A 288358-nucleotide genomic window follows, 5' to 3' on the forward strand; every position below is an offset into this window, starting at 1 on the left:
GCGAGCTATGGCAAAATGTTAAGAGACCTTTTTTGTAGAGAATTAAGTTTCCTACTTTTTATGGTCTATGATATTTTTCGATCAGAGGCGTAGTTCTCGAGATATATCAAGATATTTAAAAGTTCCGAGGCCGCACCAACATAATAGATACAGAAACACCGTGGCCCCTTTCTTTGAGATAACTCTGCACTATTGCGAGCTGCAAATGCCACTTCCAGCTTAGCTGTGCAGAAGAAGAACAACAAGAAGAAGAAATATCTCGAAATATGTCCGTCAGGCCCCTTCTCTTGAGATAAATCTGCAAATATCTCGGAAACCAAGCGAGCTATGGCAAAATGTTAAGAGACCTTTTTTGTAGAGAATTATGTTTCCTACAATTTACGTTCTCTGATATTTTTTGATCAGAAGCGTAGTTTTCGAGATATATCGAGATATTTAAAAGTTCCGAAGCCGCACCAACATAATAGAGATACAGAAACACCGTGGCCCCTTTCTTTGAGATAACTCTGCACTATTGCGACCTGCAAATGCCACTTCCAGCTTAGCTGTGCAGAAGAGGAACAACAAGAAGAAGAAATATCTCGGAATATGTCCGTCAGGCCCCTTCCCTTGAGCTAAATGTGCAAATATCTCGGAAACGATGCCAGCTATAGGAAAATGTTAAGAGACCTTTTTTGTAGAGAATTAAGTTTCCTACTTTTTATGTTCTATGATATTTTTCGATCAGAGGCGTAGTTCTCGAGATATATTAAGATATTTAAAAGTTCCGAAGCCGCACCAACATAATAGAGATACAGAAACACCGTGGCCCCTTTCTTTGAGATACCTCTGCACTAGTGCGAGCCGCAAATGCCGCTTCCAGCTTAGCTGTGCAGAAGAAGAACAACAAGAAGAAGAAATATCTCGAAATATGTCCGTCAGGCCCCTTCCCTCGAGATAAATCTGCAAATATCTCGGAAACGAAGCGAGCTATGGCAAAATGTTAAGAGACCTTTTTTGTAGAGAATTAAGTTTCGTACTTTTTATGTTCTATGATATTTTTTGATCGGATCCGTAGTTCTCGAGATATATCAAGATATTTAAAAGTTCCGAAGCCGCACCAACATAATAGAGATACAGAAACACCGTGGCCCCTTTCTTTGTGATAACTCTGCACTATTGCGCGCTGCAAATGCCACTTCCAGCTTAGCTGTGCAGAAGAAGAACAACAAGAAGAAGAAATATCTCGAAATATGCCCGTCAGGCCCCTTCCATTGAGATAAATCGGCAAATATCTCGGAAACGAAGCGAGCTATGGCAAAATGTTAAGAGACCTTTTTTGTAGAGAATTAAGTTTCCTACTTTTTCTGTTCTATGATATTTTTTGATCAGATGCGTAGTTCTCGAGATATATCCAGATATTTAAAAGTTCCGAAGCGGCACCAAGATAATAGAGATACAGAAACACCGTGGCCCCTTTCTTTGAGGTAACTCTGCACTATTGCGAGCTGCAAATGCCACTTCCAGCTTAGCTGTGCAGAAGAAGAACAACAAGAAGAAGAAATATCTCGAAATATGTCCGTCAGGCCCCTTCCCTTGAGATAAATCTGCAAATATCTCGGAAACCAAGCGAGCTATGGCAAAATGTTAAGAGACCTTATTTGTAGAGAATTAAGTTTCCTACTTTTTATGTTCTACGATATTTTTTGATCAGATGCGTAGTTCTCGAGATATATCAGGATATTTAAAAGTTCCGAAGCTGCACCCACATAATAGAGGTACAGAAACACCGTGGCCCCTTTCTTTGAGATAACTGTGCACTAGTGCGAGCCGCAAATGCCACTTCCAGCTTAGCTGTGCAGAAGAAGAACAACAAGAAGAAGAAATATCTCGAAATATGTCCGTCAGGCCCCTTCCCTTGAGATATATCTGCAAATATCTCGGAAACGAAGTGAGCTATGGCAAAATGTTAAGAGACCGTTTTTGTAGAGAATTAAGTTTCCTACTTTTTATGTTCTATGATATTTTTTGATCAGACGCGTAGTTCTCGAGATATATCAAGATATTTAAAAGTTCCGAAGCCGCACCAACATAATAGAGATACAGAAACACCGTGGCCCCTTTCTTTGAGATAACTCTGCACTATTGCGAGCTGTAAATGCCACTTCCAGCTTAGCTGTGCAGAAGAAGAACAACAAGAAGAAGAAATATCTCGAAATATGTCCGTCAGGCCCCATCCCTTGAGATAAATCTGCAAATATCTCGGAAACGAAGCGAGCTATGGCAAAATGTTAAGAGACCTTTTTTGTAGAGAATAATGTTTCCTATAATTTACGTTCTCTGATATTTTTTGATCAGAAGCGTAGTTTTCGAGATATATCGAGATATTTAAAAGTTCCGAAGCCGCACCAACATAATAGAGATACAGAAACACCGTGGCCCCTTTCTTTGAGATAACTCTGCACTATTGCGAGCTGCAAATGCCACTTCCAGCTTAGCTGTGCAGAAGAAGAACAACAAGAAGAAGAAATATCTCGAAATATGTCCGTCAGGCCCCTTCCCTTGAGATAAATCTGCAAATATCTCGGAAACCAAGCGAGCTATGGCAAAATGTTAAGAGACCTTTTTTGTAGAGAATTATGTTTCCTACAATTTACGTTCTCTGATATTTTTTGATCAGAAGCGTAGTTTTCGAGATATATCGAGATATTTAAAAGTTCCGAAGCCGCACCAACATAATAGAGATACAGAAACACCGTGGCCCCTTTCTTTGAGATAACTCTGCACTATTGCGACCTGCAAATGCCACTTCCAGCTTAGCTGTGCAGAAGAGGAACAACAAGAAGAAGAAATATCTCGGAATATGTCCGTCAGGCCCCTTCCCTTGAGCTAAATGTGCAAATATCTCGGAAACGATGCCAGCTATGGGAAAATGTTAAGAGACCTTTTTTGTAGAGAATTAAGTTTCCTACTTTTTATGTTCTATGATATTTTTCGATCAGAGGCGTAGTTCTCGAGATATATCAAGATATTTAAAAGTTCCGAAGCCGCACCAACATAATAGAGATACAGAAACACCGTGGCCCCTTTCTTTGAGATAACTCTGCACTAGTGCGAGCCGCAAATGCCGCTTCCAGCTTAGCTGTGCAGAAGAAGAACAACAAGAAGAAGAAATATCTCGAAATATGTCCGTCAGGCCCCTTCCCTCGAGATAAATCTGCAAATATCTCGGAAACGAAGCGAGCTATGGCAAAATGTTAAGAGACCTTTTTTGTAGAGAATTAAGTTTCGTACTTTTTATGTTCTATGATATTTTTTGATCGGATGCGTAGTTCTCGAGATATATCAAGATATTTAAAAGTTCCGAAGCCGCACCAACATAATAGAGATACAGAAACACCGTGGCCCCTTTCTTTGTGATAACTCTGCACTATTGCGCGCTGCAAATGCCACTTCCAGCTTAGCTGTGCAGAAGAAGAACAACAAGAAGAAGAAATATCTCGAAATATGCCCGTCAGGCCCCTTCCATTGAGATAAATCGGCAAATATCTCGGAAACGAAGCGAGCTATGGCAAAATGTTAAGAGACCTTTTTTGTAGAGAATTAAGTTTCCTACTTTTTCTGTTCTATGATATTTTTTGATCAGATGCGTAGTTCTCGAGATATATCCAGATATTTAAAAGTTCCGAAGCGGCACCAAGATAATAGAGATACAGAAACACCGTGGCCCCTTTCTTTGAGGTAACTCTGCACTATTGCGAGCTGCAAATGCCACTTCCAGCTTAGCTGTGCAGAAGAAGAACAACAAGAAGAAGAAATATCTCGAAATATGTCCGTCAGGCCCCTTCCCTTGAGATAAATCTGCAAATATCTCGGAAACCAAGCGAGCTATGGCAAAATGTTAAGAGACCTTATTTGTAGAGAATTAAGTTTCCTACTTTTTATGTTCTACGATATTTTTTGATCAGATGCGTAGTTCTCGAGATATATCAGGATATTTAAAAGTTCCGAAGCTGCACCCACATAATAGAGGTACAGAAACACCGTGGCCTCTTTCTTTGAGATAACTCTGCACTATTGCGAGCTGCAAATGCCACTTCCAGCTGAGCTGTGCAGAAGAAGAACAACAAGAAGAAGAAACATCTCGAAATATGTCCGTCAGGCCCCTTCCCTTGAGATAAATCTGCAAATATCTCGGAATCGAAGCGAGCTATGGCAAAATGTTTAGAGACCTTTCTTGTAGAGAATTAAGTTTCCTACTTTTTATGTAGTATGATATTTTTTGATCAGAAGCGTAGTTTTCGAGATATATCGAGATATTTAAAAGTTCCGAAGACGCACCAACATAATAGAGATACAGAAACACCGTGGCCCCTTTCTTTGAGATAACTGTGCACTAGTGCGAGCCGCAAATGCCACTTCCAGCTTAGCTGTGCAGAAGAAGAACAACAAGAAGAAGAAATATCTCGAAATATGTCCGTCAGGCCCCTTCCCTTGAGATATATCTGCAAATATCTCGGAAACGAAGTGAGCTATGGCAAAATGTTAAGAGACCGTTTTTGTAGAGAATTAAGTTTCCTACTTTTTATGTTCTATGATATTTTTTGATCAGACGCGTAGTTCTCGAGATATATCAAGATATTTAAAAGTTCCGAAGCCGCACCAACATAATAGAGATACAGAAACACCGTGGCCCCTTTCTTTGAGATAACTCTGCACTATTGCGAGCTGCAAATGCCACTTCCAGCTGAGCTGTGCAGAAGAAGAACAACAAGAAGAAGAAACATCTCGAAATATGTCCGTCAGGCCCCTTCCCTTGAGATAAATCTGCAAATATCTCGGAATCGAAGCGAGCTATGGCAAAATGTTTAGAGACCTTTCTTGTAGAGAATTAAGTTTCCTACTTTTTATGTAGTATGATATTTTTTGATCAGAAGCGTAGTTTTCGAGATATATCGAGATATTTAAAAGTTCCGAAGACGCACCAACATAATAGAGATACAGAAACACCGTGGCCCCTTTCTTTGAGATAACTGTGCACTAGTGCGAGCCGCAAATGCCACTTCCAGCTTAGCTGTGCAGAAGAAGAACAACAAGAAGAAGAAATATCTCGAAATATGTCCGTCAGGCCCCTTCCCTTGAGATATATCTGCAAATATCTCGGAAACGAAGTGAGCTATGGCAAAATGTTAAGAGACCGTTTTTGTAGAGAATTAAGTTTCCTACTTTTTATGTTCTATGATATTTTTTGATCAGACGCGTAGTTCTCGAGATATATCAAGATATTTAAAAGTTCCGAAGCCGCACCAACATAATAGAGATACAGAAACACCGTGGCCCCTTTCTTTGAGATAACTCTGCACTATTGCGAGCTGTAAATGCCACTTCCAGTTTAGCTGTGCAGAAGAAGAACAACAAGAAGAAGAAATATCTCGAAATATGTCCGTCAGGCCCCATCCCTTGAGATAAATCTGCAAATATCTCGGAAACCAAGCGAGCTATGGCAAAATGTTAAGAGACCTTATTTGTAGAGAATTAAGTTTCCTACTTTTTATGTTCTACGATATTTTTTGATCAGATGCGTAGTTCTCGAGATATATCAGGATATTTAAAAGTTCCGAAGCTGCACCCACATAATAGAGGTACAGAAACACCGTGGCCTCTTTCTTTGAGATAACTCTGCACTATTGCGAGCTGCAAATGCCACTTCCAGCTGAGCTGTGCAGAAGAAGAACAACAAGAAGAAGAAACATCTCGAAATATGTCCGTCAGGCCCCTTCCCTTGAGATAAATCTGCAAATATCTCGGAAACGAAGCGAGCTATGGCAAAATGTTTAGAGACCTTTCTTGTAGAGAATTAAGTTTCCTACTTTTTATGTAGTATGATATTTTTTGATCAGAAGCGTAGTTTTCGAGATATATCGAGATATTTAAAAGTTCCGAAGACGCACCAACATAATAGAGATACAGAAACACCGTGGCCCCTTTCTTTGAGATAACTGTGCACTAGTGCGAGCCGCAAATGCCACTTCCAGCTTAGCTGTGCAGAAGAAGAACAACAAGAAGAAGAAATATCTCGAAATATGTCCGTCAGGCCCCTTCCCTTGAGATATATCTGCAAATATCTCGGAAACGAAGTGAGCTATGGCAAAATGTTAAGAGACCGTTTTTGTAGAGAATTAAGTTTCCTACTTTTTATGTTCTATGATATTTTTTGATCAGACGCGTAGTTCTCGAGATATATCAAGATATTTAAAAGTTCCGAAGCCGCACCAACATAATAGAGATACAGAAACACCGTGGCCCCTTTCTTTGAGATAACTCTGCACTATTGCGAGCTGTAAATGCCACTTCCAGCTTAGCTGTGCAGAAGAAGAACAACAAGAAGAAGAAATATCTCGAAATATGTCCGTCAGGCCCCATCCCTTGAGATAAATCTGCAAATATCTCGGAAACGAAGCGAGCTATGGCAAAATGTTAAGAGACCTTTTTTGTAGAGAATAATGTTTCCTATAATTTACGTTCTATGATATTTTTTGATCAGAAGCGTAGTTTTCGAGATATATCGAGATATTTAAAAGTTCCGAAGACGCACCAACATAATAGAGATACAGAAACACCGTGGCCCCTTTCTTTGAGATAACTGTGCACTAGTGCGAGCCGCAAATGCCACTTCCAGCTTAGCTGTGCAGAAGAAGAACAACAAGAAGAAGAAATATCTCGAAATATGTCCGTCAGGCCCCTTCCCTTGAGATAAATCTGCAAATATCTCGGAAACGAAGCGAGCTATGGCAAAATGTTAAGAGACCTTTTTTGTAGAGAATTATGTTTCCTACAATTTACGTTCTCTGATATTTTTTGATCAGAAGCGTAGTTTTCGAGATATATCGAGATATTTAAAAGTTCCGAAGCCGCACCAACATAATAGAGATACAGAAACACCGTGGCCCCTTTCTTTGAGATAACTCTGCACTATTGCGACCTGCAAATGCCACTTCCAGCTTAGCTGTGCAGAAGAGGAACAACAAGAAGAAGAAATATCTCGGAATATGTCCGTCAGGCCCCTTCCCTTGAGATAAATCTGCAAATATCTCGGAAACGAAGCGAGCTATGGCAAAATGTTAAGAGACCTTTTTTGTAGAGAATTAAGTTTCCTACTTTTTATGGTCTATGATATTTTTCGATCAGAGGCGTAGTTCTCGAGATATATCAAGATATTTAAAAGTTCCGAGGCCGCACCAACATAATAGATACAGAAACACCGTGGCCCCTTTCTTTGAGATAACTCTGCACTATTGCGAGCTGCAAATGCCACTTCCAGCTTAGCTGTGCAGAAGAAGAACAACAAGAAGAAGAAATATCTCGAAATATGTCCGTCAGGCCCCTTCCCTTGAGATATATCTGCAAATATCTCGGAAACGAAGTGAGCTATGGCAAAATGTTAAGAGACCGTTTTTGTAGAGAATTAAGTTTCCTACTTTTTATGTTCTATGATATTTTTTGATCAGACGCGTAGTTCTCGAGATATATCAAGATATTTAAAAGTTCCGAAGCCGCACCAACATAATAGAGATACAGAAACACCGTGGCCCCTTTCTTTGAGATAACTCTGCACTATTGCGAGCTGTAAATGCCACTTCCAGCTTAGCTGTGCAGAAGAAGAACAACAAGAAGAAGAAATATCTCGAAATATGTCCGTCAGGCCCCATCCCTTGAGATAAATCTGCAAATATCTCGGAAACGAAGCGAGCTATGGCAAAATGTTAAGAGACCTTTTTTGTAGAGAATTATGTTTCCTACAATTTACGTTCTCTGATATTTTTTGATCAGAAGCGTAGTTTTCGAGATATATCGAGATATTTAAAAGTTCCGAAGCCGCACCAACATAATAGAGATACAGAAACACCGTGGCCCCTTTCTTTGAGATAACTCTGCACTATTGCGACCTGCAAATGCCACTTCCAGCTTAGCTGTGCAGAAGAGGAACAACAAGAAGAAGAAATATCTCGGAATATGTCCGTCAGGCCCCTTCCCTTGAGCTAAATGTGCAAATATCTCGGAAACGATGCCAGCTATGGGAAAATGTTAAGAGACCTTTTTTGTAGAGAATTAAGTTTCCTACTTTTTATGTTCTACGATATTTTTTGATCAGATGCGTAGTTCTCGAGATATATCAAGATATTTAAAAGTTCCGAAGCCGCACCAACATAATAGAGATACAGAAACACCGTGGCCCCTTTCTTTGAGATAACTCTGCACTATTGCGAGCTGCAAATGCCACTTCCAGCTTAGCTGTGCAGAAGAAGAACAACAAGAAGAAGAAATATCTCGAAATATGTCCGTCAGGCCCCTTCCCTTGAGATATATCTGCAAATATCTCGGAAACGAAGTGAGCTATGGCAAAATGTTAAGAGACCGTTTTTGTAGAGAATTAAGTTTCCTACTTTTTATGTTCTATGATATTTTTTGATCAGACGCGTAGTTCTCGAGATATATCAAGATATTTAAAAGTTCCGAAGCCGCACCAACATAATAGAGATACAGAAACACCGTGGCCCCTTTCTTTGAGATAACTCTGCACTATTGCGAGCTGCAAATGCCACTTCCAGCTGAGCTGTGCAGAAGAAGAACAACAAGAAGAAGAAACATCTCGAAATATGTCCGTCAGGCCCCTTCCCTTGAGATAAATCTGCAAATATCTCGGAATCGAAGCGAGCTATGGCAAAATGTTTAGAGACCTTTCTTGTAGAGAATTAAGTTTCCTACTTTTTATGTAGTATGATATTTTTTGATCAGAAGCGTAGTTTTCGAGATATATCGAGATATTTAAAAGTTCCGAAGACGCACCAACATAATAGAGATACAGAAACACCGTGGCCCCTTTCTTTGAGATAACTGTGCACTAGTGCGAGCCGCAAATGCCACTTCCAGCTTAGCTGTGCAGAAGAAGAACAACAAGAAGAAGAAATATCTCGAAATATGTCCGTCAGGCCCCTTCCCTTGAGATATATCTGCAAATATCTCGGAAACGAAGTGAGCTATGGCAAAATGTTAAGAGACCGTTTTTGTAGAGAATTAAGTTTCCTACTTTTTATGTTCTATGATATTTTTTGATCAGACGCGTAGTTCTCGAGATATATCAAGATATTTAAAAGTTCCGAAGCCGCACCAACATAATAGAGATACAGAAACACCGTGGCCCCTTTCTTTGAGATAACTCTGCACTATTGCGAGCTGTAAATGCCACTTCCAGTTTAGCTGTGCAGAAGAAGAACAACAAGAAGAAGAAATATCTCGAAATATGTCCGTCAGGCCCCATCCCTTGAGATAAATCTGCAAATATCTCGGAAACCAAGCGAGCTATGGCAAAATGTTAAGAGACCTTATTTGTAGAGAATTAAGTTTCCTACTTTTTATGTTCTACGATATTTTTTGATCAGATGCGTAGTTCTCGAGATATATCAGGATATTTAAAAGTTCCGAAGCTGCACCCACATAATAGAGGTACAGAAACACCGTGGCCTCTTTCTTTGAGATAACTCTGCACTATTGCGAGCTGCAAATGCCACTTCCAGCTGAGCTGTGCAGAAGAAGAACAACAAGAAGAAGAAACATCTCGAAATATGTCCGTCAGGCCCCTTCCCTTGAGATAAATCTGCAAATATCTCGGAAACGAAGCGAGCTATGGCAAAATGTTTAGAGACCTTTCTTGTAGAGAATTAAGTTTCCTACTTTTTATGTAGTATGATATTTTTTGATCAGAAGCGTAGTTTTCGAGATATATCGAGATATTTAAAAGTTCCGAAGACGCACCAACATAATAGAGATACAGAAACACCGTGGCCCCTTTCTTTGAGATAACTGTGCACTAGTGCGAGCCGCAAATGCCACTTCCAGCTTAGCTGTGCAGAAGAAGAACAACAAGAAGAAGAAATATCTCGAAATATGTCCGTCAGGCCCCTTCCCTTGAGATATATCTGCAAATATCTCGGAAACGAAGTGAGCTATGGCAAAATGTTAAGAGACCGTTTTTGTAGAGAATTAAGTTTCCTACTTTTTATGTTCTATGATATTTTTTGATCAGACGCGTAGTTCTCGAGATATATCAAGATATTTAAAAGTTCCGAAGCCGCACCAACATAATAGAGATACAGAAACACCGTGGCCCCTTTCTTTGAGATAACTCTGCACTATTGCGAGCTGTAAATGCCACTTCCAGCTTAGCTGTGCAGAAGAAGAACAACAAGAAGAAGAAATATCTCGAAATATGTCCGTCAGGCCCCATCCCTTGAGATAAATCTGCAAATATCTCGGAAACGAAGCGAGCTATGGCAAAATGTTAAGAGACCTTTTTTGTAGAGAATAATGTTTCCTATAATTTACGTTCTATGATATTTTTTGATCAGAAGCGTAGTTTTCGAGATATATCGAGATATTTAAAAGTTCCGAAGACGCACCAACATAATAGAGATACAGAAACACCGTGGCCCCTTTCTTTGAGATAACTGTGCACTAGTGCGAGCCGCAAATGCCACTTCCAGCTTAGCTGTGCAGAAGAAGAACAACAAGAAGAAGAAATATCTCGAAATATGTCCGTCAGGCCCCTTCCCTTGAGATAAATCTGCAAATATCTCGGAAACGAAGCGAGCTATGGCAAAATGTTAAGAGACCTTTTTTGTAGAGAATTATGTTTCCTACAATTTACGTTCTCTGATATTTTTTGATCAGAAGCGTAGTTTTCGAGATATATCGAGATATTTAAAAGTTCCGAAGCCGCACCAACATAATAGAGATACAGAAACACCGTGGCCCCTTTCTTTGAGATAACTCTGCACTATTGCGACCTGCAAATGCCACTTCCAGCTTAGCTGTGCAGAAGAGGAACAACAAGAAGAAGAAATATCTCGGAATATGTCCGTCAGGCCCCTTCCCTTGAGATAAATCTGCAAATATCTCGGAAACGAAGCGAGCTATGGCAAAATGTTAAGAGACCTTTTTTGTAGAGAATTAAGTTTCCTACTTTTTATGGTCTATGATATTTTTCGATCAGAGGCGTAGTTCTCGAGATATATCAAGATATTTAAAAGTTCCGAGGCCGCACCAACATAATAGATACAGAAACACCGTGGCCCCTTTCTTTGAGATAACTCTGCACTATTGCGAGCTGCAAATGCCACTTCCAGCTTAGCTGTGCAGAAGAAGAACAACAAGAAGAAGAAATATCTCGAAATATGTCCGTCAGGCCCCTTCCCTTGAGATATATCTGCAAATATCTCGGAAACGAAGTGAGCTATGGCAAAATGTTAAGAGACCGTTTTTGTAGAGAATTAAGTTTCCTACTTTTTATGTTCTATGATATTTTTTGATCAGACGCGTAGTTCTCGAGATATATCAAGATATTTAAAAGTTCCGAAGCCGCACCAACATAATAGAGATACAGAAACACCGTGGCCCCTTTCTTTGAGATAACTCTGCACTATTGCGAGCTGTAAATGCCACTTCCAGCTTAGCTGTGCAGAAGAAGAACAACAAGAAGAAGAAATATCTCGAAATATGTCCGTCAGGCCCCATCCCTTGAGATAAATCTGCAAATATCTCGGAAACGAAGCGAGCTATGGCAAAATGTTAAGAGACCTTTTTTGTAGAGAATTATGTTTCCTACAATTTACGTTCTCTGATATTTTTTGATCAGAAGCGTAGTTTTCGAGATATATCGAGATATTTAAAAGTTCCGAAGCCGCACCAACATAATAGAGATACAGAAACACCGTGGCCCCTTTCTTTGAGATAACTCTGCACTATTGCGACCTGCAAATGCCACTTCCAGCTTAGCTGTGCAGAAGAGGAACAACAAGAAGAAGAAATATCTCGGAATATGTCCGTCAGGCCCCTTCCCTTGAGCTAAATGTGCAAATATCTCGGAAACGATGCCAGCTATGGGAAAATGTTAAGAGACCTTTTTTGTAGAGAATTAAGTTTCCTACTTTTTATGTTCTACGATATTTTTTGATCAGATGCGTAGTTCTCGAGATATATCAAGATATTTAAAAGTTCCGAAGCCGCACCAACATAATAGAGATACAGAAACACCGTGGCCCCTTTCTTTGAGATAACTCTGCACTATTGCGAGCTGCAAATGCCACTTCCAGCTTAGCTGTGCAGAAGAAGAACAACAAGAAGAAGAAATATCTCGAAATATGTCCGTCAGGCCCCTTCCCTTGAGATAAATCTGCAAATATCTCGGAAACGAAGCGAGCTATGGCAAAATGTTAAGAGACCTTTTTTGTACAGAATTATCTTTCCTACAATTTACGTTCTCCGATATTTTTTTAACAGAAGCGTAGTTTTCGAGATATATCGAGATATTTAAAAGTTCCGAAACCGCACCAACATAATAGAGATACAGAAACACCGTGGCCCCTTTCTTTGAGATAACTCTGCACTATTGCGAGCTGCAAATGCCACTTCCAGCTTAGCTGTGCAGAAGAGGAACAACAAGAAGAAGAAATATCTCGGAATATGTCCGTCAGGCCCCTTCCCTTGAGATAAATCTGCAAATATCTCGGAAACGAAGCGAGCTATGGCAAAATGTTAAGAGACCTTTTTTGTAGAGAATTAAGTTTCCTACTTTTTATGGTCTATGATATTTTTCGATCAGAGGCGTAGTTCTCGAGATATATCAAGATATTTAAAAGTTCCGAGGCCGCACCAACATAATAGATACAGAAACACCGTGGCCCCTTTCTTTGAGATAACTCTGCACTATTGCGAGCTGCAAATGCCACTTCCAGCTTAGCTGTGCAGAAGAAGAACAACAAGAAGAAGAAATATCTCGAAATATGTCCGTCAGGCCCCTTCCCTTGAGATAAATCTGCAAATATCTCGGAAACGAAGCGAGCTATGGCAAAATGTTAAGAGACCTTTTTTGTAGAGAATTATGTTTCCTACAATTTACGTTCTCTGATATTTTTTGATCAGAAGCGTAGTTTTCGAGATATATCGAGATATTTAAAAGTTCCGAAGCCGCACCAAAATAATAGAGATACAGAAACACCGTGGCCCCTTTCTTTGAGATAACTCTGCACTATTGCGACCTGCAAATGCCACTTCCAGCTTAGCTGTGCAGAAGAGGAACAACAAGAAGAAGAAATATCTCGGAATATGTCCGTCAGGCCCCTTCCCTTGAGCTAAATGTGCAAATATCTCGGAAACGATGCCAGCTATGGGAAAATGTTAAGAGACCTTTTTTGTAGAGAATTAAGTTTCCTACTTTTTATGTTCTATGATATTTTTCGATCAGAGGCGTAGTTCTCGAGATATATCAAGATATTTAAAAGTTCCGAAGCCGCACCAACATAATAGAGATACAGAAACACCGTGGCCCCTTTCTTTGAGATAACTCTGCACTAGTGCGAGCCGCAAATGCCGCTTCCAGCTTAGCTGTGCAGAAGAAGAACAACAAGAAGAAGAAATATCTCGAAATATGTCCGTCAGGCCCCTTCCCTCGAGATAAATCTGCAAATATCTCGGAAACGAAGCGAGCTATGGCAAAATGTTAAGAGACCTTTTTTGTAGAGAATTAAGTTTCGTACTTTTTATGTTCTATGATATTTTATGATCGGATGCGTAGTTCTCGAGATATATCAAGATATTTAAAAGTTCCGAAGCCGCACCAACATAATAGAGATACAGAAACACCGTGGCCCCTTTCTTTGTGATAACTCTGCACTATTGCGCGCTGCAAATGCCACTTCCAGCTTAGCTGTGCAGATGAAGAACAACAAGAAGAAGAAATATCTCGAAATATGCCCGTCAGGCCCCTTCCATTGAGATAAATCGGCAAATATCTCGGAAACGAAGCGAGCTATGGCAAAATGTTAAGAGACCTTTTTTGTAGAGAATTAAGTTTCCTACTTTTTCTGTTGTATGATATTTTTTGATCAGATGCGTAGTTCTCGAGATATATCCAGATATTTAAAAGTTCCGAAGCGGCACCAAGATAATAGAGATACAGAAACACCGTGGCCCCTTTCTTTGAGGTAACTCTGCACTATTGCGAGCTGCAAATGCCACTTCCAGCTTAGCTGTGCAGAAGAAGAACAACAAGAAGAAGAAATATCTCGAAATATGTCCGTCAGGCCCCTTCCCTTGAGATAAATCTGCAAATATCTCGGAAACCAAGCGAGCTATGGCAAAATGTTAAGAGACCTTATTTGTGGAGAATTAAGTTTCCTACTTTTTATGTTCTACGATTTTTTTGATCAGATGCGTAGTTCTCGAGATATATCAAGATATTTAAAAGTTCCGAAGCCGCACCAACATAATAGAGATACAGAAACACCGTGGCCCCTTTCTTTGAGATAACTCTGCACTATTGCGAGCTGCAAATGCCACTTCCAGCTTAGCTGTGCAGAAGAAGAACAACAAGAAGAAGAAATATCTCGAAATATGTCCGTCAGGCCCCTTCCCTTGAGATAAATCTGCAAATATCTCGGAAACGAAGCGAGCTATGGCAAAATGTTAAGAGACCTTTTTTGTACAGAATTATCTTTCCTACAATTTACGTTCTCCGATATTTTTTTAACAGAAGCGTAGTTTTCGAGATATATCGAGATATTTAAAAGTTCCGAAGCCGCACAAACATAATAGAGATACAGAAACACCGTGGCCCCTTTCTTTGGGATAACTCTGCACTATTGCGAGCTGCAAATGCCACTTCCAGCTTAGCTGTGCAGAAGAAGAACAACAAGAAGAAGAAATATCTCGAAATATGTCCGTCAGGCCACTTCCCTTGAGATAGATCTGCAAATATCTCGGAAACGAAGCGAGCTATGGCAAAATGTTAAGAGACCTTTTTTGTAGAGAATTAAGTTTCCTACTTTTTATGCTCGATGATATTTTTTGATCAGATGCGTAGTTCTCGAGATATATCAAGATATTTAAAAGTTCCGAAGCTGCACCCACATAATAGAGGTACAGAAACACCGTGGCCTCTTTCTTTGAGATAACTCTGCACTATTGCGAGCTGCAAATGCCACTTCCAGCTTAGCTGTGCAGAAGAAGAACAACAAGAAGAAGAAACATCTCGAAATATGTCCGTCAGGCCCCTTCCCTTGAGATAAATCTGCAAATATCTCGGAAACGAAGCGAGCTATGGCAAAATGTTTGGAGACCTTTCTTGTAGAGAATTAAGTTTCCTACTTTTTATGTAGTATGATATTTTTTGATCAGATGCGTAGTTCTCGAGATATATCAAGATATTTAAAAGTTCCGAAGCCGCACCAACATAATAGAGATACAGAAACACCGTGGCCCCTTTCTTTGAGATAACTCTGCACTATTGCGCGCTGCAAATGCCACTTCCAGCTTAGCTGTGCAGAAGAAGAACAACAAGAAGAAGAAATATCTCGAAATATGTCCGTCAGGCCCCTTCCCTTGAGATATATCTGCAAATATCTCGGAAACGAAGTGAGCTATGGCAAAATGTTAAGAGACCGTTTTTGTAGAGAATTAAGTTTCCTACTTTTTATGTTCTATGATATTTTTTGATCAGACGCGTAGTTCTCGAGATATATCAAGATATTTAAAAGTTCCGAAGCCGCACCAACATAATAGAGATACAGAAACACCGTGGCCCCTTTCTTTGAGATAACTCTGCACTAGTGCGAGCCGCAAATGCCACTTCCAGCTTAGCTGTGCAGAAGAAGAACAACAAGAAGAAGAAATATCTCGAAATATGCCCGTCAGGCCCCTTCCATTGAGATAAATCTGCAAATATCTCGGAAACGAAGCGAGCTATGGCAAAATGTTAAGAGACCTTTTTTGTAGAGAATTAAGTTTCCTACTTTTTATGTTCTATGATATTTTTTGATCAGATGCGTAGTTCTCGAGATATATCGAGATATTTAAAAGTTCCGAAGCCGCACCAACATAATAGAGATACAGAAACACCGTGGCCCCTTTCTTTGAGATAACTCTGCACTATTGCGACCTGCAAATGCCACTTCCAGCTTAGCTGTGCAGAAGAGGAACAACAAGAAGAAGAAATATCTCGGAATATGTCCGTCAGGCCCCTTCCCTTGAGCTAAATGTGCAAATATCTCGGAAACGATGCCAGCTATGGGAAAATGTTAAGAGACCTTTTTTGTAGAGAATTAAGTTTCCTACTTTTTATGTTCTATGATATTTTTCGATCAGAGGCGTAGTTCTCGAGATATATCAAGATATTTAAAAGTTCCGAAGCCGCACCAACATAATAGAGATACAGAAACACCGTGGCCCCTTTCTTTGAGATAACTCTGCACTAGTGCGAGCCGCAAATGCCGCTTCCAGCTTAGCTGTGCAGAAGAAGAACAACAAGAAGAAGAAATATCTCGAAATATGTCCGTCAGGCCCCTTCCCTCGAGATAAATCTGCAAATATCTCGGAAACGAAGCGAGGTATGGCAAAATGTTAAGAGACCTTTTTTGTAGAGAATTAAGTTTCGTACTTTTTATGTTCTATGATATTTTTTGATCGGATGCGTAGTTCTCGAGATATATCAAGATATTTAAAAGTTCCGAAGCCGCACCAACATAATAGAGATACAGAAACACCGTGGCCCCTTTCTTTGTGATAACTCTGCACTATTGCGCGCTGCAAATGCCACTTCCAGCTTAGCTGTGCAGAAGAAGAACAACAAGAAGAAGAAATATCTCGAAATATGCCCGTCAGGCCCCTTCCATTGAGATAAATCGGCAAATATCTCGGAAACGAAGCGAGCTATGGCAAAATGTTAAGAGACCTTTTTTGTAGAGAATTAAGTTTCCTACTTTTTCTGTTCTATGATATTTTTTGATCAGATGCGTAGTTCTCGAGATATATCCAGATATTTAAAAGTTCCGAAGCGGCACCAAGATAATAGAGATACAGAAACACCGTGGCCCCTTTCTTTGAGGTAACTCTGCACTATTGCGAGCTGCAAATGCCACTTCCAGCTTAGCTGTGCAGAAGAAGAACAACAAGAAGAAGAAATATCTCGAAATATGTCCGTCAGGCCCCTTCCCTTGAGATAAATCTGCAAATATCTCGGAAACCAAGCGAGCTATGGCAAAATGTTAAGAGACCTTATTTGTGGAGAATTAAGTTTCCTACTTTTTATGTTCTACGATATTTTTTGATCAGATGCGTAGTTCTCGAGATATATCAAGATATTTAAAAGTTCCGAAGCCGCACCAACATAATAGAGATACAGAAACACCGTGGCCCCTTTCTTTGAGATAACTTTGCACTATTGCGAGCTGTAAATGCCACTTCCAGCTTAGCTGTGCAGAAGAAGAACAACAAGAAGAAGAAATATCTCGAAATATGTCCGTCAGGCCCCTTCCGTTGAGATATATCTGCAAATATCTCGGAAACGAAGCGAGCTATGGCAAAATGTTAAGAGACCTTCTTTGTAGAGAATTATGTTTCCTACAATTTATGTTCTATGATATTTTTTGATCAGAAGCGTAGTTTTCGAGATATATCGAGATATTTAAAAGTTCCGAAGCCGCACCAACATAATAGAGATACAGAAACACCGTGGCCCCTTTCTTTGAGATAACTCTGCACTAGTGCGAGCCGCAAATGCCACTTCCAGCTTAGCTGTGCAGAAGAAGAACAACAAGAAGAAGAAATATCTCGAAATATGCCCGTCAGGCCCCTTCCATTGAGATAAATCTGCAAATATCTCGGAAACGAAGCGAGCTATGGCAAAATGTTAAGAGACCTTTTTTGTAGAGAATTAAGTTTCCTACTTTTTATGTTCTATGATATTTTTTGATCAGATGCGTAGTTCTCGAGATATATCGAGATATTTAAAAGTTCCGAAGCCGCACCAACATAATAGAGATACAGAAACACCGTGGCCCCTTTCTTTGAGATAACTCTGCACTATTGCGACCTGCAAATGCCACTTCCAGCTTAGCTGTGCAGAAGAGGAACAACAAGAAGAAGAAATATCTCGGAATATGTCCGTCAGGCCCCTTCCCTTGAGCTAAATGTGCAAATATCTCGGAAACGATGCCAGCTATGGGAAAATGTTAAGAGACCTTTTTTGTAGAGAATTAAGTTTCCTACTTTTTATGTTCTATGATATTTTTCGATCAGAGGCGTAGTTCTCGAGATATATCAAGATATTTAAAAGTTCCGAAGCCGCACCAACATAATAGAGATACAGAAACACCGTGGCCCCTTTCTTTGAGGTAACTCTGCACTATTGCGAGCTGCAAATGCCACTTCCAGCTTAGCTGTGCAGAAGAAGAACAACAAGAAGAAGAAATATCTCGAAATATGTCCGTCAGGCCCCTTCCCTTGAGATAAATCTGCAAATATCTCGGAAACCAAGCGAGCTATGGCAAAATGTTAAGAGACCTTATTTGTGGAGAATTAAGTTTCCTACTTTTTATGTTCTACGATATTTTTTGATCAGATGCGTAGTTCTCGAGATATATCAAGATATTTAAAAGTTCCGAAGCCGCACCAACATAATAGAGATACAGAAACACCGTGGCCCCTTTCTTTGAGATAACTCTGCACTATTGCGAGCTGCAAATGCCACTTCCAGCTTAGCTGTGCAGAAGAAGAACAACAAGAAGAAGAAATATCTCGAAATATGTCCGTCAGGCCCCTTCCCTTGAGATAAATCTGCAAATATCTCGGAAACGAAGCGAGCTATGGCAAAATGTTAAGAGACCTTTTTTGTACAGAATTATCTTTCCTACAATTTACGTTCTCCGATATTTTTTTAACAGAAGCGTAGTTTTCGAGATATATCGAGATATTTAAAAGTTCCGAAGCCGCACCAACATAATAGAGATACAGAAACACCGTGGCCCCTTTCTTTGAGATAACTCTGCACTATTGCGACCTGCAAATGCCACTTCCAGCTTAGCTGTGCAGAAGAGGAACAACAAGAAGAAGAAATATCTCGGAATATGTCCGTCAGGCCCCTTCCCTTGAGATAAATCTGCAAATATCTCGGAAACGAAGCGAGCTATGGCAAAATGTTAAGAGACCTTTTTTGTAGAGAATGAAGTTTCCTACTTTTTATGGTCTATGATATTTTTCGATCAGAGGCGTAGTTCTCGAGATATATCAAGATATTTAAAAGTTCCGAGGCCGCACCAACATAATAGATACAGAAACACCGTGGCCCCTTTCTTTGAGATAACTCTGCACTATTGCGAGCTGCAAATGCCACTTCCAGCTTAGCTGTGCAGAAGAAGAACAACAAGAAGAAGAAATATCTCGAAATATGTCCGTCAGGCCCCTTCCCTTGAGATAAATCTGCAAATATCTCGGAAACGAAGCGAGCTATGGCAAAATGTTAAGAGACCTTTTTTGTACAGAATTATCTTTCCTACAATTTACGTTCTCCGATATTTTTTTAACAGAAGCGTAGTTTTCGAGATATATCGAGATATTTAAAAGTTCCGAAGCCGCACCAACATAATAGAGATACAGAAACACCGTGGCCCCTTTCTTTGAGATAACTCTGCACTATTGCGACCTGCAAATGCCACTTCCAGCTTAGCTGTGCAGAAGAGGAACAACAAGAAGAAGAAATATCTCGGAATATGTCCGTCAGGCCCCTTCCCTTGAGATAAATCTGCAAATATCTCGGAAACGAAGCGAGCTATGGCAAAATGTTAAGAGACCTTTTTTGTAGAGAATGAAGTTTCCTACTTTTTATGGTCTATGATATTTTTCGATCAGAGGCGTAGTTCTCGAGATATATCAAGATATTTAAAAGTTCCGAGGCCGCACCAACATAATAGATACAGAAACACCGTGGCCCCTTTCTTTGAGATAACTCTGCACTATTGCGAGCTGCAAATGCCACTTCCAGCTTAGCTGTGCAGAAGAAGAACAACAAGAAGAAGAAATATCTCGAAATATGTCCGTCAGGCCCCTTCCCTTGAGATAAATCTGCAAATATCTCGGAAACCAAGCGAGCTATGGCAAAATGTTAAGAGACCTTTTTTGTAGAGAATTATGTTTCCTACAATTTACGTTCTCTGATATTTTTTGATCAGAAGCGTAGTTTTCGAGATATATCGAGATATTTAAAAGTTCCGAAGCCGCACCAAAATAATAGAGATACAGAAACACCGTGGCCCCTTTCTTTGAGATAACTCTGCACTATTGCGACCTGCAAATGCCACTTCCAGCTTAGCTGTGCAGAAGAGGAACAACAAGAAGAAGAAATATCTCGGAATATGTCCGTCAGGCCCCTTCCCTTGAGCTAAATGTGCAAATATCTCGGAAACGATGCCAGCTATGGGAAAATGTTAAGAGACCTTTTTTGTAGAGAATTAAGTTTCCTACTTTTTATGTTCTATGATATTTTTCGATCAGAGGCGTAGTTCTCGAGATATATCAAGATATTTAAAAGTTCCGAAGCCGCACCAACATAATAGAGATACAGAAACACCGTGGCCCCTTTCTTTGAGGTAACTCTGCACTATTGCGAGCTGCAAATGCCACTTCCAGCTTAGCTGTGCAGAAGAAGAACAACAAGAAGAAGAAATATCTCGAAATATGTCCGTCAGGCCCCTTCCCTTGAGATAAATCTGCAAATATCTCGGAAACCAAGCGAGCTATGGCAAAATGTTAAGAGACCTTATTTGTGGAGAATTAAGTTTCCTACTTTTTATGTTCTACGATATTTTTTGATCAGATGCGTAGTTCTCGAGATATATCAAGATATTTAAAAGTTCCGAAGCCGCACCAACATAATAGAGATACAGAAACACCGTGGCCCCTTTCTTTGAGATAACTCTGCACTATTGCGAGCTGCAAATGCCACTTCCAGCTTAGCTGTGCAGAAGAAGAACAACAAGAAGAAGAAATATCTCGAAATATGTCCGTCAGGCCCCTTCCCTTGAGATAAATCTGCAAATATCTCGGAAACGAAGCGAGCTATGGCAAAATGTTAAGAGACCTTTTTTGTACAGAATTATCTTTCCTACAATTTACGTTCTCCGATATTTTTTTAACAGAAGCGTAGTTTTCGAGATATATCGAGATATTTAAAAGTTCCGAAGCCGCACCAACATAATAGAGATACAGAAACACCGTGGCCCCTTTCTTTGAGATAACTCTGCACTATTGCGACCTGCAAATGCCACTTCCAGCTTAGCTGTGCAGAAGAGGAACAACAAGAAGAAGAAATATCTCGGAATATGTCCGTCAGGCCCCTTCCCTTGAGATAAATCTGCAAATATCTCGGAAACGAAGCGAGCTATGGCAAAATGTTAAGAGACCTTTTTTGTAGAGAATGAAGTTTCCTACTTTTTATGGTCTATGATATTTTTCGATCAGAGGCGTAGTTCTCGAGATATATCAAGATATTTAAAAGTTCCGAGGCCGCACCAACATAATAGATACAGAAACACCGTGGCCCCTTTCTTTGAGATAACTCTGCACTATTGCGAGCTGCAAATGCCACTTCCAGCTTAGCTGTGCAGAAGAAGAACAACAAGAAGAAGAAATATCTCGAAATATGTCCGTCAGGCCCCTTCCCTTGAGATAAATCTGCAAATATCTCGGAAACCAAGCGAGCTATGGCAAAATGTTAAGAGACCTTTTTTGTAGAGAATTATGTTTCCTACAATTTACGTTCTCTGATATTTTTTGATCAGAAGCGTAGTTTTCGAGATATATCGAGATATTTAAAAGTTCCGAAGCCGCACCAAAATAATAGAGATACAGAAACACCGTGGCCCCTTTCTTTGAGATAACTCTGCACTATTGCGACCTGCAAATGCCACTTCCAGCTTAGCTGTGCAGAAGAGGAACAACAAGAAGAAGAAATATCTCGGAATATGTCCGTCAGGCCCCTTCCCTTGAGCTAAATGTGCAAATATCTCGGAAACGATGCCAGCTATGGGAAAATGTTAAGAGACCTTTTTTGTAGAGAATTAAGTTTCCTACTTTTTATGTTCTATGATATTTTTCGATCAGAGGCGTAGTTCTCGAGATATATCCAGATATTTAAAAGTTCCGAAGCGGCACCAAGATAATAGAGATACAGAAACACCGTGGCCCCTTTCTTTGAGGTAACTCTGCACTATTGCGAGCTGCAAATGCCACTTCCAGCTTAGCTGTGCAGAAGAAGAACAACAAGAAGAAGAAATATCTCGAAATATGTCCGTCAGGCCCCTTCCCTTGAGATAAATCTGCAAATATCTCGGAAACCAAGCGAGCTATGGCAAAATGTTAAGAGACCTTATTTGTGGAGAATTAAGTTTCCTACTTTTTATGTTCTACGATATTTTTTGATCAGATGCGTAGTTCTCGAGATATTTCAAGATATTTAAAAGTTCCGAAGCCGCACCAACATAATAGAGATACAGAAACACCGTGGCCCCTTTCTTTGAGATAACTCTGCACTATTGCGAGCTGCAAATGCCACTTCCAGCTTAGCTGTGCAGAAGAAGAACAACAAGAAGAAGAAATATCTCGAAATATGTCCGTCAGGCCCCTTCCCTTGAGATAAATCTGCAAATATCTCGGAAACGAAGCGAGCTATGGCAAAATGTTAAGAGACCTTTTTTGTACAGAATTATCTTTCCTACAATTTACGTTCTCCGATATTTTTTTAACAGAAGCGTAGTTTTCGAGATATATCGAGATATTTAAAAGTTCCGAAGCCGCACAAACATAATAGAGATACAGAAACACCGTGGCCCCTTTCTTTGGGATAACTCTGCACTATTGCGAGCTGCAAATGCCACTTCCAGCTTAGCTGTGCAGAAGAAGAACAACAAGAAGAAGAAATATCTCGAAATATGTCCGTCAGGCCACTTCCCTTGAGATAAATCTGCAAATATCTCGGAAACGAAGCGAGCTATGGCAAAATGTTAAGAGACCTTTTTTGTAGAGAACTAAGTTTCCTACTTTTTATGTTCGATGATATTTTTTGATCAGATGCGTAGTTCTCGAGATATATCAAGATATTTAAAAGTTCCGAAGCTGCACCCACATAATAGAGGTACAGAAACACCGTGGCCTCTTTCTTTGAGATAACTCTGCACTATTGCGAGCTGCAAATGCCACTTCCAGCTTAGCTGTGCAGAAGAAGAACAACAAGAAGAAGAAACATCTCGAAATATGTCCGTCAGGCCCCTTCCCTTGAGATAAATCTGCAAATATCTCGGAAACGAAGCGAGCTATGGCAAAATGTTTGGAGACCTTTCTTGTAGAGAATTAAGTTTCCTACTTTTTATGTAGTATGATATTTTTTGATCAGATGCGTAGTTCTCGAGATATATCAAGATATTTAAAAGTTCCGAAGCCGCACCAACATAATAGAGATACAGAAACACCGTGGCCCCTTTCTTTGAGATAACTCTGCACTATTGCGCGCTGCAAATGCCACTTCCAGCTTAGCTGTGCAGAAGAAGAACAACAAGAAGAAGAAATATCTCGAAATATGTCCGTCAGGCCCCATCCCTTGAGATAAATCTGCAAATATCTCGGAAACGAAGCGAGCTATGGCAAAATGTTAAGAGACCTTTTTTGTAGAGAATAATGTTTCCTACAATTTACGTTCTATGATATTTTTTGATCAGAAGCGTAGTTTTCGAGATATATCGAGATATTTAAAAGTTCCGAAGACGCACCAACATAATAGAGATACATAAACACCGTGGCCCCTTTATTTGAGATAACTGTGCACTAGTGCGAGCCGCAAATGCCACTTCCAGCTGAGCTGTGCAGAAGAAGAACAACAAGAAGAAGAAATATCTCGAAATATGTCCGTCAGGCCCCTTCCCTGGAGATATATCTGCAAATATCCTGGAAACGAAGTGAGCTATGGCAAAATGTTAAGAGACCGTTTTTGTAGAGAATTAAGTTTCCTACTTTTTATGTTCTATGATATTTTTTGATCAGACGCGTAGTTCTCGAGATATATCAAGATATTTAAAAGTTCCGAAGCCGCACCAACATAATAGAGATACAGAAACACCGTGGCCCCTTTCTTTGAGATAACTTTGCACTATTGCGAGCTGTAAATGCCACTTCCAGCTTAGCTGTGCAGAAGAAGAACAACAAGAAGAAGAAATATCTCGAAATATGTCCGTCAGGCCCCTTCCCTTGAGATATATCTGCAAATATCTCGGAAACGAAGCGAGCTATGGCAAAATGTTAAGAGACCTTCTTTGTAGAGAATTATGTTTCCTACAATTTATGTTCTATGATATTTTTTGATCAGAAGCGTAGTTTTCGAGATATATCGAGATATTTAAAAGTTCCGAAGCCGCACCAACATAATAGAGATACAGAAACACCGTGGCCCCTTTCTTTGAGATAACTCTGCACTAGTGCGAGCCGCAAATGCCACTTCCAGCTTAGCTGTGCAGAAGAAGAACAACAAGAAGAAGAAATATCTCGAAATATGCCCGTCAGGCCCCTTCCATTGAGATAAATCTGCAAATATCTCGGAAACGAAGCGAGCGATTGCAAAATGTTAAGAGACTTTTTTTGTAGAGAATTAAGTTTCCTACTTTTTATGTTCGATGATATTTTTTGATCAGATGCGTAGTTCTCGAGATATATCAAGATATTTAAAAGTTCCGAAGCTGCACCCACATAATAGAGGTACAGAAACACCGTGGCCTCTTTCTTTGAGATAACTCTGCACTATTGCGAGCTGCAAATGCCACTTCCAGCTTAGCTGTGCAGAAGAAGAACAACAAGAAGAAGAAACATCTCGAAATATGTCCGTCAGGCCCCTTCCCTTGAGATAAATCTGCAAATATCTCGGAAACGAAGCGAGCTATGGCAAAATGTTTAGAGACCTTTCTTGTAGAGAATTAAGTTTCCTACTTTTTATGTAGTATGATATTTTTTGATCAGATGCGTAGTTCTCGAGATATATCAAGATATTTAAAAGTTCCGAAGCCGCACCAACATAATAGAGATACAGAAACACCGTGGCCCCTTTCTTTGAGATAACTCTGCACTATTGCGCGCTGCAAATGCCACTTCCAGCTTAGCTGTGCAGAAGAAGAACAACAAGAAGAAGAAATATCTCGAAATATGCCCGTCAGGCCCCTTCCATTGAGATAAATCTGCAAATATCTCGGAAACGAAGCGAGCTATGGCAAAATGTTAAGAGACCTTTTTTGTACAGAATTATCTTTCCTACAATTTACGTTCTCCGATATTTTTTGAACAGAAGCGTAGTTTTCGAGATATATCGAGATATTTAAAAGTTCCGAAGCCGCACAAACATAATAGAGATACAGAAACACCGTGGCCCCTTTCTTTGGGATAACTCTGCACTATTGCGAGCTGCAAATGCCACTTCCAGCTTAGCTGTGCAGAAGAAGAACAACAAGAAGAAGAAATATCTCGAAATATGTCCGTCAGGCCACTTCCCTTGAGATAAATCTGCAAATATCTCGGAAACGAAGCGAGCTATGGCAAAATGTTAAGAGACCGTTTTTGTAGAGAATTAAGTTTCCTACTTTTTATGTTCTATGATATTTTTTGATCAGACGCGTAGTTCTCGAGATATATCAAGATATTTAAAAGTTCCGAAGCCGCACCAACATAATAGAGATACAGAAACACCGTGGCCCCTTTCTTTGAGATAACTCTGCACTATTGCGAGCTGTAAATGCCACTTCCAGCTTAGCTGTGCAGAAGAAGAACAACAAGAAGAAGAAATATCTCGAAATATGTCCGTCAGGCCCCTTCCCTTGAGATATATCTGCAAATATCTCGGAAACGAAGCGAGCTATGGCAAAATGTTAAGAGACCTTTTTTGTAGAGAATTATGTTTCCTACAATTTATGTTCTATGATATTTTTTGATCAGACGCGTAGTTCTCGAGATATATCAAGATATTTAAAAGTTCCGAAGCCGCACCAACATAATAGAGATACAGAAACACCGTGGCCCCTTTCTTTGAGATAACTCTGCACTATTGCGCGCTGCAAATGCCACTTCCAGCTTAGCTGTGCAGAAGAAGAACAACAAGAAGAAGAAATATCTCGAAATATGCCCGTCAGGCCCCTTCCATTGAGATAAATCTGCAAATATCTCGGAAACGAAGCGAGCGATTGCAAAATGTTAAGAGACTTTTTTTGTAGAGAATTAAGTTTCCTACTTTTTATGTTCGATGATATTTTTTGATCAGATGCGTAGTTCTCGAGATATATCAAGATATTTAAAAGTTCCGAAGCTGCACCCACATAATAGAGGTACAGAAACACCGTGGCCTCTTTCTTTGAGATAACTCTGCACTATTGCGAGCTGCAAATGCCACTTCCAGCTTAGCTGTGCAGAAGAAGAACAACAAGAAGAAGAAACATCTCGAAATATGTCCGTCAGGCCCCTTCCCTTGAGATAAATCTGCAAATATCTCGGAAACGAAGCGAGCTATGGCAAAATGTTTAGAGACCTTTCTTGTAGAGAATTAAGTTTCCTACTTTTTATGTAGTATGATATTTTTTGATCAGATGCGTAGTTCTCGAGATATATCAAGATATTTAAAAGTTCCGAAGCCGCACCAACATAATAGAGATACAGAAACACCGTGGCCCCTTTCTTTGAGATAACTCTGCACTATTGCGCGCTGCAAATGCCACTTCCAGCTTAGCTGTGCAGAAGAAGAACAACAAGAAGAAGAAATATCTCGAAATATGCCCGTCAGGCCCCTTCCATTGAGATAAATCTGCAAATATCTCGGAAACGAAGCGAGCTATGGCAAAATGTTAAGAGACCTTTTTTGTACAGAATTATCTTTCCTACAATTTACGTTCTCCGATATTTTTTTAACAGAAGCGTAGTTTTCGAGATATATCGAGATATTTAAAAGTTCCGAAGCCGCACAAACATAATAGAGATACAGAAACACCGTGGCCCCTTTCTTTGGGATAACTCTGCACTATTGCGAGCTGCAAATGCCACTTCCAGCTTAGCTGTGCAGAAGAAGAACAACAAGAAGAAGAAATATCTCGAAATATGTCCGTCAGGCCACTTCCCTTGAGATAAATCTGCAAATATCTCGGAAACGAAGCGAGCTATGGCAAAATGTTAAGAGACCGTTTTTGTAGAGAATTAAGTTTCCTACTTTTTATGTTCTATGATATTTTTTGATCAGACGCGTAGTTCTCGAGATATATCAAGATATTTAAAAGTTCCGAAGCCGCACCAACATAATAGAGATACAGAAACACCGTGGCCCCTTTCTTTGAGATAACTCTGCACTATTGCGAGCTGTAAATGCCACTTCCAGCTTAGCTGTGCAGAAGAAGAACAACAAGAAGAAGAAATATCTCGAAATATGTCCGTCAGGCCCCTTCCCTTGAGATATATCTGCAAATATCTCGGAAACGAAGCGAGCTATGGCAAAATGTTAAGAGACCTTTTTTGTAGAGAATTATGTTTCCTACAATTTATGTTCTATGATATTTTTTGATCAGACGCGTAGTTCTCGAGATATATCAAGATATTTAAAAGTTCCGAAGCCGCACCAACATAATAGAGATACAGAAACACCGTGGCCCCTTTCTTTGAGATAACTTTGCACTATTGCGAGCTGTAAATGCCACTTCCAGCTTAGCTGTGCAGAAGAAGAACAACAAGAAGAAGAAATATCTCGAAATATGTCCGTCAGGCCCCTTCCCTTGAGATATATCTGCAAATATCTCGGAAACGAAGCGAGCTATGGCAAAATGTTAAGAGACCTTTTTTGTAGAGAATTAAGTTTCCTACCTTTTATGTTCTATGATATTTTTTGATCGGATGCGTAGTTCTCGAGATATATCAAGATATTTAAAAGCTCCGAAGCCGCACCAACATAATAGAGATACAGAAACACCGTGGCCCCTTTCTTTGAGATAACTCTGCACTATTGCGCGCTGCAAATGCCACTTCCAGCTTAGCTGTGCAGAAGAAGAACAACAAGAAGAAGAAATATCTCGAAATATGCCCGTCAGGCCCCTTCCATTGAGATAAATCTGCAAATATCTCGGAAACGAAGCGAGCTATGGCAAAATGTTAAGAGACCTTTTTTGTACAGAATTATCTTTCCTACAATTTACGTTCTCCGATATTTTTTGAACAGAAGCGTAGTTTTCGAGATATATCGAGATATTTAAAAGTTCCGAAGCCGCACAAACATAATAGAGATACAGAAACACCGTGGCCCCTTTCTTTGGGATAACTCTGCACTATTGCGAGCTGCAAATGCCACTTCCAGCTTAGCTGTGCAGAAGAAGAACAACAAGAAGAAGAAATATCTCGAAATATGTCCGTCAGGCCACTTCCCTTGAGATAAATCTGCAAATATCTCGGAAACGAAGCGAGCTATGGCAAAATGTTAAGAGACCGTTTTTGTAGAGAATTAAGTTTCCTACTTTTTATGTTCTATGATATTTTTTGATCAGACGCGTAGTTCTCGAGATATATCAAGATATTTAAAAGTTCCGAAGCCGCACCAACATAATAGAGATACAGAAACACCGTGGCCCCTTTCTTTGAGATAACTCTGCACTATTGCGAGCTGTAAATGCCACTTCCAGCTTAGCTGTGCAGAAGAAGAACAACAAGAAGAAGAAATATCTCGAAATATGTCCGTCAGGCCCCTTCCCTTGAGATATATCTGCAAATATCTCGGAAACGAAGCGAGCTATGGCAAAATGTTAAGAGACCTTTTTTGTAGAGAATTATGTTTCCTACAATTTATGGTCTATGATATTTTTTGATCAGACGCGTAGTTCTCGAGATATATCAAGATATTTAAAAGTTCCGAAGCCGCACCAACATAATAGAGATACAGAAACACCGTGGCCCCTTTCTTTGAGATAACTTTGCACTATTGCGAGCTGTAAATGCCACTTCCAGCTTAGCTGTGCAGAAGAAGAACAACAAGAAGAAGAAATATCTCGAAATATGTCCGTCAGGCCCCTTCCCTTGAGATATATCTGCAAATATCTCGGAAACGAAGCGAGCTATGGCAAAATGTTAAGAGACCTTTTTTGTAGAGAATTCAGTTTCCTACCTTTTATGTTCTATGATATTTTTTGATCGGATGCGTAGTTCTCGAGATATATCAAGATATTTAAAAGTTCCGAAGCCGCACCAACATAATAGAGATACAGAAACACCGTGGCCCCTTTCTTTGAGATAACTCTGCACTATTGCGCGCTGCAAATGCCACTTCCAGCTTAGCTGTGCAGAAGAAGAACAACAAGAAGAAGAAATATCTCGAAATATGCCCGTCAGGCCCCTTCCATTGAGATAAATCTGCAAATATCTCGGAAACGAAGCGAGCTATGGCAAAATGTTAAGAGACCTTTTTTGTACAGAATTATCTTTCCTACAATTTACGTTCTCCGATATTTTTTTAACAGAAGCGTAGTTTTCGAGATATATCGAGATATTTAAAAGTTCCGAAGCCGCACAAACATAATAGAGATACAGAAACACCGTGGCCCCTTTCTTTGGGATAACTCTGCACTATTGCGAGCTGCAAATGCCACTTCCAGCTTAGCTGTGCAGAAGAAGAACAACAAGAAGAAGAAATATCTCGAAATATGTCCGTCAGGCCACTTCCCTTGAGATAAATCTGCAAATATCTCGGAAACGAAGCGAGCTATGGCAAAATGTTAAGAGACCGTTTTTGTAGAGAATTAAGTTTCCTACTTTTTATGTTCTATGATATTTTTTGATCAGACGCGTAGTTCTCGAGATATATCAAGATATTTAAAAGTTCCGAAGCCGCACCAACATAATAGAGATACAGAAACACCGTGGCCCCTTTCTTTGAGCTAACTCTGCACTATTGCGAGCTGTAAATGCCACTTCCAGCTTAGCTGTGCAGAAGAAGAACAACAAGAAGAAGAAATATCTCGAAATATGTCCGTCAGGCCCCTTCCCTTGAGATATATCTGCAAATATCTCGGAAACGAAGCGAGCTATGGCAAAATGTTAAGAGACCTTTTTTGTAGAGAATTATGTTTCCTACAATTTATGTTCTATGATATTTTTTGATCAGAAGCGTAGTTTTCGAGATATATCGAGATATTTAAAAGTTCCGAAGCCGCACCAACATAATAGAGATACAGAAACACCGTGGCCCCTTTCTTTGAGATAACTCTGCACTAGTGCGAGCCGCAAATGCCACTTCCAGCTTAGCTGTGCAGAAGAAGAACAACAAGAAGAAGAAATATCTCGAAATATGCCCGTCAGGCCCCTTCCATTGAGATAAATCTGCAAATATCTCGGAAACGAAGCGAGCTATGGCAAAATGTTAAGAGACCTTTTTTGTAGAGAATTAAGTTTCCTACTTTTTATGTTCTATGATATTTTTTGATCAGATGCGTAGTTCTCGAGATATATCAAGATATTTAAAAGTTCCGAAGCCGCACCAACATAATAGAGATACAGAAACACCGTGGCCCCTTTCTTTGAGATAACTCTGCACTATTGCGAGCTGCAAATGCCACTTCCAGCTTAGCTGTGCAGAAGAAGAACAACAAGAAGAAGAAATATCTCGAAATATGTCCGTCAGGCCCCTTCCCTTGAGATAAATCTGCAAATATCTCGGAAACGAAGCGAGCTATGGCAAAATGTTAAGAGACCTTTTTTGTACAGAATTATCTTTCCTACAATTTACGTTCTCCGATATTTTTTGATCAGATGCGTAGTTCTCGAGATATATCGAGATATTTAAAAGTTCTGAAGCCGCACCAACGTAATAGAGATACAGAAACACCGTGGCCCCTTTCTTTGAGATAACTCTGCACTATTGCGCGCTGCAAATGCCACTTGCAGCTTAGCTGTGCAGAAGAAGAACAACAAGAAGAAGAAATATCTCGAAATATGCCCGTCAGGCCCCTTCCATTGAGATAAATATGCAAATATCTCGGAAACGAAGCGAGCTATGGCAAAATGTTAAGAGACCTTTTTTGTAGAGAATTAAGTTTCCTACTTTTTATGTTCTATGATATTTTTTGATCAGATGCGTTGTTCTCGAGATATATCAAGATATTTAAAAGTTCCGAAGCCGCACCAACATAATAGAGATACAGAAACACCGTGGCCCCCTTCTTTGAGATAACCCTGCACTATTGCGAGCTGCAAATGCCACTTCCAGCTTAGCTGTGCAGAAGAAGAACAACAAGAAGAAGAAATATCTCGAAATATGTCTGTCAGGCCCCTTCCCTTGAGATATATCTGCAAATATCTCGGAAACGAAGCGAGCTATGGCAAAATGTTGAGAGACCTTTTTTGTAGAGAATTAAGTTTCCTACTTTTTATGTTCTATGATATTTTTTGATCAGATGCGTAGTTCTCGAGATATATCAAGATATTTAAAAGTTCCGAAGCCGCACCAACATAATAGAGATACAGAAACACCGTGGCCCCTTTCTTTGAGATAACTCTGCACTATTGCGCGCTGCAAATGCCACTTCCAGCTTAGCTGTGCAGAAGAAGAACAACAAGAAGAAGAAATATCTCGAAATATGCCCGTCAGGCCCCTTCCATTGAGATAAATCTGCAAATATCTCGGAAACGAAGCGAGCGATTGCAAAATGTTAAGAGACTTTTTTTGTAGAGAATTAAGTTTCCTACTTTTTATGTTCGATGATATTTTTTGATCAGATGCGTAGTTCTCGAGATATATCAAGATATTTAAAAGTTCCGAAGCTGCACCCACATAATAGAGGTACAGAAACACCGTGGCCTCTTTCTTTGAGATAACTCTGCACTATTGCGAGCTGCAAATGCCACTTCCAGCTTAGCTGTGCAGAAGAAGAACAACAAGAAGAAGAAACATCTCGAAATATGTCCGTCAGGCCCCTTCCCTTGAGATAAATCTGCAAATATCTCGGAAACGAAGCGAGCTATGGCAAAATGTTTAGAGACCTTTCTTGTAGAGAATTAAGTTTCCTACTTTTTATGTAGTATGATATTTTTTGATCAGATGTGTAGTTCTCGAGATATATCAAGATATTTAAAAGTTCCGAAGCCGCACCAACATAATAGAGATACAGAAACACCGTGGCCCCTTTCTTTGAGATAACTCTGCACTATTGCGCGCTGCAAATGCCACTTCCAGCTTAGCTGTGCAGAAGAAGAACAACAAGAAGAAGAAATATCTCGAAATATGTCCGTCAGGCCCCTTCCCTTGAGATAAATCTGCAAATATCTCGGAAACGAAGCGAGCTATGGCAGAATGTTAAGAGACGTTTTTTGTAGAGAATTAAGTTTCCTACTTTTTATGTTCTATGATATTTTTTGATCAGATGCGTTGTTCTCGAGATATATCAAGATATTTAAAAGTTCCGAAGCCGCACCAACATAATAGAGATACAGAAACACCGTGGCCCCTTTCTTTGAGATAACTCTGCACTATTGCGAGCTGCAAATGCCACTCCCAGCTTAGCTGTGCAGAAGAAGAACAACAAGAAGAAGAAATATCTCGAAATATGTCCGTCAGGCCCCTTCCCTTGAGATATATCTGCAAATATCTCGGAAACGAAGCGAGCTATGGCAAAATGTTGAGAGACCTTTTTTGTAGAGGATTAAGTTTCCTACTTTTTATGTTCTATGATATTTTTTGATCGGATGCGTAGTTCTCGAGATATATCAAGATATTTAAAAGTTCCGAAGCCGCACCAACATAATAGAGATACAGAAACACCGTGGCCCCTTTCTTTGAGATAACTCTGCACTATTGCGCGCTGCAAATGCCACTTCCAGCTTAGCTGTGCAGAAGAAGAACAACAAGAAGAAGAAATATCTCGAAATATGCCCGTCAGGCCCCTTCCATTGAGATAAATCTGCAAATATCTCGGAAACGAAGCGAGCTATGGCAAAATGTTAAGAGACCTTTTTTGTAGAGAATTAAGTTTCCTACTTTTTATGTTCTATGATATTTTTTGATCAGATGCGTAGTTCTCGAGATATATCAAGATATTTAAAAGTTCCGAAGCCGCACCAACATAATAGAGATACAGAAACACCGTGGCCCCTTTCTTTGAGATAACTCTGCACTAGTGCGAGCCGCAGATGCCACTTCCAGCTTAGCTGTGCAGAAGAAGAACAACAAGAAGAAGAAATATCTCGAAATATGTCCGTCAGGCCCCTTCCCTTGAGATAAATATGCAAATATCTCGGAAACGAAGCGAGCTATGGCAAAATGTTTAGAGACCTTTCTTGTAGAGAATTAAGTTTCCTACTTTTTATGTAGTATGATATTTTTTGATCAGATGCGTAGTTCTCGAGATATATCAAGATATTTAAAAGTTCCGAAGCCGCACCAACATAATAGAGATACAGAAACACCGTGGCCCCTTTCTTTGAGATAACTCTGCACTATTGCGCGCTGCAAATGCCACTTCCAGCTTAGCTGTGCAGAAGAAGAACAACAAGAAGAAGAAATATCTCGAAATATGTCCGTCAGGCCCCTTCCCTTGAGATAAATCTGCAAATATCTCGGAAACGAAGCGAGCTATGGCAGAATGTTAAGAGACGTTTTTTGTAGAGAATTAAGTTTCCTACTTTTTATGTTCTATGATATTTTTTGATCAGATGCGTTGTTCTCGAGATATATCAAGATATTTAAAAGTTCCGAAGCCGCACCAACATAATAGAGATACAGAAACACCGTGGCCCCTTTCTTTGAGATAACTCTGCACTATTGCGAGCTGCAAATGCCACTCCTAGCTTAGCTGTGCAGAAGAAGAACAACAAGAAGAAGAAATATCTCGAAATATGTCCGTCAGGCCCCTTCCCTTGAGATATATCTGCAAATATCTCGGAAACGAAGCGAGCTATGGCAAAATGTTAAGAGACCTTTTTTGTAGAGGATTAAGTTTCCTACTTTTTATGTTCTATGATATTTTTTGATCGGATGCGTAGTTCTCGAGATATATCAAGATATTTAAAAGTTCCGAAGCCGCACCAACATAATAGAGATACAGAAACACCGTGGCCCCTTTCTTTGAGATAACTCTGCACTAGTGCGAGCCGCAAATGCCACTTCCAGCTTAGCTGTGCAGAAGAAGAACAACAAGAAGAAGAAATATCTCGAAATATGCCCGTCAGGCCCCTTCCATTGAGATAAATCTGCAAATATCTCGGAAACGAAGCGAGCTATGGCAAAATGTTAAGAGACCTTTTTTGTAGAGAATTAAGTTTCCTACTTTTTATGTTCTATGATATTTTTTGATCAGATGCGTAGTTCTCGAGATATATCAAGATATTTAAAAGTTCCGAAGCCGCACCAACATAATAGAGATACAGAAACACCGTGGCCCCTTTCTTTGAGATAACTCTGCACTATTGCGAGCTGCAAATGCCACTTCCAGCTTAGCTGTGCAGAAGAAGAACAACAAGAAGAAGAAATATCTCGAAATATGTCCGTCAGGCCCCTTCCATTGAGATAAATATGCAAATATCTCGGAAACGAAGCGAGCTATGGCAAAATGTTAAGAGACCTTTTTTGTAGAGAATTAAGTTTCCTACTTTTTATGTTCTATGATATTTTTTGATCAGATGCGTTGTTCTCGAGATATATCAAGATATTTAAAAGTTCCGAAGCCGCACCAACATAATAGAGATACAGAAACACCGTGGCCCCCTTCTTTGAGATAACCCTGCACTATTGCGAGCTGCAAATGCCACTTCCAGCTTAGCTGTGCAGAAGAAGAACAACAAGAAGAAGAAATATCTCGAAATATGTCTGTCAGGCCCCTTCCCTTGAGATATATCTGCAAATATCTCGGAAACGAAGCGAGCTATGGCAAAATGTTGAGAGACCTTTTTTGTAGAGAATTAAGTTTCCTACTTTTTATGTTCTATGATATTTTTTGATCAGATGCGTAGTTCTCGAGATATATCAAGATATTTAAAAGTTCCGAAGCCGCACCAACATAATAGAGATACAGAAACACCGTGGCCCCTTTCTTTGAGATAACTCTGCACTATTGCGCGCTGCAAATGCCACTTCCAGCTTAGCTGTGCAGAAGAAGAACAACAAGAAGAAGAAATATCTCGAAATATGCCCGTCAGGCCCCTTCCATTGAGATAAATCTGCAAATATCTCGGAAACGAAGCGAGCGATTGCAAAATGTTAAGAGACTTTCTTTGTAGAGAATTAAGTTTCCTACTTTTTATGTTCGATGATATTTTTTGATCAGATGCGTAGTTCTCGAGATATATCAAGATATTTAAAAGTTCCGAAGCTGCACCCACATAATAGAGGTACAGAAACACCGTGGCCTCTTTCTTTGAGATAACTCTGCACTATTGCGAGCTGCAAATGCCACTTCCAGCTTAGCTGTGCAGAAGAAGAACAACAAGAAGAAGAAACATCTCGAAATATGTCCGTCAGGCCCCTTCCCTTGAGATAAATCTGCAAATATCTCGGAAACGAAGCGAGCTATGGCAAAATGTTTAGAGACCTTTCTTGTAGAGAATTAAGTTTCCTACTTTTTATGTAGTATGATATTTTTTGATCAGATGTGTAGTTCTCGAGATATATCAAGATATTTAAAAGTTCCGAAGCCGCACCAACATAATAGAGATACAGAAACACCGTGGCCCGTTTCTTTGAGATAACTCTGCACTATTGCGCGCTGCAAATGCCACTTCCAGCTTAGCTGTGCAGAAGAAGAACAACAAGAAGAAGAAATATCTCGAAATATGTCCGTCAGGCCCCTTCCCTTGAGATAAATCTGCAAATATCTCGGAAACGAAGCGAGCTATGGCAGAATGTTAAGAGACGTTTTTTGTAGAGAATTAAGTTTCCTACTTTTTATGTTCTATGATATTTTTTGATCAGATGCGTTGTTCTCGAGATATATCAAGATATTTAAAAGTTCCGAAGCCGCACCAACATAATAGAGATACAGAAACACCGTGGCCCCTTTCTTTGAGATAACTCTGCACTATTGCGAGCTGCAAATGCCACTCCCAGCTTAGCTGTGCAGAAGAAGAACAACAAGAAGAAGAAATATCTCGAAATATGTCCGTCAGGCCCCTTCCCTTGAGATATATCTGCAAATATCTCGGAAACGAAGCGAGCTATGGCAAAATGTTAAGAGACCTTTTTTGTAGAGGATTAAGTTTCCTACTTTTTATGTTCTATGATATTTTTTGATCGGATGCGTAGTTCTCGAGATATATCAAGATATTTAAAAGTTCCGAAGCCGCACCAACATAATAGAGATACAGAAACACCGTGGCCCCTTTCTTTGAGATAACTCTGCACTATTGCGCGCTGCAAATGCCACTTCCAGCTTAGCTGTGCAGAAGAAGAACAACAAGAAGAAGAAATATCTCGAAATATGCCCGTCAGGCCCCTTCCATTGAGATAAATCTGCAAATATCTCGGAAACGAAGCGAGCTATGGCAAAATGTTAAGAGACCTTTTTTGTAGAGAATTAAGTTTCCTACTTTTTATGTTCTATGATATTTTTTGATCAGATGCGTAGTTCTCGAGATATATCAAGATATTTAAAAGTTCCGAAGCCGCACCAACATAATAGAGATACAGAAACACCGTGGCCCCTTTCTTTGAGATAACTCTGCACTATTGCGAGCTGCAAATGCCACTCCCAGCTTAGCTGTGCAGAAGAAGAACAACAAGAAGAAGAAATATCTCGAAATATGTCCGTCAGGCCCCTTCCCTTGAGATATATCTGCAAATATCTCGGAAACGAAGCGAGCTATGGCAAAATGTTAAGAGACCTTTTTTGTAGAGGATTAAGTTTCCTACTTTTTATGTTCTATGATATTTTTTGATCGGATGCGTAGTTCTCGAGATATATCAAGATATTTAAAAGTTCCGAAGCCGCACCAACATAATAGAGATACAGAAACACCGTGGCCCCTTTCTTTGAGATAACTCTGCACTATTGCGCGCTGCAAATGCCACTTCCAGCTTAGCTGTGCAGAAGAAGAACAACAAGAAGAAGAAATATCTCGAAATATGCCCGTCAGGCCCCTTCCATTGAGATAAATCTGCAAATATCTCGGAAACGAAGCGAGCTATGGCAAAATGTTAAGAGACCTTTTTTGTAGAGAATTAAGTTTCCTACTTTTTATGTTCTATGATATTTTTTGATCAGATGCGTAGTTCTCGAGATATATCAAGATATTTAAAAGTTCCGAAGCCGCACCAACATAATAGAGATACAGAAACACCGTGGCCCCTTTCTTTGAGATAACTCTGCACTAGTGCGAGCCGCAGATGCCACTTCCAGCTTAGCTGTGCAGAAGAAGAACAACAAGAAGAAGAAATATCTCGAAATATGTCCGTCAGGCCCCTTCCCTTGAGATAAATATGCAAATATCTCGGAAACGAAGCGAGCTATGGCAAAATGTTTAGAGACCTTTCTTGTAGAGAATTAAGTTTCCTACTTTTTAGGTAGTATGATATTTTTTGATCAGATGCGTAGTTCTCGAGATATATCAAGATATTTAAAAGTTCCGAAGCCGCACCAACATAATAGAGATACAGAAACACCGTGGCCCCTTTCTTTGAGATAACTCTGCACTATTGCGCGCTGCAAATGCCACTTCCAGCTTAGCTGTGCAGAAGAAGAACAACAAGAAGAAGAAATATCTCGAAATATGTCCGTCAGGCCCCTTCCCTTGAGATAAATCTGCAAATATCTCGGAAACGAAGCGAGCTATGGCAGAATGTTAAGAGACGTTTTTTGTAGAGAATTAAGTTTCCTACTTTTTATGTTCTATGATATTTTATGATCAGATGCGTTGTTCTCGAGATATATCAAGATATTTAAAAGTTCCGAAGCCGCACCAACATAATAGAGATACAGAAACACCGTGGCCCCTTTCTTTGAGATAACTCTGCACTATTGCGAGCTGCAAATGCCACTCCCAGCTTAGCTGTGCAGAAGAAGAACAACAAGAAGAAGAAATATCTCGAAATATGTCCGTCAGGCCCCTTCCCTTGAGGTATATCTGCAAATATCTCGGAAACGAAGCGAGCTATGGCAAAATGTTAAGAGACCTTTTTTGTAGAGGATTAAGTTTCCTACTTTTTATGTTCTATGATATTTTTTGATCGGATGCGTAGTTCTCGAGATATATCAAGATATTTAAAAGTTCCGAAGCCGCACCAACATAATAGAGATACAGAAACACCGTGGCCCCTTTCTTTGAGATAACTCTGCACTATTGCGCGCTGCAAATGCCACTTCCAGCTTAGCTGTGCAGAAGAAGAACAACAAGAAGAAGAAATATCTCGAAATATGCCCGTCAGGCCCCTTCCATTGAGATAAATCTGCAAATATCTCGGAAACGAAGCGAGCTATGGCAAAATGTTAAGAGACCTTTTTTGTAGAGAATTAAGTTTCCTACTTTTTATGTTCTATGATATTTTTTGATCAGATGCGTAGTTCTCGAGATATATCAAGATATTTAAAAGTTCCGAAGCCGCACCAACATAATAGAGATACAGAAACACCGTGGCCCCTTTCTTTGAGATAACTCTGCACTAGTGCGAGCCGCAGATGCCACTTCCAGCTTAGCTGTGCAGAAGAAGAACAACAAGAAGAAGAAATATCTCGAAATATGTCCGTCAGGCCCCTTCCCTTGAGATAAATATGCAAATATCTCGGAAACGAAGCGAGCTATGGCAAAATGTTAAGAGACCTTTTTTGTAGAGAATTAAGTTTCCTACTTTTTATGTTCTATGATATTTTTTGATCAGATGCGTTGTTCTCGAGATATATCAAGATATTTAAAAGTTCCGAAGCCGCACCAACATAATAGAGATACAGAAACACCGTGGCCCCTTTCTTTGAGATAACTCTGCACTATTGCGAGCTGCAAATGCCACTTCCAGCTCAGCTGTGCAGAAGAAGAACAACAAGAAGAAGAAATATCTCGAAATATGTCCGTCAGGCCCCTTCCCTTGAGATAAATCTGCAAATATCTCGGAAACGAAGCGAGCTATGGCAAAATGTTAAGAGACCTTTTTTGTAGAGGATTAAGTTTCCTACTTTTTATGTTCTATGATATTTTTTGATCGGATGCGTAGTTCTCGAGATATATCAAGATATTTAAAAGTTCCGAAGCCGCACCAACATAATAGAGATACAGAAACACCGTGGCCCCTTTCTTTGAGATAACTCTGCACTATTGCGCGCTGCAAATGCCACTTCCAGCTTAGCTGTGCAGAAGAAGAACAACAAGAAGAAGAAATATCTCGAAATATGCCCGTCAGGCCCCTTCCATTGAGATAAATCTGCAAATATCTCGGAAACGAAGCGAGCTATGGCAAAATGTTAAGAGACCTTTTTTGTAGAGAATTAAGTTTCCTACTTTTTATGTTCTATGATATTTTTTGATCAGATGCGTAGTTCTCGAGATATATCAAGATATTTAAAAGTTCCGAAGCCGCACCAACATAATAGAGATACAGAAACACCGTGGCCCCTTTCTTTGAGATAACTCTGCACTAGTGCGAGCCGCAGATGCCACTTCCAGCTTAGCTGTGCAGAAGAAGAACAACAAGAAGAAGAAATATCTCGAAATATGTCCGTCAGGCCCCTTCCCTTGAGATAAATATGCAAATATCTCGGAAACGAAGCGAGCTATGGCAAAATGTTTAGAGACCTTTCTTGTAGAGAATTAAGTTTCCTACTTTTTAGGTAGTATGATATTTTTTGATCAGATGCGTAGTTCTCGAGATATATCAAGATATTTAAAAGTTCCGAAGCCGCACCAACATAATAGAGATACAGAAACACCGTGGCCCCTTTCTTTGAGATAACTCTGCACTATTGCGCGCTGCAAATGCCACTTCCAGCTTAGCTGTGCAGAAGAAGAACAACAAGAAGAAGAAATATCTCGAAATATGTCCGTCAGGCCCCTTCCCTTGAGATAAATCTGCAAATATCTCGGAAACGAAGCGAGCTATGGCAGAATGTTAAGAGACGTTTTTTGTAGAGAATTAAGTTTCCTACTTTTTATGTTCTATGATATTTTATGATCAGATGCGTTGTTCTCGAGATATATCAAGATATTTAAAAGTTCCGAAGCCGCACCAACATAATAGAGATACAGAAACACCGTGGCCCCTTTCTTTGAGATAACTCTGCACTATTGCGAGCTGCAAATGCCACTCCCAGCTTAGCTGTGCAGAAGAAGAACAACAAGAAGAAGAAATATCTCGAAATATGTCCGTCAGGCCCCTTCCCTTGAGGTATATCTGCAAATATCTCGGAAACGAAGCGAGCTATGGCAAAATGTTAAGAGACCTTTTTTGTAGAGGATTAAGTTTCCTACTTTTTATGTTCTATGATATTTTTTGATCGGATGCGTAGTTCTCGAGATATATCAAGATATTTAAAAGTTCCGAAGCCGCACCAACATAATAGAGATACAGAAACACCGTGGCCCCTTTCTTTGAGATAACTCTGCACTATTGCGCGCTGCAAATGCCACTTCCAGCTTAGCTGTGCAGAAGAAGAACAACAAGAAGAAGAAATATCTCGAAATATGCCCGTCAGGCCCCTTCCATTGAGATAAATCTGCAAATATCTCGGAAACGAAGCGAGCTATGGCAAAATGTTAAGAGACCTTTTTTGTAGAGAATTAAGTTTCCTACTTTTTATGTTCTATGATATTTTTTGATCAGATGCGTAGTTCTCGAGATATATCAAGATATTTAAAAGTTCCGAAGCCGCACCAACATAATAGAGATACAGAAACACCGTGGCCCCTTTCTTTGAGATAACTCTGCACTAGTGCGAGCCGCAGATGCCACTTCCAGCTTAGCTGTGCAGAAGAAGAACAACAAGAAGAAGAAATATCTCGAAATATGTCCGTCAGGCCCCTTCCCTTGAGATAAATATGCAAATATCTCGGAAACGAAGCGAGCTATGGCAAAATGTTAAGAGACCTTTTTTGTAGAGAATTAAGTTTCCTACTTTTTATGTTCTATGATATTTTTTGATCAGATGCGTTGTTCTCGAGATATATCAAGATATTTAAAAGTTCCGAAGCCGCACCAACATAATAGAGATACAGAAACACCGTGGCCCCTTTCTTTGAGATAACTCTGCACTATTGCGAGCTGCAAATGCCACTTCCAGCTCAGCTGTGCAGAAGAAGAACAACAAGAAGAAGAAATATCTCGAAATATGTCCGTCAGGCCCCTTCCCTTGAGATAAATCTGCAAATATCTCGGAAACGAAGCGAGCTATGGCAAAATGTTAAGAGACCTTTTTTGTACAGAATTATCTTTCCTACAATTTACGTTCTCCGATATTTTTTGATCAGATGCGTAGTTCTCGAGATATATCGAGATATTTAAAAGTTCCGAAGCCGCACCAACATAATAGAGATACAGAAACACCGTGGCCCCTTTCTTTGAGATAACTCTGCACTAGTGCGAGCCGCAAATGCCACTTCCAGCTTAGCTGTGCAGAAGAAGAACAACAAGAAGAAGAAATATCTCGAAATATGTCCGTCAGGCCCCTTCCCTTGAGATAAATATGCAAATATCTCGGAAACGAAGCGAGCTATGGCAAAATGTTAAGAGACCTTTTTTGTAGAGAATTAAGTTTCCTACTTTTTATGTTCTATGATATTTTTTGATCAGATGCGTTGTTCTCGAGATATATCAAGATATTTAAAAGTTCCGAAGCCGCACCAACATAATAGAGATACAGAAACACCGTGGCCCCTTTCTTTGAGATAACTCTGCACTATTGCGAGCTGCAAATGCCACTTCCAGCTTAGCTGTGCAGAAGAAGAACAACAAGAAGAAGAAATATCTCGAAATATGTCTGTCAGGCCCCTTCCCTTGAGATATATCTGCAAATATCTCGGAAACGAAGCGAGCTATGGCAAAATGTTGAGAGACCTTTCTTGTAGAGAATTAAGTTTCCTACTTTTTATGTTCTATGATATTTTTTGATCGGATGCGTAGTTCTCGAGATATATCAAGATATTTAAAAGTTCCGAAGCCGCACCAACATAATAGAGATACAGAAACACCGTGGCCCCTTTCTTTGAGATAACTCTGCACTATTGCGCGCTGCAAATGCCACTTCCAGCTTAGCTGTGCAGAAGAAGAACAACAAGAAGAAGAAATATCTCGAAATATGCCCGTCAGGCCCCTTCCATTGAGATAAATCTGCAAATATCTCGGAAACGAAGCGAGCTATGGCAAAATGTTAAGAGACCTTTTTTGTAGAGAATTAAGTTTCCTACTTTTTATGTTCTATGATATTTTTTGATCAGATGCGTAGTTCTCGAGATATATCAAGATATTTAAAAGTTCCGAAGCCGCACCAACATAATAGAGATACAGAAACACCGTGGCCCCTTTCTTTGAGATAACTCTGCACTATTGCGAGCTGCAAATGCCACTTCCAGCTTAGCTGTGCAGAAGAAGAACAACAAGAAGAAGAAATATCTCGAAATATGTCTGTCAGGCCCCTTCCCTTGAGATATATCTGCAAATATCTCGGAAACCAAGCGAGCTATGGCAAAATGTTGAGAGACCTTTCTTGTAGAGAATTAAGTTTCCTACTTTTTATGTTCTATGATATTTTTTGATCGGATGCGTAGTTCTCGAGATATATCAAGATATTTAAAAGTTCCGAAGCCGCACCAACATAATAGAGATACAGAAACACCGTGGCCCCTTTCTTTGAGATAACTCTGCACTATTGCGCGCTGCAAATGCCACTTCCAGCTTAGCTGTGCAGAAGAAGAACAACAAGAAGAAGAAATATCTCGAAATATGCCCGTCAGGCCCCTTCCATTGAGATAAATCTGCAAATATCTCGGAAACGAAGCGAGCTATGGCAAAATGTTAAGAGACCTTTTTTGTAGAGAATTAAGTTTCCTACTTTTTATGTTCTATGATATTTTTTGATCAGATGCGTAGTTCTCGAGATATATCAAGATATTTAAAAGTTCCGAAGCCGCACCAACATAATAGAGATACAGAAACACCGTGGCCCCTTTCTTTGAGATAACTCTGCACTACTGCGAGCTGCAAATGCCACTTCCAGCTTAGCTGTGCAGAAGAAGAACAACAAGAAGAAGAAATATCTCGAAATATGTCCGTCAGACCCCTTCCCTTCAGATAAATCTGCAAATATCTCGGAAACGAAGCGAGCTATGGCAAAATGTTAAGAGACCTTTTTTGTAGAGAATTAAGTTTCCTACTTTTTATGTTCTATGATATTTTTTGATCAGATGCGTAGTTCTCGAGATATATCCAGATATTTAAAAGCTCCGAAGCGGCACCAACATAATAGAGATACAGAAACACCGTGGCCCCTTTCTTTGAGGTAACTCTGCACTATTGCGAGCTGCAAATGCCACTTCCAGCTTAGCTGTGCAGAAGAAGAACAACAAGAAGAAGAAATATCTCGACATATGTCCGTCAGGCCCCTTCCCTTGAGATAAATCTGCAAATATCTCGGAAACCAAGCGAGCTATGGCAAAATGTTAAGAGACCTTATTTGTAGAGAATTAAGTTTCCTACTTTTTATGTTCTACGATATTTTTTGATCAGATGCGTAGTTCTCGAGATATATCAAGATATTTAAAAGTTCCGAAGCCGCACCAACATAATAGAGATACAGAAACACCGTGGCCCCTTTCTTTGAGATAACTCTGCACTATTGCGAACTGCAAATGCCACTTCCAGCTTAGCTGTGCAGAAAAAGAACAACAAGAAGAAGAAATATCTCGAAATATGTCCATCAGGACCCTTCCCTTGAGATAAATCTGCAAATATCTCGGAAACGAAGCGAGCTATGGCAAAATGTTAAGAGACCTTTTTTGTAGAGAATTACGTTTCCTACAATTTATGTTCTATGATATTTTTTGATCAGAAGCGTAGTTTTCGAGATATATCGAGATATTTAAAAGTTCCGAAGCCGCACCAACATAATAGAGATACAGAAACAGCGTGGCCCCTTTCTTTGGGATAACTCTGCACTATTGCGAGCTGGAAATGCCACTTCCAGTTTAGCTGTGCAGAAGAAGAAGAACAAGAAGAAGAAATATCTCGAAATATGTCCGTCAGGACCCCTCCCTTGAGATAAATCTGCAAATATCTCGGAAACGAAGCGAGCTATTGCAAAACGTTAAGAGACCTTTTTTGTAGAGAATTAGGTTTCCTACTTTTTATGTTCTATGATATTTTTTGATCAGATGCGTAGTTCTCGAGATATATCAAGATATTTAAAAGCTCCGAAGCTGCACCAACATAATAGAGGTACAGAAACACCGGGGCCCCTTTCTTTGAGATAACTCTGCACTAGTGCGAGCCGCAAATGCCACTTCCAGCTTAGCTGTGCAGAAGAAGAACAACAAGAAGAAGAAATATCTCGAAATATGTCCGTCAGGCCCCTTCCCTTGAGATAAATCTGCAAATATCTCGGAAACGAAGCGAGCTACGGCAAAATGTTCAGAGACCTTTTTTGTAGAAAATTAGGTTTCCTACTTTTTATGTTCTATGATATTTTTTGATCAGATGCGTAGTTCTCGAGATATATCAAGATATTTAAAAGTTCCGAAGCCGCACCAACATAATAGAGATACAGAAACACCGTGGCCCCTTTCTTTGAGATATCTCTGCACTATTGCGAGCTGCAAATGCCACTTCCAGCTTAGCTGCGCAGAAGAAGAACAACAAGAAGAAGAAATATCTCGAAATATGTCCGTCAGGCCCCTTCCCTTGAGATAAATCTGCAAATATCTCGGAAACGAAGCGAGGTATGGCAAAATGTTAAGAGACCTTTTTTGTAGAGAATTATGTTTCCTACTTTTTATGTTCTATGATATTTTTTGATCCGACGCGTAGTTCTCGAGATATATCAAGATATTTAAAAGTTCCGAAGCCGCACCAACATAATAGAGATACAGAAACACCGTGGCCCCTTTCTTTGAGATAACTCTGCACTATTGCGAGCTGCAAATGCCACTTCCAGCTTAGCTGTGCAGAAGAAGGACAACAAGAAGAAGAAATATCTCGAAATATGTCCGTCAGGCCCCTTCCCTTGAGATAAATCTGCAAATATCTCGGAAACGAAGAGAGCTATGGCAAAATGTTAAGCGACCTTTTTTGTAGAGAATTAAGTTTCCTACTTTTTATGTTCTATGATATTTTTTGATCAGATGCGTAGTTCTCGAGATATACCAAGATATTTAAAAGTTCCGAAGCCCACCAACATAATAGAGATACAGAAACACCGTGGCCCCTTTCTTTGAGATAACTCTGCACTATTGCGAGCTGCAAATGCCACTTCCAGCTTAGCTGTGCAGAGGAAGAACAACAAGAAGAAGAAATATCTCGAAATATGTCCGTCAGGCCAGTTCCTTTGAGCTGAATCTGCAAATATCTCGGAAACGAAGGGAGCTATGGCAAAATGTTAAGAGACGTTTTTTGTAGAGAATTATGTTTCCTACAATTTATGTTCTATAATATTTTTTGATCAGAAACGTAGTTTTCGAGATATATCGAGATATTTAAAAGTACCGAAGCCGCACCAACATAATAGAGATACAGAAACACCGTGGCCCCTTTCTTTGAGATAACTCTGCACTAGTGCGAGCCGCAAATGCCACTTCCAGCTTAGCTGTGCAGAAGAAGAACAACAAGAAGAAGAAACATCTCGAAATATGTCCGTCAGGCCCCTTCCCTTGAGATATATCTGCACATATCTCGGAAACGAAGCGAGCTATGGCAAAATGTTAAGAGACGTTTTTTGTAGAGAATTATGTTTCCTACAATCTATGTTCTATGATATTTTTTGATCAGAAGCGTAGTTTTCGAGATATATCGAGATATTTAAAAGTTCCGAAGCCGCACCAACATAATAGAGATACAGAAACACCGTGGCCCCTTTCTTTGAGATAACTCTGCACTAGTGCGAGCCGCAAATGCCACTTCCAGCTTAGCTGTGCAGAAGAAGAACAACAAGAAGAAGAAATATCTCGAAATATGTCCGACAGGCCCCTTCCCTTGAGATAAATCTGAAAATATCTCGGAAACGAAGCGAGCTATGGCGAAATGTTAAGAGACCTTTTTTGTAGAGAATTAAGTTTCCTACTTTTTATCTTCTATGATATTTTTTGATCAGATGCGTAGTTCTCGAAATATATCAAGATATTTAAAAGTTCCGAAGCCGCACCAACATAATAGAGATACAGAAACACCGTGGCCCCTTTCTTTGAGATAACTCTGCACTAGTGCGAGCCGCAAATGCCACTTCCAGCTTAGCTGTGCAGAAGATGAACAACAAGACGAAGAAATATCTCGAAATATGGCCGTCAGGCCCCTTCCCTTGAGATAAATCTGCAAATATCTCGGAAACGAAGCGAGCTATGGCAAAATGTTAAGAGACCTTTTTTGTAGAGAATTAAGTTTCCTACTTTTTATGTTCTATGATATTTTTTGATCAGATGCGTAGCTCTCGAGATATATCAAAATATTTAAAAGTTCCGAAGCCGCACCAACATAATAGAGATACAGAGACACCGTGGCCCCTTTCTTTGAGATAACTCTGCACTAGTGCGAGCCGCAAATGCCACTTCCAGCTTAGCTGTGCAGAAGAAGAACAACAAGAAGAAGAAATATCTCGAAATATGTCCGTCAGGCCCCTTCCCTTGAGATAAATCTGCAAATATCTCGGAAATGAAGCGAGCTATGGCAAAATGTTAAGAGACCTTTTTTGTAGAGAATTAAGTTTCCTACTTTTTATGTTCTATGATATTTTTTGATCAGATGCGTAGTTCTCGAGATATATCGAGATATTTAAAAGTTCCGAAGCCGCACCAACATAATAGAGATACAGAAACACCGTGGCCCCTTTCTTTGAGATAACTCTGCACTATTGCGAGCTGGAAATGCCACTTCCAGTTTAGCTGTGCAGAAGAAGAACAACAAGAAGAAGAAATATCTCGAAATATGTCCGTTAGGCCCCTTCCCGTGAGATAAATCTGCAAATATCTCGGAAACGAAGCGAGCTATGGCAAAATGTTAAGAGACCTCTTTTGTAGAGAATTAAGTTTCCTACTTTTTATGTTCTATGATATTTTTTGATCCGATGCGTAGTTCTCGAGATATATCAAGATATTTAAAAGTTCCGAAGCCGCACCAACATAATAGAGATACAGAAACACCGTGGCCCCTTTCTTTCAGATAACTATGCACTATTGCGAGCTGCAAATGCCACTTCCAGCTTAGCTGTGCAGAAGAACAACAAGAAGAAGAAATATCTCGAAATATGTCCGTCAGGCCCCTTCCCTTGAGATAAATCTGCAAATATCTCGGAAACGAAGAGAGCTATGGCAAAATGTTAAGAGACTTTTTTTGTAGAGAATTAAGTTTCCTACTTTTTATGTTCTATGATATTTTTTGATCTGATGCGTAGTTCTCGAGATATATCAAGATATTTAAAAGTTCCGAAGCCGCACCAACATAATAGAGATACAGAAACACCGTGGCCCCTTTCTTTGAGATAACTCTGCACTATTGCGAGCTGGAAATGCCACTTCCAGCTTAGCTGTGCAGAAGAAGAACAACAAGAAGAAGAAATATCTCGAAATATGTCCGTCAGGCCCCTTCCCTTGAGATATATCAGCAAATATCTCGGAAACGAAGCGAGCTATGGCAAAATGTTAAGAGACCTTTTTTGTAGAGAATTATGTTTCCTACAATTTATGTTCTATGATATTTTTTGATCAGAAGCGTAGTTTTCGAGATACATCGAGATATTTAAAAGTTCCGAAGCCGCACCAACATAATAGAGATACAGAAACACCGTGGCCCCTTTCTTTGAGATAACTCTGCACTAGTGCGAGCCGCAAATGCCACTTCCAGCTTAGCTGTGCAGAGGAAGAACAACAAGAAGAAGAAATATCTCGAAATATGTCCGTCAGGCCAGTTCCTTTGAGCTGAATCAGCAAATATCTCGGAAACGAAGCGAGCTATGACAAAATGTTAAGAGACGTTTTTTATAGAGAATTATGTTTCCTACAATTTATGTTCTATGATATTTTTTGATCAGAAGCGTAGTTTTCGAGATATATCAAGATATTTAAAAGTTCCGAAGCCGCACCAACATAATAGGGATACAGAAACACCGTGGCCCCTTTCTTTGAGATAACTCTGCACTAGTGCGAGCCGCAAATGCCACTTCCAGCTTAGCTGTGCAGAAGAAGAACAACAAGAAGAAGAAATATCTCGAAATATGTCCGTCAGGCCCCTTCCCTTGAGATATATCTGGAAATATCTCGGAAACGAAGCGAGCTATGGCAAAATGTTAAGAGACCTTTTTTGTAGAGAATTATGTTTCCTACAATTTATGTTCTATGATATTTTTTGATCAGAAGCGTAGTTCTCGAGATATATCAAGATATTTAAAAGTTCCGAAGCCGCACCAACATAATAGAGATACAGAAACACCGTGGCCCCTTTCTTTCAGATAACTATGCACTATTGCGAGCTGCAAATGCCACTTCCAGCTTAGCTGTGCAGAAGAACAACAAGAAGAAGAAATATCTCGAAATATGTCCGTCAGGCCCCTTCCCTTGAGATAAATCTGCAAATATCTCGGAAACGAAGCGAGCTATGGCAAAATGTTAAGAGACCTTTTTTGTAGAGAATTATGTTTCCTACTTTTTATGTTCTATGATATTTTTTGATCAGATGCGTAGTTCTCGAGATATATCAAGATATTTAAAAGTTCCGAAGCCGCACCAACATAATAGAGATACAGAAACACCGTGGCCCCTTTCTTTGAGATAACTCTGCACTATTGCGAGCTGTAAATGCCACTTCCAGCTTAGCTGTGCAGAAGAAGAACAACAAGAAGAAGAAATATCTCGAAATATGTCCGTCAGGCCCCTTCCCTTGAGATATATCTGGAAATATCTCGGAAACGAAGCGAGCTATGGCAAAATGTTAAGAGACCTTTTTTGTAGAGAATTATGTTTCCTACAATTTATGTTCTATGATATTTTTTGATCAGAAGCGTAGTTTTCGAGATACATCGAGATATTTAAAAGTTCCGAAGCCGCACCAACATAATAGGGATACAGAAACACCGTGGCCCCTTTCTTTGAGATAACTCTGCACTAGTGCGAGCCGCAAATGCCACTTCCAGCTTAGCTGTGCAGAAGAAGAACAACAAGAAGAAGAAATATCTCGAAATATGTCCGTCAGGCCCCTTCCCTTGAGATAAATCTGCAAATATCTCGGAAACGAAGCGAGCTATGGCAAAATGTTAAGAGACCTCTTTTGTAGAGAATTAAGTTTCCTACTTTTTATGTTCTATGATATTTTTTGATCCGATGCGTAGTTCTCGAGATATATCAAGATATTTAAAAGTTCCGAAGCCGCACCAACATAATAGAGATACAGAAACACCGTGGCCCCTTTCTTTCAGATAACTATGCACTATTGCGAGCTGCAAATGCCACTTCCAGCTTAGCTGTGCAGAAGAACAACAAGAAGAAGAAATATCTCGAAATATGTCCGTCAGGCCCCTTCCCTTGAGATAAATCTGCAAATATCTCGGAAACGAAGAGAGCTATGGCAAAATGTTAAGAGACTTTTTTTGTAGAGAATTAAGTTTCCTACTTTTTATGTTCTATGATATTTTTTGATCTGATGCGTAGTTCTCGAGATATATCAAGATATTTAAAAGTTCCGAAGCCGCACCAACATAATAGAGATACAGAAACACCGTGGCCCCTTTCTTTGAGATAACTCTGCACTATTGCGAGCTGGAAATGCCACTTCCAGCTTAGCTGTGCAGAAGAAGAACAACAAGAAGAAGAAATATCTCGAAATATGTCCGTCAGGCCCCTTCCCTTGAGATATATCAGCAAATATCTCGGAAACGAAGCGAGCTATGGCAAAATGTTAAGAGACCTTTTTTGTAGAGAATTATGTTTCCTACAATTTATGTTCTATGATATTTTTTGATCAGAAGCGTAGTTTTCGAGATACATCGAGATATTTAAAAGTTCCGAAGCCGCACCAACATAATAGAGATACAGAAACACCGTGGCCCCTTTCTTTGAGATAACTCTGCACTAGTGCGAGCCGCAAATGCCACTTCCAGCTTAGCTGTGCAGAGGAAGAACAACAAGAAGAAGAAATATCTCGAAATATGTCCGTCAGGCCAGTTCCTTTGAGCTGAATCTGCAAATATCTCGGAAACGAAGCGAGCTATGACAAAATGTTAAGAGTCGTTTTTTATAGAGAATTATGTTTCCTACAATTTATGTTCTATGATATTTTTTGATCAGAAGCGTAGTTTTCGAGATATATCAAGATATTTAAAAGTTCCGAAGCCGCACCAACATAATAGGGATACAGAAACACCGTGGCCCCTTTCTTTGAGATAACTCTGCACTAGTGCGAGCCGCAAATGCCACTTCCAGCTTAGCTGTGCAGAAGAAGAACAACAAGAAGAAGAAATATCTCGAAATATGTCCGTCAGGCCCCTTCCCTTGAGATAAATCTGCAAATATCTCGGAAACGAAGCGAGCTATGGCAAAATGTTAAGAGACCTTTTTTGTAGAGAATTAAGTTTCCTACTTTTTATGTTCTATGATATTTTTTGATCAGATGCGTAGTTCTCGAGATATATCAAGATATTTAAAAGTTCCGAAGCCGCACCAACATAATAGAGATACAGAAACACCGTGGCCCCTTTCTTTGAGATAACTCTGCACTATTGCGAGCCGTAAATGCCACTTCCAGCTTAGCTGTGCAGAAGAAGAACAACAAGAAGAAGAAATATCTCGAAATATGTCCGTCAGGCCCCTTCCCTTGAGATATATCTGGAAATATCTCGGAAACGAAGCGAGCTATGGCAAAATGTTAAGAGACCTTTTTTGTAGAGAATTATGTTTCCTACAATTTATGTTCTATGATATTTTTTGATCAGAAGCGTAGTTTTCGAGATACATCGAGATATTTAAAAGTTCCGAAGCCGCACCAACATAATAGGGATACAGAAACACCGTGGCCCCTTTCTTTGAGATAACTCTGCACTAGTGCGAGCCGCAAATGCCACTTCCAGCTTAGCTGTGCAGAAGAAGAACAACAAGAAGAAGAAATATCTCGAAATATGTCCGTCAGGCCCCTTCCCTTGAGATAAATCTGCAAATATCTCGGAACCGAAGCGAGCTATGGCAAAATGTTAAGAGACCTTTTTTGTAGAGAATTATGTTTCCTACAATTTATGTTCTATGATATTTTTTGATCAGAAGCGTAGTTTTCGAGATATATCGAGATATTTAAAAGTTCCGAAGCCGCACCAACATAATAGAGATACAGAAACACCGTGGCCCCTTTCTTTGAGATAACTCTGCACTAGTGCGAGCCGCAAATGCCACTTCCAGCTTAGCTGTGCAGAAGAAGAACAACAAGAAGAAGAAATATCTCGAAATATGTCCGTCAGGCCCCTTCCCTTGAGATAAATCTGCACATATCTCGGAAAGGAAGCGAGCTATGGCAAAATGACAAGAGACCTTTTGTGTAGAGAATTAAGTTTCCTACTTTTTATCTTCTATGATATTTTTTGATCAGAAGCGTAGTTTTCGAGATATATCGAGATATTTAAAAGTTCCGAAGCCGCACCAACATAATAGGGATACAGAAACACCGTGGCCCCTTTCTTTGAGATAACTCTGCACTATTGCGAGTTGGAAATGCCACTTCCAGTTTAGCTGTGCAGAAGAAGAACAACAAGAAGAAGAAATATCTCGAAATATGTCCGTTAGGCCCCTTCCCGTGAGATAAATCTGCAAATATCTCGGAAACGAAGCGAGCTATGGCAAAATGTTAAGAGACCTCTTTTGTAGAGAATTAAGTTTCCTACTTTTTATGGTCTATGATATTTTTTGATCAGATGCGTAGTTCTCGAGATATATCAAGATATTTAAGAGTTCCGAAGCCGCACCAACATAATAGAGATACAGAAACACCGTGGCCCCTTTCTTTGAGATAACTCTGCACTATTGCGAGCTGGAAATGCCACTTCCAGCTTAGCTGTGCAGAAGAAGAACAACAAGAAGAAGAAATATCTCGAAATATGTCCGTCAGGCCCCTTCCCTTGAGATATATCAGCAAATATCTCGGAAACGAAGCGAGCTATGGCAAAATGTTAAGAGACCTTTTTTGTAGAGAATTATGTTTCCTACAATTTATGTTCTATGATATTTTTTGATCAGAAGCGTAGTTTTCGAGATACATCGAGATATTTAAAAGTTCCGAAGCCGCACCAACATAATAGAGATACAGAAACACCGTGGCCCCTTTCTTTGAGATAACTCTGCACTAGTGCGAGCCGCAAATGCCACTTCCAGCTTAGCTGTGCAGAGGAAGAACAACAAGAAGAAGAAATATCTCGAAATATGTCCGTCAGGCCCCTTCCCTTGAGATAAATCTGCAAATATCTCGGAAACGAAGCGAGCTATGGCAAAATGTTAAGAGACCTTTTTTGTAGAGAATTAAGTTTCCTACTTTTTATGTTCTATGATATTTTTTGATCAGATGCGTAGTTCTCGAGATATATCAAGATATTTAAAAGTTCCGAAGCCGCACCAACATAATAGAGATACAGAAACACCGTGGCCCCTTTCTTTGAGATAACTCTGCACTATTGCGAGCTGTAAATGCCACTTCCAGCTTAGCTGTGCAGAAGAAGAACAACAAGAAGAAGAAATATCTCGAAATATGTCCGTCAGGCCCCTTCCCTTGAGATATATCTGGAAATATCTCGGAAACGAAGCGAGCTATGGCAAAATGTTAAGAGACCTTTTTTGTAGAGAATTATGTTTCCTACAATTTATGTTCTATGATATTTTTTGATCAGAAGCGTAGTTTTCGAGATACATCGAGATATTTAAAAGTTCCGAAGCCGCACCAACATAATAGGGATACAGAAACACCGTGGCCCCTTTCTTTGAGATAACTCTGCACTAGTGCGAGCCGCAAATGCCACTTCCAGCTTAGCTGTGCAGAAGAAGAACAACAAGAAGAAGAAATATCTCGAAATATGTCCGTCAGGCCCCTTCCCTTGAGATAAATCTGCAAATATCTCGGAACCGAAGCGAGCTATGGCAAAATGTTAAGAGACCTTTTTTGTAGAGAATTATGTTTCCTACAATTTATGTTCTATGATATTTTTTGATCAGAAGCGTAGTTTTCGAGATATATCGAGATATTTAAAAGTTCCGAAGCCGCACCAACATAATAGAGATACAGAAACACCGTGGCCCCTTTCTTTGAGATAACTCTGCACTAGTGCGAGCCGCAAATGCCACTTCCAGCTTAGGTGTGCAGAAGAAGAACAACAAGAAGAAGAAATATCTCGAAATATGTCCGTCAGGCCCCTTCCCTTGAGATAAATCTGCACATATCTCGGAAAGGAAGCGAGCTATGGCAAAATGACAAGAGACCTTTTGTGTAGAGAATTAAGTTTCCTACTTTTTATCTTCTATGATATTTTTTGATCAGAAGCGTAGTTTTCGAGATATATCAAGATATTTAAAAGTTCCGAAGCCGCACCAACATCATAGAGATACAGAAACACCGTGGCCCCTTTCTTTGAGATAACTCTGCACTATTGCGAGCTGCAAATGCCACTTCCAGCTTAGCTGTGCAGAGGAAGAACAACAAGAAGAAGAAATATCTCGAAATATGTCCGTCAGGCCAGTTCCTTTGAGCTGAATCTGCAAATATCTCGGAAACGAAGCGAGCTATGACAAAATGTTAAGAGACGTTTTTTATAGAGAATTATGTTTCCTACAATTTATGTTCTATGATATTTTTTGATCAGAAGCGTAGTTTTCGAGATATATCAAGATATTTAAAAGTTCCGAAGCCGCACCAACATAATAGGGATACAGAAACACCGTGGCCCCTTTCTTTGAGATAACTCTGCACTAGTGCGAGCCGCAAATGCCACTTCCAGCTTAGCTGTGCAGAAGAAGAACAACAAGAAGAAGAAATATCTCGAAATATGTCCGTCAGGCCCCTTCCCTTGAGATAAATCTGCAAATATCTCGGAAACGAAGCGAGCTATGGCAAAATGTTAAGAGACCTTTTTTGTAGAGAATTAAGTTTCCTACTTTTTATGTTCTATGATATTTTTTGATCAGATGCGTAGTTCTCGAGATATATCAAGATATTTAAAAGTTCCGAAGCCGCACCAACATAATAGAGATACAGAAACACCGTGGCCCCTTTCTTTGAGATAACTCTGCACTATTGCGAGCTGTAAATGCCACTTTCAGCTTAGCTGTGCAGAAGAAGAACAACAAGAAGAAGAAATATCTCGAAATATGTCCGTCAGGCCCCTTCCCTTGAGATATATCTGGAAATATCTCGGAAACGAAGCGAGCTATGGCAAAATGTTAAGAGACCTTTTTTGTAGAGAATTATGTTTCCTACAATTTATGTTCTATGATATTTTTTGATCAGAAGCGTAGTTTTCGAGATACATCGAGATATTTAAAAGTTCCGAAGCCGCACCAACATAATAGGGATACAGAAACACCGTGGCCCCTTTCTTTGAGATAACTCTGCACTAGTGCGAGCCGCAAATGCCACTTCCAGCTTAGCTGTGCAGAAGAAGAACAACAAGAAGAAGAAATATCTCGAAATATGTCCGTCAGGCCCCTTCCCTTGAGATAAATCTGCAAATATCTCGGAACCGAAGCGAGCTATGGCAAAATGTTAAGAGACCTTTTTTGTAGAGAATTATGTTTCCTACAATTTATGTTCTATGATATTTTTTGATCAGAAGCGTAGTTTTCGAGATATATCGAGATATTTAAAAGTTCCGAAGCCGCACCAACATAATAGAGATACAGAAACACCGTGGCCCCTTTCTTTGAGATAACTCTGCACTAGTGCGAGCCGCAAATGCCACTTCCAGCTTAGCTGTGCAGAAGAAGAACAACAAGAAGAAGAAATATCTCGAAATATGTCCGTCAGTCCCCTTCCCTTGAGATAAATCTGCACATATCTCGGAAAGGAAGCGAGCTATGGCAAAATGACAAGAGACCTTTTGTGTAGAGAATTAAGTTTCCTACTTTTTATCTTCTATGATATTTTTTGATCAGAAGCGTAGTTTTCGAGATATATCAAGATATTTAAAAGTTCCGAAGCCGCACCAACATCATAGAGATACAGAAACACCGTGGCCCCTTTCTTTGAGATAACTCTGCACTATTGCGAGCTGCAAATGCCACTTCCAGCTTAGCTGTGCAGAGGAAGAACAACAAGAAGAAGAAATATCTCGAAATATGTCCGTCAGGCCAGTTCCTTTGAGCTGAATCTGCAAATATCTCGGAAACGAAGCGAGCTATGACAAAATGTTAAGAGACGTTTTTTATAGAGAATTCTGTTTCCTACAATTTATGTTCTATGATATTTTTTGATCAGAAGCGTAGTTTTCGAGATATATCGAGATATTTAAAAGTTCCGAAGCCGCACCAACATAATAGAGATACAGAAACACCGTGGCCCCTTTCTTTGAGATAACTCTGCACTAGTGCGAGCCGCAAATGCCACTTCCAGCTTAGCTGTGCAGAAGAAGAACAACAAGAAGAAGAAATATCTCGAAATATGTCCGTCAGGCCAGTTCCTTTGTGCTGAATCTGCAAATATCTCGGAAACGAAGCGAGCTATGACAAAATGTTAAGAGACGTTTTTTATAGAGAATTATGTTTCCTACAATTTATGTTCTATGATATTTTTTGATCAGAAGCGTAGTTGTCGAGATATATCGAGATATTTAAAAGTTCCGAAGCCGCACCAACATAATAGGGATACAGAAACACCGTGGCCCCTTTCTTTGAGATAACTCTGCACTATTGCGAGCTGGAAATGCCACTTCCAGTTTAGCTGTGCAGAAGAAGAACAACAAGAAGAAGAAATATCTCGAAATATGTCCGTTAGGCCCCTTCCCGTGAGATAAATCTGCAAATATCTCGGAAACGAAGCGAGCTATGGCAAAATGTTAAGAGACCTCTTTTGTAGAGAATTAAGTTTCCTACTTTTTATGTTCTATGATATTTTTTGATCAGATGCGTAGTTCTCGAGATATATCAAGATATTTAAGAGTTCCGAAGCCGCACCAACATAATAGAGATACAGAAACACCGTGGCCCCTTTCTTTGAGATAACTCTGCACTATTGCGAGCTGTAAATGCCACTTCCAGCTTAGCTGTGCAGAAGAAGAACAACAAGAAGAAGAAATATCTCGAAATATGTCCGTCAGGCCCCTTCCCTTGAGATAAATCTGCAAATATCTCGGAAACCAAGAGAGCTATGGCAAAATGTTAAGAGACCTTTTTTGTAGAGAATTAAGTTTCCTACTTTTTATGTTCTATGATATTTTTTGATCAGATGCGTAGTTCTCGAGATATATCAAGATATTTAAAAGTTCCGAAGCCGCACCAACATAATAGAGATACAGAAACACCGTGGCCCCTTTCTTTCAGATAACTATGCACTATTGCGAGCTGCAAATGCTACTTCCAGCTTAGCTGTGCAGAAGAACAACAAGAAGAAGAAATATCTCGAAATATGTCCGTCAGGCCCCTTCCCTTGAGATAAATCTGCAAATATCTCGGAAACGAAGAGAGCTATGGCAAAATGTTAAGAGACTTTTTTTGTAGAGAATTAAGTTTCCTACTTTTTATGTTCTATGATATTTTTTGATCTGATGCGTAGTTCTCGAGATATATCAAGATATTTAAAAGTTCCGAAGCCGCACCAACATAATAGAGATACAGAAACACCGTGGCCCCTTTCTTTGAGATAACTCTGCACTACTGCGAGCTGGAAATGCCACTTCCAGCTTAGCTGTGCAGAAGAAGAACAACAAGAAGAAGAAATATCTCGAAATATGTCCGTCAGGCCCCTTCCCTTGAGATATATCAGCAAATATCTCGGAAACGAAGCGAGCTATGGCAAAATGTTAAGAGACCTTTTTTGTAGCGAATTATGTTTCCTACAATTTATGTTCTATGATATTTTTTGATCAGAAGCGTAGTTTTCGAGATACATCGAGATATTTAAAAGTTCCGAAGCCGCACCAACATACTAGAGATACAGAAACACCGTGGCCCCTTTCTTTGAGATAACTCTGCACTAGTGCGAGCCGCAAATGCCACTTCCAGCTTAGCTGTGCAGAAGAAGAACAACAAGAAGAAGAAATATCTCGAAATATGTCCGTCAGGCCCCTTCCCTTGAGATATATCTGCAAATATCTCGGAAACGAAGCGAGCTATGGCAAAATGTTAAGAGACCTTTTTTGTAGAGAATTCTGTTTCCTACAATTTATGTTCTATGATATTTTTTGATCAGAAGCGTAGTTTTCGAGATACATCGAGATATTTAAAAGTTCCGAAGCCGCACCAACATAATAGAGATACAGAAACACCGTGGCCCCTTTCTTTGAGATAACTCTGCACTAGTGCGAGCCGCAAATGCCACTTCCAGCTTAGCTGTGCAGAAGAAGAACAACAAGAAGAAGAAATATCTCGAAATATGTCCGTCAGGCCAGTTCCTTTGAGCTGAATCTGCAAATATCTCGGAAACGAAGCGAGCTATGGCAAAATGTTAAGAGACGTTTTTTATAGAGAATTATGTTTCCTACAATTTATGTTCTATGATATTTTTTGATCAGAAGCGTAGTTTTCGAGATATATCGAGATATTTAAAAGTTCCGAAGCCGCACCAACATAATAGGGATACAGAAACACCGTGGCCCCTTTCTTTGAGATAACTCTGCACTAGTGCGAGCCGCAAATGCCACTTCCAGCTTAGCTGTGCAGAAGAAGAACAACAAGAAGAAGAAATATCTCGAAATATGTCCGTCAGGCCCCTTCCCTTGAGATAAATCTGCAAATATCTCGGAAACGAAGCGAGCTATGGCAAAATGTTAAGAGACCTTTTTTGTAGAGAATTAAGTTTCCTACTTTTTATGTTCTATGATATTTTTTGATCAGATGCGTAGTTCTCGAGATATATCAAGATCTTTAAAAGTTCCGAAGCCGCACCAACATAATAGAGATACAGAAACACCGTGGCCCCTTTCTTTGAGATAACTCTGCACTATTGCGAGCTGCAAATGCCACTTCCAGCTTAGCTGTGCAGAAGAAGAACAACAAGAAGAAGAAATATCTCGAAATATGTCCGTCAGGCCAGTTCCTTTGAGCTGAATCTGCAAATATCTCGGAAACGAAGCGAGCTATGGCAAAATGTTAAGAGACGTTTTTTATAGAGAATTATGTTTCCTACAATTTATGTTGTATGATATTTTTTGATCAGAAGCGTAGTTTTCGAGATATATCGAGATATCTAAAAGTTCCGAAGCCGCACCAACATAATAGGGATACAGAAACACCGTGGCCCCTTCCTTTGAGATAACTCTGCACTATTGCGAGCTGGAAATGCCACTTCCAGTTTAGCTGTGCAGAAGAAGAACAACAAGAAGAAGAAATATCTCGAAATATGTCCGTTAGGCCCCTTCCCGTGAGATAAATCTGCAAATATCTCGGAAACGAAGCGAGCTATGGCAAAATGTTAAGAGACCTCTTTTGTAGAGAATTAAGTTTCCTACTTTTTATGTTCTATGATATTTTTTGATCAGATACGTAGTTCTCGAGATATATCAAGATATTTAAAAGTTCCGAAGCCGCACCAACATAATAGAGATACAGAAACACCGTGGCCCCTTTCTTTGAGATAACTCTGCACTATTGCGAGCTGCAAATGCCACTTCCAGCTTAGCTGTGCAGAAGAAGAACAACAAGAAGAAGAAATATCTCGAAATATGTCCGTCAGGCCAGTTCCTTTGAGCTGAATCTGCAAATATCTCGGAAACGAAGCGAGCTATGGCAAAATGTTAAGAGACGTTTTTTGTAGAGAATTATGTTTCCTACAATTTATGTTCTATGATATTTATTGATCAGAAGCGTAGTTTTCGCGATATATCGAGATATTTAAAAGTTCCGAAGCCGCACCAACATAATAGAGATACAGAAACACCGTGGCCGCTTTCTTTGAGATAACTCTGCACTATTGCGCGCTGCAAATGCCACTTCCAGCTTAGCTGTGCAGAAGAAGAACAACAAGAAGAAGAAATATCTCGAAATATGTCCGTCAGGCCCCTTCCCTTGAGATAAATCTGCAAATATCTCGGAAACGAAGCGAGCTATGGCAAAATGTTAAGAGACCTTTTTTGTAGAGAATTAAGTTTCCTACATTTTATGTACTATGATATTTTTCGATCAGAGGCGTAGTTCTCGAGATATATCAAGATATTTAAAAGTTCCGAAGCCGCACCAACATAATAGAGATACAGAAACACCGTGGCCCCTTTCTTTGAGATAACTCTGCACGATTGCGAGCTGGAAATGCCACTTCCAGTTTAGCTGTGCAGAAGAAGAACAACAAGAAGAAGAAATATCTCGAAATATGTCCATCAGGACCCTTCCCTTGAGATAAATCTGCAAATATCTCGGAAACGAAGCGAGCTATGGCAAAATGTTAAGAGACCTTTTTTGTAGAGAATAATGTTTCCTACAATTTACGTTCTATGATATTTTTTGATCAGAAGCGTAGTTTTCGAGATATATCGATATATTTAAAAGTTCCGAAGCCGCACCAACATAATAGAGATACAGAAACACCGTGGCCCCTTTCTTTGAGATAACTCTGCACTATTGCGATCTGCAAATGCCACTTCCAGCTCAGCTGTGCAGAAGAAGAACAACAAGAAGAAGAAGTATCTCGAAATATGTCCGTCAGGCCCCTTCCCTTGAGATAAATCTGCAAATATCTCGGAAACGAAGCGAGCTATGGCAAAATGTTAAGAGACGTTTTTTGTAGAGAATTAAGTTTCCTACTTTTTATGTTCTATGATATTTTTTGATCAGATGCGTAGTTCTCGAGATATATCAAGATATTTAAAAGTTCCGAAGCCGCACCAACATAATAGAGATACAGAAACACCGTGGCCCCTTTCTTTGAGATAACTCTGCACTATTGCGAGCTGGAAATGCCACTTCCAGTTTAGCTGTGCAGAAGAAGAACAACAAGAAGAAGAAATATCTCGAATTATGTCCGTTAGGCCCCTTCCCTTGAGATAAATGTGCAAATATCTCGGAAACGAAGCGAGCTATGGCAAAATGTTAAGAGACCTTTTTTGTAGAGAATTAAGTTTCCTACTTTTTATGTTCTATGATATTTTTTGATCAGATGCGTAGTTCTCGAGATATATCAAGATATTTAAAAGTTCCGAAGCCGCACCAACATAATAGAGATACAGAAACACCGTGGCCCCTTTCTTTGAGATAACTCTGCACTATTGCGAGCTGTAAATGCCACGTCCAGCTTAGCTGTGCAGAAGAAGAACAACAAGAAGAAGAAATATCTCGAAATATGTCCGTCAGGCCCCTTCCCTCGAGATAAATCTGCAAATATCTCGGAAACGAAGCGAGCTATGGCAAAATGTTAAGAGACCTTTTTTGTAGAGAATTAAGTTTCCTACTTTTTATGTTCTATGATATTTTTTGATCGGATGCGTAGCTCTCGAGATATATCAAGATATTTAAAAGTTCCGAAGCCGCAGCAACATAATAGAGATACAGAAACACCGTGGCCCCTTTCTTTCAGATAACTCTGCACTATTGCGAGCTGGAAATGCCACTTCCAGTTTAGCTGTGCAGAAGAAGAACAACAAGAAGAAGAAATATCTCGAAATATGTCCGTCAGGCCCCTTCCCTTGAGATAAATCTGCATATATCTCGGAAACGAAGCGAGCTATGGCAAAATGTTGAGAGACCTTTTTTGTAGAGAATTAAGTTTTCTACTTTTCATGTTCTATGATATTTTTTGATCAGATGCGTAGTTCTCGAGATATATCAAGATATTTAAAAGTTCCGAAGCCGCACCAACATAATAGAGATACAGAAACACCGTGGTCCCTTTCTTTGAGATAACTCGGCACTACTGCGAGCTGGAAATGCCACTTCCAGTTTAGCTGTGCAGAAGAAGAACAACAAGAAGAAGAAATATCTCGAAATATGTCCGTCAGGCCCCTTCCCTTGAGATAAATCTGCAAATATCTCGGAAACGAAGCGAGCTATGGCAAAATGTTAAGCGACTTTATTTGTAGAGAATTAAGTTTCCTACTTTTTACGTTCTATGATATTTTTTAATCAGATGCGTAGTTCTCGAGATATATAAAGATATTTTAAAGTTCCGAAGCCGCACCAACATAATAGAGATACAGAAACACCGTGGCCCCTTTCTTCGAGATAACTCTGCACTATTGCGAGCTGCAAATGCCACTTCCAGCTTAGCTGTGCAGAAGAAGAACAACAAGAAGAAGAAATATCTCGAAAAATGTCCGTCAGGCCCCTTCCCTTGAGATAAATCTGCAAATATCTCGGAAACGAAGCGAGCTATGGCAAAATGTTAAGAGACCTTATTTGTAGAGAATTAAGTTTCCTACTTTTTATGTTCTATGATATTTTTTGATCAGATGCGTAGTTCTCGAGATATATCAAGATATTTAAAAGTTCCGAAGCCGCACCAACATAATAGAGATACAGAAACACCGTGGCCCCTTTCTTTGAGATAACTCTGCACTATTGCGAGCTGTAAATGCCACGTCCAGCTTAGCTGTGCAGAGGAAGAACAACAAGAAGAAGAAATATCTCGAAATATGTCCGTCAGGCCCCTTCCCTCGAGATAAATCTGCAAATATCTCGGAAACGAAGCGAGCTATGGCAAAATGTTAAGAGACCTTTTTTGTAGAGAATTAGGTTTCCTACTTTTTATGTTCTATGATATTTTTTGATCGGATGCGTAGCTCTCGAGATATATCAAGATATTTAAAAGTTCCGAAGCCGCACCAACATAATAGAGATACAGAAACACCGTGGCCCCTTTCTTTGAGATAACTCTGCACTATTGCGAGCTGTAAATGCCACGTCCAGCTTAGCTGTGCAGAAGAAGAACAACAAGAAGAAGAAATATCTCGAAATATGTCCGTCAGGCCCCTTCCCTCGAGATAAATCTGCAAATATCTCGGAAACGAAGCGAGCTATGGCAAAATGTTAAAAGACCTTTTTTGTAGAGAAGTAAGTTTCCTACTTTTTATGTTCTATGATATTTTTTGATCGGATGCGTAGCTCTCGAGATATATCAAGATATTTAAAAGTTCCGAAGCCGCACCAACATAATAGAGATACAGAAACACCGTGGCCCCTTTCTTTGAGATAACTCTGCACTATTGCGAGCTGCAAATGCCACTTCCAGCTTAGCTGTGCAGAAGAAGACCAACAAGAAGAAGAAATATCTCGAAATATGTCCGTCAGGCCCCTTCCCTTGAGATAAATCTGCAAATATCTCGGAAACGAAGCGAGCTATGGCAAAATGTTAAGAGACCTTTTTTGTAGAGAATTATGTTTCCTACAATTTATGTTGTATGATATTTTTTGATCAGAAGCGTAGTTTTCGAGATATATCAAGATATTTAAAAGTTCCGAAGCCGCACCAACATAATAGAGATACAGAAACACCGTGGCCCCTTTCTTTGAGATAACTCTGCACTATTGCGAGCTGCAAATGCCACTTCCAGCTTAGCTGTGCAGAAGAAGAACAACAAGAAGAAGAAATATCTCGAAATATGTCCGTCAGGCCCCTTCCCTTGAGATAAATCTGCATATATCTCGGAAGCGAAGCGAGCTATGGCAAAATGTTAAGAGACCTTTTTTGTAGAGAATTATGTTTCCTACAATTTATGTTCTATGATATTTTTTGATCAGAAGCGTAGTTTTCGAGATATATCAAGATATTTAAAAGTTCCGAAGCCGCACCAACATAATAGAGATACAGAAACACCGTGGCCCCTTTCTTTGAGATAACTCTGCACTATTGCGAGCTGCAAATGCCACTTCCAGCTTAGCTGTGCAGAAGAAGAACAACAAGAAGAAGAAATATCTCGAAATATGTCCGTCAGGCCCCTTCCCTTGAGATAAATCTGCATATATCTCGGAAGCGAAGCGAGCTATGGCAAAATGTTAAGAGACCTTTTTTGTAGAGAATTATGTTTCCTACAATTTATGTTCTATGATATTTTTTGATCAGAAGCGTAGTTTTCGAGATATATCAAGATATTTAAAAGTTCCGAAGCCGCACCAACATAATAGAGATACAGAAACACCGTGGCCCCTTTCTTTCAGATAACTCTGCACTATTGCGAGCTGGAAATGCCACTTCCAGTTTAGCTGTGCAGAAGAAGAACAACAAGAAGAAGAAATATCTCGAAATATGTCCGTCAGGCCCCTTCCCTTGAGATAAATCTGCATATATCTCGGAAACGAAGCGAGCTATGGCAAAATGTTGAGAGACCTTTTTTGTAGAGAATTAAGTTTTCTACTTTTTATGTTCTATGATATTTTTCGATCAGATGCGTAGTTCTCGAGATATATAAAGATATTTAAAAGTTCCGAAGCCGCACCAACATAATAGAGATACAGAAACACCGTGGCCCCTTTCTTTGAGATAACTCGGCACTACTGCGAGCTGGAAATGCCACTTCCAGTTTAGCTGTGCAGATGAAGAACAACAAGAAGAAGAAATATCTCGAAATATGTCCGTCAGGCCCCTTCCCTTGAGATAAATCTGCAAGTATCTTGGAAACGAAGCGAGCTATGGCAAAATGTTAAGAGACCTTTTTTGTAGAGAATTAAGTTTCCTACTTTTTATGTTCTATGATATTTTTTGATCAGATGCGTAGTTCTCGAGATATATCAAGATATTTGAAAGTTCCGAAGCCGCACCAACATAATAGAGATACAGAAACACCGTGGCCCCTTTCTTTGAGATAACTCTGCACTATTGCGAGCTGCAAATGCCACTTCCAGCTTAGCTGTGCTGAAGAAGAACAACAAAAAGAAGAAATATCTCGAAATATGTCCGTCAGGCCCCTTCCCTTGAGATAAATCTGCAAATATCTCGGAAACGAAGCGAGGTATGGCAAAATGTTAAGAGACCTTTTTTGTAGAGAATTAAGTTTCCTACTTTTTATGTTCTATGATATTTTTCGATCAGAGGCGTAGTTCTCGAGATATATCAAGATATTTAAAAGTTCCGAAGCCGCACCAACATAATAGAGATACAGAAACACCGTGGCCCCTTTCTTTGAGATAACTCGGCACTACTGCGTGCTGGAAATGCCACTTCCAGTTTAGCTGTGCAGATGAAGAACAACAAGAAGAAGAAATATCTCGAAATATGTCCGTCAGGCCCCTTCCCTTGAGATAAATCTGCAAGTATCTTGGAAACGAAGCGAGCTATGGCAAAATGTTAAGAGACCTTTTTTGTAGAGAATTAAGTTTCCTACTTTTTATGTTCTATGATATTTTTTGATCAGATGCGTAGTTCTCGAGATATATCAAGATATTTGAAAGTTCCGAAGCCGCACCAACATAATAGAGATACAGAAACACCGTGGCCCCTTTCTTTGAGATAACTCTGCACTATTGCGAGCTGCAAATGCCACTTCCAGCTTAGCTGTGCAGAAGAAGAACAACAAGAAGAAGAAATATCTCGAAATATGTCCGTCAGGCCCCTTCCCTTGAGATAAATCTGCAAGTATCTTGGAAACGAAGCGAGCTATGGCAAAATGTTAAGAGACCTTTTTTGTAGAGAATTAAGTTTCCTACTTTTTATGTTCTATGATATTTTTTGATCAGATGCGTAGTTCTCGAGATATATCAAGATATTTAAAAGTTCCGAAGCCGCACCAACATAATAGAGATACAGAAACACCGTGGCCCCTTTCTTTGAGATAACTCTGCACTATTGCGAGCTGCAAATGCCACTTCCAGCTTAGCTGTGCAGAAGAAGAACAACAAGAAGAAGAAATATCTCGAAATATGTCCGTCAGGCCCCTTCCCTTGAGATAAATCTGCAAGTATCTTGGAAACGAAGCGAGCTATGGCAAAATGTTAAGAGTCCTTTTTTGTAGAGAATTAAGTTTCCTACTTTTTATGTTCTATGATATTTTTTGATCAGATGCGTAGTTCTCGAGATATATAAAGATATTTAAAAGTTCCGAAGCCGCACCAACATAATAGAGATACAGAAACACCGTGGCCCCTTTCTTTGAGATAACTCTGCACTATTGCGAGCTGCAAATGCCACTTCCAGCTTAGCTGTGCAGAAGAAGAACAACAAAAAGAAGAAATATCTCGAAATATGTCCGTCAGGCCCCTTCCCTTGAGATAAATCTGCAAATATCTCGGAAACGAAGCGAGCTATGGCAAAATGTTAAGAGACCTTTTTTGTAGAGAATTAAGTTTCCTACTTTTTATGTTCTATGATATTTTTCGATCAGAGGCGTAGTTCTCGAGATATATCAAGATATTTAAAAGTTCCGAAGCCGCACCAACATAATAGAGATACAGAAACACCGTGGCCCCTTTCTTTGAGATAACTCTGCACTATTGCGAGCTGCAAATGCCACTTCCAGCTTAGCTGTGCAGAAGAAGAACAACAAGAAGAAGAAATATCTCGAAATATGTCCGTCAGGCCCCTTCCCTTGAGATAAATCTGCAAATATCTCGGAAACGAAGCGAGCTATGGCAAAATGTTAAGAGACCTTTTTTGTAGAGAATTAAGTTTCCTACTTTTTATGTTCTATGATATTTTTCGATCAGAGGCGTAGTTCTCGAGATATATCAAGATATTTAAAAGTTCCGAAGCCGCACCAACATAATAGAGATACAGAAACACCGTGGCCCCTTTCTTTGAGATAACTCTGCACGATTGCGAGCTGGAAATGCCACTTCCAGTTTAGCTGTGCAGAAGAAGAACAACAAGAAGAAGAAATATCTCGAAATATGTCCATCGGGACCCTTCCCTTGAGATAAATCTGCAAATATCTCGGAAACGAAGCGAGCTATTGCAAAACCTTAAGAGACCTTTTTTGTAGACAATTAAGTTTCCTACTTTTTATGTTCTATGATATTTTTTGATCAGATGCGTAGTTCTCGAGATATATCGAGATATTTAAAAGTTCCGAAGCCGCACCAACATAATAGAGATACAGAAACACCGTGGCCCCTTTCTTTGAGATAACTCTGCACTATTGCGAGCTGCAAATGCCACTTCCAGCTTAGCTGTGCAGAAGAAGAACAACAAGAAGAAGAAATATCTCGAAATATGTCCGTCAGGCCGCTTCCCTTGAGATAAATCTGCAAATATCTCGGAAACGAAGCGAGCTATGGCAAAATGTTAAGAGACCTTATTTGTAGAGAATTAAGTTTCCTACTTTTTATGTTCTATGATATTTTTTGATCAGATGCGTAGTTCTCGAGATATATCAAGATATTTAAAAGTTCCGAAGCCGCACCAACATAATAGAGATACAGAAACACCGTGGCCCCTTTCTTTGCGATAACTCTGCACTATTGCGAGCTGCAAATGCCACTTCCAGCTTATCTGTGCAGAAGAAGAACAACAAGAAGAAGAAATATCTCGAAATATGTCCGTCAGGCCCCTTCCCTTGAGATAAATCTGCAAATATCTCGGAAACGAAGCGAGCTATGGCAAAATGTTAAGAGACCTTTTTTGTAGAGAATTAAGTTTCCTACTTTTTATGTTCTATGATATTTTTCGATCAGAGGCGTAGTTCTCGAGATATATCAAGATATTTAAAAGTTCCGAAGCCGCACCAACATAATAGAGATACAGAAACACCGTGGCCCCTTTCTTTGAGATAACTCTGCACTATTGCGAGCTGCAAATGCCACTTCCAGCTTAGCTGTGCAGAAGAAGAACAACAAGAAGAAGAAATATCTCGAAATATGTCCGTCAGGCCGCTTCCCTTGAGATAAATCTGCAAATATCTCGGAAACGAAGCGAGCTATGGCAAAATGTTAAGAGACCTTATTTGTAGAGAATTAAGTTTCCTACTTTTTATGTTCTATGATATTTTTTGATCAGATGCGTAGTTCTCGAGATATATCAAGATATTTAAAAGTTCCGAAGCCGCACCAACATAATAGAGATACAGAAACACCGTGGCCCCTTTCTTTGCGATAACTCTGCACTATTGCGAGCTGCAAATGCCACTTCCAGCTTATCTGTGCAGAAGAAGAACAACAAGAAGAAGAAATATCTCGAAATATGTCCGTCAGGCCCCTTCCCTTGAGATAAATCTGCAAATATCTCGGAAACGAAGCGAGCTATGGCAAAATGTTAAGAGACCTTTTTTGTAGAGAATTAAGTTTCCTACTTTTTATGCTCTATGATATTTTTTGATCAGATGCGTAGTTCTCGAGATATATCAAGATATTTAAAAGTTCCGAAGCCGCACCAACATAATAGAGATACAGAAACACCGTGGCCCCTTTCTTTGAGATAACTCTGCGCTATTGCGAGCTGGAAATGCCACTTCCAGTTTAGCTGTGCAGAAGAAGAACAACAAGAAGAGGAAATATCTCGAAATATATCCGTCAGGCCCCTTCCCTTGAGATATATCTGCAAATATCTCGGAAACGAAACGAGCTATGGCAAAATGTTAACAGACCTTTTTTGTAGAGAATTATGTTTCCTACAATTTATGTTCTATGATATTTTTTGATCAGAAGCGTAGTTTTCGAGATATATCGAGATATTTAAAAGATCCGAAGCTGCACCAACATAATAGAGATACAGAAACACCGTGGCCCCTTTCTTTGAGATAACTCTGCACTAGTGCGAGCCGCAAATGCCGCTTCCAGCTTAGCTGTGCAGAAGAAGAACAACAAGAAGAAGAAATATCTCGAAATATGTCCGTCAGGCCCCTTCCCTCGAGATAAATCTGCAAATATCTCGGAAACGAAGCGAGCTATGGCAAAATGTTGAGAGACCTTTTTTGTAGAGAATTAAGTTTCCTACTTTTTATGTTCTATGATATTTTTTGATCGGATGCGTAGTTCTCGAGATATATAAAGATATTTAAAAGTTCCGAAGCCGCACCAACATAATAGAGATACAGAAACACCGTGGCCCCTTTCTTTGAGATAACTCTGCACTATTGCGAGCTGCAAATGCCACTTCCAGCTTAGCTGTGCAGAAGAAGAACAACAAAAAGAAGAAATACCTCGAAATATGTCCGTCAGGCCCCTTCCCTTGAGATAAATCTGCAAATATCTCGGAAACGAAGCGAGCTATGGCAAAATGTTAAGAGACCTCTTTTGTAGAGAATTAAGTTTCCTACTTTTTATGTTCTATGATATTTTTCGATCAGATGCGTAGTTCTCGAGATATATCAAGATATTTAAAAGTTCCGAAGCCGCACCAACATAATAGAGATACAGACACACCGTGGCCCCTTTCTTTGAGATAACTCTGCACTATTGCGAGCTGCAAATGCTACTTCCAGCTTAGCTGTGCAGAAGAAGAACAACAAGAAGAAGAAATATCTGGAAATATGTCCGTCAGGCCCCTTCCCTTGAGATAAATCTGCAAATATCTCGGAAACGAAGCAAGCTACGGCAAAATGTTAAGAGACCTTTTTTGTAGAAAATTAGGATTCCTACTTTCTATGTTCTATGATATTTTTTGATCAGATGCGTAGTTCTCGAGATATATCAAGATATTTAAAAGTTCCGAAGCCGCACCAACATAATAGAGACACAGAAACACCGTGGCCCCTTTCTTTGAGATAACTCTGCACTACTGCGAGCTGCAAATGCCACTTCCAGCTTAGCTGTGCAGAAGAAGAACAACAAGAAGAAGAAATATCTCGAAATATGTCCGTCAGGCCCCTTCCCTTGAGATAAATCTGCAAATATCTCGGAAACGAAGCGAGCTATGGCAAAATGTTAAGGGACCTGTTTTGTAGAGAATTAAGTTTCCTACTTTTTATGTTCTATGATATTTTTCGATCAGGTGCGTAGTTCTCGAGATATATCAAGATATTTAAAAGTTCCGAAGCCGCACCAACATAATAGAGATACAGAAACACCGTGGCCCCTTTCTTTGAGATAACTCTGCACTATTGCGAGCTGCAAATGCCACTTCCAGCTTAGCTGTGCAGAAGAAGAACAACAAGAAGAAGAAATATCTCGAAATATGTCCGTCAGACCACTTCCCTTGAGATAAATCTGCAAATATCTCGGAAACGAAGCGAGCTACGGCAAAATGTTAACAGACCTTTTTTGTAGAAAATTAGGTTTCCTACTTTTTATGTTCTATGATATTTTTTGATCAGATGCGTAGTTCTCGAGATATATCAAGATATTTAAAAGTTCCGAAGCCGCACCAACATAATAGAGATACAGAAACACCGTGGCCCCTTTCTTTGCGATAACTCTGCACTATTGCGAGCTGCAAATGCCACTTCCAGCTTAGCTGTGCAGAAGAAGAACAACAAGAAGAGGAAATATCTCGAAATATGTCCGTCAGGCCCCTTCCCTTGAGATATATCTGCAAATATCTCGGAAACGAAACGAGCTATGGCAAAATGTTAACAGACCTTTTTTGTAGAGAATTATGTTTCCTACAATTTATGTTCTATGATATTTTTTGATCAGAAGCGTAGTTTTCGAGATATATCGAGATATTTAAAAGATCCGAAGCTGCACCAACATAATAGAGATACAGAAACACCGTGGCCCCTTTCTTTGAGATAACTCTGCACTAGTGCGAGCCGCAAATGCCGCTTCCAGCTTAGCTGTGCAGAAGAAGAACAACAAGAAGAAGAAATATCTCGAAATATGTCCGTCAGGCCCCTTCCCTCGAGATAAATCTGCAAATATCTCGGAAACGAAGCGAGCTATGGCAAAATGTTGAGAGACCTTTTTTGTAGAGAATTAAGTTTCCTACTTTTTATGTTCTATGATATTTTTTGATCGGATGCGTAGTTCTCGAGATATATAAAGATATTTAAAAGTTCCGAAGCCGCACCAACATAATAGAGATACAGAAACACCGTGGCCCCTTTCTTTGAGATAACTCTGCACTATTGCGAGCTGCAAATGCCACTTCCAGCTTAGCTGTGCAGAAGAAGAACAACAAAAAGAAGAAATACCTCGAAATATGTCCGTCAGGCCCCTTCCCTTGAGATAAATCTGCAAATATCTCGGAAACGAAGCGAGCTATGGCAAAATGTTAAGAGACCTCTTTTGTAGAGAATTAAGTTTCCTACTTTTTATGTTCTATGATATTTTTCGATCAGATGCGTAGTTCTCGAGATATATCAAGATATTTAAAAGTTCCGAAGCCGCACCAACATAATAGAGATACAGACACACCGTGGCCCCTTTCTTTGAGATAACTCTGCACTATTGCGAGCTGCAAATGCTACTTCCAGCTTAGCTGTGCAGAAGAAGAACAACAAGAAGAAGAAATATCTGGAAATATGTCCGTCAGGCCCCTTCCCTTGAGATAAATCTGCAAATATCTCGGAAACGAAGCAAGCTACGGCAAAATGTTAAGAGACCTTTTTTGTAGAAAATTAGGATTCCTACTTTCTATGTTCTATGATATTTTTTGATCAGATGCGTAGTTCTCGAGATATATCAAGATATTTAAAAGTTCCGAAGCCGCACCAACATAATAGAGACACAGAAACACCGTGGCCCCTTTCTTTGAGATAACTCTGCACTACTGCGAGCTGCAAATGCCACTTCCAGCTTAGCTGTGCAGAAGAAGAACAACAAGAAGAAGAAATATCTCGAAATATGTCCGTCAGGCCCCTTCCCTTGAGATAAATCTGCAAATATCTCGGAAACGAAGCGAGCTATGGCAAAATGTTAAGGGACCTGTTTTGTAGAGAATTAAGTTTCCTACTTTTTATGTTCTATGATATTTTTCGATCAGGTGCGTAGTTCTCGAGATATATCAAGATATTTAAAAGTTCCGAAGCCGCACCAACATAATAGAGATACAGAAACACCGTGGCCCCTTTCTTTGAGATAACTCTGCACTATTGCGAGCTGCAAATGCCACTTCCAGCTTAGCTGTGCAGAAGAAGAACAACAAGAAGAAGAAATATCTCGAAATATGTCCGTCAGACCACTTCCCTTGAGATAAATCTGCAAATATCTCGGAAACGAAGCGAGCTACGGCAAAATGTTAACAGACCTTTTTTGTAGAAAATTAGGTTTCCTACTTTTTATGTTCTATGATATTTTTTGATCAGATGCGTAGTTCTCGAGATATATCAAGATATTTAAAAGTTCCGAAGCCGCACCAACATAATAGAGATACAGAAACACCGTGGCCCCTTTCTTTGCGATAACTCTGCACTATTGCGAGCTGCAAATGCCACTTCCAGCTTAGCTGTGCAGAAGAAGAACAACAAGAAGAAGAAATATCTCGAAATATGTCCGTCAGGCCCCTTCCCTTGAGATAAATCTGCAAATATCTCGGAAACGAAGCGAGCTATGGCAAAATGTTAAGAGACCTTTTTTGTAGAGAATTAAGTTTCCTACTTTTTATGTTCTATGATATTTTTCGATCAGAGGCGTAGTTCTCGAGATATATCAAGATATTTAAAAGTTCCGAAGCCGCACCAACATAATAGAGATACAGAAACACCGTGGCCCCTTTCTTTGAGATAACTCTGCACGATTGCGAGCTGGAAATGCCACTTCCAGTTTAGCTGTGCAGAAGAAGAACAACGAGAAGAAGAAATATCTCGAAATATGTCCATCAGGACCCTTCCCTTGAGATAAATCTGCAAATATCTCGGAAACGAAGCGAGCTATTGCAAAACGTTAAGAGACCTTTTTTGTAGAGAATTAGGTTTCCTACTTTTTATGTTCTATGATATTTTTTGATCAGATGCGTAGTTCTCGAGATATATCGAGATATTTAAAAGTTCCGAAGCCGCACCAACATAATAGAGATACAGAAACACCGTGGCCCCTTTCTTTGAGATAACTCTGCACTATTGCGAGCTGCAAATGCCACTTCCAGCTTAGCTGTGCAGAAGAAGAACAACAAGAAGAAGAAATATCTCGAAATATGTCCGTCAGGCCCCTTCCCTTGAGATAAATCTGCAAATATCTCGGAAACGAAGCGAGCTATGGCAAAATGTTAAGAGACCTTATTTGTAGAGAATTAAGTTTCCTACTTTTTATGTTCTATGATATTTTTTGATCAGATGCGTAGTTCTCGAGATATATCAAGATATTTAAAAGTTCCGAAGCCGCACCAACATAATAGAGATACAGAAACACCGTGGCCCCTTTCTTTGAGATAACTCTGCGCTATTGCGAGCTGGAAATGCCACTTCCAGTTTAGCTGTGCAGAAGAAGAACAACAAGAAGAGGAAATATCTCGAAATATGTCCGTCAGGCCCCTTCCCTTGAGATATATCTGCAAATATCTCGGAAACGAAACGAGCTATGGCAAAATGTTAACAGACCTTTTTTGTAGAGAATTATGTTTCCTACAATTTATGTTCTATGATATTTTTTGATCAGAAGCGTAGTTTTCGAGATATATCGAGATATTTAAAAGATCCGAAGCTGCACCAACATAATAGAGATACAGAAACACCGTGGCCCCTTTCTTTGAGATAACTCTGCACTAGTGCGAGCCGCAAATGCCGCTTCCAGCTTAGCTGTGCAGAAGAAGAACAACAAGAAGAAGAAATATCTCGAAATATGTCCGTCAGGCCCCTTCCCTCGAGATAAATCTGCAAATATCTACGAAACGAAGCGAGCTATGGCAAAATGTTGAGAGACCTTTTTTGTAGAGAATTAAGTTTCCTACTTTTTATGTTCTATGATATTTTTTGATCGGATGCGTAGTTCTCGAGATATATAAAGATATTTAAAAGTTCCGAAGCCGCACCAACATAATAGAGATACAGAAACACCGTGGCCCCTTTCTTTGAGATAACTCTGCACTATTGCGAGCTGCAAATGCCACTTCCAGCTTAGCTGTGCAGAAGAAGAACAACAAAAAGAAGAAATATCTCGAAATATGTCCGTCAGGCCCCTTCCCTTGAGATAAATCTGCAAATATCTCGGAAACGAAGCGAGCTATGGCAAAATGTTAAGAGACCTCTTTTGTAGAGAATTAAGATTCCTACTTTTTATGTTCTATGATATTTTTCGATCAGATGCGTAGTTCTCGAGATATATCAAGATATTTAAAAGTTCCGAAGCCGCACCAACATAATAGAGATACAGACACACCGTGGCCCCTTTCTTTGAGATAACTCTGCACTATTGCGAGCTGCAAATGGCACTTCCAGCTTAGCTGTGCAGAAGAAGAACAACAAGAAGAAGAAATATCTCGAAATATGTCCGTCAGGCCCCTTCCCTTGAGATAAATCTGCAAATATCTCGGAAACGAAGCGAGCTACGGCAAAATGTTAAGAGATCTTTTTTGTAGAAAATTAGGTTTCCTACTTCTTATGTTCTATGATATTTTTTGATCAGATGCGTAGTTCTCGAGATATATCAAGATATTTAAAAGTTCCGAAGCCGCACCAACATAATAGAGATACAGAAACACCGTGGCCCCTTTCTTTGCGATAACTCTGCACTATTGCGAGCTGGAAATGCCACTTCCAGTTTAGCTGTGCAGAAGAAGAACAACAAGAAGAAGAAATATCTCGAAATATGTCCATCAGGACCCTTCCCTTGAGATAAATCTGCAAATATCTCGGAAACGAAGCGAGCTATTGCAAAACGTTAAGAGACCTTTTTTGTAGAGAATTAAGTTTCCTACTTTTTATGTTCTATGATATTTTTTGATCAGATGCGTAGTTCTCGAGATATATCGAGATATTTAAAAGTTCCGAAGCCGCACCAACATAATAGAGATACAGAAACACCGTGGCCCCTTTCTTTGAGATAACTCTGCACTATTGCGAGCTGCAAATGCCACTTCCAGCTTAGCTGTGCAGAAGAAGAACAACAAAAAGAAGAAATACCTCGAAATATGTCCGTCAGGCCCCTTCCCTTGAGATAAATCTGCAAATATCTCGGAAACGAAGCGAGCTATGGCAAAATGTTAAGAGACCTTATTTGTAGAGAATTAAGTTTCCTACTTTTTATGTTCTATGATATTTTTTGATCAGATGCGTAGTTCTCGAGATATATCAAGATATTTAAAAGTTCCGAAGCCGCACCAACATAATAGAGATACAGAAACACCGTGGCCCCTTTCTTTGAGATAACTCTGCGCTATTGCGAGCTGGAAATGCCACTTCCAGTTTAGCTGTGCAGAAGAAGAACAACAAGAAGAGGAAATATCTCGAAATATGTCCGTCAGGCCCCTTCCCTTGAGATATATCTGCAAATATCTCGGAAACGAAACGAGCTATGGCAAAATGTTAAGAGACCTTTTTTGTAGAGAATTCTGTTTCCTACAATTTATGTTCTATGATATTTTTTGATCAGAAGCGTAGTTTTCGAGATATATCGAGATATTTAAAAGATCCGAAGCTGCACCAACATAATAGAGATACAGAAACACCGTGGCCCCTTTCTTTGAGATAACTCTGCACTAGTGCGAGCCGCAAATGCCGCTTCCAGCTTAGCTGTGCAGAAGAAGAACAACAAGAAGAAGAAATATCTCGAAATATGTCCGTCAGGCCCATTCCCTCGAGATAAATCTGCAAATATCTCGGAAACGAAGCGAGCTATGGCAAAATGTTGAGAGACCTTTTTTGTAGAGAATTAAGTTTCCTACTTTTTATGTTCTATGATATTTTTTGATCGGATGCGTAGTTCTCGAGATATGTAAAGATATTTAAAAGTTCCGAAGCCGCACCAACATAATAGAGAAACAGAAACACCGTGGCCCCTTTCTTTGAGATAACTCTGCACTATTGCGAACTGCAAATGCCACTTCCAGCTTAGCTGTGCAGAAGAAGAACAACAAAAAGAAGAAATATCTCGAAATATGTCCGTCAGGCCCCTTCCCTTGAGATAAATCTGCAAATATCTCGGAAACGAAGCGAGCTACGGCAAAATGTTAAGAGACCTCTTTTGTAGAGAATTAAGTTTCCTACTTTTTATGTTCTATGATATTTTTCGATCAGATGCGTAGTTCTCGAGATATATCAAGATATTTAAAAGTTCCGAAGCCGCACCAACATAATAGAGATACAGACACACCGTGGCCCCTTTCTTTGAGATAACTCTGCACTATTGCGAGCTGCAAATGCCACTTCCAGCTTAGCTGTGCAGAAGAAGAACAACAAGAAGAGGAAATATCTCGAAATATGTCCGTCAGGCCCCTTCCCTTGAGATAAATCTGCAAATATCTCGGAAACGAAGCAAGCTACGGCAAAATGTTAAGAGACCTTTTTTGTAGAAAATTAGGATTCCTACTTTTTATGTTCTATGATATTTTTTGATCAGATGCGTAGTTCTCGAGATATATCAAGATATTTAAAAGTTCCGAAGCCGCACCAACATAATAGAGATACAGAAACACCGTGGCCCCTTTCTTTGAGATAACTCTGCACTACTGCGAGCTCTAAATGCCACTTCCAGCTTAGCTGTGCAGAAGAAGAACAACAAGAAGAAGAAATATCTCGAAATATGTCCGTCAGGCCCCTTCCCTTGAGATAAATCTGCAAATATCTCGGAAACGAAGCGAGCTATGGCAAAATGTTAAGGGACCTGTTTTGTAGAGAATTAAGTTTCCTACTTTTTATGTTCTATGATATTTTTCGATCAGATGCGTAGTTCTCGAGATATATCAAGATATTTAAAAGTTCCGAAGCCGCACCAACATAATAGAGATACAGAAACACCGTGGCCCCTTTCTTTGAGATAACTCTGCACTATTGCGAGCTGCAAATGCCACTTCCAGCTTAGCTGTGCAGAAGAAGAACAACAAGAAGAAGAAATATCTCGAAATATGTCCGTCAGGCCCCTTCCCTTGAGATAAATCTGCAAATATCTCGGAAACGAAGCGAGCTATGGCAAAATGTTAAGAGACCTTATTTGTAGAGAATTAAGTTTCCTACTTTTTATGTTCTATGATATTTTTTGATCAGATGCGTAGTTCTCGAGATATATCAAGATATTTAAAAGTTCCGAAGCCGCACCAACATAATAGAGATACAGAAACACCGTGGCCCCTTTCTTTGAGATAACTCTGCGCTATTGCGAGCTGGAAATGCCACTTCCAGTTTAGCTGTGCAGAAGAAGAACAACAAGAAGAGGAAATATCTCGAAATATGTCCGTCAGGCCCCTTCCCTTGAGATATATCTGCAAATATCTCGGAAACGAAACAAGCTATGGCAAAATGTTAAGAGACCTTTTTTGTAGAGAATTCTGTTTCCTACAATTTATGTTCTATGATATTTTTTGATCAGAAGCGTAGTTTTCGAGATATATCGAGATATTTAAAAGATCCGAAGCTGCACCAACATAATAGAGATACAGAAACACCGTGGCCCCTTTCTTTGAGATAACTCTGCACTAGTGCGAGCCGCAAATGCCGCTTCCAGCTTAGCTGTGCAGAAGAAGAACAACAAGAAGAAGAAATATCTCGAAATATGTCCGTCAGGCCCATTCCCTCGAGATAAATCTGCAAATATCTCGGAAACGAAGCGAGCTATGGCAAAATGTTGAGAGACCTTTTTTGTAGAGAATTAAGTTTCCTACTTTTTATGTTCTATGATATTTTTTGATCGGATGCGTAGTTCTCGAGATATGTAAAGATATTTAAAAGTTCCGAAGCCTTACCAACATAATAGAGATACAGAAACACCGTGGCCCCTTTCTTTGAGATAACTCTGCACTATTGCGAACTGCAAATGCCACTTCCAGCTTAGCTGTGCAGAAGAAGAACAACAAAAAGAAGAAATATCTCGAAATATGTCCGTCAGGCCCCTTCCCTTGAGATAAATCTGCAAATATCTCGGAAACGAAGCGAGCTATGGCAAAATGTTAAGAGACCTCTTTTGTAGAGAATTAAGTTTCCTACTTTTTATGTTCTATGATATTTTTCGATCAGATGCGTAGTTCTCGAGATATATCAAGATATTTAAAAGTTCCGAAGCCGCACCAACATAATAGAGATACAGACACACCGTGGCCCCTTTCTTTGAGATAACTCTGCACTATTGCGAGCTGCAAATGCCACTTCCAGCTTAGCTGTGCAGAAGAAGAACAACAAGAAGAAGAAATATCTGGAAATATGTCCGTCAGGCCCCTTCCCTTGAGATAAATCTGCAAATATCTCGGAAACGAAGCAAGCTACGGCAAAATGTTAAGAGACCTTTTTTGTAGAAAATTAGGATTCCTACTTTTTATGTTCTATGATATTTTTTGATCAGATGCGTAGTTCTCGAGATATATCAAGATATTTAAAAGTTCCGAAGCCGCACCAACATAATAGAGATACAGAAACACCGTGGCCCCTTTCTTTGAGATAACTCTGCACTACTGCGAGCTGCAAATGCCACTTCCAGCTTAGCTGTGCAGAAGAAGAACAACAAGAAGAAGAAATATCTCGAAATATGTCCGTCAGGCCCCTTCCCTTGAGATAAATCTGCAAATATCTCGGAAACGAAGCGAGCTATGGCAAAATGTTAAGGGACCTGTTTTGTAGAGAATTAAGTTTCCTACTTTTTATGTTCTATGATATTTTTCGATCAGATGCGTAGTTCTCGAGATATATCAAGATATTTAAAAGTTCCGAAGCCGCACCAACATAATAGAGATACAGAAACACCGTGGCCCCTTTCTTTGAGATAACTCTGCACTATTGCGAGCTGCAAATGCCACTTCCAGCTTAGCTGTGCAGAAGAAGAACAACAAGAAGAAGAAATATCTCGAAATATGTACGTCAGACCCCTTCCCTTGAGATAAATCTGCAAATATCTCGGAAACGAAGCGAGCTACGGCAAAATGTTAAGAGACCTTTTGTGTAGAAAATTAGGTTTCCTACTTTTTATGTTCTATGATATTTTTTGATCAGATGCGTAGTTCTCGAGATATATGAAGATATTTAAAAGTTCCGAAGCCGCACCAACATAATAGAGATACAGAAACACCGTGGCCCCTTTATTTGCGATAACTCTGCACTATTGCGAGCTGCAAATGCCACTTCCAGCTTAGCTGTGCAGAAGAAGAACAACAAGAAGAAGAAATATCTCGAAATATGTCCGTCAGGCCCCTTCCCTTGAGATAAATCTGCAAATATCTCGGAAACGAAGCGAGCTATGGCAAAATGTTAAGAGACCTTTTTTGTAGAGAATTAAGTTTCCTACTTTTTATGTTCTATGATATTTTTCGATCAGAGGCGTAGTTCTCGAGATATATCAAGATATTTAAAAGTTCCGAAGCCGCACCAACATAATAGAGATACAGAAACACAGTGGCCCCTTTCTTTGAGATAACTCTGCACGATTGCGAGCTGGAAATGCCACTTCCAGTTTAGCTGTGCAGAAGAAGAACAACAAGAAGAGGAAATATCTCGAAATATGTCCGTCAGGCCCCTTCCCTTGAGATATATCTGCAAATATCTCGGAAACGAAACGAGCTATGGCAAAATGTTAACAGACCTTTTTTGTAGAGAATTATGTTTCCTACAATTTATGTTCTATGATATTTTTTGATCAGAAGCGTAGTTTTCGAGATATATCGAGATATTTAAAAGATCCGAAGCTGCACCAACATAATAGAGATACAGAAACACCGTGGCCCCTTTCTTTGAGATAACTCTGCACTAGTGCGAGCCGCAAATGCCGCTTCCAGCTTAGCTGTGCAGAAGAAGAACAACAAGAAGAAGAAATATCTCGAAATATGTCCGTCAGGCCCATTCCCTCGAGATAAATCTGCAAATATCTCGGAAACGAAGCGAGCTATGGCAAAATGTTGAGAGACCTTTTTTGTAGAGAATTAAGTTTCCTACTTTTTAAGTTCTATGATATTTTTTGATCGGATGCGTAGTTCTCGAGATATGTAAAGATATTTAAAAGTTCCGAAGCCGCACCAACATAATAGAGATACAGAAACACCGTGGCCCCTTTCTTTGAGATAACTCTGCACTATTGCGAACTGCAAATGCCACTTCCAGCTTAGCTGTGCAGAAGAAGAACAACAAAAAGAAGAAATATCTCGAAATATGTCCGTCAGGCCCCTTCCCTTGAGATAAATCTGCAAATATCTCGGAAACGAAGCGAGCTATGGCAAAATGTTAAGAGACCTCTTTTGTAGAGAATTAAGTTTCCTACTTTTTATGTTCTATGATATTTTTCGATCAGATGCGTAGTTCTCGAGATATATCAAGATATTTAAAAGTTCCGAAGCCGCACCAACATAATAGAGATACAGACACACCGTGGCCCCTTTCTTTGAGATAACTCTGCACTATTGCGAGCTGCAAATGCCACTTCCAGCTTAGCTGTGCAGAAGAAGAACAACAAGAAGAAGAAATATCTGGAAATATGTCCGTCAGGCCCCTTCCCTTGAGATAAATCTGCAAATATCTCGGAAACGAAGCAAGCTACGGCAAAATGTTAAGAGACCTTTTTTGTAGAAAATTAGGATTCCTACTTTTTATGTTCTATGATATTTTTCGATCAGATGCGTAGTTCTCGAGATATATGAAGATATTTAAAAGTTCCGAAGCCGCACCAACATAATAGAGATACAGAAACACCGTGGCCCCTTTATTTGCGATAACTCTGCACTATTGCGAGCTGCAAATGCCACTTCCAGCTTAGCTGTGCAGAAGAAGAACAACAAGAAGAAGAAATATCTCGAAATATGTCCTTCAGGCCACTTCCCTTGAGATAAATCTGCAAATATCTCGGAAACGAAGCGAGCTATGGCAAAATGTTAAGAGACCTTTTTTGTAGAGAATTATGTTTCCTACTTTTTATGTTCTATGATATTTTTTGATCAGACGCGTAGCTCTCGAGATATATCAAGATATTTAAAAGTTCCGAAGCCGCACCAACATAATAGAGATACAGAAACACCGTGGCCCCTCTCTTTGAGATAACTCTGCACTATTGCGAGCTGGAAATGCCACTTCCAGCTTAGCTGTGCAAAGGAAGAACAACAAGAAGAAGAAATATCTCGAAATATGTCCGTCAGGCCAGTTCCTTTGAGCTGAATCTGCAAATATCTCGGAAACGAAGCGAGCTATGGCAAAATGTTAACAGACGTTTTTTGTAGAGAATTATGTTTCCTACAATTTATGTTCTATGATATTTTTTGATCAGAAGCGTAGTTTTCGAGATATATCGAGATATTTAAAAGTTCCGAAGCCGCACCAACATAATAGGGATACAGAAACACCGTGGCCCCTTTCTTTGAGATAACTCTGCACTAGTGCGAGCCGCAAATGCCACTTCCAGCTTAGCTGTGCAGAAGAAGTACAACAAGAAGAAGAAATATCTCGAAATATGTCCGTTAGGCCCCTTCCCTTGAGATAAATCTGCAAATATCTCGGAAACGAAGCGAGCTATGGCAAAATGTTAAGAGACCTTTTTTGTAGAGAATTAAGTTTCCTACTTTTTATGTTCTATGATATTTTTTAATCAGATGCGTAGTTCTCGAGATATATCAAGATATTTAAAAGTTCCGAAGCCGCACCAACATAATAGAGATACAGAAACACCGTGGCCCCTCTCTTTGAGATAACTCTGCACTATTGCGAGCTGGAAATGCCACTTCCAGTTTAGCTGTGCAGAAGAAGAACAACAAGAAGAAGAAATATCTCGAAATATGTCCGTTAGGCCCCTTCCCTTGAGATAAATCTGCAAATATCTCGGAAACGAAGCGAGCTATGGCAAAATGTTAAGAGACCTTTTTTGTAGAGAATTAAGTTTCCTACTTTTTATGTTCTATGATATTTTTTGATCAGATGCGTAGTTCTCGAGATATATCAAGATATTTAAAAGTTCCGAAGCCGCACCAACATAATAGAGATACAGAAACACCGTGGCCCCTTTCTTTGAGATAACTCTGCACTATTGCGAGCTGTAAATGCCACTTCCAGCTTAGCTGTGCAGAAGAAGAACAACAAGAAGAAGACATATCTCGAAATATGTCCGTCAGGCCCCTTCCCTTGAGATATATCTGCAAATATCTCGGAAACGAAGCGAGCTATGGCAAAATGTTAAGAGACCTTTTTTGTAGAGAATTATGTTTCCTACAATTTATGTTCTATGATATTTTTTGATCAGAAGCGTAGTTTTCGAGATATATCGAGATATTTAAAAGTTCCAAAGCCGCACCAACATAATAGAGATACAGAAACACCGTGGCCCCTTTCTTTGAGATAACTCTGCAGTAGTGCGAGCCGCAAGTGCCACTTCCAGCTTAGCTGTGCAGAAGAAGAACAACAAGAAGAAGACATATCTCGAAATATGTCCGTCAGGCCCCTTCCCTTGAGATATATCTGCAAATATCTCGGAAACGAAGCGAGCTATGGCAAAATGTTAAGAGACCTTTTTTGTAGAGAATTATGTTTCCTACAATTTATGTTCTATGATATTTTTTGATCAGAAGCGTAGTTTTCGAGATATATCGAGATATTTAAAAGTTCCGAAGCCGCACCAACATAATAGAGATACAGAAACACCGTGGCCCCTTTCTTTGAGATAACTCTGCACTAGTGCGAGCCGCAAATGCCACTTCCAGCTTAGCTGTGCAGAAGAAGAACAACAAGAAGAAGAAATATCTCGAAATATGTCCGTCAGGCCCCTTCCCTTGAGATAAATCTGCAAATATCTCGGAAACGAAGCGAGCTATGGCAAAATGTTAAGAGACCTTTTTTGTAGAGAATTAAGTTTCCTACTTTTTATGTTCTATGATATTTTTTGATCAGATGCGTAGTTCTCGAGATATATCAAGATATTTAAAAGTTCCGAAGCCGCACCAACATAATAGAGATACAGAAACACCGTGGCCCCTTTCTTTGAGATAACTCTGCACTATTGCGAGCTGCAAATGCCACTTCCAGCTTAGCTGTGCAGAGGAAGAACAACAAGAAGAAGAAATATCTCGAAATATGTCCGTCAGGCCAGTTCCTTTGAGCTGAATCTGCAAATATCTCGGAAACGAAGCGAGCTATGGCAAAATGTTAAGAGACGTTTTTTGTAGAGAATTATGTTTCCTACAATTTATGTTCTATGATATTTTTTGATCAGAAGCGTAGTTTTCGAGATATATCGAGATATTTAAAAGTTCCGAAGCCGCACCAACATAATAGGGATACAGAAACACCGTGGCCCCTTTCTTTGAGATAACTCTGCACTAGTGCGAGCCGCAAATGCCACTTCCAGCTTAGCTGTGCAGAAGAAGAACAACAAGAAGAAGAAATATCTCGAAATATGTCCGTCAGGCCCCTTCCCTTGAGATAAATTTGCAAATATCTCGGAAACGAAGCGATCTATGGCAAAATGTTAAGAGACCTTTTTTGTAGAGAATTAAGTTTCCTACTTTTTATGTTCTATGATATTTTTTGATCAGATGCGTAGTTCTCGAGATATATCAAGATATTTAAAAGTTCCGAAGCCGCACCAACATAATAGAGATACAGAAACACCGTGGCCCCTTTCTTTGAGATAACTCTGCAGTATTGCGAGCTGTAAATGCCACTTCCAGCTTAGCTGTGCAGGAGAAGAACAACAAGAAGAAGAAATATCTCGAAATATGTCCGTCAGGCCCCTTCCCTTGAGATATATCTGCAAATATCTCGGAAACGAAGCGAGCTATGGCAAAATGTTAAGAGACCTATTTTGTAGAGAATTATGTTTCCTACAATTTATGTTCTATGATATTTTTTGATCAGAAGCGTAGTTTTCGAGATATATCGAGATATTTAAAAGTTCCAAAGCCGCACCAACATAATAGAGATACAGAAACACCGTGGCCCCTTTCTTTGAGATAACTCTGCACTGGTGCGAGCCGCAAATGCCACTTCCAGCTTAGCTGTGCAGAAGAAGAACAACAAGAAGAAGAAATATCTCGAAATATGTCCGTCAGGCCCCTTCCCTTGAGATAAATCTGCAAATATCTCGGAAACGAAGCGAGCTATGGCAAAATGTTGAGAGACCTTTTTTGTAGAGAATTAAGTTTCCTACTTTTTATGTTCTATGATATTTTTTGATCAGATGCGTAGTTCTCGAGATATATCAAGATATTTAAAAGTTCCGAAGCCGCACCAACATAATAGAGATACAGAAACACCGTGGCCCCTCTCTTTGAGATAACTCTGCACTATTGCGAGCTGGAAATGCCACTTCCAGTTTAGCTGTGCAGAAGAAGAACAACAAGAAGAAGAAATATCTCGAAATATGTCCGTCAGGCCCCTTCCCTTGAGATAAATCTGCAAATATCTCGGAAACGAAGCGAGCTATGGCAAAATGTTAAGAGACCTTTTTTGTAGAGAATTATGTTTCCTACAAGTTATGTTCTATGATATTTTTTGATCAGAAGCGTAGTTTTCGAGATATATCGAGATATTTAAAAGTTCCGAAGCCGCACCAACATAATAGAGATACAGAAACACCGTGGCCCCTTTCTTTGAGATAACTCTGCACTAGTGCGAGCCGCAAATGCCACTTCCAGCTTAGCTGTGCAGAAGAAGAACAACAAGAAGAAGAAATATCTCGAAATATGTCCGTCAGGCCCCTTCCCTTGAGATAAATCTGCAAATATCTCGGAAACGAAGCGATCTATGGCAAAATGTTAAGAGACCTTTTTTGTAGAGAATTAAGTTTCCTACTTTTTATGTTCTATGATATTTTTTGATCAGATGCGTAGTTCTCGAGATATATCAAGATATTTAAAAGTTCCGAAGCCGCACCAACATAATAGAGATACAGAAACACCGTGGCCCCTTTCTTTGAGATAACTCTGCAGTATTGCGAGCTGTAAATGCCACTTCCAGCTTAGCTGTGCAGGAGAAGAACAACAAGAAGAAGAAATATCTCGAAATATGTCCGTCAGGCCCCTTCCCTTGAGATAAATCTGCAAATATCTCGGAAACGAAGCGAGCTATGGCAAAATGTTAAGAGACCTTTTTTGTAGAGAATTATGTTTCCTACAATTTATGTTCTATGATATTTTTTGATCAGAAGCGTAGTTTTCGAGATATATCGAGATATTTAAAAGTTCCGAAGCCGCACCAACATAATAGAGATACAGAAACACCGTGGCCCCTTTCTTTGAGATAACTCTGCACTAGTGCGAGCCGCAAATGCCACTTCCAGCTTAGCTGTGCAGAAGAAGAACAACAAGAAGAAGAAATATCTCGAAATATGTCCGTCAGGCCAGTTCCTTTGAGCTGAATCTGCAAATATCTCGGAAACGAAGCGAGCTATGGCAAAATGTTAAGAGACGTTTTTTGTAGAGAATTATGTTTCCTACAATTTATGTTCTATGATATTTTTTGATCAGAAGCGTAGTTTTCGAGATATATCGAGATATTTAAAAGTTCCGAAGCCGCACCAACATAATAGGGATACAGAAACACCGTGGCCCCTTTCTTTGAGATAACTCTGCACTAGTGCGAGCCGCAAATGCCACTTCCAGCTTAGCTGTGCAGAAGAAGAACAACAAGAAGAAGAAATATCTCGAAATATGTCCGTCAGGCCCCTTCCCTTGAGATAAATCTGCAAATATCTCGGAAACGAAGCGAGCTATGGCAAAATGTTAAGAGACCTTTTTTGTAGAGAATTAAGTTTCCTACTTTTTATGTTCTATGATATTTTTTGATCAGATGCGTAGTTCTCGAGATATATCAAGATATTTAAAAGTTCCGAAGCCGCACCAACATAATAGAGATACAGAAACACCGTGGCCCCTTTCTTTGAGATAACTCTGCACTATTGCGAGCTGCAAATGCCACTTCCAGCTTAGCTGTGCAGAGGAAGAACAACAAGAAGAAGAAATATCTCGAAATATGTCCGTCAGGCCAGTTCCTTTGAGCTGAATCTGCAAATATCTCGGAAACGAAGCGAGCTATGGCAAAATGTTAAGAGACGTTTTTTGTAGAGAATTATGTTTCCTACAATTTATGTTCTATGATATTTTTTGATCAGAAGCGTAGTTTTCGAGATATATCGAGATATTTAAAAGTTCCGAAGCCGCACCAACATAATAGGGATACAGAAACACCGTGGCCCCTTTCTTTGAGATAACTCTGCACTAGTGCGAGCCGCAAATGCCACTTCCAGCTTAGCTGTGCAGAAGAAGAACAACAAGAAGAAGAAATATCTCGAAATATGTCCGTCAGGCCCCTTCCCTTGAGATAAATCTGCAAATATCTCGGAAACGAAGCGAGCTATGGCAAAATGTTAAGAGACCTTTTTTGTAGAGAATTAAGTTTCCTACTTTTTATGTTCTATGATATTTTTTGATCAGATGCGTAGTTCTCGAGATATATCAAGATATTTAAAAGTTCCGAAGCCGCACCAACATAATAGAGATACAGAAACAGCGTGGCCCCTTTCTTTGAGATAACTCTGCAGTATTGCGAGCTGTAAATGCCACTTCCAGCTTAGCTGTGCAGGAGAAGAACAACAAGAAGAAGAAATATCTCGAAATATGTCCGTCAGGCCCCTTCCCTTGAGATAAATCTGCAAATATCTCGGAAACGAAGCGAGCTATGGCAAAATGTTAAGAGACCTTTTTTGTAGAGAATTATGTTTCCTACAATTTATGTTCTATGATATTTTTTGATCAGAAGCGTAGTTTTCGAGATATATCGAGATATTTAAAAGTTCCGAAGCCGCACCAACATAATAGAGATACAGAAACACCGTGGCCCCTTTCTTTGAGATAACTCTGCACTAGTGCGAGCCGCAAATGCCACTTCCAGCTTAGCTGTGCAGAAGAAGAACAACAAGAAGAAGAAATATCTCGAAATATGTCCGTCAGGCCAGTTCCTTTGAGCTGAATCTGCAAATATCTCGGAAACGAAGCGAGCTATGGCAAAATGTTAAGAGACGTTTTTTGTAGAGAATTATGTTTCCTACAATTTATGTTCTATGATATTTTTTGATCAGAAGCGTAGTTTTCGAGATATATCGAGATATTTAAAAGTTCCGAAGCCGCACCAACATAATAGGGATACAGAAACACCGTGGCCCCTTTCTTTGAGATAACTCTGCACTAGTGCGAGCCGCAAATGCCACTTCCAGCTTAGCTGTGCAGAAGAAGAACAACAAGAAGAAGAAATATCTCGAAATATGTCCGTCAGGCCCCTTCCCTTGAGATAAATCTGCAAATATCTCGGAAACGAAGCGAGCTATGGCAAAATGTTAAGAGACCTTTTTTGTAGAGAATTAAGTTTCCTACTTTTTATGTTCTATGATATTTTTTGATCAGATGCGTAGTTCTCGAGATATATCAAGATATTTAAAAGTTCCGAAGCCGCACCAACATAATAGAGATACAGAAACACCGTGGCCCCTTTCTTTGAGATAACTCTGCACTATTGCGAGCTGCAAATGCCACTTCCAGCTTAGCTGTGCAGAGGAAGAACAACAAGAAGAAGAAATATCTCGAAATATGTCCGTCAGGCCAGTTCCTTTGAGCTGAATCTGCAAATATCTCGGAAACGAAGCGAGCTATGGCAAAATGTTAAGAGACGTTTTTTGTAGAGAATTATGTTTCCTACAATTTATGTTCTATGATATTTTTTGATCAGAAGCGTAGTTTTCGAGATATATCGAGATATTTAAAAGTTCCGAAGCCGCACCAACATAATAGGGATACAGAAACACCGTGGCCCCTTTCTTTGAGATAACTCTGCACTAGTGCGAGCCGCAAATGCCACTTCCAGCTTAGCTGTGCAGAAGAAGAACAACAAGAAGAAGAAATATCTCGAAATATGTCCGTCAGGCCCCTTCCCTTGAGATAAATTTGCAAATATCTCGGAAACGAAGCGATCTATGGCAAAATGTTAAGAGACCTTTTTTGTAGAGAATTAAGTTTCCTACTTTTTATGTTCTATGATATTTTTTGATCAGATGCGTAGTTCTCGAGATATATCAAGATATTTAAAAGTTCCGAAGCCGCACCAACATAATAGAGATACAGAAACACCGTGGCCCCTTTCTTTGAGATAACTCTGCAGTATTGCGAGCTGTAAATGCCACTTCCAGCTTAGCTGTGCAGGAGAAGAACAACAAGAAGAAGAAATATCTCGAAATATGTCCGTCAGGCCCCTTCCCTTGAGATATATCTGCAAATATCTCGGAAACGAAGCGAGCTATGGCAAAATGTTAAGAGACCTATTTTGTAGAGAATTATGTTTCCTACAATTTATGTTCTATGATATTTTTTGATCAGAAGCGTAGTTTTCGAGATATATCGAGATATTTAAAAGTTCCAAAGCCGCACCAACATAATAGAGATACAGAAACACCGTGGCCCCTTTCTTTGAGATAACTCTGCACTGGTGCGAGCCGCAAATGCCACTTCCAGCTTAGCTGTGCAGAAGAAGAACAACAAGAAGAAGAAATATCTCGAAATATGTCCGTCAGGCCCCTTCCCTTGAGATAAATCTGCAAATATCTCGGAAACGAAGCGAGCTATGGCAAAATGTTGGGAGACCTTTTTTGTAGAGAATTAAGTTTCCTACTTTTTATGTTCTATGATATTTTTTGATCAGATGCGTAGTTCTCGAGATATATCAAGATATTTAAAAGTTCCGAAGCCGCACCAACATAATAGAGATACAGAAACACCGTGGCCCCTCTCTTTGAGATAACTCTGCACTATTGCGAGCTGGAAATGCCACTTCCAGTTTAGCTGTGCAGAAGAAGAACAACAAGAAGAAGAAATATCTCGAAATATGTCCGTCAGGCCCCTTCCCTTGAGATAAATCTGCAAATATCTCGGAAACGAAGCGAGCTATGGCAAAATGTTAAGAGACCTTTTTTGTAGAGAATTATGTTTCCTACAAGTTATGTTCTATGATATTTTTTGATCAGAAGCGTAGTTTTCGAGATATATCGAGATATTTAAAAGTTCCGAAGCCGCACCAACATAATAGAGATACAGAAACACCGTGGCCCCTTTCTTTGAGATAACTCTGCACTAGTGCGAGCCGCAAATGCCACTTCCAGCTTAGCTGTGCAGAAGAAGAACAACAAGAAGAAGAAATATCTCGAAATATGTCCGTCAGGCCCCTTCCCTTGAGATAAATCTGCAAATATCTCGGAAACGAAGCGATCTATGGCAAAATGTTAAGAGACCTTTTTTGTAGAGAATTAAGTTTCCTACTTTTTATGTTCTATGATATTTTTTGATCAGATGCGTAGTTCTCGAGATATATCAAGATATTTAAAAGTTCCGAAGCCGCACCAACATAATAGAGATACAGAAACACCGTGGCCCCTTTCTTTGAGATAACTCTGCAGTATTGCGAGCTGTAAATGCCACTTCCAGCTTAGCTGTGCAGAAGAAGAACAACAAGAAGAAGAAATATCTCGAAATATGTCCGTCAGGCCCCTTCCCTTGAGATAAATCTGCAAATATCTCGGAAACGAAGCGAGCTATGGCAAAATGTTAAGAGACCTTTTTTGTAGAGAATTATGTTTCCTACAATTTATGTTCTATGATATTTTTTGATCAGAAGCGTAGTTTTCGAGATATATCGAGATATTTAAAAGTTCCGAAGCCGCACCAACATAATAGAGATACAGAAACACCGTGGCCCCTTTCTTTGAGATAACTCTGCACTAGTGCGAGCCGCAAATGCCACTTCCAGCTTAGCTGTGCAGAAGAAGAACAACAAGAAGAAGAAATATCTCGAAATATGTCCGTCAGGCCAGTTCCTTTGAGCTGAATCTGCAAATATCTCGGAAACGAAGCGAGCTATGGCAAAATGTTAAGAGACGTTTTTTGTAGAGAATTATGTTTCCTACAATTTATGTTCTATGATATTTTTTGATCAGAAGCGTAGTTTTCGAGATATATCGAGATATTTAAAAGTTCCGAAGCCGCACCAACATAATAGGGATACAGAAACACCGTGGCCCCTTTCTTTGAGATAACTCTGCACTAGTGCGAGCCGCAAATGCCACTTCCAGCTTAGCTGTGCAGAAGAAGAACAACAAGAAGAAGAAATATCTCGAAATATGTCCGTCAGGCCCCTTCCCTTGAGATAAATCTGCAAATATCTCGGAAACGAAGCGAGCTATGGCAAAATGTTAAGAGACCTTTTTTGTAGAGAATTAAGTTTCCTACTTTTTATGTTCTATGATATTTTTTGATCAGATGCGTAGTTCTCGAGATATATCAAGATATTTAAAAGTTCCGAAGCCGCACCAACATAATAGAGATACAGAAACAGCGTGGCCCCTTTCTTTGAGATAACTCTGCAGTATTGCGAGCTGTAAATGCCACTTCCAGCTTAGCTGTGCAGGAGAAGAACAACAAGAAGAAGAAATATCTCGAAATATGTCCGTCAGGCCCCTTCCCTTGAGATAAATCTGCAAATATCTCGGAAACGAAGCGAGCTATGGCAAAATGTTAAGAGACCTTTTTTGTAGAGAATTATGTTTCCTACAATTTATGTTCTATGATATTTTTTGATCAGAAGCGTAGTTTTCGAGATATATCGAGATATTTAAAAGTTCCGAAGCCGCACCAACATAATAGAGATACAGAAACACCGTGGCCCCTTTCTTTGAGATAACTCTGCACTAGTGCGAGCCGCAAATGCCACTTCCAGCTTAGCTGTGCAGAAGAAGAACAACAAGAAGAAGAAATATCTCGAAATATGTCCGTCAGGCCAGTTCCTTTGAGCTGAATCTGCAAATATCTCGGAAACGAAGCGAGCTATGGCAAAATGTTAAGAGACGTTTTTTGTAGAGAATTATGTTTCCTACAATTTATGTTCTATGATATTTTTTGATCAGAAGCGTAGTTTTCGAGATATATCGAGATATTTAAAAGTTCCGAAGCCGCACCAACATAATAGGGATACAGAAACACCGTGGCCCCTTTCTTTGAGATAACTCTGCACTAGTGCGAGCCGCAAATGCCACTTCCAGCTTAGCTGTGCAGAAGAAGAACAACAAGAAGAAGAAATATCTCGAAATATGTCCGTCAGGCCCCTTCCCTTGAGATAAATCTGCAAATATCTCGGAAACGAAGCGAGCTATGGCAAAATGTTAAGAGACCTTTTTTGTAGAGAATTAAGTTTCCTACTTTTTATGTTCTATGATATTTTTTGATCAGATGCGTAGTTCTCGAGATATATCAAGATATTTAAAAGTTCCGAAGCCGCACCAACATAATAGAGATACAGAAACAGCGTGGCCCCTTTCTTTGAGATAACTCTGCAGTATTGCGAGCTGTAAATGCCACTTCCAGCTTAGCTGTGCAGGAGAAGAACAACAAGAAGAAGAAATATCTCGAAATATGTCCGTCAGGCCCCTTCCCTTGAGATAAATCTGCAAATATCTCGGAAACGAAGCGAGCTATGGCAAAATGTTAAGAGACCTTTTTTGTAGAGAATTAAGTTTCCTACTTTTTATGTTCTATGATATTTTTTGATCAGATGCGTAGTTCTCGAGATATATCAAGATATTTAAAAGTTCCGAAGCCGCACCAACATAATAGAGATACAGAAACACCGTGGCCCCTTTCTTTGAGATAACTCTGCACTATTGCGAGCTGCAAATGCCACTTCCAGCTTAGCTGTGCAGAGGAAGAACAACAAGAAGAAGAAATATCTCGAAATATGTCCGTCAGGCCAGTTCCTTTGAGCTGAATCTGCAAATATCTCGGAAACGAAGCGAGCTATGGCAAAATGTTAAGAGACGTTTTTTGTAGAGAATTATGTTTCCTACAATTTATGTTCTATGATATTTTTTGATCAGAAGCGTAGTTTTCGAGATATATCGAGATATTTAAAAGTTCCGAAGCCGCACCAACATAATAGGGATACAGAAACACCGTGGCCCCTTTCTTTGAGATAACTCTGCACTAGTGCGAGCCGCAAATGCCACTTCCAGCTTAGCTGTGCAGAAGAAGAACAACAAGAAGAAGAAATATCTCGAAATATGTCCGTCAGGCCCCTTCCCTTGAGATAAATCTGCAAATATCTCGGAAACGAAGCGAGCTATGGCAAAATGTTAAGAGACCTTTTTTGTAGAGAATTAAGTTTCCTACTTTTTATGTTCTATGATACTTTTTGATCAGATGCGTAGTTCTCGAGATATATCAAGATATTTAAAAGTTCCGAAGCCGCACCAACATAATAGAGATACAGAAACAGCGTGGCCCCTTTCTTTGAGATAACTCTGCAGTATTGCGAGCTGTAAATGCCACTTCCAGCTTAGCTGTGCAGGAGAAGAACAACAAGAAGAAGAAATATCTCGAAATATGTCCGTCAGGCCCCTTCCCTTGAGATAAATCTGCAAATATCTCGGAAACGAAGCGAGCTATGGCAAAATGTTAAGAGACCTTTTTTGTAGAGAATTAAGTTTCCTACTTTTTATGTTCTATGATATTTTTTGAGCAGATGCGTAGTTCTCGAGATATATCAAGATATTTAAAAGTTCCGAAGCCGCACCAACATAATAGAGATACAGAAACACCGTGGCCCCTTTCTTTGAGATAACTCTGCACTATTGCGAGCTGCAAATGCCACTTCCAGCTTAGCTGTGCAGAGGAAGAACAACAAGAAGAAGAAATATCTCGAAATATGTCCGTCAGGCCAGTTCCTTTGAGCTGAATCTGCAAATATCTCGGAAACGAAGCGAGCTATGGCAAAATGTTAAGAGACGTTTTTTGTAGAGAATTATGTTTCCTACAATTTATGTTCTATGATATTTTTTGATCAGAAGCGTAGTTTTCGAGATATATCGAGATATTTAAAAGTTCCGAAGCCGCACCAACATAATAGGGATACAGAAACACCGTGGCCCCTTTCTTTGAGATAACTCTGCACTAGTGCGAGCCGCAAATGCCACTTCCAGCTTAGCTGTGCAGAAGAAGAACAACAAGAAGAAGAAATATCTCGAAATATGTCCGTCAGGCCCCTTCCCTTGAGATAAATCTGCAAATATCTCGGAAACGAAGCGAGCTATGGCAAAATGTTAAGAGACCTTTTTTGTAGAGAATTAAGTTTCCTACTTTTTATGTGCTATGATATTTTTTGATCAGATGCGTAGTTCTCGAGATATATCAAGATATTTAAAAGTTCCGAAGCCGCACCAACATAATAGAGATACAGAAACACCGTGGCCCCTTTCTTTGAGATAACTCTGCAGTATTGCGAGCTGTAAATGCCACTTCCAGCTTAGCTGTGCAGGAGAAGAACAACAAGAAGAAGAAATATCTCGAAATATGTCCGTCAGACCCCTTCCCTTGAGATAAATCTGCAAATATCTCGGAAACGAAGCGAGCTATGGCAAAATGTTAAGAGACCTTTTTTGTAGAGAATTAAGTTTCCTACTTTTTATGTTCTATGATATTTTTTGATCAGATGCGTAGTTCTCGAGATATATCAAGATATTTAAAAGTTCCGAAGCCGCACCAACATAATAGAGATACAGAAACACCGTGGCCCCTTTCTTTGAGATAACTCTGCACTATTGCGAGCTGCAAATGCCACTTCCAGCTTAGCTGTGCAGAGGAAGAACAACAAGAAGAAGAAATATCTCGAAATATGTCCGTCAGGCCAGTTCCTTTGAGCTGAATCTGCAAATATCTCGGAAACGAAGCGAGCTATGGCAAAATGTTAAGAGACGTTTTTTGTAGAGAATTATGTTTCCTACAATTTATGTTCTATGATATTTTTTGATCAGAAGCGTAGTTTTCGAGATATATCGAGATATTTAAAAGTTCCGAAGCCGCACCAACATAATAGGGATACAGAAACACCGTGGCCCCTTTCTTTGAGATAACTCTGCACTAGTGCGAGCCGCAAATGCCACTTCCAGCTTAGCTGTGCAGAAGAAGAACAACAAGAAGAAGAAATATCTCGAAATATGTCCGTCAGGCCCCTTCCCTTGAGATAAATCTGCAAATATCTCGGGAACGAAGCGAGCTATGGCAAAATGTTAAGAGACCTTTTTTGTAGAGAATTAAGTTTCCTACTTTTTATGTGCTATGATATTTTTTGATCAGATGCGTAGTTCTCGAGATATATCAAGATATTTAAAAGTTCCGAAGCCGCACCAACATAATAGAGATACAGAAACACCGTGGCCCCTTTCTTTGAGATAACTCTGCAGTATTGCGAGCTGTAAATGCCACTTCCAGCTTAGCTGTGCAGGAGAAGAACAACAAGAAGAAGAAATATCTCGAAATATGTCCGTCAGGCCCCTTCCCTTGAGATAAATCTGCAAATATCTCGGAAACGAAGCGAGCTATGGCAAAATGTTAAGAGACCATTTTTGTAGAGAATTAAGTTTCCTACTTTTTATGTTCTATGATATTTTTTGATCAGATGCGTAGTTCTCGAGATATATCAAGATATTTAAAAGTTCCGAAGCCGCACCAACATAATAGAGATACAGAAACACCGTGGCCCCTTTCTTTGAGATAACTCGGCACTATTGCGAGCTGCAAATGCCACTTCCAGCTTAGCTGTGCAGAGGAAGAACAACAAGTAGAAGAAATATCTCGAAATATGTCCGTCAGGCCAGTTCCTTTGAGCTGAATCTGCAAATATCTCGGAAACGAAGCGAGCTATGGCAAAATGTTAAGAGACGTTTTTTGTAGAGAATTATGTTTCCTACAATTTATGTTCTATGATATTTTTTGATCAGAAGCGTAGTTTTCGAGATATATCGAGATATTTAAAAGTTCCGAAGCCGCACCAACATAATAGGGATACAGAAACACCGTGGCCCCGTTCTTTGAGATAACTCTGCACTAGTGCGAGCCGCAAATGCCACTTCCAGCTTAGCTGTGCAGAAGAAGAACAACAAGAAGAAGAAATATCTCGAAATATGTCCGTCAGGCCCCTTCCCTTGAGATAAATCTGCAAATATCTCGGAAACGAAGCGAGCTATGGCAAAATGTTAGGAGACGTTTTTTGTAGAGAATTAAGTTTCCTACTTTTTATGTTCTATGATATTTTTTGATCAGATGCGTAGTTCTCGAGATATATCAAGATATTTAAAAGTTCCGAAGCCGCACCAACATAATAGAGATACAGAAACACCGTGGCCCCTTTCTTTGAGATAACTCTGCAGTATTGCGAGCTGTAAATGCCACTTCCAGCTTAGCTGTGCAGGAGAAGAACAACAAGAAGAAGAAATATCTCGAAATATGTCCGTCAGGCCCCTTCCCTTGAGATAAATCTGCAAATATCTCGGAAACGAAGCGAGCTATGGCAAAATGTTAAGAGACCTTTTTTGTAGAGAATTAAGTTTCCTACTTTTTATGTTCTATGATATTTTTTGATCAGATGCGTAGTTCTCGAGATATATCAAGATATTTAAAAGTTCCGAAGCCGCACCAACATAATAGAGATACAGAAACACCGTGGCCCCTTTCTTTGAGATAACTCTGCACTATTGCGAGCTGCAAATGCCACTTCCAGCTTAGCTGTGCAGAGGAAGAACAACAAGAAGAAGAAATATCTCGAAATATGTCCGTCAGGCCAGTTCCTTTGAGCTGAATCTGCAAATATCTCGGAAACGAAGCGAGCTATGGCAAAATGTTAAGAGACGTTTTTTGTAGAGAATTATGTTTCCTACAATTTATGTTCTATGATATTTTTTGATCAGAAGCGTAGTTTTCGAGATATATCGAGATATTTAAAAGTTCCGAAGCCGCACCAACATAATAGGGATACAGAAACACCGTGGCCCCTTTCTTTGAGATAACTCTGCAGTATTGCGAGCTGTAAATGCCACTTCCAGCTTAGCTGTGCAGGAGAAGAACAACAAGAAGAAGAAATATCTCGAAATATGTCCGTCAGACCCCTTCCCTTGAGATAAATCTGCAAATATCTCGGAAACGAAGCGAGCTATGGCAAAATGTTAAGAGACCTTTTTTGTAGAGAATTAAGTTTCCTACTTTTTATGTTCTATGATATTTTTTGATCAGATGCGTAGTTCTCGAGATATATCAAGATATTTAAAAGTTCCGAAGCCGCACCAACATAATAGAGATACAGAAACACCGTGGCCCCTTTCTTTGAGATAACTCTGCACTATTGCGAGCTGCAAATGCCACTTCCAGCTTAGCTGTGCAGAGGAAGAACAACAAGAAGAAGAAATATCTCGAAATATGTCCGTCAGGCCAGTTCCTTTGAGCTGAATCTGCAAATATCTCGGAAACGAAGCGAGCTATGGCAAAATGTTAAGAGACGTTTTTTGTAGAGAATTATGTTTCCTACAATTTATGTTCTATGATATTTTTTGATCAGAAGCGTAGTTTTCGAGATATATCGAGATATTTAAAAGTTCCGAAGCCGCACCAACATAATAGGGATACAGAAACACCGTGGCCCCTTTCTTTGAGATAACTCTGCACTAGTGCGAGCCGCAAATGCCACTTCCAGCTTAGCTGTGCAGAAGAAGAACAACAAGAAGAAGAAATATCTCGAAATATGTCCGTCAGGCCCCTTCCCTTGAGATAAATCTGCAAATATCTCGGGAACGAAGCGAGCTATGGCAAAATGTTAAGAGACCTTTTTTGTAGAGAATTAAGTTTCCTACTTTTTATGTGCTATGATATTTTTTGATCAGATGCGTAGTTCTCGAGATATATCAAGATATTTAAAAGTTCCGAAGCCGCACCAACATAATAGAGATACAGAAACACCGTGGCCCCTTTCTTTGAGATAACTCTGCAGTATTGCGAGCTGTAAATGCCACTTCCAGCTTAGCTGTGCAGGAGAAGAACAACAAGAAGAAGAAATATCTCGAAATATGTCCGTCAGGCCCCTTCCCTTGAGATAAATCTGCAAATATCTCGGAAACGAAGCGAGCTATGGCAAAATGTTAAGAGACCATTTTTGTAGAGAATTAAGTTTCCTACTTTTTATGTTCTATGATATTTTTTGATCAGATGCGTAGTTCTCGAGATATATCAAGATATTTAAAAGTTCCGAAGCCGCACCAACATAATAGAGATACAGAAACACCGTGGCCCCTTTCTTTGAGATAACTCGGCACTATTGCGAGCTGCAAATGCCACTTCCAGCTTAGCTGTGCAGAGGAAGAACAACAAGAAGAAGAAATATCTCGAAATATGTCCGTCAGGCCAGTTCCTTTGAGCTGAATCTGCAAATATCTCGGAAACGAAGCGAGCTATGGCAAAATGTTAAGAGACGTTTTTTGTAGAGAATTATGTTTCCTACAATTTATGTTCTATGATATTTTTTGATCAGAAGCGTAGTTTTCGAGATATATCGAGATATTTAAAAGTTCCGAAGCCGCACCAACATAATAGGGATACAGAAACACCGTGGCCCCGTTCTTTGAGATAACTCTGCACTAGTGCGAGCCGCAAATGCCACTTCCAGCTTAGCTGTGCAGAAGAAGAACAACAAGAAGAAGAAATATCTCGAAATATGTCCGTCAGGCCCCTTCCCTTGAGATAAATCTGCAAATATCTCGGAAACGAAGCGAGCTATGGCAAAATGTTAGGAGACGTTTTTTGTAGAGAATTAAGTTTCCTACTTTTTATGTTCTATGATATTTTTTGATCAGATGCGTAGTTCTCGAGATATATCAAGATATTTAAAAGTTCCGAAGCCGCACCAACATAATAGAGATACAGAAACACCGTGGCCCCTTTCTTTGAGATAACTCTGCAGTATTGCGAGCTGTAAATGCCACTTCCAGCTTAGCTGTGCAGGAGAAGAACAACAAGAAGAAGAAATATCTCGAAATATGTCCGTCAGGCCCCTTCCCTTGAGATAAATCTGCAAATATCTCGGAAACGAAGCGAGCTATGGCAAAATGTTAAGAGACCTTTTTTGTAGAGAATTAAGTTTCCTACTTTTTATGTTCTATGATATTTTTTGATCAGATGCGTAGTTCTCGAGATATATCAAGATATTTAAAAGTTCCGAAGCCGCACCAACATAATAGAGATACAGAAACACCGTGGCCCCTTTCTTTGAGATAACTCTGCACTATTGCGAGCTGCAAATGCCACTTCCAGCTTAGCTGTGCAGAGGAAGAACAACAAGAAGAAGAAATATCTCGAAATATGTCCGTCAGGCCAGTTCCTTTGAGCTGAATCTGCAAATATCTCGGAAACGAAGCGAGCTATGGCAAAATGTTAAGAGACGTTTTTTGTAGAGAATTATGTTTCCTACAATTTATGTTCTATGATATTTTTTGATCAGAAGCGTAGTTTTCGAGATATATCGAGATATTTAAAAGTTCCGAAGCCGCACCAACATAATAGGGATACAGAAACACCGTGGCCCCGTTCTTTGAGATAACTCTGCACTAGTGCGAGCCGCAAATGCCACTTCCAGCTTAGCTGTGCAGAAGAAGAACAACAAGAAGAAGAAATATCTCGAAATATGTCCGTCAGGCCCCTTCCCTTGAGATAAATCTGCAAATATCTCGGAAACGAAGCGAGCTATGGCAAAATGTTAAGAGACGTTTTTTGTAGAGAATTAAGTTTCCTACTTTTTATGTTCTATGATATTTTTTGATCAGATGCGTAGTTCTCGAGATATATCAAGATATTTAAAAGTTCCGAAGCCGCACCAACATAATAGAGATACAGAAACACCGTGGCCCCTTTCTTTGAGATAACTCTGCAGTATTGCGAGCTGTAAATCCCACTTCCAGCTTAGCTGTGCAGGAGAAGAACAACAAGAAGAAGAAATATCTCGAAATATGTCCGTCAGGCCCCTTCCCTTGAGATATATCTGCAAATATCTCGGAAACGAAGCGAGCTATGGCAAAATGTTAAGAGACCTTTTTTGTAGAGAATTATGTTTCCTACTTTTTATGTTCTATGATATTTTTTGATCAGATGCGTAGTTCTCGAGATATATCAAGATATTTAAAAGTTCCGAAGCCGCACCAACATAATAGAGATACAGAAACACCGTGGCCCCTTTCTTTGAGATAACTCTGCACTATTGCGAGCTGTAAATGCCACTTCCAGCTTAGCTGTGCAGAAGAAGAACAACAAGAAGAAGAAATATCTCGAAATATGTCCGTCAGGCCCCTTCCCTTGAGATAAATCTGCAAATATCTCGGAAACGAAGCGAGCTATGGCAAAATGTTGAGAGACCTTGTTTGTAGAGAATTATGTTTCCTACAATTTATGTTCTATGATATTTTTTGATCAGAAGCGTAGTTTTCGAGATATATCGAGATATTTAAAAGTTCCGAAGCCGCACCAACATAATAGAGATACAGAAACACCGTGGCCCCTTTCTTTGAGATAACTCTGCACTATTGCGAGCTGCAAATGCCACTTCCAGCTTAGCTGTGCAGAGGAAGAACAACAAGAAGAAGAAATATCTCGAAATATGTCCGTCAGGCCAGTTCCTTTGAGCTGAATCTGCAAATATCTCGGAAACGAAGCGAGCTATGGCAAAATGTTAAGAGACGTTTTTTGTAGAGAATTATGTTTCCTACAATTTATGTTCTATGATATTTTTTGATCAGAAGCGTAGTTTTCGAGATATATCGAGATATTTAAAAGTTCCGAAGCCGCACCAACATAATAGGGATACAGAAACACCGTGGCCCCTTTCTTTGAGATAACTCTGCACTAGTGCGAGCCGCAAATGCCACTTCCAGCTTAGCTGTGCAGAAGAAGTACAACAAGAAGAAGAAATATCTCGAAATATGTCCGTCAGGCCAGTTCCATTGAGCTGAATCTGCAAATATCTCGGAAACGAAGCGAGCTATGGCAAAATGTTAAGAGACCTTTTTTGTAGAGAATTAAGTTTCCTACCTTTCATGTTCTATGATATTTTTTGATCAGATGCGTAGTTCGCGAGATATATCAAGATATTTAAAAGTTCCGAAGCCGCACCAACATAATAGAGATACAGAAACACCGTGGCCCCTTTCTTTGAGATAACTCTGCACTATTGCGAGCTGTAAATGCCACTTCCAGCTTAGCTGTGCAGAAGAAGAACAACAAGAAGAAGACGTATCTCGAAATATGTCCGTCAGGCCCCTTCCCTTGAGATATATCTGCAAATATCTCGGAAACGAAGCGAGCTATGGCAAAATGTTAAGAGACCTTTTTTGTAGAGAATTATGTTTCCTACAATTTATGTTCTATGATATTTTTTGATCTGATGCGTAGTTCTCGAGATATATCAAGATATTTAAAAGTTCCGAAGCCGCACCAACATAATAGAGATACAGAAACACCGTGGCCCCTTTCTTTGAGATAACTCTGCACTATTGCGAGCTGTAAATGCCACTTCCAGCTTAGCTGTGCAGAAGAAGAACAACAAGAAGAAGAAATATCTCGAAATATGTCCGTCAGGCCCCTTCCCTTGAGATATATCTGCAAATATCTCGGAAACGAAGCGAGCTATGGCAAAATGTTAAGAGACCTTTTTTGTAGAGAATTATGTTTCCTACAATTTATGTTCTATGATATTTTTTGATCAGAAGCGTAGTTTTCGAGATATATCGAGATATTTAAAAGTTCCTAAGCCGCACCAACATAATAGAGATACAGAAACACCGTGGCCCCTTTCGTTGAGATAACTCGGCACTAGTGCGAGCCGCAAATGCCACTTCCAGCTTAGCTGTGCAGAAGAAGAACAACAAGAAGAAGAAATATCTCGAAATATGTCCGTCAGGCCCCTTCCCTTGAGATAAATCTGCAAATATCTCGGAAACGAAGCGAGCTATGGCAAAATGTTGAGATACCTTTTTTGTAGAGAATTAAGTTTCCTACTTTTTATGTTCTATGATATTTTTTGATCAGATGCGTAGTTCTCGAGATATATCAAGATATTTAAAAGTTCCGAAGCCGCACCAACATAATAGAGATACAGAAACACCGTGGCCCCTCTCTTTGAGATAACTCTGCACTATTGCGAGCTGGAAATGCCACTTCCAGTTTAGCTGTGCAGAAGAAGAACAACAAGAAGAAGAAATATATCGAAATATGTCCGTCAGGCCCCTTCCCTTGAGATATATCTGCAAATATCTCGGAAACGAAGCGAGCTATGGCAAAATGTTAAGAGACCTTTTTTGTAGAGAATTATGTTTCCTACAATTTATGTTCTATGATATTTTTTGATCTGATGCGTAGTTCTCGAGATATATCAAGATATTTAAAAGTTCCGAAGCCGCACCAACATAATAGAGATACAGAAACACCGTGGCCCCTTTCTTTGAGATAACTCTGCACTATTGCGAGCTGTAAATGCCACTTCCAGCTTAGCTGTGCAGAAGAAGAACAACAAGAAGAAGGAATATCTCGAAATATGTCCGTCAGGCCCCTTCCCTTGAGATATATCTGCAAATATCTCGGAAACGAAGCGAGCTATGGCAAAATGTTAAGAGACCTTTTTTGTAGAGAATTATGTTTCCTACAATTTATGTTCTATGATATTTTTTGATCAGAAGCGTAGTTTTCGAGATATATCGAGATATTTAAAAGTTCCGAAGCCGCACCAACATAATAGAGATACAGAAACACCGTGGCCCCTTTCGTTGAGATAACTCTGCACTAGTGCGAGCCGCAAATGCCACTTCCAGCTTAGCTGTGCAGAAGAAGAACAACAAGAAGAAGAAATATCTCGAAATATGTCCGTCAGGCCCCTTCCCTTGAGATAAATCTGCAAATATCTCGGAAACGAAGCTAGCTATAGCAAAATGTTGAGAGACCTTTTTTGTAGAGAATTAAGTTTCCTACGTTTTATGGACTATGATATTTTTTGATCAGATGCGTAGTTCTCGAGATATATCAAGATATTTAAAAGTTCCGAAGCCGCACCAACATAATAGAGATACAGAAACACCGTGGCCCCTTTCTTTGAGATAACTCTGCACTATTGCGAGCTGCAAATGCCACTTCCAGCTTAGCTGTGCAGAAGAAGAACAACAAGAAGAAGAAATATCTCGAAATATGTCCGTCAGGCCCCTTCCCTTGAGATAAATCTGCAAATATCTCGGAAACGAAGCGAGCTATGGCAAAATGTTAAGAGACGTTTTTTGTAGAGAATTATGTTTCCTACAATTTATGTTCTATGATATTTTTTGATCAGAAGCGTAGTTTTCGAGATATATCGAGATATTTAAAAGTTCCGAAGCCGCACCAACATAATAGGGATACAGAAACACCGTGGCCCGTTTCTTTGAGATAACTCTGCACTAGTGCGAGCCGCAAATGCCACTTCCAGCTTAGCTGTGCAGAAGAAGAACAACAAGAAGAAGAAATATCTCGAAATATGTCCGTCAGGCCCCTTCCCTTGAGATAAATCTGCAAATATCTCGGAAACAAAGCGAGCTATGGCAAAATGTTGAGATACCTTTTTTGTAGAGAATTAAGTTTCCTACTTTTTATGTTCTATGATATTTTTTGATCAGATGCGTAGTTCTCGAGATATATCAAGATATTTAAAAGTTCCGAAGCCGCACCAACATAATAGAGATACAGAAACACCGTGGCCCCTCTCTTTGAGATAACTCTGCACTATTGCGAGCTGGAAATGCCACTTCCAGTTTAGCTGTGCAGAAGAAGAACAACAAGAAGAAGAAATATCTCGAAATATGTCCGTCAGGCCCCTTCCCTTGAGATAACTCTGCACTATTGCGAGCTGTAAATGCCACTTCCAGCTTAGCTGTGCAGAAGAAGAACAACAAGAAGAAGACGTATCTCGAAATATGTCCGTCAGGCCCCTTCCCTTGAGATATATCTGCAAATATCTCGGAAACGAAGCGAGCTATGGCAAAATGTTAAGAGACCTTTTTTGTAGAGAATTATGTTTCCTACAATTTATGTTCTATGATATTTTTTGATCAGATGCGTAGTTCTCGAGATATATCAAGATATTTAAAAGTTCCGAAGCCGCACCAACATAATAGAGATACAGAAACACCGTGGCCCCTCTCTTTGAGATAACTCTGCACTATTGCGGGCTGGAAATGCCACTTCCAGGTTAGCTGTGCAGAAGAAGAACAACAAGAAGAAGAAATATCTCGAAATATGTCCGTCAGGCCAGTTCCTTTGAGCTGAATCTGCAAATATCTCGGAAACGAAGCGAGCTATGGCAAAATGTTAAGAGACGTTTTTTGTAGAGAATTATGTTTCCTACAATTTATGTTCTATGATATTTTTTGATCAGAAGCGTAGTTTTCGCGATATATCGAGATATTTGAAAGTTCCGAAGCCGCACCAACATAATAGGGATACAGAAACACCGTGGCCCCTTTCTTTGAGATAACTCTGCACTAGTGCGAGCCGCAAATGCCACTTCCAGCTTAGCTGTGCAGAAGAAGAACAACAAGAAGAAGAAATATCTCGAAATATGTCCGTCAGGCCCCTTCCCTTGAGATAAATCTGCAAATATCTCGGAAACGAAGCGAGCTATGGCAAAATGTTAAGAGACCTTTTTTGTAGAGAATTAAGTTTCCTACTTTTTATGTTCTATGATATTTTTTGATCAGATGCGTAGTTCTCGAGATATATCAAGATATTTAAAAGTTCCGAAGCCGCACCAACATAATAGAGATACAGAAACACCGTGGCCCCTCTCTTTGAGATAACTCTGCACTATTGCGAGCTGGAAATGCCACTTCCAGTTTAGCTGTGCAGAAGAAGAACAACAAGAAGAAGAAATATCTCGAAATATGTCCGTTAGGCCCCTTCCCTTGAGATAAATCTGCAAATATCTCGGAAACGAAGCGAGCTATGGCAAAATGTTAAGAGACCTTTTTTGTAGAGAATTAAGTTTCCTACTTTTTATGTTCTATGATATTTTTTGATCAGATGCGTAGTTCTCGAGATATATCAAGATATTTAAAAGTTCCGAAGCCGCACCAACATAATAGAGATACAGAAACACCGTGGCCCCTTTCTTTGAGATAACTCTGCACTATTGCGAGCTGTAAATGCCACTTCCAGCTTAGCTGTGCAAAAGAAGAACAACAAGAAGAAGAAATATCTCGAAATATGTCCGTCAGGCCCCTTCCCTTGAGATAAATCTGCAAATATCTCGGAAACGAAGCGAGCTATGGCAAAATGTTGAGAGACCTTTTTTGTAGAGAATTAAGTTTCCCACTTTTTATGTTCTATGATATTTTTTGATCAGATGCGTAGTTCTCGAGATATATCAAGATATTTAAAAGTTCCGAAGCCGCACCAACATAATAGAGATACAGAAACACCGTGGCCCCTCTCTTTGAGATAACTCTGCACTATTGCGAGCTGGAAATGCCACTTCCAGTTTAGCTGTGCAAAAGAAGAACAACAAGAAGAAGAAATATCTCGAAATATGTCCGTCAGGCCCCTTCCCTTGAGATAAATCTGCAAATATCTCGGAAACGAAGCGAGCTATGGCAAAATGTTGAGAGACCTTTTTTGTAGAGAATTATGTTTCCTACAATTTATGTTCTATGATATTTTTTGATCAGAAGCGTAGTTTTCGAGATATATCGAGATATTTAAAAGTTCCGAAGCCGCACCAACATAATAGAGATACAGAAACACCGTGGCCCCTTTCTTTGAGATAACTGTGCACTATTGCGAGCTGCAAATGCCACTTCCAGCTTAGCTGTGCAGAGGAAGAACAACAAGAAGAAGAAATATCTCGAAATATGTCCGTCAGGCCCCTTCCCTTGAGATATATCTGCAAATATCTCGGAAACGAAGCGAGCTATGGCAAAATGTTAAGAGACCTTTTTTGTAGAGAATTATGTTTCCTACAATTTATGTTCTATGATATTTTTTGATCAGAAGCGTAGTTTTCGAGATATATCGAGATATTTAAAAGTTCCGAAGCCGCACCAACATAATAGAGATACAGAAACACCGTGGCCCCTTTCGTTGAGATAACTCTGCACTAGTGCGAGCCGCAAATGCCACTTCCAGCTTAGCTGTGCAGAAGAAGAACAACAAGAAGAAGAAATATCTCGAAATATGTCCGTCAGGCCCCTTCCCTTGAGATAAATCTGCAAATATCTCGGAAACGAAGCGAGCTATGGCAAAATGTTAGGAGACCTTTTTTGTAGAGAATTAAGTTTCCTACTTTTTATGTTCTATGATATTTTTTGATTAGATGCGTAGTTCTCGAGGTATATCAAGATATTTAAAAGTTCCGAAGCCGCACCAACATAATAGAGATACAGAAACACCGTGGCCCCTCTCTTTGAGATAACTCTGCACTATTGCGAGCTGTAAATGCCACTTCCAGCTTAGCTGTGCAGAAGAAGAACAACAAGAAGAAGACATATCTCGAAATATGTCCGTCAGGCCCCTTCCCTTGAGATATATCTGCAAATATCTCGGAAACGAAGCGAGCTATGGCAAAATGTTAAGAGACCTTTTTTGTAGAGAATTATGTTTCCTACAATTTATGTTCTATGATATTTTTTGATCAGAAGCGTAGTTTTCGAGATATATCCAGATATTTAAAAGTTCCAAAGCCGCACCAACATAATAGAGATGCAGAAACACCGTGGCCCCTTTCTTTGAGATAACTCTGCACTATTGCGAGCTGTAAATGCCACTTCCAGCTTAGCTGTGCAGAAGAAGAACAACAAGAAGAAGACGTATCTCGAAATATGTCCGTCAGGCCCCTTCCCTTGAGATATATCTGCAAATCTCTCGGAAACGAAGCGAGCTATGGCAAAATGTTAAGAGACCTTTTTTGTAGAGAATTATGTTTCCTACAATTTATGTTCTATGATATTTTTTGATCTGATGCGTAGTTCTCGAGATATATCAAGATATTTAAAAGTTCCGAAGCCGCACCAACATAATAGAGATACAGAAACACCGTGGCCCCTTTCTTTGAGATCACTCTGCACTATTACGAGCTGTAAATGCCACTTCCAGCTTAGCTGTGCAGAAGAAGAACAACAAGAAGAAGAAATATCTCGAAATATGTCCGTCAGGCCCCTTCCCTTGAGATATATCTGCAAATATCTCGGAAACGAAGCGAGCTATGGCAAAATGTTAAGAGACCTTTTTTGTAGAGAATTATGTTTCCTACAATTTATGTTCTATGATATTTTTTGATCAGAAGCGTAGTTTTCGAGATATATCGAGATATTTAAAAGTTCCGAAGCCGCACCAACATAATAGAGATACAGAAACACCGTGGCCCCTTTCGTTGAGATAACTCTGCACTAGTGCGAGCCGCAAATGCCACTTCCAGCTTAGCTGTGCAGAAGAAGAACAACAAGAAGAAGACATATCTCGAAATATGTCCGTCAGGCCCCTTCCCTTGAGATATATCTGCAAATATCTCGGAAACGAAGCGAGCTATGGCAAAATGTTTAGAGATCTTTTTTGTAGAGAATTATGTTTGCTACAATTTATGTTCTATGATATTTTTTGATCAGAAGCGTAGTTTTCGAGATATATCGAGATATTTAAAAGTTCCGAAGCCGCACCAACATAATAGAGATACAGAAACACCGTGGCCCCTTTCGTTGAGATAACTCTGCACTAGTGCGAGCCGCAAATGCCACTTCCAGCTTAGCTGTGCAGAAGAAGAACAACAAGAAGAAGAAATATCTCGAAATATGTCCGTCAGGCCCCTTCCCTTGAGATAAATCTGCAAATATCTCGGAAACGAAGCGAGCTATGGCAAAATGTTAGGAGACCTTTTTTGTAGAGAATCAAGTTTCCTACTTTTTATGTTCTATGATATTTTTTGATCAGATGCGTAGTTCTCGAGATATATCAAGATATTTAAAAGTTCCGAAGCCACACCAACATAATAGAGATACAGAAACACCGTGGCCCCTCTCTTTGAGATAACTCTGCACTATTGCGAGCTGTAAATGCCACTTCCAGCTTAGCTGTGCAGAAGAAGAACAACAAGAAGAAGAAATATCTCGAAATATGTCCGTCAGGCCCCTTCCCTTGAGATATATCTGCAAATATCTCGGAAACGAAGCGAGCTATGGCAAAATGTTAAGAGACGTTTTTTGTAGAGAATTATGTTTCCTACAATTTATGTTCTATGATATTTTTTGATCAGAAGCGTAGTTTTCGAGATATATCGAGGTATTTAAAAGTTCCGAAGCCGCACCAACATAATAGGGATACAGAAACACCGTGGCCCCTTTCTTTGAGATAACTCTGCAGTATTGCGAGCTGTAAATGCCACTTCCAGCTTAGCTGTGCAGAAGAAGAACAACAAGAAGAAGAAATATCTCGAAATATGTCCGTCAGGCCCCTTCCCTTGAGATAAATCTGCAAATATCTCGGAAACGAAGAGAGCTATGGCAAAATGTTAAGAGACCTTTTTTGTAGAGAATTAAGTTTCCTACTTTTTATGTTCTATGATATTTTTTGATCTGATGCGTAGTTCTCGAGATATATCAAGATATTTAAAAGTTCCGAAGCCGCACCAACATAATAGAGATACAGAAACACCGTGGCCCCTTTCTTTGAGATAACTCTGCACTATTGCGAGCTGTAAATGCAACTTCCAGCTTAGCTGTGCAGAAGAAGAACAACAAGAAGAAGAAATATCTCGAAATATGTCCGTCAGGCCCCTTCCCTTGAGATATATCTGCAAATATCTCGGAAACGAAGCGAGCTATGGCCAAATGTTTAGAGATCTTTTTTGTAGAGAATTATGTTTGCTACAATTTATGTTCTATGATATTTTTTGATCAGAGGCGTAGTTTTCGAGATATATCGAGATATTTAAAAGTTCCGAAGCCGCACCAACATAATAGAGATACAGAAACACCGTGGCCCCTTTCGTTGAGATAACTCTGCACTAGTGCGAGCCGCAAATGCCACTTCCAGCTTAGCTGTGCAGAAGAAGAACAACAAGAAGAAGAAATATCTCGAAATATGTCCGTCAGGCCCCTTCCCTTGAGATAAATCTGCAAATATCTCGGAAACGAAGCGAGCTATGGCAAAATGTTAGGAGACCTTTTTTGTAGAGAATTAAGTTTCCTACTTTTTATGTTCTATGATATTTTTTGATCAGATGCGTAGTTCTCGAGATATATCAAGATATTTAAAAGTTCCGAAGCCGCACCAACATAATAGAGATACAGAAACACCGTGGCCCCTCTCTTTGAGATAACTCTGCACTATTGCGAGCTGTAAATGCCACTTCCAGCTTAGCTGTGCAGAAGAAGAACAACAAGAAGAAGACATATCTCGAAATATGTCCGTCAGGCCCCTTCCCTTGAGATATATCTGCAAATATCTCGGAAACGAAGCGAGCTATGGCAAAATGTTAAGAGACCTTTTTTGTAGAGAATTATGTTTCCTACAATTTATGTTCTATGATATTTTTTGATCAGAAGCGTAGTTTTCGAGATATATCCAGATATTTAAAAGTTCCAAAGCCGCACCAACATAATAGAGATACAGAAACACCGTGGCCCCTTTCTTTGAGATAACTCTGCACTATTGCGAGCTGTAAATGCCACTTCCAGCTTAGCTGTGCAGAAGAAGAACAACAAGAAGAAGAAATATCTCGAAATATGTCCGTCAGGCCCCTTCCCTTGAGATATATCTGCAAATATCTCGGAAACGAAGCGAGCTATGGCAAAATGTTAAGAGACGTTTTTTGTAGAGAATTATGTTTCCTACAATTTATGTTCTATGATATTTTCTGATCAGAAGCGTAGTTTTCGAGATATATCGAGATATTTAAAAGTTCCGAAGCCGCACCAACATAATAGGGATACAGAAACACCGTGGCCCCTTTCTTTGAGATAACTCTGCACTAGTGCGAGCCGCAAATGCCACTTCCAGCTTAGCTGTGCAGAAGAAGAACAACAAGAAGAAGAAATATCTCGAAATATGTCCGTCAGGCCCCTTCCCTTGAGATAAATCTGCAAATATCTCGGAAACGAAGCGAGCTATGGCAAAATGTTAGGAGACCTTTTTTGTAGAGAATTAAGTTTCCTACTTTTTATGTTCTATGATATTTTTTGATCAGATGCGTAGTTCTCGAGATATATCAAGATATTTAAAAGTTCCGAAGCCGCACCAACATAATAGAGATACAGAAACACCGTGGCCCCTCTCTTTGAGATAACTCTGCACTATTGCGAGCTGTAAATGCCACTTCCAGCTTAGCTGTGCAGAAGAAGAACAACAAGAAGAAGACATATCTCGAAATATGTCCGTCAGGCCCCTTCCCTTGAGATATATCTGCAAATATCTCGGAAACGAAGCGAGCTATGGCAAAATGTTAAGAGACCTTTTATGTAGAGAATTATGTTTCCTACAATTTATGTTCTATGATATTTTTTGATCAGAGGCGTAGTTTTCGAGATATATCGAGATATTTAAAAGTTCCGAAGCCGCACCAACATAATAGGGATACAGAAACACCGTGGCCCCTTTCTTTGAGATAACTCTACACTAGTGCGAGCCGCAAATGCCACTTCCAGCTTAGCTGTGCAGAAGAAGAACAACAAGAAGAAGAAATATCTCGAAATATGTCCGTCAGGCCCCTTCCCTTGAGATATATCTGCAAATATCTCGGAAACGAAGCGAGCTATGGCAAAATGTTAAGAGACCTTTTTTGTAGAGAATTATGCTTCCTACAATTTATGTTCTATGATATTTTTTGATCAGAAGCGTAGTTTTCGAGATACATCGAGATATTTAAAAGTTCCGAAGCCGCACCAACATAATAAAGATACAGAAACACCGTGGCCCCTTTCTTTGAGATAACTCTGCACTAGTGCGAGCCGCAAATGCCAGTTCCAGCTTAGCTGTGCAGAAGAAGAACAACAAGAAGAAGAAATATTTCGAAATATGTCCGTCAGGCCCCTTCCCTTGAGATAAATCTGCAAATATCTCGGAAACGAAGCGAGCTATGGCAAAATGTTAAGAGACCTTTTTTGTAGAGAATTAAGTTTCCTACTTTTTATGTTGTATGATATTTTTTCATCAGATGCGTAGTTCTCGAGATATATCAAGATATTTAAAAGTTCCGAAGCCGCACCAACATAATAGAGATACAGAAACACCGTGGCCCCTTTCTTTGAGATAACTCTGCACTATTGCGAGCTGCAAATGCCACTTCCAGCTTAGCTGTGCAGAGGAAGAACAACAAGAAGAAGAAATATCTCGAAATATGTCCGTCAGGCCAGTTCCTTTGAGCTGAATCTGCAAATATCTCGGAAACGAAGCGTGCTATGGCAAAATGTTAAGAGACGTTTTTTATAGAGAATTATGTTTCCTACAATTTATGTTCTATGATATTTTTTGATCAGAAGCGTAGTTTTCGAGATATATCGAGATATTTAAAAGTTCCGAAGCCGCACCAACATAATAGGGATACAGAAACACCGTGGCCCCTTTCTTTGAGATAACTCTGCACTAGTGCGAGCCGCAAATGCCACTTCCAGCTTAGCTGTGCAGAAGAAGAACAACAAGAAGAAGAAATATCTCGAAATATGTCCGTCAGGCCCCTTCCCTTGAGATATATCTGCAAATATCTCGGAAACGAAGCGAGCTATGGCAAAATGTTAAGAGACCTTTTTTGTAGAGAATTAAGTTTCCTACTTTTTATGTTCTATGATATTTTTTGATCAGATGCGTAGTTCTCGAGATATATCAAGATATTTAAAAGTTCCGAAGCCGCACCAACATAATAGAGATACAGAAACACCGTGGCCCCTTTCTTTGAGATAACTCTGCACTATTGCGAGCTGTAAATGCCACTTCCAGCTTAGCTGTGCAGAAGAAGAACAACAAGAAGAAGAAATATCTCGAAATATGTCCGTCAGGCCCCTTCCCTTGAGATATATCTGCAAATATCTCGGAAACGAAGCGAGCTATGGCAAAATGTTAAGAGACCTTTTTTGTAGAGAATTAAGTTTCCTACTTTTTAGGTTCTATGATATTTTTTGATCAGATGCGTAGTTCTCGAGATATATCAAGATATTTAAAAGTTCCGAAGCCGCACCAACATAATAGAGATACAGAAACACCGTGGCCCCTTTCTTTGAGATAACTCTGCACTATTGCGAGCTGCAAATGCCACTTCCAGCTTAGCTGTGCAGAGGAAGAACAACAAGAAGAAGAAATATCTCGAAATATGTCCGTCAGGCCAGTTCCTTTGAGCTGAATCTGCAAATATCTCGGAAACGAAGCGAGCTATGGCAAAATGTTAAGAGACGTTTTTTATAGAGAATTATGTTTCCTACAATTTATGTTCTATGATATTTTTTGATCAGAAGCGTAGTTTTCGAGATATATCGAGATATTTAAAAGTTCCGAAGCCGCACCAACATAATAGGGATACAGAAACACCGTGGCCCCTTTCTTTGAGATAACTCTACACTAGTGCGAGCCGCAAATGCCACTTCCAGCTTAGCTGTGCAGAAGAAGAACAACAAGAAGAAGAAATATCTCGAAATATGTCCGTCAGGCCCCTTCCCTTGAGATATATCTGCAAATATCTCGGAAACGAAGCGAGCTATGGCAAAATGTTAAGAGACCTTTTTTGTAGAGAATTATGCTTCCTACAATTTATGTTCTATGATATTTTTTGATCAGAAGCGTAGTTTTCGAGATACATCGAGATATTTAAAAGTTCCGAAGCCGCACCAACATAATAGAGATACAGAAACACCGTGGCCCCTTTCTTTGAGATAACTCTGCACTAGTGCGAGCCGCAAATGCCAGTTCCAGCTTAGCTGTGCAGAAGAAGAACAACAAGAAGAAGAAATATTTCGAAATATGTCCGTCAGGCCCCTTCCCTTGAGATAAATCTGCAAATATCTCGGAAACGAAGCGAGCTATGGCAAAATGTTAAGAGACCTTTTTTGTAGAGAATTAAGTTTCCTACTTTTTATGTTGTATGATATTTTTTCATCAGATGCGTAGTTCTCGAGATATATCAAGATATTTAAAAGTTCCGAAGCCGCACCAACATAATAGAGATACAGAAACACCGTGGCCCCTTTCTTTGAGATAACTCTGCACTATTGCGAGCTGCAAATGCCACTTCCAGCTTAGCTGTGCAGAGGAAGAACAACAAGAAGAAGAAATATCTCGAAATATGTCCGTCAGGCCAGTTCCTTTGAGCTGAATCTGCAAATATTTCGGAAACGAAGCGAGCTATGGCAAAATGTTAAGAGACGTTTTTTATAGAGAATTATGTTTCCTACAATTTATGTTCTATGATATTTTTTGATCAGAAGCGTAGTTTTCGAGATATATCGAGATATTTAAAAGTTCCGAAGCCGCACCAACATAATAGGGATACAGAAACACCGTGGCCCCTTTCTTTGAGATAACTCTGCACTAGTGCGAGCCGCAAATGCCACTTTCAGCTTAGCTGTGCAGAAGAAGAACAACAAGAAGAAGAAATATCTCGAAATATGTCCGTCAGGCCCCTTCCCTTGAGATAAATCTGCAAATATCTCGGAAACGAAGCGAGCTATGGCGAAATGTTAAGAGACCTTTTTTGTAGAGAATTAAGTTTCCTACTTTTTATGTTCTATGATATTTTTTGATCAGATGCGTAGTTCTCGAGATATATCAAGATATTTAAAAGTTCCGAAGCCGCACCAACATAATAGAGATACAGAAACACCGTGGCCCCTTTCTTTGAGATAACTCTGCACTAGTGCGAGCCGCAAATGCCACTTCCAGCTTAGCTGTGCAGAAGAAGAACAACAAGAAGAAGAAATATCTCGAAATATGTCGGTCAGGCCCCTTCCCTTGAGATATATCTGCAAATATCTCGGAAACGAAGCGAGCTATGGCAAAATGTTAAGAGACCTTTTTTGTAGAGAATTATGCTTCCTACAATTTATGTTCTATGATATTTTTTGATCAGAAGCGTAGTTTTCGAGATACATCGAGATATTTAAAAGTTCCGAAGCCGCACCAACATAATAGAGATACAGAAACACCGTGGCCCCTTTCTTTGAGATAACTCTGCACTAGTGCGAGCCGCAAATGCCAGTTCCATCTTAGCTGTGCAGAAGAAGAACAACAAGAAGAAGAAATATCTCGAAATATGTCCGTCAGGCCCCTTCCCTTGAGATAAATCTGCAAATATCTCGGAAACGAAGCGAGCTATGGCGAAATGTTAAGAGACCTTTTTTGTAGAGAATTAAGTTTCCTACTTTTTATGTTGTATGATATTTTTTGATCAGATGCGTAGTTCTCGAGATATATCAAGATATTTAAAAGTTCCGAAGCCGCACCAACATAATAGAGATACAGAAACACCGTGGCCCCTTTCTTTGAGATAACTCTGCACGATTGCGAGCTGTAAATGCCACTTCCAGCTTAGCTGTGCAGAAGAAGGACAACAAGAAGAAGAAATATCTCGAAATATGTCCGTCAGGCCCCTTCCCTTGAGATAAATCTGCAAATATCTCGGAAACGGAGCGAGCTATGGCGAAATGTTAAGAGACCTTTTTTGTAGAGAATTAAGTTTCCTACTTTTTATGTTCTATGATATTTTTTGATCAGATGCGTAGTTCTCGAGATATATCAAGATATTTAAAAGTTCCGAAGCCGCACCAACATAATAGAGATACAGAAACACCGTGGCCCCTTTCTTTGAGATAACTCTGCACTATTGCGAGCTGCAAATGCCACTTCCAGCTTAGCTGTGCAGAGGAAGAACAACAAGAAGAAGAAATATCTCGAAATATGTCCGTCAGGCCAGTTCCTTTGAGCTGAATCTGCAAATATCTCGGAAACGAAGCGAGCTATGGCAAAATGTTAAGAGACGTTTTTTGTAGAGAATTATGTTTCCTACAATTTATGTTCTATGATATTTTTTGATCAGAAGCGTAGTTTTCGAGATATATCGAGATATTTAAAAGTTCCGAAGCCGCACCAACATAATAGGGATACAGAAACACCGTGGCCCCTTTCTTTGAGATAACTCTGCACTAGTGCGAGCCGCAAATGCCACTTCCAGCTTAGCTGTGCAGAAGAAGAACAACAAGAAGAAGAAATATCTCGAAATATGTCCGTCAGGCCCCTTCCCTTGAGATAAATCTGCAAATATCTCGGAAACGAAGCGAGCTATGGCAAAATGTTAAGACACCTTTTTTGTAGAGAATTAAGTTTCCTACTTTTTATGTTCTATGATATTTTTTGATGAGATGCGTAGTTCTCGAGATATATCAAGATATTTAAAAGTTCCGAAGCCGCACCAACATAATAGAGATACAGAAACACCGTGGCCCCTTTCTTTGAGATAACTCTGCACTATTGCGAGCTGCAAATGCCACTTCCAGCTTAGCTGTGCAGAGGAAGAACAACAAGAAGAAGAAATATCTCGAAATATGTCCGTCACGCCAGTTCCTTTGAGCTGAATCTGCAAATATCTCGGAAACGAAGCGAGCTATGGCAAAATGTTAAGAGACGTTTTTTGTAGAGAATTATGTTTCCTACAATTTATGTTCTATGATATTTTTTGATCAGAAGCGTAGTTTTCGAGATATATCAAGATATTTAAAAGTTCCGAAGCCGCACCAACATAATAGAGATACAGAAACACCGAGGCCCCTTTCTTTGAGATAACTCTGCACTATTGCGAGCTGCAAATGCCACTTCCAGCTTAGCTGTGCAGAGGAAGAACAACAAGAAGAAGAAGTATCTCGAAATACGTCCGTCAGGCCAGTTCCTTTGAGCTGAATCTGCAAATATCTCGGAAACGAAGCGAGCTATGGCAAAATCTTACAGACGTTTTTTGTAGAGAATTATGTTTCCTACAATTTATGTTCCATGATATTTTTTGATCAGAAGCGTAGTTTTCGAGATATATCGAGATATTTAAAAGTTCCGAAGCCGCACCAACATAATAGAGATACAGAAACACCGTGGCCCCTTTCTTTGAGATAACTCTGCACTAGTGCGAGCCGCAAATGCCACTTCCAGCTTAGCTGTGCAGAAGAAGAACAACAAGAAGAAGAAATATCTCGAAATATGTCCGACAGGCCCCTTCCCTTGAGATAAATCTGCAAATATCTCGGAAACGAACAGAGCTATGGCAAAATGTTAAGAGACGTTTTTTGTAGTGAATTATGTTTCCTACAATTTATGTTCTATGATATTTTTTGATCAGAAGCGTAGTTTTCGAGATATATCGAGATATTTAAAAGTTCCGAAGCCGCACCAACATAATAGAGACACAGAAACACCGTGGCTCCTTTCTTTGAGATAACTCTGCACTATTGCGACCTGCAAATGCCACTTCCAGCTCAGCTGTGCAGGAGAAGAACAACAAGAAGAAGAAATATCTCGATATATGTCCGTCAGGCCCCTTCCCTTGAGATAAATCTGCAAATATCTCGGAAACGAAGCGAGCTATGGCAAAATGTTAAGAGACCTTTTTTGTAGAGAATTAAGTTTCCTACTTTTTATGTTCTATGATATTTTTTGATCAGATGCGTAGTTCTCGAGATATATCAAGATATTTAAAAGTTCCGAAGCCGCACCAACATAATAGAGATACAGAAACACCGTGGCCCCTTTCTTTGAGATAACTCTGCACTATTGCGAGCTGCAAATGCCACTTCCAGCTTAGCTGTGCAGAGGAAGAACAACAAGAAGAAGAAGTATCTCGAAATATGTCCGTCAGGCCCGTTCCTTTGAGCTGAATCTGCAAATATCTCGGAAACGAAGCGAGCTATGGCAAAATGTTAAGAGACCTTTTTTGTCGAGAATTATGTTTCCTACAATTTATGTTCTATGATATTTTTTGATCAGAAGCGTAGTTTTCGAGATATATCGAGATATTTAAAAGTTCCGAAGCCGCACCAACATAATAGGGATACAGAAACACCGTGGCCCCTTTCTTTGAGATAACTCTGCACTAGTGCGAGCCGCAAATGCCACTTCCAGCTTAGCTGTGCAGAAGAAGAACAACAAGAAGAAGAAATACCTCGAAATATGTCCGTCAGGCCCCTTCCCTTGAAATAAATCTGCAAATATCTCGGAAACGAAGCGAGCTATGGCAAAATGTTAAGAGACCTTTTTTGTAGAGAATTAAGTTTCCTACTTTTTATGTTCTATAATATTTTTCGATCAGAGGCGTAGTTCTCGAGATATATCAAGATATTTAAAAGTTCCGAAGCCGCACCAACATAATAGAGATACAGAAACACCGTTGCCCCTTTCTTTGAGATAACTCTGCACGATTGCGAGCTGGAAATGCCACTTCCAGTTTAGCTGTGCAGAAGAAGAACAACAAGAAGAAGAAATATCTCGAAATATGTCCGTCAGGCCGCTTCCCTTGAGATAAATCTGCAAATATCTCGGAAACGAAGCGAGCTATGGCAAAATGTTAAGAGACCTTTTTTGTAGAGAATTAAGTTTCCTACTTTTTATGTTCTATCATATTTTTCGATCAGAGGCGTAGTTCTCGAGATATATCAAGATATTTAAAAGTTCCGAAGCCGCACCAACATAATAGAGATACAGAAACACCGTTGCCCCTTTCTTTGAGATAACTCTGCACGATTGCGAGCTGGAAATGCCACTTCCAGTTTAGCTGTGCAGAAGAAGAACAACAAGAAGAAGAAATATCTCGAAATATGTCCGTCAGGCCGCTTCCCTTGAGATAAATCTGCAAATATCTCGGAAACGAAGCGAGCTATGGCAAAATGTTAAGAGACCTTTTTTGTAGAGAATTAAGTTTCCTACTTTTTATGTTCTATCATATTTTTCGATCAGAGGCGTAGTTCTCGAGATATATCAAGATATTTAAAAGTTCCGAAGCCGCACCAACATAATAGGGATACAGAAACACCGTGGCCCCTTTCTTTGAGATAACTCTACACTAGTGCGAGCCGCAAATGCCACTTCCAGCTTAGCTGTGCAGAAGAAGAACAACAAGAAGAAGAAATATCTCGAAATATGTCCGTCAGGCCCCTTCCCTTGAGATATATCTGCAAATATCTCGGAAACGAAGCGAGCTATGGCAAAATGTTAAGAGACCTTTTTTGTAGAGAATTATGCTTCCTACAATTTATGTTCTATGATATTTTTTGATCAGAAGCGTAGTTTTCGAGATACATCGAGATATTTAAAAGTTCCGAAGCCGCACCAACATAATAAAGATACAGAAACACCGTGGCCCCTTTCTTTGAGATAACTCTGCACTAGTGCGAGCCGCAAATGCCAGTTCCAGCTTAGCTGTGCAGAAGAAGAACAACAAGAAGAAGAAATATTTCGAAATATGTCCGTCAGGCCCCTTCCCTTGAGATAAATCTGCAAATATCTCGGAAACGAAGCGAGCTATGGCAAAATGTTAAGAGACCTTTTTTGTAGAGAATTAAGTTTCCTACTTTTTATGTTGTATGATATTTTTTCATCAGATGCGTAGTTCTCGAGATATATCAAGATATTTAAAAGTTCCGAAGCCGCACCAACATAATAGAGATACAGAAACACCGTGGCCCCTTTCTTTGAGATAACTCTGCACTATTGCGAGCTGCAAATGCCACTTCCAGCTTAGCTGTGCAGAGGAAGAACAACAAGAAGAAGAAATATCTCGAAATATGTCCGTCAGGCCAGTTCCTTTGAGCTGAATCTGCAAATATCTCGGAAACGAAGCGTGCTATGGCAAAATGTTAAGAGACGTTTTTTATAGAGAATTATGTTTCCTACAATTTATGTTCTATGATATTTTTTGATCAGAAGCGTAGTTTTCGAGATATATCGAGATATTTAAAAGTTCCGAAGCCGCACCAACATAATAGGGATACAGAAACACCGTGGCCCCTTTCTTTGAGATAACTCTGCACTAGTGCGAGCCGCAAATGCCACTTCCAGCTTAGCTGTGCAGAAGAAGAACAACAAGAAGAAGAAATATCTCGAAATATGTCCGTCAGGCCCCTTCCCTTGAGATATATCTGCAAATATCTCGGAAACGAAGCGAGCTATGGCAAAATGTTAAGAGACCTTTTTTGTAGAGAATTAAGTTTCCTACTTTTTATGTTCTATGATATTTTTTGATCAGATGCGTAGTTCTCGAGATATATCAAGATATTTAAAAGTTCCGAAGCCGCACCAACATAATAGAGATACAGAAACACCGTGGCCCCTTTCTTTGAGATAACTCTGCACTATTGCGAGCTGTAAATGCCACTTCCAGCTTAGCTGTGCAGAAGAAGAACAACAAGAAGAAGAAATATCTCGAAATATGTCCGTCAGGCCCCTTCCCTTGAGATATATCTGCAAATATCTCGGAAACGAAGCGAGCTATGGCAAAATGTTAAGAGACCTTTTTTGTAGAGAATTAAGTTTCCTACTTTTTATGTTCTATGATATTTTTTGATCAGATGCGTAGTTCTCGAGATATATCAAGATATTTAAAAGTTCCGAAGCCGCACCAACATAATAGAGATACAGAAACACCGTGGCCCCTTTCTTTGAGATAACTCTGCACTATTGCGAGCTGCAAATGCCACTTCCAGCTTAGCTGTGCAGAGGAAGAACAACAAGAAGAAGAAATATCTCGAAATATGTCCGTCAGGCCAGTTCCTTTGAGCTGAATCTGCAAATATCTCGGAAACGAAGCGAGCTATGGCAAAATGTTAAGAGACGTTTTTTATAGAGAATTATGTTTCCTACAATTTATGTTCTATGATATTTTTTGATCAGAAGCGTAGTTTTCGAGATATATCGAGATATTTAAAAGTTCCGAAGCCGCACCAACATAATAGGGATACAGAAACACCGTGGCCCCTTTCTTTGAGATAACTCTACACTAGTGCGAGCCGCAAATGCCACTTCCAGCTTAGCTGTGCAGAAGAAGAACAACAAGAAGAAGAAATATCTCGAAATATGTCCGTCAGGCCCCTTCCCTTGAGATATATCTGCAAATATCTCGGAAACGAAGCGAGCTATGGCAAAATGTTAAGAGACCTTTTTTGTAGAGAATTATGCTTCCTACAATTTATGTTCTATGATATTTTTTGATCAGAAGCGTAGTTTTCGAGATACATCGAGATATTTAAAAGTTCCGAAGCCGCACCAACATAATAGAGATACAGAAACACCGTGGCCCCTTTCTTTGAGATAACTCTGCACTAGTGCGAGCCGCAAATGCCAGTTCCAGCTTAGCTGTGCAGAAGAAGAACAACAAGAAGAAGAAATATTTCGAAATATGTCCGTCAGGCCCCTTCCCTTGAGATAAATCTGCAAATATCTCGGAAACGAAGCGAGCTATGGCAAAATGTTAAGAGACCTTTTTTGTAGAGAATTAAGTTTCCTACTTTTTATGTTGTATGATATTTTTTCATCAGATGCGTAGTTCTCGAGATATATCAAGATATTTAAAAGTTCCGAAGCCGCACCAACATAATAGAGATACAGAAACACCGTGGCCCCTTTCTTTGAGATAACTCTGCACTATTGCGAGCTGCAAATGCCACTTCCAGCTTAGCTGTGCAGAGGAAGAACAACAAGAAGAAGAAATATCTCGAAATATGTCCGTCAGGCCAGTTCCTTTGAGCTGAATCTGCAAATATTTCGGAAACGAAGCGAGCTATGGCAAAATGTTAAGAGACGTTTTTTATAGAGAATTATGTTTCCTACAATTTATGTTCTATGATATTTTTTGATCAGAAGCGTAGTTTTCGAGATATATCGAGATATTTAAAAGTTCCGAAGCCGCACCAACATAATAGGGATACAGAAACACCGTGGCCCCTTTCTTTGAGATAACTCTGCACTAGTGCGAGCCGCAAATGCCACTTTCAGCTTAGCTGTGCAGAAGAAGAACAACAAGAAGAAGAAATATCTCGAAATATGTCCGTCAGGCCCCTTCCCTTGAGATAAATCTGCAAATATCTCGGAAACGAAGCGAGCTATGGCGAAATGTTAAGAGACCCTTTTTGTAGAGAATTAAGTTTCCCACTTTTTATGTTCTATGATATTTTTTGATCAGACGCGTAGTTCTCGAGATATATCAAGATATTTAAAAGTTCCGAAGCCGCACCAACATAATAGAGATACAGAAACACCGTGGCCCCTTTCTTTGAGATAACTCTGCACGATTGCGAGCTGGAAATGCCACTTCCAGTTTAGCTGTGCAGAAGAAGAACAACAAGAAGAAGAAATATCTCGAAATATGTCCGTCAGGCCGCTTCCCTTGAGATAAATCTGCAAATATCTCGGAAACGAAGCGAGCTATGGCAAAATGTTAAGAGACCTTTTTTGTAGAGAATTAAGTTTCCTACTTTTTATGTTCTATCATATTTTTCGATCAGAGGCGTAGTTCTCGAGATATATCAAGATATTTAAAAGTTCCGAAGCCGCACCAACATAATAGGGATACAGAAACACCGTGGCCCCTTTCTTTGAGATAACTCTACACTAGTGCGAGCCGCAAATGCCACTTCCAGCTTAGCTGTGCAGAAGAAGAACAACAAGAAGAAGAAATATCTCGAAATATGTCCGTCAGGCCCCTTCCCTTGAGATATATCTGCAAATATCTCGGAAACGAAGCGAGCTATGGCAAAATGTTAAGAGACCTTTTTTGTAGAGAATTATGCTTCCTACAATTTATGTTCTATGATATTTTTTGATCAGAAGCGTAGTTTTCGAGATACATCGAGATATTTAAAAGTTCCGAAGCCGCACCAACATAATAAAGATACAGAAACACCGTGGCCCCTTTCTTTGAGATAACTCTGCACTAGTGCGAGCCGCAAATGCCAGTTCCAGCTTAGCTGTGCAGAAGAAGAACAACAAGAAGAAGAAATATTTCGAAATATGTCCGTCAGGCCCCTTCCCTTGAGATAAATCTGCAAATATCTCGGAAACGAAGCGAGCTATGGCAAAATGTTAAGAGACCTTTTTTGTAGAGAATTAAGTTTCCTACTTTTTATGTTGTATGATATTTTTTCATCAGATGCGTAGTTCTCGAGATATATCAAGATATTTAAAAGTTCCGAAGCCGCACCAACATAATAGAGATACAGAAACACCGTGGCCCCTTTCTTTGAGATAACTCTGCACTATTGCGAGCTGCAAATGCCACTTCCAGCTTAGCTGTGCAGAGGAAGAACAACAAGAAGAAGAAATATCTCGAAATATGTCCGTCAGGCCAGTTCCTTTGAGCTGAATCTGCAAATATCTCGGAAACGAAGCGTGCTATGGCAAAATGTTAAGAGACGTTTTTTATAGAGAATTATGTTTCCTACAATTTATGTTCTATGATATTTTTTGATCAGAAGCGTAGTTTTCGAGATATATCGAGATATTTAAAAGTTCCGAAGCCGCACCAACATAATAGGGATACAGAAACACCGTGGCCCCTTTCTTTGAGATAACTCTGCACTAGTGCGAGCCGCAAATGCCACTTCCAGCTTAGCTGTGCAGAAGAAGAACAACAAGAAGAAGAAATATCTCGAAATATGTCCGTCAGGCCCCTTCCCTTGAGATATATCTGCAAATATCTCGGAAACGAAGCGAGCTATGGCAAAATGTTAAGAGACCTTTTTTGTAGAGAATTAAGTTTCCTACTTTTTATGTTCTATGATATTTTTTGATCAGATGCGTAGTTCTCGAGATATATCAAGATATTTAAAAGTTCCGAAGCCGCACCAACATAATAGAGATACAGAAACACCGTGGCCCCTTTCTTTGAGATAACTCTGCACTATTGCGAGCTGTAAATGCCACTTCCAGCTTAGCTGTGCAGAAGAAGAACAACAAGAAGAAGAAATATCTCGAAATATGTCCGTCAGGCCCCTTCCCTTGAGATATATCTGCAAATATCTCGGAAACGAAGCGAGCTATGGCAAAATGTTAAGAGACCTTTTTTGTAGAGAATTAAGTTTCCTACTTTTTATGTTCTATGATATTTTTTGATCAGATGCGTAGTTCTCGAGATATATCAAGATATTTAAAAGTTCCGAAGCCGCACCAACATAATAGAGATACAGAAACACCGTGGCCCCTTTCTTTGAGATAACTCTGCACTATTGCGAGCTGCAAATGCCACTTCCAGCTTAGCTGTGCAGAGGAAGAACAACAAGAAGAAGAAATATCTCGAAATATGTCCGTCAGGCCAGTTCCTTTGAGCTGAATCTGCAAATATCTCGGAAACGAAGCGAGCTATGGCAAAATGTTAAGAGACGTTTTTTATAGAGAATTATGTTTCCTACAATTTATGTTCTATGATATTTTTTGATCAGAAGCGTAGTTTTCGAGATATATCGAGATATTTAAAAGTTCCGAAGCCGCACCAACATAATAGGGATACAGAAACACCGTGGCCCCTTTCTTTGAGATAACTCTACACTAGTGCGAGCCGCAAATGCCACTTCCAGCTTAGCTGTGCAGAAGAAGAACAACAAGAAGAAGAAATATCTCGAAATATGTCCGTCAGGCCCCTTCCCTTGAGATATATCTGCAAATATCTCGGAAACGAAGCGAGCTATGGCAAAATGTTAAGAGACCTTTTTTGTAGAGAATTATGCTTCCTACAATTTATGTTCTATGATATTTTTTGATCAGAAGCGTAGTTTTCGAGATACATCGAGATATTTAAAAGTTCCGAAGCCGCACCAACATAATAGAGATACAGAAACACCGTGGCCCCTTTCTTTGAGATAACTCTGCACTAGTGCGAGCCGCAAATGCCAGTTCCAGCTTAGCTGTGCAGAAGAAGAACAACAAGAAGAAGAAATATTTCGAAATATGTCCGTCAGGCCCCTTCCCTTGAGATAAATCTGCAAATATCTCGGAAACGAAGCGAGCTATGGCAAAATGTTAAGAGACCTTTTTTGTAGAGAATTAAGTTTCCTACTTTTTATGTTGTATGATATTTTTTCATCAGATGCGTAGTTCTCGAGATATATCAAGATATTTAAAAGTTCCGAAGCCGCACCAACATAATAGAGATACAGAAACACCGTGGCCCCTTTCTTTGAGATAACTCTGCACTATTGCGAGCTGCAAATGCCACTTCCAGCTTAGCTGTGCAGAGGAAGAACAACAAGAAGAAGAAATATCTCGAAATATGTCCGTCAGGCCAGTTCCTTTGAGCTGAATCTGCAAATATTTCGGAAACGAAGCGAGCTATGGCAAAATGTTAAGAGACGTTTTTTATAGAGAATTATGTTTCCTACAATTTATGTTCTATGATATTTTTTGATCAGAAGCGTAGTTTTCGAGATATATCGAGATATTTAAAAGTTCCGAAGCCGCACCAACATAATAGGGATACAGAAACACCGTGGCCCCTTTCTTTGAGATAACTCTGCACTAGTGCGAGCCGCAAATGCCACTTTCAGCTTAGCTGTGCAGAAGAAGAACAACAAGAAGAAGAAATATCTCGAAATATGTCCGTCAGGCCCCTTCCCTTGAGATAAATCTGCAAATATCTCGGAAACGAAGCGAGCTATGGCGAAATGTTAAGAGACCTTTTTTGTAGAGAATTAAGTTTCCTACTTTTTATGTTCTATGATATTTTTTGATCAGATGCGTAGTTCTCGAGATATATCAAGATATTTAAAAGTTCCGAAGCCGCACCAACATAATAGAGATACAGAAACACCGTGGCCCCTTTCTTTGAGATAACTCTGCACTAGTGCGAGCCGCAAATGCCACTTCCAGCTTAGCTGTGCAGAAGAAGAACAACAAGAAGAAGAAATATCTCGAAATATGTCGGTCAGGCCCCTTCCCTTGAGATATATCTGCAAATATCTCGGAAACGAAGCGAGCTATGGCAAAATGTTAAGAGACCTTTTTTGTAGAGAATTATGCTTCCTACAATTTATGTTCTATGATATTTTTTGATCAGAAGCGTAGTTTTCGAGATACATCGAGATATTTAAAAGTTCCGAAGCCGCACCAACATAATAGAGATACAGAAACACCGTGGCCCCTTTCTTTGAGATAACTCTGCACTAGTGCGAGCCGCAAATGCCAGTTCCATCTTAGCTGTGCAGAAGAAGAACAACAAGAAGAAGAAATATCTCGAAATATGTCCGTCAGGCCCCTTCCCTTGAGATAAATCTGCAAATATCTCGGAAACGAAGCGAGCTATGGCGAAATGTTAAGAGACCTTTTTTGTAGAGAATTAAGTTTCCTACTTTTTATGTTGTATGATATTTTTTGATCAGATGCGTAGTTCTCGAGATATATCAAGATATTTAAAAGTTCCGAAGCCGCACCAACATAATAGAGATACAGAAACACCGTGGCCCCTTTCTTTGAGATAACTCTGCACGATTGCGAGCTGTAAATGCCACTTCCAGCTTAGCTGTGCAGAAGAAGGACAACAAGAAGAAGAAATATCTCGAAATATGTCCGTCAGGCCCCTTCCCTTGAGATAAATCTGCAAATATCTCGGAAACGGAGCGAGCTATGGCGAAATGTTAAGAGACCTTTTTTGTAGAGAATTAAGTTTCCTACTTTTTATGTTCTATGATATTTTTTGATCAGATGCGTAGTTCTCGAGATATATCAAGATATTTAAAAGTTCCGAAGCCGCACCAACATAATAGAGATACAGAAACACCGTGGCCCCTTTCTTTGAGATAACTCTGCACTATTGCGAGCTGCAAATGCCACTTCCAGCTTAGCTGTGCAGAGGAAGAACAACAAGAAGAAGAAATATCTCGAAATATGTCCGTCAGGCCAGTTCCTTTGAGCTGAATCTGCAAATATCTCGGAAACGAAGCGAGCTATGGCAAAATGTTAAGAGACGTTTTTTGTAGAGAATTATGTTTCCTACAATTTATGTTCTATGATATTTTTTGATCAGAAGCGTAGTTTTCGAGATATATCGAGATATTTAAAAGTTCCGAAGCCGCACCAACATAATAGGGATACAGAAACACCGTGGCCCCTTTCTTTGAGATAACTCTGCACTAGTGCGAGCCGCAAATGCCACTTCCAGCTTAGCTGTGCAGAAGAAGAACAACAAGAAGAAGAAATATCTCGAAATATGTCCGTCAGGCCCCTTCCCTTGAGATAAATCTGCAAATATCTCGGAAACGAAGCGAGCTATGGCAAAATGTTAAGACACCTTTTTTGTAGAGAATTAAGTTTCCTACTTTTTATGTTCTATGATATTTTTTGATGAGATGCGTAGTTCTCGAGATATATCAAGATATTTAAAAGTTCCGAAGCCGCACCAACATAATAGAGATACAGAAACACCGTGGCCCCTTTCTTTGAGATAACTCTGCACTATTGCGAGCTGCAAATGCCACTTCCAGCTTAGCTGTGCAGAGGAAGAACAACAAGAAGAAGAAATATCTCGAAATATGTCCGTCACGCCAGTTCCTTTGAGCTGAATCTGCAAATATCTCGGAAACGAAGCGAGCTATGGCAAAATGTTAAGAGACGTTTTTTGTAGAGAATTATGTTTCCTACAATTTATGTTCTATGATATTTTTTGATCAGAAGCGTAGTTTTCGAGATATATCAAGATATTTAAAAGTTCCGAAGCCGCACCAACATAATAGAGATACAGAAACACCGAGGCCCCTTTCTTTGAGATAACTCTGCACTATTGCGAGCTGCAAATGCCACTTCCAGCTTAGCTGTGCAGAGGAAGAACAACAAGAAGAAGAAGTATCTCGAAATACGTCCGTCAGGCCAGTTCCTTTGAGCTGAATCTGCAAATATCTCGGAAACGAAGCGAGCTATGGCAAAATCTTACAGACGTTTTTTGTAGAGAATTATGTTTCCTACAATTTATGTTCCATGATATTTTTTGATCAGAAGCGTAGTTTTCGAGATATATCGAGATATTTAAAAGTTCCGAAGCCGCACCAACATAATAGAGATACAGAAACACCGTGGCCCCTTTCTTTGAGATAACTCTGCACTAGTGCGAGCCGCAAATGCCACTTCCAGCTTAGCTGTGCAGAAGAAGAACAACAAGAAGAAGAAATATCTCGAAATATGTCCGACAGGCCCCTTCCCTTGAGATAAATCTGCAAATATCTCGGAAACGAACAGAGCTATGGCAAAATGTTAAGAGACGTTTTTTGTAGTGAATTATGTTTCCTACAATTTATGTTCTATGATATTTTTTGATCAGAAGCGTAGTTTTCGAGATATATCGAGATATTTAAAAGTTCCGAAGCCGCACCAACATAATAGAGACACAGAAACACCGTGGCTCCTTTCTTTGAGATAACTCTGCACTATTGCGACCTGCAAATGCCACTTCCAGCTCAGCTGTGCAGGAGAAGAACAACAAGAAGAAGAAATATCTCGATATATGTCCGTCAGGCCCCTTCCCTTGAGATAAATCTGCAAATATCTCGGAAACGAAGCGAGCTATGGCAAAATGTTAAGAGACCTTTTTTGTAGAGAATTAAGTTTCCTACTTTTTATGTTCTATGATATTTTTTGATCAGATGCGTAGTTCTCGAGATATATCAAGATATTTAAAAGTTCCGAAGCCGCACCAACATAATAGAGATACAGAAACACCGTGGCCCCTTTCTTTGAGATAACTCTGCACTATTGCGAGCTGCAAATGCCACTTCCAGCTTAGCTGTGCAGAGGAAGAACAACAAGAAGAAGAAGTATCTCGAAATATGTCCGTCAGGCCCGTTCCTTTGAGCTGAATCTGCAAATATCTCGGAAACGAAGCGAGCTATGGCAAAATGTTAAGAGACCTTTTTTGTCGAGAATTATGTTTCCTACAATTTATGTTCTATGATATTTTTTGATCAGAAGCGTAGTTTTCGAGATATATCGAGATATTTAAAAGTTCCGAAGCCGCACCAACATAATAGGGATACAGAAACACCGTGGCCCCTTTCTTTGAGATAACTCTGCACTAGTGCGAGCCGCAAATGCCACTTCCAGCTTAGCTGTGCAGAAGAAGAACAACAAGAAGAAGAAATACCTCGAAATATGTCCGTCAGGCCCCTTCCCTTGAAATAAATCTGCAAATATCTCGGAAACGAAGCGAGCTATGGCAAAATGTTAAGAGACCTTTTTTGTAGAGAATTAAGTTTCCTACTTTTTATGTTCTATAATATTTTTCGATCAGAGGCGTAGTTCTCGAGATATATCAAGATATTTAAAAGTTCCGAAGCCGCACCAACATAATAGAGATACAGAAACACCGTTGCCCCTTTCTTTGAGATAACTCTGCACGATTGCGAGCTGGAAATGCCACTTCCAGTTTAGCTGTGCAGAAGAAGAACAACAAGAAGAAGAAATATCTCGAAATATGTCCGTCAGGCCGCTTCCCTTGAGATAAATCTGCAAATATCTCGGAAACGAAGCGAGCTATGGCAAAATGTTAAGAGACCTTTTTTGTAGAGAATTAAGTTTCCTACTTTTTATGTTCTATCATATTTTTCGATCAGAGGCGTAGTTCTCGAGATATATCAAGATATTTAAAAGTTCCGAAGCCGCACCAACATAATAGAGATACAGAAACACCGTGGCCCCTTTCTTTGAGATAACTCTGCACGATTGCGAGCTGGAAATGCCACTTCCAGTTTAGCTGTGCAGAAGAAGAACAACAAGAAGAAGAAATATGTCGAAATATGTCCGTCAGGCCAGTTCCTTTGAGCTGAATCTGCAAATATCTCGGAAACGAAGCGAGCTATGGCAAAATGTTAAGAGACGTTTTTTGTAGAGAATTATGTTTCCTACAATTTATGTTCTATGATATTTTTTGATCAGAAGCGTAGTTTTCGAGATATATCGAGATATTTAAAAGTTCCGAAGCCGCACCAACATAATAGGGATACAGAAACACCGTGGCCCCTTTCTTTGAGCTAACTCTGCACTAGTGCGAGCCGCAAATGCCACTTCCAGCTTAGCTGTGCAGAAGAAGAACAACAAGAAGAAGAAATATCTCGAAATATGTCCGTCAGGCGCCTTCCCTTGAGATAAATCTGCAAATATCTCGGAAACGAAGCGAGCTATGGCAAAATGTTAAGAGACCTTTTTTGTAGAAAATTAGGTTTCCTACTTTTTATGTTCTATGATATTTTTTGATCAGATGCGTAGTTCTCGAGATATATCGAGATATTTAAAAGTTCCGAAGCCGCACCAACATAATAGGGATACAGAAACACCGTGGCCCCTTTCTTTGAGATAACTCTGCACTAGTGCGAGCCGCAAATGCCACTTCCAGCTTAGCTGTGCAGAAGAAGAACAACAAGAAGAAGAAATACCTCGAAATATGTCCGTCAGGCCCCTTCCCTTGAAATAAATCTGCAAATATCTCGGAAACGAAGCGAGCTATGGCAAAATGTTAAGAGACCTTTTTTGTAGAGAATTAAGTTTCCTACTTTTTATGTTCTATAATATTTTTCGATCAGAGGCGTAGTTCTCGAGATATATCAAGATATTTAAAAGTTCCGAAGCCGCACCAACATAATAGAGATACAGAAACACCGTTGCCCCTTTCTTTGAGATAACTCTGCACGATTGCGAGCTGGAAATGCCACTTCCAGTTTAGCTGTGCAGAAGAAGAACAACAAGAAGAAGAAATATCTCGAAATATGTCCGTCAGGCCGCTTCCCTTGAGATAAATCTGCAAATATCTCGGAAACGAAGCGAGCTATGGCAAAATGTTAAGAGACCTTTTTTGTAGAGAATTAAGTTTCCTACTTTTTATGTTCTATCATATTTTTCGATCAGAGGCGTAGTTCTCGAGATATATCAAGATATTTAAAAGTTCCGAAGCCGCACCAACATAATAGAGATACAGAAACACCGTGGCCCCTTTCTTTGAGATAACTCTGCACGATTGCGAGCTGGAAATGCCACTTCCAGTTTAGCTGTGCAGAAGAAGAACAACAAGAAGAAGAAATATGTCGAAATATGTCCGTCAGGCCAGTTCCTTTGAGCTGAATCTGCAAATATCTCGGAAACGAAGCGAGCTATGGCAAAATGTTAAGAGACGTTTTTTGTAGAGAATTATGTTTCCTACAATTTATGTTCTATGATATTTTTTGATCAGAAGCGTAGTTTTCGAGATATATCGAGATATTTAAAAGTTCCGAAGCCGCACCAACATAATAGGGATACAGAAACACCGTGGCCCCTTTCTTTGAGCTAACTCTGCACTAGTGCGAGCCGCAAATGCCACTTCCAGCTTAGCTGTGCAGAAGAAGAACAACAAGAAGAAGAAATATCTCGAAATATGTCCGTCAGGCGCCTTCCCTTGAGATAAATCTGCAAATATCTCGGAAACGAAGCGAGCTATGGCAAAATGTTAAGAGACCTTTTTTGTAGAAAATTAGGTTTCCTACTTTTTATGTTCTATGATATTTTTTGATCAGATGCGTAGTTCTCGAGATATATCAAGATATTTAAAAGTTCCGAAGCCGCACCAACATAATAGAGATACAGAAACACCGTGGCCCCTTTCTTTGAGATAACTCTGCACTATTGCGAGCTGTAAATGCCACTTCCAGCTTAGCTGTGCAGAAGAAGAACAACAAGAAGAAGAAATATCTCGAAATATGTCCGTCAGGCCAGTTCCTTTGAGCTGAATCTGCAAATATCTCGGAAACGAAGCGAGCTATGGCAAAATGTTAAGAGACGTTTTTTGTAGAGAATTATGTTTCCTACAATTTATGTTCTATGATATTTTTTGATCAGAAGCGTAGTTTTCGAGATATATCGAGATATTTAAAAGTTCCGAAGCCGCACCAACATAATAGGGATACAGAAACACCGTGGCCCCTTTCTTTGAGATAACTCGGCACTAGTGCGAGCCGCAAATGCCACTTCCAGCTTAGCTGTGCAGAAGAAGAACAACAAGAAGAAGAAATATCTCGAAATATGTCCGTCAGGCGCCTTCCCTTGAGATAAATCTGCAAATATCTCGGAAACGAAGCGAGCTATGGCAAAATGTTAAGAGACCTTTTTTGTAGAAAATTAGGTTTCCTACTTTTTATGTTCTATGATATTTTTTGATCAGATGCGTAGTTCTCGAGATATATCAAGATATTTAAAAGTTCCGAAGCCGCACCAACATAATGGAGATACAGAAACACCGTGGCCCCTTTCTTTGAGATAACTCTGCACTATTGCGAGCTGTAAATGCCACTTCCAGCTTAGCTGTGCAGAAGAAGAACAACAAGAAGAAGAAATATCTCGAAATATGTCCGTCAGGCCCCTGCCCTTGAGATATATCTGCAAATATCTCGGAAACGACGCGAGCTATGGCAAAATGTTAAGAGACCTTTTTTGTAGAGAATTATGTTTCCTACAATTTATGTTCTATGATATTCTTTGATCAGATGCGTAGTTCTCGAGATATATCAAGATATTTAAAAGTTCCGAAACCGCACCAACATAACAGAGATACAGAAACACCGTGGCCCCTTTCTTTGAGATAACTCTGCACTAGTGCGAGCCGCAAATGCCGCTTCCAGCTCAGCTGTGCAGAAGAAGAACAACAAGAAGAAGAAATATCTCGAAATATGTCCGTTAGGCCCCTTCCCTTGAGATAAATCTGCAAATATCGCGGAAACGAAGCGAGCTATGGCAAAATGTTAAGAGACCTTTTTTGTAGAGAATTAAGTTTCCTACATTTTATGTTCTATGATATTTTTTGATCAGATGCGTAGTTCTCGAGATATATCAAGATATTTAAAAGTTCCGAAGCCGCACCAACATAATAGAGATACAGAAACACCGTGGCTCCTTTCTTTGAGATAACTCTGCACTATTGCGAGCAGGAAATGCCACTTCCAGTTTAGCTGTGCAGAAGAAGAACAACAAGAAGAAGAAATATCTCGAAATATGTCCGTCAGGCCCCTGCCCTTGAGATATATCTGCAAATATCTCGGAAACGAAGCGAGCTATGGCAAAATGTTAAGAGACCTTTTTTGTAGAGAATTAAGTTTCCTACTTTTCATGTTCTATGATATTTTTTGATCAGATGCGTAGTTCTCGAGATATATTAAGATATTTAAAAGTTCCGAAGCCGCACCAACATAATAGAGATACAGAAACACCGTGGCCCCTTTCTTTGAGATAACTCTGCACTATTGCGATCTGTAAATGCCACTTCCAGCTTAGCTGTGCAGAAGAAGAACAACAAGAAGAAGAAATATCTCGAAATATGTCCGTCAGGCCCCTGCCCTTGAGATATATCTGCAAATATCTCGGAAACGAAGCGAGCTATGGCAAAATCTTAAGAGACCTTTTTTGTAGAGAATTATGTTTCCTACAATTTATGTTCTATGATATTTTTTGATCAGAAGCGTAGTTTTCGAGATATATCGAGATATTTAAAGGTTCCGAAACCGCACCAACATAATAGAGATACAGAAACACCGTGGCCCCTTTCTTTGAGGTAACTCTGCACTAGTGCGAGCCGCAAATGCCACTTACAGCTTAGCTGTGCAGAAGAAGAACAACGAGAAGAAGAAATATCTCGAAATATGTCCGTCAGGCCCCTTCCCTTGAGATAAATCTGCAAATATCTCGGAAACGAAGCGAGCTATGGCAAAATGTTAAGAGACCTTTTTTGTAGAGAATTAAGTTTCCTACATTTTATGTTCTATGATATTTTTTGATCAGATGCGTAGTTCTCGAGATATATCAAGATATTTAAAAGTTCCGAAGCCGCACCAACATAATAGAGATACAGAAACACTGTGGCTCCTTTCTTTGAGATAACTCTGCACTATTGCGAGCTGGAAATGCCACTTCCAGTTTAGCTGTGCAGAAGAAGAACAACAAGAAGAAGAAATATCTCGAAATATGTCCGTCAGGCCCCTGCCCTTGAGATATATCTGCAAATATCTCGGAAACGAAGCGAGCTATGGCAAAATGTTGAGAGACCTTTTTTGTAGAGAATTATGTTTCCTACAATTTATGTTCTATGATATTTTTTGATCAGAAGCGTAGTTTTCGAGATATATCGAGATATTTAAAAGTTCCGAAGCCGCACCAACATAATAGAGATACAGAAACACCGTGGCCCCTTTCTTTGAGATAACTCTGCACTAGTGCGAGCCGCAAATGCTACTTCCAGCTTAGCTGTGCAGAAGAAGAACAACAAGAAGAAGAAATATCTCGAAATATGTCCGTCAGGCCCCTTCCCTTGAGATAAATATGCAAATATCTCGGAAACGAAGCGAGCTATGGCAAAATGTTAAGCGACCTTTTTTGTAGAGAATTAAGTGTCCTACTTTTTATGTTCTATGATATTTTTTGATCAGATGCGTAGTTCTCGAGATATATTAAGATATTTAAAAGTTCCGCAGCCGCACCAACATAATAGAGATACAGAAACACCGTGGCCCCTTTCTTTGAGATAACTCTGCACTATTGCGAGCTGCAAATGCCACTTCCAGCTTAGCTGTGCAGAAGAAGAACAACAAGAAGAAGAAGTATCTCGAAATATGTCCGTCAGGCCCCTTCCCTTGAGATAAATCTGCAAATATCTCGGAAACGAAGAGAGCTATGGCAAAATGTTAAGAGACCTTTTTTGTAGAGAATTAAGTTTCCTACTTTTTATGTTCTATGATATTTTTTGATCAGATGCGTAGTTCTCGAGATATATCAAGATATTTAAAAGTTCCGAAGCCGCACCAACATAATAGAGATACAGAAACACCGTGGCCCCTTTCTTTGAGATAACTCTGCACTATTGCGAGCTGTAAATGCCACTTCCAGCTTAGCTGTGCAGAAGAAGAACAACAAGAAGAAGAAATATCTCGAAATATGTCCGTCAGGCCCCTGCCCTTGAGATATATCTGCAAATATCTCGGAAACGAAGCGAGCTATGGCAAAATGTTAAGAGACCTTTTTTGTAGACAATTAAGTTTCCTACTTTTTATGTTGTATGATATTTTTTGATCAGATGCGCAGTTCTCGAGATATATCAAGATATTTAAAAGTTCCGAAGCCGCACCAACATAATAGAGATACGGAAACACCGTGGCCCCTTTCTATGAGATAACTCTGCACTATTGCGAGCTGCAAATGCCACTTCCAGCTTAGCTGTGCAGAAGAAGAACAACAAGAAGAAGAAATATCTCGAAATATGTCCGTCAGGCCCCTTCCCTTGAGATAAATCTGGAAATATCTCGGAAACGAAGACAGCTATGGCAAAATGTTAAGAGACCTTTTTTGTAGAGAATTAAGTTTCCTACTTTTTATGTTCTATGATATTTTTTGATCAGATGCGTAGTTCTCGAGATATATCAAGATATTTAAAAGTTCCGAAGCCGCACCAACATAATAGAGATACAGAAACACCGTGGCCCCTTTCTTTGAGATGACTCTGCACTATTGCGAGCTGGAAATGCCACTTCCAGTTTAGCTGTGCAGAAGAAGAACAACAAGAAGAAGAAATATCTCGAAATATGTCCGTTAGGCCCCTTCCCTTGAGATAAATCTGCAAATATCTCGGAAACGAAGCGAGCTATGGCAAAATGTTAAGAGACCTTTTTTGTAGAGAATTAAGTTTCCTACTTTTTATGTTCTATGATATTTTTTGATCAGATGCGTAGTTCTCGAGATATATCAAGATATTTAAAAGTTCCGAAGCCGCACCAACATAATAGAGATACAGAAACACCGTGGCCCCTTTCTTTGAGATAACTCTGCACTATTGCGAGCTGCAAATGCCACTTCCAGCATAGCTGTGCAGAAGAAGAACAACAAGAAGAAGAAATATCTCGAAATATGTCCGTCAGGCCCCTTCCCTTGAGATAAATCTGCAAATATCTCGGAAACGAAGAGAGCTATGGCAAAATGTTAAGAGACCTTTTTTGTAGAGAATTAAGTTTCCTACTTTTTACGTTCTATGACATTTTTTGATCAGATGCGTAGTTCTCGAGATATATCAAGATATTTAAAAGTTCCGAAGCCGCACCAACATAATAGAGATACAGAAACACCGTGGCCCCTTTCTTTGAGATAACTCTGCACTATTGCGAGCTGTAAATGCCACTTCCAGCTTAGCTGTGCAGAAGAAGAACAACAAGAAGAAGAAATATCTTGAAATATGTCCGTCAGGCCCCTTCCCTTGAGATATATCTGCAAATATCTCGGAAACGAAGCGAGCTATGGCAAAATGTTAAGAGACCTTTTTTGTCGAGAATTATGTTTCCTACAATTTATGTTCTATGATATTTTTTGATCAGAAGCGTAGTTTTCGAGATATATCGAGATATTTAAAAGTTCCGAAGCCGCACCAACATAATAGAGATACAGAAACACCGTGGCCCCTTTCTTTGAGATGACTCTGCACTATTGCGAGCTGGAAATGCCACTTCCAGTTTAGCTGTGCAGAAGAAGAACAACAAGAAGAAGAAATATCTCGAAATATGTCCGTTAGGCCCCTTCCCTTGAGATAAATCTGCAAATATCTCGGAAACGAAGCGAGCTATGGCAAAATGTTAAGAGACCTTTTTTGTAGAGAATTAAGTTTCCTGCTTTTTATGTTCTATGATATTTTTTGATCAGATGCGTAGTTCTCGAGATATATCAAGATATTTAAAAGTTCCGAAGCCGCACCAACATAATAGAGATACAGAAACACCGTGGCCCCTTTCTTTGAGATAACTCTGCACTATTGCGAGCTGCAAATGCCACTTCCAGCTTAGCTGTGCAGAAGAGGAACAACAAGAAGAAGAAATATCTCGGAATATGTCCGTCAGGCCCCTTCCCTTGAGATAAATCTGCAAATATCTCGGAAACGATGCCAGCTATGGGAAAATGTTAAGAGACCTTTTTTGTAGAGAATTAAGTTTCCTACTTTTCATGTTCTATGATATTTTTTGATCAGATGCGTAGTTCTCGAGATATATCAAGATATTTAAAAGTTCCGAAGCCGCACCAACATAATAGAGATACAGAAACACCGTGGCCCCTTTCTTTGAGATAACTCTGCACTATTGCGAGCTGTAAATGCCACTTCCAGCTTAGCTGTGCAGAAGAAGAACAACAAGAAGAAGAAATATCTCGGAATATGTCCGTCAGACCCCTTCCCTTGAGATATATCTGCAAATATCTCGGAAACGAAGCGAGCTATGGCAAAATGTTAAGAGACCTTTTTTGTCGACAATTATGTTTCCTACAATTTATGCTCTATGATATTTTTTGATCAGAAGCGTAGTTTTCGAGATATATCGAGATATTTAAAAGTTCCGAAGCCGCACCAACATAATAGAGATACAGAAACACCGTGGCCCCTTTCTTTGAGATGACTCTGCACTATTGCGAGCTGGAAATGCCACTTCCAGTTTAGCTGTGCAGAAGAAGAACAACAAGAAGAAGAAATATCTCGAAATATGTCCGTTAGGCCCCTTCCCTTGAGATAAATCTGCAAATATCTCGGAAACGAAGCGAGCTATGGCAAAATGTTAAGAGACCTTTTTTGTAGAGAATTAAGTTTCTTACTTTTCATGTTCTATGATATTTTTTGATCAGATGCGTAGTTCTCGAGATATATCAAGATATTTAAAAGTTCCGAAGCCGCACCAACATAATAGAGATACAGAAACACCGTGGCCCCTTTCTTTGAGATAACTCTGCACTATTGCGAGCTGTAAATGCCACTTCCAGCTTAGCTGTGCAGAAGAAGAACAACAAGAAGAAGAAATATCTCGAAATATGTCCGTCAGGCCCCTTCCCTTGAGATATATCTGTAAATATCTCGGAAACGAAGCGAGCTATGGCAAAATGTTAAGAGACCTTTTTTGTCGAGAATTATGTTTCCTACAATTTATGTTCTATGATATTTTTTGATCAGAAGCGTAGTTCTCGAGATATATTGAGATATTTAAAAGTTCCGAAGCCGCACCAACATAATAGAGATACAGAAACACCGTGGCCCCTTTCTTTGAGATGACTCTGCACTATTGCGAGCTGGAAATGCCACTTCCAGTTTAGCTGTGCAGAAGAAGAACAACAAGAAGAAGAAATATCTCGAAATATGTCCGTCAGGCCCCTTCCCTTGAGATAAATCTGCAAATATCTCGGAAACGAAGAGAGCTATGGCAAAATGTTAAGAGACCTTTTTTGTAGAGAATTAAGTTTCCTACTTTTTATGTTCTATGATATTTTTTGATCAGATGCGTAGTTCTCGAGATATATCAAGATATTTAAAAGTTCCGAAGCCGCACCAACATAATAGAGATACAGAAACACCGTGGCCCCTTTCTTTGAGATAACTCTGCACTATTGCGAGCTGCAAATGCCACTTCCAGCTTAGCTGTGCAGAAGAAGAACAACAAGAAGAAGAAATATCTCGAAATATGTCCGTCAGACCCCTTCCCTCGAGATAAATCTGCAAATATCTCGGAAACGAAGAGAGCTATGGCAAAATGTTAAGAGACCTTTTTTGTAGAGAATTAAGTTTCCTACTTTTCATGTTCTATGATATTTTTTGATCAGATGCGTAGCTCTCGAGATATATCAAGATATTTAAAAGTTCCGAAGCCGCACCAACATAATAGAGATACAGAAACACCGTGGCCCCTTTCTTTGAGATAACTCTGCACTATTGCGCGCTGCAAATGCCACTTCCAGCTTAGCTGTGCAGAAGAAGAACAACAAGAAGAAGAAATATCTCGAAATATGTCCGTCAGGCCCCTTCCCTTGAGATAAATCTGCAAATATCTCGGAAACGAAGAGAGCTATGGCAAAATGTTAAGAGACCTTTTTTGTAGAGAATTAAGTTTCCTACTTTTTACGTTCTATGACATTTTTTGATCAGATGCGTAGTTCTCGAGATATATCAAGATATTTAAAAGTTCCGAAGCCGCACCAACATAATAGAGATACAGAAACACCGTGACCCCTTTCTTTGAGATAACTCTGCACTATTGCGAGCTGTAAATGCCACTTCCAGCTTAGCTGTGCAGAAGAAGAACAACAAGAAGAAGAAATATCTCGAAATATGTCCGTCAGGCCCCTTCCCTTGAGATAAATCTGCAAATATCTCGGAAACGAAGCGAGCTATGGCAAAATGTTAAGAGACCTTTTTTGTAGACAATTAAGTTTCCTACTTTTTACGTTCTATGACATTTTTTGATCAGATGCGTAGTTCTCGAGATATATCAAGATATTTAAAAGTTCCGAAGCCGCACCAACATAATAGAGATACAGAAACACCGTGGCCCCTTTCTTTGAGATAACTCTGCACTATTGCGAGCTGTAAATGCCACTTCCAGCTTAGCTGTGCAGAAGAAGAACAACAAGAAGAAGAAATATCTCGAAATATGTCCGTCAGGCCCCTTCCCTTGAGATATATCTGCAAATATCTCGGAAACGAGGCGAGCTATGGCAAAATGTTAAGAGACGTTTTTTGTCGAGAATTATGTTTCCTACAATTTATGTTCTATGATATTTTTTGATCAGAAGCGTAGTTTTCGAGATATATCGAGATATTTAAAAGTTCCGAAGCCGCACCAACATAATAGAGATACAGAAACACCGTGGCCCCTTTCTTTGAGATGACTCTGCACTATTGCGAGCTGGAAATGCCACTTCCAGTTTGGCTGTGCAGAAGAAGAACAACAAGAAGAAGAAATATCTCGAAATATGTCCGTTAGGCCCCTTCCCTTGAGATAAATCTGCAAATATCTCGGAAACGAAGCGAGCTATGGCAAAATGTTAAGAGACCTTTTTTGTAGAGAATTAAGTTTCCTACTTTTTATGTTCTATGATATTTTTTGATCAGATGCGTAGTTCTCGAGATATATCAAGATATTTAAAAGTTCCGAAGCCGCACCAACATAATAGAGATACAGAAACACCGTGGCCCCTTTCTTTGAGATAACTCTGCACTATTGCGAGCTGCAAATGCCACTTCCAGCATAGCTGTGCAGAAGAAGAACAACAAGAAGAAGAAATATCTCGAAATATGTCCGTCAGGCCCCTTCCCTTGAGATAAATCTGCAAATATCTCGGAAACGAAGAGAGCTATGGCAAAATGTTAAGAGACCTTTTTTGTAGAGAATTAAGTTTCCTACTTTTTACGTTCTATGACATTTTTTGATCAGATGCGTAGTTCTCGAGATATATCAAGATATTTAAAAGTTCCGAAGCCGCACCAACATAATAGAGATACAGAAACACCGTGGCCCCTTTCTTTGAGATAACTCTGCACTATTGCGAGCTGTAAATGCCACTTCCAGCTTAGCTGTGCAGAAGAAGAACAACAAGAAGAAGAAATATCTTGAAATATGTCCGTCAGGCCCCTTCCCTTGAGATATATCTGCAAATATCTCGGAAACGAAGCGAGCTATGGCAAAATGTTAAGAGACCTTTTTTGTCGAGAATTATGTTTCCTACAATTTATGTTCTATGATATTTTTTGATCAGAAGCGTAGTTTTCGAGATATATCGAGATATTTAAAAGTTCCGAAGCCGCACCAACATAATAGAGATACAGAAACACCGTGGCCCCTTTCTTTGAGATGACTCTGCACTATTGCGAGCTGGAAATGCCACTTCCAGTTTAGCTGTGCAGAAGAAGAACAACAAGAAGAAGAAATATCTCGAAATATGTCCGTTAGGCCCCTTCCCTTGAGATAAATCTGCAAATATCTCGGAAACGAAGCGAGCTATGGCAAAATGTTAAGAGACCTTTTTTGTAGAGAATTAAGTTTCCTGCTTTTTATGTTCTATGATATTTTTTGATCAGATGCGTAGTTCTCGAGATATATCAAGATATTTAAAAGTTCCGAAGCCGCACCAACATAATAGAGATACAGAAACACCGTGGCCCCTTTCTTTGAGATAACTCTGCACTATTGCGAGCTGCAAATGCCACTTCCAGCTTAGCTGTGCAGAAGAGGAACAACAAGAAGAAGAAATATCTCGGAATATGTCCGTCAGGCCCCTTCCCTTGAGATAAATCTGCAAATATCTCGGAAACGATGCCAGCTATGGGAAAATGTTAAGAGACCTTTTTTGTAGAGAATTAAGTTTCCTACTTTTCATGTTCTATGATATTTTTTGATCAGAAGCGTAGTTCTCGAGATATATCAAGATATTTAAAAGTTCCGAAGCCGCACCAACATAATAGAGATACAGAAACACCGTGGCCCCTCTCTTTGAGATAACTCTGCACTATTGCGAGCTGCAAATGCCACTTCCAGCTTAGCTGTGCAGAAGAAGAACAACAAGAAGAAGAAATATCTCGAAATATGTCCGTCAGACCCCTTCCCTCGAGATAAATCTGCAAATATCTCGGAAACGACGAGAGCTATGGCAAAATGTTAAGAGACCTTTTTTGTAGAGAATTAAGTTTCCTACTTTTCATGTTCTATGATATTTTTTGATCAGATGCGTAGCTCTCGAGATATATCAAGATATTTAAAAGTTCCGAAGCCGCACCAACATAATAGAGATACAGAAACACCGTGGCCCCTTTCTTTGAGATAACTCTGCACTATTGCGCGCTGCAAATGCCACTTCCAGCTTAGCTGTGCAGAAGAAGAACAACAAGAAGAAGAAATATCTCGAAATATGTCCGTCAGGCCCCTTCCCTTGAGATAAATCTGCAAATATCTCGGAAACGAAGAGAGCTATGGCAAAATGTTAAGAGACCTTTTTTGTAGAGAATTAAGTTTCCTACTTTTTACGTTCTATGACATTTTTTGATCAGATGCGTAGTTCTCGAGATATATCAAGATATTTAAAAGTTCCGAAGCCGCACCAACATAATAGAGATACAGAAACACCGTGACCCCTTTCTTTGAGATAACTCTGCACTATTGCGAGCTGTAAATGCCACTTCCAGCTTAGCTGTGCAGAAGAAGAACAACAAGAAGAAGAAATATCTCGAAATATGTCCGTCAGGCCCCTTCCCTTGAGATATATCTGTAAATATCTCGGAAACGAAGCGAGCTATGGCAAAATGTTAAGAGACCTTTTTTGTCGAGAATTATGTTTCCTACTTTTCATGTTCTATGATATTTTTTGATCAGATGCGTAGTTCTCGAGATATATCAAGATATTTAAAAGTTCCGAAGCCGCACCAACATAATAGAGATACAGAAACACCGTGGCCCCTTTCTTTGAGATAACTCTGCACTATTGCGCGCTGCAAATGCCACTTCCAGCTTAGCTGTGCAGAAGAAGAACAACAAGAAGAAGAAATATCTCGAAATATGTCCGTCAGGCCCCTTCCCTTGAGATAAATCTGCAAATATCTCGGAAACGAAGAGAGCTATGGCAAAATGTTAAGAGACCTTTTTTGTAGAGAATTAAGTTTCCTACTTTTTACGTTCTATGACATTTTTTGATCAGATGCGTAGTTCTCGAGATATATCAAGATATTTAAAAGTTCCGAAGCCGCACCAACATAATAGAGATACAGAAACACCGTGACCCCTTTCTTTGAGATAACTCTGCACTATTGCGAGCTGTAAATGCCACTTCCAGCTTAGCTGTGCAGAAGAAGAACAACAAGAAGAAGAAATATCTCGAAATATGTCCGTCAGGCCCCTTCCCTTGAGATATATCTGTAAATATCTCGGAAACGAAGCGAGCTATGGCAAAATGTTAAGAGACCTTTTTTGTCGAGAATTATGTTTCCTACAATTTATGTTCTATGATATTTTTTGATCAGAAGCGTAGTTTTCGAGATATATCGAGATATTTAAAAGTTCCGAAGCCGCACCAACATAATAGAGATACAGAAACACCGTGGCCCCTTTCTTTGAGATGACTCTGCACTATTGCGAGCTGGAAATGCCACTTCCAGTTTAGCTGTGCAGAAGAAGAACAACAAGAAGAAGAAATATCTCGAAATATGTCCGTCAGGCCCCTTCCCTTGAGATAAATCTGCAAATATCTCGGAAACGAAGAGAGCTATGGCAAAATGTTAAGAGACCTTTTTTGTAGAGAATTAAGTTTCCTACTTTTCATGTTCTATGATATTTTTTGATCAGATGCGTAGTTCTCGAGATATATCAAGATATTTAAAAGTTCCGAAGCCGCACCAACATAATAGAGATACAGAAACACCGTGGCCCCTTTCTTTGAGATAACTCTGCACTATTGCGAGCTGCAAATGCCACTTCCAGCTTAGCTGTGCAGAAGAAGAACAACAAGAAGAAGAAATATCTCGAAATATGTCCGTCAGACCCCTTCCCTCGAGATAAATCTGCAAATATCTCGGAAACGAAGAGAGCTATGGCAAAATGTTAAGAGACCTTTTTTGTAGAGAATTAAGTTTCCTACTTTTCATGTTCTATGATATTCTTTGATCAGATGCGTACTTCTCGAGATATATCAAGATATTTAAAAGTTCCGAAGCCGCACCAACATAATAGAGATACAGAAACACCGTGGCCCCTTTCTTTGAGATAACTCTGCACTATTGCGCGCTGCAAATGCCACTTCCAGCTTAGCTGTGCAGAAGAAGAACAACAAGAAGAAGAAATATCTCGAAATATGTCCGTCAGGCCCCTTCCCTTGAGTTAAATCTGCAAATATCTCGGAAACGAAGCGAGCTATGGCAAAATGTTAAGAGACCTTTTTTGTAGAGAATTAAGTTTCCTGCTTTTTATGTTCTATGATATTTTTTGATCAGATGCGTAGTTCTCGAGATATATCAAGATATTTAAAAGTTCCGAAGCCGCACCAACATAATAGAGATACAGAAACACCGTGGCCCCTTTCTTTGAGATAACTCTGGACTATTGCGAGCTGCAAATGCCACTTCCAGCTTAGCTGTGCAGAAGAGGAACAACAAGAAGAAGAAATATCTCGGAATATGTCCGTCAGGCCCCTTCCCTTGAGATAAATCTGCAAATATCTCGGAAACGATGCCAGCTATGGGAAAATGTTAAGAGACCTTTTTTGTAGAGAATTAAGTTTCCTACTTTTTATCTTGTATGATATTTTTTGATCAGATGCGTAGTTCTAGAGATATATCAAGATATTTAAAAGTTCCGAAGCCGCACCAACATAATAGAGATACAGAAACACCGTGGCCCCTTTCTTTGAGATAACTGTGCACTAGTGCGAGCCGCAAATGCCACTTCCAGCTTAGCTGTGCAGAAGAAGAACAACAAGAAGAAGAAATATCTCGAAATATGTCCGTCAGGCCCCTTCCCTTGAGATAAATCTGCAAATATCTCGGAACCGAAGCGAGCTATGGCAAAATGTTAAGAGACCCTTTTTGTAGAGAATTAAGTTTCCCACTTTTTATGTTCTATGATATTTTTTGATCAGACGCGTAGTTCTCGAGATATATCAAGATATTTAAAAGTTCCGAAGCCGCACCAACATAATAGAGATACAGAAACACCGTGGCCCCTTTCTTTGAGATAACTCTGCACTATTGCGAGCTGCAAATGCCACTTCCAGCTTAGCTGTGCAGAAGAAGAACAACAAGAAGAAGAAATATCTCGAAATATGTCCGTCAGGCCCCTTCCCTCGAGATAAATCTGCAAATATCTCGGAAACGAAGCGAGCTATGGCAAAATGTTAAGAGACCTTTTTTGTAGAGAATTAAGTTTCCTACTTTCTATGTTCTATGATATTTTTTGATCAGATGCGTAGTTCTCGAGATATATCAAGATATTTAAAAGTTCCGAATCCGCACCAACATAATAGAGATACAGAAACACCGTGACCCCTTTCTTTGAGATAACTCTGCACTATTGCGAGCTGTAAATGCCACTTCCAGCTTAGCTGTGCAGAAGAAGAACAACAAGAAGAAGAAATATCTCGAAATATGTCCGTCAGGCCCCTTCCCTTGAGATATATCTGTAAATATCTCGGAAACGAAGCGAGCTATGGCAAAATGTTAAGAGACCTTTTTTGTCGAGAATTATGTTTCCTACAATTTATGTTCTATGATATTTTTTGATCAGATGCGTAGTTCTCGAGATATATCAAGATATTTAAAAGTTCCGAAGCCGCACCAACATAATAGAGATACAGAAACACCGTGGCCCCTTTCTTTGAGATAACTCTGCACTATTGCGAGCTGCAAATGCCACTTCCAGCTTAGCTGTGCAGAAGAAGAACAACAAGAAGAAGAAATATCTCGAAATATGTCCGTCAGACCCCTTCCCTCGAGATAAATCTGCAAATATCTCGGAAACGAAGAGAGCTATGGCAAAATGTTAAGAGACCTTTTTTGTAGAGAATTAAGTTTCCTACTTTTCATGTTCTATGATATTCTTTGATCAGATGCGTACTTCTCGAGATATATCAAGATATTTAAAAGTTCCGAAGCCGCACCAACATAATAGAGATACAGAAACACCGTGGCCCCTTTCTTTGAGATAACTCTGCACTATTGCGCGCTGCAAATGCCACTTCCAGCTTAGCTGTGCAGAAGAAGAACAACAAGAAGAAGAAATATCTCGAAATATGTCCGTCAGGCCCCTTCCCTTGAGTTAAATCTGCAAATATCTCGGAAACGAAGCGAGCTATGGCAAAATGTTAAGAGACCTTTTTTGTAGAGAATTAAGTTTCCTGCTTTTTATGTTCTATGATATTTTTTGATCAGATGCGTAGTTCTCGAGATATATCAAGATATTTAAAAGTTCCGAAGCCGCACCAACATAATAGAGATACAGAAACACCGTGGCCCCTTTCTTTGAGATAACTCTGCACTATTGCGAGCTGCAAATGCCACTTCCAGCTTAGCTGTGCAGAAGAGGAACAACAAGAAGAAGAAATATCTCGGAATATGTCCGTCAGGCCCCTTCCCTTGAGATAAATCTGCAAATATCTCGGAAACGATGCCAGCTATGGGAAAATGTTAAGAGACCTTTTTTGTAGAGAATTAAGTTTCCTACTTTTTATCTTGTATGATATTTTTTGATCAGATGCGTAGTTCTAGAGATATATCAAGATATTTAAAAGTTCCGAAGCCGCACCAACATAATAGAGATACAGAAACACCGTGGCCCCTTTCTTTGAGATAACTGTGCACTAGTGCGAGCCGCAAATGCCACTTCCAGCTTAGCTGTGCAGAAGAAGAACAACAAGAAGAAGAAATATCTCGAAATATGTCCGTCAGGCCCCTTCCCTTGAGATAAATCTGCAAATATCTCGGAACCGAAGCGAGCTATGGCAAAATGTTAAGAGACCCTTTTTGTAGAGAATTAAGTTTCCCACTTTTTATGTTCTATGATATTTTTTGATCAGACGCGTAGTTCTCGAGATATATCAAGATATTTAAAAGTTCCGAAGCCGCACCAACATAATAGAGATACAGAAACACCGTGGCCCCTTTCTTTGAGATAACTCTGCACTATTGCGAGCTGCAAATGCCACTTCCAGCTTAGCTGTGCAGAAGAAGAACAACAAGAAGAAGAAATATCTCGAAATATGTCCGTCAGGCCCCTTCCCTCGAGATAAATCTGCAAATATCTCGGAAACGAAGCGAGCTATGGCAAAATGTTAAGAGACCTTTTTTGTAGAGAATTAAGTTTCCTACTTTCTATGTTCTATGATATTTTTTGATCAGATGCGTAGTTCTCGAGATATATCAAGATATTTAAAAGTTCCGAATCCGCACCAACATAATAGAGATACAGAAACACCGTGGCCCCTTTCTTTGAGATAACTCTGCACTATTGCGAGCTGCAAATGCCACTTCCAGCTTAGCTGTGCAGAAGAAGAACAACAAGAAGAAGAAATATCTCGAAATATGTCCGTCAGGCCCCTTCCCTTGAGATAAATCTGCAAATATCTCGGAAACGAAGAGAGCTATGGCAAAATGTTAAGAGACCTTTTTTGTAGAGAATTAAGTTTCCTACTTTTCATGTTCTATGATATTTTTTGATCAGATGCGTAGTTCTCGAGATATATCAAGATATTTAAAAGTTCCGAAGCCGCACCAACATAATAGAGATACAGAAACACCGTGGCCCCTTTCTTTGAGATAACTCTGCACTATTGCGAGCTGCAAATGCCACTTCCAGCTTAGCTGTGCAGAAGAAGAACAACAAGAAGAAGAAATATCTCGAAATATGTCCGTCAGGCCCCTTCCCTTGAGATAAATCTGCAAATATCTCGGAAACGAAGAGAGCTATGGCAAAATGTTAAGAGACCTTTTTTGTAGAGAATTAAGTTTCCTACTTTTCATGTTCTATGATATTTTTTGATCAGATGCGTAGTTCTCGAGATATATCAAGATATTTAAAAGTTCCGAAGCCGCACCAACATAATAGAGATACAGAAACACCGTGGCCCCTTTCTTTGAGATAACTCTGCACTATTGCGAGCTGTAAATGCCACTTCCAGCTTAGCTGTGCAGAAGAAGAACAACAAGAAGAAGAAATATCTCGAAATATGTCCGTCAGGCCCCTTCCCTTGAGATATATCTGCAAATATCTCGGAAACCAAGCGAGCTATGGCAAAATGTTAAGAGACCTTTTTTGTCGAGAATTATGTTTCCCACAATTTATGTTCTATGATATTTTTTGATCAGAAGCGTAGTTTTCGAGATATATCGAGATATTTAAAAGTTCCGAAGCCGCACCAACATAATAGAGATACAGAAACACCGTGGCCCCTTTCTTTGAGATAACTCTGCACTATTGCGAGCTGCAAATGCCACTTCCAGCTTAGCTGTGCAGAAGAAGAACAACAAGAAGAAGAAATATCTCGAAATATGTCCGTCAGACCCCTTCCCTCGAGATAAATCTGCAAATATCTCGGAAACGAAGAGAGCTATGGCAAAATGTTAAGAGACCTTTTTTGTAGAGAATTAAGTTTCCTACTTTTCATGTTCTATGATATTCTTTGATCAGATGCGTAGTTCTCGAGATATATCAAGATATTTAAAAGTTCCGAAGCCGCACCAACATAATAGAGATACAGAAACACCGTGGCCCCTTTCTTTGAGATAACTCTGCACTATTGCGCGCTGCAAATGCCACTTCCAGCTTAGCTGTGCAGAAGAAGAACAACAAGAAGAAGAAATATCTCGAAATATGTCCGTCAGGCCCCTTCCCTTGAGATAAATCTGCAAATATCTCGGAAACGAAGCGAGCTATGGCAAAATGTTAAGAGACCTTTTTTGTAGAGAATTATGTTTCCTACAATTTATGTTCTATGATATTTTTTGATCAGATGCGTAGTTTTCGAGATATATCGAGATATTTAAAAGATCCGAACCCGCACCAACATAATAGAGATACAGAAACACCGTGGCCCCTTTCTTTGATATAACTCTGCACTATTGCGAGCTGCAAATGCCACTTCCAGCTTAGCTGTGCAGAAGAAGAACAGCAAAAAGAAGAAATATCTCGAAATATGTCCGTAAGGCCCCTTCCCTTGAGATAAATCTGCAAATATCTCGGAAACGAAGCGAGCTACCGCAAAATGTTAAGAGACCTTTTTTGTAGAAAATTAGGATTCCTACTTTTTATGTTCTATGATATTTTTTGAACAGATGCGTAGTTCTCGAGATATATCAAGATATTTAAAAGTTCCGAAGCCGCACCAACATAATAGAGATACAGAAACACCGTGGCCCCTTTCTTTGAGATAACTCTGCACTATTGCGAGCTGCAAATGCCACTTCCAGCTTAGCTGTGCAGAAGAAGAACAACAAGAAGAAGAAATATCTCGAAATATGTTCGTCAGGCCCCTTCCCTTGAGATAAATCTGCAAATATCTCGGAAACGAAGAGAGCTATGGCAAAATGTTAAGAGACCTTTTTTGTAGAGAATTAAGTTTCCTACTTTTTACGTTCTATGACATTTTTTGATCAGATGCGTAGTTCTCGAGATATATCAAGATATTTAAAAGTTCCGAAGCCGCACCAACATAATAGAGATACAGAAACACCGTGGCCCCTTTCTTTGAGATAACTCTGCACTATTGCGAGCTGTAAATGCCACTTCCAGCTTAGCTGTGCAGAAGAAGAACAACAAGAAGAAGAAATATCTCGAAATATGTCCGTCAGGCCCCTTCCCTTGAGATATATCTGTAAATATCTCGGAAACGAAGCGAGCTATGGCAAAATGTTAAGAGACCTTTTTTGTCGAGAATTATGTTTCCTACAATTTATGTTCTATGATATTTTTTGATCAGAAGCGTAGTTTTCGAGATATATCGAGATATTTAAAAGTTCCGAAGCCGCACCAACATAATAGAGATACAGAAACACCGTGGCCCCTTTCTTTGAGATGACTCTGCACTATTGCGAGCTGGAAATGCCACTTCCAGTTTAGCTGTGCAGAAGAAGAACAACAAGAAGAAGAAATATCTCGAAATATGTCCGTCAGGCCGCTTCCCTTGAGATAAATCTGCAAATATCTCGGAAACGAAGAGAGCTATGGCAAAATGTTAAGAGACCTTTTTTGTAGAGAATTAAGTTTCCTACTTTTCATGTTCTATGATATTTTTTGATCAGATGCGTAGTTCTCGAGATATATCAAGATATTTAAAAGTTCCGAAGCCGCACCAACATAATAGAGATACAGAAACACCGTGGCCCCTTTCTTTGAGATAACTCTGCACTATTGCGCGCTGCAAATGCCACTTCCAGCTTAGCTGTGCAGAAGAAGAACAACAAGAAGAAGAAATATCTCGAAATATGTCCGTCAGGCCCCTTCCCTTGAGATAAATCTGCAAATATCTCGGAAACGAAGCGAGCTATGGCAAAATGTTAAGAGACCTTTTTTGTAGAGAATTAAGTTTCCTGCTTTTTATGTTCTATGATATTTTTTGATCAGATGCGTAGTTCTCGAGATATATCAAGATATTTAAAAGTTCCGAAGCCGCACCAACATAATAGAGATACAGAAACACCGTGGCCCCTTTCTTTGAGATAACTCTGCACTATTGCGAGCTGCAAATGCCACTTCCAGCTTAGCTGTGCAGAAGAGGAACAACAAGAAGAAGAAATATCTCGGAATATGTCCGTCAGGCCCCTTCCCTTGAGATAAATCTGCAAATATCTCGGAAACGATGCCAGCTATGGGAAAATGTTAAGAGACCTTTTTTGTAGAGAATTAAGTTTCCTACTTTTTATCTTGTATGATATTTTTTGATCAGATGCGTAGTTCTAGAGATATATCAAGATATTTAAAAGTTCCGAAGCCGCACCAACATAATAGAGATACAGAAACACCGTGGCCCCTTTCTTTGAGATAACTGTGCACTAGTGCGAGCCGCAAATGCCACTTCCAGCTTAGCTGTGCAGAAGAAGAACAACAAGAAGAAGAAATATCTCGAAATATGTCCGTCAGGCCCCTTCCCTTGAGATAAATCTGCAAATATCTCGGAACCGAAGCGAGCTATGGCAAAATGTTAAGAGACCCTTTTTGTAGAGAATTAAGTTTCCCACTTTTTATGTTCTATGATATTTTTTGATCAGACGCGTAGTTCTCGAGATATATCAAGATATTTAAAAGTTCCGAAGCCGCACCAACATAATAGAGATACAGAAACACCGTGGCCCCTTTCTTTGAGATAACTCTGCACTATTGCGAGCTGCAAATGCCACTTCCAGCTTAGCTGTGCAGAAGAAGAACAACAAGAAGAAGAAATATCTCGAAATATGTCCGTCAGGCCCCTTCCCTCGAGATAAATCTGCAAATATCTCGGAAACGAAGCGAGCTATGGCAAAATGTTAAGAGACCTTTTTTGTAGAGAATTAAGTTTCCTACTTTCTATGTTCTATGATATTTTTTGATCAGATACGTAGTTCTCGAGATATATCAAGATATTTAAAAGTTCCGAATCCGCACCAACATAATAGAGATACAGAAACACCGTGGCCCCTTTCTTTGAGATAACTCTGCACTATTGCGAGCTGCAAATGCCACTTCCAGCTTAGCTGTGCAGAAGAAGAACAACAAGAAGAAGAAATATCTCGAAATATGTCCGTCAGGCCCCTTCCCTTGAGATAAATCTGCAAATATCTCGGAAACGAAGAGAGCTATGGCAAAATGTTAAGAGACCTTTTTTGTAGAGAATTAAGTTTCCTACTTTTCATGTTCTATGATATTTTTTGATCAGATGCGTAGTTCTCGAGATATATCAAGATATTTAAAAGTTCCGAAGCCGCACCAACATAATAGAGATACAGAAACACCGTGGCCCCTTTCTTTGAGATAACTCTGCACTATTGCGAGCTGCAAATGCCACTTCCAGCTTAGCTGTGCAGAAGAAGAACAACAAGAAGAAGAAATATCTCGAAATATGTCCGTCAGGCCCCTTCCCTTGAGATAAATCTGCAAATATCTCGGAAACGAAGAGAGCTATGGCAAAATGTTAAGAGACCTTTTTTGTAGAGAATTAAGTTTCCTACTTTTCATGTTCTATGATATTTTTTGATCAGATGCGTAGTTCTCGAGATATATCAAGATATTTAAAAGTTCCGAAGCCGCACCAACATAATAGAGATACAGAAACACCGTGGCCCCTTTCTTTTAGATAACTCTGCACTATTGCGAGCTGTAAATGCCACTTCCAGCTTAGCTGTGCAGAAGAAGAACAACAAGAAGAAGAAATATCTCGAAATATGTCCGTCAGGCCCCTTCCCTTGAGATATATCTGCAAATATCTCGGAAACGAAGCGAGCTATGGCAAAATGTTAAGAGACCTTTTTTGTCGAGAATTATGTTTCCCACAATTTATGTTCTATGATATTTTTTGATCAGAAGCGTAGTTTTCGAGATATATCGAGATATTTAAAAGTTCCGAAGCCGCACCAACATAATAGAGATACAGAAACACCGTGGCCCCTTTCTTTGAGATAACTCTGCACTATTGCGAGCTGCAAATGCCACTTCCAGCTTAGCTGTGCAGAAGAAGAACAACAAGAAGAAGAAATATCTCGAAATATGTCCGTCAGGCCCCTTCCCTTGAGATAAATCTGCAAATATCTCGGAAACGAAGCGAGCTATGGCAAAATGTTAAGAGACCTTATTTGTAGAGAATTAAGTTTCCTACTTTTTATGTTCTATGGTATTTTTTGATCAGATGCGTAGTTCTCGAGATATATCAAGATATTTAAAAGTTCCGAAGCCGCACCAACATAATAGAGATACAGAAACACCGTGGCCCCTTTCTTTGAGATAACTCTGCACTATTGCGAGCTGCAAATGCCACTTCCAGCTTAGCTGTGCAGAAGAAGAACAACAAGAAGAAGAAATATCTCGAAATATGTCCGTCAGGCCCCTTCCCTTGAGATATATCTGCAAATATCTCGGAAACGAAGCGAGCTATGGCAAAATGTTAAGAGACCTTTTTTGTAGAGAATTATGTTTCCTACAATTTATGTTCTATGATATTTTTTGATCAGATGCGTAGTTTTCGAGATATATCGAGATATTTAAAAGATCCGAAGCCGCACCAACATAATAGAGATACAGAAACACCGTGGCCCCTTTCTTTGATATAACTCTGCACTAGTGCGAGCCGCAAATGCCGCTTCCAGCTTAGCTGTGCAGAAGAAGAACAACAAGAAGAAGAAATATCTCGAAATATGTCCGTCAGGCCCCTTCCCTCGAGATAAATCTGCAAATATCTCGGAAACGAAGCGAGCTATGGCAAAATGTTAAGAGACCTTTTTTGTAGAGAATTAAGTTTCCTACTTTCTATGTTCTATGATATTTTTTGATCGGATGCGTAGTTCTCGAGATATATCAAGATATTTAAAAGTTCCGAAGCCGCACCAACATAATAGAGATACAGAAACACCGTGGCCCCTTTCTTTGAGATAACTCTGCACTATTGCGAGCTGCAAATGCCACTTCCAGCTTAGCTGTGCAGAAGAAGAACAACAAGAAGAAGAAATATCTCGAAATATGTCCGTCAGGCCCCTTCCCTTGAGATAAATCTGCAAATATCTCGGAAACGAAGCGAGCTATGGCAAAATGTTAAGAGACCTTATTTGTAGAGAATTAAGTTTCCTACTTTTTATGTTCTATGGTATTTTTTGATCAGATGCGTAGTTCTCGAGATATATCAAGATATTTAAAAGTTCCGAAGCCGCACCAACATAATAGAGATACAGAAACACCGTGGCCCCTTTCTTTGAGATAACTCTGCACTATTGCGAGCTGCAAATGCCACTTCCAGCTTAGCTGTGCAGAAGAAGAACAACAAGAAGAAGAAATATCTCGAAATATGTCCGTCAGGCCCCTTCCCTTGAGATATATCTGCAAATATCTCGGAAACGAAGCGAGCTATGGCAAAATGTTAAGAGACCTTTTTTGTCGAGAATTATGTTTCCCGCAATTTATGTTCTATGATATTTTTTGATCAGAAGCGTAGTTTTCGAGATATATCGAGATATTTAAAAGTTCCGAAGCCGCACCAACATAATAGAGATACAGAAACACCGTGGCCCCTTTCTTTGAGATAACTCTGCACTATTGCGAGCTGCAAATGCCACTTCCAGCTTAGCTGTGCAGAAGAAGAACAACAAGAAGAAGAAATATCTCGAAATATGTCCGTCAGACCCCTTCCCTCGAGATAAATCTGCAAATATCTCGGAAACGAAGAGAGCTATGGCAAAATGTTAAGAGACCTTTTTTGTAGAGAATTAAGTTTCCTACTTTTCATGTTCTATGATATTCTTTGATCAGATGCGTAGTTCTCGAGATATATCAAGATATTTAAAAGTTCCGAAGCCGCACCAACATAATAGAGATACAGAAACACCGTGGCCCCTTTCTTTGAGATAACTCTGCACTATTGCGCGCTGCAAATGCCACTTCCAGCTTAGCTGTGCAGAAGAAGAACAACAAGAAGAAGAAATATCTCGAAATATGTCCGTCAGGCCCCTTCCCTTGAGATAAATCTGCAAATATCTCGGAAACGAAGCGAGCTACCGCAAAATGTTAAGAGACCTTTTTTGTAGAAAATTAGGATTCCTACTTTTTATGTTCTCTGATATTTTTTGAACAGATGCGTAGTTCTCGAGATATATCAAGATATTTAAAAGTTCCGAAGCCGCACCAACATAATAGAGATACAGAAACACCGTGGCCCCTTTCTTTGAGATAACTCTGCACTATTGCGAGCTGCAAATGCCACTTCCAGCTTAGCTGTGCAGAAGAAGAACAACAAGAAGAAGAAATATCTCGAAATATGTCCGTCAGGCCCCTTCCCTTGAGATAAATCTGCAAATATCTCGGAAACGAAGCGAGCTATGGCAAAATGTTAAGAGACCTTATTTGTAGAGAATTAAGTTTCCTACTTTTTATGTTCTATGCTATTTTTTGATCAGATGCGTAGTTCTCGAGATATATCAAGATATTTAAAAGTTCCGAAGCCGCACCAACATAATAGAGATACAGAAACACCGTGGCCCCTTTCTTTGAGATAACTCTGCACTATTGCGAGCTGCAAATGCCACTTCCAGCTTAGCTGTGCAGAAGAAGAACAACAAGAAGAAGAAATATCTCGAAATATGTCCGTCAGGCCCCTTCCCTTGAGATATATCTGCAAATATCTCGGAAACGAAGCGAGCTATGGCAAAATGTTAAGAGACCTTTTTTGTAGAGAATTATGTTTCCTACAATTTATGTTCTATGATATTTTTTGATCAGATGCGTAGTTTTCGAGATATATCGAGATATTTAAAAGATCCGAAGTCGCACCAACATAATAGAGATACAGAAACACCGTGGCCCCTTTCTTTGATATAACTCTGCACTAGTGCGAGCCGCAAATGCCGCTTCCAGCTTAGCTGTGCAGAAGAAGAACAACAAGAAGAAGAAATATCTCGAAATATGTCCGTCAGGCCCCTTCCCTCGAGATAAATCTGCAAATATCTCGGAAACGAAGCGAGCTATGGCAAAATGCTAAGAGACCTTTTTTGTAGAGAATTAAGTTTCCTACTTTCTATGTTCTATGATATTTTTTGATCGGATGCGTAGTTCTCGAGATATATCAAGATATTTAAAAGTTCCGAAGCCGCACCAACATAATAGAGATACAGAAACACCGTGGCCCCTTTCTTTGAGATAACTCTGCACTATTGCGAGCTGCAAATGCCACTTCCAGCTTAGCTGTGCAGAAGAAGAACAACAAAAAGAAGAAATATCTCGAAATATGTCCGTCAGGCCCCTTCCCTTGAGATAAATCTGCAAATACCTCGGAAACGAAGCGAGCTACCGCAAAATGTTAAGAGACCTTTTTTGTAGAGAATTAAGTTTCCTACTTTTTATGTTCTATGGTATTTTTTGATCAGATGCGTAGTTCTCGAGATATATCAAGATATTTAAAAGATCCGAAGCCGCACCAACATAATAGAGATACAGAAACACCGTGGCCCCTTTCTTTGATATAACTCTGCACTAGTGCGAGCCGCAAATGCCGCTTCCAGCTTAGCTGTGCAGAAGAAGAACAACAAGAAGAAAAAATATCTCGAAATATGTCCGTCAGGCCCCTTCCCTCGAGATAAATCTGCAAATATCTCGGAAACGAAGCGAGCTATGGCAAAATGTTAAGAGACCTTTTTTGTAGAGAATTAAGTTTCCTACTTTCTATGTTCTATGATATTTTTTGATCGGATGCGTAGTTCTCGAGATATATCAAGATATTTAAAAGTTCCGAAGCCGCACCAACATAATAGAGATACAGAAACACCGTGGCCCCTTTCTTTGAGATAACTCTGCACTATTGCGAGCTGCAAATGCCACTTCCAGCTTAGCTGTGCAGAAGAAGAACAACAAAAAGAAGAAATATCTCGAAATATGTCCGTCAGGCCCCTTCCCTTGAGATAAATCTGCAAATATCTCGGAAACGAAGCGAGCTACCGCAAAATGTTAAGAGACCTTTTTTGTAGAAAATTAGGATTCCTACTTTTTATGTTCTATGATATTTTTTGATCAGAAGCGTGGTTTTCGAGATATATCGAGATATTTAAAAGTTCCGAAGCCGCACCAACATAATAGAGATACAGAAACACCGTGGCCCCTTTCTTTGAGATAACTCTGCACTATTGCGAGCTGCAAATGCCACTTCCAGCTTACCTGTGCAGAAGAAGAACAACAAGAAGAAGAAATATCTCGAAATATGTCCGTCAGGCCCCTTCCCTTGAGATAAATCTGCAAATATCTCGGAAACGAAGCGAGCTATGGCAAAATGTTAAGAGACCTTTTTTGTAGAGAATTAAGTTTCCTACTTTCTATGTTCTATGATATTTTTTGATCGGATGCGTAGTTCTCGAGATATATCAAGATATTTAAAAGTTCCGAAGCCGCACCAACATAATAGAGATACAGAAACACCGTGGCCCCTTTCTTTGAGATAACTCTGCACTATTGCGAGCTGCAAATGCCACTTCCAGCTTAGCTGTGCAGAAGAAGAACAACAAAAAGAAGAAATATCTCGAAATATGTCCGTCAGGCCCCTTCCCTTGAGATAAATCTGCAAATATCGCGGAAACGAAGCGAGCTACCGCAAAATGTTAAGAGACCTTTTTTGTAGAAAATTAGGATTCCTACTTTTTATGTTCTATGATATTTTTTGATCAGAAGCGTGGTTTTCGAGATATATCGAGATATTTAAAAGTTCCGAAGCCGCACCAACATAATAGAGATACAGAAACACCGTGGCCCCTTTCTTTGAGATAACTCTGCACTATTGCGAGCTGCAAATGCCACTTCCAGCTTACCTGTGCAGAAGAAGAACAACAAGAAGAAGAAATATCTCGAAATATGTCCGTCAGGCCCCTTCCCTTGAGATAAATCTGCAAATATCTCGGAAACGAAGCGAGCTATGGCAAAATGTTAAGAGACCTTTTTTGTAGAGAATTATGTTTCCTACAATTTACGTTCTTTGATATTTTTTGATCAGAAGCGTAGTTTTCGAGATATATCGAGATATTTAAAAGTTCCGAAGCCGCACCAACATAATAGAGATACAGAAACACCGTGGCCCCTTTCTTTGAGATAACTCTGCACTATTGCGACCTGCAAATGCCACTTCCAGCTTAGCTGTGCAGAAGAGGAACAACAAGAAGAAGAAATATCTCGGAATATGTCCGTCAGGCCCCTTCCCTTGAGATAACTCTGCAACTATCTCGGAAACCAAGCGAGCTATGGCAAAATGTTAAGAGACCTTATTTGTAGAGAATTAAGTTTCCTACTTTTTATGTTCTACGATATTTTTTGATCAGATGCGTAGTTCTCGAGATATATCAAGATATTTAAAAGTTCCGAAGCCGCACCAACATAATAGAGATACAGAAACACCGTGGCCCCTTTCTTTGAGATAACTCTGCACTACTGCGAGCTGCAAATGCCACTTCCAGCTTAGCTGTGCAGAAGAAGAACAACAAGAAGAAGAAATATCTCGAAATATGTCCCTCAGGCCCCTTCCCTTGGGATAAATCTGCAAATATCTCGGAAACGAAGCGAGCTATGGCAAAATGTTAAGAGACCTTTTTTGTAGAGAATTAAGTTTCCTACTTTTTATGTTCTATGATATTTTTTGATCAGATGCGTAGTTCTCGAGATATATCCAGATATTTAAAAGTTCCGAAGCGGCACCAACATAATAGAGATACAGAAACACCGTGGCCCCTTTCTTTGAGATAACTCTGCACTATTGCGCGCTGCAAATGCCACTTCCAGCTTAGCTGTGCAGAAGAAGAACAACAAGAAGAAGAAATATCTCGAAATATGTCCGTCAGGCCCCTTACCTTGAGATAAATCTGCAAATATCTCGGAAACGAAGCGAGCTATGGCAAAATGTTAAGAGACCTTTTTTGTAGAGAATTAAGTTTCCTACTTTTTATGTTCTATGATATTTTTTGATCAGATGCGTAGTTCTCGAGATATATCAAGATATTTAAAAGCTCCGAAGCTGCACCAACATAATAGAGGTACAGAAACACCGTGGCCCCTTTCTTTGAGATAACTCTGCACTATTGCGAGCTGCAAATGCCACTTCCAGCTTAGCTGTGCAGAAGAAGAACAACAAGAATAAGAAATATTTCGAAATATGTCCGTCAGGCCCCTTCCCTTGAGATAAATCTGCAAATATCTCGGAAACTAAGCGAGCTACGGCTAAATGTTAAGAGACCTTATTTGTAGAGAATTAAGTTTCCTACTTTTTATGTTCTATGCTATTTTTTGATCAGATGCGTAGTTCTCGAGATATATCAAGATATTTAAAAGTTCCGAAGCCGCACCAACATAATAGAGATACAGAAACACCGTGGCCCCTTTCTTTGAGATAACTCTGCACTATTGCGAGCTGCAAATGCCACTTCCAGCTTAGCTGTGCAGAAGAAGAACAACAAGAACAAGAAATATCTCGAAATATGTCCGTCAGGCCCCTTCCCTTGAGATAAATCTGTAAATATCTCGGAAACGAAGCAAGCTATGGCAAAATGTTAAGAGACCTTTTTTGTAGAGAATTAAGTTTCCTACTTTTTATGTTCTATGATATTTTTCGATCAGAGGCGTAGTTCTCGAGATATATCAAGATATTTAAAAGTTCCGAAGCCGCACCAACATAATAGAGATACAGAAACACCGTGGCCCCTCTCTTTGAGATAACTCTGCACGATTGCGAGCTGGAAATGCCACTTCCAGTTTAGCTGTGCAGAAGAAGAACAACAAGAAGAAGAAATATCTCGAAATATGTCCGTCAGGACCCTTCCCTTGAGATAAATCTGCAAATATCTCGGAAACGAAGCGAGCTATTGCAAAACGTTAAGAGACCTTTTTTGTAGAGAATTAAGTTTCCTACTTGTTATGTTCTATGATATTTTTCGATCAGAGGCGTAGTTCTCGAGATATATCAAGATATTTAAAAGTTCCGAAGCCGCACCAACATAATAGAGATACAGAAACACCGTGGCCCCTCTCTTTGAGATAACTCTGCACGATTGCGAGCTGGAAATGCCACTCCAAGTTTAGCTGTGCAGAAGAAGAACAACAAGAAGAAGAAATATCTCGAAATATGTCCGTCAGGACCCTTCCCTTGAGATAAATCTGCAAATATCTCGGAAACGAAGCGAGCTATTGCAAAACGTTAAGAGACCTTTTTTGTAGAGAATTAAGTTTCCTACTTTTTATGTTCTATGATATTTTTTGATCAGATGCGTAGTTCTCGAGATATATCAAGATATTTAAAAGCTCCGAAGCTGCACCAACATAATAGAGGTACAGAAACACCGTGGCCCCTTTCTTTGAGATAACTCTGCACTATTGCGAGCTGCAAATGCCACTTCCAGCTTAGCTGTGCAGAAGAAGAACAACAAGAATAAGAAATATTTCGAAATATGTCCGTCAGGCCCCTTCCCTTGAGATAAATCTGCAAATATCTCGGAAACGAAGCGAGCTACGGCAAAATGTTAAGCGACCTTTTTTGTAGAAAATTAGGTTTCCTACTTTTTATGTTCTATGATATTTTTTGATCAGATGCGTAGTTCTCGAGATATATCAAGATATTTAAAAGTTCCGAAGCCGCACCAACATAATACAGATACAGAAACACCGTGGCCCCTTTCTTTGAGATAACTCTGCACTATTGCGAGCTGCAAATGCCACTTCTAGCTTAGCTGTGCAGAAGAAGAACAACAAGAAGAAGAAATATCTGGAAATATGTCCGTCAGGCCCTTTCCCTTGAGATAAATCTGCAAATATCTCGGAAACCAAGCGAGCTATGGCAAAATGTTAAGAGACCTTATTTGTAGAGAATTAAGTTTCCTACTTTTTATGTTCTACGATATTTTTTGATCAGATGCGTAGTTCTCGAGATATATCAAGATAGTTAAAAGTTCCGAAGCCGCACCAACATAATAGAGATACAGAAACACCGTGGCCCCTTTCTTTGAGATAACTCTGCACTATTGCGCGCTGCAAATGCCACTTCCAGCTTAGCTGTGCAGAAGAAGAACAACAAGAAGAAGAAATATCTCGAAATATGTCCGTCAGGCCCCTTCCCTTGAGATAAATCTGCAAATATCTCGGAAACGAAGCGAGCTATGGCAAAATGTTAAGAGACCTTTTTTGTAGAGAATTAAGTTTCCTACTTTTTATGTTCTATGATATTTTTTGATCAGATTCGTAGTTCTCGAGATATATCCAGATATTTAAAAGTTCCGAAGCGGCACCAACATAATAGAGATACAGACACACCGTGGCCCCTTTCTTTGAGATAACTCTGCACGATTGCGAGCTGGAAATGCCACTTCCAGTTTAGCTGTGCAGAAGAAGAACAACAAGAAGAAGAAATATCTCGAAATATGTCCGTCAGGACCCTTCCCTTGAGATAAATCTGCAAATATCTCGGAAACGAAGCGAGCTATTGCAAAACGTTAAGAGACCTTTTTTGTAGAGAATTAAGTTTCCTACTTGTTATGTTCTATGATATTTTTCGATCAGAGGCGTAGTTCTCGAGATATATCAAGATATTTAAAAGTTCCGAAGCCGCACCAACATAATAGAGATACAGAAACACCGTGGCCCCTCTCTTTGAGATAACTCTGCACGATTGCGAGCTGGAAATGCCACTCCAAGTTTAGCTGTGCAGAAGAAGAACAACAAGAAGAAGAAATATCTCGAAATATGTCCGTCAGGACCCTTCCCTTGAGATAAATCTGCAAATATCTCGGAAACGAAGCGAGCTATTGCAAAACGTTAAGAGACCTTTTTTGTAGAGAATTAAGTTTCCTACTTTTTATGTTCTATGATATTTTTTGATCAGATGCGTAGTTCTCGAGATATATCAAGATATTTAAAAGCTCCGAAGCTGCACCAACATAATAGAGGTACAGAAACACCGTGGCCCCTTTCTTTGAGATAACTCTGCACTATTGCGAGCTGCAAATGCCACTTCCAGCTTAGCTGTGCAGAAGAAGAACAACAAGAATAAGAAATATTTCGAAATATGTCCGTCAGGCCCCTTCCCTTGAGATAAATCTGCAAATATCTCGGAAACGAAGCGAGCTACGGCAAAATGTTAAGCGACCTTTTTTGTAGAAAATTAGGTTTCCTACTTTTTATGTTCTATGATATTTTTTGATCAGATGCGTAGTTCTCGAGATATATCAAGATATTTAAAAGTTCCGAAGCCGCACCAACATAATACAGATACAGAAACACCGTGGCCCCTTTCTTTGAGATAACTCTGCACTATTGCGAGCTGCAAATGCCACTTCTAGCTTAGCTGTGCAGAAGAAGAACAACAAGAAGAAGAAATATCTGGAAATATGTCCGTCAGGCCCTTTCCCTTGAGATAAATCTGCAAATATCTCGGAAACCAAGCGAGCTATGGCAAAATGTTAAGAGACCTTATTTGTAGAGAATTAAGTTTCCTACTTTTTATGTTCTACGATATTTTTTGATCAGATGCGTAGTTCTCGAGATATATCAAGATAGTTAAAAGTTCCGAAGCCGCACCAACATAATAGAGATACAGAAACACCGTGGCCCCTTTCTTTGAGATAACTCTGCACTATTGCGCGCTGCAAATGCCACTTCCAGCTTAGCTGTGCAGAAGAAGAACAACAAGAAGAAGAAATATCTCGAAATATGTCCGTCAGGCCCCTTCCCTTGAGATAAATCTGCAAATATCTCGGAAACGAAGCGAGCTATGGCAAAATGTTAAGAGACCTTTTTTGTAGAGAATTAAGTTTCCTACTTTTTATGTTCTATGATATTTTTTGATCAGATTCGTAGTTCTCGAGATATATCCAGATATTTAAAAGTTCCGAAGCGGCACCAACATAATAGAGATACAGACACACCGTGGCCCCTTTCTTTGAGATAACTCTGCACTATTGCGACCTGCAAATGCCACTTCCAGCTTAGCTGTGCAGAAGAGGAACAACAAGAAGAAGAAATATCTCGGAATATGTCGTCAGGCCCCTTCCCTTGAGCTAAATCTGCAAATATCTCGGAAACGATGCCAGCTATGGGAAAATGTTAAGATACCTTTTTTGTAGAGAATTAAGTTTCCTACTTTTTATGTTCTATGATATTTTTTGATCAGATGCGTAGTTTTCGAGATATATCGAGATATTTAAAAGTTCCGAAGCCGCACCAACATAATAGAGATACAGAAACATCGTGGCCCCTTTCTTTGGGATAACTCTGCACTATTGCGAGTTGGAAATGCCACTTCCAGCTTAGCTGTGCAGAAGAGGAACAACAAGAAGAAGAAATATCTCGGAATATGTCCGTCAGGACCCTTCCCTTGAGATAAATCTGCAAATATCTCGGAAACGAAGCGAGCTACGGCAAAATGTTAAGCGACCTTTTTTGTAGAAAATTAGGTTTCCTACTTTTTATGTTCTATGATATTTTTTGATCAGATGCGTAGTTCTCGAGATATATCAAGATATTTAAAAGTTCCGAAGCCGCACCAACATAATACAGATACAGAAACACCGTGGCCCCTTTCTTTGAGATAACTCTGCACTATTGCGAGCTGCAAATGCCACTTCTAGCTTAGCTGTGCAGAAGAAGAACAACAAGAAGAAGAAATATCTGGAAATATGTCCGTCAGGCCCTTTCCCTTGAGATAAATCTGCAAATATCTCGGAAACCAAGCGAGCTATGGCAAAATGTTAAGAGACCTTATTTGTAGAGAATTAAGTTTCCTACTTTTTATGTTCTACGATATTTTTTGATCAGATGCGTAGTTCTCGAGATATATCAAGATATTTAAAAGTTCCGAAGCCGCACCAACATAATAGAGATACAGAAACACCGTGGCCCCTTTCTTTGAGATAACTCTGCACTATTGCGCGCTGCAAATGCCACTTCCAGCTTAGCTGTGCAGAAGAAGAACAACAAGAAGAAGAAATATCTCGAAATATGTCCGTCAGGCCCCTTCCCTTGAGATAAATCTGCAAATATCTCGGAAACGAAGCGAGCTATGGCAAAATGTTCAGAGACCTTTTTTGTAGAGAATTAAGTTTCCTACTTTTTATGTTCTATGATATTTTTTGATCAGATGCGTAGTTCTCGAGATATATCAAGATATTTAAAAGTTCCGAAGCCGCACCAACATAATAGAGATACAGAAACACCGTGGCCCCTTTCTTTGAGATAACTCTGCACTACTGCGAGCTGCAAATGCCACTTCCAGCTTAGCTGTGCAGAAGAAGAACAACAAGAAGAAGAAATATCTCGAAATATGTCCGTCAGGCCCCTTCCCTTGAGATAAATCTGCAAATATCTCGGAAACGAAGCGAGCTATGGCAAAATGTTCAGAGACCTTTTTTGTAGAGAATTAAGTTTCCTACTTTTTATGTTCTATGATATTTTTTGATCAGATGCGTAGTTCTCGAGATATATCAAGATATTTAAAAGTTCCGAAGCCGCACCAACATAATAGAGATACAGAAACACCGTGGCCCCTTTCTTTGAGATAACTCTGCACTATTGCGAGCTGCAAATGCCACTTCCAGCTTAGCTGTGCAGAAGAAGAACAACAAAAAGAAGAAATATCTCGAAATATGTCCGTCAGGCCCCTTCCCTTGAGATAAATCTGCAAATATCTCGGAAACGAAGCGAGCTACCGCAAAATGTTAAGAGACCTTTTTTGTAGAAAATTAGGATTCCTACTTTTTATGTTCTATGATATTTTTTGAACAGATGCGTAGTTCTCGAGATATATCAAGATATTTAAAAGTTCCGAAGCCGCACCAACATAATAGAGATACAGAAACACCGTGGCCCCTTTCTTTGAGATAACTCTGCACTATTGCGAGCTGCAAATGCCACTTCCAGCTTAGCTGTGCAGAAGAAGAACAACAAGAATAAGAAATATTTCGAAATATGTCCGTCAGGCCCCTTCCCTTGAGATAAATCTGCAAATATCTCGGAAACTAAGCGAGCTACGGCTAAATGTTAAGAGACCTTTTTTGTAGAAAATTAGGTTTCCTACTTTTTATGTTCTATGATATTTTTTGATCAGATGCGTAGTTCTCGAGATATATCAAGATATTTAAAAGTTCCGAAGCCGCACCAACATAATAGAGATACAGACACACCGTGGCCCCTTTCTTTGAGATAACTCTGCACTATTGCGACCTGCAAATGCCACTTCCAGCTTAGCTGTGCAGAAGAGGAACAACAAGAAGAAGAAATATCTCGGAATATGTCGTCAGGCCCCTTCCCTTGAGCTAAATCTGCAAATATCTCGGAAACGATGCCAGCTATGGGAAAATGTTAAGATACCTTTTTTGTAGAGAATTAAGTTTCCTACTTTTTATGTTCTATGATATTTTTTGATCAGATGCGTAGTTTTCGAGATATATCGAGATATTTAAAAGTTCCGAAGCCGCACCAACATAATAGAGATACAGAAACATCGTGGCCCCTTTCTTTGGGATAACTCTGCACTATTGCGAGTTGGAAATGCCACTTCCAGCTTAGCTGTGCAGAAGAGGAACAACAAGAAGAAGAAATATCTCGGAATATGTCCGTCAGGACCCTTCCCTTGAGATAAATCTGCAAATATCTCGGAAACGAAGCGAGCTACGGCAAAATGTTAAGCGACCTTTTTTGTAGAAAATTAGGTTTCCTACTTTTTATGTTCTATGATATTTTTTGATCAGATGCGTAGTTCTCGAGATATATCAAGATATTTAAAAGTTCCGAAGCCGCACCAACATAATACAGATACAGAAACACCGTGGCCCCTTTCTTTGAGATAACTCTGCACTATTGCGAGCTGCAAATGCCACTTCTAGCTTAGCTGTGCAGAAGAAGAACAACAAGAAGAAGAAATATCTGGAAATATGTCCGTCAGGCCCTTTCCCTTGAGATAAATCTGCAAATATCTCGGAAACCAAGCGAGCTATGGCAAAATGTTAAGAGACCTTATTTGTAGAGAATTAAGTTTCCTACTTTTTATGTTCTACGATATTTTTTGATCAGATGCGTAGTTCTCGAGATATATCAAGATATTTAAAAGTTCCGAAGCCGCACCAACATAATAGAGATACAGAAACACCGTGGCCCCTTTCTTTGAGATAACTCTGCACTATTGCGCGCTGCAAATGCCACTTCCAGCTTAGCTGTGCAGAAGAAGAACAACAAGAAGAAGAAATATCTCGAAATATGTCCGTCAGGCCCCTTCCCTTGAGATAAATCTGCAAATATCTCGGAAACGAAGCGAGCTATGGCAAAATGTTCAGAGACCTTTTTTGTAGAGAATTAAGTTTCCTACTTTTTATGTTCTATGATATTTTTTGATCAGATGCGTAGTTCTCGAGATATATCAAGATATTTAAAAGTTCCGAAGCCGCACCAACATAATAGAGATACAGAAACACCGTGGCCCCTTTCTTTGAGATAACTCTGCACTACTGCGAGCTGCAAATGCCACTTCCAGCTTAGCTGTGCAGAAGAAGAACAACAAGAAGAAGAAATATGTCGAAATATGTCCGTCAGGCCCCTTCCCTTGATATAAATCTGCAAATATCTCGGAAACGAAGCGAGCTATGGCAAAATGTTCAGAGACCTTTTTTGTAGAGAATTAAGTTTCCTACTTTTTATGTTCTATGATATTTTTTGATCAGATGCGTAGTTCTCGAGATATATCAAGATATTTAAAAGTTCCGAAGCCGCACCAACATAATAGAGATACAGAAACACCGTGGCCCCTTTCTTTGAGATAACTCTGCACTATTGCGAGCTGCAAATGCCACTTCGAGCTTAGCTGTGCAGAAGAAGAACAACAAAAAGAAGAAATATCTCGAAATATGTCCGTCAGGCCCCTTCCCTTGAGATAAATCTGCAAATATCTCGGAAACGAAGCGAGCTACCGCAAAATGTTAAGAGACCTTTTTTGTAGAAAATTAGGATTCCTACTTTTTATGTTCTATGATATTTTTTGAACAGATGCGTAGTTCTCGAGATATATCAAGATATTTAAAAGTTCCGAAGCCGCACCAACATAATAGAGATACAGAAACACCGTGGCCCCTTTCTTTGAGATAACTCTGCACTATTGCGAGCTGCAAATGCCACTTCCAGCTTAGCTGTGCAGAAGAAGAACAACAAGAAGAAGAAATATCTCGAAATATGTCCGTCAGGCCCCTTCCCTTGAGATAAATCTGCAAATATCTCGGAAACGAAGCGAGCTATGGCAAAATGTTAAGAGACCTTATTTGTAGAGAATTAAGTTTCCTACTTTTTATGTTCTATGGTATTTTTTGATCAGATGCGTAGTTCTCGAGATATATCAAGATATTTAAAAGTTCCGAAGCCGCACCAACATAATAGAGATACAGAAACACCGTGGCCCCTTTCTTTGAGATAACTCTGCACTATTGCGAGCTGCAAATGCCACTTCCAGCTTAGCTGTGAAGAAGAAGAACAACAAGATGAAGAAATATCTCGAAATATGTCCGTCAGGCCCCTTCCCTTGAGATAAATCTGCAAATATCTCGGAAACGAAGCGAGCTATGGCAAAATGTTAAGAGACCTTTTTTGTAGAGAATTAAGTTTCCTACTTTTTATGTTCTATGATATTTTTTGATCAGATGCGTAGTTCTCGAGATATATCAAGATATTTAAAAGTTCCGAAGCCGCACCAACATAATAGAGATACAGAAACACCGTGGCCCCTTTCCTTGAGATAACTCTGCACTATTGCGCGCTGCAAATGCCACTTCCAGCTTAGCTGTGCAGAAGAAGAACAACAAGAAGAAGAAATATCTCGAAATATGTCCGTCAGGCCCCTTCCCTTGAGATAAATCTGCAAATATCTCGGAAACGAAGCGAGCTATGGCAAAATGTTAAGAGACCTTTTTTGTAGAGAATTAAGTTTCCTACTTTTTATGTTCTATGATATTTTTTGATCAGATGCGTAGTTCTCGAGATATAGCAAGATATTTAAAAGTTCCGAAGCCGCACCAACATAATAGAGATACAGAAACACCGTGGCCCCTTTCTTTGAGATAACTCTGCACTACTGCGAGCTGCAAATGCCACTTCCAGCTTAGCTGTGCAGAAGAAGAACAACAAGAAGAAGAAATATCTCGAAATATGTCCGTCAGGCCCCTTCCCTTGAGATAAATCTGCAAATATCTCGGAAACGAAGCGAGCTATGGCAAAATGTTCAGAGACCTTTTTTGTAGAGAATTAAGTTTCCTACTTTTTATGTTCTATGATATTTTTTGATCAGATGCGTAGTTCTCGAGATATATCAAGATATTTAAAAGTTCCGAAGCCGCACCAACATAATAGAGATACAGAAACACCGTGGCCCCTTTCTTTGAGATAACTCTGCACTATTGCGAGCTGCAAATGCCACTTCCAGCTTAGCTGTGCAGAAGAAGAACAACAAAAAGAAGAAATATCTCGAAATATGTCCGTCAGGCCCCTTCCCTTGAGATAAATCTGCAAATATCTCGGAAACGAAGCGAGCTACCGCAAAATGTTAAGAGACCTTTTTTGTAGAAAATTAGGATTCCTACTTTTTATGTTCTATGATATTTTTTGAACAGATGCGTAGTTCTCGAGATATATCAAGATATTTAAAAGTTCCGAAGCCGCACCAACATAATAGAGATACAGAAACACCGTGGCCCCTTTCTTTGAGATAACTCTGCACTATTGCGAGCTGCAAATGCCACTTCCAGCTTAGCTGTGCAGAAGAAGAACAACAAGAAGAAGAAATATCTCGAAATATGTCCGTCAGGCCCCTTCCCTTGAGATAAATCTGCAAATATCTCGGAAACGAAGCGAGCTATGGCAAAATGTTAAGAGACCTTATTTGTGGAGAATTAAGTTTCCTACTTTTTATGTTCTATGGTATTTTTTGATCAGATGCGTAGTTCTCGAGATATATCAAGATATTTAAAAGTTCCGAAGCCGCACCAACATAATAGAGATACAGAAACACCGTGGCTCCTTTCTTTGAGATAACTCTGCACTATTGCGAGCTGCAAATGCCACTTCCAGCTTAGCTGTGAAGAAGAAGAACAACAAGAAGAAGAAATATCTCGAAATATGTCCGTCAGGCCCCTTCCCTTGAGATAAATCTGCAAATATCTCGGAAACGAAGCGAGCTATGGCAAAATGTTAAGAGACCTTTTTTGTAGAGAATTAAGTTTCCTACTTTTTATGTTCTATGATATTTTTTGATCAGATGCGTAGTTCTCGAGATATAGCAAGATATTTAAAAGTTCCGAAGCCGCACCAACATAATAGAGATACAGATACACCGTGGCCCCTTTCTTTGAGATAACTCTGCACTATTGCGAGCTGCAGATGCCCCTTCCAGCTTAGCTGTGCAGAAGAAGAACAACAAGAAGAAGAAATATCTCGAAATATGTCCGTCAGGCCCCTTCCCTTGAGATAAATCTGCAAATATCTCGGAAACGAAGCGAGCTACCGCAAAATGTTAAGAGACCTTTTTTGTAGAAAATTAGGATTCCTACTTTTTATGTTCTATGATATTTTTTGAACAGATGCGTAGTTCTCGAGATATATCAAGATATTTAAAAGTTCCGAAGCCGCACCAACATAATAGAGATACAGAAACACCGTGGCCCCTTTCTTTGAGATAACTCTGCACTATTGCGAGCTGCAAATGCCACTTCCAGCTTAGCTGTGCAGAAGAAGAACAACAAGAAGAAGAAATATCTCGAAATATGTCCGTCAGGCCCCTTCCCTTGAGATAAATCTGCAAATATCTCGGAAACGAAGCGAGCTATGGCAAAATGTTAAGAGACCTTATTTGTGGAGAATTAAGTTTCCTACTTTTTATGTTCTATGGTATTTTTTGATCAGATGCGTAGTTCTCGAGATATATCAAGATATTTAAAAGTTCCGAAGCCGCACCAACATAATAGAGATACAGAAACACCGTGGCTCCTTTCTTTGAGATAACTCTGCACTATTGCGAGCTGCAAATGCCACTTCCAGCTTAGCTGTGAAGAAGAAGAACAACAAGAAGAAGAAATATCTCGAAATATGTCCGTCAGGCCCCTTCCCTTGAGATAAATCTGCAAATATCTCGGAAACGAAGCGAGCTATGGCAAAATGTTAAGAGACCTTTTTTGTAGAGAATTAAGTTTCCTACTTTTTATGTTCTATGATATTTTTTGATCAGATGCGTAGTTCTCGAGATATAGCAAGATATTTAAAAGTTCCGAAGCCGCACCAACATAATAGAGATACAGAAACACCGTGGCCCCTTTCTTTGAGATAACTCTGCACTATTGCGAGCTGCAGATGCCCCTTCCAGCTTAGCTGTGCAGAAGAAGAACAACAAGAAGAAGAAATATCTCGAAATATGTCCGTCAGGCCCCTTCCCTTGAGATAAATCTGCAAATATCTCGGAAACGAAGCGAGCTATGGCAAAATCTTAAGAGACCTTTTTTGTAGAGAATTATGTTTCCTACAATTTACGTTCTCTGATATTTTTTGATCAGAAGCGTAGTTTTCGAGATATATCGAGATATTTAAAAGTTCCGAAGCCGCACCAACATAATAGAGATACAGAAACACCGTGGCCCCTTTCTTTGAGATAACTCTGCACTATTGCGCGCTGCAAATGGCACTTCCAGCTTAGCTGTGCAGAAGAAGAACAACAAGAAGAAGAAATATCTCGAAATATGTCCGTCAGGCCCCTTCCCTTGAGATAAATCTGCAAATATCTCGGAAACGAAGCGAGCTATGGCAAAATGTTAAGAGACCTTTTTTGTAGAGAATTAAGTTTCCTACTTTTTATGTTCTATGATATTTTTTGATCAGATGCGTAGTTCTCGAGATATATCAAGATATTTAAAAGTTCCGAAGCCGCACCAACATAATAGAGATACAGAAACACCGTGGCCCCTTTCGTTGAGATAACTCTGCACTACTGCGAGCTGCAAATGCCACTTCCAGCTTAGCTGTGCAGAAGAAGAACAACAAGAAGAAGAAATATCTCGAAATATGTCCGTCAGGCCCCTTCCCTTGAGATAAATCTGCAAATATCTCGGAAACGAAGCGAGCTACCGCAAAATGTTAAGAGACCTTATTTGTAGAGAATTAAGTTTCCTACTTTTTATGTTCTATGGTATTTTTTGATCAGATGCGTAGTTCTCGAGATATATCAAGATATTTAAAAGTTCCGAAGCCGCACCAACATAATAGAGATACAGAAACACCGTGGCCCCTTTCTTTGAGATAACTCTGCACTATTGCGAGCTGCAAATGCCACTTCCAGCTTAGCTGTGAAGAAGAAGAACAACAAGAAGAAGAAATATCTCGAAATATGTCCGTCAGGCCCCTTCCCTTGAGATAAATCTGCAAATATCTCGGAAACGAAGCGAGCTATGGCAAAATGTTAAGAGACCTTTTTTGTAGAGAATTAAGTTTCCTACTTTTTATGTTCTATGATATTTTTTGATCAGATGCGTAGTTCTCGAGATATAGCAAGATATTTAAAAGTTCCGAAGCCGCACCAACATAATAGAGATACAGAAACACCGTGGCCCCTTTCTTTGAGATAACTCTGCACTATTGCGAGCTGCAAATGCCACTCCCAGCTTAGCTGTGCAGAAGAAGAACAACAAGAACAAGAAATATCTCGAAATATGTCCGTCAGGCCCCTTCCCTTGAGATAAATCTGCAAATATCTCGGAAACGAAGCGAGCTATGGCAAAATGTTAAGAGACCTTTTTTGTAGAGAATTATGTTTCCTACAATTTACGTTCTCTGATATTTTTTGATCAGAAGCGTAGTTTTCGAGATATATCGAGATATTTAAAAGTTCCGAAGCCGCACCAACATAATAGAGATACAGAAACACCGTGGCCCCTTTCTTTGAGATAACTCTGCACTATTGCGACCTGCAAATGCCACTTCCAGCTTAGCTGTGCAGAAGAGGAACAACAAGAAGAAGAAATATCTCGGAATATGTCGTCAGGCCCCTTCCCTTGAGCTAAATCTGCAAATATCTCGGAAACGATGCCAGCTATGGGAAAATGTTGAGATACCTTTTTTGTAGAGAATTAAGTTTCCTACTTTTTATGTTCTATGATATTTTTTGATCAGATGCGTAGTTTTCGAGATATATCGAGATATTTAAAAGTTCCGAAGCCGCACCAACATAATAGAGATACAGAAACATCGTGGCCCCTTTCTTTGGGATAACTCTGCACTATTGCGAGTTGGAAATGCCACTTCCAGTTTAGCTGTGCAGAAGAAGAACAACAAGAAGAAGAAATATCTCGAAATATGTCCGTCAGGACCCTTCCCTTGAGATAAATCTGCAAATATCTCGGAAACGAAGCGAGCTATTGCAAAACGTTAAGAGACCTTTTTTGTAGAGAATTAAGTTTCCTACTTTTTATGTTCTATGATATTTTTTGATCAGATGCGTAGTTCTCGAGATATATCAAGATATTTAAAAGTTCCGAAGCCGCACCAACATAATAGAGATACAGAAACACCGTGGCCCCTTTCTTTGAGATAACTCTGCACTATTGCGAGCTGCAGATGCCACTTCCAGCTTAGCTGTGCAGAAGAAGAACAACAAGAAGAAGAAATATCTCGAAATATGTCCGTCAGGCCCCTTCCCTTGAGATAAATCTGCAAATATCTCGGAAACGAAGCGAGCTATGGCAAAATCTTAAGAGACCTTTTTTGTAGAGAATTATGTTTCCTACAATTTACGTTCTCTGATATTTTTTGATCAGAAGCGTAGTTTTCGAGATATATCGAGATATTTAAAAGTTCCGAAGCCGCACCAACATAATAGAGATACAGAAACACCGTGGCCCCTTTCTTTGAGATAACTCTGCACTACTGCGACCTGCAAATGCCACTTCCAGCTTAGCTGTGCAGAAGAAGAACAACAAGAAGAAGAAATATCTCGGAATATGTCCGTCAGGCCCCTTACCATGAGATAAATCTGCAAATATCTCGGAAACGAAGCGAGCTATGGCAAAATGTTAAGAGACCTTTTTTGTAGAGAATTAAGTTTCCTACTTTTTATGTTCTATGATATTTTTTGATGAGATGCGTAGTTCTCGAGATATATCAAGATATTCAAAAGTTCCGAAGCCGCACCAACATAATAGAGATACAGAAACACCGTGGCCCCTTTCTTTGAGATAACTCTGCACTATTGCGAGCTGCAAATGCCACTTCCAGCTTAGCTGTGCAGAGGAAGAACAACAAGAAGAAGGAATATCTCGAAATATGTCCGTCAGGCCAGTTCCTTTGAGCTGAATCTGCAAATATCTCGGAAACGAAGCGAGCTATGGCAAAATGTTAAGAGACGTTTTTTGTAGAGAATTATGTTTCCTACAATTTATGTTCTATGATATTTTTTGATCAGAAGCGTAGTTTTCGAGATATATCGAGATATTTAAAAGTTCCGAAGCCGCACCAACATAATAGAGATACAGAAACACCGTGGCCCCTTTCTTTGAGACAACTCTGCACTAGTGCGAGCCGCAAATGCCACTTCCAGCTTAGCTGTGCAGAAGAAGAACAACAAGAAGAAGAAATATCTCGAAATATGTCCGTCAGGCACCTTCCCTTGAGATAAATCTGCAAATATCTCGGAAACGAAGCGAGCTATTGCAAAATGTTAAGAGACCTTTTTTGTAGAGAATTGAGTTTCCTACTTTTTATGTTCTATGATATTTTTTGATCAGATGCGTAGTTCTCGAGATATATCAAGATATTTAAAAGTTCCGAAGCCGCACCAACAGAATAGAGATACAGAAACACCGTGGCCCCTTTCTTTGAGATAACTCTGCACTATTGCGAGCTGCAAATGCCACTTTCAGCTTAGCTGTGCAGAAGAAGAACAACAAGAAGAAGAAATATCTCGAAATATGTCCGTCAGGCCCCTTCCCTTGAGATAAATCTGCAAATATCTCGGAAACGAAGAGAGCTATGGCAAAATGTTAAGAGACCTTTTTTGTAGAGAATTGAGTTTCCTACTTTTTATGTTCTATGATATTTTTTGATCAGATGCGTAGTTCTCGAGATATATCAAGATATTTAAAAGTTCCGAAGCCGCACCAACATAATAGAGATACAGAAACACCGTGGCCCCTTTCTTTCAGATAACTATGCACTATTGCGAGCTGCAAATGCCACTTCCAGCTTAGCTGTGCAGAGGAAGAACAACAAGAAGAAGAAATATCTCGAAATATGTCCGTCAGGCCCCTTCCCTTGAGATAAATCTGCAAATATCTCGGAAACGAAGCGAGCTACCGCAAAATGTTAAGAGACCTTATTTGTAGAGAATTAAGTTTCCTACTTTTTATGTTCTATGGTATTTTTTGATCAGATGCGTAGTTCTCGAGATATATCAAGATATTTAAAAGTTCCGAAGCCGCACCAACATAATAGAGATACAGAAACACCGTGGCCCCTTTCTTTGAGATAACTCTGCACTATTGCGAGCTGCAAATGCCACTTCCAGCTTAGCTGTGAAGAAGAAGAACAACAAGAAGAAGAAATATCTCGAAATATGTCCGTCAGGCCCCTTCCCTTGAGATAAATCTGCAAATATCTCGGAAACGAAGCGAGCTATGGCAAAATGTTAAGAGACCTTTTTTGTAGAGAATTAAGTTTCCTACTTTTTATGTTCTATGATATTTTTTGATCAGATGCGTAGTTCTCGAGATATAGCAAGATATTTAAAAGTTCCGAAGCCGCACCAACATAATAGAGATACAGAAACACCGTGGCCCCTTTCTTTGAGATAACTCTGCACTATTGCGAGCTGCAAATGCCACTTCCAGCTTAGCTGTGCAGAAGAAGAACAACAAGAACAAGAAATATCTCGAAATATGTCCGTCAGGCCCCTTCCCTTGAGATAAATCTGCAAATATCTCGGAAACGAAGCGAGCTATGGCAAAATGTTAAGAGACCTTTTTTGTAGAGAATTATGTTTCCTACAATTTACGTTCTCTGATATTTTTTGATCAGAAGCGTAGTTTTCGAGATATATCGAGATATTTAAAAGTTCCGAAGCCGCACCAACATAATAGAGATACAGAAACACCGTGGCCCCTTTCTTTGAGATAACTCTGCACTATTGCGACCTGCAAATGCCACTTCCAGCTTAGCTGTGCAGAAGAGGAACAACAAGAAGAAGAAATATCTCGGAATATGTCGTCAGGCCCCTTCCCTTGAGCTAAATCTGCAAATATCTCGGAAACGATGCCAGCTATGGGAAAATGTTGAGATACCTTTTTTGTAGAGAATTAAGTTTCCTACTTTTTATGTTCTATGATATTTTTTGATCAGATGCGTAGTTTTCGAGATATATCGAGATATTTAAAAGTTCCGAAGCCGCACCAACATAATAGAGATACAGAAACATCGTGGCCCCTTTCTTTGGGATAACTCTGCACTATTGCGAGTTGGAAATGCCACTTCCAGTTTAGCTGTGCAGAAGAAGAACAACAAGAAGAAGAAATATCTCGAAATATGTCCGTCAGGACCCTTCCCTTGAGATAAATCTGCAAATATCTCGGAAACGAAGCGAGCTATTGCAAAACGTTAAGAGACCTTTTTTGTAGAGAATTAAGTTTCCTACTTTTTATGTTCTATGATATTTTTTGATCAGATGCGTAGTTCTCGAGATATATCAAGATATTTAAAAGTTCCGAAGCCGCACCAACATAATAGAGATACAGAAACACCGTGGCCCCTTTCTTTGAGATAACTCTGCACTATTGCGAGCTGCAGATGCCACTTCCAGCTTAGCTGTGCAGAAGAAGAACAACAAGAAGAAGAAATATCTCGAAATATGTCCGTCAGGCCCCTTCCCTTGAGATAAATCTGCAAATATCTCGGAAACGAAGCGAGCTATGGCAAAATCTTAAGAGACCTTTTTTGTAGAGAATTATGTTTCCTACAATTTACGTTCTCTGATATTTTTTGATCAGAAGCGTAGTTTTCGAGATATATCGAGATATTTAAAAGTTCCGAAGCCGCACCAACATAATAGAGATACAGAAACACCGTGGCCCCTTTCTTTGAGATAACTCTGCACTACTGCGACCTGCAAATGCCACTTCCAGCTTAGCTGTGCAGAAGAAGAACAACAAGAAGAAGAAATATCTCGGAATATGTCCGTCAGGCCCCTTACCATGAGATAAATCTGCAAATATCTCGGAAACGAAGCGAGCTATGGCAAAATGTTAAGAGACCTTTTTTGTAGAGAATTAAGTTTCCTACTTTTTATGTTCTATGATATTTTTTGATGAGATGCGTAGTTCTCGAGATATATCAAGATATTCAAAAGTTCCGAAGCCGCACCAACATAATAGAGATACAGAAACACCGTGGCCCCTTTCTTTGAGATAACTCTGCACTATTGCGAGCTGCAAATGCCACTTCCAGCTTAGCTGTGCAGAGGAAGAACAACAAGAAGAAGGAATATCTCGAAATATGTCCGTCAGGCCAGTTCCTTTGAGCTGAATCTGCAAATATCTCGGAAACGAAGCGAGCTATGGCAAAATGTTAAGAGACGTTTTTTGTAGAGAATTATGTTTCCTACAATTTATGTTCTATGATATTTTTTGATCAGAAGCGTAGTTTTCGAGATATATCGAGATATTTAAAAGTTCCGAAGCCGCACCAACATAATAGAGATACAGAAACACCGTGGCCCCTTTCTTTGAGACAACTCTGCACTAGTGCGAGCCGCAAATGCCACTTCCAGCTTAGCTGTGCAGAAGAAGAACAACAAGAAGAAGAAATATCTCGAAATATGTCCGTCAGGCACCTTCCCTTGAGATAAATCTGCAAATATCTCGGAAACGAAGCGAGCTATTGCAAAATGTTAAGAGACCTTTTTTGTAGAGAATTGAGTTTCCTACTTTTTATGTTCTATGATATTTTTTGATCAGATGCGTAGTTCTCGAGATATATCAAGATATTTAAAAGTTCCGAAGCCGCACCAACAGAATAGAGATACAGAAACACCGTGGCCCCTTTCTTTGAGATAACTCTGCACTATTGCGAGCTGCAAATGCCACTTTCAGCTTAGCTGTGCAGAAGAAGAACAACAAGAAGAAGAAATATCTCGAAATATGTCCGTCAGGCCCCTTCCCTTGAGATAAATCTGCAAATATCTCGGAAACGAAGAGAGCTATGGCAAAATGTTAAGAGACCTTTTTTGTAGAGAATTGAGTTTCCTACTTTTTATGTTCTATGATATTTTTTGATCAGATGCGTAGTTCTCGAGATATATCAAGATATTTAAAAGTTCCGAAGCCGCACCAACATAATAGAGATACAGAAACACCGTGGCCCCTTTCTTTCAGATAACTATGCACTATTGCGAGCTGCAAATGCCACTTCCAGCTTAGCTGTGCAGAGGAAGAACAACAAGAAGAAGGAATATCTCGAAATATGTCCGTCGGGCCAGTTCCTTTGAGCTGAATCTGCAAATATCTCGGAAACGAAGCGAGCTATGGCAAAATGTTAAGAGACGTTTTTTGTAGAGAATTATGTTTCCTACAATTTATGTTCTATGATATTTTTTGATCAGAAGCGTAGTTTTCGAGATATATCGAGATATTTAAAAGTTCCGAAGCCGCACCAACATAATAGAGATACAGAAACACCGTGGCCCCTTTCTTTGAGATAACTCTGCACTAGTGCGAGCCGCAAATGCCACTTCCAGCTTAGCTGTGCAGAACAAGAACAACAAGAAGAAGAAACATCTCGAAATATGTCCGTCAGGCACCTTCCCTTGAGATAAATCTGCAAATATCTCGGAAACGAAGCGAGCTATTGCAAAATGTTAAGAGACCTTTTTTGTAGAGAATTGAGTTTCCTACTTTTTATGTTCTATGATATTTTTTGATCAGATGCGTAGTTCTCGAGATATATCAAGATATTCAAAAGTTCCGAAGCCGCACCAACATAATAGAGATACAGAAACACCGTGGCCCCTTTCTTTGAGATATCTCTGCACTATTGCGAGCTGCAAATGCCACTTCCAGCTTAGCTGCGCAGAAGAAGAACAACAAGAAGAAGAAATATCTCGAAATATGTCCGTCAGGCCCCTTCCCTTGAGATATATCTGCAAATATCTCGGAAACGAAGCGGGCTATGGCAAAATGTTAAGAGACCTTTTTTGTAGAGAATTATGTTTCCTACAATTTATGTTCTATGATATTTTTTGATCAGATGCGTAGTTCTCGAGATATACCAAGATATTTAAAAGTTCCGAAGCCGCACCAACATAATAGAGATACAGAAACACCGTGGCCCCTTTCTTTGAGATAACTCTGCACTATTGCGAGCTGCAAATGCCACTTCCAGCTTAGCTGTGCAGAGGAAGAACAACAAGAAGAAGGAATATCTAGAAATATGTCCGTCAGGCCAGTTCCTTTGAGCTGAATCTGCAAATATCTCGGAAACGAAGCGAGCTATGGCAAAATGTTAAGAGACGTTTTTTGTAGAGAATTATGTTTCCTACAATTTATGTTCTATGATATTTTTTGATCAGAAGCGTAGTTTTCGAGATATATCGAGATATTTAAAAGTTCCGAAGCCGCACCAACATAATAGAGATACAGAAACACCGTGGCCCCTTTCTTTGAGATAACTCTGCACTAGTGCGAGCCGCAAATGCCACTTCCAGCTTAGCTGTGCAGAAGAAGAACAACAAGAAGAAGAAATATCTCGAAATATGTCCGTCAGGCACCTTCCCTTGAGATATATCTGCAAATATCTCGGAAACGAAGCGAGCTATTGCAAAATGTTAAGAGACCTTTTTTGTAGAGAATTGAGTTTCCTACTTTTTATGTTCTATGATATTTTTTGATCAGATGCGTAGTTCTCGAGATATATCAAGATATTTAAAAGTTCCGAAGCCGCACCAACAGAATAGAGATACAGAAACACCGTGGCCCCTTTCTTTGAGATAACTCTGCACTATTGCGAGCTGCAAATGCCACTTTCAGCTTAGCTGTGCAGAAGAAGAACAACAAGAAGAAGAAATATCTCGAAATATGTCCGTCAGGCCCCTTCCCTTGAGATAAATCTGCAAATATCTCGGAAACGAAGCGAGCTATGGCAAAATGTTAAGAGACCTTTTTTGTAGAGAATTATGTTTCCTACAATTTATGTTCTATGATATTTTTCGATCAGAAGCGTAGTTTTCGAGATATATCGAGATATTCAAAAGTTCCGAAGCCGCACCAACATAATAGAGATACAGAAACACCGTGGCCCCTTTCGTTGAGATAACTCTGCACTATTGCGAGCTGCAAATGCCACTTCCAGCTTAGCTGTGCAGAAGAAGAACAACAAAAAGAAGAAATATCTCGAAATATGTCCGTCAGGCCCCTTCCCTTGAGATAAATCTGCAAATATCTCGGAAACGAAGCGAGCTACCGCAAAATGTTAAGAGACCTTTTTTGTAGAAAATTAGGATTCCTACTTTTTATGTTCTATGATATTTTTTGAACAGATGCGTAGTTCTCGAGATATATCAAGATATTTAAAAGTTCCGAAGCCGCACCAACATAATAGAGATACAGAAACACCGTGGCCCCTTTCTTTGAGATAACTCTGCACTATTGCGAGCTGCAAATGCCACTTCCAGCTTAGCTGTGCAGAAGAAGAACAACAAGAAGAAGAAATATCTCGAAATATGTCCGTCAGGCCCCTTCCCTTGAGATAAATCTGCAAATATCTCGGAAACGAAGCGAGCTATGGCAAAATGTTAAGAGACCTTATTTGTGGAGAATTAAGTTTCCTACTTTTTATGTTCTATGGTATTTTTTGATCAGATGCGTAGTTCTCGAGATATATCAAGATATTTAAAAGTTCCGAAGCCGCACCAACATAATAGAGATACAGAAACACCGTGGCTCCTTTCTTTGAGATAACTCTGCACTATTGCGAGCTGCAAATGCCACTTCCAGCTTAGCTGTGAAGAAGAAGAACAACAAGAAGAAGAAATATCTCGAAATATGTCCGTCAGGCCCCTTCCCTTGAGATAAATCTGCAAATATCTCGGAAACGAAGCGAGCTATGGCAAAATGTTAAGAGACCTTTTTTGTAGAGAATTAAGTTTCCTACTTTTTATGTTCTATGATATTTTTTGATCAGATGCGTAGTTCTCGAGATATAGCAAGATATTTAAAAGTTCCGAAGCCGCACCAACATAATAGAGATACAGATACACCGTGGCCCCTTTCTTTGAGATAACTCTGCACTATTGCGAGCTGCAGATGCCCCTTCCAGCTTAGCTGTGCAGAAGAAGAACAACAAGAAGAAGAAATATCTCGAAATATGTCCGTCAGGCCCCTTCCCTTGAGATAAATCTGCAAATATCTCGGAAACGAAGCGAGCTACCGCAAAATGTTAAGAGACCTTTTTTGTAGAAAATTAGGATTCCTACTTTTTATGTTCTATGATATTTTTTGATCAGATGCGTAGTTCTCGAGATATAGCAAGATATTTAAAAGTTCCGAAGCCGCACCAACATAATAGAGATACAGAAACACCGTGGCCCCTTTCTTTGAGATAACTCTGCACTATTGCGAGCTGCAGATGCCCCTTCCAGCTTAGCTGTGCAGAAGAAGAACAACAAGAAGAAGAAATATCTCGAAATATGTCCGTCAGGCCCCTTCCCTTGAGATAAATCTGCAAATATCTCGGAAACGAAGCGAGCTATGGCAAAATCTTAAGAGACCTTTTTTGTAGAGAATTATGTTTCCTACAATTTACGTTCTCTGATATTTTTTGATCAGAAGCGTAGTTTTCGAGATATATCGAGATATTTAAAAGTTCCGAAGCCGCACCAACATAATAGAGATACAGAAACACCGTGGCCCCTTTCTTTGAGATAACTCTGCACTATTGCGCGCTGCAAATGGCACTTCCAGCTTAGCTGTGCAGAAGAAGAACAACAAGAAGAAGAAATATCTCGAAATATGTCCGTCAGGCCCCTTCCCTTGAGATAAATCTGCAAATATCTCGGAAACGAAGCGAGCTATGGCAAAATGTTAAGAGACCTTTTTTGTAGAGAATTAAGTTTCCTACTTTTTATGTTCTATGATATTTTTTGATCAGATGCGTAGTTCTCGAGATATATCAAGATATTTAAAAGTTCCGAAGCCGCACCAACATAATAGAGATACAGAAACACCGTGGCCCCTTTCGTTGAGATAACTCTGCACTACTGCGAGCTGCAAATGCCACTTCCAGCTTAGCTGTGCAGAAGAAGAACAACAAGAAGAAGAAATATCTCGAAATATGTCCGTCAGGCCCCTTCCCTTGAGATAAATCTGCAAATATCTCGGAAACGAAGCGAGCTACCGCAAAATGTTAAGAGACCTTATTTGTAGAGAATTAAGTTTCCTACTTTTTATGTTCTATGGTATTTTTTGATCAGATGCGTAGTTCTCGAGATATATCAAGATATTTAAAAGTTCCGAAGCCGCACCAACATAATAGAGATACAGAAACACCGTGGCCCCTTTCTTTGAGATAACTCTGCACTATTGCGAGCTGCAAATGCCACTTCCAGCTTAGCTGTGAAGAAGAAGAACAACAAGAAGAAGAAATATCTCGAAATATGTCCGTCAGGCCCCTTCCCTTGAGATAAATCTGCAAATATCTCGGAAACGAAGCGAGCTATGGCAAAATGTTAAGAGACCTTTTTTGTAGAGAATTAAGTTTCCTACTTTTTATGTTCTATGATATTTTTTGATCAGATGCGTAGTTCTCGAGATATAGCAAGATATTTAAAAGTTCCGAAGCCGCACCAACATAATAGAGATACAGAAACACCGTGGCCCCTTTCTTTGAGATAACTCTGCACTATTGCGAGCTGCAAATGCCACTTCCAGCTTAGCTGTGCAGAAGAAGAACAACAAGAACAAGAAATATCTCGAAATATGTCCGTCAGGCCCCTTCCCTTGAGATAAATCTGCAAATATCTCGGAAACGAAGCGAGCTATGGCAAAATGTTAAGAGACCTTTTTTGTAGAGAATTATGTTTCCTACAATTTACGTTCTCTGATATTTTTTGATCAGAAGCGTAGTTTTCGAGATATATCGAGATATTTAAAAGTTCCGAAGCCGCACCAACATAATAGAGATACAGAAACACCGTGGCCCCTTTCTTTGAGATAACTCTGCACTATTGCGACCTGCAAATGCCACTTCCAGCTTAGCTGTGCAGAAGAGGAACAACAAGAAGAAGAAATATCTCGGAATATGTCGTCAGGCCCCTTCCCTTGAGCTAAATCTGCAAATATCTCGGAAACGAAGCGAGCTATGGCAAAATGTTAAGAGACCTTTTTTGTAGAGAATTAAGTTTCCTACTTTTTATGTTCTATGATATTTTTTGATGAGATGCGTAGTTCTCGAGATATATCAAGATATTCAAAAGTTCCGAAGCCGCACCAACATAATAGAGATACAGAAACACCGTGGCCCCTTTCTTTGAGATAACTCTGCACTATTGCGAGCTGCAAATGCCACTTCCAGCTTAGCTGTGCAGAGGAAGAACAACAAGAAGAAGGAATATCTCGAAATATGTCCGTCAGGCCAGTTCCTTTGAGCTGAATCTGCAAATATCTCGGAAACGAAGCGAGCTATGGCAAAATGTTAAGAGACGTTTTTTGTAGAGAATTATGTTTCCTACAATTTATGTTCTATGATATTTTTTGATCAGAAGCGTAGTTTTCGAGATATATCGAGATATTTAAAAGTTCCGAAGCCGCACCAACATAATAGAGATACAGAAACACCGTGGCCCCTTTCTTTGAGACAACTCTGCACTAGTGCGAGCCGCAAATGCCACTTCCAGCTTAGCTGTGCAGAAGAAGAACAACAAGAAGAAGAAATATCTCGAAATATGTCCGTCAGGCACCTTCCCTTGAGATAAATCTGCAAATATCTCGGAAACGAAGCGAGCTATTGCAAAATGTTAAGAGACCTTTTTTGTAGAGAATTGAGTTTCCTACTTTTTATGTTCTATGATATTTTTTGATCAGATGCGTAGTTCTCGAGATATATCAAGATATTTAAAAGTTCCGAAGCCGCACCAACAGAATAGAGATACAGAAACACCGTGGCCCCTTTCTTTGAGATAACTCTGCACTATTGCGAGCTGCAAATGCCACTTTCAGCTTAGCTGTGCAGAAGAAGAACAACAAGAAGAAGAAATATCTCGAAATATGTCCGTCAGGCCCCTTCCCTTGAGATAAATCTGCAAATATCTCGGAAACGAAGAGAGCTATGGCAAAATGTTAAGAGACCTTTTTTGTAGAGAATTGAGTTTCCTACTTTTTATGTTCTATGATATTTTTTGATCAGATGCGTAGTTCTCGAGATATATCAAGATATTTAAAAGTTCCGAAGCCGCACCAACATAATAGAGATACAGAAACACCGTGGCCCCTTTCTTTCAGATAACTATGCACTATTGCGAGCTGCAAATGCCACTTCCAGCTTAGCTGTGCAGAGGAAGAACAACAAGAAGAAGGAATATCTCGAAATATGTCCGTCGGGCCAGTTCCTTTGAGCTGAATCTGCAAATATCTCGGAAACGAAGCGAGCTATGGCAAAATGTTAAGAGACGTTTTTTGTAGAGAATTATGTTTCCTACAATTTATGTTCTATGATATTTTTTGATCAGAAGCGTAGTTTTCGAGATATATCGAGATATTTAAAAGTTCCGAAGCCGCACCAACATAATAGAGATACAGAAACACCGTGGCCCCTTTCTTTGAGATAACTCTGCACTAGTGCGAGCCGCAAATGCCACTTCCAGCTTAGCTGTGCAGAACAAGAACAACAAGAAGAAGAAACATCTCGAAATATGTCCGTCAGGCACCTTCCCTTGAGATAAATCTGCAAATATCTCGGAAACGAAGCGAGCTATTGCAAAATGTTAAGAGACCTTTTTTGTAGAGAATTGAGTTTCCTACTTTTTATGTTCTATGATATTTTTTGATCAGATGCGTAGTTCTCGAGATATATCAAGATATTCAAAAGTTCCGAAGCCGCACCAACATAATAGAGATACAGAAACACCGTGGCCCCTTTCTTTGAGATATCTCTGCACTATTGCGAGCTGCAAATGCCACTTCCAGCTTAGCTGCGCAGAAGAAGAACAACAAGAAGAAGAAATATCTCGAAATATGTCCGTCAGGCCCCTTCCCTTGAGATATATCTGCAAATATCTCGGAAACGAAGCGGGCTATGGCAAAATGTTAAGAGACCTTTTTTGTAGAGAATTATGTTTCCTACAATTTATGTTCTATGATATTTTTTGATCAGATGCGTAGTTCTCGAGATATACCAAGATATTTAAAAGTTCCGAAGCCGCACCAACATAATAGAGATACAGAAACACCGTGGCCCCTTTCTTTGAGATAACTCTGCACTATTGCGAGCTGCAAATGCCACTTCCAGCTTAGCTGTGCAGAGGAAGAACAACAAGAAGAAGGAATATCTAGAAATATGTCCGTCAGGCCAGTTCCTTTGAGCTGAATCTGCAAATATCTCGGAAACGAAGCGAGCTATGGCAAAATGTTAAGAGACGTTTTTTGTAGAGAATTATGTTTCCTACAATTTATGTTCTATGATATTTTTTGATCAGAAGCGTAGTTTTCGAGATATATCGAGATATTTAAAAGTTCCGAAGCCGCACCAACATAATAGAGATACAGAAACACCGTGGCCCCTTTCTTTGAGATAACTCTGCACTAGTGCGAGCCGCAAATGCCACTTCCAGCTTAGCTGTGCAGAAGAAGAACAACAAGAAGAAGAAATATCTCGAAATATGTCCGTCAGGCACCTTCCCTTGAGATATATCTGCAAATATCTCGGAAACGAAGCGAGCTATTGCAAAATGTTAAGAGACCTTTTTTGTAGAGAATTGAGTTTCCTACTTTTTATGTTCTATGATATTTTTTGATCAGATGCGTAGTTCTCGAGATATATCAAGATATTTAAAAGTTCCGAAGCCGCACCAACAGAATAGAGATACAGAAACACCGTGGCCCCTTTCTTTGAGATAACTCTGCACTATTGCGAGCTGCAAATGCCACTTTCAGCTTAGCTGTGCAGAAGAAGAACAACAAGAAGAAGAAATATCTCGAAATATGTCCGTCAGGCCCCTTCCCTTGAGATAAATCTGCAAATATCTCGGAAACGAAGCGAGCTATGGCAAAATGTTAAGAGACCTTTTTTGTAGAGAATTATGTTTCCTACAATTTATGTTCTATGATATTTTTCGATCAGAAGCGTAGTTTTCGAGATATATCGAGATATTCAAAAGTTCCGAAGCCGCACCAACATAATAGAGATACAGAAACACCGTGGCCCCTTTCGTTGAGATAACTCTGCACTATTGCGAGCTGCAAATGCCACTTCCAGCTTAGCTGTGCAGAGGAAGAACAACAAGAAGAAGGAATATCTCGAAATATGTCCGTCAGGCCAGTTCCTTTGAGCTGAATCTGCAAATATCTCGGAAACGAAGCGAGCTATGGCAAAATGTTAAGAGACGTTTTTTGTAGAGAATTATGTTTCCTACAATTTATGTTCTATGATATTTTTTGATCAGAAGCGTAGTTTTCGAGATATATCGAGATATTTAAAAGTTCCGAAGCCGCACCAACATAATAGAGATACAGAAACACCGTGGCCCCTTTCTTTGAGATAACTCTGCACTAGTGCGAGCCGCAAATGCCACTTCCAGCTTAGCTGTGCAGAACAAGAACAACAAGAAGAAGAAATATCTCGAAATATGTCCGTCAGGCACCTTCCCTTGAGATAAATCTGCAAATATCTCGGAAACGAAGCGAGCTATTGCAAAATGTTAAGAGACCTTTTTTGTAGAGAATTGAGTTTCCTACTTTTTATGTTCTATGATATTTTTTGATCAGATGCGTAGTTCTCGAGATATATCGAGATATTTAAAAGTTCCGAAGCCGCACCAACATAATAGAGATACAGAAACACCGTGGCCCCTTTCTTTGAGATAACTCTGCACTAGTGCGAGCCGCAAATGCCACTTCCAGCTTAGCTGTGCAGAACAAGAACAACAAGAAGAAGAAATATCTCGAAATATGTCCGTCAGGCACCTTCCCTTGAGATAAATCTGCAAATATCTTGGAAACGAAGCGAGCTATTGCAAAATGTTAAGAGACCTTTTTTGTAGAGAATTGAGTTTGCTACTTTTTATGTTCTATGATATTTTTTGATCAGATGCGTAGTTCTCGAGATATATCAAGATATTTAAAAGTTCCGAAGCCGCACCAACAGAATAGAGATACAGAAACACCGTGGCCCCTTTCTTTGAGATAACTCTGCACTATTGCGAGCTGCAAATGCCACTTTCAGCTTAGCTGTGCAGAAGAAGAACAACAAGAAGAAGAAATATCTCGAAATATGTCCGTCAGGCCCCTTCCCTTGAGATAAATCTGCAAATATCTCGGAAACGAAGAGAGCTATGGCAAAATGTTAAGAGACCTTTTTTGTAGAGAATTAAGTTTCCTACTTTTTATCTTCTATGATATTTTCTGAGCAGATGCGTAGTTCTCGAGATATATCAAGATATTCAAAAGTTCCGAAGCCGCACCAACATAATAGAGATACAGAAACACCGTGGCCCCTTTCTTTGAGATAACTCTGCACTAGTGCGAGCCGCAAATGCCACTTCCAGCTTAGCTGTGCAGAAGAAGAACAACAAGAAGAAGAAATATCTCGAAATATGTCCGTCAGGCCCCTTACCATGAGATAAATCTGCAAATATCTCGGAAACGAAGCGAGCTATGGCAAAATGTTAAGAGACCTTTTTTGTAGAGAATTAAGTTTCCTACAATTTATGTTCTATGATATTTTTTGATCAGATGCGTAGTTCTCGAGATATATCAAGATATTCAAAAGTTCCGAAGCCGCACCAACATAATAGAGATACAGAAACACCGTGGCCCCTTTCTTTGAGATAACTCTGCACTATTGCGAGCTGCAAATGCCACTTCCAGCTTAGCTGTGCAGAGGAAGAACAACAAGAAGAAGGAATATCTCGAAATATGTCCGTCAGGCCAGTTCCTTTGAGCTGAATCTGCAAATATCTCGGAAACGAAGCGAGCTATGGCAAAATGTTAAGAGATGTTTTTTGTAGAGAATTATGTTTCCTACAATTTATGTTCTATGATATTTTTTGATCAGAAGCGTAGTTTTCGAGATATATCGAGATATTTAAAAGTTCCGAAGCCGCACCAACATAATAGAGATACAGAAACACCGTGGCCCCTTTCTTTGAGATAACTCTGCACTAGTGCGAGCCGCAAATGCCACTTCCAACTTAGCTGTGCAGAACAAGAACAACAAGAAGAAGAAATATCTCGAAATATGTCCGTCAGGCACCTTCCCTTGAGATAAATCTGCAAATATCTCGGAAACGAAGCGAGCTATTGCAAAATGTTAAGAGACCTTTTTTGTAGGGAATTGAGTTTCCTACTTTTTATGTTCAATGATATTTTTTGATCAGATGCGTAGTTCTCGAGATATATCAAGATATTTAAAAGTTCCGAAGCCGCACCAACATAATAGAGATACAGAAACACCGTGGCCCCTTTCTTTCAGATAACTATGCACTATTGCGAGCTGCAAATGCCACTTCCAGCTTAGCTGTGCAGAAGAAGAACAACAAGAAGAAGAAATATCTCGAAATATGTCCGTCAGGCCCCTTACCTTGAGATAAATCTCCAAATATCTCGGAAACGAAGCGAGCTATGGCAAAATGTTAAGAGACCTTTTTTGTAGAGAATTAAGTTTCCTACTTTTTATCTTCTATGATATTTTCTGATCAGATGCGTAGTTCTCGAGATATATCAAGATATTTAACAGTTCCGAAGCCGCACCAACATAATAGAGATACAGAAACACCGTGGCCCCTTTCTTTGAGATATCTGTGCACTATTGCGAGCTGCAAATGCCACTTCCAGCTTAGCTGCGCAGAAGAAGAACAACAAGAAGAAGAAATATCTCGAAATATGTCCGTCAGGCCCCTTCCCTTGAGATATATCTGCAAATATCTCGGAAACGAAGCGAGCTATGGCAAAATGTTAAGAGACCTTTTTTGTAGAGAATTATGATTCCTACAATTTATGTTCTATAATATTTTTTGATCAGATGCGTAGTTCTCGAGATATACCAAGATATTTAAAAGTTCCGAAGCCGCACCAACATAATAGAGATACAGAAACACCGTGGCCCCTTTCTTTGAGATAACTCTGCACTATTGCGAGCTGCAAATGCCACTTCCAGCTTAGCTGTGCAGAGGAAGAACAACAAGAAGAAGGAATATCTCGAAATATGTCCGTCAGGCCAGTTCCTTTGAGCTGAATCTGCAAATATCTCGGAAACGAAGCGAGCTATGGCAAAATGTTAAGAGACGTTTTTTGTAGAGAATTATGTTTCCTACAATTTATGTTCTATGATATTTTTTGATCAGAAGCGTAGTTTTCGAGATATATCGAGATATTTAAAAGTTCCGAAGCCGCACCAACATAATAGAGATACAGAAACACCGTGGCCCCTTTCTTTGAGATAACTCTGCACTAGTGCGAGCCGCAAATGCCACTTCCAGCTTAGCTGTGCAGAACAAGAACAACAAGAAGAAGAAATATCTCGATATATGTCCGTCAGGCACCTTCCCTTGAGATAAATCTGCAAATATCTCGGAAACGAAGCGAGCTATTGCAAAATGTTAAGAGACCTTTTTTGTAGAGAATTGAGTTTCCTACTTTTTATGTTCTATGATATTTTTTGATCAGATGCGTAGTTCTCGAGATATATCAAGATATTTAAAAGTTCCGAAGCCGCACCAACATAATAGAGATACAGAAACACCGTGGCCCCTTTCGTTGAGATAACTCTGCACTAGTGCGAGCCGCAAATGCCACTTCCAGCTTAGCTGTGCAGAAGAAGAACAACAAGAAGAAGAAATATCTCGAAATATGTCCGTCAGGCCCCTTCCCTTGAGATAAATCTGCAAATATCTCGGAAACGAAGCGAGCTATGGCAAAATGTTAAGAGACCTTTTTTGTAGAGAATTAAGTTTCCTACTTTTTATGTTCTATGATATTTTTTGATCAGATGCGTAGTTCTCGAGATATATCAAGATATTCAAAAGTTCCGAAGCCGCACCAACATAATAGAGATACAGAAACACCGTGGCCCCTTTCTTTGAGATAACTCTGCACTATTGCGAGCTGCAAATGCCACTTCCAGCTTAGCTGTGCAGAGGAAGAACAACAAGAAGAAGGAATATCTCGAAATATGTCCGTCAGGCCAGTTCCTTTGAGATGATTCTGCAAATATCTCGGAAACGAAGCGAGCTATGGCAAAATGTTGAGAGACGTTTTTTGTAGAGAATTATGTTTCCTACAATTTATCTTCTATGATATTTTTTGATCAGAAGCGTAGTTTTCGAGATATATCGAGATATTTAAAAGTTCCGAAGCCGCACCAACATAATAGAGATACAGAAACACCGTGGCCCCTTTCCTTGAGATAACTCTGCACTAGTGCGAGCCGCAAATGCCACTTCCAGCTTAGCTGTGCAGAACAAGAACAACAAGAAGAAGAAATATCTCGAAATATGTCCATCAGGCACCTTCCCTTGAGATAAATCTGCAAATATCTCGGAAACGAAGCGAGCTATTGCAAAATGTTAAGAGACATTTTTTGTAGAGAATTGAGTTTCCTACTTTTTATGTTCTATGATATTTTTTGATCAGACGCGTAGTTCTCGAGATATATCGAGATATTTAAAAGTTCCGAAGCCGCACCAACATAATAGAGATACAGAAACACCGTGGCCCCTTTCTTTGAGATAACTCTGCTCTATTGCGAGCTGCAAATGCCACTTTCAGCTTAGCTGTGCAGAAGAAGAACAACAAGAAGAAGAAATATCTCGAAATATGTCCGTCAGGCCCCTTCCCTTGAGATAAATCTGCAAATATCTCGGAAACGAAGCGAGCTATGGCAAAATGTTAAGAGACCTTTTTCGTAGAGAATTATGTTTCCTACAATTTATGTTCTATGATATTTTTTGATCAGAAGCGTAGTTTTCGAGATATATCGAGATATTTAAAAGTTCCGAAGCCGCACCAACATAATAGAGATACAGAAACACCGTGGCCCCTTTCGTTGAGATAACTCTGCACTAGTGCGAGCCGCAAATACCACTTCCAGCTTAGCTGTGCAGAAGAAGAACAACAAGAAGAAGAAATATCTCGAAATATGTCCGTCAGGCCCCTTCCCTTGAGATAAATATGCAAATATCTCGGAAACGAAGCGAGCTATGGCAAAATGTTAAGCGACCTTTTTTGTAGAGAATTAAGTTTCCTACTTTTTATGTTCTATGATATTTTTTGATCAGATGCGTAGTTCTCGAGATATATCAAGATATTTAAAAGTTCCGAAGCCGCACCAACATAATAGAGATACAGAAACACCGTGGCCCCTTTCTTTGAGATATCTCTGCACTATTGCGAGCTGCAAATGCCACTTCCAGCTTAGCTGCGCAGAAGAAGAACAACAAGAAGAAGAAATATCTCGAAATATGTCCGTCAGGCCCCTTCCCTTGAGATATATCTGCAAATATCTCGGAAACGAAGCGAGCTATGGCAAACTGTTAAGAGACCTTTTTTGTAGAGAATTATGTTTCCTACAATTTATGTTCTATGATATTTTCTGATCAGATGCGTAGTTCTCGAGATATACCAAGATATTTAAAAGTTCCGAAGCCGCACCAACATAATAGAGATACAGAAACACCGTGGCCCCTTTCTTTGAGATAACTCTGCACTATTGCGAGCTGCAAATGCCACTTCCAGCTTAGCTGTGCAGAGGAAGAACAACAAGAAGAAGGAATATCTCGAAATATGTCCGTCAGGCCCCTTCCCTTGAGATATATCTGCAAATATCTCGGAAACGAAGCGAGCTATGGCAAAATGTTAAGAGACCTTTTTTGTAGAGAATTATGTTTCCTACAATTTATGTTCTATGATATTTTTTGATCAGAAGCGTAGTTTTCGAGATATATCGAGATATTTAAAAGTTCCGAAGCCGCACCAACATAACAGAGATACAGAAACACCGTGGCCCCTTTCGTTGAGATAACTCTGCACTAGTGCGAGCCGCAAATGCCACTTCCAGCTTAGCTGCGCAGAAGAAGAACAACAAGAAGAAGAAATATCTCGAAATATGTCCGTCAGGCCAGTTCCTTTGAGCTGAATCTGCAAATATCTCGGAAACGAAGCGAGCTATGGCAAAATGTTAAGAGACGTTTTTTGTAGAGAATTATGTTTCCTACAATTTATGTTCTATGATATTTTTTGATCAGAAGCGTTGTTTTCGAGATATATCGAGATATTTAAAAGTTCCGAAGCCGCACCAACATAATAGAGATACAGAAACACCGTGGCCCCTTTCTTTGAGATAACTCTGCACTAGTGCGAGCCGCAAATGCCACTTCCAGCTTAGCTGTGCAGAACAAGAACAACAAGAAGAAGAAATATCTCGAAATATGTCCGTCAGGCACCTTCCCTTGAGATAAATCTGCAAATATCTCGGAAACGAAGCGAGCTATTGCAAAATGTTAAGAGACCTTTTTTGTAGAGAATTGAGTTTCCTACTTTTTATGTTCTATGATATTTTTTGATCAGATGCGTAGTTCTCGAGATATATCAAGATATTTAAAAGTTCCGAAGCCGCACCAACATAATAGAGATACAGAAACACCGTGGCCGCTTTCTTTGAGATAACTCTGCACTATTGCGAGCTGCAAATGCCACTTTCAGCTTAGCTGTGCAGAAGAAGAACAACAAGAAGAAGAAATATCTCGAAATATGTCCGTCAGGCCCCTTCCCTTGAGATAAATCTGCAAATATCTCGGAAACGAAGCGAGCTATGGCAAAATGTTAAGAGACCTTTTTTCTAGAGAATTATGTTTCCTACAATTTATCTTCTATGATATTTTTTGATCAGAAGCGTAGTTTTCGAGATATATCGAGATATTTAAAAGTTCCGAAGCCGCACCAACATAATAGAGATACAGAAACACCGTGGCCCCTTTCGTTGAGATAACTCTGCACTAGTGCGAGCCGCAAATGCCACTTCCAGCTTAGCTGTGCAGAAGAAGAACAACAAGAAGAAGAAATATCTCGAAATATGTCCGTCAGGCCCCTTCCCTTGAGATAAATCTGCAAATATCTCGGAAACGAAGCGAGCTATGGCAAAATGTTAAGAGACCTTTTTTCTAGAGAATTATGTTTCCTACAATTTATCTTCTATGATATTTTTTGATCAGAAGCGTAGTTTTCGAGATATATCGAGATATTTAAAAGTTCCGAAGCCGCACCAACATAATAGAGATACAGAAACACCGTGGCCCCTTTCGTTGAGATAACTCTGCACTAGTGCGAGCCGCAAATGCCACTTCCAGCTTAGCTGTGCAGAAGAAGAACAACAAGAAGAAGAAATATCTCGAAATATGTCCGTCAGGCCCCTTCCCTTGAGATAAATCTGCAAATATCTCGGAAAAGAAGCGAGCTATGGCAAAATGTTAAGAGACCTTTTTTGTAGAGAATTAAGTTTCCTACTTTTTATGTTCTATGATATTTTTTGATCAGATGCGTAGTTCTCGAGATATATCAAGATATTCAAAAGTTCCGAAGCCGCACCAACATAATAGAGATACAGAAACACCGTGGCCCCTTTCTTTGAGATAACTCTGCACTATTGCGAGCTGCAAATGCCACTTCCAGCTTAGCTGTGCAGTGGAAGAACAACAAGAAGAAGAAATATCTCGAAATATGTCCGTCAGGCCAGTTCCTTTGAGCTGAATCTGCAAATATCTCGGAAACGAAGCGACCTATGGCAAAATGTTAAGAGACGTTTTTTGTAGAGAATTATGTTTCCTACAATTTATGTTCTATGATATTTTTTGATCAGAAGCGTAGTTCTCGAGATATATCAAGATATTTAAAAGTTCCGAAGCCGCACCAACATAATAGGGATACAGAAACACCGTGGCCCCGTTCTTTGAGATAACTCTGCACTAGTGCGAGCCGCAAATGCCACTTCCAGCTTAGCTGTGCAGAAGAAGAACAACAAGAAGAAGAAATATCTCGAAATATGTCCGTCAGGCCCCTTCCCTTGAGATATATCTGCAAATATCTCGGAAACGAAGCGAGCTATGGCAAAATGTTAAGAGACCTTTTTTGTAGAGAATTATGTTTCCTACAATTTATGTTCTATGATATTTTTTGATCAGATGCGTAGTTCTCGAGATATACCAAGATATTTCAAAGTTCCGAAGCCGCACCAACATAATAGAGATACAGAAACACCGTGGACCCTTTCTTTGAGATAACTCTGCACTATTGCGAGCTGCAAATGCCACTTCCAGCTTAGCTGTGCAGAGGAAGAACAACAAGAAGAAGGAATATCTCGAAATATGTCCGTCAGGCCAGTTCCTTTGAGCTGAATCTGCAAATATCTCGGAAACGAAGCGAGCTATGGCAAAATGTTAAGAGACGTTTTTTGTAGAGAATTATGTTTCCTACAATTTATGTTCTATGATATTTTTTGATCAGAAGCGTTGTTTTCGAGATATATCGAGATATTTAAAAGTTCCGAAGCCGCACCAACATAATAGAGATACAGAAACACCGTGGCCCCTTTCTTTGAGATAACTCTGCACTAGTGCGAGCCGCAAATGCCACTTCCAGCTTAGCTGTGCAGAACAAGAACAACAAGAAGAAGAAATATCTCGAAATATGTCCGTCAGGCCCCTTCCCTTGAGATATATCTGCAAATATCTCGGAAACGAAGCGAGCTATGGCAAAATGTTAAGAGATGTTTTTTGTAGAGAATTATGTTTCCTACAATTTATGTTCTATGATATTTTTTGATCAGAAGCGTAGTTTTCGAGATATATCGAGATATTTAAAAGTTCCGAAGCCGCACCAACATAATAGAGATACAGAAACACCGTGGCCCCTTCCTTTGAGATAACTCTGCACTAGTGCGAGCCGCAAATGCCACTTCCAACTTAGCTGTGCAGAACAAGAACAACAAGAAGAAGAAATATCTCGAAATATGTCCGTCAGGCACCTTCCCTTGAGATAAATCTGCAAATATCTCGGAAACGAAGCGAGCTATTGCAAAATGTTAAGAGACCTTTTTTGTAGGGAATTGAGTTTCCTACTTTTTATGTTCAATGATATTTTTTGATCAGATGCGTAGTTCTCGAGATATATCAAGATATTTAAAAGTTCCGAAGCCGCACCAACATAATAGAGATACAGAAACACCGTGGCCCCTTTCTTTCAGATAACTATGCACTATTGCGAGCTGCAAATGCCACTTCCAGCTTAGCTGTGCAGAAGAAGAACAACAAGAAGAAGAAATATCTCGAAATATGTCCGTCAGGCCCCTTACCTTGAGATAAATCTGCAAATATCTCGGAAACGAAGCGAGCTATGGCAAAATGTTAAGAGACCTTTTTTGTAGAGAATTAAGTTTCCTACTTTTTATCTTCTATGATATTTTCTGATCAGATGCGTAGTTCTCGAGATATATCAAGATATTTAACAGTTCCGAAGCCGCACCAACATAATAGAGATACAGAAACACCGTGGCCCCTTTCTTTGAGATATCTGTGCACTATTGCGAGCTGCAAATGCCACTTCCAGCTTAGCTGCGCAGAAGAAGAACAACAAGAAGAAGAAATATCTCGAAATATGTCCGTCAGGCCCCTTCCCTTGAGATATATCTGCAAATATCTCGGAAACGAAGCGAGCTATGGCAAAATGTTAAGAGACGTTTTTTGTAGAGAATTATGTTTCCTACAATTTATGTTCTATGATATTTTTTGATCAGAAGCGTAGTTTTCGAGATATATCGAGATATTTAAAAGTTCCGAAGCCGCACCAACATAATAGAGATACAGAAACACCGTGGCCCCTTTCTTTGAGATAACTCTGCACTAGTGCGAGCCGCAAATGCCACTTCCAGCTTAGCTGTGCAGAACAAGAACAACAAGAAGAAGAAATATCTCGAAATATGTCCGTCAGGCACCTTCCCTTGAGATAAATCTGCAAATATCTCGGAAACGAAGCGAGCTATTGCAAAATGTTAAGAGACCTTTTTTGTAGAGAATTGAGTTTCCTACTTTTTATGTTCTATGATATTTTTTGATCAGATGCGTAGTTCTCGAGATATATCAAGATATTTAAAAGTTCCGAAGCCGCACCAACATAATAGAGATACAGAAACACCGTGGCCCCTTTCTTTCAGATAACTATGCACTATTGCGAGCTGCAAATGCCACTTCCAGCTTAGCTGTGCAGAAGAAGAACAACAAGAAGAAGAAATATCTCGAAATATGTCCGTCAGGCCCCTTACCTTGAGATAAATCTGCAAATATCTCGGAAACGAAGCGAGCTATGGCAAAATGTTAAGAGACCTTTTTTGTAGAGAATTAAGTTTCCTACTTTTTATCTTCTATGATATTTTCTGATCAGATGCGTAGTTCTCGAGATATATCAAGATATTTAAAAGTTCCGAAGCCGCACCAACATAATAGAGATACAGAAACACCGTGGCCCCTTTCGTTGAGATAACTCTGCACTAGTGCGAGCCGCAAATGCCACTTCCAGCTTAGCTGTGCAGAAGAAGAACAACAAGAAGAAGAAATATCTCGAAATATGTCCGTCAGGCCCCTTCCCTTGAGATAAATCTGCAAATATCTCGGAAACGAAGCGAGCTATGGCAAAATGTTAAGAGACCTTTTTTGTAGAGAATTAAGTTTCCTACTTTTTATGTTCTATGATATTTTTTGATCAGATGCGTAGTTCTCGAGATATATCAAGATATTCAAAAGTTCCGAAGCCGCACCAACATAATAGAGATACAGAAACACCGTGGCCCCTTTCTTTGAGATAACTCTGCACTATTGCGAGCTGCAAATGCCACTTCCAGCTTAGCTGTGCAGAGGAAGAACAACAAGAAGAAGGAATATCTCGAAATATGTCCGTCAGGCCAGTTCCTTTGAGATGATTCTGCAAATATCTCGGAAACGAAGCGAGCTATGGCAAAATGTTAAGAGACGTTTTTTGTAGAGAATTATGTTTCCTACAATTTATCTTCTATGATATTTTTTGATCAGAAGCGTAGTTTTCGAGATATATCGAGATATTTAAAAGTTCCGAAGCCGCACCAACATAATAGAGATACAGAAACACCGTGGCCCCTTTCTTTGAGATAACTCTGCACTAGTGCGAGCCGCAAATGCCACTTCCAGCTTAGCTGTGCAGAACAAGAACAACAAGAAGAAGAAATATCTTGAAATATGTCCATCAGGCACCTTCCCTTGAGATAAGTCTGCAAATATCTCGGAAACGAAGCGAGCTATTGCAAAATGTTAAGAGACATTTTTTGTAGAGAATTGAGTTTCCTACTTTTTATGTTCTCTGATATTTTTTGATCAGACGCGTAGTTCTCGAGATATATCGAGATATTTAAAAGTTCCGAAGCCGCACCAACATAATAGAGATACAGAAACACCGTGGCCCCTTTCTTTGAGATAACTCTGCTCTATTGCGAGCTGCAAATGCCACTTTCAGCTTAGCTGTGCAGAAGAAGAACAACAAGAAGAAGAAATATCTCGAAATATGTCCGTCAGGCCCCTTCCCTTGAGATAAATCTGCAAATATCTCGGAAACGAAGCGAGCTATGGCAAAATGTTAAGAGACCTTTTTCGTAGAGAATTATGTTTCCTACAATTTATGTTCTATGATATTTTTTGATCAGAAGCGTAGTTTTCGAGATATATCGAGATATTTAAAAGTTCCGAAGCCGCACCAACATAATAGAGATACAGAAACACCGTGGCCCCTTTCGTTGAGATAACTCTGCACTAGTGCGAGCCGCAAATGCCACTTCCAGCTTAGCTGTGCAGAAGAAGAACAACAAGAAGAAGAAATATCTCGAAATATGTCCGTCAGGCCCCTTCCCTTGAGATAAATCTGCAAATATCTCGGAAAAGAAGCGAGCTATGGCAAAATGTTAAGAGACCTTTTTTGTAGAGAATTAAGTTTCCTACTTTTTATGTTCTATGATATTTTTTGATCAGATGCGTAGTTCTCGAGATATATCAAGATATTCAAAAGTTCCGAAGCCGCACCAACATAATAGAGATACAGAAACACCGTGGCCCCTTTCTTTGAGATATCTCTGCACTATTGCGAGCTGCAAATGCCACTTCCAGCTTAGCTGCGCAGAAGAAGAACAACAAGAAGAAGAAATATCTCGAAATATGTCCGTCAGGCCCCTTCCCTTGAGATATATCTGCAAATATCTCGGAAACGAAGCGAGCTATGGCAAAATGTTAAGAGACCTTTTTTGTAGAGAATTATGTTTCCTACAATTTATGTTCTATGATATTTTCTGATCAGATGCGTAGTTCTCGAGATATACCAAGATATTTAAAAGTTCCGAAGCCGCACCAACATAATAGAGATACAGAAACACCGTGGCCCCTTTCTTTGAGATAACTCTGCACTATTGCGAGCTGCAAATGCCACTTCCAGCTTAGCTGTGCAGAGGAAGAGCAACAAGAAGAAGGAATATCTCGAAATATGTCCGTCAGGCCAGTTCCTTTGAGCTGAATCTGCAAATATCTCGGAAACGAAGCGAGCTATGGCAAAATGTTAAGAGACGTTTTTTGTAGAGAATTATGTTTCCTACAATTTATGTTCTATGATATTTTTTGATCAGAAGCGTAGTTCTCGAGATATATCAAGATATTTAAAAGTTCCGAAGCCGCACCAACATAATAGGGATACAGAAACACCGTGGCCCCGTTCTTTGAGATAACTCTGCACTAGTGCGAGCCGCAAATGCCACTTCCAGCTTAGCTGTGCAGAAGAAGAACAACAAGAAGAAGAAATATCTCGAAATATGTCCGTCAGGCCCCTTCCCTTGAGATAAATATGCAAATATCTCGGAAACGAAGCGAGCTATGGCAAAATGTTAAGCGACCTTTTTTGTAGAGAATTAAGTTTCCTACTTTTTATGTTCTATGATATTTTTTGATCAGATGCGTAGTTCTCGAGATATATCAAGATATTTAAAAGTTCCGAAGCCGCACCAACATAATAGAGATACAGAAACACCGTGGCCCCTTTCTTTGAGATATCTCTGCACTATTGCGAGCTGCAAATGCCACTTCCAGCTTAGCTGCGCAGAAGAAGAACAACAAGAAGAAGAAATATCTCGAAATATGTCCGTCAGGCCCCTTCCCTTGAGATATATCTGCAAATATCTCGGAAACGAAGCGAGCTATGGCAAAATGTTAAGAGACCTTTTTTGTAGAGAATTATGTTTCCTACAATTTATGTTCTATGATATTTTCTGATCAGATGCGTAGTTCTCGAGATATACCAAGATATTTAAAAGTTCCGAAGCCGCACCAACATAATAGAGATACAGAAACACCGTGGCCCCTTTCTTTGAGATAACTCTGCACTATTGCGAGCTGCAAATGCCACTTCCAGCTTAGCTGTGCAGAGGAAGAACAACAAGAAGAAGGAATATCTCGAAATATGTCCGTCAGGCCCCTTCCCTTGAGATATATCTGCAAATATCTCGGAAACGAAGCGAGCTATGGCAAAATGTTAAGAGACCTTTTTTGTAGAGAATTATGTTTCCTACAATTTATGTTCTATGATATTTTTTGATCAGAAGCGTAGTTTTCGAGATATATCGAGATATTTAAAAGTTCCGAAGCCGCACCAACATAACAGAGATACAGAAACACCGTGGCCCCTTTCGTTGAGATAACTCTGCACTAGTGCGAGCCGCAAATGCCACTTCCAGCTTAGCTGCGCAGAAGAAGAACAACAAGAAGAAGAAATATCTCGAAATATGTCCGTCAGGCCCCTTCCCTTGAGATAAATCTGCAAATATCTCGGAAACGAAGCGAGCTATGGCAAAATGTTAAGAGACCTTTTTTGTAGAGAATTAAGTTTCCTACTTTTTATGTTCTATGATATTTTTTGATCAGATGCGTAGTTCTCGAGATATATCAAGATATTCAAAAGTTCCGAAGCCGCACCAACATAATAGAGATACAGAAACACCGTGGCCCCTTTCTTTGAGATAACTCTGCACTATTGCGAGCTGCAAATGCCACTTCCAGCTTAGCTGTGCAGAGGAATAACAACAAGAAGAAGGAATATCTCGAAATATGTCCGTCAGGCCAGTTCCTTTGAGCTGAATCTGCAAATATCTCGGAAACGAAGCGAGCTATGGCAAAATGTTAAGAGACGTTTTTTGTAGAGAATTATGTTTCCTACAATTTATGTTCTATGATATTTTTTGATCAGAAGCGTAGTTTTCGAGATATATCGAGATATTTAAAAGTTCCGAAGCCGCACCAACATAATAGAGATACAGAAACACCGTGGCCCCTTTCTTTGAGATAACTCTGCACTAGTGCGAGCCGCAAATGCCACTTCCAGCTTAGCTGTGCAGAACAAGAACAACAAGAAGAAGAAATATCTCGAAATATGTCCGTCAGGCACCTTCCCTTGAGATAAATCTGCAAATATCTCGGAAACGAAGCGAGCTATTGCAAAATGTTAAGAGACCTTTTTTGTAGAGAATTGAGTTTCCTACTTTTTATGTTCTATGATATTTTTTGATCAGATGCGTAGTTCTCGAGATATATCAAGATATTTAAAAGTTCCGAAGCCGCACCAACATAATAGAGATACAGAAACACCGTGGCCCCTTTCTTTCAGATAACTATGCACTATTGCGAGCTGCAAATGCCACTTCCAGCTTAGCTGTGCAGAAGAAGAACAACAAGAAGAAGAAATATCTCGAAATATGTCCGTCAGGCCCCTTACCTTGAGATAAATCTGCAAATATCTCGGAAACGAAGCGAGCTATGGCAAAATGTTAAGAGACCTTTTTTGTAGAGAATTAAGTTTCCTACTTTTTATCTTCTATGATATTTTCTGATCAGATGCGTAGTTCTCGAGATATATCAAGATATTTAAAAGTTCCGAAGCCGCACCAACATAATAGAGATACAGAAACACCGTGGCCCCTTTCTTTGAGATAACTCTGCACTATTGCGAGCTGCAAATGCCACTTTCAGCTTAGCTGTGCAGAAGAAGAACAACAAGAAGAAGAAATATCTCGAAATATGTCCGTCAGGCCCCTTCCCTTGAGATAAATCTGCAAATATCTCGGAAACGAAGCGAGCTATGGCAAAATGTTAAGAGACCTTTTTTGTAGAGAATTATGTTTCCTACAATTTATGTTCTATGATATTTTTTGATCAGAAGCGTAGTTTTCGAGATATATCGAGATATTTAAAAGTTCCGAAGCCGCACCAACATAATAGAGATACAGAAACACCGTGGCCCCTTTCGTTGAGATAACTCTGCACTAGTGCGAGCCACAAATGCCACTTCCAGCTTAGCTGTGCAGAAGAAGAACAACAAGAAGAAGAAATATCTCGAAATATGTCCGTCAGGCCCCTTCCCTTGAGATAAATCTGCAAATATCTCGGAAACGAAGCGAGCTATGGCAAAATGTTAAGAGACCTTTTTCGTAGAGAATTATGTTTCCTACAATTTATGTTCTATGATATTTTTTGATCAGAAGCGTAGTTTTCGAGATATATCGAGATATTTAAAAGTTCCGAAGCCGCACCAACATAATAGAGATACAGAAACACCGTGGCCCCTTTCGTTGAGATAACTCTGCACTAGTGCGAGCCGCAAATGCCACTTCCAGCTTAGCTGTGCAGAAGAAGAACAACAAGAAGAAGAAATATCTCGAAATATGTCCGTCAGGCCCCTTCCCTTGAGATAAATCTGCAAATATCTCGGAAAAGAAGCGAGCTATGGCAAAATGTTAAGAGACCTTTTTTGTAGAGAATTAAGTTTCCTACTTTTTCTGTTCTATGATATTTTTTGATCAGATGCGTAGTTCTCGAGATATATCAAGATATTCAAAAGTTCCGAAGCCGCACCAACATAATAGAGATACAGAAACACCGTGGCCCCTTTCTTTGAGATATCTCTGCACTATTGCGAGCTGCAAATGCCACTTCCAGCTTAGCTGCGCAGAAGAAGAACAACAAGAAGAAGAAATATCTCGAAATATGTCCGTCAGGCCCCTTCCCTTGAGATATATCTGCAAATATCTCGGAAACGAAGCGAGCTATGGCAAAATGTTAAGAGACCTTTTTTGTAGAGAATTATGTTTCCTACAATTTATGTTCTATGATATTTTCTGATCAGATGCGTAGTTCTCGAGATATACCAAGATATTTAAAAGTTCCGAAGCCGCACCAACATAATAGAGATACAGAAACACCGTGGCCCCTTTCTTTGAGATAACTCTGCACTATTGCGAGCTGCAAATGCCACTTCCAGCTTAGCTGTGCAGAGGAAGAGCAACAAGAAGAAGGAATATCTCGAAATATGTCCGTCAGGCCAGTTCCTTTGAGCTGAATATGCAAATATCTCGGAAACGAAGCGAGCTATGGCAAAATGTTAAGAGACGTTTTTTGTAGAGAATTATGTTTCCTACAATTTATGTTCTATGATATTTTTTGATCAGAAGCGTAGTTCTCGAGATATATCAAGATATTTAAAAGTTCCGAAGCCGCACCAACATAATAGGGATACAGAAACACCGTGGCCCCGTTCTTTGAGATAACTCTGCACTAGTGCGAGCCGCAAATGCCACTTCCAGCTTAGCTGTGCAGAAGAAGAACAACAAGAAGAAGAAATATCTCGAAATATGTCCGTCAGGCCCCTTCCCTTGAGATAAATATGCAAATATCTCGGAAACGAAGCGAGCTATGGCAAAATGTTAAGCGACCTTTTTTGTAGAGAATTAAGTTTCCTACTTTTTATGTTCTATGATATTTTTTGATCAGATGCGTAGTTCTCGAGATATATCAAGATATTTAAAAGTTCCGAAGCCGCACCAACATAATAGAGATACAGAAACACCGTGGCCCCTTTCTTTGAGATATCTCTGCACTATTGCGAGCTGCAAATGCCACTTCCAGCTTAGCTGCGCAGAAGAAGAACAACAAGAAGAAGAAATATCTCGAAATATGTCCGTCAGGCCCCTTCCCTTGAGATATATCTGCAAATATCTCGGAAACGAAGCGAGCTATGGCAAAATGTTAAGAGACCTTTTTTGTAGAGAATTATGTTTCCTACAATTTATGTTCTATGATATTTTCTGATCAGATGCGTAGTTCTCGAGATATACCAAGATATTTAAAAGTTCCGAAGCCGCACCAACATAATAGAGATACAGAAACACCGTGGCCCCTTTCTTTGAGATAACTCTGCACTATTGCGAGCTGCAAATGCCACTTCCAGCTTAGCTGTGCAGAGGAAGAACAACAAGAAGAAGGAATATCTCGAAATATGTCCGTCAGGCCCCTTCCCTTGAGATATATCTGCAAATATCTCGGAAACGAAGCGAGCTATGGCAAAATGTTAAGAGACCTTTTTTGTAGAGAATTATGTTTCCTACAATTTATGTTCTATGATATTTTTTGATCAGAAGCGTAGTTTTCGAGATATATCGAGATATTTAAAAGTTCCGAAGCCGCACCAACATAACAGAGATACAGAAACACCGTGGCCCCTTTCGTTGAGATAACTCTGCACTAGTGCGAGCCGCAAATGCCACTTCCAGCTTAGCTGCGCAGAAGAAGAACAACAAGAAGAAGAAATATCTCGAAATATGTCCGTCAGGCCCCTTCCCTTGAGATAAATATGCAAATATCTCGGAAACGAAGCGAGCTATGGCAAAATGTTAAGCGACCTTTTTTGTAGAGAATTAAGTTTCCTACTTTTTATGTTCTATGATATTTTTTGATCAGATGCGTAGTTCTCGAGATATATCAAGATATTTAAAAGTTCCGAAGCCGCACCAACATAATAGAGATACAGAAACACCGTGGCCCCTTTCTTTGAGATATCTCTGCACTATTGCGAGCTGCAAATGCCACTTCCAGCTTAGCTGCGCAGAAGAAGAACAACAAGAAGAAGAAATATCTCGAAATATGTCCGTCAGGCCCCTTCCCTTGAGATATATCTGCAAATATCTCGGAAACGAAGCGAGCTATGGCAAAATGTTAAGAGACCTTTTTTGTAGAGAATTATGTTTCCTACAATTTATGTTCTATGATATTTTCTGATCAGATGCGTAGTTCTCGAGATATACCAAGATATTTAAAAGTTCCGAAGCCGCACCAACATAATAGAGATACAGAAACACCGTGGCCCCTTTCTTTGAGATAACTCTGCACTATTGCGAGCTGCAAATGCCACTTCCAGCTTAGCTGTGCAGAGGAAGAACAACAAGAAGAAGGAATATCTCGAAATATGTCCGTCAGGCCCCTTCCCTTGAGATATATCTGCAAATATCTCGGAAACGAAGCGAGCTATGGCAAAATGTTAAGAGACCTTTTTTGTAGAGAATTATGTTTCCTACAATTTATGTTCTATGATATTTTTTGATCAGAAGCGTAGTTTTCGAGATATATCGAGATATTTAAAAGTTCCGAAGCCGCACCAACATAACAGAGATACAGAAACACCGTGGCCCCTTTCGTTGAGATAACTCTGCACTAGTGCGAGCCGCAAATGCCACTTCCAGCTTAGCTGCGCAGAAGAAGAACAACAAGAAGAAGAAATATCTCGAAATATGTCCGTCAGGCCCCTTCCCTTGAGATAAATCTGCAAATATCTCGGAAACGAAGCGAGCTATGGCAAAATGTTAAGAGACCTTTTTTGTAGAGAATTAAGTTTCCTACTTTTTATGTTCTATGATATTTTTTGATCAGATGCGTAGTTCTCGAGATATATCAAGATATTCAAAAGTTCCGAAGCCGCACCAACATAATAGAGATACAGAAACACCGTGGCCCCTTTCTTTGAGATAACTCTGCACTATTGCGAGCTGCAAATGCCACTTCCAGCTTAGCTGTGCAGAGGAATAACAACAAGAAGAAGAAATATCTCGAAATATGTCCGTCAGGCCAGTTCCTTTGAGCTGAATCTGCAAATATCTCGGAAACGAAGCGAGCTATGGCAAAATGTTAAGAGACGTTTTTTGTAGAGAATTATGTTTCCTACAATTTATGTTCTATGATATTTTTTGATCAGAAGCGTAGTTTTCGAGATATATCGAGATATTTAAAAGTTCCGAAGCCGCACCAACATAATAGAGATACAGAAACACCGTGGCCCCTTTCTTTGAGATAACTCTGCACTAGTGCGAGCCGCAAATGCCACTTCCAGCTTAGCTGTGCAGAACAAGAACAACAAGAAGAAGAAATATCTCGAAATATGTCCGTCAGGCACCTTCCCTTGAGATAAATCTGCAAATATCTCGGAAACGAAGCGAGCTATTGCAAAATGTTAAGAGACCTTTTTTGTAGAGAATTGAGTTTCCTACTTTTTATGTTCTATGATATTTTTTGATCAGATGCGTAGTTCTCGAGATATATCAAGATATTTAAAAGTTCCGAAGCCGCACCAACATAATAGAGATACAGAAACACCGTGGCCCCTTTCTTTCAGATAACTATGCACTATTGCGAGCTGCAAATGCCACTTCCAGCTTAGCTGTGCAGAAGAAGAACAACAAGAAGAAGAAATATCTCGAAATATGTCCGTCAGGCCCCTTACCTTGAGATAAATCTGCAAATATCTCGGAAACGAAGCGAGCTATGGCAAAATGTTAAGAGACCTTTTTTGTAGAGAATTAAGTTTCCTACTTTTTATCTTCTATGATATTTTCTGATCAGATGCGTAGTTCTCGAGATATATCAAGATATTTAAAAGTTCCGAAGCCGCACCAACATAATAGAGATACAGAAACACCGTGGCCCCTTTCTTTGAGATAACTCTGCACTATTGCGAGCTGCAAATGCCACTTTCAGCTTAGCTGTGCAGAAGAAGAACAACAAGAAGAAGAAATATCTCGAAATATGTCCGTCAGGCCCCTTCCCTTGAGATAAATCTGCAAATATCTCGGAAACGAAGCGAGCTATGGCAAAATGTTAAGAGACCTTTTTTGTAGAGAATTATGTTTCCTACAATTTATGTTCTATGATATTTTTTGATCAGAAGCGTAGTTTTCGAGATATATCGAGATATTTAAAAGTTCCGAAGCCGCACCAACATAATAGAGATACAGAAACACCGTGGCCCCTTTCGTTGAGATAACTCTGCACTAGTGCGAGCCACAAATGCCACTTCCAGCTTAGCTGTGCAGAAGAAGAACAACAAGAAGAAGAAATATCTCGAAATATGTCCGTCAGGCCCCTTCCCTTGAGATAAATCTGCAAATATCTCGGAAACGAAGCGAGCTATGGCAAAATGTTAAGAGACCTTTTTTGTAGAGAATTAAGTTTCCTACTTTTTGTGTTCTATGATATTTTTTGAGACAGATGCGTAGTTCTCGAGATATATCAAGATATTCAAATGTTCCGAAGCCGCACCAACATAATAGAGATACAGAAACACCGTGGCCCCTTTCTTTGAGATAACTCTGCACTAGTGCGAGCCGCAAATGCCACTTCCAGCTTAGCTGTGCAGAACAAGAACAACAAGAAGAAGAAATATCTCGAAATATGTCCGTCAGGCACCTTCCCTTGAGATAAATCTGCAAATATCTCGGAAACGAAGCGAGCTATTGCAAAATGTTAAGAGACCTTTTTTGTAGAGAATTGAGTTTCCTACTTTTTATGTTCTATGATATTTTTTGATCAGATGCGTAGTTCTCGAGATATATCAAGATATTTAAAAGTTCCGAAGCCGCACCAACATAATAGAGATACAGAAACACCGTGGCCCCTTTCTTTCAGATAACTATGCACTATTGCGAGCTGCAAATGCCACTTCCAGCTTAGCTGTGCAGAAGAAGAACAACAAGAAGAAGAAATATCTCGAAATATGTCCGTCAGGCCCCTTACCTTGAGATAAATCTGCAAATATCTCGGAAACGAAGCGAGCTATGGCAAAATGTTAAGAGACCTTTTTTGTAGAGAATTAAGTTTCCTACTTTTTATCTTCTATGATATTTTCTGATCAGATGCGTAGTTCTCGAGATATATCAAGATATTTAAAAGTTCCGAAGCCGCACCAACATAATAGAGATACAGAAACACCGTGGCCCCTTTCTTTGAGATAACTCTGCACTATTGCGAGCTGCAAATGCCACTTTCAGCTTAGCTGTGCAGAAGAAGAACAACAAGAAGAAGAAATATCTCGAAATATGTCCGTCAGGCCCCTTCCCTTGAGATAAATCTGCAAATATCTCGGAAACGAAGCGAGCTATGGCAAAATGTTAAGAGACCTTTTTTGTAGAGAATTATGTTTCCTACAATTTATGTTCTATGATATTTTTTGATCAGAAGCGTAGTTTTCGAGATATATCGAGATATTTAAAAGTTCCGAAGCCGCACCAACATAATAGAGATACAGAAACACCGTGGCCCCTTTCGTTGAGATAACTCTGCACTAGTGCGAGCCACAAATGCCACTTCCAGCTTAGCTGTGCAGAAGAAGAACAACAAGAAGAAGAAATATCTCGAAATATGTCCGTCAGGCCCCTTCCCTTGAGATAAATCTGCAAATATCTCGGAAACGAAGCGAGCTATGGCAAAATGTTAAGAGACCTTTTTTGTAGAGAATTAAGTTTCCTACTTTTTGTGTTCTATGATATTTTTTGAGACAGATGCGTAGTTCTCGAGATATATCAAGATATTCAAAAGTTCCGAAGCCGCACCAACATAATAGAGATACAGAAACACCGTGGCCCCTTTCTTTGAGATAACTCTGCACTAGTGCGAGCCGCAAATGCCACTTCCAGCTTAGCTGTGCAGAACAAGAACAACAAGAAGAAGAAATATCTCGAAATATGTCCGTCAGGCACCTTCCCTTGAGATAAATCTGCAAATATCTCGGAAACGAAGCGAGCTATTGCAAAATGTTAAGAGACCTTTTTTGTAGAGAATTGAGTTTCCTACTTTTTATGTTCTATGATATTTTTTGATCAGATGCGTAGTTCTCGAGATATATCAAGATATTTAAAAGTTCCGAAGCCGCACCAACATAATAGAGATACAGAAACACCGTGGCCCCTTTCTTTGAGATAACTATGCACTATTGCGAGCTGCAAATGCCACTTTCAGCTTAGCTGTGCAGAAGAAGCACAACAAGAAGAAGAAATATCTCGAAATATGTCCGTCAGGCCCCTTCCCTTGAGATACATCTGCAAATATCTCGGAAACGAAGCGAGCTATGGCAAAATGTTAAGAGACCTTTTTTGTAGAGAATTATGTTTCCTACAATTTATGTTCTATGATATTTTTTGATCAGAAGCGTAGTTTTCGAGATATATCGAGATATTTAAAAGTTCCGAAGCCGCACCAACATAATAGAGATACAGAAACACCGTGGCCCCTTTCGTTGAGATAACTCTGCACTAGTGCGAGCCGCAAATGCCACTTCCAGCTTAGCTGTGCAGAAGAAGAACAACAAGAAGAAGAAATATCTCGAAATATGTCCGTCAGGCCCCTTCCCTTGAGATAAATCTGCAAATATCTCGGAAACGAAGCGAGCTATGGCAAAATGTTAAGAGACCTTTTTTGTAGAGAATTAAGTTTCCTACTTTTTATGTTCTATGATATTTTTTGATCAGATGCGTAGTTCTCGAGATATATCAAGATATTCAAAAGTTCCGAAGCCGCACCAACATAATAGAGATACAGAAACACCGTGGCCCCTTTCTTTGAGATAACTCTGCACTATTGCGAGCCGCAAATGCCACTTCCAGCTTAGCTGTGCAGAGGAAGAACAACAAGAAGAAGGAATATCTCGAAATATGTCCGTCAGGCCAGTTCCTTTGAGCTGAATCTGCAAATATCTCGGAAACGAAGCGAGCTATTGCAAAATGTTAAGAGACCTTTTTTGTAGAGAATTGAGTTTCCTACTTTTTATGTTCTATGATATTTTTTGATCAGATGCGTAGTTCTCGAGATATATCAAGATATTTAAAAGTTCCGAAGCCGCACCAACATAATAGAGATACAGAAACACCGTGGCCCCTTTCTTTCAGATAACTATGCACTATTGCGAGCTGCAAATGCCACTTCCAGCTTAGCTGTGCAGAAGAAGAACAACAAGAAGAAGAAATATCTCGAAATATGTCCGTCAGGCCCCTTACCTTGAGATAAATCTGCAAATATCTCGGAAACGAAGCGAGCTATGGCAAAATGTTAAGAGACCTTTTTTGTAGAGAATTAAGTTTCCTACTTTTTATCTTCTATGATATTTTCTGATCAGATGCGTAGTTCTCGAGATATATCAAGATATTTAAAAGTTCCGAAGCCGCACCAACATAATAGAGATACAGAAACACCGTGGCCCCTTTCTTTGAGATAACTCTGCACTAGTGCGAGCCGCAAATGCCACTTCCAGCTTAGCTGTGCAGAGGAAGAACAACAAGAAGAAGGAATATCTCGAAATATGTCCGTCAGGCCAGTTCCTTTGAGCTGAATCTGCAAATATCTCGGAAACGAAGCGAGCTATGGCAAAATGTTAAGAGACGTTTTTTGTAGAGAATTATGTTTCCTACAATTTATGTTCTATGATATTTTTTGATCAGAAGCGTAGTTTTCGAGATATATCGAGATATTTAAAAGTTCCGAAGCCGCACCAACATAATAGAGATACAGAAACACCGTGGCCCCTTTCGTTGAGATAACTCTGCACTAGTGCGAGCCACAAATGCCACTTCCAGCTTAGCTGTGCAGAAGAAGAACAACAAGAAGAAGAAATATCTCGAAATATGTCCGTCAGGCCCCTTCCCTTGAGATAAATCTGCAAATATCTCGGAAACGAAGCGAGCTATGGCAAAATGTTAAGAGACCTTTTTTGTAGAGAATTAAGTTTCCTACTTTTTGTGTTCTATGATATTTTTTGAGACAGATGCGTAGTTCTCGAGATATATCAAGATATTCAAATGTTCCGAAGCCGCACCAACATAATAGAGATACAGAAACACCGTGGCCCCTTTCTTTGAGATAACTCTGCACTAGTGCGAGCCGCAAATGCCACTTCCAGCTTAGCTGTGCAGAACAAGAACAACAAGAAGAAGAAATATCTCGAAATATGTCCGTCAGGCACCTTCCCTTGAGATAAATCTGCAAATATCTCGGAAACGAAGCGAGCTATTGCAAAATGTTAAGAGACCTTTTTTGTAGAGAATTGAGTTTCCTACTTTTTATGTTCTATGATATTTTTTGATCAGATGCGTAGTTCTCGAGATATATCAAGATATTTAAAAGTTCCGAAGCCGCACCAACATAATAGAGATACAGAAACACCGTGGCCCCTTTCTTTCAGATAACTATGCACTATTGCGAGCTGCAAATGCCACTTCCAGCTTAGCTGTGCAGAAGAAGAACAACAAGAAGAAGAAATATCTCGAAATATGTCCGTCAGGCCCCTTACCTTGAGATAAATCTGCAAATATCTCGGAAACGAAGCGAGCTATGGCAAAATGTTAAGAGACCTTTTTTGTAGAGAATTAAGTTTCCTACTTTTTATCTTCTATGATATTTTCTGATCAGATGCGTAGTTCTCGAGATATATCAAGATATTTAAAAGTTCCGAAGCCGCACCAACATAATAGAGATACAGAAACACCGTGGCCCCTTTCTTTGAGATAACTCTGCACTATTGCGAGCTGCAAATGCCACTTTCAGCTTAGCTGTGCAGAAGAAGAACAACAAGAAGAAGAAATATCTCGAAATATGTCCGTCAGGCCCCTTCCCTTGAGATAAATCTGCAAATATCTCGGAAACGAAGCGAGCTATGGCAAAATGTTAAGAGACCTTTTTTGTAGAGAATTATGTTTCCTACAATTTATGTTCTATGATATTTTTTGATCAGAAGCGTAGTTTTCGAGATATATCGAGATATTTAAAAGTTCCGAAGCCGCACCAACATAATAGAGATACAGAAACACCGTGGCCCCTTTCGTTGAGATAACTCTGCACTAGTGCGAGCCACAAATGCCACTTCCAGCTTAGCTGAGCAGAAGAAGAACAACAAGAAGAAGAAATATCTCGAAATATGTCCGTCAGGCCCCTTCCCTTGAGATAAATCTGCAAATATCTCGGAAACGAAGCGAGCTATGGCAAAATGTTAAGAGACCTTTTTTGTAGAGAATTAAGTTTCCTACTTTTTGTGTTCTATGATATTTTTTGAGACAGATGCGTAGTTCTCGAGATATATCAAGATATTCAAAAGTTCCGAAGCCGCACCAACATAATAGAGATACAGAAACACCGTGGCCCCTTTCTTTGAGATAACTCTGCACTAGTGCGAGCCGCAAATGCCACTTCCAGCTTAGCTGTGCAGAACAAGAACAACAAGAAGAAGAAATATCTCGAAATATGTCCGTCAGGCACCTTCCCTTGAGATAAATCTGCAAATATCTCGGAAACGAAGCGAGCTATTGCAAAATGTTAAGAGACCTTTTTTGTAGAGAATTGAGTTTCCTACTTTTTATGTTCTATGATATTTTTTGATCAGATGCGTAGTTCTCGAGATATATCAAGATATTTAAAAGTTCCGAAGCCGCACCAACATAATAGAGATACAGAAACACCGTGGCCCCTTTCTTTGAGATAACTATGCACTATTGCGAGCTGCAAATGCCACTTTCAGCTTAGCTGTGCAGAAGAAGAACAACAAGAAGAAGAAATATCTCGAAATATGTCCGTCAGGCCCCTTCCCTTGAGATACATCTGCAAATATCTCGGAAACGAAGCGAGCTATGGCAAAATGTTAAGAGACCTTTTTTGTAGAGAATTATGTTTCCTACAATTTATGTTCTATGATATTTTTTGATCAGAAGCGTAGTTTTCGAGATATATCGAGATATTTAAAAGTTCCGAAGCCGCACCAACATAATAGAGATACAGAAACACCGTGGCCCCTTTCGTTGAGATAACTCTGCACTAGTGCGAGCCGCAAATGCCACTTCCAGCTTAGCTGTGCAGAAGAAGAACAACAAGAAGAAGAAATATCTCGAAATATGTCCGTCAGGCCCCTTCCCTTGAGATAAATCTGCAAATATCTCGGAAACGAAGCGAGCTATGGCAAAATGTTAAGAGACCTTTTTTGTAGAGAATTAAGTTTCCTACTTTTTATGTTCTATGATATTTTTTGATCAGATGCGTAGTTCTCGAGATATATCAAGATATTCAAAAGTTCCGAAGCCGCACCAACATAATAGAGATACAGAAACACCGTGGCCCCTTTCTTTGAGATAACTCTGCACTATTGCGAGCTGCAAATGCCACTTCCAGCTTAGCTGTGCAGAGGAAGAACAACAAGAAGAAGGAATATCTCGAAATATGTCCGTCAGGCCAGTTCCTTTGAGCTGAATCTGCAAATATCTCGGAAACGAAGCGAGCTATTGCAAAATGTTAAGAGACCTTTTTTGTAGAGAATTGAGTTTCCTACTTTTTATGTTCTATGATATTTTTTGATCAGATGCGTAGTTCTCGAGATATATCAAGATATTTAAAAGTTCCGAAGCCGCACCAACATAATAGAGATACAGAAACACCGTGGCCCCTTTCTTTCAGATAACTATGCACTATTGCGAGCTGCAAATGCCACTTCCAGCTTAGCTGTGCAGAAGAAGAACAACAAGAAGAAGAAATATCTCGAAATATGTCCGTCAGGCCCCTTACCTTGAGATAAATCTGCAAATATCTCGGAAACGAAGCGAGCTATGGCAAAATGTTAAGAGACCTTTTTTGTAGAGAATTAAGTTTCCTACTTTTTATCTTCTATGATATTTTCTGATCAGATGCGTAGTTCTCGAGATATATCAAGATATTTAAAAGTTCCGAAGCCGCACCAACATAATAGAGATACAGAAACACCGTGGCCCCTTTCTTTGAGATAACTCTGCACTAGTGCGAGCCGCAAATGCCACTTCCAGCTTAGCTGGGCAGAGGAAGAACAACAAGAAGAAGGAATATCTCGAAATATGTCCGTCAGGCCAGTTCCTTTGAGCTGAATCTGCAAATATCTCGGAAACGAAGCGAGCTATGGCAAAATGTTAAGAGACGTTTTTTGTAGAGAATTATGTTTCCTACAATTTATGTTCTATGATATTTTTTGATCAGAAGCGTAGTTTTCGAGATATATCGAGATATTTAAAAGTTCCGAAGCCGCACCAACATAATAGAGATACAGAAACACCGTGGCCCCTTTCTTTGAGATAACTCTGCACTAGTGCGAGCCGCAAATGCCACTTCCAGCTTAGCTGTGCAGAACAAGAACAACAAGAAGAAGAAATATCTCGAAATATGTCCGTCAGGCACCTTCCCTTGAGATAAATCTGCAAATATCTCGGAAACGAAGCGAGCTATTGCAAAATGTTAAGAGACCTTTTTTGTAGAGAATTGAGTTTCCTACTTTTTATGTTCTATGATATTTTTTGATCAGATGCGTAGTTCTCGAGATATATCAAGATATTTAAAAGTTCCGAAGCCGCACCAACATAATTGAGATACAGAAACACCGTGGCCCCTTTCTTTCAGATAACTATGCACTATTGCGAGCTGCAAATGCCACTTCCAGCTTTGCTGTGCAGAAGAAGAACAACAAGAAGAAGAAATATCTCGAAATATGTCCGTCAGGCCCCTTACCTTGAGATAAATCTGCAAATATCTCGGAAACGAAGCGAGCTATGGCAAAATGTTAAGAGACCTTTTTTGTAGAGAATTAAGTTTCCTACTTTTTATCTTCTATGATATTTTCTGATCAGATGCGTAGTTCTCGAGATATATCAAGATATTTAAAAGTTCCGAAGCCGCACCAACATAATAGAGATACAGAAACACCGTGGCCCCTTTCTTTGAGATAACTCTGCACTATTGCGAGCTGCAAATGCCACTTTCAGCTTAGCTGTGCAGAAGAAGAACAACAAGAAGAAGAAATATCTCGAAATATGTCCGTCAGGCCCCTTCCCTTGAGATAAATCTGCAAATATCTCGGAAACGAAGCGAGCTATGGCAAAATGTTAAGAGACCTTTTTTGTAGAGAATTATGTTTCCTACAATTTATGTTCTATGATATTTTTTGATCAGAAGCGTAGTTTTCGAGATATATCGAGATATTTAAAAGTTCCGAAGCCGCACCAACATAACAGAGATACAGAAACACCGTGGCCCCTTTCGTTGAGATAACTCTGCACTAGTGCGAGCCGCAAATGCCACTTCCAGCTTAGCTGCGCAGAAGAAGAACAACAAGAAGAAGAAATATCTCGAAATATGTCCGTCAGGCCCCTTCCCTTGAGATAAATCTGCAAATATCTCGGAAACGAAGCGAGCTATGGCAAAATGTTAAGAGACCTTTTTTGTAGAGAATTAAGTTTCCTACTTTTTATGTTCTATGATATTTTTTGATCAGATGCGTAGTTCTCGAGATATATCAAGATATTCAAAAGTTCCGAAGCCGCACCAACATAATAGAGATACAGAAACACCGCGGCCCCTTTCTTTGAGATAACTCTGCACTATTGCGAGCTGCAAATGCCACTTCCAGCTTAGCTGTGCAGAGGAATAACAACAAGAAGAAGGAATATCTCGAAATATGTCCGTCAGGCCAGTTCCTTTGAGCTGAATCTGCAAATATCTCGGAAACGAAGCGAGCTATGGCAAAATGTTAAGAGACGTTTTTTGTAGAGAATTATGTTTCCTACAATTTATGTTCTATGATATTTTTTGATCAGAAGCGTAGTTTTCGAGATATATCGAGATATTTAAAAGTTCCGAAGCCGCACCAACATAATAGAGATACAGAAACACCGTGGCCCCTTTCTTTGAGATAACTCTGCACTAGTGCGAGCCGCAAATGCCACTTCCAGCTTAGCTGTGCAGAACAAGAACAACAAGAAGAAGAAATATCTCGAAATATGTCCGTCAGGCACCTTCCCTTGAGATAAATCTGCAAATATCTCGGAAACGAAGCGAGCTATTGCAAAATGTTAAGAGACCTTTTTTGTAGAGAATTGAGTTTCCTACTTTTTATGTTCTATGATATTTTTTGATCAGATGCGTAGTTCTCGAGATATATCAAGATATTTAAAAGTTCCGAAGCCGCACCAACATAATTGAGATACAGAAACACCGTGGCCCCTTTCTTTCAGATAACTATGCACTATTGCGAGCTGCAAATGCCACTTCCAGCTTAGCTGTGCAGAAGAAGAACAACAAGAAGAAGAAATATCTCGAAATATGTCCGTCAGGCCCCTTACCTTGAGATAAATCTGCAAATATCTCGGAAACGAAGCGAGCTATGGCAAAATGTTAAGAGACCTTTTTTGTAGAGAATTAAGTTTCCTACTTTTTATCTTCTATGATATTTTCTGATCAGATGCGTAGTTCTCGAGATATATCAAGATATTTAAAAGTTCCGAAGCCGCACCAACATAATAGAGATACAGAAACACCGTGGCCCCTTTCTTTGAGATAACTCTGCACTATTGCGAGCTGCAAATGCCACTTTCAGCTTAGCTGTGCAGAAGAAGAACAACAAGAAGAAGAAATATCTCGAAATATGTCCGTCAGGCCCCTTCCCTTGAGATAAATCTGCAAATATCTCGGAAACGAAGCGAGCTATGGCAAAATGTTAAGAGACCTTTTTTGTAGAGAATTATGTTTCCTACAATTTATGTTCTATGATATTTTTTGATCAGAAGCGTAGTTTTCGAGATATATCGAGATATTTAAAAGTTCCGAAGCCGCACCAACATAACAGAGATACAGAAACACCGTGGCCCCTTTCGTTGAGATAACTCTGCACTAGTGCGAGCCGCAAATGCCACTTCCAGCTTAGCTGCGCAGAAGAAGAACAACAAGAAGAAGAAATATCTCGAAATATGTCCGTCAGGCCCCTTCCCTTGAGATAAATCTGCAAATATCTCGGAAACGAAGCGAGCTATGGCAAAATGTTAAGAGACCTTTTTTGTAGAGAATTAAGTTTCCTACTTTTTATGTTCTATGATATTTTTTGATCAGATGCGTAGTTCTCGAGATATATCAAGATATTCAAAAGTTCCGAAGCCGCACCAACATAATAGAGATACAGAAACACCGCGGCCCCTTTCTTTGAGATAACTCTGCACTATTGCGAGCTGCAAATGCCACTTCCAGCTTAGCTGTGCAGAGGAATAACAACAAGAAGAAGGAATATCTCGAAATATGTCCGTCAGGCCAGTTCCTTTGAGCTGAATCTGCAAATATCTCGGAAACGAAGCGAGCTATGGCAAAATGTTAAGAGACGTTTTTTGTAGAGAATTATGTTTCCTACAATTTATGTTCTATGATATTTTTTGATCAGAAGCGTAGTTTTCGAGATATATCGAGATATTCAAAAGTTCCGAAGCCGCACCAACATAATAGAGATACAGAAACACCGTGGCCCCTTTCTTTGAGATAACTCTGCACTATTGCGAGCTGCAAATGCCACTTCCAGCTTAGCTGTGCAGTGGAAGAACAACAAGAAGAAGAAATATCTCGAAATATGTCCGTCAGGCCAGTTCCTTTGAGCTGAATCTGCAAATATCTCGGAAACGAAGCGAGCTATGGCAAAATGTTAAGAGACGTTTTTTGTAGAGAATTATGTTTCCTACAATTTATGTTCTATGATATTTTTTGATCAGAAGCGTAGTTCTCGAGATATATCAAGATATTTAAAAGTTCCGAAGCCGCACCACCATAATAGGGATACAGAAACACCGTGGCCCCGTTCTTTGAGATGACTCTGCACTAGTGCGAGCCGCAAATGCCACTTCCAGCTTAGCTGTGCAGAAGAAGAACAACAAGAAGAAGAAATATCTCGAAATATGTCCGTCAGGCACCTTCCCTTGAGATAAATCTGCAAATATCTCGGAAACGAAGCGAGCTATTGCAAAATGTTAAGAGACCTTTTTTGTAGAGAATTGAGTTTCCTACTTTTTATGTTCTATGATATTTTTTGATCAGATGCGTAGTTCTCGAGATATATCAAGATATTTAAAAGTTCCGAAGCCGCACCAACATAATAGAGATACAGAAACACCGTGGCCCCTTTCTTTCAGATAACTATGCACTATTGCGAGCTGCAAATGCCACTTCCAGCTTAGCTGTGCAGAAGAAGAACAACAAGAAGAAGGAATATCTCGAAATATGTCCGTCAGGCCCCTTACCTTGAGATAAATCTGCAAATATCTCGGAAACGAAGCGAGCTATGGCAAAATGTTAAGACACCTTTTTTGTAGAGAATTAAGTTTCCTACTTTTTATCTTCTATGATATTTTCTGATCAGATGCGTAGTTCTCGAGATATATCAAGATATTTAAAAGTTCCGAAGCCGCACCAACATAATAGGGATACAGAAACACCGTGGTCCCGTTCTTTGAGATGACTCTGCACTAGTGCGAGCCGCAAATGCCACTTCCAGCTTAGCTGTGCAGAAGAAGAACAACAAGAAGAAGAAATATCTCGAAATATGTCCGTCAGGCCCCTTCCCTTGAGATAAATATGCAAATATCTCGGAAACGAAGCGAGCTATGGCAAAATGTTAAGCGACCTTTTTTGTAGAGAATTATGTTTCCTACAATTTATGTTCTATGATATTTTTTGATCAGAAGCGTAGTTTTCGAGATATATCGAGATATTTAAAAGTTCCGAAGCCGCACCAACATAATAGAGATACAGAAGCACCGTGGCCCCTTTCTTTGAGATAACTCTGCACTAGTGCGAGCCGCAAATGCCACTTCCAGCTTAGCTGTGCAGAACAAGAACAACAAGAAGAAGAAATATCTCGAAATATGTCCGTCAGGCACCTTCCGTTGAGATAAATCTGCAAATATCTCGGAAACGAAGCGAGCTATGGCAAAATGTTGAGAGACGTTTTTTGTAGAGAATTATGTTTCCTACAATTTATGTTCTATGATATTTTTTGATCAGAAGCGTAGTTCTCGAGATATATCAAGATATTTAAAAGTTCCGAAGCCGCACCACCATAATAGGGATACAGAAACACCGTGGTCCCGTTCTTTGAGATGACTCTGCACTAGTGCGAGCCGCAAATGCCACTTCCAGCTTAGCTGTGCAGAAGAAGAACAACAAGAAGAAGAAATATCTCGAAATATGTCCGTCAGGCCCCTTCCCTTGAGATAAATATGCAAATATCTCGGAAACGAAGCGAGCTATGGCAAAATGTTAAGCGACCTTTTTTGTAGAGAATTATGTTTCCTACAATTTATGTTCTATGATATTTTTTGATCAGAAGCGTAGTTTTCGAGATATATCGAGATATTTAAAAGTTCCGAAGCCGCACCAACATAATAGAGATACAGAAGCACCGTGGCCCCTTTCTTTGAGATAACTCTGCACTAGTGCGAGCCGCAAATGCCACTTCCAGCTTAGCTGTGCAGAACAAGAACAACAAGAAGAAGAAATATCTCGAAATATGTCCGTCAGGCACCTTCCCTTGAGATAAATCTGCAAATATCTCGGAAACGAAGCGAGCTATGGCAAAATGTTAAGAGACGTTTTTTGTAGAGAATTATGTTTCCTACAATTTATGTTCTATGATATTTTTTGATCAGAAGCGTAGTTCTCGAGATATATCAAGATATTTAAAAGTTCCGAAGCCGCACCACCATAATAGGGATACAGAAACACCGTGGTCCCGTTCTTTGAGATGACTCTGCACTAGTGCGAGCCGCAAATGCCACTTCCAGCTTAGCTGTGCAGAAGAAGAACAACAAGAAGAAGAAATATCTCGAAATATGTCCGTCAGGCCCCTTCCCTTGAGATAAATATGCAAATATCTCGGAAACGAAGCGAGCTATGGCAAAATGTTAAGCGACCTTTTTTGTAGAGAATTATGTTTCCTACAATTTATGTTCTATGATATTTTTTGATCAGAAGCGTAGTTTTCGAGATATATCGAGATATTTAAAAGTTCCGAAGCCGCACCAACATAATAGAGATACAGAAGCACCGTGGCCCCTTTCTTTGAGATAACTCTGCACTAGTGCGAGCCGCAAATGCCACTTCCAGCTTAGCTGTGCAGAACAAGAACAACAAGAAGAAGAAATATCTCGAAATATGTCCGTCAGGCACCTTCCCTTGAGATAAATCTGCAAATATCTCGGAAACGAAGCGAGCTATTGCAAAATGTTAAGAGACCTTTTTTGTAGAGAATTATGTTTCCTACAATTTATGTTCTATGATATTTTTTCATCAGAAGCGTAGTTTTCGAGATATATCGAGATATTTAAAAGTTCCGAAGCCGCACCAACATAATAGAGATACAGAAACACTGTGGCCCCTTTCGTTGAGATAACTCTGCACTAGTGCGAGCCGCAAATGCCACTTCCAGCTTAGCTGTGCAGAAGAAGATCAACAAGAAGAAGAAATATCTCGAAATATGTCCGTCAGGCCCCTTCCCTTGAGATAAATCTGCAAATATCTCGGAAACGAAGCGAGCTATGGCAAAATGTTAAGAGACCTTTTTTGTAGAGAATTAAGTTTCCTACTTTTGGTGTTCTATGATATTTTTTGATCAGATGCGTAGTTCTCGAGATATATCAAGATATTTAAAAGTTCCGAAGCCGCACCAACATAATAGAGATACAGAAACACCGTGGCCCCTTTCTTTGAGATAACTCTGCACTATTGCGAGCTGCAAATGCCACTTCCAGCTTAGCTGTGCAGAGGAAGAACAACAAGAAGGAGAAATATCTCGAAATATGTCCGTCAGGCCCCTTCCCTTGAGATATATCTGCAAATATCTCGGAAACGAAGCGAGCTATGGCAAAATGTTAAGAGACCTTTTTTGTAGAGAATTAAGTTTCCTACTTTTTATGTTCTATGATATTTTTCGATCAGAGGCGTAGTTCTCGAGATATATCAAGATATTTAAAAGTTCCGAAGCCGCACCAACATAATAGAGATACAGAAACACCGTGGCCCCTTTCTTTGAGATAACTCTGCACTATTGCGAGCTGTAAATGCCACTTCCAGCTTAGCTGTGCAGAAGAAGAACAACAAGAAGAAGAAATATCTCGAAATATGTCCGTCAGGCCCCTTCCCTTGAGATAAATCTGCAAATATCTCGGAAACGAAGCGAGCTATGGCAAAATGTTGAGAGACCTTTTTTGTAGAGAATTAAGTTTCCTACTTTTTATGTTCTATGATATTTTTTGATCAGATGCGTAGTTCTCGAGATATATCAAGATATTTAAAAGTTCCGAAGCCGCACCAACATAATAGAGATACAGAAACACCGTGGCCCCTTTCTTTGAGATAACTCTGCACTATTGCGAGCTGCAAATGCCACTTCCAGCTTAGCTGTGCAGAGGAAGAACAACAAGAAGAAGAAATATCTCGAAATATGTCCGTCAGGCCAGTTCCTTTGAGCTGAATCTGCAAATATCTCGGAAACGAAGAGAGGTATGGCAAAATGTTAAGAGACCTTTTTTGTAGAGAATTAGGATTCCTACTTTTTATGTTCTATGATATTTTTTGATCAGATGCGTAGTTCTCGAGATATATCAAGATATTTAAAAGTTCCGAAGCCGCACCAACATAATAGGGATACAGAAACACCGTGGCCCCGTTCTTTGAGATAACTCTGCACTATTGCGAGCTGCAAATGCCACTTCCAGCTTAGCTGTGCAGAGGAAGAACAACAAGAAGAAGAAATATCTCGAAATATGTCCGTCAGGCCAGTTCCTTTGAGCTGAATCTGCAAATATCTCGGAAACGAAGAGAGCTATGGCAAAATGTTAAGAGACCTTTTTTGTAGAGAATTAGGATTCCTACTTTTTATGTTCTATGATATTTTTTGATCAGATGCGTAGTTCTCGAGATATATCAAGATATTTAAAAGTTCCGAAGCCGCACCAACATAATAGGGATACAGAAACACCGTGGCCCCTTTCTTTGAGATAACTCTGCACTATTGCGAGCTGTAAATGCCACTTCCAGCTTAGCTGTGCAGAAGAAGAACAACAAGAAGAAGAAATATCTCGAAATATGTCCGTCAGGCCCCTTCCCTTGAGATAAATCTGCAAATATCTCGGAAACGAAGCGAGCTATGGCAAAATGTTGAGAGACCTTTTTTGTAGAGAATTAAGTTTCCTACTTTTTATGTTCTATGATATTTTTTGATCAGATGCGTAGTTCTCGAGATATATCAAGATATTTAAAAGTTCCGAAGCCGCACCAACATAATAGAGATACAGAAACACCGTGGCCCCTTTCTTTGAGATAACTCTGCACTATTGCGAGCTGCAAATGCCACTTCCAGCTTAGCTGTGCAGAGGAAGAACAACAAGAAGAAGAAATATCTCGAAATATGTCCGTCAGGCCAGTTCCTTTGAGCTGAATCTGCAAATATCTCGGAAACGAAGAGAGGTATGGCAAAATGTTAAGAGACCTTTTTTGTAGAGAATTAGGATTCCTACTTTTTATGTTCTATGATATTTTTTGATCAGATGCGTAGTTCTCGAGATATATCAAGATATTTAAAAGTTCCGAAGCCGCACCAACATAATAGGGATACAGAAACACCGTGGCCCCGTTCTTTGAGATAACTCTGCACTATTGCGAGCTGCAAATGCCACTTCCAGCTTAGCTGTGCAGAGGAAGAACAACAAGAAGAAGAAATATCTCGAAATATGTCCGTCAGGCCCCTTCCCTTGAGATAAATATGCAAATATCTCGGAAACGAAGCGAGCTATGGCAAAATGTTCAGCGACCTTTTTTGTAGAGAATTAAGTTTCCTACTTTTTATGTTCTATGATATTTTTTGATCAGATGCGTAGTTCTCGAGATATATCAAGATATTTAAAAGTTCCGAAGCCGCACCAACATAATAGAGATACAGAAACACCGTGGCCCCTTTCTTTGAGATAACTCTGCACTATTGCGAGCTGCAAATGCCACTTTGAGCTTAGCTGTACAGAAGAAGAACAACAAGAAGAAGAAATATCTCGAAATATGTCCGTCAGGCCCCTTCCCTTGAGATAAATCTGCAAATATCTCGGAAACGAAGAGAGCTATGGCAAAATCTTAAGAGACCTTTTTTGTAGAGAATTAGGTTTCCTACTTTTTATGTTCTATGATATTTTTTGATCAGATGCGTAGTTCTCGAGATATATCAAGATATTTAAAAGTTCCGAAGCCGCACCAACATAATAGAGATACAGAAACACCGTGGCCCCTTTCTTTGAGATAACTCTGCACTATTGCGAGCTGTAAATGCCACTTCCAGCTTAGCTGTGCAGAAGAAGAACAACAAGAAGAAGAAATATCTCGAAACTGTCCGTCAGGCCCCTTCCCTTGAGATAAATCTGCAAATATCTCGGAAACGAAGCGAGCTATGGCAAAATGTTAAGACACCTTTTTTGTAGAGAATTAAGTTTCCTACTTTTGGTGTTCTATGATATTTTTTGATCAGATGCGTAGTTCTCGAGATATATCAAGATATTTAAAAGTTCCGAAGCCGCACCAACATAATAGAGATACAGAAACACCGTGGCCCCTTTCTTTGAGATAACTCTGCACTATTGCGAGCTGTAAATGCCACTTCCAGCTTAGCTGTGCAGAAGAAGAACAACAAGAAGAAGAAATATCTCGAAATATGTCCGTCAGGCCCCTTCCCTTGAGATAAATCTGCAAATATCTCGGAAACGAAGCGTGCTATGACAAAATGTTGAGAGACCTTTTTTGTAAAGAATTAAGTTTCCTACTTTTTATGTTCTATGATATTTTTTGATCAGATGCGTAGTTCTCGAGATATATCAAGATATTTAAAAGTTCCGAAGCCGCACCAACATAATAGAGATACAGAAACACCGTGGCCCCTTTCTTTGAGATAACTCTGCACTATTGCGAGCTGCAAATGCCACTTCCAGCTTAGCTGTGCAGAGGAAGAACAACAAGAAGAAGAAATATCTCGAAATATGTCCGTCAGGCCAGTTCCTTTGAGCTGAATCTGCAAATATCTCGGAAACGAAGCGAGCTATGGCAAAATGTTAAGAGACGTTTTTTGTAGAGAATTATGTTTCCTACAATTTATGTTCTATGATATTTTTTGATCAGAAGCGTAGTTTTCGAGATATATCGAGATATTTAAAAGTTCCGAAGCCGCACCAACATAATAGGGATACAGAAACACCGTGGCCCCTTTCTTTGAGATAACTCTGCACTAGTGCGAGCCGCAAATGCCACTTCCAGCTTAGCTGTGCAGAAGAAGAACAACAAGAAGAAGAAATATCTCGAAATATGTCCGTCAGGCCCCTTCCCTTGAGATAAATATGCAAATATCTCGGAAACGAAGCGAGCTATGGCAAAATGTTCAGCGACCTTTTTTGTAGAGAATTAAGTTTCCTACTTTTTATGTTCTATGATATTTTTTGATCAGATGCGTAGTTCTCGAGATATATCAAGATATTTAAAAGTTCCGAAGCCGCACCAACATAATAGAGATACAGAAACACCGTGGCCCCTTTCTTTGAGATAACTCTGCACTATTGCGAGCTGCAAATGCCACTTTCAGCTTAGCTGTACAGAAGAAGAACAACAAGAAGAAGAAATATCTCGAAATATGTCCGTCAGGCCCCTTCCCTTGAGATAAATCTGCAAATATCTCGGAAACGAAGAGAGCTATGGCAAAATGTTAAGAGACCTTTTTTGTAGAGAATTAGGTTTCCTACTTTTTATGTTCTATGATATTTTTTGATCAGATGCGTAGTTCTCGAGATATATCAAGATATTTAAAAGTTCCGAAGCCGCACCAACATAATAGGGATACAGAAACACCGTGGCCCCTTTCTTTGAGATAACTCTGCACTAGTGCGAGCCGCAAATGCCACTTCCAGCTTAGCTGTGCAGAAGAAGAACAACAAGAAGAAGAAATATCTCGAAATATGTCCGTCAGGCCCCTTCCCTTGAGATAAATCTGCAAATATCTCGGAAACGAAGCGAGCTATGGCAAAATGTTAAGAGACCTTTTTTGTAGAGAATTCGGTTTCCTACTTTTTGTGTTCTATGATATTTTTTGATCAGATGCGTAGTTCTCGAGATATATCAAGATATTTAAAAGTTCCGAAGCCGCACCAACATAATAGAGATACAGAAACACCGTGGCCCCTCTCTTTGAGGTAACTCTGCACTATTGCGAGCTGCAAATGCCACTTCCAGCTTAGCTGTGCAGAAGAAGAACAACAAGAAGAAGAAATATCTCGAAATATGTCCGTCAGGCCCCTTCCCTTGAGATAAATCTGCAAATATCTCGGAAACGAAGCGAGCTATGGCAAAATGTTTAGAGACCTTTCTTGTAGAGAATTAAGTTTCCTACTTTTTATGTAGTATGATATTTTTTGATCAGATGCGTAGTTCTCGAGATATATCAAGATATTTAAAAGTTCCGAAGCCGCACCAACATAATAGAGATACAGAAACACCGTGGCCCCTTTCTTTGAGATAACTCTGCACTATTGCGCGCTGCAAATGCCACTTCCAGCTTAGCTGTGCAGAAGAAGAACAACAAGAAGAAGAAATATCTCGAAATATGTCCGTCAGGCCCCTTCCCTTGAGATAAATCTGCAAATATCTCGGAAACGAAGCGAGCTATGGCAAAATGTTAAGAGACCTTTTTTGTAGAGAATTATGTTTCCTACAATTTATGTTCTATGATATTTTTTGATCAGAAGCGTAGTTTTCGAGATATATCGAGATATTTAAAAGTTCCGAAGCCGCACCAACATAATAGAGATACAGAAACATCGTAGCCCCTTTCTTTGGGATAACTCTGCACTATTGCGAGCTGGAAATGCCACTTCCAGTTTAGCTGTGCAGAAGAAGAACAACAAGAAGAAGAAATATCTCGAAATATGTCCGTCAGGACCCTTCCCTTGAGATGAATCTGCAAATATCTCGGAAACGAAGCGAGCTATGGCAAAATGTTAAGAGACCTTTTTTGTAGAGAATTAAGTTTCCTACTTTTTATGTTCTATGATATTTTTTGATCAGATGCGTAGTTCTCGAGATATATCAAGATATTTAAAAGTTCCGAAGCCGCACCAACATAATAGAGGTACAGAAACACCGTGGCCTCTTTCTTTGAGATAACTCTGCACTATTGCGAGCTGCAAATGCCACTTCGAGCTTAGCTGTGCAGAAGAAGAACAACAAGAAGAAGTATCTCGAAATATGTCCGTCAGTCCCCTTCCCTTGAGATGAATCTGCAAATATCTCGGAAACGAAGCGAGCTATGGCAAAATGTTAAGAGACCTTTTTTGTAGAGAATTAAGTTTCCTACTTTTTATGTTCGATGATATTTTTTGATCAGATGCGTAGTTCTCGAGATATATCAAGATATTTAAAAGTTCCGAAGCCGCACCAACATAATAGAGATACAGAAACACCGTGGCCCCTTTCATTGAGATAACTCTGCACTATTGCGCGCTGCAAATGCCACTTCCAGCTTAGCTGTGCAGAAGAAGAACAACAAGAAGAAGAAATATCTCGAAATATGTCCGTCAGGCCCCTTCCCTTGAGATAAATCTGCAAATATCTCGGAAACGAAGCGAGCTATGGCAAAATGTTAAGAGACCTTTTTTGTAGAGAATTCGGTTTCCTACTTTTTATGTTCTATGATATTTTTTGATCAGAAGCGTAGTTCTCGAGATATATCAAGATATTTAAAAGTTCCGAAGCCGCACCAACATAATAGAGATACAGAAACACCGTGGCCCCTCTCTTTGAGGTAACTCTGCACTATTGCGAGCTGCAAATGCCACTTCCAGCTTAGCTGTGCAGAAGAAGAACAACAAGAAGAAGAAATATCTCGAAATATGTCCGTCAGGCCCCTTCCCTTGAGATAAATCTGCAAATATCTCGGAAACGAAGCGAGCTATGGCAAAATGTTTAGAGACCTTTCTTGTAGAGAATTAAGTTTCCTACTTTTTATGTAGTATGATATTTTTTGATCAGATGCGTAGTTCTCGAGATATATCAAGATATTTAAAAGTTCCGAAGCCGCACCAACATAATAGAGATACAGAAACACCGTGGCCCCTTTCTTTGAGATAACTCTGCACTATTGCGCGCTGCAAATGCCACTTCCAGCTTAGCTGTGCAGAAGAAGAACAACAAGAAGAAGAAATATCTCGAAATATGTCCGTCAGGCCCCTTCCCTTGAGATAAATCTGCAAATATCTCGGAAACGAAGCGAGCTATGGCAAAATGTTAAGAGACCTTTTTTGTAGAGAATTATGTTTCCTACAATTTATGTTCTATGATATTTTTTGATCAGAAGCGTAGTTTTCGAGATATATCGAGATATTTAAAAGTTCCGAAGCCGCACCAACATAATAGAGATACAGAAACATCGTAGCCCCTTTCTTTGGGATAACTCTGCACTATTGCGAGCTGGAAATGCCACTTCCAGTTTAGCTGTGCAGAAGAAGAACAACAAGAAGAAGAAATATCTCGAAATATGTCCGTCAGGACCCTTCCCTTGAGATGAATCTGCAAATATCTCGGAAACGAAGCGAGCTATGGCAAAATGTTAAGAGACCTTTTTTGTAGAGAATTAAGTTTCCTACTTTTTATGTTCTATGATATTTTTTGATCAGATGCGTAGTTCTCGAGATATATCAAGATATTTAAAAGTTCCGAAGCCGCACCAACATAATAGAGGTACAGAAACACCCTGGCCTCTTTCTTTGAGATAACTCTGCACTATTGCGAGCTGCAAATGCCACTTCGAGCTTAGCTGTGCAGAAGAAGAACAACAAGAAGAAGTATCTCGAAATATGTCCGTCAGTCCCCTTCCCTTGAGATGAATCTGCAAATATCTCGGAAACGAAGCGAGCTATGGCAAAATGTTAAGAGACCTTTTTTGTAGAGAATTAAGTTTCCTACTTTTTATGTTCGATGATATTTTTTGATCAGATGCGTAGTTCTCGAGATATATCAAGATATTTAAAAGTTCCGAAGCCGCACCAACATAATAGAGATACAGAAACACCGTGGCCCCTTTCTTTGAGATAACTCTGCACTATTGCGCGCTGCAAATGCCACTTCCAGCTTAGCTGTGCAGAAGAAGAACAACAAGAAGAAGAAATATCTCGAAATATGTCCGTCAGGCCCCTTCCCTTGAGATAAATCTGCAAATATCTCGGAAACGAAGCGAGCTATGGCAAAATGTTAAGAGACCTTTTTTGTAGAGAATTATGTTTCCTACAATTTATGTTCTATGATATTTTTTGATCAGAAGCGTAGTTTTCGAGATATATCGAGATATTTAAAAGTTCCGAAGCCGCACCAACATAATAGAGATACAGAAACATCGTAGCCCCTTTCTTTGGGATAACTCTGCACTATTGCGAGCTGGAAATGCCACTTCCAGTTTAGCTGTGCAGAAGAAGAACAACAAGAAGAAGAAATATCTCGAAATATGTCCGTCAGGACCCTTCCCTTGAGATGAATCTGCAAATATCTCGGAAACGATGCGAGCTATGGCAAAATGTTAAGAGACCTTTTTTGTAGAGAATTAAGTTTCCTACTTTTTATGTTCTATGATATTTTTTGATCAGATGCGTAGTTCTCGAGATATATCAAGATATTTAAAAGTTCCGAAGCCGCACCAACATAATAGAGGTACAGAAACACCGTGGCCTCTTTCTTTGAGATAACTCTGCACTATTGCGAGCTGCAAATGCCACTTCGAGCTTAGCTGTGCAGAAGAAGAACAACAAGAAGAAGTATCTCGAAATATGTCCGTCAGTCCCCTTCCCTTGAGATGAATCTGCAAATATCTCGGAAACGAAGCGAGCTATGGCAAAATGTTAAGAGACCTTTTTTGTAGAGAATTAAGTTTCCTACTTTTTATGTTCGATGATATTTTTTGATCAGATGCGTAGTTCTCGAGATATATCAAGATATTTAAAAGTTCCGAAGCCGCACCAACATAATAGAGATACAGAAACACCGTGGCCCCTTTCTTTGAGATAACTCTGCACTAGTGCGAGCCGCAAATGCCACTTCCAGCTTAGCTGTGCAGAAGAAGAACAACAAGAAGAAGAAATATCTCGAAATATGTCCGTCAGGCCCCTTCCCTTGAGATAAATCTGCAAATATCTCGGAAACGAAGCGAGCTATGGCAAAATGTTAAGAGACCTTTTTTGTAGAGAATTCGGTTTCCTACTTTTTGTGTTCTATGATATTTTTTGATCAGATGCGTAGTTCTCGAGATATATCAAGATATTTAAAAGTTCCGAAGCCGCACCAACATAATAGAGATACAGAAACACCGTGGCCCCTCTCTTTGAGGTAACTCTGCACTATTGCGAGCTGCAAATGCCACTTCCAGCTTAGCTGTGCAGAAGAAGAACAACAAGAAGAAGAAATATCTCGAAATATGTCCGTCAGGCCCCTTCCCTTGAGATAAATCTGCAAATATCTCGGAAACGAAGCGAGCTATGGCAAAATGTTTAGAGACCTTTCTTGTAGAGAATTAAGTTTCCTACTTTTTATGTAGTATGATATTTTTTGATCAGATGCGTAGTTCTCGAGATATATCAAGATATTTAAAAGTTCCGAAGCCGCACCAACATAATAGAGATACAGAAACACCGTGGCCCCTTTCTTTGAGATAACTCTGCACTATTGCGCGCTGCAAATGCCACTTCCAGCTTAGCTGTGCAGAAGAAGAACAACAAGAAGAAGAAATATCTCGAAATATGTCCGTCAGGCCCCTTCCCTTGAGATAAATCTGCAAATATCTCGGAAACGAAGCGAGCTATGGCAAAATGTTAAGAGACCTTTTTTGTAGAGAATTATGTTTCCTACAATTTATGTTCTATGATATTTTTTGATCAGAAGCGTAGTTTTCGAGATATATCGAGATATTTAAAAGTTCCGAAGCCGCACCAACATAATAGAGATACAGAAACATCGTAGCCCCTTTCTTTGGGATAACTCTGCACTATTGCGAGCTGGAAATGCCACTTCCAGTTTAGCTGTGCAGAAGAAGAACAACAAGAAGAAGAAATATCTCGAAATATGTCCGTCAGGACCCTTCCCTTGAGATGAATCTGCAAATATCTCGGAAACGAAGCGAGCTATGGCAAAATGTTAAGAGACCTTTTTTGTAGAGAATTAAGTTTCCTACTTTTTATGTTCTATGATATTTTTTGATCAGATGCGTAGTTCTCGAGATATATCAAGATATTTAAAAGTTCCGAAGCCGCACCAACATAATAGAGGTACAGAAACACCGTGGCCTCTTTCTTTGAGATAACTCTGCACTATTGCGAGCTGCAAATGCCACTTCGAGCTTAGCTGTGCAGAAGAAGAACAACAAGAAGAAGTATCTCGAAATATGTCCGTCAGTCCCCTTCCCTTGAGATGAATCTGCAAATATCTCGGAAACGAAGCGAGCTATGGCAAAATGTTAAGAGACCTTTTTTGTAGAGAATTAAGTTTCCTACTTTTTATGTTCGATGATATTTTTTGATCAGATGCGTAGTTCTCGAGATATATCAAGATATTTAAAAGTTCCGAAGCCGCACCAACATAATAGAGATACAGAAACACCGTGGCCCCTTTCATTGAGATAACTCTGCACTATTGCGCGCTGCAAATGCCACTTCCAGCTTAGCTGTGCAGAAGAAGAACAACAAGAAGAAGAAATATCTCGAAATATGTCCGTCAGGCCCCTTCCCTTGAGATAAATCTGCAAATATCTCGGAAACGAAGCGAGCTATGGCAAAATGTTAAGAGACCTTTTTTGTAGAGAATTCGGTTTCCTACTTTTTATGTTCTATGATATTTTTTGATCAGATGCGTAGTTCTCGAGATATATCAAGATATTTAAAAGTTCCGAAGCCGCACCAACATAATAGAGATACAGAAACACCGTGGCCCCTCTCTTTGAGGTAACTCTGCACTATTGCGAGCTGCAAATGCCACTTCCAGCTTAGCTGTGCAGAAGAAGAACAACAAGAAGAAGAAATATCTCGAAATATGTCCGTCAGGCCCCTTCCCTTGAGATAAATCTGCAAATATCTCGGAAACGAAGCGAGCTATGGCAAAATGTTTAGAGACCTTTCTTGTAGAGAATTAAGTTTCCTACTTTTTATGTAGTATGATATTTTTTGATCAGATGCGTAGTTCTCGAGATATATCAAGATATTTAAAAGTTCCGAAGCCGCACCAACATAATAGAGATACAGAAACACCGTGGCCCCTTTCTTTGAGATAACTCTGCACTATTGCGCGCTGCAAATGCCACTTCCAGCTTAGCTGTGCAGAAGAAGAACAACAAGAAGAAGAAATATCTCGAAATATGTCCGTCAGGCCCCTTCCCTTGAGATAAATCTGCAAATATCTCGGAAACGAAGCGAGCTATGGCAAAATGTTAAGAGACCTTTTTTGTAGAGAATTATGTTTCCTACAATTTATGTTCTATGATATTTTTTGATCAGAAGCGTAGTTTTCGAGATATATCGAGATATTTAAAAGTTCCGAAGCCGCACCAACATAATAGAGATACAGAAACATCGTAGCCCCTTTCTTTGGGATAACTCTGCACTATTGCGAGCTGGAAATGCCACTTCCAGTTTAGCTGTGCAGAAGAAGAACAACAAGAAGAAGAAATATCTCGAAATATGTCCGTCAGGACCCTTCCCTTGAGATGAATCTGCAAATATCTCGGAAACGAAGCGAGCTATGGCAAAATGTTAAGAGACCTTTTTTGTAGAGAATTAAGTTTCCTACTTTTTATGTTCTATGATATTTTTTGATCAGATGCGTAGTTCTCGAGATATATCAAGATATTTAAAAGTTCCGAAGCCGCACCAACATAATAGAGGTACAGAAACACCCTGGCCTCTTTCTTTGAGATAACTCTGCACTATTGCGAGCTGCAAATGCCACTTCGAGCTTAGCTGTGCAGAAGAAGAACAACAAGAAGAAGTATCTCGAAATATGTCCGTCAGTCCCCTTCCCTTGAGATGAATCTGCAAATATCTCGGAAACGAAGCGAGCTATGGCAAAATGTTAAGAGACCTTTTTTGTAGAGAATTAAGTTTCCTACTTTTTATGTTCGATGATATTTTTTGATCAGATGCGTAGTTCTCGAGATATATCAAGATATTTAAAAGTTCCGAAGCCGCACCAACATAATAGAGATACAGAAACACCGTGGCCCCTTTCTTTGAGATAACTCTGCACTATTGCGCGCTGCAAATGCCACTTCCAGCTTAGCTGTGCAGAAGAAGAACAACAAGAAGAAGAAATATCTCGAAATATGTCCGTCAGGCCCCTTCCCTTGAGATAAATCTGCAAATATCTCGGAAACGAAGCGAGCTATGGCAAAATGTTAAGAGACCTTTTTTGTAGAGAATTATGTTTCCTACAATTTATGTTCTATGATATTTTTTGATCAGAAGCGTAGTTTTCGAGATATATCGAGATATTTAAAAGTTCCGAAGCCGCACCAACATAATAGAGATACAGAAACATCGTAGCCCCTTTCTTTGGGATAACTCTGCACTATTGCGAGCTGGAAATGCCACTTCCAGTTTAGCTGTGCAGAAGAAGAACAACAAGAAGAAGAAATATCTCGAAATATGTCCGTCAGGACCCTTCCCTTGAGATGAATCTGCAAATATCTCGGAAACGATGCGAGCTATGGCAAAATGTTAAGAGACCTTTTTTGTAGAGAATTAAGTTTCCTACTTTTTATGTTCTATGATATTTTTTGATCAGATGCGTAGTTCTCGAGATATATCAAGATATTTAAAAGTTCCGAAGCCGCACCAACATAATAGAGGTACAGAAACACCGTGGCCTCTTTCTTTGAGATAACTCTGCACTATTGCGAGCTGCAAATGCCACTTCGAGCTTAGCTGTGCAGAAGAAGAACAACAAGAAGAAGTATCTCGAAATATGTCCGTCAGTCCCCTTCCCTTGAGATGAATCTGCAAATATCTCGGAAACGAAGCGAGCTATGGCAAAATGTTAAGAGACCTTTTTTGTAGAGAATTAAGTTTCCTACTTTTTATGTTCGATGATATTTTTTGATCAGATGCGTAGTTCTCGAGATATATCAAGATATTTAAAAGTTCCGAAGCCGCACCAACATAATAGAGATACAGAAACACCGTGGCCCCTTTCTTTGAGATAACTCTGCACTAGTGCGAGCCGCAAATGCCACTTCCAGCTTAGCTGTGCAGAAGAAGAACAACAAGAAGAAGAAATATCTCGAAATATGTCCGTCAGGCCCCTTCCCTTGAGATATATCTGCAAATATCTCGGAAACGAAGCGAGCTATGGCAAAATGTTAAGAGACCTTTTTTGTAGAGAATTATGTTTCCTACAATTTATGTTTTATGATATTTTTTGATCAGAAGCGTAGTTTTCGAGATATATCGAGATATTTAAAAGTTCCGAAGCCGCACCAACATAATAGAGATACAGAAACACCGTGGCCCCTTTCTTTGAGATAACTCTGCACTAGTGCGAGCCGCAAATGCCACTTCCAGCTTAGCTGTGCAGAAGAAGAACAACAAGAAGAAGAAATATCACGAAATATGTCCGTCAGGCCCCTTCCCTTGAGATAAATCTGCAAATATCTCGGAAACGAAGAGAGCTATGGCAAAATGTTAAGAGACCTTTTTTGTAGAGAATTAAGTTTCCTACTTTTCATGTTCTATGGTATTTTTTGATCAGATGCGTAGTTCTCGAGATATATCAAGATATTTAAAAGTTCCGAAGCCGCACCAACATAATAGAGATACAGAAACACCGTGGCCCCTTTCTTTGAGATAACTCTGCACTAGTGCGAGCCGCAAATGCCACTTCCAGCTTAGCTGTGCAGAAGAAGAACAACAACAAGAAGAAATATCTCGAAATATGTCCGTCAGGCCCCTTCCCTTGAGATAAATCTGCAAATATCTCGGAAACGAAGAGAGCTATGGCAAAATGTTAAGAGACCTTTTTTGTAGAGAATTAAGTTTCCTACTTTTTATGTTCTATGACATTTTTTGATCAGATGCGTAGTTCTCGAGATATATCAAGATATTTAAAAGTTCCGAAGCCGCACCAACATAATAGAGATACAGAAACACCGTGGCCCCTTTCTTTAAGATAACTCTGCACTATTGCGAGCTGCAAATGCCACTTCCAGCTTAGCTGTGCAGAGGAAGAACAACAAGAAGAAGAAATATCTCGAAATATGTCCGTCAGGCCAGTTCCTTTGAGCTGAATCTGCAAATATCTCGGAAACGAAGCGAGCTATGGCAAAATGTTAAGAGACCTTTTTTGTAGAGAATTATGTTTCCTACAATTTATGTTGTATGATATTTTTTGATCAGAAGCGTAGTTTTCGAGATATATCGAGATATTTAAAAGTTCCGAAGCCGCACCAACATAATAGAGATACAGAAACACCGTGGCCCCTTTCTTTGAGATAACTCTGCACTAGTGCGAGCCGCAAATGCCACTTCCAGCTTAGCTGTGCAGAAGAAGAACAACAAGAAGAAGAAATATCTCGAAATATGTCCGTCAGGCCCCTTCCCTTGAGATAAATATGCAAATATCTCGGAAACGAAGCGAGCTATGGCAAAATGTTAAGAGACCTTTTTTGTAGCGAATTAAGTTTCCTACTTTTTATGTTCTATGATATTTTTTGATCAGATGCGTAGTTCTCGAGATATATCAAGATATTTAAAAGTTCCGAAGCCGCACCAACATAATAGAGATACAGAAACACCGTGGCCCCTTTCTTTGAGATAACTCTGCACTATTGCGAGCTGCAAATGCCACCTTCAGCTTAGCTGTGCAGAGGAAGAACAACAAGAAGAAGAAATATCTCGAAATATGTCCGTCAGGCCAGTTCCTTTGAGCTGAATCTGCAAATATCTCGGAAACGAAGCGAGCTATGGCAAAATGTTAAGAGACGTTTTTTGTAGAGAATTATGTTTCCTACAATTTATGTTCTATGATATTTTTTGATCAGAAGCGTAGTTTTCGAGATATATCGAGATATTTAAAAGTTCCGAAGACGCACCAACATAATAGAGATACAGAAACACCGTGGCCCCTTTCTTTGAGATAACTGTGCACTAGTGCGAGCCGCAAATGCAACTTCCAGCTTAGCTGTGCAGAAGAAGAACAACAAGAAGAAGAAATATCTCGAAATATGTCCGTCAGGCCCCTTCCCTTGAGATAAATCTGCAAATGTCTCGGAAACGAAGCGAGCTATGGCAAAATGTTAAGAGACCTTTTTTGTAGAGAATTAAGTTTCCTACTTTTTATGTTCTATGATATTTTTTGATCAGATGCGTAGTTCTCGAGATATATCAAGATATTTAAAAGTTCCGAAGCCGCACCAACATAATAGAGATACAGAAACACCGTGGCCCCTTTCTTTGAGATAACTCTGCACTATTGCGAGCTGTAAATGCCACTTCCAGCTTAGCTGTGCAGAAGAAGAACAACAAGAAGAAGAAATATCTCGAAATATGTCCGTCAGGCCCCTTCCCTTGAGATATATCTGCAAATGTCTCGGAAACGAAGCGAGCTATGGCAAAATGTTAAGAGACCTTTTTTGTAGAGAATTAAGTTTCCTACTTTTTATGTTCTATGATATTTTTTGATCAGATGCGTAGTTCTCGAGATATATCAAGATATTTAAAAGTTCCGAAGCCGCACCAACATAATAGAGATACAGAAACACCGTGGCCCCTTTCTTTGAGATAACTCTGCACTATTGCGAGCTGCAAATGCCGCTTCGAGCTTAGCTGTGCAGAAGAAGAACAACAAGAAGAAGAAATATCTCGAAATATGTCCGTCAGGCCCCTTCCCTTGAGATAAATCTGCAAATATCTCGGAAACGAAGCGAGCTATGGCAAAATGTTAAGAGACCTTTTTTGTAGAGAATTATGTTTCCTACAATTTATGTTCTATGATATTTTTTGATCAGATGCGTAGTTCTCGAGATATATCAAGATATTTAAAAGTTCCGAAGCCACTCCAACATAATAGAGATACAGAAACACCGTGGCCCCTTTCTTTGAGATAACTCTGCACTAGTGCGAGCTGCAAATGCCACTTCCAGCTTAGCTGTGCAGAAGAAGAACAACAAGAAGAAGAAATATCTCGAAATATGTCCGTCAGGCCCCTTCCCTTGAGATAAATCTGCAAATATCTCGGAAACGAAGCGAGCTATGGCAAAATGTTAAGAGACCTTTTTTGTAGAGAATTAAGTTTCCTACTTTTGATGTTCTATGATATTTTTTGATCAGAAGCGTAGTTTTCGAGATATATCGAGATATTTAAAAGTTCCGAAGCCGCACCAACATAATAGAGATACAGAAACACCGTGGCCCCTTTCTTTGAGATAACTCTGCACTAGTGCGAGCTGCAAATGCCACTTCCAGCTTAGCTGTGCAGAAGAAGAACAACAAGAAGAAGAAATATCTCGAAATATGTCCGTCAGGCCCCTTCCCTTGAGATAAATCTGCAAATATCTCGGAAACGAAGCGAGCTATGGCAAAATGTTAAGAGACCTTTTTTGTAGAGAATTAAGTTTCCTACTTTTTATGTTCTATGATATTTTTTGATCAGATGCGTAGTTCTCGAGATATATCAAGATATTTAAAAGTTCCGAAGCCGCACCAACATAATAGAGATACAGAAACACCGTGGCCTCTTTCTTTGAGATAACTCTGCACTATTGCGAGCTGCAAATGCCACTTCCAGTTTAGCTGTGCAGAAGAAGAACAACAAGAAGAAGAAATATCTCGAAATATGTCCGTCAGGCCCCTTCCCTTGAGATATATCTGCAAATATCTCGGAAACGAAGCGAGCTATGGCAAAATGTTAAGAGACCTTTTTTGTAGAGAATTATGTTTCCTACAATTTCGGTTCTATGATATTTTTTGATCAGAAGCGTAGTTTTCGAGATATATCGAGATATTTAAAAGTTCCGAAGCCGCACCAACATAATAGAGATACAGAAACACCGTGGCCCCTTTCTTTGAGATAACTCTGCACTAGTGCGAGCCGCAAATGCCACTTCCAGCTTAGCTGTGCAGAAGAAGAACAACAAGAAGAAGAAATATCTCGAAATATGTCCGTCAGGCCCCTTCCCTTGAGATAAATATGCAAATATCTCGGAAACGAAGCGAGCTATGGCAAAATGTTAAGAGACCTTTTTTGTAGAGAATTAAGTTTCCTACTTTTTATGTTCTATGATATTTTTTGATCAGATGCGTAGTTCTCGAGATATATCAAGATATTTAAAAGTTCCGAAGCCGCACCAACATAATAGGGATACAGAAACACCGTGGCCCCTGTCTTTGAGATAACTCTGCACTAGTGCGAGCCGCAAATGCCACTTCCAGCTTAGCTGTGCAGAAGAAGAACAACAAGAAGAAGAAATATCTCGAAATATGTCCGTCAGGCCCCTTCCCTTGAGATAAATCTGCAAATATCTCGGAAACGAAGCGAGCTATGGCAAAATGTTAAGAGACCTTTTTTGTAGAGAATTATGTTTCCTACAATTTATGTTCTATGATATTTTTTGATCAGATGCGTAGTTCTCGAGATATATCAAGATATTTAAAAGTTCCGAAGCCACTCCAACATAATAGAGATACAGAAACACCGTGGCCCCTTTCTTTGAGATAACTCTGCACTATTGCGAGCTGTAAATGCCACTTCCAGCTTAGCTGTGCAGAAGAAGAACAACAAGAAGAAGAAATATCTCGAAATATGTCCGTCAGGCCCCTTCCCTTGAGATAAATCTGCAAATATCTCGGAAACGAAGCGAGCTATGGCAAAATGTTAAGAGACCTTTTTTGTAGAGAATTAAGTTTCCTACTTTTTATGTTCTATGATATTTTTTGATCAGAAGCGTAGTTTTCGAGATATATCGAGATATTTAAAAGTTCCGAAGCCGCACCAACATAATAGAGATACAGAAACACCGTGGCCCCTTTCTTTGAGATAACTCTGCACTAGTGCGAGCTGCAAATGCCACTTCCAGCTTAGCTGTGCAGAAGAAGAACAACAAGAAGAAGAAATATCTCGAAATATGTCCGTCAGGCCCCTTCCCTTGAGATAAATCTGCAAATATCTCGGAAACGAAGCGAGCTATGGCAAAATGTTAAGAGACCTTTTTTGTAGAGAATTAAGTTTCCTACTTTTTATGGTCTATGATATTTTTTGATCAGATGCGTAGTTCTCGAGATATATCAAGATATTTAAAAGTTCCGAAGCCGCACCAACATAATAGAGATACAGAAACACCGTGGCCCCTTTCTTTGAGATAACTCTGCACTATTGCGAGCTGGAAATGCCACTTCCAGTTTAGCTGTGCAGAAGAAGAACAACAAGAAGAAGAAATATCTCGAAATATGTCCGTCAGGCCCCTTCCCTTGAGATATATCTGCAAATATCTCGGAAACGAAGCGAGCTATGGCAAAATGTTAAGAGACCTTTGTTGTAGAGAATTATGTTTCCTACAATTTATGTTCTATGATATTTTTTGATCAGAAGCGTAGTTTTCGAGATATATCGAGATATTTAAAAGTTCCGAAGCCGCACCAACATAATAGAGATACAGAAACACCGTGGCCCCTTTCTTTGAGATAACTCTGCACTATTGCGAGCTGGAAATGCCACTTCCAGTTTAGCTGTGCAGAAGAAGAACAACAAGAAGAAGAAATATCTCGAAATATGTCCGTCAGGCCCCTTCCCTTGAGATATATCTGCAAATATCTCGGAAACGAAGCGAGCTATGGCAAAATGTTAAGAGACCTTTTTTGTAGAGAATTATGTTTCCTACAATTTATGTTCTATGATATTTTTTGATCAGATGCGTAGTTTTCGAGATATATCGAGATATTTAAAAGTTCCGAAGCCGCACCAACATAATAGAGATACAGAAACACCGTGGCCCCTTTCTTTGAGATAACTCTGCACTAGTGAGAGCCGCAAATGCCACTTCCAGCTTAGCTGTGCAGAAGAAGAACAACAAGAAGAAGAAATATCTCGAAATATGTCCGTCAGGCCCCTTCCCTTGAGATAAATCTGCAAATGTCTCGGAAACGAAGCGAGCTATGGCAAAATGTTAAGAGACCTTTTTTGTAGAGAATTAAGTTTCCTACTTTTTATGTTCTATGATATTTTTTGATCAGATGCGTAGTTCTCGAGATATATCAAGATATTTAAAAGTTCCGAAGCCGCACCAACATAATAGAGATACAGAAACACCGTGGCCCCTTTCTTTGAGATAACTCTGCACTATTGCGAGCTGCAAATGCCGCTTCGAGCTTAGCTGTGCAGAAGAAGAACAACAAGAAGAAGAAATATCTCGAAATATGTCCGTCAGACCCCTTCCCTTGAGATGAATCTGCAAATATCTCGGAAACGAAGCGAGCTATGGCAAAATGCTAAGAGACCTTTTTTGTAGAGAATAATGTTTCCTACAATTTACGTTCTATGATATTTTTTGATCAGAAGCGTAGTTTTCGAGATATATCGAGATATTTAAAAGTTCCGAAGCCGCACCAACATAATAGAGATACAGAAACACCGTGGCCCCTTTCTTTGAGATAACTCTGCACTATTGCGACCTGCAAATGCCACTTCCAGCTCAGCCGTGCAGAAGAAGAACAACAAGAAGAAGAAATATCTCGAAATATGTCCGTCAGGCCCCTTCCCTTGAGATAAATCTGCAAATATCTCGGAAACGAAGCGAGCTATGGCAAAATGTTAAGAGACCTTTTCTGTAGAGAATTAAGTTTCCTACTTTTTATGTTCTATGATATTTTTTGATCAGATGCGTAGTTCTCGAGATATATCAAGATATTTAAAAGTTCCGAAGCCGCACCAACATAATAGAGATACAGAAACACCGTGGCCCCTTTCTTTGAGATAACTCTGCGCTATTGCGAGCTGGAAATGCCACTTCCAGTTTAGCTGTGCAGAAGAAGAACAACAAGAAGAAGAAATATCTCGAAATATGTCCGTTAGGCCCCTTCCCTTGAGATAAATCTGCAAATATCTCGGAAACGAAGCGAGCTATGGCAAAATGTTAAGAGACCTTTTTTGTAGAGAATTAAGTTTTCTACTTTTTATGTTCTATGATATTTTTTGATCAGAAGCGCAGTTTTCGAGATATATCGAGATATTTAAAAGTTCCGAAGCCGCACCAACATAATAGAGATACAGAAACACCGTGGCCCCTTTCTTTGGGATAACTCTGCACTATTGCGAGCTGCAAATGCCACTTCCAGCTTAGCTGTGCAGAACAAGAACAACAAGAAGAAGAAATATCTCGAAATATGTCCGTCAGGCCACTTCCCTTGAGATAAATCTGCAAATGTCTCGGAAACGAAGCGAGCTATGGCAAAATGTTAAGAGACCTTTTTTGTAGAGAATTAAGTTTCCTACTTTTTATGTTCTATGATATTTTTTGATCAGATGCGTAGTTCTCGAGATATATCAAGATATTTAAAAGTTCCGAAGCCGCACCAACATAATAGAGATACAGAAACACCGTGGCCCCTTTCTTTGAGATAACTCTGCACTATTGCGAGCTGCAAATGCCACTTCTAGCTTAGCTGTGCAGAGGAAGAACAACAAGAAGAAGAAATATCTCGAAATATGTCCGTCAGGCCAGTTCCTTTGAGCTGAATCTGCAAATATCTCGGAAACGAAGCGATCTATGGCAAAATGTTAAGAGACATTTTTTGTAGAGAATTATGTTTCCTACAATTTATGTTCTATGATATTTTTGGATCAGATGCGTAGTTTTCGAGATATATCGAGATATTTAAAAGTTCCGAAGCCGCACCAACATAATAGAGATACAGAAACACCGTGGCCCCTTTCTTTGAGATAACTCTGCACTAGTGCGAGCCGCAAATGCCACTTCCAGCTTAGCTGTGCAGAAGAAGAACAACAAGAAGAAGAAATATCTCGAAATATGTCCGTCAGGCCCCTTCCCTTGAGATAAATATGCAAATATCTCGGAAACGAAGCGAGCTATGGCAAAATGTTAAGAGACCTTTTTTGTAGAGAATTAAGTTTCCTACTTTTTATGTTCTATGATATTTTTTGATCAGATGCGTAGTTCTCGAGATATATCAAGATATTTAAAAGTTCCGAAGCCGCACCAACATAATAGGGATACAGAAACACCGTGGCCCCTTTCTTTGAGATAACTCTGCACTAGTGCGAGCCGCAAATGCCACTTCCAGCTTAGCTGTGCAGAAGAAGAACAACAAGAAGAAGAAATATCTCGAAATATGTCCGTCAGGCCCCTTCCCTTGAGATAAATCTGCAAATATCTCGGAAACGAAGCGAGCTATGGCAAAATGTTAAGAGACCTTTTTTGTAGAGAATTATGTTTCCTACAATTTATGTTCTATGATATTTTTTCATCAGATGCGTAGTTCTCGAGATATATCAAGATATTTAAAAGTTCCGAAGCCACTCCAACATAATAGAGATACAGAAACACCGTGGCCCCTTTCTTTGAGATAACTCTGCACTATTGCGAGCTGTAAATGCCACTTCCAGCTTAGCTGTGCAGAAGAAGAACAACAAGAAGAAGAAATATCTCGAAATATGTCCGTCAGGCCCCTTCCCTTGAGATAAATCTGCAAATATCTCGGAAACGAAGCGAGCTATGGCAAAATGTTAAGAGACCTTTTTTGTAGAGAATTAAGTTTCCTACTTTTTATGTTCTATGATATTTTTTGATCAGAAGCGTAGTTTTCGAGATATATCGAGATATTTAAAAGTTCCGAAGCCGCACCAACATAATAGAGATACAGAAACACCGTGGCCCCTTTCTTTGAGATAACTCTGCACTAGTGCGAGCTGCAAATGCCACTTCCAGCTTAGCTGTGCAGAAGAAGAACAACAAGAAGAAGAAATATCTCGAAATATGTCCGTCAGGCCCCTTCCCTTGAGATAAATCTGCAAATATCTCGGAAACGAAGCGAGCTATGGCAAAATGTTAAGAGACCTTTTTTGTAGAGAATTAAGTTTCCTACTTTTTATGTTCTATGATATTTTTTGATCAGAAGCGTAGTTTTCGAGATATATCGAGATATTTAAAAGTTCCGAAGCCGCACCAACATAATAGAGATACAGAAACACCGTGGCCCCTTTCTTTGAGATAACTCTGCACTAGTGCGAGCTGCAAATGCCACTTCCAGCTTAGCTGTGCAGAAGAAGAACAACAAGAAGAAGAAATATCTCGAAATATGTCCGTCAGGCCCCTTCCCTTGAGATAAATCTGCAAATATCTCGGAAACGAAGCGAGCTATGGCAAAATGTTAAGAGACCTTTTTTGTAGAGAATTAAGTTTCCTACTTTTTATGTTCTATGATATTTTTTGATCAGATGCGTAGTTCTCGAGATATATCAAGATATTTAAAAGTTCCGAAGCCGCACCAACATAATAGAGATACAGAAACACCGTGGCCCCTTTCTTTGAGATAACTCTGCACTATTGCGAGCTGGAAATGCCACTTCCAGTTTAGCTGTGCAGAAGAAGAACAACAAGAAGAAGAAATATCTCGAAATATGTCCGTCAGGCCCCTTCCCTTGAGATATATCTGCAAATATCTCGGAAACGAAGCGAGCTATGGCAAAATGTTAAGAGACCTTTTTTGTAGAGAATTATGTTTCCTACAATTTATGTTCTATGATATTTTTTGATCAGATGCGTAGTTTTCGAGATATATCGAGATATTTAAAAGTTCCGAAGCCGCACCAACATAATAGAGATACAGAAACACCGTGGCCCCTTTCTTTGAGATAACTCTGCACTAGTGAGAGCCGCAAATGCCACTTCCAGCATAGCTGTGCAGAAGAAGAACAACAAGAAGAAGAAATATCTCGAAATATGTCCGTCAGGCCCCTTCCCTTGAGATAAATCTGCAAATGTCTCGGAAACGAAGCGAGCTATGGCAAAATGTTAAGAGACCTTTTTTGTAGAGAATTAAGTTTCCTACTTTTTATGTTCTATGATATTTTTTGATCAGATGCGTAGTTCTCGAGATATATCAAGATATTTAAAAGTTCCGAAGCCGCACCAACATAATAGAGATACAGAAACACCGTGGCCCCTTTCTTTGAGATAACTCTGCACTATTGCGACCTGCAAATGCCACTTCCAGCTCAGCCGTGCAGAAGAAGAACAACAAGAAGAAGAAATATCTCGAAATATGTCCGTCAGGCCCCTTCCCTTGAGATAAATCTGCAAATATCTCGGAAACGAAGCGAGCTATGGCAAAATGTTAAGAGACCTTTTCTGTAGAGAATTAAGTTTCCTACTTTTTATGTTCTATGATATTTTTTGATCAGATGCGTAGTTCTCGAGATATATCAAGATATTTAAAAGTTCCGAAGCCGCACCAACATAATAGAGATACAGAAACACCGTGGCCCCTTTCTTTGAGATAACTCTGCGCTATTGCGAGCTGGAAATGCCACTTCCAGTTTAGCTGTGCAGAAGAAGAACAACAAGAAGAAGAAATATCTCGAAATATGTCCGTTAGGCCCCTTCCCTTGAGATAAATCTGCAAATATCTCGGAAACGAAGCGAGCTATGGCAAAATGTTAAGAGACCTTTTTTGTAGAGAATTATGTTTCCTACAATTTATGTTCTATGATATTTTTTGATCAGAAGCGTAGTTTTCGAGATATATCGAGATATTTAAAAGTTCCGAAGCCGCACCAACATAATAGAGATACAGAAACACCGTGGCCCCTTTCTTTGAGATAACTCTGCACTAGTGCGAGCTGCAAATGCCACTTCCAGCTTAGCTGTGCAGAAGAAGAACAACAAGAAAAAGAAATATCTCGAAATATGTCCGTCAGGCCCCTTCCCTTGAGATAAATCTGCAAATATCTCGGAAACGAAGCGAGCTATGGCAAAATGTTAAGAGACCTTTTTTGTAGAGAATTAAGTTTCCTACTTTTTATGTTCTATGATATTTTTTGATCAGATGCGTAGTTCTCGAGATATATCAAGATATTTAAAAGTTCCGAAGCCGCACCAACATAATAGAGATACAGTAACACCGTGGCCCCTTTCTTTGAGATAACTCTGCACTATTGCGAGCTGTGAATGCCACTTCCAGCTTAGCTGTGCAGAAGAAGAACAACAAGAAGAAGAAATATCTCGAAATATGTCCGTCAGGCCCCTTCCCTTGAGATATATCTGCAAATATCTCGGAAACGAAGCGAGGTATGGCAAAATGTTAAGAGACCTTTTTTGTAGAGAATTATGTTTCCTACAATTTATGTTCAATGATATTTTTTGATCAGAAGCGTAGTTTTCGAGATATATCGAGATATTTAAAAGTTCCGAAGCCGCACCAACATAATAGACATACAGAAACACCGTGGCCCCTTTCTTTGAGATAACTCTGCACTAGTGAGAGCCGCAAATGCCACTTCCAGCTTAGCTGTGCAGAAGACGAACAACAAGAAGAAGAAATATCTCGAAATATGTCCGTCAGGCTCCTTCCCTTGAGATAAATATGCAAATATCTCGGAAACGAAGCGAGCTATGGCAAAATGTTAACAGACCTTTTTTGTAGAGAATTAAGTTTCCTACTTTTTATGTTCTATGATATTTTTTGATCAGATGCGTAGTTCTCGAGATATATCAAGATATTTAAAAGTTCCGAAGCCGCACCAACATAATAGAGATACAGAAACACCGTGGCCCCTTTCATTGAGATAACTCTGCACTATTGCGAGCTGGAAATGCCACTTCAAGCTTAGCTGTGCAGAAGAAGAACAACAAGAAGAAGAAATATCTCGAAATATGTCCGTCAGGCCACTTCCCTTGAGATAAATCTGCAAATATCTCGGAAACGAAGCGAGCTATGGCAAAATGTTGAGAGACCTTTTTTGTAGAGAATTAAGTTTCCTACTTTTTATGTTCGATGATATTTTTTGATCAGATGCGTAGTTCTCGAGATATATCAAGATATTTAAAAGTTCCGAAGCTGCACCAACATAATAGAGGTACAGAAACACCGTGGCCTCTTTCTTTGAGATAACTCTGCACTATTGCGAGCTGCAAATGCCGCTTCGAGCTTAGCTGTGCAGAAGAAGAACAACAAGAAGAAGAAATATCTCGAAATATGTCCGTCAGACCCCTTCCCTTGAGATGAATCTGCAAATATCTCGGAAACGAAGAGAGCTATGGCAAGATGTTAAGAGACCTTTTTTGTAGAGAATAATGTTTCCTACAATTTACGTTCTATGATATTTTTTGATCAGAAGCGTAGTTCTCGAGATATATCAAGATATTTAAAAGTTCCGAAGCCGCACCAACATAATAGAGATACAGAAACACCGTGGCCCCTTTCTTTGAGATAACTCTGCACTATTGCGAGCTGGAAATGCCACTTCCAGTTTAGCTGTGCAGAAGAAGAACAACAAGAAGAAGAAATATCTCGAAATATGTCCGTCAGGCCCCTTCCCTTGAGATATATCTGCAAATATCTCGGAAACGAAGCGAGCTATGGCAAAATGTTAAGAGACCTTTGTTGTAGAGAATTATGTTTCCTACAATTTATGTTCTATGATATTTTTTGATCAGAAGCGTAGTTTTCGAGATATATCGAGATATTTAAAAGTTCCGAAGCCGCACCAACATAATAGAGATACAGAAACACCGTGGCCCCTTTCTTTGAGATAACTCTGCACTATTGCGAGCTGGAAATGCCACTTCCAGTTTAGCTGTGCAGAAGAAGAACAACAAGAAGAAGAAATATCTCGAAATATGTCCGTCAGGCCCCTTCCCTTGAGATATATCTGCAAATATCTCGGAAACGAAGCGAGCTATGGCAAAATGTTAAGAGACCTTTTTTGTAGAGAATTATGTTTCCTACAATTTATGTTCTATGATATTTTTTGATCAGATGCGTAGTTTTCGAGATATATCGAGATATTTAAAAGTTCCGAAGCCGCACCAACATAATAGAGATACAGAAACACCGTGGCCCCTTTCTTTGAGATAACTCTGCACTAGTGAGAGCCGCAAATGCCACTTCCAGCTTAGCTGTGCAGAAGAAGAACAACAAGAAGAAGAAATATCTCGAAATATGTCCGTCAGGCCCCTTCCCTTGAGATAAATCTGCAAATGTCTCGGAAACGAAGCGAGCTATGGCAAAATGTTAAGAGACCTTTTTTGTAGAGAATTAAGTTTCCTACTTTTTATGTTCTATGATATTTTTTGATCAGATGCGTAGTTCTCGAGATATATCAAGATATTTAAAAGTTCCGAAGCCGCACCAACATAATAGAGATACAGAAACACCGTGGCCCCTTTCTTTGAGATAACTCTGCACTATTGCGAGCTGCAAATGCCGCTTCGAGCTTAGCTGTGCAGAAGAAGAACAACAAGAAGAAGAAATATCTCGAAATATGTCCGTCAGACCCCTTCCCTTGAGATGAATCTGCAAATATCTCGGAAACGAAGCGAGCTATGGCAAAATGCTAAGAGACCTTTTTTGTAGAGAATAATGTTTCCTACAATTTACGTTCTATGATATTTTTTGATCAGAAGCGTAGTTTTCGAGATATATCGAGATATTTAAAAGTTCCGAAGCCGCACCAACATAATAGAGATACAGAAACACCGTGGCCCCTTTCTTTGAGATAACTCTGCACTATTGCGACCTGCAAATGCCACTTCCAGCTCAGCCGTGCAGAAGAAGAACAACAAGAAGAAGAAATATCTCGAAATATGTCCGTCAGGCCCCTTCCCTTGAGATAAATCTGCAAATATCTCGGAAACGAAGCGAGCTATGGCAAAATGTTAAGAGACCTTTTCTGTAGAGAATTAAGTTTCCTACTTTTTATGTTCTATGATATTTTTTGATCAGATGCGTAGTTCTCGAGATATATCAAGATATTTAAAAGTTCCGAAGCCGCACCAACATAATAGAGATACAGAAACACCGTGGCCCCTTTCTTTGAGATAACTCTGCGCTATTGCGAGCTGGAAATGCCACTTCCAGTTTAGCTGTGCAGAAGAAGAACAACAAGAAGAAGAAATATCTCGAAATATGTCCGTTAGGCCCCTTCCCTTGAGATAAATCTGCAAATATCTCGGAAACGAAGCGAGCTATGGCAAAATGTTAAGAGACCTTTTTTGTAGAGAATTAAGTTTTCTACTTTTTATGTTCTATGATATTTTTTGATCAGAAGCGCAGTTTTCGAGATATATCGAGATATTTAAAAGTTCCGAAGCCGCACCAACATAATAGAGATACAGAAACACCGTGGCCCCTTTCTTTGGGATAACTCTGCACTATTGCGAGCTGCAAATGCCACTTCCAGCTTAGCTGTGCAGAACAAGAACAACAAGAAGAAGAAATATCTCGAAATATGTCCGTCAGGCCACTTCCCTTGAGATAAATCTGCAAATGTCTCGGAAACGAAGCGAGCTATGGCAAAATGTTAAGAGACCTTTTTTGTAGAGAATTAAGTTTCCTACTTTTTATGTTCTATGATATTTTTTGATCAGATGCGTAGTTCTCGAGATATATCAAGATATTTAAAAGTTCCGAAGCCGCACCAACATAATAGAGATACAGAAACACCGTGGCCCCTTTCTTTGAGATAACTCTGCACTATTGCGAGCTGCAAATGCCACTTCTAGCTTAGCTGTGCAGAGGAAGAACAACAAGAAGAAGAAATATCTCGAAATATGTCCGTCAGGCCAGTTCCTTTGAGCTGAATCTGCAAATATCTCGGAAACGAAGCGATCTATGGCAAAATGTTAAGAGACATTTTTTGTAGAGAATTATGTTTCCTACAATTTATGTTCTATGATATTTTTGGATCAGATGCGTAGTTTTCGAGATATATCGAGATATTTAAAAGTTCCGAAGCCGCACCAACATAATAGAGATACAGAAACACCGTGGCCCCTTTCTTTGAGATAACTCTGCACTAGTGCGAGCCGCAAATGCCACTTCCAGCTTAGCTGTGCAGAAGAAGAACAACAAGAAGAAGAAATATCTCGAAATATGTCCGTCAGGCCCCTTCCCTTGAGATAAATATGCAAATATCTCGGAAACGAAGCGAGCTATGGCAAAATGTTAAGAGACCTTTTTTGTAGAGAATTAAGTTTCCTACTTTTTATGTTCTATGATATTTTTTGATCAGATGCGTAGTTCTCGAGATATATCAAGATATTTAAAAGTTCCGAAGCCGCACCAACATAATAGGGATACAGAAACACCGTGGCCCCTTTCTTTGAGATAACTCTGCACTAGTGCGAGCCGCAAATGCCACTTCCAGCTTAGCTGTGCAGAAGAAGAACAACAAGAAGAAGAAATATCTCGAAATATGTCCGTCAGGCCCCTTCCCTTGAGATAAATCTGCAAATATCTCGGAAACGAAGCGAGCTATGGCAAAATGTTAAGAGACCTTTTTTGTAGAGAATTATGTTTCCTACAATTTATGTTCTATGATATTTTTTCATCAGATGCGTAGTTCTCGAGATATATCAAGATATTTAAAAGTTCCGAAGCCACTCCAACATAATAGAGATACAGAAACACCGTGGCCCCTTTCTTTGAGATAACTCTGCACTATTGCGAGCTGTAAATGCCACTTCCAGCTTAGCTGTGCAGAAGAAGAACAACAAGAAGAAGAAATATCTCGAAATATGTCCGTCAGGCCCCTTCCCTTGAGATAAATCTGCAAATATCTCGGAAACGAAGCGAGCTATGGCAAAATGTTAAGAGACCTTTTTTGTAGAGAATTAAGTTTCCTACTTTTTATGTTCTATGATATTTTTTGATCAGAAGCGTAGTTTTCGAGATATATCGAGATATTTAAAAGTTCCGAAGCCGCACCAACATAATAGAGATACAGAAACACCGTGGCCCCTTTCTTTGAGATAACTCTGCACTAGTGCGAGCTGCAAATGCCACTTCCAGCTTAGCTGTGCAGAAGAAGAACAACAAGAAGAAGAAATATCTCGAAATATGTCCGTCAGGCCCCTTCCCTTGAGATAAATCTGCAAATATCTCGGAAACGAAGCGAGCTATGGCAAAATGTTAAGAGACCTTTTTTGTAGAGAATTAAGTTTCCTACTTTTTATGTTCTATGATATTTTTTGATCAGAAGCGTAGTTTTCGAGATATATCGAGATATTTAAAAGTTCCGAAGCCGCACCAACATAATAGAGATACAGAAACACCGTGGCCCCTTTCTTTGAGATAACTCTGCACTAGTGCGAGCTGCAAATGCCACTTCCAGCTTAGCTGTGCAGAAGAAGAACAACAAGAAGAAGAAATATCTCGAAATATGTCCGTCAGGCCCCTTCCCTTGAGATAAATCTGCAAATATCTCGGAAACGAAGCGAGCTATGGCAAAATGTTAAGAGACCTTTTTTGTAGAGAATTAAGTTTCCTACTTTTTATGTTCTATGATATTTTTTGATCAGATGCGTAGTTCTCGAGATATATCAAGATATTTAAAAGTTCCGAAGCCGCACCAACATAATAGAGATACAGAAACACCGTGGCCCCTTTCTTTGAGATAACTCTGCACTATTGCGAGCTGGAAATGCCACTTCCAGTTTAGCTGTGCAGAAGAAGAACAACAAGAAGAAGAAATATCTCGAAATATGTCCGTCAGGCCCCTTCCCTTGAGATATATCTGCAAATATCTCGGAAACGAAGCGAGCTATGGCAAAATGTTAAGAGACCTTTTTTGTAGAGAATTATGTTTCCTACAATTTATGTTCTATGATATTTTTTGATCAGATGCGTAGTTTTCGAGATATATCGAGATATTTAAAAGTTCCGAAGCCGCACCAACATAATAGAGATACAGAAACACCGTGGCCCCTTTCTTTGAGATAACTCTGCACTAGTGAGAGCCGCAAATGCCACTTCCAGCATAGCTGTGCAGAAGAAGAACAACAAGAAGAAGAAATATCTCGAAATATGTCCGTCAGGCCCCTTCCCTTGAGATAAATCTGCAAATGTCTCGGAAACGAAGCGAGCTATGGCAAAATGTTAAGAGACCTTTTTTGTAGAGAATTAAGTTTCCTACTTTTTATGTTCTATGATATTTTTTGATCAGATGCGTAGTTCTCGAGATATATCAAGATATTTAAAAGTTCCGAAGCCGCACCAACATAATAGAGATACAGAAACACCGTGGCCCCTTTCTTTGAGATAACTCTGCACTATTGCGACCTGCAAATGCCACTTCCAGCTCAGCCGTGCAGAAGAAGAACAACAAGAAGAAGAAATATCTCGAAATATGTCCGTCAGGCCCCTTCCCTTGAGATAAATCTGCAAATATCTCGGAAACGAAGCGAGCTATGGCAAAATGTTAAGAGACCTTTTCTGTAGAGAATTAAGTTTCCTACTTTTTATGTTCTATGATATTTTTTGATCAGATGCGTAGTTCTCGAGATATATCAAGATATTTAAAAGTTCCGAAGCCGCACCAACATAATAGAGATACAGAAACACCGTGGCCCCTTTCTTTGAGATAACTCTGCGCTATTGCGAGCTGGAAATGCCACTTCCAGTTTAGCTGTGCAGAAGAAGAACAACAAGAAGAAGAAATATCTCGAAATATGTCCGTTAGGCCCCTTCCCTTGAGATAAATCTGCAAATATCTCGGAAACGAAGCGAGCTATGGCAAAATGTTAAGAGACCTTTTTTGTAGAGAATTATGTTTCCTACAATTTATGTTCTATGATATTTTTTGATCAGAAGCGTAGTTTTCGAGATATATCGAGATATTTAAAAGTTCCGAAGCCGCACCAACATAATAGAGATACAGAAACACCGTGGCCCCTTTCTTTGAGATAACTCTGCACTAGTGCGAGCTGCAAATGCCACTTCCAGCTTAGCTGTGCAGAAGAAGAACAACAAGAAAAAGAAATATCTCGAAATATGTCCGTCAGGCCCCTTCCCTTGAGATAAATCTGCAAATATCTCGGAAACGAAGCGAGCTATGGCAAAATGTTAAGAGACCTTTTTTGTAGAGAATTAAGTTTCCTACTTTTTATGTTCTATGATATTTTTTGATCAGATGCGTAGTTCTCGAGATATATCAAGATATTTAAAAGTTCCGAAGCCGCACCAACATAATAGAGATACAGTAACACCGTGGCCCCTTTCTTTGAGATAACTCTGCACTATTGCGAGCTGTGAATGCCACTTCCAGCTTAGCTGTGCAGAAGAAGAACAACAAGAAGAAGAAATATCTCGAAATATGTCCGTCAGGCCCCTTCCCTTGAGATATATCTGCAAATATCTCGGAAACGAAGCGAGGTATGGCAAAATGTTAAGAGACCTTTTTTGTAGAGAATTATGTTTCCTACAATTTATGTTCAATGATATTTTTTGATCAGAAGCGTAGTTTTCGAGATATATCGAGATATTTAAAAGTTCCGAAGCCGCACCAACATAATAGACATACAGAAACACCGTGGCCCCTTTCTTTGAGATAACTCTGCACTAGTGAGAGCCGCAAATGCCACTTCCAGCTTAGCTGTGCAGAAGACGAACAACAAGAAGAAGAAATATCTCGAAATATGTCCGTCAGGCTCCTTCCCTTGAGATAAATATGCAAATATCTCGGAAACGAAGCGAGCTATGGCAAAATGTTAACAGACCTTTTTTGTAGAGAATTAAGTTTCCTACTTTTTATGTTCTATGATATTTTTTGATCAGATGCGTAGTTCTCGAGATATATCAAGATATTTAAAAGTTCCGAAGCCGCACCAACATAATAGAGATACAGAAACACCGTGGCCCCTTTCATTGAGATAACTCTGCACTATTGCGAGCTGGAAATGCCACTTCAAGCTTAGCTGTGCAGAAGAAGAACAACAAGAAGAAGAAATATCTCGAAATATGTCCGTCAGGCCACTTCCCTTGAGATAAATCTGCAAATATCTCGGAAACGAAGCGAGCTATGGCAAAATGTTGAGAGACCTTTTTTGTAGAGAATTAAGTTTCCTACTTTTTATGTTCGATGATATTTTTTGATCAGATGCGTAGTTCTCGAGATATATCAAGATATTTAAAAGTTCCGAAGCTGCACCAACATAATAGAGGTACAGAAACACCGTGGCCTCTTTCTTTGAGATAACTCTGCACTATTGCGAGCTGCAAATGCCGCTTCGAGCTTAGCTGTGCAGAAGAAGAACAACAAGAAGAAGAAATATCTCGAAATATGTCCGTCAGACCCCTTCCCTTGAGATGAATCTGCAAATATCTCGGAAACGAAGAGAGCTATGGCAAGATGTTAAGAGACCTTTTTTGTAGAGAATAATGTTTCCTACAATTTACGTTCTATGATATTTTTTGATCAGAAGCGTAGTTCTCGAGATATATCAAGATATTTAAAAGTTCCGAAGCCGCACCAACATAATAGAGATACAGAAACACCGTGGCCCCTTTCTTTGGGATAACTCTGCACTATTGCGAGCTGCAAATGCCACTTCCAGCTTAGCTGTGCAGAACAAGAACAACAAGAAGAAGAAATATCTCGAAATATGTCCGTCAGGACACTTCCCTTGAGATAAATCTGCAAATATCTCGGAAACGAAGCGAGCTATGGCAAAATGTTAAGAGACCTTTTCTGTAGAGAATTAAGTTTCCTACTTTTTATGTTCTATGATATTTTTTGATCAGAAGCGTAGTTGTCGAGATATATCGAGATATTTAAAAGTTCCGAAGCCGCACCAACATAATAGGGATACAGAAACACCGTGGCCCCTTTCTTTGGGATAACTCTGCACTATTGCGAGCTGCAAATGCCACTTCCAGCTTAGCTGTGCAGAACAAGGACAACAAGAAGAAGAAATATCTCGAAATATGTCCGTCAGGCCACTTCCCTTGAGATAAATCTGCAAATATCTCGGAAACGAAGCGAGCTATGGCAAAATGCTGAGAGACCTTTTTTGTAGAGAATTAAGTTTCCTACTTTTTATGTTCGATGATATTTTTTGATCAGATGCGTAGTTCTCGAGATATATCAAGATATTTAAAAGTTCCGAAGCTGCACCAACATAATAGAGGTACAGAAACACCGTGGCCTCTTTCTTTGAGATAACTCTGCACTATTGCGAGCTGCAAATGCCGCTTCGAGCTTAGCTGTGCAGAAGAAGAACAACAAGAAGAAGAAATATCTCGAAATATGTCCGTCAGGCCCCTTCCCTTGAGATAAATCTGCAAATATCTCGGAAACGAAGCGAGCTATGGCAAAATGTTAAGAGACCTTTTTTGTAGAGAATTATGTTTCCTACTTTTTATGTTCTATGATATTTTTTGATCAGAAGCGTAGTTTTCGAGATATATCGAGATATTTAAAAGTTCCGAAGCCGCACCAACATAATAGAGATACAGAAACACCGTGGCCCCTTTCTTTGAGATAACTCTGCACTAGTGCGAGCTGCAAATGCCACTTCCAGCTTAGCTGTGCAGAAGAAGAACAACAAGAAGAAGAAATATCTCGAAATATGTCCGTCAGGCCCCTTCCCTTGAGATAAATCTGCAAATAGCTCGGAAACGAAGCGAGCTATGGCAAAATATTAAGAGACCTTTTTTGTAGAGAATTAAGTTTCCTACTTTTTATGTTCTATGATATTTTTTGATTAGATGCGTAGTTCTCGAGATATATCAAGATATTTAAAAGTTCCGAAGCCGCACCAACATAATAGAGATACAGAAACACCGTGGCCTCTTTCTTTGAGATAACTCTGCACTATTGCGAGCTGCAAATGCCACTTCCAGTTTAGCTGTGCAGAAGAAGAACAACAAGAAGAAGAAATATCTCGAAATATGTCCGTCAGGCCCCTTCCCTTGAGATGAATCTGCAAGTATCTCGGAAACGAAGCGAGCTATGGCAAAATGTTAAGAGACGTTTTTTATAGAGAATTATGTTTCCTACAATTTATGTTCTATGATATTTTTTGATCAGATGCGTAGTTCTCGAGATATATGAAGATATTTAAAAGTTCCGAAGCCGCACCAACATAATAGAGATACAGAAACACAGTGGCCCCTTTCTTTGAGATAACTCTGCACTATTGCGAGCTGCAAATGCCACTTCCAGCTTAGCTGTGCAGAAGAAGAACAACAAGAAGAAGAAATATCTCGAAATATGTCCGTCAGGCCCCTTCCCTTGAGATAAATCTGCAAATATCTCGGAAACGAAGAGAGCTATGGCAAAATGTTAAGAGACCTTTTTTGTAGAGAATTAAGTTTCCTACAATTTATGATCTATGATATTTTTTGATCAGAAGCGTAGTTTTCGAGATATATCGAGATATTTAAAAGTTCCGAAGCCGCACCAACATAATAGAGATACAGAAACACCGTGGCCCCTTTCTTTGAGATAACTCTGCACTATTGCGAGCTGCAAATGCCACTTCCAGCTTAGCTGTGCAGAGGAAGAACAACAAGAAGAAGAAATATCTCGAAATATGTCCGTCAGGCCCCTTCCCTTGAGATAAATCTGCTAATATCTCGGAAACGAAGCGAGCTATGGCAAAATGTTAAGAGACCTTTTTTGTAGAGAATAATGTTTCCTACAATTTACGTTCTATGATATTTTTTGATCAGAAGCGTAGTTCTCGAGATATATCAAGATATTTAAAAGTTCCGAAGCCGCACCAACATAATAGAGATACAGAAACACCGTGGCCCCTTTCTTTGGGATAACTCTGCACTATTGCGAGCTGCAAATGCCACTTCCAGCTTAGCTGTGCAGAACAAGAACAACAAGAAGAAGAAATATCTCGAAATATGTCCGTCAGGACACTTCCCTTGAGATAAATCTGCAAATATCTCGGAAACGAAGCGAGCTATGGCAAAATGTTAAGAGACCTTTTCTGTAGAGAATTAAGTTTCCTACTTTTTATGTTCTATGATATTTTTTGATCAGAAGCGTAGTTTTCGAGATATATCGAGATATTTAAAAGTTCCGAAGCCGCACCAACATAATAGGGATACAGAAACACCGTGGCCCCTTTCTTTGGGATAACTCTGCACTATTGCGAGCTGCAAATGCCACTTCCAGCTTAGCTGTGCAGAACAAGGAAAACAAGAAGAAGAAATATCTCGAAATATGTCCGTCAGGCCACTTCCCTTGAGATAAATCTGCAAATATCTCGGAAACGAAGCGAGCTATGGCAAAATGTTGAGAGACCTTTTTTGTAGAGAATTAAGTTTCCTACTTTTTATGTTCTATGATATTTTTTGATCAGATGCGTAGTTCTCGAGATATATCAAGATATTTAAAAGTTCCGAAGCAGCACCAACATAATAGAGATACAGAAACACCGTGGCCCCTTTCTTTGAGATAACTCTGCACTATTGCGAGCTGCAAATGCCACTTCCAGCTTAGCTGTGCAGAGGAAGAACAACAAGAAGAAGAAATATCTCGAAATATGTCCGTCAGGCCAGTTCCTTTGAGCTGAATCTGCAAATATCTCGGAAACGAAGCGAGCTATGGCAAAATGTTAAGAGACGTTTTTTGTAGAGAATTATGTTTCCTACAATTTATGTTCTATGATATTTTTTGATCAGAAGCGTAGTTTTCGAGATATATCGAGATATTTAAAAGTTCCGAAGCCGCACCAACATAATAGAGATACAGAAACACCGTGGCCCCTTTCTTTGAGATAACTCTGCACTATTGCGACCTGCAAATGCCACTTCCAGCTCAGCTGTGCAGAAGAAGAACAACAAGAAGAAGAAATATCTCGAAATATGTCCGTCAGGCCCCTTCCCTTGAGATAAATCTGCAAATATCTCGGAAACGAAGCGAGCTATGGCAAAATGTTATGAGACCTTTTTTGTAGAGAATTAAGTTTCCTACTTTTTATGTTCTATGATATTTTTTGATCAGATGCGTAGTTTTCGAGATATATCAAGATATTTAAAAGTTCCGAAGCCGCACCAACATAATAGAGATACAGAAACACCGTGGCCCCTTTCTTTGAGATAACTCTGCACTATTGCGAGCTGTAAATGCCACTTCCAGCTTAGCTGTGCAGAAGAAGAACAACAAGAAGAAGAAATATCTCGAAATATGTCCGTCAGGCCAGTTCCTTTGAGCTGAATCTGCAAATATCTCGGAAACGAAGCGAGCTATGGCAAAATGTTAAGAGATGTTTTTTGTAGAGAATTATGTTTCCTACAATTTATGTTCTATGATATTTTTTGATCAGCAGCGTAGTTTTCGAGATATATCGAGATATTTAAAAGTTCCGAAGCCGCACCAACATAATAGGGATACAGAAACACCGTGGCCCCTTTCTTTGAGATAACTCTGCACTAGTGCGAGCCGCAAATGCCACTTCCAGCTTAGCTGTGCAGAAGAAGAACAACAAGAAGAAGAAATATCTCGAAATATGTCCGTCAGGCGCCTTCCCTTGAGATAAATCTGCAAATATCTCGGAAACGAAGCGAGCTATGGCAAAATGTTAAGAGACCTTTTTTGTAGAAAATTAGGTTTCCTACTTTTTATGTTCTATGATATTTTTTGATCAGATGCGTAGTTCTCGAGATATATCAAGATATTTAAAAGTTCCGAAGCCGCACCAACATAATAGAGATACAGAAACACCGTGGCCCCTTTCTTTGAGATAACTCTGCACTAGTGCGAGCCGCAAATGCCACTTCCAGCTTAGCTGTACAGAAGAAGAACAACAAGAAGAAGAAATATCTCGAAATATGTCCGTCAGGCCCCTTCCCTTGAGATAAATATGCAAATATCTCGGAAACGAAGCGAGCTATGGCAAAATGGTAAGAGACCTTTTTTGTACAGAATTATGTTTCCTACTTTTTATGTTCTACGATATTTTTTGATCAGATGCGTAGTTCTCGAGATATATTAAGATATTTAAAAGTTCCGAAGCCGCACCAACATAATAGAGATACAGAAACACCGTGGCCCCTTTCTTTGAGATAACTCTGCACTATTGCGAGCTGCAAATGCCACTTCCAGCTTAGCTGTGCAGAGGAAGAACAACAAGAAGAAGAAATATCTCGAAATATGTCCGTCAGGCCAGTTCCTTTGAGCTGAATCTGCAAATATCTCGGAAACGAAGCGAGCTATGGCAAAATGTTAAGAGACGTTTTTTGTAGAGAATTATGTTTCCTACAATTTATGTTCTATGATATTTTTTGATCAGAAGCGTAGTTTTCGAGATATATCGAGATATTTAAAAGTTCCGAAGCCGCACCAACATAATAGAGATACAGAAACACCGTGGCCCCTTTCTTTGAGATAACTCTGCACTATTGCGACCTGCAAATGCCACTTCCAGCTCAGCTGTGCAGAAGAAGAACAACAAGAAGAAGAAATATCTCGAAATATGTCCGTCAGGCCCCTTCCCTTGAGATAAATCTGCAAATATCTCGGAAACGAAGCGAGCTATGGCAAAATGTTATGAGACCTTTTTTGTAGAGAATTAAGTTTCCTACTTTTTATGTTCTATGATATTTTTTGATCAGATGCGTAGTTTTCGAGATATATCAAGATATTTAAAAGTTCCGAAGCCGCACCAACATAATAGAGATACAGAAACACCGTGGCCCCTTTCTTTGAGATAACTCTGCACTATTGCGACCTGCAAATGCCACTTCCAGCTCAGCTGTGCAGAAGAAGAACAACAAGAAGAAGAAATATCTCGAAATATGTCCGTCAGGCCCCTTCCCTTGAGATAAATCTGCAAATATCTCGGAAACGAAGCGAGCTATGGCAAAATGTTATGAGACCTTTTTTGTAGAGAATTAAGTTTCCTACTTTTTATGTTCTATGATATTTTTTGATCAGATGCGTAGTTTTCGAGATATATCAAGATATTTAAAAGTTCCGAAGCCGCACCAACATAATAGAGATACAGAAACACCGTGGCCCCTTTCTTTGAGATAACTCTGCACTATTGCGAGCTGTAAATGCCACTTCCAGCTTAGCTGTGCAGAAGAAGAACAACAAGAAGAAGAAATATCTCGAAATATGTCCGTCAGGCCAGTTCCTTTGAGCTGAATCTGCAAATATCTCGGAAACGAAGCGAGCTATGGCAAAATGTTAAGAGATGTTTTTTGTAGAGAATTATGTTTCCTACAATTTATGTTCTATGATATTTTTTGATCAGCAGCGTAGTTTTCGAGATATATCGAGATATTTAAAAGTTCCGAAGCCGCACCAACATAATAGGGATACAGAAACACCGTGGCCCCTTTCTTTGAGATAACTCTGCACTAGTGCGAGCCGCAAATGCCACTTCCAGCTTAGCTGTGCAGAAGAAGAACAACAAGAAGAAGAAATATCTCGAAATATGTCCGTCAGGCGCCTTCCCTTGAGATAAATCTGCAAATATCTCGGAAACGAAGCGAGCTATGGCAAAATGTTAAGAGACCTTTTTTGTAGAAAATTAGGTTTCCTACTTTTTATGTTCTATGATATTTTTTGATCAGATGCGTAGTTCTCGAGATATATCAAGATATTTAAAAGTTCCGAAGCCGCACCAACATAATAGAGATACAGAAACACCGTGGCCCCTTTCTTTGAGATAACTCTGCACTAGTGCGAGCCGCAAATGCCACTTCCAGCTTAGCTGTACAGAAGAAGAACAACAAGAAGAAGAAATATCTCGAAATATGTCCGTCAGGCCCCTTCCCTTGAGATAAATATGCAAATATCTCGGAAACGAAGCGAGCTATGGCAAAATGGTAAGAGACCTTTTTTGTACAGAATTATGTTTCCTACTTTTTATGTTCTACGATATTTTTTGATCAGATGCGTAGTTCTCGAGATATATTAAGATATTTAAAAGTTCCGAAGCCGCACCAACATAATAGAGATACAGAAACACCGTGGCCCCTTTCTTTGAGATAACTCTGCACTATTGCGAGCTGTAAATGCCACCTCCAGCTTAGCTGTGCAGAAGAAGAACAACAAGAAGAAGAAATATCTCGAAATATGTCCGTCAGGCCCCTGCCCTTGAGATATATCTGCAAATATCTCGGAAACGAAGCGAGCTATGGCAAAATGTTAAGAGACCTTTTTTGTAGGGAATTATGTTTCCTACAATTTATGATCTATGATATTTTTTGATCAGAAGCGTAGTTTTCGAAATATATCAAGATATTTAAAAGATCCGAACCCGCACCAACATAATAGAGATACAGAAACACCGTGGCCCCTTTCTTTGAGATAACTCTGCACGATTGCGAGCTGGAAATGCCACTTCCAGTTTAGCTGTGCAGAAGAAGAACAACAAGAAGAAGAAATATCTCGAAATATGTCCATCAGGACCCTTCCCTTGAGATAAATCTGCAAATATCTCGGAAACGAAGCGAGCTATGGCAAAATGTTAGGAGACCTTTTTTGTAGAGAATTAAGTTTCCTACTTTTTATGTTCTATGATATTTTTTGATCAGATGCGTAGTTCTCGAGATATATCAAGATATTTAAAAGTTCCGAAGCCGCACCAACATAATAGAGATACAGAAACACCGTGGCCCCTTTCTTTGAGATAACTCTGCACTATTGCGAGCTGCAAATGCCACTTCCAGCTTAGCTGTGCAGAAGAAGAACAACAAGAAGAAGAAATATCTCGAAATATGTCCGTCAGGCCCCTTCCCTTGAGATAAATCTGCAAATATCTCGGAAACGAAGAGAGCTATGGCAAAATGTTAAGAGACCTTTTTTGTAGAGAATTAAGTTTCCTACTTTTCATGTTCTATGATATTTTTTGATCAGATGCGTAGTTCTCGAGATATATCAAGATATTTAAAAGTTCCGAAGCAGCACCAACATAATAGAGATACAGAAACACCGTGGCCCCTTTCTTTGAGATAACTCTGCACTATTGCGAGCTGCAAATGCCACTTCCAGCTTAGCTGTGCAGAGGAAGAACAACAAGAAGAAGAAATATCTCGAAATATGTCCGTCAGGCCAGTTCCTTTGAGCTGAATCTGCAAATATCTCGGAAACGAAGCGAGCTATGGCAAAATGTTAAGAGACCTTTTTTGTAGAAAATTAGGTTTCCTACTTTTTATGTTCTATGATATTTTTTGATCAGATGCGTAGTTCTCGAGATATATCAAGATATTTAAAAGTTCCGAAGCCGCACCAACATAATAGAGATACAGAAACACCGTGGCCCCTTTCTTTGAGATAACTCTGCACTAGTGCGAGCCGCAAATGCCACTTCCAGCTTAGCTGTACAGAAGAAGAACAACAAGAAGAAGAAATATCTCGAAATATGTCCGTCAGGCCCCTTCCCTTGAGATAAATATGCAAATATCTCGGAAACGAAGCGAGCTATGGCAAAATGGTAAGAGACCTTTTTTGTACAGAATTATGTTTCCTACTTTTTATGTTCTACGATATTTTTTGATCAGATGCGTAGTTCTCGAGATATATTAAGATATTTAAAAGTTCCGAAGCCGCACCAACATAATAGAGATACAGAAACACCGTGGCCCCTTTCTTTGAGATAACTCTGCACTATTGCGAGCTGTAAATGCCACCTCCAGCTTAGCTGTGCAGAAGAAGAACAACAAGAAGAAGAAATATCTCGAAATATGTCCGTCAGGCCCCTGCCCTTGAGATATATCTGCAAATATCTCGGAAACGAAGCGAGCTATGGCAAAATGTTAAGAGACCTTTTTTGTAGGGAATTATGTTTCCTACAATTTATGTTCTATGATATTTTTTGATCAGATGCGTAGTTCTCGAGATATATCAAGATATTTAAAAGTTCCGAAGCCGCACCAACATAATAGAGATACAGAAACACCGTGGCCCCTTTCTTTGAGATAACTCTGCACGATTGCGAGCTGGAAATGCCACTTCCAGTTTAGCTGTGCAGAAGAAGAACAACAAGAAGAAGAAATATCTCGAAATATGTCCATCAGGACCCTTCCCTTGAGATAAATCTGCAAATATCTCGGAAACGAAGCGAGCTATGGCAAAATGTTAAGAGACCTTTTTTGTAGAGAATTATGTTTCCTACAATTTATGTTCTATGATATTTTTTGATCAGAAGCGTAGTTTTCGAGATATATCGAGATATTTAAAAGTTGCGAAGCCGCACCAACATAATAGAGATACAGAAACACCGTGGCCCCTTTCTTTGAGATAACTCTGCACTATTGCGAGCTGCAAATGCCACTTCCAGCTTAGCTGTGCAGAAGAAGAACAACAAGAAGAAGAAATATTTCGAAATATGTCCGTCAGGCCCCTTCCCTTGAGATAAATCTGCAAATATCTCGGAAACGAAGCGAGCTATGGCAAAATGTTAAGAGACCTTATTTGTAGAGAATTAAGTTTCCTACTTTTTATATTCTATGATATTTTTTGATCAGATGCGTAGTTCTCGAGATATATCAAGATATTTAAAAGCTTCGAAGCTGCACCAACATAATAGAGGTACAGAAACACCGTGGCCCCTTTCTTTGAGATAACTCTGCACTATTGCGAGCTGCAAATGCCACTTCCAGCTTAGCTGTGCAGAAGAAGAACAACAAGAAGAAGAAATATCTCTAAATATGTCCGTCAGGCCCCTTCCCTTGAGATAAATCTGCAAATATCTCGGACACGAAGCGAGCTATGGCAAAATGTTAAGAGACCTTATTTGTAGAGAATTAAGTTTCCTACTTTTTATGTTCGATGATATTTTTTGATCAGATGCGTAGTTCTCGAGATATATCAAGATATTTAAAAGCTTCGAAGCTGCACCAACATAATAGAGATACAGAAACACCGTGGCCCCTTTCTTTGAGATAACTCTGCACGATTGCGAGCTGGAAATGCCACTTCCAGTTTAGCTGTGCAGAAGAAGAACAACAAGAAGAAGAAATATCTCGAAATATGTCCATCAGGACCCTTCCCTTGAGATAAATCTGCAAATATCTCGGAAACGAAGCGAGCCATGGCAAAATATTAAGAGACCTTTTTTGTAGAGAATTATGTTTCCTACAATTTATGTTCTATGATATTTTTTGATCAGAAGCGTAGTTTTCGAGATATATCGAGATATTTAAAAGTTGCGAAGCCGCACCAACATAATAGAGATACAGAAACAGCGTGGCCCCTTTCTTTGGGATAACTCTGCACTATTGCGAGCTGGAAATGCCACTTCCAGTTTAGCTGTGCAGAACAAGAACAACAAGAAGAAGAAATATCTCGAAATATGTCCGTCAGGCCCCTTCCCTTGAGATAAATCTGCAAATATCTCGGAAACGAAGAGAGCTATGGCAAAATGTTAAGAGACCTTTTTTGTAGAGAATTAAGTTTCCTACTTTTAATGTTCTATGATATTTTTTGATCAGATGCGCAGTTCTCGAGATATATCAAGATATTTAAAAGTTCCGAAGCCGCACCAACATAATAGAGATACAGAAACACCGTGGCCCCTTTCTTTGAGATAACTTTCCACTATTGCGAGCTGTAAATGCCACTTCCAGCTGAGCTGTGCAGAAGAAGAACAACAAGAAGAAGAAATATCTCGAAATATGTCCGTCAGGCCCCTTCCCTTGAGATATATCTGCAAATATCTCGGAAACGAAGCGAGCTATGGCAAAATGTTAAGAGACCTTTTTTGTAGAGAATTATGTTTCCTACAATTTATGTTCTATGATATTTTTTGATCAGAAGCGTAGTTTTCGAGATATATCAAGATATTTAAAAGTTCCGAAGCCGCACCAACATAATAGAGATACAGAAACACCGTGGCCCCTTTCTTTGGGATAACTCTGCACTATTGCGAGCTGGAAATGCCACTTCCAGTTTAGCTGTGCAGAACAAGAACAACAAGAAGAAGAAATATCTCGAAATATGTCCGTCAGGACCCTTCCCTTGGGATAAATCTGCAAATATCTCGGAAACGAAGCGAGCTATGGCAAAACGTTAAGAGACCTTTTTTGTAGAGAATTATGTTTCCTACTTTTTATGTTCTATGACATTTTTTGATCAGATGCGTAGTTCTCGAGATATATCAAGATATTTAAAAGCTTCGAAGCTGCACCAACATAATAGAGGTACAGAAACACCGTGGCCCCTTTCTTTGAGATAACTCTGCACTATTGCGAGCTGCAAATGCCACTTCCAGCTTAGCTGTGCAGAAGAAGAACAACAAGAAGAAGAAATATTTCGAAATATGTCCGTCAGGCCCCTTCCCTTGAGATAAATCTGCAAATATCTCGGAAACGAAGCGAGCTATGGGAAAATGTTAAGAGACCTTATTTGTAGAGAATTAAGTTTCCTACTTTTTATGTTGTATGATATTTTTTGATCAGATGCGTAGTTCTCGAGATATATCAAGATATTTAAAAGCTTCGAAGCTGCACCAACATAATAGAGATACAGAAACACCGTGGCCCCTTTCTTTGAGATAACTCTGCACGATTGCGAGCTGGAAATGCCACTTCCAGTTTAGCTGTGCAGAAGAAGAACAACAAGAAGAAGAAATATCTCGAAATATGTCCATCAGGACCCTTCCCTTGAGATAAATCTGCAAATATCTCGGAAACGAAGCGAGCTATGGCAAAATGTTAAGAGACCTTTTTTGTAGAGAATTATGTTTCCTACTTTTTATGTTCTATGATATTTTTTGATCAGATGCGCAGTTCTCGAGATATATCAAGATATTTAAAAGTTCCGAAGCCGCACCAACATAATAGAGATACAGAAACACCGTGGCCCCTTTCTTTGAGATAACTCTGCACTATTGCGAGCTGTAAATGCCACTTCCAGCTTAGCTGTGCAGAAGAAGAACAAGAAGAAGAAGAAATATCTCGAAATATGTCCGTCAGGCCCCTTCATTTGAGATAAATCTGCAAATATCTCGGAAACGAAGCGAGCTATGGCAAAATGTTAAGAGACCTTTTTTGTAGAGAATTAAGTTTCCTACTTTTTATGTTCTATGATATTTTTTGATCAGATGCGTAGTTCTCGAGATATATCAAGATATTTAAAAGTTCCGAAGCCGCACCAACATAATAGAGATACAGAAACACCGTGGCCCCTTTCTTTGAGATAACTCTGGACTATTGCGAGCTGCAAATGCCACTTCCAGCTCAGCTGTGCAGAAGAAGAACAACAAGAAGAAGAAATATCTCGAAATATGTCCGTCAGGCCCCTTCCCTTGAGATAAATCTGCAAATATCTCGGAAATGAAGAGAGCTATGGCAAAATGTTAAGAGACCTTTTTTGTAGAGAATTAAGTTTCCTACTTATTATGTTCTATGATATTTTTTGATCACATGCGCAGTTCTCGAGATATATCAAGATATTTAAAAGTTCCGAAGCCGCACCAAAATAATAGAGATACAGAAACACCGTGGCCCCTTTCTTTGAGATAACTTTCCACTATTGCGAGCTGTAAATGCCACTTCCAGCTGAGCTGTGCAGAAGAAGAACAACAAGAAGAAGAAATATCTCGAAATATGTCCGTCAGGCCCCTTCCCTTGAGATATATCTGCAAATATCTCGGAAACGAAGCAAGCTATGGCAAAATGTTAAGAGACCTTTTTTGTAGAGAATTATGTTTCCTACAATTTATGTTCTATGATATTTTTTGATCAGAAGCGTAGTTTTCGAGTTATATCAAGATATTTAAAAGTTCCGAAGCCGCACCAACATAATAGAGATACAGAAACACCGTGGCCCCTTTCTTTGGGATAACTCTGCACTATTGCGAGCTGGAAATGCCACTTCCAGTTTAGCTGTGCAGAACAAGAACAACAAGAAGAAGAAATATCTCGAAATATGTCCATCAGGACCCTTCCCTTGAGATAAATCTGCAAATATCTCGGAAACGAAGCGAGCTATGGCAAAATGTTAAGAGACCTCTTTTGTAGAAAATTATGTTTCCTACAATTTATGTTCTATGATATTTTTTGATCAGATGCGTAGTTCTCGAGATATATCAAGATATTTAAAAGCTCCGAAGCTGCACCAACATAATAGAGGTACAGAAACACCGTGGCCCCTTTCTTTGAGATAACACTGCACTATTGCGAGCTGCAAATGCCACTTCCAGCTTAGCTGTGCAGAAGAAGAACAACAAGAATAAGAAATATCTCGAAATATGTCCGTCAGGCCCCTTCCCTTGAGATAAATCTGCAAATATCTCGGAAACGAAGCGAGCTACGGCAAAATGTTAAGAGACCTTTTTTGTAGAAAATTAGGTTTCCTACTTTTTATGTTCTATGATATTTTTTGATCAGATGCGTAGTTCTCGAGATATATCAAGATATTTAAAAGTTCCGAAGCCGCACAAACATAATAGAGATACAGAAACACCGTGGCCCCTTTCTTTGCGATAACTCTGCACTATTGCGAGCTGCAAATGCCACTTCCAGCTTAGCTGTGCAGAAGAAGAACAACAAGAAGAAGAAATATCTCGAAATATGTCCGTCAGTCCCCTTCCCTTGAGATAAATCTGCAAATATCTCGGAAACGAAGCGAGCTATGGCAAAATGTTAAGAGACCTTATTTGTAGAGAATTAAGTTTCCTACTTTTTATGTTCTATGATATTTTTTGATCAGATGCGTAGTTCTCGAGATATATCGAGATATTTAAAAGTTCCGAAGCCGCACCAACATAATAGAGATACAGAAACACCGTGGCCCCTTTCTTTGAGATAACTCTGCACTATTGCGAGCTGCAAATGCCACTTCCAGCTTAGCTGTGCAGAAGAAGAACAACAAGAAGAAGAAATATCTCGAAATATGTCCGTCAGGCCCCTTCCCTTGAGATAAATCTGCAACTATCTCGGAAACGAAGCGAGCTATGGCAAAATGTTAAGAGACCTTTTTTGTAGAGAATTATGTTTCCTACAAGCTATGTTCTATGGTATTTTTTGATCAGAAGCGTAGTTTTCGAGATATACCGAGATATTTAAAAGTTCCGAAGCCGCACCAACATAATAGAGATACAGAAACACGTGGCCCCTTTCTTTGAGATAACTCTGCACTATTGCGAGCTGCAAATGCCACTTCCAGCTTAGCTGTGCAGAAGAAGAACAACAAGAAGAAGAAATATCTCGAAATATGTCCGTCAGGCCCCTTCCCTTGAGATAAATCTGCAAATATCTCGGAAACGAAGCGAGCTATGGCAAAATGTTAAGAGACCTTATTTGTAGAGAATTAAGTTTCCTACTTTTTATGTTCTATGATATTTTTTGATCAGATGCGTAGTTCTCGAGATATATCGAGATATTTAAAAGTTCCGAAGCCGCACCAACATAATAGAGATACAGAAACACCGTGGCCCCTTTCTTTGAGATAACTCTGCACTATTGCGAGCTGCAAATGCCACTTCCAGCTTAGCTGTGCAGAAGAAGAACAACAAGAAGAAGAAATATCTCGAAATATGTCTGTCAGGCCCCTTCCCTTGAGAAAAATCTGCAACTATCTCGGAAACGAAGCGAGCTATGGCAAAATGTTAAGAGACCTTTTTTGTAGAGAATTATGTTTCCTACAAGTTATGTTCTATGATATTTTTTGATCAGATGCGTAGTTTTCGAGATATATCAAGATATTTAAAAGTTCCGAAGCCGCACCAACATAATAGAGATACAGAAACACCGTGGCCCCTTTCTTTGAGATAACTCTGCACTATTGCGAGCTGCAAATGCCACTTCCAGCTTAGCTGTGCAGAAGAAGAACAACAAGAAGAAGAAATATCTCGAAATATGTCCGTCAGGCCCCTTCCCTTGAGCTAAATCTGCAAATATCTCGGAAACAATGCGAGCTATAGCAAAATAGTAAGAGATCTTTTTTGTAGGAAATTAAGTTTCCTACTATTTATGTTCTATGATATTTTTTGATCAGATGCGTAGTTCTCGAGATATATCGAGATATTTAAAAGTTCCGAAGCCGCACAAACATAATAGAGATACAGAAACACCGTGGCCCCTTTCTTTGCGATAACTCTGCACTATTGCGAGCTGCAAATGCCACTTCCAGCTTAGCTGTGCAGAAGAAGAACAACAAGAAGAAGAAATATCTCGAAATATGTCCGTCAGGCCCCTTCCCTTGAGATAAATCTGCAAATATCTCGGAAACGAAGCGAGCTATGGCAAAATGTTAAGAGACCTTATTTGTAGAGAATTAAGTTTCCTACTTTTTATGTTCTGTGATATTTTTTGATCAGATGCGTAGTTCTCGAGATATATCGAGATATTTAAAAGTTCCGAAGCCGCACCAACATAATAGAGATACAGAAACACCGTGGCCCCTTTCTTTGAGATAACTCTGCACTATTGCGAGCTGCAAATGCCACTTCCAGCTTAGCTGTGCAGAAGAAGAACAACAAGAAGAAGAAATATCTCGAAATATGTCCGTCAGGCCCCTTCCCTTGAGATAAATATGCAAATATCTCGGAAACGAAGCGAGCTATGGCAAAATGTTAAGAGACCTTTTTTGTAGAGGATTAAGTTTCCTACTTTTTATGTTGTATGATATTTTTTGATCAGATGCGTAGTTTTCGAGATATATCAAGATATTTAAAAGTTCCGAAGCCGCACCAACATAATAGAGATACAGAAACACCGTGGCCCCTTTCTTTGAGATAACTCTGCACTATTGCGAGCTGCAAATGCCACTTCCAGCTTAGCTGTGCAGAAGAAGAACAACAAGAACAAGAAATATCTCGAAATATGTCCGTCAGGCCCCTTCCCTTGAGCTAAATCTGCAAATATCTCGGAAACAATGCGAGCTATGGCAAAATAGTAAGAGATCTTTTTTGTAGGAAATTAAGTTTCCTACTATTTATGTTCTATGATATTTTTTGATCAGATGCGTAGTTCTCGAGATATATCAAGATATTTAAAAGTTCCGAAGCCGCACCAACATAATAGAGATACAGAAACACCGTGGCCCCTTTCTTTGCGATAACTCTGCACTATTGCGAGCTGCAAATGCCACTTCCAGCTTAGCTGTGCAGAAGAAGAACAACAAGAAGAAGAAATATCTCGAAATATGTCCGTCAGGCCCCTTCCCTTGAGATAAATCTGCAAATATCTCGGAAACGAAGCGGGCTATGGCAAAATGTTAAGAGACCTTGTTTGTAGAGAATTAAGTTTCCTACTTTTTATGGTCTATGATATTTTTTGATCAGATGCGTAGTTCTCGAGATATATCGAGATATTTAAAAGTTCCGAAGCCGCACCAACATAATAGAGATACAGAAACACCGTGGCCTCTTTCTTTGAGATAGCTCTGCACTATTGCGAGCTGCAAATGCCACTTCCAGCTTAGCTGTGCAGAAGAAGAACAACAAGAAGAAGAAATATCTCGAAATATGTCCGTCAGGCCCCTTCCCTTGAGATAAATCTGCAACTATCTCGGAAACGAAGCGAGCTATGGCAAAATGTTAAGAGATCTTTTTTGTAGAGAATTATGTTTCCTACAAGCTATGTTCTATGGTATTTTTTGATCAGAAGCGTAGTTTTCGAGATATATCGAGATATTTAAAAGTTCCGAAGCCGCACCAACATAATAGAGATACAGAAACACGTGGCCCTTTTCTTTGAGATAACTCTGCACTATTGCGAGCTGCAAATGCCACTTCCAGCTTAGCTGTGCAGAAGAAGAACAACAAGAAGATGAAATATCTCGAAATATGTCCGTCAGGCCCCTTCCCTTGAGATAAATCTGCAAATATCTCGGAAACGAAGCGAGCTATGGCAAAATGTTAAGAGATCTTATTTGTAGAGAATTAAGTTTCCTACTTTTTATGTTCTATGATATTTTTTGATCAGATGCGTAGTTCTCGAGATATATCGAGATATTTAAAAGTTCCGAAGCCGCACCAACATAATAGAGATACAGAAACACCGTGACCCCTTTCTTTGAGATAACTCTGCACTATTGCGAGCTGCAAATGCCACTTCCAGCTTAGCTGTGCAGAAGAAGAACAACAAGAAGAAGAAATATCTCGAAATATGTCCGTCAGGCCCCTTCCCTTGAGATAAATCTGCAACTATCTCGGAAACGAAGCGAGCTATGGCAAAATGTTAAGAGACCTTTTTTGTAGAGAATTATGTTTCCTACAATTTATGTTCTATGATATTTTTTGATCAGAAGCGTAGTTTTCGAGATATATCAAGATATTTAAAAGTTCCGAAGCCGCACCAACATAATAGAGATACAGAAACGCCGTGGCCCCTTTCTTTGAGAAAACTCTGCACTATTGCGAGCTGCAAATGCCACTTCCAGCTTAGCTGTGCAGAAGAAGAACAACAAGAATAAGAAATATTTCGAAATATGTCCGTCAGGCCCCTTCCCTTGAGATAAATCTGCAAATATCTCGGAAACGAAGCGAGCTACGGCAAAATGTTAAGAGACCTTTTTTGTATAAAATTAGGTTTCCTACTTTTTATGTTCTATGATATTTTTTGATCAGATGCGTAGTTCTCGAGATATATCAAGATATTTAAAAGTTCCGAAGCCGCACAAACATAATAGAGATACAGAAACACCGTGGCCCCTTTCTTTGCGATAACTCTGCACTATTGCGAGCTGCAAATGCCACTTCCAGCTTAGCTGTGCAGAAGAAGAACAACAAGAAGAAGAAATATCTCGAAATATGTCCGTCAGGCCCCTTCCCTTGAGATAAATCTGCAAATATCTCGGAAACCAAGCGAGCTATGGCAAAATGTTAAGAGACCTTATTTGTAGAGAATTAAGTTTCCTACTTTTTATGTTCTATGATATTTTTTGATCAGATGCGTAGTTCTCGAGATATATCGAGATATTTAAAAGTTCCGAAGCCGCACCAACATAATAGAGATACAGAAACACCGTGGCCCCTTTCTTTGAGATAACTCTGCACTATTGCGAGCTGTAAATGCCACTTCCAGCTTAGCTGTGCAGAAGAAGAACAACAAGAAGAAGAAATATCTCGAAATATGTCCGTCAGGCCCCTTCCCTTGAGATAAATCTGCAAATATCTCGGAAACGAAGCGAGCTATGGCAAAATCTTAAGAGACCTTTTTTGTAGAGAATTAAGTTTCCTACTTTTTATGTTGTATGATATTTTTTGATCAGATGCGTAGTTCTCGAGATATATCAAGATATTAAAAGTTCCGAAGCCGCACAAACATAATAGAGATACAGAAACACCGTGGCCCCTTTCTTTGCGATAACTCTGCACTATTGCGAGCTGCAAATGCCACTTCCAGCTTAGCTGTGCAGAAGAAGAACAACAAGAAGAAGAAATATCTCGAAATATGTCCGTCAGGCCCCTTCCCTTGAGATAAATCTGCAAATATCTCGGAAACGAAGCGAGCTATGGCAAAATGTTAAGAGACCTTATTTGTAGAGAATTAAGTTTCCTACTTTTTATGTTGTATGATACTTTTGATCAGGTGCGTAGTTCTCGAGATATATCAAGATATTTAAAAGCTCCGAAGCTGCACCAACATAATAGAGATACAGAAACACCGTGGCCCTTTTCTTTGAGATAACTCTGCACTATTGCGAGCTGCAAATGCCACTTCCAGCTTAGCTGTGCAGAAGAAGAACAACAAGAAGAAGAAATATCTCGAAATATGTCCGTCAGGCCCCTTCCCTTGAGATAAATCTGCAACTATCTCGGAAACGAAGCGAGCTATGGCAAAATGTTAAGAGACCTTTTTTGTAGAGAATTAAGTTTCCTACTTTTTATCTTCTATGATATTTTCTGATCAGATTCGTAGTTCTCGAGATATATCAAGATATTTAAAAGTTCCGAAGCCGCACCAACATAATAGAGATACAGAAACACCGTGGCCCCTCTCTTTGAGATAACTCTGCACAATTGCGAGCTGCAAATGCCACTTCCAGCTTAGCTGTGCAGAAGAAGAACAACAAGAAGAAGAAATATCTCGAAATATGTCCGTCAGGCCCCTTCCCTTGAGATAAATCGGCAAGTATCTCGGAAACGAAGCGAGCTATGGCAAAATGTTGAGAGACCTTTTTTGTAGAGAATTAAGTTTCCTACTTTTTATGTTCTATGATATTTTTTGATCAGATGCGTAGATCTCGAGATATATTAAGATATTTAAAAGTTCCGAAGCCGCACCAACATAATAGAGATACAGAAACACCGTGGCCCCTTTCTTTGAGATAACTCTGCACTATTGCGAGCTGCAGATGCCACTTCCAGCTTAGCTGTGCAGAGGAAGAACAACAAGAAGAAAAAATATCTCGAAATATGTCCGTCAGGCCAGTTCCTTTGAGCTGAATCTGCAAATATCTCGGAAACGAAGCGAGCTATGGCAAAATGTTAACAGACGTTTTTTGTAGAGAATTATGTTTCCTACAATTTATGTTCTATGATATTTTTTGATCAGAAGCGTAGTTTTCGAGATATATCGAGATATTTAAAAGTTCCGAAGCCGCACCAACATAATAGAGATACAGAAACACCGTGGCCCCTTTCTTTGAGATAACTCTGCACTAGTGCGAGCCGCAAATGCCACTTCCAGCTTAGCTGTGCAGAAGAAGAACAACAAGAAGAAGAAATATCTCGAAATATGTCCGTCAGGCCCCTTCCCTTGAGATAAATCTGCAAATATCTCGGAAACGAAGCGAGCTATGGCAAAATGTGAAGAGACCTTTTTTCTAGAGAATTAAGTTTCCTACTTTTTATCTTCTATGATATTTTTTGATCAGATGCGTAGTTCTCGAGATATATCAAGATATTTAAAAGTTCCGAAGCCGCACCAACATAATAGAGATACAGAAACACCGTGGCCCCTTTCTTTGAGATAACTCTGCACGACTGCGAGCTGCAAATGCCACTTCCAGCTTAGCTGTGCAGAGGAAGAACAACAAGAAGAAGAAATATCTCGAAATATGTCCGTCAGGCCAGTTCCTTTGAGCTGAATCTGCAAATATCTCGGAAACGAAGCGAGCTATGGCAAAATGTTAAGAGACGTTTTTTGTAGAGAATTAAGTTTCCTACTTTTTATGTTCTATGATATTTTTTGATCAGAAGCGTAGTTTTCGAGATATATCGAGATATTTAAAAGTTCCGAAGCCGCACCAACATAATAGAGATACAGAAACACCGTGGCCCCTTTCTTTGAGATAACTCTGCACTAGTGCGAGCCGCAAATGCCACTTCCCGCTTAGCTGTGCAGAAGAAGAACAACAAGAAGAAGAAATATCTCGAAATATGTCCATCAGGACCCTTCCCTTGAGATAAATCTGCAAATATCTCGGAAACGAAGCGAGCTATGGCAAAATGTTAAGAGACCTTTTTTGTAGAGAATTAAGTTTCCTACTTTTTATGTTCGATGATATTTTTTGATCAGATGCGTAGTTCTCGAGATATATCAAGATATTTAAAAGTTCCGAAGCTGCACCAACATAATAGAGGTACAGAAACACCGTGGCCTCTTTCTTTGAGATAACTCTGCACTAGTGCGAGCCGCAAATGCCACTTCCAGCTTAGCTGTGCAGAGGAAGAACAACAAGAAGAAGAAATATCTCGAAATATGTCCGTCAGGCCAGTTCCTTTGAGTTGAATCTGCAAATATCTCGGAAACGAAGCGAGCTATGGCAAAATGTTCAGAGACCTTTTTTGTAGAGAATTAAGTTTCCTACTTTTTATCTTGTATGATATTTTTTGATCAGATGCGTAGTTCTCGAGATATATCAAGATATTTAAAAGTTCCGAAGCTGCACCAACATAATAGAGGTACAGAAACACCGTGGCCTCTTTCTTTGAGATAACTCTGCACTACTGCGAGCTGCAAATGCCACTTCGAGCTTAGCTGTGCAGAAGAAGAACAACAAGAAGATGAAATATCTCGAAATATGTCTGTCAGACCCCTTCCCTTGAGATGAATCTGCAAATATCTCGGAAACGAAGCGAGCTATGGCAAAATGTCAAGAGACCTTTTTTGTAGAGAATAATGTTTCCTACAATTTACGCTCTATGATATTTTTTGATCAGAAGCGTAGTTCTCGAGATATATCAAGATATTTAAAAGTTCCGAAGCCGCACCAACATAATAGAGATACAGAAACACCGTGGCCCCTTTCTTTGAGATAACTCTGCACTAGTGCGAGCCGCAAATGCCACTTCCAGCTTAGCTGTGCAGAAGAAGAACAACAAGAAGAAGAAGTATCTCGAAATATGTCCGTCAGGCCCGTTCCTTTGAGCTGAATCTGCAAATATCTCGGAAACGAAGCGAGCTATGGCAAAATGTTAAGAGACGTTTTTTGTAGAGAATTATGTTTCCTACTTTTTATGTTCTATGATATTTTTTGATCAGATGCGTAGTTCTCGAGATATATCGAGATATTTAAAAGTTCCGAAGCCGCACCAACATAATAGAGATACAGAAACACCGTGACCCCTTTCTTTGAGATAACTCTGCACTATTGCGAGCTGCAAATGCCACTTCCAGCTTAGCTGTGCACAAGAAGAACAACAAGAAGAAGAAATATCTCGAAATATGTCCGTCAGGCCCCTTCCCTTGAGATAAATCTGCAACTATCTCGGAAACGAAGCGAGCTATGGCAAAATGTTAAGAGACCTTTTTTGTAGAGAATTATGTTTCCTACAATTTATGTTCTATGATATTTTTTGATCAGAAGCGTAGTTTTCGAGATATATCAAGATATTTAAAAGTTCCGAAGCCGCACCAACATAATAGAGATACAGAAACGCCGTGGCCCCTTTCTTTGAGAAAACTCTGCACTATTGCGAGCTGCAAATGCCACTTCCAGCTTAGCTGTGCAGAAGAAGAACAACAGGAATAAGAAATATTTCGAAATATGTCCGTCAGGCCCCTTCCCTTGAGATAAATCTGCAAATATCTCGGAAACGAAGCGAGCTACGGCAAAATGTTAAGAGACCTTTTTTGTATAAAATTAGGTTTCCTACTTTTTATGTTCTATGATATTTTTTGATCAGATGCGTAGTTCTCGAGATATATCAAGATATTTAAAAGTTCCGAAGCCGCACAAACATAATAGAGATACAGAAACACCGTGGCCCCTTTCTTTGCGATAACTCTGCACTATTGCGAGCTGCAAATGCCACTTCCAGCTTAGCTGTGCAGAAGAAGAACAACAAGAAGAAGAAATATCTCGAAATATGTCCGTCAGGCCCCTTCCCTTGAGATAAATCTGCAAATATCTCGGAAACGAAGCGAGCTATGGCAAAATGTTAAGAGACCTTATTTGTAGAGAATTAAGTTTCCTACTTTTTATGTTCTATGATATTTTTTGATCAGATGCGTAGTTCTCGAGATATATCGAGATATTTAAAAGTTCCGAAGCCGCACCAACATAATAGAGGTACAGAAACACCGTGGCCCCTTTCTTTGAGATAACTCTGCACTATTGCGAGCTGCAAATGCCACTTCCAGCTTAGCTGTGCAGAAGAAGAACAACAAGAATAAGAAATATTTCGAAATATGTCCGTCAGGCCCCTTCCCTTGAGATAAATCTGCAAATATCTCGGAAACGAAGCGAGCTACGGCAAAATGTTAAGAGACCTTTTTTGTAGAAAATTAGGTTTCCTACTTTTTATCTTCTATGATATTTTTTGATCAGATGCGTAGTTCTCGAGATATATCAAGATATTAAAAGTTCCGAAGCCGCACAAACATAATAGAGATACAGAAACACCGTGGCCCCTTTCTTTGCGATAACTCTGCACTATTGCGAGCTGCAAATGCCACTTCCAGCTTAGCTGTGCAGAAGAAGAACAACAAGAAGAAGAAATATCTCGAAATATGTCCGTCAGGCCCCTTCCCTTGAGATAAATCTGCAAATATCTCGGAAACGAAGCGAGCTATGGCAAAATGTTAAGAGACCTTATTTGTAGAGAATTAAGTTTCCTACTTTCTATGTTGTATGATACTTTTGATCAGGTGCGTAGTTCTCGAGATATATCGAGATATTTAAAAGTTCCGAAGCCGCACCAACATAATAGAGATACAGAAACACCGTGGCCCTTTTCTTTGAGATAACTCTGCACTATTGCGAGCTGCAAATGCCACTTCCAGCTTAGCTGTGCAGAAGAAGAACAACAAGAAGAAGAAATATCTCGAAATATGTCCGTCAGGCCCCTTCCCTTGAGATAAATCTGCAACTATCTCGGAAACGAAGCGAGCTATGGCAAAATGTTAAGAGACCTTTTTTGTAGAGAATTATGTTTCCTACAAGCTATGTTCTATGGTATTTTTTGATCAGAAGCGTAGTTTTCGAGATATATCGAGATATTTAAAAGTTCCGAAGCCGCACCAACATAATAGAGATACGGAAACACGTGGCCCCTTTCTTTGAGATAACTCTGCACTATTGCGAGCTGCAAATGCCACTTCCAGCTTAGCTGTGCAGAAGAAGAACAACAAGAAGAAGAAATATCTCGAAATATGTCCGTCAGGCCCCTTCCCTTGAGATAAATCTGCAAATATCTCGGAAACGAAGCGAGCTATGGCAAAATGTTAAGAGACCTTATTTGTAGAGAATTAAGTTTCCTACTTTTTATGTTCTATGATATTTTTTGATCAGATGCGTAGTTCTCGAGATATATCGAGATATTTAAAAGTTCCGAAGCCGCACCAACATAATAGAGATACAGAAACACCGTGGCCCCTTTCTTTGAGATAACTCTGCACTATTGCGAGCTGTAAATGCCACTTCCAGCTTAGCTGTGCAGCAGAAGAACAACAAGAAGAAGAAATATCTCGAAATATGTCCGTCAGGCCCCTTCCCTTGAGATAAATCTGCAAATATCTCGGAAACGAAGCGAGCTATGGCAAAATGTTAAGAGACCTTTTTTGTAGAGAATTAAGTTTCCTACTTTTTATGTTCTATGATATTTTTTGATCAGATGCGTAGTTCTCGAGATATATCAAGATATTTAAAAGTTCCGAAGCCGCACCAACATAATAGAGATACGGAAACACCGTGGGCCCTTTCTTTGAGATAACTCTGCACTATTGCGAGCTGCAAATGCCACTTCCAGCTTAGCTGTGCAGAAGAAGAACAACATGAAGAAGAAATATCTCGAAATATGTCCGTCAGGCCCCTTCCCTTGAGATAAATCGGCAAGTATCTCGGAAACGAAGCGAGCTATGGCAAAATGTTGAGAGACCTTTTTTGTAGAGAATTAAGTTTCCTACTTTTTATGTTCTATGATATTTTTTGATCAGATGCGTAGATCTCGAGATATATTAAGATATTTAAAAGTTCCGAAGCCGCACCAACATAATAGAGATACAGAAACACCGTGGCCCCTTTCTTTGAGATAACTCTGCACTATTGCGAGCTGCAGATGCCACTTCCAGCTTAGCTGTGCAGAGGAAGAACAACAAGAAGAAAAAATATCTCGAAATATGTCCGTCAGGCCAGTTCCTTTGAGCTGAATCTGCAAATATCTCGGAAACGAAGCGAGCTATGGCAAAATGTTAACAGACGTTTTTTGTAGAGAATTATGTTTCCTACAATTTATGTTCTATGATATTTTTTGATCAGAAGCGTAGTTTTCGAGATATATCGAGATATTTAAAAGTTCCGAAGCCGCACCAACATAATAGAGATACAGAAACACCGTGGCCCCTTTCTTTGAGATAACTCTGCACTAGTGCGAGCCGCAAATGCCACTTCCAGCTTAGCTGTGCAGAAGCAGAACAACAAGAAGAAGAAATATCTCGAAATATGTCCGTCAGGCCCCTTCCCTTGAGATAAATCTGCAAATATCTCGGAAACGAAGCGAGCTATGGCAAAATGTGAAGAGACCTTTTTTCTAGAGAATTAAGTTTCCTACTTTTTATCTTGTATGATATTTTTTGATCAGATGCGTAGTTCTCGAGATATATCAAGATATTTAAAAGTTCCGAAGCCGCACCAACATAATAGAGATACAGAAACACCGTGGCCCCTTTCTTTGAGATAACTCTGCACGACTGCGAGCTGCAAATGCCACTTCCAGCTTAGCTGTGCAGAAGAACAACAACAAGAAGAATTAATATCTCGAAATATGTCCGTCAGGCCACTTCCCTTGAGATAAATCTGCAAATATCTCGGAAACCAAGCGAGCTATGGCAAAATGTTAAGAGACCTTTTTTGTAGAGAATTAAGTTTCCTACTTTTTATGTTCTATGATATTTTTTGATCAGAAGCGTAGTTTTCGAGATATATCGAGATATTTAAAAGTTCCGAAGACGCACCAACATAATAGAGATACAGAAACACCGTGGCCCCTTTCTTTGAGATAACTCTGCACTAGTGCGAGCCGCAAATGCCACTTCCCGCTTAGCTGTGCAGAAGAAGAACAACAAGAAGAAGAAATATCTCGAAATATGTCCATCAGGACCCTTCCCTTGAGATAAATCTGCAAATATCTCGGAAACGAAGCGAGCTATGGCAAAATGTTAAGAGACCTTTTTTGTAGAGAATTAAGTTTCCTACTTTTTATGTTCGATGATATTTTTTGATCAGATGCGTAGTTCTCGAGATATATCAAGATATTTAAAAGTTCCGAAGCTGCACCAACATAATAGAGGTACAGAAACACCGTGGCCTCTTTCTTTGAGATAACTCTGCACTAGTGCGAGCCGCAAATGCCACTTCCAGCTTAGCTGTGCAGAGGAAGAACAACAAGAAGAAGAAATATCTCGAAATATGTCCGTCAGGCCAGTTCCTTTGAGTTGAATCTGCAAATATCTCGGAAACGAAGCGAGCTATGGCAAAATGTTAAGAGACCTTTTTTGTAGAGAATTAAGTTTCCTACTTTTTATCTTGTATGATATTTTTTGATCAGATGCGTAGTTCTCGAGATATATCAAGATATTTAAAAGTTCCGAAGCTGCACCAACATAATAGAGGTACAGAAACACCGTGGCCTCTTTCTTTGAGATAACTCTGCACTATTGCGAGCTGCAAATGCCACTTCGAGCTTAGCTGTGCAGAAGAAGAACAACAAGAAGATGAAATATCTCGAAATATGTCCGTCAGACCCCTTCCCTTGAGATGAATCTGCAAATATCTCGGAAACGAAGCGAGCTATGGCAAAATGTCAAGAGACCTTTTTTGTAGAGAATAATGTTTCCTACAATTTACGCTCTATGATATTTTTTGATCAGAAGCGTAGTTCTCGAGATATATCAAGATATTTAAAAGTTCCGAAGCCGCACCAACATAATAGAGATACAGAAACACCGTGGCCCCTTTCTTTGAGATAACTCTGCACTATTGCGAGCTGCAAATGCCACTTCCAGCTTAGCTGTGCAGAGGAAGAACAACAAGAAGAAGGAATATCTCGAAATATGTCCGTCAGGCCAGTTCCTTTGAGTTGAATCTGCAAATATCTCGGAAACGAAGCGAGCTATGGCAAAATGTTAAGAGACGTTTTTTGTAGAGAATTATGTTTCCTACAATTTATGTTCTATGATATTTTTTGATCAGATGCGTAGTTCTCGAGATATATCAAGATATCTAAAAGTTCCGAAGCCGCACCAACATAATAGAGATACAGAAACACCGTGGCCCCTTTCTTCGAGATAACTCTGCACTATTGCGAGCTGCAAATGCCACTTCCAGCTTAGCTGTGCAGAAGAAGAACAACAAGAAGAAGAAATATCTCGAAAAATGTCCGTCAGGCCCCTTCCCTTGAGATATATCTGCAAATATCTCGGAAACGAAGCGAGCTATGGCAAAATGTTAAGAGACCTTATTTGTAGAGAATTAAGTTTCCTACTTTTTATGTTCTATGATATTTTTTGATCAGATGCGTAGTTCTCGAGATATATCAAGATATTTAAAAGTTCCGAAGCCGCACCAACATAATAGAGATACAGAAACACCGTGGCCCCTTTCTTTGAGATAACTCTGCACTATTGCGAGCTGTAAATGCCACGTCCAGCTTAGCTGTGCAGATTGAAGAACAACAAGAAGAAGAAATATCTCGAAATATGTCCGTCAGGCCCCTTCCCTCGAGATAAATCTGCAAATATCTCGGAAACGAAGCGAGCTATGGCAAAATGTTAAGAGACCTTTTTTGTAGAGAATTAAGTTTCCTACTTTTTATGTTCTATGATATTTTTTGATCGGATGCGTAGCTCTCGAGATATATCAAGATATTTAAAAGTTCCGAAGCCGCACCAACATAATAGAGATACAGAAACACCGTGGCCCCTTTCTTTGAGATAACTCTGCACTATTGCGAGCTGTAAATGCCACGTCCAGCTTAGCTGTGCAGAAGAAGAACAACAAGACGAAGAAATATCTGGAAATATGTCCGTCAGGCCCCTTCCCTTGAGATAAATCTGCAAATATCTCGGAAACGAAGCGAGCTACGGCAAAATGTTAAGAGACCTTTTTTGTAGAAAATTAGGATTCCTACTTTTTATGTTCTATGATATTTTTTGAACAGATGCGTAGTTCTCGAGATATATCAAGATATTTAAAAGTTCCGAAGCCGCACCAACATAATAGAGATACAGAAACACCGTGGCCCCTTTCTTCGGAACTTTTAAATATCTCGATATATCTCGAAAACTACGCTTCTGATCAAAAAATATCATAGAACATAAAAAGTAGGAAACTTAATTCTCTACAAAAAAGGTCTCTTAACATTTTGCCATAGCTCGCTTTGTTTCCGAGATATTTGCAGATTTATCTCAAGGGAAGGGCCCTGACGGACATATTTCGAGATATTTCTTCTTCTTGTTGTTCTTCTTCTGCACAGCTAAGCTGGAAGTGGCATTTACAGCTCGCAATAGTGCAGAGTTATCTCAAAGAAAGGGGCCACGGTGTCTCTGTATCTCTATTATGTTGGTGTGGCTTCGGAACTTTTAAATATCTTGATATATCTCGAGAACTACGCATCTGATCAAAAAATATCATAGAACATAAATTGTAGGAAACATAATTCTCTACAAAAAAGGCCTCTTAACATTTTGCCATAGCTCGCTTCGTTTCCGAGATATTTGCAGATTTATCTCAAGGGAAGGGGCCTGACGGACATATTTCGAGATATTTCTTCTTCTTGTTGTTCTTCTTCTGCACAGCTAAGCTGGAAGTGGCATTTGCGGCTCGCACTAGTGCAGAGTTATCTCAAAGAAAGGGGCCACGGTGTTTCTGTATCCCTATTATGTTGGTGCGGCTTCGGAACTTTTAAATATCTCGATATATCTCGAAAACTACGCTTCTGATCAAAAAATATCATAGAACATAAATTGTAGGAAACATAATTCTCTACAAAAAACGTCTCTTAACATTTTGCCATAGATGGCTTCGTTTCCGAGATATTTGCAGATTCAGCTCAAAGGAACTGGCCTGACGGACATATTTCGAGATATTTCTTCTTCTTGTTGTTCTTCCTCTGCACAGCTAAGCTGGAAGTGGCATTTGCAGCTCGCAATAGTGCAGAGTTATCTCAAAGAAAGGGGCCACGGTGTTTCTGTATCTCTATTATGTTGGTGCGGCTTCGGAACTTTTAAATATCTTGATATATCTCGAGAACTACGCGTCTGATCAAAAAATATCATAGAACATAAAAAGTAGGAAACATAATTCTCCACAAAAACGGTCTCTTAACATTTTGCCATAGCTCGCTTCGTTTCCGAGATATTTGCAGATATATCTCAAGGGAAGGGGCCTGACGGACATATTTCGAGATATTTCTTCTTCTTGTTGTTCTTCTTCTGCACAGCTAAGCTGGAAGTTGCATTTGCGGCTCGCACTAGTGCACAGTTATCTCAAAGAAAGGGGCCACGGTGTTTCTGTATCTCTATTATGTTGGTGCGTCTTCGGAACTTTTAAATATCTCGATATATCTCGAAAACTACGCTTCTGATCAAAAAATATCATAGAACATAAATTGTAGGAAACATAATTCTCTACAAAAAACGTCTCTTAACATTTTGCCAGAGCTCGCTTCGTTTCCGAGATATTTGCAGATTCAGCTCAAAGGAACTGGCCTGACGGACATATTTCGAGATATTTCTTCTTCTTGTTGTTCTTCTTCTGCACAGCTAAGCTCGAAGCGGCATTTGCAGCTCGCAATAGTGCAGAGTTATCTCAAAGAAAGAGGCCACGGTGTTTCTGTACCTCTATTATGTTGGTGCAGCTTCGGAACTTTTAAATATCTTGATATATCTCGAGAACTACGCATCTGATCAAAAAATATCATCGAACATAAAAAATAGGAAACTTAATTCTCTACAAAAAAGGTCTCTTAACATTTTGCCATAGTTCGCTTCGTTTCCGAGATATTTGCAGATTCATCTCAAGGGAAGGGGTCTGACGGACATATTTCGAGATATTTCTTCTTCTGCACAGCTAAGCTCGAAGTGGCATTTGCAGCTCGCAATAGTGCAGAGTTATCTCAAAGAAAGAGGCCACGGTGTTTCTGTACCTCTATTATGTTGGTGCAGCTTCGGAACTTTTAAATACCTTGATATATCTCGAGAACTACGCATCTGATCAAAAAATATCATCGAACATAAAAAGTAGGAAACTTAATTCTCTACAAAAAAGGTCTCTTAACATTTTGGCATAGCTCGCTTCGTTTCCGAAATATTTGCAGATTTATCTCAAGGGAAGTGGCCTGACGGACATATTTCGAGATATTTCTTCTTCTTGTTGTTCTTCTTCTGCACAGCTAAGCTGGAAGTGGCATTTGCAGCTCGCAATAGTGCGGAGTTATCCCAAAGAAAGGGGCCACGGTGTTTCTGTATCTCTATTATGTTGGTGCGGCTTCGGAACTTTTAAATATCTCGATATATCTCGAAAACTACGCTTCTGATAAAAAATATCATACAACATAAAAAGTAGGAAACTTAATTCTCTACAAAAAAGGTCTCTTAACGTTTTGCAATAGCTCGCTTCGTTTCCGATATATTTGCAGATTTATCTCAAGGGAAGGGTCCTGACGGACATATTTCGAGATATTTCTTCTTCTTGTTGTTCTTCTTCTGCACAGCTAAACTGGAAGTGGCATTTCCAGCTCGCAATAGTGCAGAGTTATCCCAAAGAAAGGGGCCACGATGTTTCTGTATCTCTATTATGTTGGTGCGGCTTCGGAACTTTTAAATATCTCGATACATCTCGAAAACTACGCTTCTGATCAAAAAATATCATAGAACATAAATTGTAGGAAATATAATTCTCTACAAAAAAGGTCTCTTAACATTTTGCCATAGCTCGCTTCGTTTCCGAGATATTTGCAGATTTATCTCAAGGGAAGGGGCCTGACGGACATATTTCGAGATACTTCTTCTTCTTCTTGTTCTTCTTCTGCACAGCTAAGCTGGAAGTGGCATTTGCAGCTCGCAATAGTGCAGAGTTATCTCAAAGAGAGGGGCCACGGTGTTTCTGTATCTCTATTATGTTGGTGCGGCTTCGGAACTTTTAAGTATCTTGATCTATCTCGAGAACTACGCATCTGATCAAAAAATATCATAGAAGATAAAAAGTAGGAAACTTAATTCTCTACAAAAAAGGTCTCTTAACATTTCGCCATAGCTCGCATCGTTTCCGAGATATCTGCAGATTTATCTCAAGGGAAGGCGCCTGTCGGACATATTTCGAGATATTTCTTCTTCTTGTTGCTCTTCTTCTGCACAGCTAAGCTGGAAGTGGCGTTTGCGGCTCGCACTAGTGCAGAGTTATCTCAAAGAAAGGGGCCACGGTGTTTCTGTATCTCTATTATGTTGGTGCGGCTTCGGAACTTTTAAATATCTCGATATATCTCGAAAACTACGCTTCTGATCAAAAAATATCATAGAACATAAATTGTAGGAAACATAATTCTCTACAAAAAACGTCTCTTAACATTTTGCCATAGCTCGCTTCGTTTCCGAGATATTTGCAGATTTATCTCAAGGGAAGTGGCCTGACGGACATATTTCGAGATATTTCTTCTTCTTGTTGTTCTTCTTCTGCACAGCTAAGTTGGAAGTGGCATTTGCGGCTCGCACTAGTGCAGAGTTATCTCAAAGAAAGGGGCCACGGTGTTTCTGTATCCCTATTATGTTGGTGCGGCTTCGGAACTTTTAAATATCTCGATATATCTCGAAAACTACGCTTCTGATCAAAAAATGTCATAGAACATAAATTGTAGGAAACATAATTCTCTACAAAAAACGTCTCTTAACATTTTGCAATAGCTAGCTTCGTTTCCGAGATATTTGCAGATTCAGCTCAAAGGAACTGGCCTGACGGACATATTTCGAGATATTTCTTCTTCTTGTTGTTCTTCTTCTGCACAGCTAAGCTGGAAGTGGCATTTGCAGCTCGCACTAGTGCAGAGTTATCTCAAAGAAAGGGGCCACGGTGTTTCTGTATCTCTATTATGTTGGTGCGGCTTCGGAACTTTTAAATATCTCGATATATCTCGAAAACTACGCTTCTGATAAAAAATATCATACAACATAAAAAGTAGGAAACTTAATTCTCTACAAAAAAGGTCTCTTAACGTTTTGCAATAGCTCGCTTCGTTTCCGAGATATTTGCAGATTTATCTCAAGGGAAGGGTCCTGACGGACATATTTCGAGATATTTCTTCTTCTTGTTGTTCTTCTTCTGCACAGCTAAACTGGAAGTGGCATTTCCAGCTCGCAATCGTGCAGAGTTATCCCAAAGAAAGGGGCCACGATGTTTCTGTATCTCTATTATGTTGGTGCGGCTTCGGAACTTTTAAATATCTCGATATATCTCGAAAACTACGCTTCTGATCAAGAAATATCATACTACATAAAAAGTAGGAAACTTAATTCTCTACAAGAAAGGTCTCTAAACATTTTGCCATAGCTCGCTTCGTTTCCGAGATATTTGCAGATTTATCTCAAGGGAAGGGGCCTGACGGACATATTTCGAGATATTTCTTCTTCTTGTTGTTCTTCTTCTGCACAGCTAAGCTGGAAGTGGCATTTGCAGCTCGCAATAGTGCAGAGTTATCTCAAAGAGAGGGGCCACGGTGTTTCTGTATCTCTATTATGTTGGTGCGGCTTCGGAACTTTTAAGTATCTTGATCTATCTCGAGAACTACGCATCTGATCAAAAAATATCATAGAAGATAAAAAGTAGGAAACTTAATTCTCTACAAAAAAGGTCTCTTAACATTTCGCCATAGCTCGCATCGTTTCCGAGATATTTGCAGATTTATCTCAAGGGAAGTGGCCTGACGGACATATTTCGAGATATTTCTTCTTCTGCACAGCTAAGCTGGAAGTGGCATTTGCGGCTCGCACTAGTGCAGAGTTATCTCAAAGAAAGGGGCCACGGTGTTTCTGTATCCCTATTATGTTGGTGCGGCTTTCGGAACTTTTAAATATCTCGATATATCTCGAAAACAACGCTTCTGATCAAAAAATATCATAGAACATAAATTGTAGGAAACATAATTCTCTACAAAAAACGTCTCTTAAGATTTTGCCATAGCTCGCTTCGTTTCCGAGATATTTGCAGATTCAGCTCAAAGGAACTGGCCTGACGGACATATTTCGAGATATTTCTTCTTCTTGTTGTTCTTCCTCTGCACAGCTAAGCTGGAAGTGGCATTTGCAGCTCGCAATAGTGCAGAGTTATCTCAAAGAAAGGGGCCACGGTGTTTCTGTATCTCTATTATGTTGGTGCGGCTTCGGAACTTTTAAATATCTCGATATATCTCGAAAACTACGCTTCTGATCAAAAAATTTCGTAGAACATAAATTGTAGGAAACATAATTCTCTACAAAAAAGGTCTCTTAACATTTTGCGATAGCTCGCTTCGTTTCCGAGATATTTGCAGATTTATCTCAAGGGAAGGGGCCTGACGGACATATTTCGAGATATTTCTTCTTCTTGTTGTTCTTCTTCTGCACAGCTAAGCTGGAAGTGGCATTTGCAGCTCGCAATAGTGCAGAGTTATCTCAAAGAAAGGGGCCACGGTGTTTCTGTATCTCTATTATGTTGGTGCGGCTTCGGAACTTTTAAATATCTTGATATATCTCGAGAACTACGCTTCTGATCAAAAAATATCATAGAACATAAAGTGTAGGAAACATAATTCTCTACAAAAAACGTCTCTTAACATTTTGCCATAGCTCGCTTCGTTTCCGAGATATTTGCATATTTATCTCAGGGGAAGGGGCTTGACGGACATATTTCGAGATATTTCTTCTTCTTGTTGTTCTTCTTCTGCATAGCTAAGCTGGAAGTGGCATTTGCGGCTCGCACTAGTGCAGAGTTATCTCAAAGAAAGGGGCCACGGTGTTTCTGTATCTCTATTATGTTGGTGCGGCTTCGGAACTTTTAAATATCTCGATATATCTCGAAAACTACGCTTCTGATCAAAAAATATCATACTACATAAAAAGTAGGAAACTTAATTCTCTACAAGAAAGGTCTCTAAACATTTTGCCATAGCTCGCTTCGTTTCCGAGATATTTGCAGATTTATCTCAAGGGAAGGGGCCTGACGGACATATTTCGAGATATTTCTTCTTCTTGTTGTTCTTCTTCTGCACAGCTAAGCTGGAAGTGGCATTTGCAGCTCGCAATAGTGCAGAGTTATCTCAAAGAGAGGGGCCACGGTGTTTCTGTATCTCTATTATGTTGGTGCGGCTTCGGAACTTTTAAGTATCTTGATCTATCTCGAGAACTACGCATCTGATCAAAAAATATCATAGAAGATAAAAAGTAGGAAACTTAATTCTCTACAAAAAAGGTCTCTTAACATTTCGCCATAGCTCGCATCGTTTCCGAGATATTTGCAGATTTATCTCAAGGGAAGTGGCCTGACGGACATATTTCGAGATATTTCTTCTTCTGCACAGCTAAGCTGGAAGTGGCATTTGCGGCTCGCACTAGTGCAGAGTTATCTCAAAGAAAGGGGCCACGGTGTTTCTGTATCCCTATTATGTTGGTGCGGCTTTCGGAACTTTTAAATATCTCGATATATCTCGAAAACAACGCTTCTGATCAAAAAATATCATAGAACATAAATTGTAGGAAACATAATTCTCTACAAAAAACGTCTCTTAAGATTTTGCCATAGCTCGCTTCGTTTCCGAGATATTTGCAGATTCAGCTCAAAGGAACTGGCCTGACGGACATATTTCGAGATATTTCTTCTTCTTGTTGTTCTTCCTCTGCACAGCTAAGCTGGAAGTGGCATTTGCAGCTCGCAATAGTGCAGAGTTATCTCAAAGAAAGGGGCCACGGTGTTTCTGTATCTCTATTATGTTGGTGCGGCTTCGGAACTTTTAAATATCTCGATATATCTCGAAAACTACGCTTCTGATCAAAAAATTTCGTAGAACATAAATTGTAGGAAACATAATTCTCTACAAAAAAGGTCTCTTAACATTTTGCGATAGCTCGCTTCGTTTCCGAGATATTTGCAGATTTATCTCAAGGGAAGGGGCCTGACGGACATATTTCGAGATATTTCTTCTTCTTGTTGTTCTTCTTCTGCACAGCTAAGCTGGAAGTGGCATTTGCAGCTCGCAATAGTGCAGAGTTATCTCAAAGAAAGGGGCCACGGTGTTTCTGTATCTCTATTATGTTGGTGCGGCTTCGGAACTTTTAAATATCTTGATATATCTCGAGAACTACGCTTCTGATCAAAAAATATCATAGAACATAAAGTGTAGGAAACATAATTCTCTACAAAAAACGTCTCTTAACATTTTGCCATAGCTCGCTTCGTTTCCGAGATATTTGCATATTTATCTCAGGGGAAGGGGCTTGACGGACATATTTCGAGATATTTCTTCTTCTTGTTGTTCTTCTTCTGCACAGCTAAGCTGGAAGTGGCATTTGCGGCTCGCACTAGTGCAGAGTTATCTCAAAGAAAGGGGCCACGGTGTTTCTGTATCTCTATTATGTTGGTGCGGCTTCGGAACTTTTAAATATCTTGCTATATCTCGAGAACTACGCATCTGATCATGAAATATCATAGAACATAAAAAGTAGGAAACATAATTCTCTACAAAAAAGGTCTCTTAACATTTTGCCATAGCTCGCTTCGTTTCCGAGATATTTGCAGATATATCTCAAGGGAAGGAGCCTGACGGACATATTTCGAGATATTTCTTCTTCTTGTTGTTCTTCTTCTGCACAGCTAAGCTGGAAGTGGCATTTACAGCTCGCAATAGTGCAGAGTTATCTCAAAGAAAGGGGCCACGGTGTTTCTGTATCTCTATTATGTTGGTGCGGCTTCGGAACTTTTAAATATCTTGATATATCTCGAGAACTACGCATCTGATCAAAAAATATCATAGAACATGAAAAGTAGGAAACTTAATTCTCTACAAAAAAGGTCTCTTAACATTTTGCCATAGCTCGCTTCGTTTCCGAGATATTTGCAGATTTATCTCAAGGGAAGTGGCCTGACGGACATATTTCGAGATATTTCTTCTTCTTGTTGTTCTTCTTCTGCACAGCTAAGCTGGAAGTGGCATTTGCGGCTCGCACTAGTGCAGAGTTATCTCAAAGAAAGGGGCCACGGTGTTTCTGTATCTCTATTATGTTGGTGCGGCTTCGGAACTTTTAAATATCTTGATATATCTCGAGAACTACGCATCTGATCAAAAAATATCATAGAACATGAAAAGTAGGAACCTTAATTCTCTACAAAAAAGGTCTCTTAACATTTTGCCATAGCTCTCTTCGTTTCCGAGATATTTGCAGATTTATCTCAAGGGAAGGGGCCTGACGGACATATTTCGAGATATTTCTTCTTCTTGTTGTTCTTCTTCTGCACAGCTAAGCTGGAAGTGGCATTTGCAGCTCGCAATAGTGCAGAGTTATCTCAAAGAAAGGGGCCACGGTGTTTCTGTATCTCTATTATGTTGGTGCGGCTTCGGAACTTTTAAATATCTTGATATATCTCGAGAACTACGCATCTGATCAAATAATATCATAGAACATAAAAAGTAGGAAACTTAATTCTCTACAAAAAAGGTCTCTTAACATTTTGCCATAGCTCGCTTCGTTTCCGAGATATTTGCAGATTTATCTCAAGGGAAGGGGCCTGACGGACATATTTCGAGATATTTCTTCTTCTTGTTGTTCTTCTTCTGCACAGCTGAGCTGGAAGTGGCATTTGCAGGTCGCAATAGTGCAGAGTTATCTCAAAGAAAGGGGCCACGGTGTTTCTGTACCTCTATTATGTTGGTGCAGCTTCGGAACTTTTAAATATCTTGATATATCTCGAGAACTACGCTTCTGATCAAAAAATATCGTCGAACATAAAAAGTAGGAAACATAATTCTCTACAAAAAAGGTCTCTTAACATTTTGCAATAGCCCGCTTCGTTTCCGAGATATTTGCAGATATATCTCAAGGGAAGGGGCCTGACGGACATATTTCGAGATATTTCTTCTTCTTGTTGTTCTTCTTCTGCACAGCTAAGCTGGAAGTGGCATTTGCGGCTCGCACTGGTGCACAGTTATCTCAAAGAAAGGGGCCACGGTGTTTCTGTATCTGTATTATGTTGGTGCGTCTTCGGAACTTTTAAATAACTCGATATATCTCGAAGACTACGCTTCTGATCAAAAAATATCATAGAACATAAATTGTAGGAAACATAATTCTCTACAAAAAACGTCTCTTAACATTTTGCCATAGCTCGCTTCGTTTCCGAGATATTTGCATATTTATCTCAGGGGAAGGGGCTTGACGGACATATTTCGAGATATTTCTTCTTCTTGTTGTTCTTCTTCTGCACAGCTAAGCTGGAAGTGGCATTTGCGGCTCGCACTAGTGCAGAGTTATCTCAAAGAAAGGGGCCACGGTGTTTCTGTATCTCTATTATGTTGGTGCGGCTTCGGAACTTTTAAATATCTTGATATATCTCGAGAACTACGCATCTGATCAAAAAATATCGTAGAACATAAAAAGTAGGAAACTTAATTCTCTACAAAAAAGGTCTCTTAACATTTTGCCATAGCTCGCTTCGTTTCCGAGATATTTGCAGATTTATCTCAAGGGAAGGGGCCTGACGGACATATTTCGAGATATTTCTTCTTCTTGTTGTTCTTCTTCTGCACAGCTGAGCTGGAAGTGGCATTTGCAGGTCGCAATAGTGCAGAGTTATCTCAAAGAAAGGGGCCACGGTGTTTCTGTATCTCTATTATGTTGGTGCGGCTTCGGAACTTTTAAATATCTCGATATATCTCGAAAACTACGCTTCTGATCAAAAAATATCATAGAACGTAAATTGTAGGAAATATTATTCTCTACAAAAAAGGTCTCTTAACATTTTGCCATAGCTCGCTTCGTTTCCGAGATATTTGCAGATTCATCTCAAGGGAAGGGGTCTGACGGACATATTTCGAGATATTTCTTCTTCTTGTTGTTCTTCTTCTGCACAGCTAAGCTCGAAGTGGCATTTGCAGCTCGCAATAGTGCAGAGTTATCTCAAAGAAAGAGGCCACGGTGTTTCTGTACCTCTATTATGTTGGTGCAGCTTCGGAACTTTTAAATATCTTGATATATCTCGAGAACTACGCTTCTGATCAAAAAATATCATCGAACATAAAAAGTAGGAAACATAATTCTCTACAAAAAAGGTCTCTTAACATTTTGCCATAGCTCGCTTCGTTTCCGAGATATTTGCAGATTTATCTCAAGGGAAGTGGCCTGACGGACATATTTCGAGATATTTCTTCTTCTTGTTGTTCTTCTTCTGCACAGCTAAGCTGGAAGTGGCATTTGCGGCTCGCTCTAGTGCAGAGTTATCTCAAAGAAAGGGGCCACGGTGTTTCTGTATCTCTATTATGTTGGTGCGGCTTCGGAACTTTTAAATATCTCGATATATCTCGAAAACTACGCTTCTGATCAAAAAATATCATAGAACATAAATTGTAGGAAACATAATTCTCTACAAAAAACGTCTCTTAACATTTTGCCATAGCTCGCTTCGTTTCCGAGATATTTGCAGATTCAGCTCAAAGGAACTGGCCTGACGGACATATTTCGAGATATTTCTTCTTCTTGTTGTTCTTCCTCTGCACAGCTAAGCTGGAAGTGGCATTTGCAGCTCGCAATAGTGCAGAGTTATCTCAAAGAAAGGGGCCACGGTGTTTCTGTATCTCTATTATGTTGGTGCGGCTTCGGAACTTTTAAATATCTCGATATATCTCGAAAACTACGCTTCTGATCAAAAAATATCGTAGAACATAAATTATAGGAAACATAATTCTCTACAAAAAAGGTCTCTTAACATTTTGCCATAGCTCGCTTCGTTTCCGAGATATTTGCAGATATATCTCAAGGGAAGGGGCCTGACGGACATATTTCGAGATATTTCTTCTTCTTGTTGTTCTTCTTCTGCGCAGCTAAGCTGGAAGTGGCATTTGCAGCTCGCAATAGTGCAGAGATATCTCAAAGAAAGGGGCCACGGTGTTTCTGTATCTCTATTATGTTGGTGCGGCTTCGGAACTTTTAAATATCTTGATATATCTCGAGAACTACGCGTCTGATCAAAAAATATCATAGAACATACAAAGTAGGAAACTTAATTCTCTACAAAAAAGGTCTCTTAACATTTTGCCATAGCTCGCTTCGTTTCCGAGATATTTGCAGATTTATCTCAAGGGAAGGGGCCTGACGGACATATTTCGAGATATTTCTTCTTCTTGTTGTTCTTCTTCTGCACAGCTAAGCTGGAAGTGGCATTTGCAGCTCGCAATAGTGCATAGTTATCTGAAAGAAAGGGGCCACGGTGTTTCTGTATCTCTATTATGTTGGTGCGGCTTCGGAACTTTTAAATATCTTGATATATCTCGAGAACTACGCATCGGATCAAAAAATATCATAGAACATAAAAAGTAGGAAACTCAATTCTCTACAAAAAAGGTCTCTTAACATTTTGCCATAGCTCGCTTCGTTTCCGAGATATTTGCAGATTTATCTCAAGGGAAGGGGCCTAACGGACATATTTCGAGATATTTCTTCTTCTTGTTGTTCTTCTTCTGCACAGCTAAACTGGAAGTGGCATTTCCAGGTCGCAATAGTGCAGAGTTATCTCAAAGAAAGGAGCCACGGTGTTTCTGTATCTCTATTATGTTGGTGCGGCTTCGGAACTTTTAAATATCTTGATATATCTCGAGAACTACGCGTCTGATCAAAAAATATCATAGAAGATAAAAAGTAGGAAACTTAATTCTCTACAAAAAAGGTCTCTTAACATTTTCCCATAGCTCGCTTCGTTTCCGAGATATTTGCAGATTTATCTCAAGGTAAGGGGCCTGACGGACATATTTCGAGATATTTCTTCTTCTTGTTGTTCCTCTTCTGCACAGCTAAGCTGGAAGTGGCATTTGCAGCTCGCAATAGTGCATAGCTATCTGAAAGAAAGGGGCCACGGTGTTTCTGTATCTCTATTATGTTGGTGCGGCTTCGGAACTTTTAAATATCTTGATATATCTCGAGAACTACGCATCTGATCAAAAAATATCATAGAACATAAAAAGTAGGAAACTTAATTCGCTACAAAAAAGGTCTCTTAACATTTTGCCATAGCTCGCTTCGTTTCCGAGATATTTGCAGATTTATCTCAAGGGAAGGGGCCTAACGGACATATTTCGTGATATTTCTTCTTCTTGTTGTTCTTCTTCTGCACAGCTAAGCTGGAAGTGGCATTTGCAGCTCGCAATAGTGCAGAGTTATCTCAAAGAAAGGGGCCACGGTGTTTCTGTATCTCTATTATGTTGGTGCGGCTTCTTAACTTTTAAATATCCTGATATATCTCGAGAACTACGCATCTGATCAAAAAATATCATAGAATATAAAAAGTAGGAAACTCAATTCTCTACAAAAAAGGTCTCTTAACATTTTGCAATAGCTCGCTTCGTTTCCGAGATATTTGCAGATTTATCTCAAGGGAAGGGGCCTGACGGACATATTTCGAGATATTTCTTCTTCTTGTTGTTCTTCTTCTGCACAGCTAAGCTGGAAGTGGCATTTACAGCTCGCAACAGTGCAGAGTTATCTCAAAGAAAGGGGCCACGGTGTTTCTGTATCTCTATTATGTTGGTGCGGCTTCGGAACTTTTAAGTATCTCGATATATCTCGAAAACTACGCTTCTGATCAAAAAATATCATAGAACATAAATTGTAGGAAACATAATTCTCTACAAAAAACGTCTCTTAACATTTTGCCATAGCTCGCTTCGTTTCCGAGATATTTGCAGATTTATCTCAAGGGAAGGGGCCTGACGGACATATTTCGAGATATTTCTTCTTCTCGTTGTTCTTCTTCTGCACAGCTAAGCTGTAAGTGGCATTTGCGGCTCGCGCTAGTGCAGAGTTATCTCAAAGAAAGGGGCCACGGTGTTTCTGTATCTCTATTATGTTGGTGCGGCTTCGGAACTTTTAAATATCTTGATATATCTCGAGAACTACGCATCTGATCAAAAAATATCATAGAACATAAAATGTAGGAAACTTAATTCTCTACAAAAAAGGTCTCTTAACATTTTGCCATAGCTCCCTTCGATTCCGAGATATTTGCAGATTTATCTCAAGGGAAGGGGCCTCACGGACATAATTCGAGATATTTCTTCTTCTTGTTGTTCTTCTTCTGCACAGCTAAGCTGGAAGTGGCATTTGCAGCTCGCAATAGTGCAGAGATATCTCAAAGAAAGGGGCCACGGTGTTTCTGTATCTCTATTATGTTGGTGCGGCTTCGGAACTTTTAAATATCTTGATATATCTCGAGAACTACGCGTCTGATCAAAAAATATCATAGAACATAAAAAGTAGGAAACATAATTCTGTACAAAAAAGGTCTCTTAACATTTTGCCATAGCTCGCTTCGTTTCCGAGATATTTGCAGATTTATCTCAAGGGAAGGGGCCTGACGGACATATTTCGAGATATTTCTTCTTCTTGTTGTTCTTCTTCTGCACAGCTAAGCTGGAAGTGGCATTTGCGGCTCGCACTAGTGCACAGTTATCTCAAAGAAAGGGGCCACGGTGTTTCTGTATCTCTATTATGTTGGTGCGGCTTCGGAACTTTTAAGTATCTCGATATATCTCGAAAACTACGCTTCTGATCAAAAAATATCATAGAACATAAATTGTAGGAAACATAATTCTCTACAAAAAACGTCTCTTAACATTTTGCCATAGCTCGCTTCGTTTCCGAGATATTTGCAGATTTATCTCAAGGGAAGGGGCCTGACGGACATATTTCGAGATATTTCTTCTTCTCGTTGTTCTTCTTCTGCACAGCTAAGCTGTAAGTGGCATTTGCGGCTCGCGCTAGTGCAGAGTTATCTCAAAGAAAGGGGCCACGGTGTTTCTGTATCTCTATTATGTTGGTGCGGCTTCGGAACTTTTAAATATCTTGATATATCTCGAGAACTACGCATCTGATCAAAAAATATCATAGAACATAAAAAGTAGGAAACTTAATTCTCTACAAAAAAGATCTCTTAACATTTTGCCATAGCTCGCTTCGTTTCCGAGATATTTGCAGATTTATCTCAAGGGAAGGGGCCTGACGGACATATTTCGAGATACTTCTTCTTCTTGTTGTTCTTCTTCTGCACAGCTAAGCTGGAAGTGGCATTTGCAGCTCGCAATAGTGCAGAGTTATCTCAAAGAAAGGGGCCACGGTGTTTCTGTATCTCTATTATGTTGGTGCGGCTTCGGAACTTTTAAATATCTTAATATATCTCGAGAACTACGCATCTGATCAAAAAATATCATAGAACATAAAAAGTAGGAAACTTAATTCTCTACAAAAAAGGTCTCTTAACATTTTGCCATAGCTCGCTTCGATTCCGAGATATTTGCAGATTTATCTCAAGGGAAGGGGCCTCACGGACATATTTCGAGATATTTCTTCTTCTTGTTGTTCTTCTTCTGCACAGCTAAGCTGGAAGAAGCATTTGCAGCTCGCAATAGTGCAGAGATATCTCAAAGAAAGGGGCCACGGTGTTTCTGTATCTCTATTATGTTGGTGCGGCTTCGGAACTTTTAAATATCTTGATATATCTCGAGAACTACGCATCTGATCAAAAAATATCATAGAACATAAAAAGTAGGAAACTTAATTCTCTACAAAAAAGGTCTCTTAACATTTTGCCATAGCTCGCTTCGTTTCCGAGATATTTGCAGATTTATCTCAAGGGAAGGGGCCTGACGGACATATTTCGAGATATTTCTTCTTCTTGTTGTTCTTCTTCTGCACAGCTAAGCTGGAAGTGGCATTTGCAGCTCGCACTAGTGCAGAGTTATCTCAAAGAAAGGGGCCACGGTGTTTCTGTATC

The sequence above is a fragment of the Osmia lignaria genome, unplaced genomic scaffold, assembly GCF_051020975.1.
Source record: "Osmia lignaria lignaria isolate PbOS001 unplaced genomic scaffold, iyOsmLign1 scaffold0003, whole genome shotgun sequence".
Classification (NCBI taxonomy): domain Eukaryota; kingdom Metazoa; phylum Arthropoda; class Insecta; order Hymenoptera; family Megachilidae; genus Osmia; species Osmia lignaria.